Raw genomic sequence first — 214,248 nt, forward strand, 5'->3', positions numbered from 1 at the left:
TACACCAAAATAGACATACAGCTAGGAATGAGGACAACAAATAAGGCAAAGAATGTTTTTTAAAAAAACTCACCAAAATTGTGAATGGTCAGGGTATAGGATATGGTAGGACATCAGAGACTGCTAAAAGCACGACAAATAAAAATAGAGAAAGGACTGGGAGAGCAGTACAGAGGCTGCCATCCATGGCACCAACTTGGGTGATCATGGTCATAAACAACATCAGAAGGCTGAACTTAAACTTTTATTTTACTTTTTAGTGTAAAAACATTTGCATGTGTCAGTTAACAGTTTGGTTAAGTGCTGGACTTCAGTTACATAAATACTATGTGACATTATGAGGTTCTTCAGCCATTTTCAGATTTTTTTATTGCATTTCTATTCTATCATTTTGTATAACCTGTTCATATAAATAACATCAGGTTGATTATACAGCTGGTGCAGCACAAAAGCAAACAGTATAATACTTCAGATAAATAAATAAACAACAATAATGTCAATGGTTTGAATTGCGCAGTGACAGTTTTTGTTATAATTGCTACAGTAAAAAAAAAAAAAACACAGCTTGTTTTTCCTCTACCTATATTGGTCTTTCTTACATTTACAGTTCCTGATACATGTGTAAGTGCAATATTTTCAGAAATTGGGCTGGAATCTTTGAGATTGTTAAGCATTGGCACTGGCACCAAAACTTCAGATATTACACTGATTCTTAAAAGAGTTTGTGATCACATTTTCTGTCAAATGGACAAAGCAGATCATGATTCATCTGACAAAAACATTCTTTTAACAGTCTTTTCATCATACCAAACATATTCTGAATATGTCAGATTATTTCATACATTTATAAGATGCTTGACAACTAATACTGATCTCTAATATCCCTTCATCTTCTCAGCACCCAGCCCTGATTCAAATTCCTTCAAGTTTCAAGATTCTCTTTGAGATTATCATGATGTCAGATATTCATAGTTCTTCTAGACACATGTAAATCAACATGAATATGAAAGTCTTAATACCAACTCCTGCAAATCAATAAAGACATCACTATAAAAACCTTTCATTTAACATAATATGGTATAGTAGATGACTTTACAGAGTGATGTCTGACGCAGAAATGTGTCTTATAATCGGTTCAATCACTGACTGTAATAAAGCCTTTATGTCACAGTGGCCAGGATCATCAGTGAAGCTGACTCTCCTTGCACAGTACACATTTAAACACAAAGTAAACAAAGACAATGGCAAATAAAACAAAGACAACAAATACACACAACTATGAAGCATATCCATCTAATCTAATAAACTAACTATAAGGCAGCAGATTTATCTAGTTCACATCAGCATTTAGCTATTGCATAACTGCGCAAATTGTATTTGCTAATAATAATAATAATATAAAAAATCTCTATCTACTTAATGATATAGTTTGGTCTCACTCATTTACTCATAAAACAAAAGAACAAACATACTGTAGATTGAAATTATGTCGAGCTAAAACATACTGCAACACATCTCTTCAAATGTTTTCAGTTTAATACGATGCACTATAGGCTGCATAACAAAAGTACTGGGATGATACAGCACGTCAGGCAAGCAGAAACAAGAGCTTATCATCATCATAGAGGTCTACAGAAACATTGTTAAAAACGTTCCATATGGCTTTTGCAATAGTATTAGGGAAAACGCCAGATTTGAAGCCTGCATCCGATTTAAAATGAGAGTTGTAGTCAGATCTGGCCTCCCTGATACAGTTTAAAAGATATTTGAGAGTATTATTGTCTTGATACACAAGCATTCGTTTTTGATATAACGGGAGATAAGAGAAACATAGCTAATGTAGGGGAGTAGAAAAATGTTTCTTGGAGAACCAAGATTTCTTTGTCATGTATACAGGTAAACAGAGTTCTAATGAGCACTTTACAGACAGTAGAAGTAACAGTGGAGTGGCTAGGTGAAAGAACTGTTAATTATCCATCTAAAGTCCACTGAAACGGAAACTTTGTCTGTAGTCTCAGTCTGTTTGATTGCATACCAGGCTGCAAGAGTACATTTTTTTCAAACTTAGAATATTGAATATTTCGTTAAATATCTGAATACAATACTTGCATGCTATGTGTATGTTGACATACTTGCTCTGGTCTGTGATCAGATCCTTTCTAATGTGACCCCACAGTAAGAAAGCTAACTAAAGTTAATATGAGGCATTAGCAGATCAAGTTAGAAAAATCAAATTAGTATCTTTAGTTTTAAAGGTCCCATATGATACTGTTTTTCATCAATTTCACACAGCTGTCAGAGGTCCAACAACACTGTATTTGAAATGTATTGCCCCAAACCCATCCGTGGTCCTGAATTTCAGCTGTCTAAAAGTGGCTCAAGTGAGCTCTACTGAGAGCAGCTGTTTCTGTGCCTGCCCCTTTAATGCTAATGAGCTCCGTCTGTCAGCGCCTGCCTTGCCTGCTACACGCCCCTCTCAGGGAGAGGATGCTGCTTACGCTAGCGGTAGCATGCGCTAATGTTTACGGTGGATGTATCACTATGGCTCGCCGAGATACTGTCGTTCAACCACACCAGTTTGACCCAGAATCGGACCCAGAAGGAGAGGCTCAGAAAAATACAGACTCTGCGGCTGCAGCAGGACTCCCCAACACAACCACCCGGCTCCCATCCCCCACTGACCTGCAACAGGTAACATCTAAAAACACTGTTCGCATAGTCTCTGTCCCCAGTCTGCACGTTTCCAGACTTTTCACTGTGACAACCAAGCTCCCTCGTAATATTATTAACATTAAACTTGCTTCAAACGCCATTGCATAGCGGACCGAAGCAGAGCTAACTAGTTAGCCAATTTCAAGCTGACTTCACCATACTCGTAGGCAACTGTAAATACTATCAAAACGTGGCGACACTTACCTGTGGCTCGGGTGCAGTTGCTGGGTCTGCAACTACTGTCTCTTCTGTAGCTGGGACAGAATATAGGCACTTATGTTGATTTTTACAACCAACAACAGAGCAATTTGTGTGTCTAATCTGAGCGACCACATTGCGAAACACTGCTATCTTACCGCTGGACACACCGAACTTCACCTCGGGGATGAACGCCCCCCTCTCGGATATCTCCGGGGAGAGGGGGAGTGTTTTCGCGCAGAGGAGCCCGGCCTATGCAAATCACGCCATAACGAGAGGAGCTGAATCTGAACAGCCTGTAGGAGCCCCGTTTTACCAGTGGGTGGGCTGCAGAGACGATGCAGGACTGGTTTGCTTTCCTCATTTTGGGAGTTGGTAGGCTCAGGGAGGACCAGTTTATATATGCAGAGACCAGAGAAAACGTGTTTTTCATAATATGGGACCTTTAATTTTTTGGTTTGTAATTCGCTCTTTGTATTTAATTTCCTTGATCAGCTGCGGCAGAGGGAAACTTCCTGGTAATCACATTTAGATTTTTGACAGGACAAAATACCAGCAAAGATACCCACTTCATTTGATTTATGTCATGTTCAGTCCAGCATTAGGTGCGAACCAAAAAACATAGCAGGTTAATTGCAGATTCTTAGTAGATTACTCTATAATGTGAGCAGCGTAATTCTACTGTTAACCTCATAATCGTCAAGACGGAGGTCAAAATGATTTCCAGAGTTATAAAATCCTGACTCACAGTATTTCAGACACTGTACAATGTATTTGCATTGTTTCACACTCATGAAACTATCCCTGAAACTGGCTTTCATGGATTTTGACTTATGGCCCCACTGGTGCCTGAAACAAGTAACCTACCTCTGCAGACCCTTCCAGTTTTTAATACAGGTCTGTTTTAAGAACACTGGTATCTCATAGCATGGGCATGCTTGAAACAAACTAGTTTGTATAAAGTCAAGTCAGTTTTATTTAAATAGTGCCAATTTAAAAGAAAAGTTATCTCATGACACTTTTCAACTGCAGCAGGTCTAGATGATACTCTTTAATGAACTAATTAACAGAGATCCCATGAGCAAGCATTTGGCGACAGTGGCGAGAAAAAACTGCCTTTTAACAGGCAAAAATCCCGAGCAGAACCAGACTCAATGGTGGGCGGCCATCTTTGAACGATTGGGGTTGGGACAAATTTAGGTTAGGTTTATAGCTTTTCTGAACGGCCACACTTAAAGATGAGTATCATGCCTGCTGTCATTGAGAGGGGAACGATGCAATAAACTGGGGATAATGAAAAAAGAGGAGAAAGAAAGAAAGAAGGAAATCAAATCATACCTACTATCTTACTTCCACTCACCTGGCCAGTAGCTGCGTGAAGTGGACATGTTTGTTGGACTTTTGGTTTCAAAAAAGTTTCAAAAATTGGGATCACTTTGTGACAATCTAATCGCACATCAGCAGGTATTTCTAAACTATTATGATAAAATAGACACTAAAATAAGGTACTTGTAGTTTAAAAAAACGTCCTTACGGTAGAAGAGTTTGAGAGGTAAGCTAGAGTCGTTAAAATGTAGAGACAAAATCTAGCAGCAGATTTTGGACATGGTCTCGTAGATTATATATATGTAGACTTCTGCAGGCTGCTTTAATGGGTCGTCACTGAGTGAAGATCAACCCTCCATCAACAGAGGGATTAAAGAGAAGGTTCTGGCTTCATGTATCCTCCAGTCAAAGTGACTGGATGAATTTTTTGGGGACGGAATGAGGTTAGGAGTGCAGTGTTAAATCACAGCCAAAACTGACATTGGGTTCATTGCTGATGGTATTTACCTCCCTGATTGTATCTTCTTTTTATTGTTTACACACCCTTGGGAAGACCAGGTGTTTATTCACAAAACCTACTGGCATAATAAACGTAACACACTCAGCTGTAAAGAGTGTCTTCTTTCTTCTTCATAATATTAAAATACTGTCAGTTTTACTGTTTTCATTTTGTAAGAACGCAATCCTCTTGTTCCATAAAATATGGACTGAAGGAGGATATAGCTGCATCATTTATAAGGTTATAACCATGAAATTTTATGAATAAGAGCACAGATCTTTCATTGCCTGGATCAGATAGGACATGGGATCTTCCCTATTGGCCTCCAAGCTTCATGGTCTTATGGGTAGAGACAGGATTAGGGTTTCTTGGCTGAAGACTTGGCCGGTGACCTGGCTGGTGATTTAGCTGATGATTTTGAGGGACTGCTCTGACATGGAGTGATCTTAACATGGATGAAGATTGAAGAGGGTGAAAGTCTGGAGCCATCCTGTTTAAGCAATCGGACATGACGGTAACCTGCAGAGATACAGAAAAGAGGCTCAGGAGAGCAAATATTTGGTACACTGTAATAGCCAAACTGCACTGTCCCATCACTCACCTGAACGGAGACTCATGAAGGGCAGCGTGTACTGTCCCAGGAAGTCATTGCTTGAGGTATAGTCATGGTCCTCCACCATGAAACGAACCAGAGCCAGGTCAGGGACATGGACGGTAAAGTTAAAGGTACAGTCCCATCGCGGGTTAAAGCCTGAGCCACAGAAAAAGAGTTATTGACACCAATTTGTGCAGTTTTACTTAAGGAACTTTTCTGTGAATTCGTTTTTAAGTAGTATGTTGTTTTTTTGTCTGAACCCTCACAACGGTGACAATTGACCTCAAGTACCCATTTACTCCATCTGTCATTTTCCAAATGACTGATCATTTGTTTGGTAAAGTTCATGTGCATTCTTACATTACTTACTTGCTTACTACTTACTTTTAGCTATTAACCACTTACTCACTACTTTCAGCTCTTCACCATGTATCCATTATTTACATAAATAATTCAGCTGTTAATTTTTTTTTTGAAAAAAGCTTTTGGGACAAAATGCTGTGAAAAGGGTCCGTTTGTTGCCTTTTGTCCGTGAAGGTATTACCATTGTTGTCCACATGATGAGTTTTCTTCTTATTGTTGTCAATGGGAGCACCATGTATCTCCACCCACACCTGAGGGTCCACAATGGAGCTGGGCTTGTCCCATTCTGGTTTAGGGAGCTGCTGAGCTGAAATAATCTGAAAAAACAATAATAACAGAGCTTCATTTGATCACTTTAGAATACAGCAAGAGCTTATCAAACTGTTCTGACACTCTGATGCAACGACAGCCTTTCAGTGACTTTCTTTCTTTCTTTCTTTCTTCCTTCTTTCCTTCCTTCTTTCCTTCCTTCCTTCCTTCCTTTCCAGATGCAGCCAATTACAACTCCCTTCGCCAGTACAGTAAGACATATTCAGTCACCAAACTTCTGCAGTTCGATGAATACTGTTTTTCAGATGTGAACTGACAGTATGGTAACATACATTTAAAACCTGCAGTTTCATCTATTTTGCTAGTGTTATTCATTTGGTCGGTTTGGCGCCATCTTACCCGAACAGTGAGCAGGACAGGTTGATGGCCAGGACCTCCACCCACATTCTCGGGGTTGAAGTTTATGTCAGACTGGTACATGAAAGGAGGCTTCAGGATGTAGCCACACTGACCATTCTGCAGGAACCTGCCATGGTTTAAGTCCATCTGCTCACCAGGTGTCTGGAAATTCAAAGCAACTGGAGAAAAAACACAACACATCTGTGTTAACAGTGTATATTTTGGTCTCCCACAATGCTATTTTTATAGTACCAGTGAGAGGTTGGATGTTGGGACTTGGGTGGCACAGGCCAAAGAGAGAAAGGTGAGAAGGTTTGTCTGAATAACAACTCTTGATTATTCTGTCTACTTCTCTTTAAGAGTAAAAAAAAGAGTTACATAAAATAAGTTCTGACCAATCTGACAGCCCCCGTTCCACATCTCCTGAGGGTTGTAGTTGGAGGACTGGAGGCGCTGTCCTGAGGGGTAGATCCTGCTGAGCTGGTGGCTGTTGTGACGCACAAAATATATCCCTGCAGGAGAAATACAAGAATCAAAGGTAACTTTCTACTTCCACCCAAATCTTCTATTATTCCATTTTCATTTTTTTCAATTGTAGGCAGTCTTTAAACTACTTAGCTTTCCTTTAAGAAAGCAAGTTTAGTCACATATACACATACCTGAGTCCTTAACATGCCTGAGTGCTTCACTCTCAGAGAAAGACGACATGTCAGTTGCTGGGCTTTTGGCCGATTGTTCAAAGCTTTTAAAGGGAACACTTCGGGTGTACACCACCAGCTCTGACAGCTCTGGACTCAGCTTAGATACACCTGGCTGAGATGACACACATGAAAACCAATCACATTCTTAACAATCCAACAAAAAAACAACCAAAAAAAAGTGACCAAACTGGTCACTCTCAGTTTATCCTCATTAATACTTTCAACATTTGGTGGTTCCACAAGCATTAGTCCTAACCAAATACCACCAAAGATGTGATGAGAGCCACTACTGGGAGGATAAAGGTGATTTGGTGGTGTTGTCCCCACAGGGTGTCTGCGCATCCTTAAAAAGTCTTAAATGCATGTATCTAAAATTAAGGCCTTTAAAAAGTCTTAAATGCGTCCATATTTTGCATATAGGTCTTAAATTACATTTAGCTAGGTCTTAAATATGAACGTTCATTTACTGCTTCCGTCATCGCCTTTTTTGTTTTTCGTTTTTGGGAAATGTGTTGGTGAGATTCACAGTTAACTCTGTGTGTTGTACTTCTTTCTGAAGTATCCAGGAACGTAAGTGGCATTTTGCCAACAGCCCGGTCGGAATTTATCGCCGTCAATTCACCAGTTCTGGAAAGACTTCGACTGCAGAATCTGCTACACTATGGGAAAGTGTAAATTTAGTGTGTTGGCTTGAACAACCAGAATTCAGTTGGTTAAAAGCCGCATAATAATGAATCTCACTGTGCTCAAATTGGGCACATTTGGTGTGAAAGCGCTGGTGACCGGATAAACACCAGTTAGTTTCTAAAAGTCTCCACAAAGTCACGCTTTCACACGCTTTTGTACGCCTTTGTCACCAGTTCCCGGTCCAAGTTCGTCCAGTTCCGCTCGACCCGAACTCTGCCGTCTCGCAGTCGAGCGACATTTGACATTTCAACTCCGACGTTGAAAGCGGAGGTGCTTTGGATTTTGAACACCGTGTGTGTGTGTGTGTGTGTGTGTGTGCGTGCAGTTTTTAAAAAAATGTGGGTTATTAGAGTTAACTAAATTAGGTTAAATTCCTAGATAAAAACTAAACTAAAACTATTGTAAGAGACATACTGGTTGAAGATGAGAGAGAGTCAGGGTTGGGTAGTCGCCGTAATTTTTGTTGACCACTACTCATTCATTCATTCATCACCCTTTTTATCTGTTTAATTCACTGGTCTCGTTTTTCCATTCATCCATCTTTGCTGCGCTGTGATAGCTCTGTGCTGTTTGTTCACAATAAATGCACCAAAAGCATATTTGGATCTCAGCGTATCTGTCATCATAACCTCCTATAGCGCGTCACAAATCTGCAAACCTGAGGACCCAACCTTATACTCTCAGTGGCTAAAAGGTTTGTGTCTGAAGCCGCAACAACTATTAATCACTCCTTAAATTAATTAAAACTCAACTGAAATAAAAAGCAAACTGAAAAACCAAATTAAAATAAAAACTAATGAAATTTTAAAACTATAATAACCTTGACACACACTCACTCCATTCTTCATTGTTTGAGTTGCACTGTGAATGGCAATAAATTTAGTTATTTTTGAAAGTAATTCTGGGACTTTATTTTTCCTTACTGTTTCGTACTTCGTGTAGGCCTTAAATTTTTTTCAAAAAGGTCTTAAAATGGTCTTAAAAAGTCTTAAATTTGACTTGTTCAAACCTGCAGAGAAACCCTGCCCCACCTTCTTGTCCTCTTTCTTTCTTCTGGGTTTGCCTTCGCTGCATCGGCTGGCTTCCTCATCTGAGGAGCTGAGGTCTGACGAGCTGGACGAGCACTCCTCCACACGCTCCTTCTTCCCCTTCACCAGGATTTTAAACTGAAGATCCTGCAAACACATCAATTATTGTTACTGTTAATTACTTGTCTGAAAATGATAAATGATAAACTATTTTTCGTCATCACAATATCACAAGAGCTAGTCCTGCTGCTTCAGCTACCATGAATAAAACATTCAGAGGCTGAACAGAGGTGGAGCAGCAATGGACAGTATGAGAATAATAATGTGTTCTCTGAACATTAAAGCATGCAAACCTTTTCTAGTAGACACCCAAAATAAAAGTGTATTGCTGAAAATAAGCAGAATATGGGACCATTAAAAATGTTTCATTTACGACTAAACTACCTTTCCAGGGAAACCAATCAAGTAAAATTACTATCAGGTACCAGTAACCGCAACGATAGCCCCCTACCAAGCATATTTTGGTTATCTGACATGTGTAGTTACTAGCTGCCTGTCAAATTTAAAAATATACTGCATTAATTGATAAAAAATGTTAACAGTATAACAAGTACTACTAAAAAGTAGGTTAGCTCCACTACAAACAGCTATATTTGAAATTGTGGTTTTGCAACTGCGAGTTAAATTTGCAATAGTATATATATATATATACATATATATATATACTGTATATATATATATACATATATATTTGCTTCAACTCATCATTCTGCAGTGAATAATAATTGTAGCAGTGCAACAGTGTAGCGATAGAAAAATGACACCATCCACCCGGCTAGATTTTTCCCACAAAAATGAAGGTCACATTATGTCATAGAAATTAATGTTGAAACATCAAATACTTTTAAAGTTCAAATTTTTTTAAGTTTGGCCCTCTCAGCTAAATGTAGGCATTTTTTTTATTCTTCTGATTCATTTTTTACTGGATTGGGCTGAAATTCGTCCCAAACATCCAAGAAACCCTAAGGAAACTTCGCAACTTGTATTCATAAAACGGGAACAGAATTTTAGGAATTTTTGCTAACTAATTAAAAAAGGAAAAACTGAAATATCACATTTATTACAGGCATTCAGACCCTCCACTCAGTACTTAGTTGAAGCACCTTGGGCAGCAATTACAGCATCGAGTCTTCTTGGGAATGATGCCACAAGCTTTGCACACCTGGATTTGGGGATTTTCTGCCTATTTCTCTCTGCAGATCCTCTCAAGCTCTGTCAGGTTGGATGAGGACTGTCTTTGGACAGCTATTGTCAGGTCTCTCCAGAGATGTTTGATTAGGTTCAAGTCAGGGCTCTGGCCACTCAAGGACATTCACAGAGTTGTCCTGAAGCCACTCCTACATTGTCTTGGCTGTGTGCTTCAGGTCATTGTCCTGTTGGAAGGTGAACCTTCAGCCCAGTCTGGGGTTTTCATTAAGGATATCTCTGTACTTTACTCCGTTCAACTTTCCCCAAACCCTGACCAAACGCCCAGTCCCTGCCTCTGAAAAACAACCCCAAAGCATGATGCTGCCACCACCGTGCTTCACCGTTGGGATGGTACTGGGCAGGTGATGAGTGGGCCTTACAATTGAGGCCAAACAGTTAAATCTTGGTTACATCAGACCAGAGAATCTTGTTTCTCACAGTCTGAATGTCCTTAGGTCCTTATTGCTCAGTTTTTGCCACTGTGCTCTTGGGGACCTTCAATGCAGCTGTAGCCTTCCCCAGGTCTGTGCATCAACACAATCCTGTCTCTGAGCCCTGCAGGCAGTTCCTTCGACCTCATGTCTTGGTTTTTGCTCTGATGTGCATTGTCAGCTGTGAGACCTTATATGGACAGGTGTGTGCCTTTCCAAATCATGTCCAATCAATAGAATTTATCATAGGTGGACTCCACCAAGGTGGAGAAACATCTCAAAGATGATCAAGAGAAATGGGAGGCACCTGAGCTTAATTTTAAATGACATAGCAAAGGGTCTGAATACTTGTGTCAATGTGATATTTCAGTTTTTCCTTTTTAATAAATTTGCAAGAATATCTAAAATTCTGTTTCCACTTTCCCAACATGGTGTATTGAGATAGATTGATGAGGGGAAAAAAATCATTTAAACGATTTTAGCATAAGGCTGCAACATAACAAAATGTGAAAAAAGTGAAGGGACCTGAATAACTGAATGCGAGTATATACAAATTCAAAGATGTTATATTACTCCCTCATTGTTTATAATTTTTTGAAAGTAGCTAAGTTTTAATACTTGTCACTGACTGTAATGTTACATTCAGTGGTTTTATTTCATAGGTAGATATTTTTACTGTGTTGAATTTAGGTTTTTGTCTGCCTGATGCCTATTGTGCCTGTTTTTCATTGGGTTCTGGAAACTTTCCAAGTCCATAGTGAAGCAAGTTTTTAATCAGACCTGGTGACAGGCATTAACTAGATATAATAACTATAGAAATAGCCAATCTTCTCACTGATGCTTATGTAGCTCATATAGAAGCATCGACATTACATTGAGACTGTTCCATAACAATACAATAATGTATGAAAATGGTAAGATAAAAATAAAACAGTAAATAAGAGGTCCTCAAAGCTGATAATTAGGGGTGTAACAATACACAAAAATCACGGTTCGATACGTACCTCGGTTTTGAGGTCACGGTTCGGTTCATTTTCGGTACAGTACGGGAACAAAATGCAAAACATAAATTTGCTTGTTGTTTATTCGGAACTTTTGTAAACCAACAATTTATTGTAACATTATACAAAATATGAAAATAAAATTAAAAAATAGAATACTGTTGTAAAGTGCTGCCTGGTAATAAGTTAAATAAATAATGTTCACTGTCTCTTTAAGTCCCTCTGCCAGGTTTGCACTGGTGTGTTGTTCATACGGGCTGAGTTGCAGGGAGAGGCTGCTTGATTGCCAAAGTCAGCTGCGTTTGCACTAAGGTCATTTTTTTTTTTTTTTTCTTGTAGCAGTGATATTCACACTCGGGTGGTGCCGTTTCAAGTGCCGCGGCACAACGCAGAAATTCAGCCGAATTTAGCACAGAGCAGACAGGAAGTCTGACACGAAACAACAACAATACATCCGGTTGATTTTCAAAATAAAACACTCCGTGTTGATACAAGCACAAAAACCTTAAAAAAGAGACAAATACGCGCTCTTCCTCTAATCCTTCAGTCGGGAATACTTTGTGTTGTGTTTATAACACGTATAACTGCAGTCGTGTGTGATTATGTAATCATCACGGGAATTGTTTCGGTTTCGTTTCTCTAGCTGTTCGGCGGAGCTGCGCCGTGCCGGACTCGTCTTTCTCCGTTGCAATATTTAACCAGGAAGCCGAAGTGTTCCCAAGCAGGAGGCTTAAGCGACAAGGGAGGGTCTTCAAGCTCTGGTTTCGCGCTAGCGTTAGCCATGATGTAAACGGGCTGCACGTGTAGCTGCAGGCAGAATATAAACACACGCAACTTCTGCTGTGGAAACTCACCCGTGCACAGCCCTGTACCGAACCGAACGTCCTGTACCGAAACAATTCAATACAAATACATGTATTGTTACACCCCTACTGATAATATATCCCTAACCCTCATCTGAGTGTAATAATATGATTAATGGGGTACAGATCACGAGTGCACCAACCCTCACACATATGTTATGATTATGAGCACACGTAGAATAAGTGGGACACAGAAGAGCAGAGAGTCTCATCCATCTAACAAAAACAGACTGCTTTCTGCATCACATGTAATCCTAACAAAGTTACAGTTGCCATCAAGACAGCGAAAGGGTTAATGAATGTCTCATAGCCATTAACAGAAATAAAAGTCCTGCAGTCCAGTTGGAGAGTGCTTGGATATTAAAATGAGTGTCTGAGGGAAATCTCTGACAGTCAGTCACTGGCTATTTTTAACCACATCCACATTCTATTGGAAAGTAACAAGCACAGTCCAAATATCTATCAGGACAAATCATTTAATCATGCCAGGTTGTTTAATCTTTCAGGCAGCTGGAAAAACTGCCGTTGTGTAAGAACATTGAATGTGGTTCCAGTGGGTGCAGTCATAATCTATGTCCCAATTAAAGGCCCCATTAGTCTCAATAGATGTAGTGGTTCTTATGGGGATTTAACTTTAATCTGGTTTTGGAACAGTGTACTTACCTCTGGAGAGGGCAGTTTGTGAGGATCCAGATCCTTAAGGGGCTTAGTGAGCAGCTTTTCTCCTAGGATGGATCGTAGGTGTCGAGCCATTACTGTCTGCTGCTCCACGGAGCAGTGGTTCTCCAAGGACAGGATCAGAGGGTAAGGAGAAGCCTGGGAGAGAGGGACGAGGGTGCAACGTCAGGGAGAAAAGGATTTGTTTCCATGGAGAAGAAGGGATAGAAGTCAGCGTTTAGCCTGTGAGCATAATGTACACAAAACTTTTATACCGTATAGATTTCATTCAAATTAATAACCCCTTTGTCATCCTAAATTAATATTAAGTGATTAGTTCAGAAAGATCACAATCACAAACATTCACCTGTACCCTATATCTCTGCATGAATGTGACCAAATCTGAAAACTGTGTGCCTGTATTTTTGCAATTGACAAGTAGAATGATTCTGACTCTAATAAAATACTCACTTTAAAAGCATATTCATTGATAGTCTCAATGACTTCGACAAAGGGCACTTTGGAGGTGAGTGTGTGTCCGTGGTAGATGACTGGCTCTCCTTTATCTCCGTCCCAACAGTCCAGCTCCACACAGCGGCAGCCATGATTCAGGGCTCTAAGAGGGAAAAATCATCTTTAGGAATCTCTAAAACAGAGATGGCTCAGTGCATAACGGTGAAGCCTAAGAGCAGTCCCCTATCTCTTTCTGTTGGCGAGTGGTGGATTGCAACAACATACAAAGATTAACTGTGTCCCAGTTCACAACCAGTCTGTCTTAAAAGATATGAAGTCTGGGGCCTGAACCTGGTCCTCTTCCTCAAAGTTTTGCCTCACAGCGACCAAAGTGTGTTTGTTTGACCCTCATCGAGAAGAGAAGGTTTCCCTCAAATGGCTACCTATGTAGTAAATACTAGTCTCGCTCTCTAGCAAATTGAATTATAGTAAGTGACAAACAACACAGCACTTTATAGTCTATCCAGCCTTCCTATTAAGGATACTTATCTGTAGGACTGTTCCGAATGCCATTTTTGGGCTTTTGGGAGTGGAGGTGCAACATTGGGGTCAATATTTATTTTCTAGCCAACTTTGCAGATAATATGAGTCTAACGTGGGACAAGGACACTGTCTCCCCCTCCCTCCAGTTAGCATATAGGGAGGGTTGAGCTCACAGACCCATTCTCGTGGGACTGTATTTGTGCACATGGACCAGAAATACTTCCTCCCGTGGATGACTTTCTGCTATACACAGCTGGTTTTTGTCAGTGCGGGTTTTAAGACTAATTAAACACCAAAGCGTAGTTACATTTCAAAGTCTTTATCAGTCTTCTGCTTTTTTTTGTCGTGCAGCTGATGAAACCTCTCCTTCCTCTTAAAAATGGGACAAACACTAAACATAACACAAAGCATTCAATACTGATTTGGACATTTGGACGTTTGTTACCATGGCAACGATAAAGCTTCAAAGCTATGAAACATGTGGGTCAGTCCTCCTTAAATGCATCTGTGTTTCACAGCCACTGTTTCAGCTGCAACTGTTGACTGTGTTGATCAACAGGCCAAACTACATTAACTACATTAACTCCCTCTGTCTTCAGAAAACCAGCATCCACCTGCCCCGGTCATTTTGGGCAGTATCTTTGACTCATGTTACTCCCTTTAACCTTCCCTTTAACCTTCCCGCACCCCCCTGGGGGAGCACCACACGGTTTAAAAACATCTTCACCACAGCAGTCCAGAACAACTGCATTACTACTGGCACCAAATCGGTTCACCTGTCCATCTTCCACTGGGGTTGCAACTCACTCCCAAACTGGGTGGTGTGTGAACATTAATCCCAACCACTTTACACACTTTCCTTGAATCTGTTCTATTAATACAAAGTCTCGTAAAACTTCCTCTGGTATCCTTGAAGGTGTTTCATGACTGCAGCAGAATCAGAATTACACTTTCTGTGGTTGAACATCTCATTTCCCTAAACTTTCCCACCCACACTCTTTAAAGCACAGTCACCTTTTTTTTAAAGAATGGGATTAATTGGTTTTACCTAGCCTAGCGAGCTACATAGCAAAGTGCAGCACATTGGCACATTTATTCAGAAAATGTTACGTGTACAGTGCAGGTTTGAGTTCCTATTTTTTCTTACCTGATGTATGGCTCTGTGCTGCTGTCTCCAGTCAGCTGGTCCTTAGTGAGGTAGGTGTTGTGGGAGGAGGAGATGAAGTAGTGTGCCAGTGAGTGTTTCATGTCTTGGTAAACCCGAGCGTGTTCCGGGTTAAATACACAGTTCTCCTTAGACAGCATGTACATGGTGAATCCATTGGGGGTCATGAATTGGTTTTTCTGGGCTGTACTGGGCAAAAGGCGCAAATACAAGTCAGTAAGGAAGGGGTATTATTATACAATGCCACAAATCACAGCTGTGTTTGAGTTGTTTGCAATACTTAGCTTATTTACACATCGAACAGACCTGGAACAAAACTTTCTGGCAACCCAACATATGTAAGTAAATGTATCTAATATTCACTCTCTTTTTAGCTCTGTTTTGGTCTTTACCAACTTCTGAGAAAATATTTGGCTTTTTAACTGCTGGACACTTTTCTGTCTCCCATTTGGGGCAGCGCAGGTAACGTGCCATGGCTTTATCAGAGCCATTTTGCTGAAAACACAGCCGATAAATATTGGTAGGCCTACTTTACAATACATTGTTATTCAACACCGTACCCCACTCATTAAGTTCATAGGTGAGGATGAGGCTTTGAGCATGGGTGAGCGAAGCATCCTCCCCCTGGTCCTTCAAGAAATCCTTCAGGTCCACAGTGGAAAGTACGCAGCCATTCGCAGAGTAGCGGATAAACACAGCATCCAGCTCTGGTCTCCGTAACAGCTCCCTGCAGAAAACTTCAATCTCTCCGTGGTCCAGACGACCATCAGCTGACTGGTCACATTTCTGTGAGAGGAACAGAGAGTCAGTCTTTGTTTAGGTTTAGACAACTATTTTCAAGCCGTTGTCAGTTGTCAAACCCAATAGTTGCACAGTTAAAGAAGGACTGTTATTAGTCAAGTCAAATGTATTTACTGTATTTATCACTTTATCACATTTGTTCACCCAAAATGAAAAATCAGTCATTATCTGCTAACCCCCATGCCGATGGAAAGTCAAGTGAGGTTTTGTAGCTTCACAGCAAAACAGTGGTTTAGTATTGTCCTAAACAACAGAAGTGGATGGGGACTAAAAGTTTTGGGGTTTTTTTCTGTTGTTTTCCTTACATTTTTATATTTTGTGGACAGTGAAACTTCACCCAGCTTTTCGTGTGCATGGGGGTGAGTAGATAATGACTGAATTTTAATTTTGGGGTGACCTTTAAGCATGTAGGCGTGCGTTCCACTACCTGGAAAAGGCTGCGCGCATACTGGTCACTCAGGTCGATGTTGATCATCTGCAACAGTGTCCGGACTTCATCATAGCTCATCTTATCATCGTGGTTCTGGTCGGCTCGACTCAGGTAAGCATGAATCCAAGTGACACACAAACAGTCAAGGAAGCAGCAAGAGCAGAATATGCACAGTGTTTGGTGGTGTAATAGTTTGATCAATATGGCATTTTGAAGCTTAGAACTAATATTTTATCATACTAACTATTCTGCCTGTACATACTTTGTGTTGGTATTCGGTCCTTTTTGAACAAAGTAAAAAAAAAAAAGCAGCAACATATGTTTTCTGTTGGCATTTTTGTAGGGACTCTTAAGGGTCTTTGCAGGGGGCTTACAAGACCACTGACTATTATCTCCCCATATATGTTATAGACAGTTATACAATTATGAATGAACAAGAATAGGATATTGGTCAAGTTTCTCTTTCTGGGTCATGTTCTCCACCCTTCCCTGCAGTGTTCGGATTCCACGGACCCAGTGTTGAGCCTCCTCCTGGCTCTGGCAGAGGAGATCCAGGCTTTTGCGGGACCCTTTGAAGACCACCGTCAAACACCGGCCCTCGGGTACTGAGCCAGCCATCTGCCGCAACATCTCTGACTGGCAACCCTCACGGACGCACTCCACCTCCATGACAGAGACTGAGGATATTTCAGGGGAACATTGGGGAAAAGATGGAGGAAGAACAAGTAGATAAAGTAAAAATAACGCAAAATGAATTATCTATTCTGTTATCAAGTGATATTTAAATCAAGAGGAACCTGTGAATGCTTTGTTTTTTAAGAGGTTTTCATGGGATTTTTCATGGTATATTAGAACATAGTGACAGTTCTTTTGAGGTATTGTTTAGTATCGATCCTTAACCTCTGTTCCCACAATGGAAAGATCTGAGAGCTTGGACAGAAAATATAGGGACCAGGCGATTATAAAGGAGACAAGCATGGCAATTAAGAAGCCATTCCTCTTGGACCTCTCTTAGCAAATGACAAACTGTCAATTAATTCACAAGACAGAAAAAGTCTGTCTGTTGTGGGTATTCTAGAGAAGACTGGTCAGGTCTGTCCATAAATAGGGTATGTCACACTTTCCCACTTGAGGGAAAAAAGATCAAATAAAAGATAGATGTAAGTTCTCAGTTGAGCCCTGAATAACATAAAATATCAGCTTTTAAGAGCCCCCAAAACAGTATCAGTGGCCCTTGTCCTGGGTTTTTAAAATAGGGAGGGAAGAGGGAAGCTTAAGTCTCTTGCACAACTCTCTCAACCATTGCCTCCATGCTTGAATTGCTTGGATTTTATTACACAATCATAACTGTCACTTTGGATTTCTCTGCTCATGACTTTTAACTACACACTCAAACTGAGATATCTTCACAGTACTCTACAATCAATCTCATCTCATTCTGTGCGTTATTAACACACTTTATCCAATTAATCCATGACACAAACCTTTATTGTCCAGAGTCCACACAAATGTTCAGGATTGTCAAAAAGACATACAAACTCTATGTCATCAAGATCAAGCATCAACTTTGAGGTATACTCACCTCAATAGCAGTTAGCATTTAGGTTCAAAACACAAATGTTTGTGCTTTCATTACATATTTATAGTAGCGGTGTAAAAAGTAGTGTAAATGTATATAAAGCAGGAAGTTCAAAAAGTCATTGCAGAACTGTGTCAGCACAATCTCCCTTACAGATATAAGTGTCGCAAGTGTGGTAAGTGTGGCAGACATGATTTAACATGTGAATATAACACAAACATGTGGTGATACATTTTGATTATATGTTAAGCATGACAGAAGAAGAACTTCTTTTGAATCAGTATTTGTGTGTATTGAACACAGATTTTATGTTTTGGAACCCAAATATTGTTTCATTAAATACATAAATAGGTTTCAAATATTTTTCAACCACATAAAATATATAGTTAAATGCACAATTACAATTGTTTAATATGTTTTAAAAAATACTGGATGGTATTAAAGCCTGGAACAATTGCAATTATTTTTTGAATGCTGTTATCAAGAGAGATCACAAGTTAATTATTACATCATTTTGAAATAAAGATTGTTTTCTCATAGATAATAGAGAATGAAACTTCAATTTTATATATATATTCCTACATACTATGACATGGAATTCTTTGCTGTTTCAAACACAAATTATTTTATCATTGGGTTTATTCTGCCACAGCTTGTGTGTGTATGGCGTGGGCTAGCCTGCTACACTAGCTTGACAGATAGACAACAGTTTCCACGAGAATGAATGAAGCTTGACTTCTTGTCCACATTTTTACTCAGGAAGTACTGTAAAACTAGACACACAAAGAAGGACATCTCAGTATTACATTCAGTTATGAACGTTTTTCAAGAACAATATTGTTACCTTGCCAGTTTAAACACATAACGACAAATGCGCTAGCTTAATGCTAACTCATATGGGAAATTGCATTACGATGCTAGCGGTTAGCATATTTGATCAAAATACACATTTCTGTGAAGCTGGGTTCATTAACAAAACAACTGTATTAACTCATACTTACAGGCAAACGTATTTCTGGCCAAGCAGTAACATGAGACATAACTTCACCAACTTCACTTTCATCAACTACTGAAGCACTGATGGTAAAACAAAACATTACGAGGGGGTTACCACTAGATGTCGCTCAAGATAAGGACGTTACACTCAGAACAGGACGTCACAGGGTTAATGTGTTAAACTCACAAAAATCCAATCAACTCAAAGTTTTGTGTGCAAAATACAACATAAACATTATTACATATCCTTCTGATCTATGTAGAGTCAATATTCTGTCACCTCTTACAACAACAACTCACTCACATAGGCCTCTGTGTGGTGTGTATTTAAGGCGGTGTCATTTTGAATCACTAAAAGATTGAATTTGTCAATTACACAAACAAACACACACACTCTCACACACACAAACAATAATATTGCATCTATTTATTGATTAAGTTTTGTTTGAATAATCTTGCCTATTAATTCTAGAGACACGCAGATCTGTGCACTGCTACCACTATTTCTGTAGACAAACACACACACACACACACACACACACACACACACACACACACACACACTTACTTCTTCTTCTGCCTGTCAGCGGGAAGTCATGGTTACAGAGTATGAGGCTTGGTGAAGAACTAGACGTGTCTTAAGGCACGTTTGGTTTTCTTGTAACCTGGGTAGTCCTAAATGCTGAAAAACCAGCTTATTCTCATTATATACTTTTGCAGGAGTGTTTAAGGAGGCAGTGCCAATGTTTCCCTTATGAGCAGAGCTGTTTGTATGCTTTATTCAACCTGTTTGTTCATCCGGCACACCTTGACCCTCATTTCCAGCTTATTGCGTCCATATGTGTATTTATATAGTCACATCATGCTGTTTAACGGATTTCAATAAACCAAATTAAACTACACTACAGACCTGGTGTTTGCCGAGCTCTATTTGCTTGTGGATTTACTAGAAACTTCCCTACTATGCACTTTGTTTACCTGACAACAGTCAGACAGCAAACATAGAGGAAATTCTGCTCAAAATATGTCAATGCTGTCCCGAAGGTAGATGCTCACAGAATATAGGTACATTATGATCTCTGCAACATAAAACAATGGAATCTGAATGCTGTTTTCTGTTACCAAAACATGTTTAATCTACTGTTGTAGTATTTCAGTTATAGATGTCCATTAGACACAAAACATTTCCAAAAGCATCACACTATACCTGCTCAAGATATGTCAACTTATGGAGAGAGAAGTATTAAGAAGAAGAAGAATTATTTATCAAAAGGTGAGTCCCTTTGAGTATGCATTATATAACAATATAACAATTGTGGCACAGAAAAGACTTGAAACCAAAAGCACAACACAGAGGCAGTCAGAGAAGAAGTTCTCATTATAATGAAACACTAATGCTGCAGAGATGCCCTGGCCTACAATCTTGTTCTCCAGATGTAAGAAAATGTGTTGCACAGAACCAAACTACGGAAGCCTGGAATGGCCATAGGTGCAATAATTTTTTTAATGCTGTTGCTGGAGATTACAAAAGTCATTTTTACCTTGATAACGGGTCAATTTATCTTGTTATATTAAGAATAAAGCCGCCGATTTCTTGACAACTAAAAACAGATGTGTTACTGTCCAGCGGTTCACAACCTCTGGTTGCCATGAGGAAAAGAAATTTACCCATACTGGTGGGTGCATAAACGATTATAACAAGAAAAAGATCTTTGTTATCTCAAGATTTAACTTAATAAGTAATTTGATCTTGAGATACTGGCATTAAAAAAATAAATAAATTGGACCTATAGTGGTTCTGGACTTTTGTACCAAACAAATGTCACATCATCAAACTATGATGCAAAATGAAAAGTCATATTTGTTTAAATAATCACACTTTTTTTTACTATATCGTCAAACCCTAATTATTAGTTACCTTGCAGATAAAGATTTTACATAAAAACGATAAGTATCTTATGAAATACAATACATTGTTCAAGATTAAACCAATAACCTGACATTTGGGGAGTTAGACCTCACTTTAGTTTAAATGGTCACAAGAAAAAAGGTTAGAAACCACTGCACTAGACCACCCAGTCATGTTACAGAATAAACACATTTGAGCTAAGACTAATTTGAGCTAAGACAATAAATTACTGGGTGTGGATGACAAGCTACCACTTTCTCGTATCCACATGTCAAGTCCAACTAAATCTACTAAAGAGATAACAGAAGCAGCTGTGGATCAGAGAGGAGTATATAATACAAACGAGTCAGCTAAAAACAAGACATGAATGAGCAAATCAAAATGTAACTTTAGCCTGTGAGTGTGTGGTGAAGGGTGAGAACAAACTATATGATTAATTAAAACTTAGAAGTTCTCTAGAGGGACACATCTGTAAAGATACTGGTTGTCATGAAAGCAATATGCATGCCTTGACACACACACACACACACACACACACACACACACACACACACACACACACACACACACACACACACACACAAACCTGCATGCCAAACACACACTGTGCCACATCACAAGAAAATCTAGTCTTGTGGCAATTAAAGGCCTGTACTGCACTCGGGAGGCTAACTTAGTGGGTGAGCCGTATGATAACTATATGGAACAAAACCACAGGCTGAGGGCTGACTCCCATCACCATATAATGTCCTATAATCTCACTGTTTGAACTACAGCAGGATGGGCTGCCATTTTAGGCTCAAAATAGATGAGCTCTGTAATCAAGGCACCATGTGTGACCCTCAGATAGTGATGAGAGGGAGGGTAGCTGTGTGAGTGAGTCTATGTCTGCACAGAGCAGTAAGTAGCATTTAAAGTTAACAAAAATAGATACTGTATGTCCATGTTTCACCTTACATGCCCAGTCAGAACACTGAGCTCTTGTGGAACACTAACTATGCAAAGGAAAGTCCTGCTTGTTACCAATCATCACACAGAGATGGTTCTTAACCTTTGGGTGGGGCCTCTTAAAGGGGGATTTTACAAAACTAATTTTACAGTGTTAAATGCATGTGGGAGAGGCTCGTGGATCCACTCAGTTACAAATGTTAAAAAGGTTTTAGAGTTTATAGAATGCTCTTCTAGTTTATCGGGCACTCAAAGTGCTTTACAACACATTCACACACATATTCATACCCTGATGAAAGAGGCTGCCATGCAATATGGGAGCCTGCTCACCAGGAGCGATACAGCACATTCCATCCAGATCATCCCATGATATATAAAGGACTTTCACCTGGAGACCAGGGTTTGAATCCCTTGTGAAGCCAATAGTCAGTGATGATTGTTTTAAGGAAGGAGTTAATTCAAAGGGGCTCTGTGGAACTTCTACGTTGTGCTGGAAGTCTGTCACTAACTCAACTAACGTTAGCCACTGTTGCTCTCTGTAAGAGGAGCAGAGGGAGGCACTGAGACAAGGCACTCAAGAACATGCATAAAGTCACATCCTCTGGACTGTCATGGAAAATCTGACCCGAGTGCTTCACAAAGATTATCCACAGTCCAGCTGCACATGTCAACAAATCATCCACAGGCTCGTATAGGCAACCGAGAGAGATGGGGAAGGCATCATTTTTCACGTCACCTTACAATCTGCTCACATATGGCCAATAAAAAGGTAATTAGTACATGTAAATTGCTACAAATTGTTACATACTGTAGAGCTTCTTGAAAGCAAACCATTAACTTTTTTTCTTAAATGTAACCAAGTTGTTTTTATGCCATTATTTTTGAAAATCTAACCAGATGTGGCATTTTAATTATTGCTAATGTGAACATGGAATTGGGAATGTGTTGTATTCATAGGTAGGCAAGACCAGATGTTATTTGGCACGGTAGACCAACGGATGTATTCCACACTATTCAATCTAATCAGGTAAGGTAATGTCCTGCTCTATTGCCACTGATGTGGGCAGGTGTGTCAGTATGTCTAAAGGCAAGGATATGCTTAAAACTAGTTTGTATTGGTTTCAGCTGACCACGTCTAAAGGCAAAAGTGTTCACAGCTGTTCTGAATGGTTACCCTTACCCCATAAATCATGCTGTCTTATAGAGGGGGGAGATGAGATGATGGGTCAAATAGGGTAGCCTTTCAGTCAGTCTCTCTTCGGTGTTGATGTAACATAGACACAAAAAGTGATGGACTTAAATTTGTTGAGAAGGAAAAAAGATCAGTAATTTGACTTTAATTCATATAAAAGAACACACACTTAATCTTTCCCTCTTACACACACACACACACACACACACACACACACACACACACACACAAACACACTTACAGGACTGTTGCTCCTTGGCACGGCTCGAGGTTTTGTGGGACTGACACCAGACAGTGATGCCGTCTTCCAACAGCTTCAGAGTTCGACGCTTCTGCCAGCGAGGTGAGCGGACCTTTACATGTGACAAATGACTCCATTAAATCTCATTAATTTTATTACTACTATCTGCTACTGCTAACAACTTCTATTAGTTCATTATTAGTAAAAGCTTTACCTTCACCATACTGGAGCCCTGCAACATCCGCTTCACATCCTCATCCTCCTGCACTCCTGGAAAGGAAACAGAAAAAGATTGTTAAATAAAGACAGATATGTCATGAAAACTGTACTTGATTGTGTACAGGATGGCGGTATGTGATCTGATCTCAGGGGCACTGAAAGAAAGCAGGGAGTGAGGAGAGAAAAGGAGAGAAATAAAAGTAGAGCATAGTCAGAATTAGAATTCAGTGTACATACATCTGTCGGACCACAGCAGCTCGAATGGGAGCTCTGTAATTCTGAGATTTTGGTCCTCAACTAGCAGTTGGGTGTGGCTAAAGATGACATGGTATAGAGAAAGTGAGAATTGCTTGAAAAAGTAGAGAATGAGAGTGGGGTGAGGAGAGAGAGCCTTATATACAGATTGTTTGGTGCTGAGGTGAGAAACGGAGGACTTCTGATTACAGAAGAGAGGAAATTCTAATTAGCTTAGTGCCTTTGGCCTGTTATGAAAGACTTATCCTGTAACATCTTTTATAAAGTTGACCACTGAGGTGTGTCTTTCAGCTAAATGTGCCTGTATTTAAACCAGAACAGATTTTGTAACCCACACATTTGTTCATTTGCAGGCGTTATGTGAAGCAGTGTAATTGTATGTATAGCCTGATAATGATAACTGCTAATCTCTCCATACTGTTAAGTAGATTCCTAAGGGTATGACACTCTATCCATTACTTTTTAACCAACTTGAATTTAAACTTAAAATAGTTTTCAGCTTCAGTATCAAATTCAATTTCTATGCAGATAACACTCAGCTTTATGTTGCAGTCAGTACTACTGATCACTAACTTCCGTCCAAGTAGTCTTGTCTTGTACCTAGACAATGCTTGACAAATACGTCTCCTCCGTCTTTAAATGCACAATATGTAATTTCTGCCACTCTCAATCAAAACAAAAGACACCAGTAGCATGGGATCATGGGAGTTGTTGTCTTTATTGTTAAACAATCACCAATGCAAAGGAAAATCTATGTATGTGTCTCAGGTAGAAATGTTCACAGATGAGGTAATGTATTAAAGTTTTATTCACGTTATGTCTAGTCACATTTTTTTTGGGCCAGCTGTAGCTCAGGAGGTAGAGCGGGTCTTCTAGTAATTGGAAGGACACTGGTTCGAATCCCAGCTCCCCTCAGCTACATGGCGAAGTGTCCTTGAGCAAGATACTGAATACTGAATGAGCAATACTGAACCCCAAATTGCTCCTGGCGCCCTGCATGGCAGCCTCCGCCATCAGTGTGTGAATGTGTGTGTGAATGGGTGAATGTGGCAAGTATTGTAAAGCGCTTTGAGCTGTCGGTAGACTGGAAAAGCGCTATAGAAATGCATGACCATTTACCACCACATTCACTGTCTTCCTTCTTCACTCTGACTCTCTTGGAAGTTATAGCGACAGGTGACCAAATTAAATTTTCACTTCAGTAAGACCTGCATTGTCATCTACCTTCAAAACCTCCAAATGACAAATGCTTTGGGTGATGAATAACTCTGGCTCCACATCTAGGGACTGAAACCAGTGACAAATATTTACACGAGGGAATAGTTGACAGTTATCATCATGCAAAGAGGACACACAAAACAAAAGTATGGTCAGTTCCTGGATTTTAAATGATCTCCTGATGACTCATGTAAACATCCAGCTGTAGTTAAATCCTCCTTCGTATATTCTCAGTTTGACCGTGCAACATCTGTTAACCCACCCACACCCAGATGATGACTGATCTCTGGGCTTGTTTCTTCACTAGCAGTACGTGAGTCGGAGCTGGGATGATAAGTACAGTGGCTGTCTTGGATTAGAGGCTCAGTTGGAGTGAATGTGAAGTGTATGATGCAAGATCTGATATATACAGTCTTGGCTCATGAATCAGAAAAATACATTTCGAGCACATTCAGCAGCTTTAGTTAATCAGTAAAAGACAATCAATTACATTAAACACACACTTTTAGTAAATGATTTGATCAAGATCAAGGTAGAAGAGAAGAGATTAATTATCCCCAACATAATCTTAAAGTTAATTCGCGTTTTTGGAGGCGATAAGTTTAATTTATTATGAAGAAAAATAGGCCTTAGCATTTCTGATAAATATAACATCACAAATGTTAAAGCTGCATGCATTCTATTTTCACCATTTGGGGGCAGTCAAGTAAGCTGTACGCACACTACTAACAGGTAGTGTAACAGAGAGTTGCATGGATGATGTATTTTTGGTTTTGGTAGGCATATATATATATATTTTAAACTTTGGACACAGCCAAGCTAGCTGTATTCTCCTGCTGTGTTTTATAGCTAAGCTGGGTTCCTAGCTCTATACTGAACACACAGGCATGAGTGGTATCACTCCTCTCATCTTACTCAAAAAAGCAAATTGTTTGCTGACACGTTCACACTTCATAAGATGAAATGTCAGTGTGGTGTTTACAATTTGTTCCACTGTCCCCAATTGGCCAAAAGTAATTTAATGCAGCTTTAACTTTAGCTTTAGCTTTAGCTGTAATGCTAAAACCAATTTTACTCCTGTCATGTGGCAACTGATGCGTAAAAAAAAGCCCTGAGCTGTGACTGAAGACCTGTTATGGGATGTTTCCTTTGACTACTGAGTCCCCACTTCAAGCCAAGCAATCTAATCAATGACAGTTCAGTAATTATAGTAACTAATAGAATGTGTGGAATGTAAGTTATCTCAAATTTCCTTTGAGGAGAGGCCTTTAAATTGGCTCTAAGGGGGCCCTGTGGCTTCATTACAATATAGCAACCATACATGACCATATGTGTATGTGTACTGAGGGAGATAATATGAAGTTATTCATCATATTGTCTAGCAAAAGGAGTACATGGTCTTTAAGCTCTCCTTCACAGTTACTGATGAATCCTATGCTGAGTAAGCAGGACTCAGTGACGAAAACAGAAGTCTCAGTGTGGTTTGGGAAGGGCTGGGCCACTACACTCACAAAGGCGTCTTGATACTAGGAAAACACACACACTCACTCCCCTGTATGCAGCACTTAGTTACTGTAAATGAGGAGAGCAACATTACTGTAGACGGAGCAATTCAGCAGGTGTGTATGTGTGTGTGTGTGTGTATACCCCAAATATGGGAGTGTTCTGTGGTTTGACTAATGATATTGCTGCAACAACAACTGCTGTACTACACCTACAATGTGATAATGTTTACTCTCTATCAAAGGAGTTGAAATAAAGGCCAAACACACTTAATGCACACACAAAACCATTGTGCTGCACTAATACACACAAAAACCAGTGATATTATGGTACTTATTATTTCCGATCTATATCCAGCTGGACTTGAATCAGGTGGGTGGCCATTTTGTGGTGGAAAATTACTGGCGAAATGTTAGTGACTTTCTTGTCTGGAGTTGTATTTAATTAAAAGTACTACACTTCTCGGAAATTTGCCCATTAGTCCATGTATAATGCATCTATCCGAGGGATACAATATAGGATCTTGTTTTCTGCCCACATCATTCTAGCTTGTAGTAAATGGAAATGTACTTGTCAAGGATTCAAATACTACCTTACTACCTACCGTGTGGGTGGAACTAACTAATATGCCATACAGGGCTTTTACAAAGTGACCTTTCCCTGAGCCTTTGTAACTGAGGCACAGAGAGACACAGCTGACACAGATAAATTTATATAAAGCATTATGATACAATGCATCTTTAGCACAGTGGGAAAATCCTCTTTTTTCTTGCTTCTCTTCTATTACAGGGAGGTCAAAGGTCAGGACCCTCTGGAGCTTGCTATCGTGCAGGATTTTACAAACAGTGTCAGAATTTTGTCCTGCAGGTTATCTTCTCTCTCCTTCTCTCACAGTGTGGCATAGGACCACGATTTAAGAGCAACGACCAGAGGTATCGCTACATGTTTTTCCCGCTGGTCATCTGTCTCCCTCTGGAGCGTAATCTATTCATTGTGCTGGATGGTGTTCACAGCAAATGAAGTTGGCTCTGCAGTCTCCTTGGACAAAGACAGCTCATATACATGAACACACACACACACACACACACACACACACACACACACAGTAACCCCTTCACAGCTCTGAGAGGTAATTACTTGTCTGTCTGTGCCTTAATTAACTGGCTGACACTCAATAAAAGTCACTGGCTCGAGTAATGAAAACATTTATCTGAATTATTCTTGAATGTTTTTTGTCACTCAGATAAATGACTGACAAGCTGCTCAAAGTGAAAATCATACAAAAATTAGGCGATACATTCTCAAATATTGTTACAACTCATATATTGACTTCTACGACATCGCTACATAATACATTTCTATATATTTCCCTTAGTATTTTTGTTTTAGTTCTTAATGCTCAGGTTTTATTTTAAAGGACCCATTTTGTAGAAAGTAAGATTTCCATGTCTTTTTGATTAGAAATATGGTCTAGGTGTGAGATACAGTAAATACTGTGACAGTCTCAAAACACTCAATCCACAAAGAAGTGCACACAGCCCATTTTCAGAAACGGAATCTTAAGGAAGTCGGAAGGACTTTCTTAAGGTTCAGCAACACCACCAGCACAGCAGAGAAACATAGGGCTGTGCCTGCTTAGGCCTGTGAGAATTGACAGATCAGATAGAGACTGAAGAGATGCAATGGACAGTATGAGAGAAATAATGTGAATAATAATGATAAAGCATGTAACATTTTCTAGAAGACACCCAAATTAAAAGTATGAACCTGGAAGTGAATATAATATGGGACCTTTAAAACAACATTTTAAAATGTGGGCAAAATGTGCATATTTACTTTCACTCCAACAGGCAGATGAGAAGTTACATATAAATCTCACGTCTGTGTGTTACGTATGGTTTTCTTCTCCTCTTAACACTCTAAGAAAGCAAATTAAGTGTCTTTCCCAAAATGATGAACACTTCCTCAAATAATAATAATGAACTTTAAATGTTAGCACATGGAAATGTTTTCAGATTAAACAGTGCAGGTTGTATTCTGTAACTACTGCTGAACTCAGCGTTTCTAATTGGAGGAGGTATGGCCCTCCAGGGGCTGCTGGTGCAAAAAAGGTTGAGAACCACTAGCTTAACTGATTTACTTAACTGAACTGTTTTTAAGGTCAGAGCCATTACAAGGAGAAGTACTGTGTGCAGTTAGTTAACACTGATATGGACATGTTTTTTTCCAAGCTGTATAAATTAAAATGTACATTATGGGAGCATTCAGAAGTCCGAACTTGTGTTCTGATAGACTGCTTTAATCAAATCTTGTCAGACAGAACTTTGGTTAATGGAAACAGGTTTGGACATTTTTGTAACACAATATATTATATGCAGAGACCAAGCTCAGGCTTAACACCTTTGGAAAATGAGGAATTTCTACCAAGCTTCAGATTTCTACCAGGCATTTATATTTTGAGGATTGAATTCACATCCTGCACATATTCAGAGTAGATTACAGGACAGGAATTGATTCACAGATCACAGGAGACTGAAAACACTCAGAACTTAGCTAGTGCAGAATAAAAGTCCCAGTGAAGTGGAAACGCTGAAGAACAAACAAACACACCCACCTCCACAGTGCAGTAATCAGGGATGATAAAGACATTTTAATAACAGTAGTGAATGTCAGCCATTCTGAATACACTTGGATTGTCTAACTGTGAGTAAAACAACACAAGCAGTGTTAAGACATCACTTTGCCTTCTACATGCCTATGACAAGCATTTGTCCTTTTTTTCTCTACATTTTATAGACTAAACTATTTACTAATCGAGAAAAATAATTGGTAGATTAATTTATGGTGTTGAAAAGCCTTTGTTGCAGTTGTACATCACTCTGTTTGAGTGCGTTCAGCTGGATGTTGTAAACAGACAAGTCAACCACAGATCTATATTTGTAGATGCTGCTGCTCTATATCTCTACATATACTGTATAGTGTCTGTGTATGTTTCTCTGACATTTAGAGACTCGAAGCTGCTGCTGGTATTTTCTGTGTAGACATATCTGTGGAGGGTTTTGAGGCTTTTGAGGGTTTTGATTTATCGTATGCCAATTATATTCACCTCAAAATAAAAATTCAGTTATTATCTACTCACTCTAACGATGATGCAAAGTTGGGTGATGTTTTGTAGTCAAAACAAATTGTGGAGCTTCCCAGCAAAACAGTGTTGCAGCATCCTCCTAAGCAACTGAAGTAGTTGAGGACTTGTTTTAAAATGTAAAAAACAAACTAAAACAAAACATTAAATATCTCCATACAGCTAGTCAGGTGTAATCCTAGTCTCCAGAGGCCCTGGGAGCTTTTTAAAGTCAATTTGATCTAAAAGTGTAAGCACAAGGCCAAGCTCCATCGTGTGCTGAGGATGTACATACTGTCTTTTCAAATTAATTTGGGATCTCTGAGATCCCCAGCAACTTAAGTTGTTTAAGAGAATGCTGCAATGCTGTTTTGTTTTGTGAACTATGAAACTTCACTAGATCACCATCAGCACTGGAGTGAGTAGATAAAGACTGGATTTTATTTTTTTGGGTAAACTCATCCTTTAAAGGTTCAAAGCTGTGAACACGTGATAGAAGATTCAGCTTAGTCACCCGTAGATAACAGTAGACATGGTTCGCTTCTCTGCTGTTTACCATATAAACCAGAGCTAAATCACTAGTTAAGATCACCATCCTACTGGCTAATTATCTGGCTGACAAACCTAAAAACTGTTTAAGTTGATTGGTTTAACAACAGGTTACAGCTCTGAATACCTGGTAAAGATTAAAGGGTCAGCTGATCCAAATTGCAAAAACATTGCGAAAAAAGCAACCCAAAAACTAAGCTAGTGAATGGAACTTCATTTGTGCTGCTTGTAATATTGAAAATTCACCATTAGCACATCAAAATCTCTTTCCAGACACAATGTCCTAGTTATTGTGGATAATCCACTGAACACACTGTTTGACAGTTTTCATTGGGAAATTACTGATTGTGTTGGTGTATCTCTGCTTCTAATTCTTCTGTAAAACACAGTTAGTGAGTTTGTGCTATCCCAAACCATGGGGCTGGAAATCAAATATGAATGCTTGAGTAAACCTTTCATTTTAATTAAAAAAGGTATTATCACAACCATCAGCATCTCCATTTGTGTTTTTTAGTTCTCTGAGCATTAACAATTAAATCAAAATGCTTTTTTGTTAGTGCTGTGTACTGTGCTAACACATTGACCAAACCCCAAAAAGCAGCAGGAGTACAGCAGTTAAAGTGCTGACTGGAACCTGGAAACCTGTTGCCCTAAATATATCCTTTGGTTGAGAAAGAAATTTGCTTGAACAGCTGGTAAATGTTTGTTATATAACCAAAGTTTAAAATCAGTCAGGACAAATACACAGCACGTCACTACAGAACAGAAGCTGCACTGTGCTGTCTCTGATGGATTCCAGGATACACCAGCTATATTCATACCTGCCTACCTGACAGACAACACAAGGGCCAAATGGAATAAAACTTGACACAACCATGTCTGCAGCCAAACTCTACTGCAGCTGGTTAGTCTGGCTGTAGGTGCAGAGATCAGGGGAAGCAGCCAGGCGAGGGCACACACCTCGGCCTGAGCTGCACCCTCCACCTTTTGGATTTTGTGATTTGAAAAGTTTCTGATCGTAACTTCAAAAAAGTATGTATATTACTGAGAGAGCTACAACAAGCGATGGAATGTAATTAAGTACATTTAATCAAATCCTGTACAAGTACAACTTTTAGGTATTTCTACTTTAGTTGCATATTTCTGCTACTTTATACTTCCACACCACAACATTTTGGAGGCAAATAATGTACTTTTTACTCTACTACAGTTATTCCATAACTTTAGTAACTAATTACTTTTGGGATAGCCTGTTGCATCAGAGCCAATAGGACATTTTAAATTATCTGCTCTGATATGAATCTGATAATCCATCAGGCAGGTAATCAGCCGACCCGTACTATACAGTATACCGCATACATCGATGTAAATATATGTATAATTTACTTTTACTCAAACTTTTGAGACTTAAGTTCAGTAGAGTACAGTGCCAGAACATTACTTTTAATACTTTTTGATACTTTTGCACATGTAATGTCAGATACTCAAATACTATTTGTATCGGTGACTTCAAGTTTACCAAAGTAATATTTGAACACGATAACTTTTTCTTTTTTTTTAACTTAAGTATGACTTTTAGGTAATTTACAACATTTACAATTTACTGTTCTACAAACATGCTGGGAAATATTAGCGATCCAACCTACACTAAATATTGTTAACATGTAATAAACAAGAGTAAACTGACTTCCAGTCAGTGATGAACGACTGTACGTCAACCTTTTAGCTCTAATTTCATGAAATCAAACATACTATTAGAGTTAATGATTAGTTGATCATCTGAATAGTTGGCGTAAAACGGATGTCAATTTGAAGTCATTTAGAAAACAGGAAGCAAAACTGTTAACTGATTTCAACTTCTACAGTGTAAGGTTTTGCTGCTTTCTTATATCATTGTAAATGTGATACCTTTGGATTCTGGACTGCTGGGCTGATAAAAGAAGCAATTTGAAGACATCACCTTGGACTCTTATTCTAATTAAATGTAAAAATAATCAACCTATTCATCGTTTGTTGCAACCTTTAGTTTAAATAAAAATAAATAAATAAATAAATAAATGTTACATCACTTCAACAGTATGTACATCATGATTTATAACACGTATTTACACCAGTGGCTCTCAAACCTTTTCACTTCAGGGACCCCAAAACTGTCTCAAATGAGACCACAGACCCCTGTTTGAACCTGACTGATATATCCATGGCCGACATTAATGGTTGATATTGGCATATCACAGATATATCGGTACTGGCGTACATGTTTTCCAATAAGACAAACTATATAATATATATATATATATATACAAGTATATATTATATTATTTATTAAACATAAATATTTTCTAAAAGCTTTTTTCTAAAATGCTTATTAAAAAGCTCATGTAGCCTGTGTACAATTTGCAAAGCGTCAATCTTTCTTTTTGACCGACAGTATATAACACAGGTCTCCAAATAACAGTCTGAGGCAAAAGTATTTATTTAACTGTTCACTGTTAAATGTTTTATCTTGTGGAGGCTCACATTCCGATTATCTCCCAATCAGATTACCTTCCTCATCAGTGCTGCTGTCCGGCAATCAGAAGGAGGGGGGAGATAACGGTCCAGTCAGTGACTGCTCCAGGAGGATTTATCACTGTTACCTTCTCACAGAGAGACGCCTTGATCATTAAAAACGTTCACATTAAGGAGCTGTAACATCAACACTCACCCAGATTCCTCAGAGGATCGATGGCCTTTGACTCGGACGTCCCGGCTCCGTTCTTCACCGGGGCTGCTTTCTTTCTGTTGCCCAACATTTCGCTAGGAAGCTGCGCTTTATTTCACTCAACCTCCCGTCAGTTCCTTTGGCTTCCCTGTGGCCGGGTCGTGTGCTGTTCGTCAGGTCGGCAGGAGATCAGCAGTGTAGAGGGTGAGCCGTGTGGAGCTCCTGCAGGAGGACAGTGTGAGCGTCTCCTCGGAGGCTGCTCCGCATGGTTTTATCCTGGAGGAGGAAGCAGACGTCTGTCCAGACGTCCAGCCTGCTGATGTCACTGTCACTGGATTTATGTACACAGAGCTGAACGAATCAAATGCGTCAACAACAGCACACGATGGCTTCCTGGGATGACTTTCAAAATAATTGTAGCTGAAAGTCGCTTGGATGTCAGCGTTAGTGCATATGTCGTTATAATGTGATAATTACAATTATGAATACTTTAGGTCCTAAAATAATTAATTGTGAGTGCATATTATAAATGTTATTATGACTTGACAATATACTTAACTGAGTTCCATTTACTAGCTTTTTCGTGGGCTTTCAACCCCATCATGGTCTTCCACTGTGGACAGAGCTTACTGTTGTCATTGGAAAAGCTCACTTGAGATTAAAGTTTCCATGTAGTTTCCTATACACTGCTTTGCCGATTGCATGGTATATCAGAGCCAAAGTAGCACCTTTTAAAAATCATTTTGTTGGCAGTTAGATTGAAAGAATATTGATTTTGATTTTTGAATCAGAAAAATGGTGAATATTAAATTAGACATTCTGTTGCTTTTGCATTCATTATCAGATTCTTTAAGACTTTGACTCAAGTATCTATTTGAATTGGTGACTTTCACTTTTACAAATGTAATTTTTACACCATATCTTTACTATTACTGATACAGTAATAGTAAAGTATATAGTAAAGTATATAGGCTAGTATAGTACAAGTAGCCATACAGTTGGTCCTCATCATGGCAAATTTTATTCTGTTGGTATCAAATGATAGGAAGTCCCTCTGTACATTGAAAGGATGATAGTCTGACTATTTGTTTCACAAAGAAAAGTAATCTCTTTGAGAAGACAAGATCTTATTAAATAGGCTTCTGATTAGTAGCATATTGACTGTGCTCTTATTGTGTGTGAAAGAGTTGGACCTCTTCCCAAACTCCATAGAGGCTGATGTCCTTCATGTAACATTATTTACCAAAAATACTTTTGACATGCTTTTATTTTTAACGTTAACCAAAATATTAGCCCTTTGGGTCTATAAATGGCACCATAATGTGAGAGGAGGTTTGCATCCCAAATATGATAAATGTAATTGCAAAATTTAAACAAATTATTTCCCCCCAAGGATATTTACTCCGTATTTCCAGTTCGGGTGAAAACTCATCATTCACAAGCTATCGATCCTTAAGCTTTTGTTCTGAAGGCACACTCTTGACAATTCCGGTTTTTGTACGTGTCTCTGTCAACTTGACGTCAGACGGAATTTAAACGGATTACAGACTGGAGAGAAACGCTCTTGTGTTACATGAATGAGCCGTCCTCTTCTCGGTCGACTAATCTCTAATTTTATCCAAATTACAGTCTAAGTGATGAACGGACTGATAACTGAAAATAGTCTCTCCTCTGCTGTCTGTTGTAATTGGGGCAATGGTGCTGCATAATGACGGGTCTTTAATGAATTGATGGCTCTATCGATCTGAAATAGCTTCTGTGCAGCCATCTGAACTACATAAGATATTTCTTGGGAATGAATAAGAATAAGTAGCCTCCGCTACATTGGAGTTTAAACTATGATGAGGATTGAAATTAAAAAACAGAAATATCCGTTTCAGAACTGAGTTTAAGATTACTGAGGCATGGCGGGGGTAGGTAGATTTTTGTATTCAAATAACCAAATATAAAGAAATTAAGTGAATAGTTAAATTTTAATTTAACGGGATGAATAAAGGGAAAAAACAATATACACTTGTAGCCTACACAAATATACATACAGTATATACACACATACACATATACTACTACAAAAGAAGGTAGCCTACTGGTTATATGAGTCTGAGTTTTGGAATTTATAATTTAATTTTATGTTTTGTTATTTTATTTTATTTTATTTTATTTTATTTTATTTTATTTTATTTTATTTTATTTATTTACATATGGAGGTGTCTGGGGTAGGGTCTCTTTAAATATCCGGGTGGGCGCGGTCAAAGACGGGTCATGTGACTTGACACGGAAGTCCTCTATGCAGCAGCCCAGGTCCATCCGTGGGCAGTTTCACCGTCAAAGTGCTTTAAACCTATAAATAGCCGAAACCACAATTCTCAGTCGGCTCAGTGAGCATTTTCATATTGTTGTGGTCTCTCTGATAAAGACCAAACCTCCTGTTAACTTATTGCTGGCGATGGCACACGTCCAGTGAGGTAAGACAAGTTAACAAGCTAGCTACTGCTATGCTACACTGGGGTTCCCAACTTGGTTAACTAAGTTAGCTAGCTCGGCTTACTTTCTTATATACAGGTTGCATTTCACATTCTTGTTTTGTCTTATCAAACTTAACTTTCTTTTGGTAAACTATTTTTTCTCGGCATTATTATGCAGCAGAACATCATTTGTCCGCTTTTAGTTAATCCAATTGCAATTCTCCAGTTCGGCATGAAATTACCGAAAATGTTGAAGCATTAGAAAACATTGAGTGGAGTATGTAGGCGCTGGATTAACCTCTTACCCAATAAATCTCCTCTGAGGAACAGTGGGCCATACGAGCACAGTACTGTGCCTACAACGTAGTGCTTAGCAAATGGAAAGCTAATCTGTACAAATTGATACAAATGAAATTAATGAAGGTGTTTCTAGTGATTTTAGATTAAATATAGCTGTATCTGACGTATACAGGAAACTGTTCTACCACAAATTATTTTACCACAAATAATAATAATAATAATAAAAAAACACATCATGAACACAAACATTCCAATTAATGAAGTTTCACAGTTTCTGAAAAGTGACAACCAGGGGAAGGATATGAGAACATTTCGTGGCACTGAATGTTCCTCAGAGAATGTTAAGATCAGTAATAATATCTTGGAAGTGCCTCATATCAGTCACAGTTCAAATCTCAGTCGGCTTAGACCGAGCCATAACAGTGTTACAAAGGAACATATGGGGAGCTGCTACAGGCCGATCCACACAGACTGAAGGCTGCCTAATTTTGACTTTTAACTGATTGAATGCTTAAAGCTGCTACAAGGAACTTTCATTTTTAGTTGATTCCGGTGGCCCCTGTAGATAAAAAATGACGATGGGTAAACAAAGTATACTTGATTTTATTGCTGTACCACCACGCACTGGCTGTGAGACTCCTCAATCCCTCCTCAGCAATCTGCCATAAACATTGTTTTTAATTTAATGACTTATGCAACCTGGAATAGTCAGAATCTGATATGGTGACAGGCATTAAGAATAATAACTAAACAGTCATAGCCAATCTCCTCATTGCTGGTCTTATTTGCTTATGGAAGGTCGTATAGAGGCATCAGTTTTAAGTTAAGACTGTTTCATAACCAGTGAATGGTTGCTCATGGAACTTTTAAGCAATAAGTTATTTTGTGTTTTTTATGTTTTTGATAAGTCTGTGTGACTTATAGAGATTAGTTTTCACTTAAACATTAAAGTCAAAGTAGGGAGAGGAATTTTCTTTTACTGACCTTAACTTGTGTGTCTCAAATGTGAAAAAGCAGAATCAGAACCAGAATCAGAATCAGAATACTTTATTAATCCCCGGGGGGAAATTGTTTAAATTAAAGAATTATACAATCATAGTAAATGGTGTTCAGTGTTGCGTACGTGTGACTTAGATCAAAATGTGTGTCATGTAATGTTACTTTTTGATTCCACTCCCCTGACTTTTCTTGCTACAGCTGTGTTTGTGTGCTCTCTCAGCTCCGGCTGCACTCGTCCCTCCAGCTAGTTTAAACAAGTCAAAGTGTCATGCCGGTCCCTGCCATGGCAGAGCCCATGGTTGATCACCAGAAACGGTTTCAGGCTGCTGTGGATGTCATCCATAACCTCCCTAAGAATGGTATGTAGCCTCTTGTAGCCATCGCATTAACTCACACACGTGTGACAGGAAGTTTGTTGCCGATTAGACTGTAGAAACAGTTTATGAAGCTGTATTATTGTAGGGTTGAACTGTATCACTCAGAAGCTTTGGAGCAGTTGACTTGTTAGTGCAGCTGTGATTCATGCTGTGCTGGCTTGTGCAGAGAGAGCTCTAAACCATACTTCATTTAAAAGGTACTGTCTTGATGTAGCCTGAACAACTAAACATTATCTCCTGGAAATATTGTCATCTAACAGGACTTTGAATACAATTTCAACTCATATCATTATTACTTGATGCAAGTCAAACTGTTCTGTGGCTGCTTATTATTTGTTAAACATTCCAGAAGGTCGCCTTAAACTGCCACTTTTTTACTGAAATTGGTGTAATGCTGTTTTCATAAAAGAGTGAGCAACACATCTGTCTCTGAAGTTAACAATAATAATCTTCCATACTCTTCACCAAACACCACTTAAGCCAACCACTGGTAAAAAAAACAAACAAACAAAATGTTATTGCATTAAAGGAACAGTTCACCCAAAAATGAAAATTCAGCCATTATCGACTCACCCTCATGCTGATGGAAAGTAAAATGGAATGGATTTTCATTTTGGATGAACTTTAAGTGATGTTCTGTGTCATTTATGTCACTTTGCTATGTGAACCCGAAAAACAAACTCTCAAATCTCTGAACACAGCTTTAGTTTCCTCTGAAACTAAAGTGAACACCAGCCACTATTTTCCCCTGTTGTCTTGTAGGCTCCTACCGGCCGTCCTATGAGATGATGCTGCGCTTCTACAGTCTGTACAAGCAGGCCGTGTGTGGACCCTGTGTAGTGCCTCGACCTGGCTTCTGGGACCCAGTGGGTCGCTACAAATGGTCTGTGTGTGTGTGTGTGTGTGTGTGTGTGTGTGTGTGTGTGTGTGTGTGTGTACTTGTATATGATTGTAATCAGAGCTAGATTAGTTTTCAGTAGCAGATACACAAGCTATTCAGTTGCTCTAATAAGTGGTCTTCTTTCGTACACTGATAGAATGCCATGTAGTTTATAATGTGCATCATGTTTCTATTTGGAAAACAGTTTTTTCATGTGTTGGTTTTTCATTAATTTGGCCAGTAGACAGACACAAGTCTGCTACATTTTGAGTTTGTTGTGAAGTTCTCTCTGTGGGTTAGATTCTTTGTCTTCAGGTCAGATAATTCAGTTAATCTTCACACTATGTCAATGTTTGCAACCTTTGGTTCTTGCTAAGGAGCAGCAACTTGGGTTTTATATTGCAAGTTAATGCACAGTTACACACAGTCTTATACAGTACTTAGACTGAAGTCAACAGTTAGCAGAGTTTGTGTTACACAGTTAGTGGGTGGAGAGAGGATCAGTCTTACAAAGAAAGAAAAAGAAATCCTGACAAGACACATGGCCTAACACTGAGGCTAATGTGGGGTTTGACTAGATGGACTCTGTATGTCCTGTCAGTTCAGTTCACTTCTAACAGATTAAGGTGCCTCTAGCGTCTATCTTGTATTTGGTCTTCTGCAGAGCTGAAATTGGTCACTTAATCAATCAGTGAATCAACAGAAAATAAATTATTTGTTGAAGGAGGAAAGAAACCAGAAAATATTCACATTTACCAAACTGACATCAGAGAATTGTCTCCAAAATCAAAATGGTTGGTGATTAAGTTGATAACTAATGATCAATCATTCAGACTTGTGATTTGGATCTGCTCCAAAATTGTATGGGCTTTTCCTTGGCTTATGCTACAACCTTCCACCCAGTTTAATGTAGTCCTGCTGACAAACAGAACCAAAATTGAACCTCCTTGGTAGGGCCCGACCGATTTATCGGCGAGCCGATTAAATCGTCCGATTATAGCCCGTTTGAGACTAATCGGTAATCGGCCAAAACTCGCCGATTGTCGCCGATATTTTCAGAAATAAAATGCAGGGAATAAGACTTGTAGTTGAAAACGCTTTTCTGGTCCGAGTTTGATTCATGATAAATCCGTGGTATATTACTGAGATGATCAGTCGGTCCTCCTGTCGGCGTGAAGAGCAGTAGCTAATGGTGCCTTGTTGTAGGCCTAATGTTGGATGGTTGTCATGTTAATATGCTGCTTGACTCAGCAATAAAAAGGATTTGAAATTATTTTTCTGCCTTTAATTCTTTATAGAAGTGTCTGAAAGGCTCAAAAGCAGCCATTTGTTAAAAAAAAAAAAGTAAATATGTAGATATATTACTTAAATTAATACAATTTTAAAACTTTATAAAAAAAATAAAAAAAATCAGCCGATTAATCGGTTATCGGATTTTTTTCCCCCTAATAATCGGTATCGGCATCGGCCCCAAAAAATCCATATCGGTCGGGCCCTACTCCTTGGTTGAGGTTATAAAAATGATTGAAGAGAATGCATTTTTAAAATAAGGCATTTTTGGACAGAGACAGTTTTCCTGCTCTCCTCAGATGAAAAAGATCTAAACTTTGAAATTTTGTGAAGGTGCAGGAAGCAAGACTGAACAGTTGATGTGACATGATAATAATAAAGCGGCGCTGCTAATCAGATCTGTGAAGATTACATTTGGCATATTATCTTCATATTGCTAATGGAGGGGTGTGAACCAGAGTGGTGCAAGTGATGATACACTATAAATGTATATCAAATGAAAGCTTTTGGTGAACGCTTTGTGCTAATCTAAACCAATATAGAGTCGCTCCGAATTATTTTGGGCCAGAAGGACAGTAATATAATATAATATAATATAATAAAAAAATTTTTTTCAATAAATGTCAAAGTAAGATAAGATAAGATAAGCCTTTATTGTCTCCCTTAGGAGAAATTTGTCCTGGTCATTCGAGAGAACACAGGTGACATAGCAGCACACAGTCTCTCCATATACCAGTCCCTCCAGAAAAACGCGATTATGTGATCGCATAATTCAACGCATAATCAACCAAAGTCCGCACATTTATGTGGGGGCCGCAGTTTTTCAAAGACGCTGCACTTTGGCCGCATAAATCGGCGATTTCCGCGCAAAATGCGCAAAGTATGCGCAAAAATATGCGGGGCTTGCATTAATTCATAATCCCCGCATTTTCGTTGCAAAAAAGTCACATATATCTTCGCAGAAAGTTAAAAAATGTTGCGTTTACTTCACACAAGAGCAGCCATTTTCCTCCTGTTGCCTTGGGAACGTTATGAAGTGACGTCATCGGAAAGCTGAGAACTTGATTATTCCCAGCACTTTCTGTGATGTAGTATGCTTGCTTATCATAGGAAGTCATTAGAAATTACTCTTTACATTAAGGTAGTAGCCTAGTGAGCCTAGTAACAGAGTGTTGGGGGAATCACTTTTTTTTTTCTTATTCATCAAACAGCAGTTTTTGCAAGTTCCCGCAATTTTTGAAAATTCCCGCAATTTCATTGCATAAACAGGGTTTTTTCTGGCCAAAATTTGGGCTGAGGCGGCCGCACGGGGGGGGAGAGAGACTGCGTGTCAACCCCCCCCCCCCCCATAAAATACTACCAGCCGACTTTGATAAGTTTTTATTGATTTATTTATTATATCCTGAGCTGTTGTCCGTCTGCACTGTTTCTACCTGTCCTCCTCATCCTCTCTTGCTCTTTTCTTATTAAAAAAGTCGCTGATTTTCTGCGACATTATGAGGTCTGTGAAGCATAAAATATGGGTGAAACATGGGTTTTTTGTATGAAACTTTGTGTTTTTTATGCGAAATAATTCACCTCACCTGTTTCAAACGTGCCGCGGAGTCCTCCTGTCGCCAAGCAGCAAATGAAACCACCGCGTCGCTCTGCGCCAGTGAGGTGCGTTCGCGCTCAGCACAAGGTTTGACCGGAGCGGAGCCCCAATGAGCCCCGCGGGAACACAAGCAGCGCGTCAACGTCATTTTGCCGCCTGGAGCTGAAATCAAACGCACCCTTCTGCTGCGGTTGAGTTGAACCGATTTGAAAACAGCGCCACTGAGCTTCCATAGAACTACATTGATTTTCAATCAAGATTCCAGCGCGGCGGCGGACAATTTCAGCGAGGCGGTCGCCTCAAAATTTATAATGCAGAAAAAACCCTGATAAAATTGCATAAATATCCCGCATATTCCATCGCGTTTTTTAAGAAAACGTGCTGAATAATCAAGGATTTTTGCCCGCAACAATCATAAAAAAACTCTTTCTGGAAGGACTGATATACACACAATGTGCACGTAGTGGAACTAAGGAAAATTTATACCTGTTCAACTTACAGTTTGGTAGCCTGTACCGTCTGCCTGAAGGCATCAGCTCATACTCTTTGTGAAGGATGTGGTTTGGGTCAAAGGTGATTTTAAGGCCATGCTTCCTCGCTGTCTCCTCAAATATCTCCTGAAGAGAAGAGGGGGGCTGCATGCCAATTATTTTTCCTGCCCTTCTGATCAGGTTTTGGAGTTACGATTTGAGTTTAACAGACAGGTTACCAAACTATGTTGTGATGCCATAACGAATGATAGATTCAATGGCTGCCCTGTAGAACAATAACACAATGCTTTTGTCCACTCCATGGACCCTGAGCCTTCGCAGAAAATGCAGATGCTGACTAGTTCGTGAACAGACATACTCCACTTGGTGAGCCCATTGTAACTGAGAATCAAAGTGAATACCTAAGTACTTGTATGTTGTTACCTGCTCAACGCTCTCCCTGTTAATTAGAACTGGGCTGTGATCAGCAACAGACCTGGTATTGAAGACCATTTCTTTAGTTTTTTTAACGCTTAACAGCAGGTTGTGCCCCCCACATCACTGCATGACCTCTTCTATCTCTGACTTATACATGGCAATGTCTGAATCTTTTGTCAGTAAACTGAGTATGGCTGTATCATCAGAAAACTTGATAATGTAGTTGTTTGTGTAGTGGTTTCTACAGTCATTTGTATATAATGTGAAAAGAAGGGGAGAGCTTACGCAGCCTTGAGGAGCTCCAGTACTTATAACCTGTATGTCAGAGAGAGTTGAGTTAACTTTCACCTGCTGTTGTCTGCCTATGAGAAATGCATGGTACCATTTGATTATATAGGGGTTCATCTCCATCTGTTTCAGCTTGTTCAACAGGGTCTGAGGGAGTATAGTATTAAATGCTGGGTAAGTTTAAGGTCAGGAGTGCACACCATGTCTTTTGTTGTGTAATTCCTGCACTAAGAGTCCTTAATAAAGACACAAATGCCACCTCCCCTCGTTTTCCCCGAGTTATTATTCCTATCCATGCGAACATTTGGGAACCCTTGTACCTGAACAAATGGATCTGGGAAATCTCCCTGAAGCCAGGTCTCTGTGTAGATCATGAGGCACGACTCGCGGTATTCATCGCAGACCCTTGTGTTCAGGCGTAGCTCCTCCATCTTGTTCCTCAGTGAGCGAACATTGCTGAAAAGTATTGATGGCAGCGGTGGCTTGTTGCACCTTTGGCGGAGTCGATGTCGGATACAAAGTGTTGGCTTTTAGCCCACAATATGTTTAATTGAATACATCTCATTTTTGTGATGTTTGTGACGTGAAGTGAAGAAATAGCACAGTTGCACAGTACACTATATAGTCAAAACCGGTGTAGTTTAACATTGAGTAATGGTTGATGTTTTGTTTGACTGAGTGTTCTCCTGTATGTGTTAGGGATGCCTGGAGCCAACTAGGAGACATGAGCAGTGAGAGAGCCATGGCAGCATATGTGGACGAGATGAAGAAAGTAGCACAGGAGGTACATGATACTTTTACTTTGTTTATATATTTAAATTTAATGCTTTACTGATTCTATCTACACACGGCAGATGAAAATAAGTCAATTTACATTTTAATTGATGTCCTCACAAATCATTTTGATGTAAAGGGAATCACCTTTTGGGCATCACATGAAGTCTGTTTTGGTCAAGTTGCTGCTTGTTTTTTTTTTTTTAGCTCTCCAATCAAATCAGTTCACAGTAACATTGTGAATGTGATGTTATACATTTAAAAAGATAAATTAGTTTCTCAGCAGCATGCCGCCCGGCCAGATGAACACAGGGGTTTGTAATAAGCAGTCCAGTGATCAATAAAGGTTTCCACTGACTCTACAGGTCATCGACACCATGCCCATGAATGAGAAGACGGCCACACTCTTCCACCACTTTGAGCCTCTCTACCTGGTGATTGATGACATGCCACGGCCTCCAGAGTCACTGCTAACAATCAGAGAAGGTCAGCGGCTCTGAGGGTCGCTTTCTAACCAGCAGTGACCGAGCAGCTTGACGGCTGCACTGAGATCTGCTGGGAGATAATCATCTTTGATTAAAAAGAGATCTGCCCCATCTCTATGATCCAATTCTGATGAATTGAGCGATGACATTAAACAGGTTGTCTGGTCTTTGTCCATTACTGTAGGTTTGAAAGGCAGTGAGCATGCTGACAGGCCAGCAGATATGAAGGATGATGATGAGGAGCAGGGCAGCCCTGAAGAAGACTCTTTTCTTCCAGAGAGGGCAGAGGCAGATCAGGATCAGTTCAACCTGTCTGAGGTTATAGACCTCTCTGCCAACATCATCCTTAATGGTAGGTAATAGATGGAGCCCTTCCTGTTTAGAATGAACTCAAAGACACACTCAGCCCTTTAAAGGTGTTATTAATAACATTCAGCCATTAAATGTGTCTCCATCTCTACCATTGCATTCTCGTCACAACACCGCTGTTGTTCGAATCATCTGCCTCTCGACTGGTTTCCAGTTTCTTAGCGTAGTCACTGTTGCAAAATGCTTGCTAATGTAAACGTCGCTAACACAAGCTAGCTAATGTTTGGGCAGTACAGTATGCTGGGCGCATCCTGTAGAAAAAATTAGACATTTTTATGTTTTTTTCCCACAAACTGGCAACTGATGTTATGCTGACAAAACACTGATACCACATGATACCAACGCTGTTATACTATTGGCTGACAAACCTTATTAGAAGCTGGAATTAGCTGTCAGAATTCTTACACAGTGGTAAACAAAACAATCATTTGGGACCTGACAAGCATTTAAAATTGTTTTATTCACAATCATAATAATGTTTTTAAGGAAATTGGATAAGATACAAGCTCGACTGTTCTCATCCAGCCAAATTCACAGAAAACAGCAGGCATTTCATTTTTCATTGATGTATTTATTTCTTTGGCGAGAGCTCAGAATGGGTATAAAATAGTTATTTCTGATTATTTAATCTCATCTTATAAATACTGCAGTCAGCAGCAGTCATTGTTAATGACAAATTCTCTGCTGTGTGTTTGACTATTTTAACATTTAAACTGAGTGATCACAGACAGAATTTACAGATTTATACTCTCAGGACTGTTTTGAAAAAGCTGAACATTTTTTTGGGTAAGAAGAACACAGCTTTAGGCTAATTCTGTTCTAAGAGTTAGCTTTGTAAATGTGTGTAGCCTGCCATGCTGTTTGTCTTAGTACAACTTCATAGCAAAGAAAAGTTATGTCAATCGTGTCATGAAGTTAAAATTTCTATAACGATCCTGTTTATCTTCCACTAATAATTGGAGATTTTCTTTTTTAAATGGATAGACTATTCTGCTTTCTGTAAACAAAACAATAAAGTGCTGGTTGTGCTGCTGCAGACTCTGGTGTGTCTGAGGGTTTGGTGCTGACCAGCGACTCAGAGAGCGAGATCTTCTGTGACTCTGTGGACTCGGTGGAGCAACTCAGCAACGTCAAGGTACAACTCACTCACAGGAAGATGAAGTTAAAAGTAATGAATGAAAAGTGTAAATGGAGAGTTTCATCGCATGTACATTAATACTGATTCCAGAATCCAGTTGTCAAGTCCAATGGTTTTCATAATGGCAATGAGTCATTGGAGTCATCTCCGGTTCAGAGCCAGCAGCTGGAAGGCCGTCTGGAGGTCAGACAGGTCGGAGCAGGTCAGGGTGGAGAAGGGGCAGAGGATGGAAAGGGTCAGGGCCCCAACAGAAGGAGTCGAGACACCGGGAGGGAAGCGCCCTACCATAACTGGAGAGAACGTAAGCTGCTCCAAATAATACATTTTTAATGCAAAATATACAAATAAAACTGTGTGAAATAATACTGCAGAGTAAACTGTGGCAAAAATGACAGCATTATACTGTTTTGTTCAGCAAGACAATCTTCCCATATGAATACCACTTAAATCATCCGAAGTAAAAACAAAATGTTAGCTGTGCTACAAACTTTGGAAGCTGCACACCTGAACAATTGGCTCCGTGTACGTCACCTTTCTCCGCTTAGCCTAGCAACGCTAACTTTCTAACCGGCGTGCTCAGTGCTCTGTGGGCTATCCAATATTACTCCGCTGGTTCTCCCTCCACCACGGCCTCAGGATTGTTTGCCGCCTGGCTCCTGTGTCGCCCTCCTCTGCTACTGTGGTCTCCCCCGGCTCGCGCTGATGTTGGATGGTCGCTGCTCCGCCGCTGCTGGTGTGATCTTCAGATGCTCAGTGCAGGAGCTCCTGGACCTCTACTGTCACTTCGCCCCAGGCTCCATCACTGGGATTGAATCTCTTGGTCTCCTGCGTCGCCCCACTGTGTGCACAGGGCCTCCAGACATGTCTATTCTTTGTTTTGTATGTTCCACTTTGTTAAGCGTCCTTGGGTATCCTGAAAGGCGCTATAAATGAAATGTATTATTATTATTATTATTATTATTATTATTAATATTGTTATATCACAGTCACATGACTTAAACTTCACCACCACTAAGCGTCTTACTACGCTATACTATTCACACTTTACTGTAAACTGATCAGTGTACAAGTGGTAAAGTGAGTTTTCTCCGACATTCTTTCATTTTATTTAGCAACAGCCGTTTTTAAGACACGTAAAGTGGGGTTACTTACTGATGTATTTTATGCTGGAGAACAAAATATGAAATTCTCTTAAGCTTGTGTTAACCACAGACCGTGTTTCAGGTATTTTACCGAAAAACCCATTCAAAAACCTTGACTCTTGACTTGGTAACAAAAGAACTTGAAGTGCAAAAATGCTAACTTAACCAAAAGGCTGGTTTTAGGATCAACAATAATCTATAGAGATGAAGAAGTGTAAGTTTATGAAATATCCAAACACTACAAAGTTATAGCAAAACATCCACAGGTGTTAACATCTCTTCTTCTTAATAGACTGATGAGAATAATGTTGTATATTTGACACTGTCAAGATAAATACTAAATGCTATCCTTTAATTAAAGATTTTGAAAATCATTTTTGTCAGACAGAGACTATTCAAGGTCATAGTTCTGTAAAGTAGAACCATATGCCTCTGGATAACTTGATTGATTTATTGTATTACTCCTCTCTGTTCCTAAATGTCCTTTTTTAATGAAGCCTGTGAGGTCTGATAAACCTCGCCATTCTGGCAGTCTGAAAGGGCACCATGGCACTGTGGTGATTATTGGGAATACGTCACATAAGTAGACACCGACACAGACACAGTTATTAAACCACTTCAACTGTTAAACCTCAGCTAAGCAAGGCTGCACATGCTACCTTTCTAGCTGGCTGGTTTCTGGGTTTACAGGCTCATTTGTCAGCATCAAGGTGAAGAGGCAGTGTTAGCAGCGTTAGCTTGCTGGTTTTAGCTACCATAAAGACAGACTGTCTGTCTTTTTGATTTTAAGAGTTCAGTTCAGGGTTGTGTGCAGTTCTCAGAGTAACATCTGTATAAAGAAGTAACCAGCTACCATTAGCTGCTTCCATCAACACTGTGTCCTGTGTACTGTGTTGACAGCGGCAGCCTCTGGTTGGTTGATTCAGAATTATTTTTGACAGTGTTGTGACCTAGCTAACAGGAGCTTACTGGCTAAATGCGGTAGCAGTTGTTGAGGTTGCTAGCTTGCAACAGGCAGGAGGATGCATGTGATTGGCTGAAAGTTAATAAAGTCATGATGTCATGAAAAATGCCATTAAAGGTATAGTTGGTAATGTTGGAGAGCTAGCAAGATTTGAAAGTGGCACCTCGTCTAAGCTCCACCCCCTTCTCCCCCTCCCGTCAGTGCTCCATCCAAAGCCCCGCCCCCACAAACTTGAACGCGCATCAGACAGTCCATCAGCAGGGCAGAGGAGAGCCGTTAGCATTGGGCTAATACAAGCTGCAAAAGTAGCTAAGTTGGCTAACGTTACATATTTCATGAAAATAACAAATCCCCCCTGAGGCAAAACAGCTAATTAACCTGTCCAACAGAAAGACAGCAACCTCTGCATCACTTCTGGAAGTGCTACTTTAGCTGCATTTCCTCTGCCACTGTTCTCTCCTGCTAACTGTGCTAACTCTTCTTCTGCTGTTGTTTTATGGCTGTTGGCAAACAACTGTTAGGTGTGCATTACCGCCACCTTCTGACCTGGAGTGTGTATCTCCTGCAGACGTAGTTACAAATCAAGAGGTCATGGCGAAGCTAAGCGCGGCGATAGCTGCAGAAGAGATGGATGAATAAAGAAGGCAAATACGGGCTCTCACACCATCCCAGTTAATAACCAAATCACTGAAATAATCTCTATCGATTGGACCACCTTGTGACATGCCAGGCAACAAGTCGAGACTGTTGTTCACTCATGACGGACTAATATGGACACATGTGCAGACACACACGTAGTCTGTTTGACTGTCTAGAGCTGGAATGCAGCTCTGATTGCTACCTGCTGCTGAAACATGTTATGTCAAAATGTCAAAAGAAAAATAGTATGATGAAAATAATGTATTCTGTGGGTAACGGGGGCGGGACTAGATAAGCTTTTGCTTCTCCCGCTTTCCCTTTCGGCCATGTGTACTGTATGATTTTAACCAAGATGATGTGTGATGATGATTGTTCTAACTGACATGCCCGAAATAAACAAATAAATAAAAATAAATAAATAAATAATAAAATAAATAAACTCCATATGGAGTGTGCTGAATATATCCGGCAACGGTGACACGTGATGAGTGCGCGCAGGGAGGAGGGGGGGACAGAGGGGGGTGCAGGCAGGACGAGACATGAAGGCATCTGATTGGTTCTTTCAACTCGGACCGAGAGGAAGGGATTGGTCAGAGTTTTTACAGGCCTGCAGCTGCCACAGAGGTCTGATTTATTTCCTTCCTTTTTCTGAACACATTATGTATGGACTACTCTCAGGGTGGGAAGACCATTTCACCCAGTATAACAAAAAGTGTTTCTGAACAGGATTACCAACTATACCTTTAAGAAATAAAAACAGACTTTTGATAGAGGGCATTCTGAAATAAAAAATATCAAATTATTGTTTGACTTTATTTATTTAATACAATTATTTGATATGGGAAGTTATTTTATAATTACTTTTTCATTAATTTAATATCAAACATTTGGACTAAAATGCAAGAAACTTTGTATCCCTCTTTTTCCATGAGATTTTTGCATTTGAGCAGTGCTCCACTTTAAATTGTTCTTACTGTGTGTATTGTTTATCTTGTATATCAAATGATTATTATGATGATTCAAATGACTATTGTGGTCTCTAGGTGGTGTTCCTCAGGGCAGTCCAAGGCGGGGGGCCCAAGGTGGTGGTGGTGGTGGGGCAGGACGAGGAGGAGGGGACGGCTCAGAGGGAGGGACGGAGAGGCTGCATGATGCTCAGCTACAGCAGCAGATTATCCTGGCCCTGCGAAGGCTAAGAGAGGACATGAGGAGCGTGATGGACAGGCTGGAGGTGGTGGAGAGGCTGGCTGCTACACATGTGAGCATGTGTCTGATAATTGTTCTTTATTGATGGCAAAAGTGATGGATTGTTATTGAGAGAAACCAAATGATGTTCCATGGTAATGTTCAGTCGTGGTCAAAAGTTTACATAAACTTGTAAAGAACATGTATTCTGCCTTATGAAGTCATCAAATGTGTCGTAGAAATTCGAAACTCAGCTTACCATAGCAAACTAATGGATTTTGTCTTTAAGCTTCAAATATAAATCTTAGTACAAGACCTGATGTCAATATGGAAAAAATAAAAACTATGACCAGACTTACACTTCAGGTTGCCATCAGTGGTGTGAAGCTCACTGTTGTTCTCTGTGTGACAGACCCAGGGTTCAGAGTGGAGACCATGCCTGCAGTGTGCAGCCACAGCCTCACAACAGCAGGTAAGAGAGGAGCAGGTCCACTTTGCTGTGCAGTCTGTCACTACACTGTTGGCTTCATTCCTGAACCTTTTAAACTGAAGGTATTGTCTACAAACTAACTGCAGAATGTGAGAATGAGGGTTAATTCTGGACTTTGGGAACAGCAGTGGAAACTGCTCGAAAAGTGGACCTTAAGTTGGGATCATTTGTCAACCATTTATATTTTAACATGAACAATGAACCAAATGCAATGTGAACGGTTCAGAGAAAATTATCATCAGCTCTGCAGTTCCCCTCAGCTCCACAGAGAACTGTAGCATCTTTTAGCTCATTGTTCTGGTTCAGTCTCTCTGAACTCTGATAAACTGTCTATATACCTGCTCAGCACCACAACAGCAGACAGACACATTCAGAGACTAGCTGGTGAATATAGTGGACCATTTAGCAGCTACGGAGCCAAATATTTCCTCAGGAGTTGGTGGAGACAAAAACAGAGTTAAAATGAGAGTGAATATTAAACTTAAGTTCATCAGATGGACACAGACATGACCCCAAATAAATGCTCATGTTTGTCTGTTTACGCTGAATGTGTGAATATCACAGTAACTCTATAAGGTGATAATATGTCAGTGTTTAGTGTACAGCCTTTTCAAGTAGACTGCCTCAGGAGGTACACAAGGGAACAGTTAATTTAAGTCATTTAAGGATAACTACCGTTTTTTACAACTTGGACCTTATTTCTAGCAAAATATATGGTCATTTACTCACCCAGATAACTTTGGTGTCATTTGGAGTCGTTTGGACGAAATTAGATCCAGTGGAGCGCCGCGTATATCCATATAATGCGAGTGACGGGGCCCCAAAGCGCAGCCTCTATGAGCATTATCTGCCACGAAACTAGTTCATTTCACCAATATTTTGTCATGATACGCTAGTGCTATTCCCCTCTGAGTCCGGGCTCGTCTATTGTCAACATCCGGGGTCTGTAGGTTGACCTACTACCTCTGACCTGGAAGATGTCATCTCTGAGCTGCGCACGCACCCGCGACAGCCCGGCTTGTTTACCTGTAGCTGCTACTGCTAGTTTGACCCCGGATGTTGATAACAGACGAGCCCGGACTCAGAGGGGAATAGCACGAGCGTATCGTATCAAAATATTGGTGATATGAACTAGTTTCGTGGCAGATAATGTGTTATATAGAGGCTGTGTGTCGCTGCCCCGTCACTTGCATTATATGGATATACGCGGCGCTACACTGGATCTAATTTCGTCCGAACAACTTCAAATGACACCAAAGTTATCTGGGTGAGTAAATGATCATATATTTTGCTAGAAATAAGGTCCAGGTTGTAAAAAACGGTAGTTATCCTTTAATGTGCATATAAAAAATATGACTTTGATGCCCCCTGGTGGTAGTGCAAAAATGGCCACTGGCAGACAGCAGTGCAGTGATTTTCTGCTTTAATGGTTTGCCATTATCTTTTAATTGCTGTTTATGACTGCAGCAGCCACTGTACAGCAAAAGTTGAAAAGTATTTAGTGAAAGCCAGTTGTTAGATACATGATGCTGAAATATTTCACAGTAGTCTGTCCCTGGTTTTAACTGTATTATAACAGCTCCTGGCCCTGTGTTCTATAATAAATAATGAGGTGTTTGATGTTTCTCTCAGGAGGAGAGGTGGTGGCCATTCGATGTGTCAGGACAGACCATCCTCTTCCTGCTGTGGCCATTTGTTGCTCAGGGTCTGGTCTACCTGCTGAGGAAAGCCCAGAAGAGAAGTCGCATATCTTCATGAAGGGAGCGGATCAAGACATTCAACCATTCACTACAGTGAACCACCAGTGCAAGAAGTTTAATTTCTAGAGCGGAAAGGATTGAATCAAAGTTGAATTCATTGGATGGCTTTGCTTTCATCCTCCCTCACTGTGTGCACTGAGAGGAGGGAAAGAAGTTTGTTGCTTCCTGCTGGAGAGAAATTTACCTGGCTGCTCGTACACCTCAGGATCCAGAAATCCTGTCACTCACTACGGCAAATTTAAATTATTCAAGAGGATTAATCAGCTGGCTTCTGTTTGGCAACAGGGAGCAGATATGGAACATGATAATGACCTGGATAAGTGCTAATACTGATCATGACAAGCCTGAATGAAAATCTTGGATTATAGTATTACATTATCCAAGTTAGTGAGACATAATGGTAATTCACCATATTCCATTTAGTTTGGGTTATGCTCAATGTCTTTTGTATTATACAGAATATATAAGTGTCAAAAACAGCATGGTGAACGTATCTGCTATTCAATAAAAAAATCTGGAGTCATGTAGTTCTAATAATGCCACTGTCTTTGCAGCAGCTCTATATTGATTAATGACTCTATGGCTACACTTGTCATTTCATTGTAATCTATCAGATCTGATTGTTGACCTCATTGTTTGTCAGTCTTACAATCAAACTATATGTCAATGCTCTTGCACTGCATGTGTGCTAACTGTACATTACGAGATCAAGAATACAACTTTGGAACAAAATGACAGCAATTATGTTTATTATTTTGTGGATCCAATATCAATGTTAACATGGCCAGATTGTTTTGTTGCATCTGGAGTTGTCTTTTGTGACTCTGTGTAATCAGATGATTAATTTAACTGAAATGACAAGTGTAATTGAGACTATTGTCACTAAACAATGGAAGAACTGTTTTCACAACTGCCCTGTAGTGAACTGTCATGTATAATACAAATTAAAAAGTCTATATTGAATAGAAGACTGTGTTGTGTCAATGGCAAATATGAAGAATTTTGTCATGTCACAAGGCCTGTTGTTTTACAAGGTGATCTGGCAGCCAATAATGCAGTTCATGGTGGTGGGTCAAAACAAAAACACACCAACTTGGGTCCCAAGAAATAAGACGCTACAGTAACTTGTATAATAACGACTGCCCTCTCCAAAAAACAAAAACACCCAGTGACTATATCACTGCACAAATGGAAACATGCATGTGCTCAAGCAGGAGGGGCTCTGTGTAAACACTATCCTCCAAGGTTGTGCTTAGTTAACTAGCTGGGTGCCATCTAATTCCATTATACTGGAGAGAAGGCACACATCTCACACCAAAACAACCTACATAGATAAATGGGACTACAGGTACGAGGAAAAATATAGATTTTTGATTTTGAGGTGAACTGTCCCTTTAAAGCTAATGGAGCTAATGTTTGTCCTAAGATTTGTGTCGGCAGTTGGAGGTAAATATGAGTTAGTCAGGAGGCTGATGGATCGCAGTGGTGACCTGTTGCAGATTAAGCTGTGTCATGATATCAGAATCTAAGATGGCAGGTAGAGGAACATTATTCAGAATATGCTTCACCTGTTCAGTCTTAATACAGCTGGCTTTACACACTGCTATCAAACTGAGGGTCCCAGTCTCTCCCTACATTCAGCTTAGAATGATTATTGCAACACCATGAAAGGTATATTCACATTTAAATTCACTAAATGCTGATATTTGAAACAAGCAAAAAAACACAACCCAATTTCCAAAACAAATAATTTAATATATTATGTATAATATTTATATACACGGGTTAACTTAACAAGGCTTTGTACAACTGTTACAAAATTGGTCCACGCACAGTCACCCACGTACATAAAGTACATGCACAAGGGCACAGACAGAGAGAAGGACAGACTGAGTCTAGATATGATTAAGACAAACATGGAGTCTGGTTGGACGACAGTGGTTGGCAGTACAGTTTGGGTCAGCTCCATTTTGTTTCTTTTCAGACTCGTCTTAACAAAACTAAAGTTCAGAGAAGGGAGCAAAAATATTGAAAATGTGAAAAGGAAAAATGCAAAAATATCACTCAGGTAAGACTGTTTTTTGATTTAAGGAGATTATTCACTCACTTTCAACTGTATGACAATACTCTTAGTAACACTGATATAAAGTAGAAACTGAAGCCTCACTGTTTCACTAAGTGCTCAGGTTTTCTTAGGTTCTCCATTGGCTCCACACTGCTGATATTGTACAATTACCCAAATAGAAAAAAAAAATTAAAATTTTGGCATGACTTCACATAGCTGCCGTTAACACTTTGCTCTTCTGACAAAACTGTTCTTTAAAAACTCTGGCCCTCCTTCCCAAACATCCTCACACACTCACACACTCACTCTCTCACACACACATGCACACAGGGAAGCATGATAGGCTTGTGTTGAACACTTAGGGTTTGCATATTTTAATATGTCACTGACCCCATGCATGCACTTTTTTAGTCCATGGAAGCTTTGGCATAATGCCCAAGTGACATCATCCAGAGAGAGACTAGGATGTTTTGCTCCCATGGATCTTTGAAGTTCCCTGTAGATCCACAGGAGGCTTTGGAAGAACTTGTAAAGGGCTGAGAAGTAAACTGAAGTGCGTTTTTTTCTGAATAAGTGTACTGTGCTGTACTCAGGCTGACAGGAAAGTGTGCATATGTAATATTTGCCCACATGGGCCAAAGACATCATTGGTGAGAACCAGTGGGGGAAGACACAGCATATGTACAGCACAGTCAGTTTGTAATGAAATGCCTCCAATGACTGCTGAAATCTTTGCTGGTGAGGGTTCGTTCAGCTGGGCTCTGGAGCTGAGTTTCAAATGTCTTATATGGCTTTCTCTCATTTTTTACCTTTTTTTAATTTTTACTTATTTGTTATCATCGTTCATCAATCTAAATTTACAATTGAAGGGTTTCATTCCAAAACATGTAGGAACTGAAAACTCCTTACTCTGGCACCACTGAGTGGTCGTATTAACAACAACACAGTAAAAGCTTGCTTGTTTTAATTATCAACAAACCAAACCTTAATCAGAATAATTAGAAAGCTGCTATAATCACATGGTCACTTTAAATGTTGTTCATTGAGGTTCAAGGTTTTCTTGTGATTTTATAGCGATAACTTCCAGGAAACATATGATTCCCTAGAGTTCTCACCATAAAACTGAATGAAATTGGTTAGCATGCTAAACTTCAGTAGTTACCTCTGGAACACAGTACACAGATGCCAACACTGTTTCTTCACACTCTGATGAATATGTTAGTTCCTTTTTTTTTTTTAAACTAAAATACTGGCAATAGCTTACAAACCATCCCATTAAAGAACCGACACCAAAGTTCTTCACATTAAGTTGTCATGTTCAATGCTCCACCTTTTGAACACTGCTCTCTACTGAATTGTTTGATATGGAGGTCTGCATGTTGGATTGCAACATTTAAAAAACTGAGCTGTAAATTGCTAGTATGGAAAGTTATTGAATGAAACCACAGGTGAGAAGCATATTTCAGGGAAAAACCAGGATCCCAATTACCCTGTGCAACATTTGCACATTATATGAGGGCATAGATAATTACATCAAGTTATTTTGTAAGTAAGGTAGTAAAGATGAATAGTTAAAAAAGCAGTCCAATAGTAGAATGTTATGAGTTTTGAGAGCTAGTTTCCCCTTTTTTAAAATGGCGGTTATCTCATTTTGGAATGAAACTCTACAACTGCGCACAATTTTAAAGAATTCATTTACCATGAGATCACCTCTCCAACTTAAGATCTCTAAAGCAACATGACGGACACTTGGTTTCAGAAGCAGTGAAATGGGTGATCCAGTGTTTGTGAGTAGGGCAAGTACTTCGTACTGCATTAGTAGATGAAACAGAAACAGTCAGGTTAAACTACAACCGTGTGTCGACGCCAAGCTTTTGTCTTGTCCGGCGGGCTGAGGGCTGATCTCCTCAGTGCCACAGTCGAAGATCCTGGAGAGCTTTGATCTATCCATCCTGCAGAAGATGAGGAGAGAGGAAGAGCCTCCTGGGCAAGATGAGGGAGAGGATCTATTTGTTGAATTGCCCTCGGACCAACAATTGATCCCTGAGGAACCCCAACACATCCATGCTGACCAGGTGCTCTCTCAATGACTTGGATCACCTCCACCCTCTCTGCTCCCCATCCTCCGACTCTGTCCTCACTCCTGCCCAGCTCAAGGTCCAGATTCATGGACATAGCCCTTGTCCTCCCACCTCTGGTCTTCCTGTAGCGGACTGGCACTGACTGGTTCCAGTCTGGCTGCTGGGTTCCATGAAAGCCGGAAGCCTGGTGGACGCTGGGAGGCCTGGTGGGGCAGATCCAGAAAGGGACTGTGGGACGTCCTCTGGCCAGATTGTGAGGCTTCAAATGGGAAGGAGGATTAGTCACAGTTATGGGTCCTGGGTATGTAGCATGGTGTGAGCAGAGGACACTGTTTGGACGAAGTTGCGGTGCATTTCCCGGCAAGGTCGTTCTTTGCCTGCTCTCCAATTTTTTTGTGCCATTGTCTGTTCTGTTCCCCAGATCCTTCTCAGCCTCTTTTTCTCCCACCATTGACTCTTTTCCCTCTGTGGTCTCTCTAGCTTTCAATCGATTTTCCTTTTCATCCCTTTTTTCTTTTTTAGGAATCGTATGCTCTTCCTTGATGGCCTCTTCCTCTCCTTTATCCTCTTCCTCCTCGCCTTCACGTCCTTCTCCCCTGCAGTTGCTGGCTTTGACTGGCTCATGCTCGGAGTCCTCGTCACCGCTGCTGCCCTGCAGGTGGGCACTGAGGCATTTTTTACGTTTGCGGGTCACAGCAGAGAAAATGGACATGGGCAAGAAGTCCCGGGCATTCAGGTCTTTCTTGGAGCCTAAAGACAGCTGAAAGGTTCAAATTTCTGTCAAATATTGGTCACTCCATATTCATATTCTAGAATTCATGATTGTATTTTCAGGAATTGAAGTACAAGAAAGAGATGTATTACTTACCTTTGACTTAAGTGAATCGCTGGTGGTGGAATCTATTAGAAAAGAATAAGATGTGGATTACAACATTGTCATCACTAGAGAAGTAGTGGTAGTAGTGTTAGGAATGGTACAAAGGTGTGATATCTGGCTAATCACAGCACACACTACCAGCACTGCAACCTTTCTGGAGAACTCTAGCCATTCTCAGAGGATTCATCTTCAAAATCAGGGTAACAACTGCAGCATTCTCTGCTTTTACTTAAAAGTAGCAAAAATGGCTAGAGTCCACCCCTTAACATCAGCAAGACAGAGGAATGATGGAGTACTGGTGCGAAACCAAGACTGACGGAAAGAAAATGAATGGGTCAATGATGCCACACAATAGTAACACCAAACACAAACACACAAGGAGGAAGACCTGGTCCTACCGAAGAGGCTGATCCACTGTCTCAGCTAGAGAAAAACAGGTCCGGAAAAAAGAGAGAAATTGAGAAAAAGTAGGAAACATCATGAGTATTCACAGGCAGAAACATACCAGCTGGAGAAGTACAGAGGTCAACTAAGATGGAAAGACACTGAGCTGAGTCTCACTTGATGAAGCCAGCATTAGGAAGCATTAGGAGTATAGAATGTGGGGGGAAGAGATCAGACATTAAGGCTTTGATCGGCATTAGTCCAAAAGCTCCTTTCTCTCTCTGTGCTGTATTAAAGACTGTTTCTTGTTGTCCTCTCTGGTTGTGGTAATTTCCAGAAAAAAAAGGAGGAGTGGCAGAAAACACATCACGGAGGTCCCCACAGGAATGAATGGAACCTGACTTTATGTAGATGAAGGTAACATTTCTGAAAATGTTACAGATTAGATTATGACTTCAACATTGGATTATGACTCTTCCTCACCTGATGCCTCTCCTGGCATGCCTGGCCTGCCTATGTTAGATAGCAGATGGTCGATGTTGGGCACAGGCTGCATGTCCTGCTTATCCTCTGGGGCCTATACACAGACATACACACACACACCACACACACACACACACACACACACACACACACACACACACACACACACACACACACACACACACACACACACATTTGCACACATCCAGAAATACACAACCATACCCAAAATAAAAGGGACATCTGAGTATGTAACCATTGCTTTATTCATGACATTCTCAGCTCTTTGCTCTAACAAAGCCACTGCTGTGGTCTAACCTACCTTCTCTTCCTTATCAAACTCTCCATTACTGAAGAACCAGTCGTTCTGTCGAAGTAACAAAACACAGCATCATTGGATGACGTCAAGACAATACACATAACAAACTAAAAAAAAAACAGTGCAGTATTTCTTATATTGGAAAAGCCAGTGTTGGTTCTTACATGCAGGATAAGTGTCTCCACTATTTTGTAGCGATCAGGCATGTGGGTGACCATATCGGTCATATTGTCCTCCGATGTCCTCACCAGAGTGGGACCAAACACCAGAGCCAGGTTTCTCGGCTCCATCTGGAAATAAGATCAAAGTTATGTTCATGTCTGGTTCCATTAATGCCCGCAGTTTGTCCCAACACAAAAACCTACATTAAAAAAAATAATTATGCCTCAAATGTTGATTTGAAGTATTTTTATTACATACACATTTTTCCATCTAATTTTATTAGTTCTATGTAAAGGGTCAAATTTAAGTTTTTTACAGTTTTTCATGTTGAATCGATGTGCCCCAGGGGGCGTTGGAAGCAATACTTTGGAAAAGGGGGACGCTGAGGTATTCTTGAGGGGCATTTGCAAATTTACGTTAGCGTTGAGACTTACATCTACTTGTGAGAAAGTGGTCTGCAACATTTATAATACATACCAGTTTACACCAAAACGACGAGACGAGACAGTGTATCGTTTCATAGAAAACAACTCTTTACTTCAGTGCTTCTGTAAGATTTCTGCAGAGCAGCTTCATGCTGCTTTGACAGGAACAGGATGTCAATATCATCTATAAAATTTTATCAACATGGCTTTTACCCTGTTAACTCGTCATTTGTATTCACCATGGAGGACATAAAGTTCTTCTTCCTCTTGTAAGCATTAATTTCTCCTGGTGATACACTGTAAACGCCATATTATCAGCGTGGTTACAAATGAACAAGTGCAATATTTCAATGTCAGACTTCCCATGAAAGCAATTTAGTGTCTAGCATCCAGAAACACCCGATGGCCCAAAAAAGTTTGAGAAGCACTTCTTTTGCACTGAACTCATGTAATACAAATAGATGGAAAATTTGGATTAAAATCCTTAAGTCATTGTTTAGGCATTTTTTTCTTTTTGAGTCTAACTGCTAATATGAGGGCATTAGGTTACCTTATTCTTTTCACAGTTATCTGCCACCCTCTTAAGGTGGCCCACCAGGAACTTAAGGGTGTGATAATAGTGATCTGGGAGGTCGTGGATCTGAACAAGAAGTATGGGGAACAAGGAATGAGTGAAGAAAATAAAAAGGTGTATTGAATGTTAAAATATGACAAAGATACTCATCGCTCTATAATCTGCTGTCCTTTGACACATACCAGTTTCTTCATGGTCTTCAGTCTGTCCTCTGCATCTTCTATCCGGTTGGCATCAATGAAATCATTGTATTTGTCTGTAATCACAATGAAATGAAATATTTCAGTATGGTCATTTCCACATGCTAACAACAGGCGGAAAAAGAAATGTTGAAAAAAAAATTTTTTATTTCTATCCAAATTGTCCAGTGGCAGCCCTTTTCTTCATATCATGCACTGCACATATCCATTATGATTCATGCCTCACTTGACAATAAACAAATGAATGGACGCACCATCAGTAAACAGCGGCTCAGGCAGCTTTCGGAAGAAGGATTTGAGCAGGCTGCTGATTACATTCAGGTCCTGCCATCTCTGTGGAGACACAAAAGGTGAGGGTTCACTGTTTCTACAGCAGCGCTATAAAAATAACACTTCCAATCTAACAAAATCATTTTGAGTGTAGAGCACTTATTTATGACTCCAGCTAAGACTTTTATTCCAAAAAATCTTTGAAAAAAAGATTCTGTGTCTCCTGCACACCTCCTCAGCAGTGTTGATGTCCATGCCCTTGTTGAGATGCTCCTGCAGGTTGGACACCATGGCATTGTTCCCCGGCACCCGGTAGATACCTGTGTATTCCAAACCTGTCGCCTCCACCACTCCACAGCACATCTCCACAATCAGAGGGACAAACTGTTAAGAGATGGAGAGATTGAGAGTGGCGTACAAAAAGGAAGATAAATTGATGGAAATCAGGAAGAAGGAAATAAGTGTCGTGAAAAAGAAGGGGGGAGGGATGGTGGAGATGGTTGGAGAAAGATGGAGGGATGAAGCAACGAATAAAGGGGAAGACCCAACAAAAGAGATGTGTTGTGGTGTTTTAGAAGGACAGAAAATTAAACAGGTAAAAATATAGTAGTACATGACTTTGTTTGGTGACAGCTAGCTACACCCTATTAATGCTTTTTCATCACCTGTAAAATTACTTCAAGAAGGAGAACCCAGCTTGTCTGTATGTCACGAATGAATAGCCAAAATAATAATATTAATTAACCCAGAAAAGCATGGAATGTATCTAGTTTATGTAAATGCAATATAAACTGCAAAATAAAAAAAAAGACAATTTCGATCTCTATTCCACTTCAGCTATGTGAACTAATGTTATCATTTTGTCTACAGGTGACTTGAGTTCTTTGTACAGAAGTAGAATTCATGTTATTTTTATGCTCTGAATCATGTTGTTTGTCGTGAAACACTGAAGGCTTACTTTATGGTTGACAGCTGGCTGACAGTCCTCTAGTCGTACACCAAAAGCCTTCGGACTGCCTGTCTTCTTGGCCTTCTTCATGATGTTGATGCCCCAAAGCGCCTTGTTGTCATCTGAATGCACACACATGGACACACATGGACACATATTTACATTTGATACTCATATCCACACGTGGAAAAAAAACTTCGTATTGACAGAGAAAATTGACAGTTTAACATCACCATCTTGCCACCATCAGATATTTAATAATGGGCTAAAAATCTACAGCAGCTCTAGATGGCAACTAAATCAAACACAGGTGGTGAGGAGTTTTGGTTTTGCTCAACAAAAGTGTGTAAGACTATTTCTATTGTCTATCACTGGCATCTAAATAGCCTTATTTAAGACAAAGTCATTGTTCATTGTTCATCAGGCAGAAGCTATAGTTTAGATGTGACCTATATTTTCCTCTTTTTCACTTTGCTCTGAGTAAACTTATGGTACAAAATATGACATTATGACACATTCTTATCATAATCTTATTATTAATATTATTATTAAAAAGTCACACAGAAACAGGCAAATGAGAAAATGCTTTGGAGGAAAAAAGACCTTTTCAGGTCATTAGCTTCCACTCTTAAATAAATGGTCATATACCATAAAGATATATTTTATCAAAATACTATTCAAATATTAAATAAAAAAACCTCCTCAAAATACAGTTTTTGGTTATAAGATTGAGTTCTTGAATTATTCCAGTAACTACCTGATAATTAAATATTTATTTATTTTATTGTCCATGTATTACTGTATTTACCATTAAATTCACTATATCAGTTTAGCATGTTAACATATGCTAACATTGAGGCACTGGAGCAATTAGGCTGCACCCCCTGTGGCTCATGAATGCCAGTATATAATTTCATGTCAATCCTTCTAATAGTTGTTGAGATATTTCAGTCTGGACTGAAGTAATGTACAGACCAACAGACATTCCCATCCTTACAACTGCAGTGCTAGCATGGCTCAAAGGTCAAATAATGCAACAGAACACCAATATTACTGTGGTTACTCCGGCAGCAGTTGACATTTTGTTGTATATCGATGAGCACAGAGCAGAGTCATGTTTGTACACACCCGTTCTGGAAGCTCGGTTCACTGAGGTGTTGTCAGTCTTAGCCAGGAGGAAGGGAGGCATCATACGATGAGCTCGAGGAGAAGTGTCCGGCTTATTACCTGTCAGGCTGCACAAAGTGAGAGAAACACAGATAGTTGAAAATTACATATGTTTTTAAAAAAGGGGTAAGGGACGGTTGTTATTAAGAGAAAAATAATCCACTGTGCTGACCTGTGTTTTCTGTAGTCATTCAGCTTCTTGTTGATGAGAGCTTGTCTTGAGAAACCAATCTCCTAGAGAAAATGGAGAATAGAAATTAGATTGGTGTGTGTGTGTGTGTGTGTGTGTGTGTGTGTGTGTGTGTGTGTGTTTGTGCTAATTGTATTAAATAAACTGGTATGAAGATCTAACCTCGTTGTCTGTCTTGCTGTTCTCCCTGATGACCCTGATCCAGGCCAGCATGTCGTCCCTGTCCTCGGCCTGCAGCAGGTACTCACAGAAGTCCTGTGTGGTCAGCCTCAGGGTGTGCTTACGCTTGGTTTCACTGTAGGCAATGTCGATCAGGCAGCCACGGATGCTGATTGGAGGATGTTCGTCCTGGCTGGGCCCCGCCCCAGCCCCGTGAAGGACGGCTTCTCTCTTGTCCTTGTAGAGGAAAAGTGAATGGGACCGGAGCACAGAGAAGACACGCTTCCATGGTCGCATGCCACCACCGACTTTCTACAGTCAGGAAAAACAGAAGCAAGAACAAAACCTTGAAAAGAAAACATTACTCACAGTTCACCAACCATAATTAGCTATGACAGGCTTACTACTGGAACACATAACCAGATGTTACGATATCAGAGTTTAAGGTCACATTAGCCTGGTCTTTCATGGATCTGATAACTTAAGCCAAACTAAGTTATTACATTATAGCTAGAAAGAAAAAAGTCTGAGGTTGACTGTCTCCTTTCGTAGTGCAGATGCTTTGCTCAAGGCTTTCTGCTCTGCTTACTTTCTTTTGCTGATAGTCAGTTTTTTTGCTGACTGTCTTTTTTTTTCTGCTAGAAATTATGGACAGGGGCTCCTTCTGTAATTACTCGTAAATCACCGTGACTTGAAAGACACAGCAGACTAACCATTTTTCTAATTCAGCCAGCAAAACAGTTGCTTAGTAGAAATGAGAATCCTGCTTTTGTCTACTTCCATCTAAAGTCAGGGACACATTGTTCAACAAATTACCACGTTTTTCAAGTGGTAAATCTGCCACTGTTGTGAATAGTAAAATGCATGCATTGAAATGTGTAGTAAAAACAACTGAGGCACTCAGTAAGGGCGGTGTGAATTAAGGAGAGGTCAGTGAGCTTGCAGTGTGTACGAGCAGTGTGTTGTACCTTTCCCTTCTCTGTGAGGATCTGTTTGTAGTGCAGCCAACCTTCCTTACGAACATCACTGAAGGTGATGGTTCCCAGTTCAGAGGTGGAGTGGCGCTTGGACCGGGCCTCCTCCTGGGCTCGGAGGCTCTCTAGAGACTAAAACACAATATAACAATAGTATGGGTTACACATTAGAAAGTGTTTACGTTGACGATGGAATATGAATATTAATATGAATGTGACTCAAATCTAGTGATAACAACTGTGTGGAGGACTCACCCCATCAGTGAAAAAACTCTTGACCCTTTTTGGTAGCTTGCTGGAAAACAGAAATTAAAAGAAGATGTTAAGAAGCAGCACACCTAGAGAGTCCAGACCAGGGGTACCCAAAATTTGTGAGAAAGTGAGAAAAAAGTGAGGTCTCTCCTGTGTTTATGACTTAAAAAATCTATGATTTTTTTTTGCCAGGTTAATCTTTGTGCCTTAAATTTTTTTTCAGTTGCCCCTCAGGGCTTACGTAGGATCCCAAGTTCCCTGAATTAATTGACTTTCTGCACAAAGTGTCACTCACACCATGCTCAGGCTATAATGGAAAATTAATAATTAGATATCCTACATATTTACAGAGCATTTTAAAAGTTAAACAGCATTAACAGCAATTCAAATTATAATTGTTAGCTAGAAATATCTGGCAGGCCAACTCAAGCCTCATGGTGGGCCAACTTTGGCCCGGGGCCCCACTTTGGGCATCCCCGGTCTAGAGAGTGTATGTGTAGACAGTGGTTTGACATCACTGGTGGTAAATAGCTTGAGGAGAGAAATGCATACTATAAAGTGAATCTAGGTTATAATAACTAACATCAAAAAATCAAAACCAAAAGTTGACTAGAGATTGCAATGATAGCATTGCTATTATTAACTACTCAAAAACTATAATATGCAGCTTTTTTAAATGAAATGAGAATAACTCAATAGTGCATATCATACAGTACGCTGTGTTACCACCCCAAGTACTTATTGTCCCAGGAGCTACTTTTTAAGGAATTACAGGTTCCTTCATATTAGTCACATTAGTCCGAGTACTCAGTAATGTTCCAAGCCTCAAGCCTCATTCCCAAAGTTGGATTATTGGGAAGTACTACCCCTGAGGCAGGGACTTTCTGGAGGGAAATAATGGAAAATAATCTTCTTGGAACTTAATTTAGACTTACCAGACAAACTAATTCCTGGGACTAAATAGACCCATTTTAGATAAGTGTAGAATACAGCTTTTAACTGAGTTCCTGACTTACGAAAAGACACGTCCTTCTTCCCTGAAGGTATTGAGACCCTCGTCACAGGACTTGGATCTCTCTGTGGTGATGGCCAGCAGGTAAGAGGAGCGACGACCTTTAATACTGCCTGAAGAGAGAAAAGGCAAGTGAGAGAGGAAAAGAGGAAGCGGAGAAGGACAAAGAGTGTAAAAACATGCAATGTAAGGTAGTGACAAGTGAAATAAGATGATGAGTGACTGAAGTGATTTTGCTGTTTCACACTGTGAGTGATTAATATGACAATAGTCAGGTGGATGGATTAATGGGTTAAACTCACAGTTCATACTGCCTATTAAAGGAATACTTCGACATTGTGGTTTTTTGTTTCCAGTTTTGGACATTTAGCCTACACAGCTAACACATGCAGTGTTAGCTGTGTCCCTTTGTTATTACATGTCTCAAAATTAGATGTTCTTTGCTAAAGTAGGTTTGCTAAAGTCACTATGAGAAGATTTTTTATGATAAAAGCATTTTTCTAAATAATAATAATAACAACAAGACAACTATGTAATTTCATTTTAGGACCACTATGGTTGTTTTGTTCCCAACTGCAACAGCATTCTGAATTTGTTCCAACTCAAACTGATGAAAAAAACATCACTACAGTACTAGTAGTCTGAAGTTGAAGTATTTAAAACTTTAAAAGTTAGGATCATAGTAAAAGAAATTGTTCAACAGAAATGTAAGCCCAAGTCAGAAATGAGTGCTTCCTTATTGAATATTGAGTTCTAGGGTATTTTTACACATAAATTGGAGGGAATTCCTCAGCTGTATGTCACTGTACTCCTTTAAGACGAGTCTGAGGCTAATGCTAGACAAATACATCAGTGAGCCAAAATAAAGGCATTCCATTTTGCTTCAAAAGCACTGGCAGTGGTGTTTGGCAATGTCAGCTCTAACATACTGGAAGATATACTGTATATTGGTCTAGCAACTCAGTAATGCCTTTCAGTATCTAAAGTGGGTGAGACTCACTGCAGTCCTGAGAACGAAGTCGGACAAAGGGGGAGATGGAGGACAGGGTGGGGGAGACAGAGGTGGAAGTGAGGGTGGCCATAGTGGAGGCCTGGGAACTGGACACCACAGAGCAGGCTGGTACATAGCAGGCCTGTAGGTCAGTACTAGGACTGGTGGGTTCATCTGTAAGGTCGCCATCACAGGTGAGCAACAAGGGATGAGACATGATTAAAAACAATGACATGACAAGACATGCTCAGAGCTTCCTCAGGTGGTGTTTAGGTTGTTAGAACATCTCTTTGAGGAGGACCTACTCTGGGGGCAGAAATAACCTGTGATGGAGACCTATCTGACAAACCTAAATAGCAACTGCAAGAACTCATTCTAAAACGCATGTAATTGCAGTCACTCTAGCCACAAGTAGTGATTATAGGATGAGCAACCTGAATTTCACTACATTTACCAATAATCTCTGTAGTAAGTCTAAAGACACAATTATTAAGCCACCATTAGGTGTTTTTTGACATTTGTGACATGCTAAAACATAGTGTACTGATATGTTCATGTCATATTACAGTATATAGAAGGTAATAACAAGAAGCCATGTGGAAAGTCTGTTTATGTCAGTTTCCTACTGCACCTGTTCTGAGTCACTGAGAATTTCTGAAAGCTATATATCTCTAATTTAGTGAAAATAACCAGAGAAGCGTCCCTAAATAGGTGGGAACAGCTAAAACAGTTCTGTTTTCTGTTTTATTTTGGTGTCTAACTCTCCTTTCATTTCAGATCCAATTCCTGCCCTTGTGTGTTTCCCACCGTTGTGATTGTCTGCCCCTCCCTGATGTCTTTCACCTGAGTACAATTATCCCTACCTCCCTTGTGTATTTAGTCTGTGTGCTCTCTGCTGTCTCTGCCAGTTTGTCTTCCCCTTTGTAGCAGCATTTTCTCTCGTGTATTAGCCTCCTAGTGTTTTTGACCCTGTTTTTGGACTTTACTTTGTGTGTTTTGTTTGTCCTCACTTATTGATTTCCTGTGTACCTGACCTGTCTTCAGTAAAGAATGTGTCTGAGAGTCATGCATTTGGGTCTACTCCTGATGTGTCTGAAATCATGTCAGTTTCACATGTTATCAAATCTGTATCATCATGTAATCATGTAATGTGATTTTAAAAATAGCCGATGGCCAGCAGTGTGGGTACTGGAATAATACATACAGTTTTCCAAAAGGGGGAATGTGAGGTTTTCTTCCCATTGTGCGAACAATTTTTCACTGTTTAAGTGAAAAAAAAAAAAAGAATAGGGGTTTCACAGAATAATCGACTAGTTAACTATCAAAACCTTAACATGACAAGTGGCATCATAGTGCATCATAGTATTCTAGATTTTTAGATGGTCTTCCAACAACCAAAGTTGGACATACCTTTAGTTGTTGCTCAACATCGACTTGTTTGAACAATAGTTTTCTAGGTTTTTCGGGGCCATGTTAAATAATCAGAAAAGTATTTGAGAATGAAAAACTATTTCACTATGTATTACTACTAGAAAGCAGTTACATTGTTACTGTACTCAAACATCTCCAGCTCAGACATGAATGCAAATGGTTTAGTCCAATCAGATCACAGCTCATTTGTAAACAACCTCGCAGAGCCAATTAAGGACTGGTTGGATTTGAGACATTTTTGCTGAGAACTGATCATTGTTATTGGTTGAAAAAATATGATATCTCAACTAGTCGACAACTGCAGCAGCGAAGCCCCTGTGTGTACTGAAATGAGACAGGATGTGTTTGGTTGCTTATGAGTTTAACTTCCCATTTGTTAGAGTGAGTACAGTTTCTTGCTTTAAAATTTAAAATGAAGGGTAATTATTATTTTTTGCGATTTAGACCCAGATAATTCCGGGCTAGTATCCCATTAATAAGCTAGGCCAGTATCAGCTAGACTGCATATTTTTTAGTTTGTAACAATAATGGCAGGCCTAAACAGTTCTCCTCTCATACTCCTTACATTTTTCACCAAGTTTCAGTCGACAGTTATGTTAGTATTTGGCCTGTTATCTGAACCTGTAAGATTATTTCTGACTCCAGAGCATTCCTTTTTGTAAGAAATGTTGCCAGAACTGAATTTCCAGACAGTGTTGCTTATCAACAATATACAGACAATGGACATGGAAAGGGTCAAAACAATACTAGAACATTTAACATTCAGTATTCGTTAAAACTGTTTAAACATATACAGAAAACTAACTGTACTAAGGGTTCAAGCATAATGTTGACATATATGCAGCACACAGACAGGTATAAACACAAAAATGTTGAAAAGGATAGAAACACACACAAAAAAAGGTGGACTACTAAAGCCTTACATAAATTGATTTTGACATAGAAGAGCTCTGTAGCAACAGACAACATATTTGTTCAAAATAATCAAAAATGTGCAAAACTGAAAATGCCATAAAATGTGGTAATTATAAAACTGAGTCAGTGCTGTGTAATCTTATTTTCAGAAAGACATTTTTGAACTTATTGACAAATTGATGTATAATGACATTACTAAAGTTTGTTACAATGTGGACATGATGTAAGATCTTCTGACAGCTGTATTAAGTCAGCTGCTACAGAGAAAAGGTCACTAACCTATAAAGGGAATAGAGGACAGGGAGTTGAATGCATGCTGTGCCAGGCTACCATTAGCCCTGCGGTTGGAGCTTGGCCCCCCAGAGACAGGAGAGGGCGTCCCTGGTGAAGGTGTCAAACCAGGCTCAGGCGACTCCATAGGTGTGGTGTAGTGGGGATGTCGAAGGGCCTGAACAGGGGTTCGGCGTCCAGAGGGTGGCTTCTGCCTCAGAACCACCTCCTGATGCAGGGAGATTGGGGAGATGACCTCCCTGTCGTCAACCAGCGGTGATCTGTCCTCTTCTGACGCAGACAGGGTGGGGGTAGACTTGGGCCTGGGTGCCATCCCTTCCTCGCTGTCCGCAGGGCTGCCTCTGCCACCAGGGCTCCAGTTGAGGTGGGGGCCACTGTAGCTGGGCTCTCTGAAGGAGTGGGCCTGCTGGAGGAGGTGGCCAGCTTTGCGGGAGAAAGAAGGACTGTAGCTTTTGTAGCCCACCAACTCTTCTTCTTTTACTCGCCTTGTTTGGGGTTCAGCTTTCTGCTGACCTGACTGCCTGCCACTAGGAGGCACTGGAGAGGAGGCCGTGATTGGGGATGTCACTGTGGGTCGGTGCTGATGCCCTGCTGAGACTTTCTGATCTTTCAGCTCACTGAACTTTGCTGTTTGGGGGCCTTGTGAAGGCTCATAGCGTGGTGCAACCAGTGCAGTGGCTTGTGCCAGTGTTTCCACAGAACGCCCATAGTTGTGCTCGTACTCAGCGTAGGCTGCCAGCAGGCTCTCTGAGCATGACCTGCTTCCTGGTCCTGATACACCACCCCAGCTCCCTAACCAATAGGAATCATGGGAGGTAGCAGACGCTTGGTGGTGGTATAGGAGAGTTTCTCTTCTGCGATGCTCCATAGAGTTTGCAGAAACAGGTGTAGGTCCGGGGCCAAGTGCCAACCCTAGTCCCAGCTCTGTTAAACGATCCTGAGATATACTGCGGTGGCGGGGGGACATGTGCTCAGCAGCCTCAGCCTGGCTGTAGTACCAGTCCGACAGAGCCTGGTGGCAGAGAGCATCGGCGTGACTGCGGGCAGAGGCCGGCAGGCTGCTCTTCCGTGGCACAGGCAGAGTTGCAGAGGCGATGGCAGCATTGTGGTTAGCAAAGTGAAAGTCCAACGCATTGATGGCTGAAGATGAGCGGCCACGGTACCGCCCCGATGGAACAAAGTGGCCACTGGAATCCTCAGGACCCCCGGGCCAGCCGGAGGTGGTGGTAGAAGCAGCAGGGGGGCGGTTGTCCAGTGGAGAGGTGGTGAGGGCGGGTCGGCACTGCCAGTTGTCCAGGGGACTTTGGAGGTTGTGGCTGGGCTGTGGGGTGGTGGAGCTGGGCTTGGTGGAAGGGTAACAGAGAGGCGGAGGCTGTGGAAGGTTCTGTGCCCCGCCTGAATATGGCTCATTGCCTTTCAGATAGGCATCCTGGGAGTACGCCTGAGGACAAAAGGAGTTAGGACACAATGTAAAATATGACAGAGAGATTAAAGAACAAAGATGGAGGGAACAGCTAGAGGGCAGAGTGGGCAGATCCAACATGCACCATGCAGTAAAATTTCTTTCTTTGGTTTAGAAAAGCTAAATTCTTATTTTACAACCAACACTTGCAACTTTATTTCATTTAGTAAATCTGCACCAATTTATTGCTGCTGTATTCCTTGCCTATTTTACTTTATTTCATTATATTCTACTCAGTCATAACTGATTTTATCTTTCACTCCATTGCATTTCAAAATGTTAACACAATAACAATGTATTCCTTCACCTTATCTAAATCACTATGATGCTGTAGTATAATTGTTACTTCAATATTTTACTCAATAAGGCTGATGTTATTCTATATTTTTTGTCATTGGCAACAAATCCCATTAAAGGGTCTCTAAATACCTTCCACAAGCCCCTCCCACTTTTGCTGGTAGTTTTTAACAAAAGGTAAGCAAACAGAAGGAATTTATGCATTTGTAGGGGACATTTTACAGTGGCAAAATAATCTCACAAATGTATTTTGGGCAGCAGGACAGTGTAAGTGGTATTGAGACGAAATAAACTACAGTGAATTGTGTTTCTTGCAATGTAGGAACATGTCACCTAGTGCAACAGTGTGGCTCATTGATGTGGATTTAATAACAGTAGAGAAATTAAAACTGCAAGCAGTGATGAATGGGCCCCCACATCCCTGTGCATGTAAGGGCATGAGGCAGCCGCAGCCCAGTGGCCGGACGCCGATCATTTGCCAGACCTCCAAAGTGTTGTGTATTAGGCACAGCGAAAAAGAGATCAATGTGTCTTCCTGTGTCCACTATTGTTGTTTTTCCATTACATCTGGTGGCCTGCCTCTACTCAGTTTGACTCAGACTTAGTCATTTAAAAGCTTTAATTATGAGGCAGCATTACAGGATACGTTGCATTTTCATCAGCAGTACAAACATGACTCCCAAAATAGCTGAACAGTGAACACGGTGGACAGTAAAACACAGCAGATGAGTACAGTTTGAAAGTACAAACAGGACGAGAGAAACTAAAGAGATCTAGTCAGAGGCTACAAAAGTACTGAGAGCTGAACACAGACCTTTGAAAACATTTTTCTCTCAGGTTTGCTGCACAGACATGAGTTGATTATCGATTTAAGGAAACGACACAGTGCTTGTTACGGGTTGTTGCGAGACGCCACTGCTGCCTACTTGGAAGCGGGATGGGCCCTACTCCTACCCCAGAGCAGGACGATCACAGGCACAGATCGGCTCACCTCAGCACAGTAAAACTGGTGATGGAAAAGCAAATCGGCACCGCTCGGTTTGACTCAGCGCAGCCAAATGTGCTAATGGAAAAACAACATATGTGCCACTAGAAAACAGCACCATGAAAATGAAATACCCCCTGATTGGCATGTCAATGTGTATAACACCTTGAGTTAAAGTTGATGATCAGACTGTGGGCATACTTCTATATGCAGATGATGTAGTTTTACTTGCTGAATTTGAAAAAGATCTGCATATTTTGCTGAACATTGTTGCAGAATGGTGCTGGAAATGGAGACTAGTGGTAAATCAAGACAAATCGCAAATAGTACATTGTGGACAAAAATTACAGGGGATCAGTTCTGTTGGTTTTAATTCAATTTAATTTAAGTCTGAGCACTGGGTTCTGTAATGAACAAAGTTAAACATTGGGGATAATTTGGGTTTCCATTAGAGATGTGAATCTTCACAGGGCTCACAATTCGACTGCGATTCAGCTGTCAACGATTCGAATGCAAATGATTCTCGATGCATCTCAGTGTACAGCACCGTCAATGATCTATATCACTGCACATGGCGACTTTTTCATCATTTAAATTTCCCTTTTATTCAGAAAGTCCCTCTCAATAATCAGACTACAGCAATCTACAAAATAAAAGCTGCATCTTTTCAATACATAAACATTACAAAAACAAAACATTTATCCATGTGCAGTGCCTTACACGTTTGTTGTAATCTACAATAATATTGTTTTAAGATAAGGTATTTATTAAAGGATAAGTACCGTTTTTTACAACCTGGACCTTATTTCTGGCAAAACATATGGTCATTTACTCACCCAGATAACTTTGGTGTCATTCGGCGTCGTTCGGACGCAATTAGATCCAGTGTAGCGGCGATATATCCATATAATGGGAGAGACGGGGCAGCGACACACAGCCTCTATGTAACGCATTATCTGCCACGAAACTAGTTAATTTCATCAATATTTTGTTATGAAATGCTAGCGCTATTCCCCTCTGAGTCCGGGCTCGTCCGTTATCAACATCAGGGGTCAAACTAGCAGTAGCAGCTACAGGTAAACAAGCCGGCTGTCGCGGGTGCGCGCACAGCTCAGAGACGACATCTTCCAGGTCAGAGGTAGTAGGTCAGCCTACAGACCCCGGATGTTGACAATAGACGAGCCCGGACTCAGAGGCTAATAGCGCTAGCATTTCATAACAAAATATTGATGAAATGAACTAGTTTCGTGGCAGATAATGCGTTATATAGAGGCTGTGTGTCGCTGCCCCGTCTCTCCCATTATATGGATATATCGCCGCTACACTGGATCTAATTTCGTCCAAACGACGCCGAATGACACCAAAGTTATCTGGGTGAGTAAATGACCATATGTTTTGCCAGAAATAAGGTCCAGGTTGTAAAAAACGGTACTTATCCTTTAACTGATTAGCTTGGCTTGCTGTAACAGTTATTATTTATGGCTGCGGATGTTGGCTTCAGTTGAAAATGGCTAACTTGATTAGTAATTGTTGTGAGGCAGAAGTCACACTCAGCGTGGGTCTCCAGTCCAGTCCGTGCTTCCCAACAAGTTCATGAAATCCGACATGTGCCCCTAGATGTCCATTTTAAACAATACTAGGTGAGGTTTTTTTTTTGCATATGCAAAGTTTCATGAGTTTTCAAGCACCTTTAGCCCCTTAAAAATTTAATTTATTTTGGGAAAAGAAAGAAAGAAAGAAAGAAGAATTCCTTGCATTTTGAAAGGGTTCTTGTACTGTTAGGCACTCAGGCCCTAATTAGATATATCAAGCTTTGATACAAACATACAGTACTTGTACAGTACAGATACAGTTGTTGTTGGTTTGGCCCAGCACTTGAGATTTGTTGCCTTTTTGAAAAATGTAGACCAAAACTGATTCTTTAGAAGGTCAAAAATTAACGTGAACACTTACAAAAATGTGAGCTATCTGAATAGCTTTTATTTTATCCGACCATTTAAGCTGACCAGAGAACTGCCAACCTGCATTTGCATATATTCAGTCTTGGTATGTGAAAAGTATTTTTCATGCAAAAAAATCCAATGCTGTTATCTTAGTTGTTACACTGCCTTCTTTCATGCATTCTTTTATACCCATCAGTACCAACCATACTTTGTTGTCTGTCAGTTATAATAATACAGTCCGTTCTGCCCATGCACAATTTCAAATACCTGAGGTTAAAACTTTAATATGAATCTACAAGAGTTATAACTGAAATACACAATTTATGTTGTTATGTAAGCAGCCTAGCTAACTGCAGTGCTACACTTAGTAACAAGGTGAAAAGAAGGAAAGAAGAGAAAATAGAAGAAAGATAATACTCACACTTACCAACTGCAACACATCCTCATCTTTTGGCATAATAGAGAGCTCCAAAATGTCTTCACTACAAAAAAGATAAAAAATATATGAACAAGAAAATAAACACATGAGATGTGAACATTGAATGTGATTAATAAACACCAGTCTCTCACCTGTTTTGGATGAGTGCGATCACTTGAGAGTAGGTTTTCCCCAGAATGCTCTCCCCATTCACCTTCACCAGCCTGTCCCCTGGACACACATCATTATGTCATTGAAGTCAATAAAATGAATCATCATCATTTTTAAACCTTGACAGCGATATTACACTCTAAATAATATATAATAATGTAGTACATGAGCATCTTTCTTTTATTCTGTTATTCATGTTCAATATTTCTGTTAATCTCTTTATCTCTTAACAGATATACAGATTAACAGATTCTGTATTTGTTTTTAGTTGAACAGACTCACAGGAAACTCTCTGATTGGATAGTTTTGATTGGACCGTCACCCAACAGTACATCATCAAGACCCATGTGGGGAAATCAAACAGCACCGTAACGTAAACGTGCGGGGCCCCCCGCGACTATCCTTGAGTGGGCCCCTATTAAAATTTTTTTTTATTTTTAAGGGTTGTGGGGGTGGGGGGCGGTCTGCGGTCTGCAACATGTGTCTTAGAGGCTCTTTACATCTGGTATTATCACCTTATTTATTACCTTTGTGATCAGATGACAAGTGGACAGCTCTAAGTACGTCTATTCACACAGGCATTAAAATGCGTCTCGACAGACCACTTGGATCTCACTTCCCCGCTGATAAGCAAATGCAACACACACATCATGTCAAGACTGGTGGGACAGAATTGTAATTGGTAAATTTACCAACACTTGCTAGATAACACACATTTAATCACATTTTTTTTTTATGTGGGAAACTGTGACCGCTGCTACACATAAACACACACATCATTAGTGCACGCGGCCGGTAATGATGCCAGGAGGCTCTCCCTCAACTGATACTGAAGCAAGGGGATGCTCTCCCTGAATTGATGTTGAAGCCCTGGGGCTAGGCTCGCTCTCTCCTGGCGCTGCAGCTGCGAGACGCACGGTACTCTCTCCCCGACTTGATGTTGAACCCGCGGGCCTGCGCTCTCCCTGTCCTGGCGCTAAAGCTTCAAGGCGCACAGTGGACTCATCTGACGGTAACAATGGGGTGTCTCCCTCATCTATAATGTACCCTGTCTGTTGATCACTATCTTTGCAATCAGGCTGCCCTGTTTCATCCCTGCCAACCTCGCTGTTGCTTTCTACATCTTCCTGGCCGGCTGTGTGTGGCTGTGTGGCTATAACATTTCAGAAAAACAGTTGTTAACTAACATGCCGGTTAATATTTTTATTATAGCTTGTATTTTTATATATGAAACCTATCCTGTATTTATGACTCTTGTGTGGCAGGCAGTATGTCTGTAGGCTATAGCCGTTTTTGTACCTAATTATAAAGACAAATTATCCGTAGGCTAGGCTATATGAAAGCCATAACGTTATATTATTCTGATTATGAAAAAAAGAACTCAGCATAACTAACTTACTTCACACAATTAGGCTGTTTATTTTGCTAACACTGTCGGTAACTTTAGCTGTCTAGTAGACACTGTTGGCTATATGAGACTACTCACCTGTCATACTGCATCCTTCACGTCTGACAGGATTTACCGTTCCAAATATAGTTGTTATTTTCGGAAGCTTGGCAGTAAATTCATCAGATTTTTGTTTATTGTGCCGTTTTTGGGCACCGCTTTGATATTTGCGTTTCATTTTCGAAGTGTCTCTGACCTTGGTGCTGAGCTGTCACTGAGCTGTACTGAGCTGTGCTGATTTGAATTTCCCGCCTAACGTATCAATTGGACCAAAAGTCTCTGACGAATCAAAGAAAACTATGGACCAGTAAAGTTTTTATTTTATTTTAAATATTTGTTTTATTTTTATGCTCAGAATACAGGCAATATCATGACGTGAACCCTACATTGCGGTAAAAAAAAAAAAAAAGATAGTTGTTTTACAGGCGGGGGCAGGGCCCATATGGGATGCGGGGTCCCCCCACCTCGCGGGGGCTGCGGGGGTATACTGTACTTTACGGCCCAGAAATCAAAGTCTGAGGCCAGTTATGCAGCATTCATGTTCTCTGGTGTCACAATGAGCTCATTAAAAAAATACTAATTTTAAGCATTATTACCATGATTGATTGATCGTCCGTCGCTGATGGCTGACAGCCATCCCTGAGCATCGTAACATTGTGATTTAAAAGGCTCCCCACCGGAGAGCACAATTAAGAGGCGTGTCCCCTCAGAGTTGCCGTAGGGCAAGAGTTGTTGTTGTTGTTTGTGATATGTGGGGAGAGGAAATGAAAAGAAGTATGTTGCTGCTCAGTGCACTAACATAATGTCTCCTTGTCCTGTTTATAAGTTTCTTATAAAACCAGCTCAGTTAGGTGAACCCAAGACACTAGGTTAAATTTGTGGCAGCAGTGTCTCTTTTCCTGCGGGCCACTGTTTCTCTCGGTCTCTCAGTTTTTATACACAGTTTTCTTAGCTTAGCTTCCTTGGCTAGTCGGCTTTTAAACCTGGCGCAGGGATGTATATTGGTGGTAACAGGAGATAGTTTCATCTGCACGGTGAGACAGTTGGAGATTCATGTCAGAGCAATGGTGGGAAACAGTGGCGGCTACAGTGGTGAGCTAATATGCAACTGCTGTCTTACGACAATACTGAGGGGACACGCTGCCTCAAATTCATAAACAACCATGTCATAGTCCATCACGATGTTTCACTGTAGACATCACCATATGCCAATTTGCCAATGCCAACATCACCAAACCCTAGTACACAAGTCAACAAATGTTGTAATAATGTAAGTAATAATAGCAGGCAAGATTTGGTTGCCCGTATAAAGCCTGAGACATGAAAATCAGGGCAAAAAAGGGAGAAAAGCACTTGCTGCTGCTCTTTAAGTTCAATGCTGTGTGCACTCAGTGTAATGAGGTCTTTAGGCAGATTTAGGCAGTTTGACAGTCAGAGGATACTGCTTCGAGAGATTTTACTGAGTGTGATGACCCAAGGTCTGCTGTATCTTAAGTCTACAGCATGTCACTCATATGCTTCCTAACTATTTGTGTGTGTGTGTTGTGTCTTTTACCTGTACACAGTCCAGCTAGTTGGGCAGGGCCATTTTCTTTGACACTCTTCACAAAGATGGTGTCCATTGGCTCCAAACGGGACCGCTGGCAACATGCTTAAACACACACACACACACACACACACACACACACACACACACACACACACACACACACACACACAAACACACACAGATGGTGTGTATAAACATGCTGACTGAATCCAAAACCCACAAGTTGAATCAGCTCTACCTACACATATACATAAAGAGTTCACCCTACACGTGCACACATATATCCTGAGCAATTGTGCATTATGAAACAGAACACTATAGATTTTAATGAGCCTTAAGTAAATGTACTGTGGAGACATTTACAAGATCCTGTAATACTGAGTCATTAGAGCTAAATGCCTAAACACTGGCAAAGAGTGTATGGCTCATAAAGTCCGCTCACCTTTTCCAGTTGCATTTCCGTTCTCTTCATCCTGTGGGTCATACACAGAGCAGGTGTTAAGAGGACAGGAGGACCACAGGGGGGCACTGCTCAGCTCCCAGGTCTGTCTGACTCCAGCTGACTGAGCCGTTTGGGCTCAGCTGCCTGACTGGCTGATTTACAATTTGACCGAGTGTCTGACTGTCTCACTGACTGACATACTGAATCCCTGTCAGTTTGACTACCTGTCTCACTGTCTGTCTGTCTGACTTACTGACAGGCCTGCTGGCAGGCTCTATCTGGAGGCTTTGATGCTTCGCTGAGTAAGCTCATTCCTGACCTGGACACACAAAAGGGTCTGCACACAGACGGAGGTCTGCTGCTACACAACACCAACCTCTCCAGGCAGAAGGACATTACCATACTGATACAGGACAACAGTACCCATCTGTGGCTGTAGTGTGTTTAAGTAAACAAACAAGCCTGTCTGATGTTGGTTGGCCTTGGTTCTCCTGATCAGCTGAGCATAGTGGGCAGTGACAGGAAGTCAGTTAACAATTCAGGGAACTAAGGATTCTCGTACCATGGACAGTCGGGGAAAAAAAATTGAAGAAACTTTCAAAAATTAGCGTGTCCAAACATTTTTTTACACATATTTCCTAATTCATAAACACAGGAGAGCATCATATTAGAAAATGGATCGGAGTATATTTTCCAACTTTCCGTATAGCATCTCAAGACAACAAGTGGCAGCTTTTAGCTTTGTTGTCCACTATTACATTTCAGTTTTTGCCCTCGAAAGAAGTTTGGGCACACCTGTTCTAGCGGCTCTGTGAGGCTGCAGACAGGCCCAGCTGTGCATTGAGGTTAGCATGCACACAATAATTATGCTAGCATGCCAACGTTTAGCAGATAGTGTTTGCCGTGTCTTAGTGTAGCATGTTAGCCTTCTAAAATTAGCTATTTAGTTAGTTCATTCAAGTGTTTTAGTGCAAACTAAACTAAACTAAACTAAACTAATTCATTCATTCGTGGTGCTTAATTCGTACCAATCCATCTGACAGATGTGGAAATATTTCACTGGATAAATAAAAAGACCTGCTGCAGGTGCCAGAAAAGATCAAGGAATCACCATTGCCATCAGGAACTAGGGCTGGGTTTAAAAAAAACAACTATTTTTCCAATTCAAATCGATCTTCATTTGAATGATCTAATATTGATTAAGGTTGATTTTCCATTTGGTAAGTAAACCTCTGAAAGCTACCTGCCAGGCTGATGGATGTTTTGGTGTCATTTGTGTGTAAGTTGCTTCTGTCCTTTGCTGTTTCTATTTTTTCTTATTTTTCTTTGTTGAAATACATAGGCCTACATTCATCAGGGCTTTCTTGTTCTCTTACTACAGCATTTTTAATAATTTGATTCTAAAGTCATAACAATATCCAGTCATTCTCCACAGGAAGTTTTTAACCAACAATCTCCAAAACCATTTATTTAATTAATTTCTAAATGTAAACATTGTTTTTAATAATGGTTTCTTGTACAATTTACAGGATTAGTTCTCTCAATTTCTTTCATAATCAAGCAAAATTGGTATTGTAAATGAAATATCCCTAAGTGAATTGATACCGAATAGAATCAAATCAGAAAACAAGCTGTATTGGGACCATGTGAATTGGAATCGAATCGATTCAGGAAATCAGCAATGATAACCAACTCTAGTAGGAATTATTCTCTGGGGAGAAGGACCATGATTCAAAGTGTCAATCCATCCAGAACTGGCATAAAAAAAACAGGTAAGTCCAGCTCCTTGAAGCTACATTCACACTGTAGCTAAAATGGGCTAGTGCAGAAATTTTGATTGTCAGGATTCGACTGACTATTGACATTTTATTTGAAAAGCATCCCATGTCCAATATCAATCTGCCCAAACTGAAAGAGATTTTCTTTAGTTTTCATCAGCCTCCTGCTTTTGATGGAATGGCAGGCTATTCCCAAATACTGATTCAATTAAGATCTCTACTAGTCACTTGGGTTAATTATACACATTTTTCATGTCCTGACCAACATCCAACACCATAGAGCAGTCTGCATACCTTGAGGCTGTGAAGGGAGGATTCTGGTGGGTAGACGATGAAGTGACGCAGTGTGAAGCCGAATCCCTGGGAGTTCTTCTGGAGGAAAATGGTCCTCGGGCCTTGCCATGACATGCCCTCCACCTCACCTGATGACAGTGGCCGGCGCCTGTTCTCATTGGACGACACCATGCCATCTCTCCTCCCTTTAGCCTATTGAGAAGAGAGAATGGAGAAAATGTTTAGATCAATAAAGCTTAACTTTCCTTTTCCTCTTGGTTGGAAAAAACACTGACAAAACTTTACCGTGTGAGTCTTGAAGTACATCGTAAGTACCATTTTTAGGTGTCTCAACTGAACTTGTGCGTGTGACTGTATTCATTCACTGCTGAATGCGTATAAGGGAAGTGTGAGTGGGTGGATGTGGGCGTATGTGGTCCATTCACTGAGGACTCTGCCCAGATCCGACCGGGGCAGAATTCCACCAATGCCAGGAATTTCTCAGAGACTTCCCCTCTCTAAAGAGGAAGCTCTATTTTCACCAACAACTTCACCTATAATCACATTTATTACCTCCAGCCAACAATGGCAGAGTTAAAAATATATCCAGTCTATTAATAAAAGTCATGGAACAACAGGAAATTATTAGGGCTCATAAACACAGATCTGGAAAATCAGATGAACAATAGACAAAAGCAACTTCACAGTGAGTGTGCCTAAAAACATCCACTGATATTTCTACCGGACACCTGAACACTAATTCAGTTGCTAATTCACCTAATCTTTTAAAGTCACAAGCCTACAAACCATAGCTCAGGCAAATCTGGAAACTTTTTCTTTTTTTCTACATAACAACTTTGAGATTGATCGTTTGGTGGGAATTAACAAAAAAATATGTGTAAAAGTCAACAACACTTAAAGCTTCATGGATGGGGTCAGCTGATGTATGAAGCACTGATAATGTATGAATGAAACAGCTGATAGCCGATCAGCTGATATAAGTGCTACTTCAGATATATATATTCATCATATATGCACAAGTTTTTTTGGTCGTATATAATCATAAATTTGGCCAATACTACTTATCATAATTGCTACTGAGTGGGTTATTTTAATGACATTACACTAGACTGAACACTAGACATAGGCAAAATTATTAAGCTGCATGAATCTGTGAAGTTGATGAACATTTATTATATTGTCTTTGTTCTGTTTTCAATTGGGTATATGTCAAAAAAGATAAGCAAATGATCACATTCTGGTTCATGCAGGTTTTACAGTGTCCCAACTTATAGGAATATGGGTTGCAGGATCTACTGCAGGGTAACTTTTTTACCTTGTTCAGTGCGGTTGGGATTTGTTGCTGTTCATGCACTTCAAACTGTTGTAACTTGTTTCAGACAAATTTTCAGCTTATTTATGAGGCGCATATTCTGTTTTACACAGCCGCTGAACTTCTTTGAAATCTGTGTACTTCAAACCAGAAACTATTAGTCGACAGTACTGGGAAAATCCTTGTATGCAAATATAATGTTGGATGGATCATAAACCCATCTGTGACTCTCTCCTTGCTGGATAATAAAAAAAAACAAACAAAAGCCATCATGGGGGAAAATGAAACCTACATACTGTTCAGTACTTACAAGTATACAAACTGACAGGCACACATCACCATCAACACAGAGAGATGGAGAACAGCACACACATTCATTACACACAAAAAGCACACAAACCCCACTCAGCCAGTTACGAAAACAACAGGAAGTCTGTTTCTTGAGCCAGGAAGTGGATGGCCGAGCCCTTCAGTGGCGTGTTTTGGGGAAACCTTCGCCTCTAAGAATAGTTCCAAGGAGAGCGCAGGGAACAGGCACACTTTCCACAGAGGGAAGCCAATTAGTTACATTTTTCCATTATATGGTCGAACTAGTAACAACAAATCATATGAGCTCTTATCAAATCGCTTGATCAGCAGTGTGACTTTGTGTTGTGTTGGCCTGCTTTTATAACCACAACTTGCCTTAATATCAGAGAATAAACAGAATATGCTGGTTGATTTGTATCTGATTATAAACCAGCATAATGTGCTGAAAGAATTACATCATTAAATTAAAACATTTTTATGGTTTACACTTCAGACTGACTTTTCCCAAGCTCTTTTTAGGACCCACTCTAATAACATTGCATAACATATATTATCTCCACCATCAGGCTCCACAAACAGAATGAAATAACCTCGGAGGATTCCTGCCCACTGACATTTCTTTGTGTTTGTGGCTGTGGGTGTGTTGGAGAGTTGTTGTGCGAAGCGCCACAGAGCATGAAGTCATAATATCTCTGCGTGTATGTGTGTAACATGGTTGGGTACATTGTAGTGTTAGATTCCTCATCATGCAATGTCTCTGCAGGTGACAATTCACACATGAGTGAATGTACACATGCGATGTTGTTACATGCTGACCTCTCTCACCATACAGTATCTCTCCCTCACACACACTCACCTTTATTGCCTACACACTCAGTGTGAAATGCCAACATGTCAACTCTTTGTTCAACGACTCAGTGAAAGTCTGTGTACATTACCCACTTTCTATAGTTTTACAGAATTAAAGGAACAGTTCACCCAAACATTTAAATTCATTCTTAACTCCTCACCCCCATTCTGATGGAAAATCAAGTTTCGTAGTCCACAAAGAATATCCGGAGCTTCAAAGCAAAACTCAGCAACAGCGTTGTAGCATTCTCCTAAACAACTGGGGACTTGATGTCTTAAAATGTAAACAAACAACCGGAAAAGGAGAAAACCATAAAATGGCTTCAAACACCTTGTCCAGTGTAATAAATGACGTGTGGTCTAATTTAGTATTGTTAAGACAGAGAAGAGACTATTTTGAACTCTGAGTAGTGTGTGTGTTGTACATTCAGTGCAACTGGGACAAAGAAAGCAACACGTGTGACGCCTGAAAAAACTGTATTTGAATCTGTATGCCCTATATGCACTGTACCTGCACTCACTCAGTTGGGAAAGCAATTTTCTTGCATTAAAACTGGGGTATATGTATGTGGTTGTGTATGGATGTATGTGTGTTTTAAAGTCTGCCAGCCTGTGTGTAAGTCTAAAAGAAATGTCAGTATGGCCTTGAGTGTAGGGCTGAAACGATTCCTCGAGTAATTTGAGTACCTCGAATACAAAAAATCGTCCGAGGATTTTTTTCTGCCTCGAGGAATCGTTAATTTAATTGTAGTTCAAGCGGCCGCACGGACTACTTTCAATGTGGCACAACGTGCTTACGTCACGTACGCAAGGGAAGACCGGGGAAGAAAGGAGGAGGAGGAGGAAGCGGACGTACAGGTGTTCGACTGAGGGAGCGGGAAAATGGCAGAGGCGAGGAGAAATAGCGACGATGAAACAGAAGAAAAAGGCGATAAAAAAAGACAGAAAATGTCGAAAGTGTGGGAGCATTTCCGACTGAAAAGAAAGGAGAACACTGTGACGTGTATTCGTTGTAACACGGCCCTTGCATACCACAACAGCATGTCTTCCATGTTGCAGCATCTCCGCAGAAAACACCCGGACTCCAGCGGAGGACCGGAGACAAGGTAATATTAACGTAGCAAATCAGTGTGATCAACGTTAATGTATAAAATACGTTTTATCCGATTACTCGATTAATCGATGTCATTTTCAGTAGAGTACTCGATTACTAAAATATTCGATAGCTGCAGCCCTACTTGAGTGTGACAAAACAAAGCTTGAAAAGTCTAAGTGAACAAAGTTAAAGTTAGTTTGGTAATATGGCAAACAGAGAAAAATAAAAAAGGAAAGCAAGGGGAGTGGAGGGTGTTGCAAGTGAGATGGCAGATCTACCCTGGGCCTTCGAGAACAAACAGGGTCAGAAAATTAAATTTTAGGTTTAATTGATGTTCAAATCTTTGGTTTACACAACTTCTGCAAACAACTACTGAATGCTGTGGTAAGGGTGCCGAGTGCAGCAGTGAAAAAAGACCAACACATTTTAACACTTATCTCCTTTGACATGGAATAGCATTGAAAATTGTTGTAAGAAATGTAAACATTTAGGACTCAATCATAGATTTAAGCTAAAACACAATTTTAGGTTTCCTTCAAGTATAGGTGTAGTATCCTTTTTCATTTTCAACTGGAGGATGTGGTTGTCCTGAATTCAAGGTACAGTGCATTCCACGATATTTAGTGCCTAAGCACCGACCGTGGACTCTTGTACCATGGTGCCAACCTGCTCATCAGGAGCAATGCAGCCTTTCCTGTCCAAAGTGCCCCACAATATTTCTAGATTCAGCCATTCAAACACACTCACGCACCAATAGGAGCAATATAGGATTTATTCCCAATCATGTCCAAAGACACTTTGACATACAGCCAGAGCAAGGGATGGAACCACTGACATTCTGACTAGTGGTCAGACATGCTCTTCCTCCCGAGCCATAGCTTCCCCACATCTTTATGACTATATGATCATACTTTGTCATCATTTTACAAAACTCTGTTGTCCAAATTCATGATTAAAAAAATATATATATATAATTAAAACTAAAAACAAAACTATCGTCTGTCTTGTTTTATATGTGTGAAGAGTATTGTGTAATGTAATGGATAACAGTGGATACAGTTCACTGCACTCAGTTTAACCCAATATTGTGAGCTTCTGCAGCTTCTCAGTTTGTTTTCCTGCTCCAAAAACTGTATTTCTGCTGAACTGAACTTCAATGTATTATTCACACTGGAGATAAATATCTACCTGCTCACTGATACTGTGCTACAGCTACATTGATTTCATAAGAACCATCAGCTGTATTCAGCTGTTTGGTTTTATTTAGCTCATTTAAACATAATGCATGTGCACTGATGTATTATGTATCAAAATATACATACATGTACATACACATCACCTTTGGAATCCATATCTTAGTATCTCTGTCTTTATATAAGTGAGGTGATGGTTTTACAGTTTATAGGTTTCTTCCAGTTGTCTTACTGGTGTCATTGCCACAGTCAGAATGCTGGTCACACTTGTAATGTGGATAAAACTTTTAAAATGTAACCAGAAGTAAGCCAACAATCTCTTACTTTGGGTCAAAGCCTACTTTTAATAACATAATTCATTCATAAGTAACTTATAATAATATAATTAAGGGAAGACACTACAGGTGAATAGGTAAAAGAAAAAAGTTGATCGGCAGTTAAAACTTTCATTAAAGTGAAACTCTCGCCAAAATGCAACCTAGGCTTTTTTTGTGAATGTCCCCGAGTCAAACCTTCGTGTAAAAGCATAATTACGACAAAAAAGCCACTTTTAAGATTTACCGTAGTTTCGTACCGTACCTAGTGCGACGCTTTAGGAGCTTTCCACCTTTACTCTCCTCCATGTTACGCCGCACTCGGGGATCGACACATCTCGACTGGCAGGACGATGGCGAGCGGAGCAAGCGACTGCTAACGTGAGTTGTTCCAAAACCTTCTTTTTAGTAAACTCTGTGTACACAAACAATGCTCTCAATGGTTGTGCTCATGTGTAGAGACCCTGGTGATACTACGAGCAAAGTCTCATGTTGTGTCGAGTCTTCTTAGTGTTTCAAAAATAGCGATTTTGATGCTACCATACAATTGCCCCTAGCACGCAATTGAAAATGATTTTGACCCGAAAACTAAAATACGGTAAATCTTAAAAGTGGCCTTTTCGTCGTAATTATGCTTTTACACGTAGGTTTGACTTGGGTACATTCACGAAAAAAGTCTAGGTTGCATTTTGCTGAGTTACACTTTAAGACAATAATTTTTTTGTATTACAAGTTCTCTGAAATTGTATGTTTAAATGCAAATTAGTCATTACCTAATGAAATATGCGATACGTTGCATACATTCCCAGGACAGAAATATGAACATTGGATGAAGCCAAAATTCCTGTTTCATATTATTAACGTATTAGAGTCAAATACTTTTACAGAGGGATTTCTGGATCTCTTTATATCACTCCATAAATGAAAAAATGTCAAGAGCCATGAAAAGAAATACAATTGTGCCATGCTTTAGCTCAGGCTAAAAATCCAACAAACCCATCTGTGAAACTCATCAGAGTATGGATGGGAATAAAATTTAAAAGTGTGGTCTATGTAAGGGAGAGATTTCTGACTCAAAGTATGAGAAAAAATCATTTTGAGAAAACTTTCCAATAGTCTGTAAAACGACATGTTGGAAGCAAAATAGACCAAATTCTCCAAATTGACCAGTGCATGAATAAATTGTCTTTTTTCTCATTCCCCTTAAAGACTAATATTATTTAATATTGTGGTGCTAATTCAAATATAGCTCATTATTATCATGTGCCACTCACTCAATTTACTTGTTTTTCCTGTCTACTGCTCTTGTCACTTCATTTGGCTCTGTTGGATTTAGTATTTGATTTGCAGAACCTTCACTATGGGGACTGAGATGATTTAGCTCATCTGACACTCAGTCCACAGCAGAATGAGCTGAACTGAGAGAGAAAGAGTGACACACAAAAAGACACACATCCACCCTGTATACACAGATCAGATAATACAAACTGACAGACATTTTGTGTAATAACACACACACTCAAACACACAGTGTATACACAGTGTATAGAGGCTGCGAAAACAGTCAGGCATGCAAACATACAAGCAGTGTGTGTTGGAAAAGGTATGATCCTTGATGCATACTCGAACAGATGATGTAAAATAACGACTACACACACCCACATATACATACACACAAGATTTTATATAAAGCTACATGAATCTCAGTGTGTAGTGAGGGCATCAGCCTCATCTCGCTTCCCCTCTGCTAGTCAACAGGCCCCCTCAGCGCTACATTACATAATACTTAAAGGAGGCACAGAGACGTGGCATAACACACCAACACAAACACATACACACACACACTCACACTCAAATGAATCAAACACCATGGGCTGAATCTTCCTCCAGATATGACAGGCTGATAATATCCATTCTGTTTGACTCCACTGTGTAGCCTCTGTCCTGAAACAGGTTAAAGTGAGTTGATAGCAATCACATCAACTTTGCCCCCCTGTGATAAAACCAGGACACCCACATGATGGAAGGAGAAAAGGACGGTCAATAATAATGCTGCTCTTGCACTGATCAGAGTAGACAGGAAAGGTTAAAGCAAGATGGCTGACGAAGATCCCGGAGGAAATACACCTGTCCACAGTCATCAGATCAGACAGGAGATGAGGACTGTTCAAAATGATGACAGCCATGGCTGTTTTTAGAGCTGCAGTTAATCTGTAATGTACAATGATGGACCACAGACAGATTCCAAAGCTAGTCCATACCACTGAAGAGAACTGAAGTCACAACAAAACAGAGTTGTCAAGTGTAAAAGATAGTTTCACTTGTTTCCAGTCTAGTTTTACTCAGGAAATGACTGCTTCATTCCACACTATAGACTTTACCTTGCAAGGCAGCTGGATTCGCAAGATCACGTGAACATGTGATTTCACAAATCCATCTTGCCAGGCTTGAATGGGCTTGTGGCTGCTCACTCAGGCATAAGCGTCCTATGAGGAACTTCTTGGCCCATGCTACAGGCCCATGCTTGAAGACGAAGCTGTGATGACTAGCGAAATTCAATGTTGGTTCCTCAAGAGAGGTAAAAGGGGAATGAATATACACATTAGCCATACCAACTTTATAAGGCCCCAATGTCATATGCGTTTGTACTATTCAGCTTGTTATGGCCTTCTGCCCCCAAAAAGTGTCCATAAAAGCTGATTAATGCAGCTTTGACAAGTTTGGTGATACATACAGAAAGCTGCTGCAAAAAAATGTAATGTAGCTGATGGTAGAGATGTTCTGATACCATTTTTTCCTTCCTGATACTGATTCCAATACCTGGGTTTCCGTATTGGCCAATATAGAGTACCGATCCGATACCAGTGCGTGTTAAAAAAAAAAAAAAAGGAGAGAAAGATTTTGTTTTTCTTTTAACAGCAATAGCACTAGCATATACAATGCTACTAACCCTGTATGGATGCGATATGATTGCTATCGCTGTATGGCCTGGCTCAGATGAAACCTTGTGAAGAATGATTGCCATACAACATTCTTTTATTATCTATTTTGACAGTCAGTCATAACCGAAAAAAAAACAAATGAAGAAATCTAGGAATAAATAACAATTCCTTTAAAAACTGTTAAAGTGCTTCCACTTTTTTAAATAGTACAGTTTAAAACAGTAATGCAACAGCAACTTACATAAATCTAAGAATAAACAATTACCTTAAAACTTACTCACAGAACTCGTTTGCTTGCCCCATGTCTTTGCAGAGTCCACCCAGTGTGGACACTCCACAAAGACAAGGGGCACACGCCAGAGGTCCAAATATTAGTAGTAAAGCTGACTGCCTGGACATCTTTGAGCCTACATGAAATGTGTTCCCTCACTGTTTCATAAAGTTTGGGGAAAGCAGTTTCGTCTTCAAACGCTTTATAAGGTTTTATTGTGCTGAAATTGGCAACACTCATGCCACCCCTTGAAATTAGAGCCTTGCATACTGAACGTGTTGCTGTTTTACTGGTGGGGTTATCCAGAGTAAAATATTGCCAAATAGCTGACATATTGCTAGCTCTGTCTGATTCGCGTGAAATCAACTTCTTCTTCGCCGCTCTTTAAACAGTAGTTGCCAGGGGCAGCATAGCACAACTTCCTGTGTTGGCTTTTAGAGCAGTGAAGAAGAATTGATTTCCAGTGTGTAACGTTAAGCAGAGCTAACAGAGCTAATTGTAAAGTAGCAGGGTTCCGTTTCTAAATTACGTGGTATCGGATTGGTGCACGTACTCGCCTCGGCATTTCTGATACTGGTATCGGAATCGGAACATCTCTAGCTGTAGGCTACATCAACATGCTGATAACTGAAGGGAACTGCCTACAAGCTTTCAATATTCATTGAAAGTGCCCTCATTGGCAAAGTGAAACCATTGCAAATTTTACAAAAACAATTCATCTTGTTTGGGAGAGCTTTGCATTGAGGACCATGAGACATTCTCAGAACCAAACCAGTCAGTGGTCATTAAACTGGATAAAAAAAGGCCTAATGCCGGAATCAGAGGAAACAAAATCATCCCAACAATAGCCTGACCCAACAGATGTTCAAAGTCTGGGACGACAAGGGATCCTTTTGTCCAGTGTATTTTGTCATATTAAAGTACAACTGATGCAGCATCTGGGCCAACCCACAATGTCACAATGGAAACTTGTTCTTCCGACATATTTGTGACCATGATCCAGAGCATTTGTCCACAAAGAACTATGAACAATTGGTGCATCCAGTGAAACACTTGGTCCCTGGCCCCTCATTCCCAACCACCTTTGTACCTTATGCAGGTTTTGAAACACAGCAAAAGTTTGACGATTTCAGATGTTCAGTGTCTTATTGACACACACTCGAAGGTCAAAATTTAACATTTTGTGTTGATAATGCATAGGACTTTCTCAAAAATCCATTCAAAGCTAGATTTGTTAAAAGCTTAGAAGGGAGCATCAGGACCAGCGTTCCCATTAAGCTGATGATTTGGTGCTCCAACACATCCAATAATTTGGTACATAATAGTATTACTAGTATATTACTAGTATATACTGTTGGCCACAGACATAGTATAACTTCAATTCCTTACACTGTCTTGCCATGTTCGTGTTCGATCATACTTGTGTAAGAACTTCCCACCTTAAGAAGGTTCATTAGTTTGGCTTTAAATTCAGTACAAGAGTTGGAGTCCAATGATGATCCAAAGCATGTTTCAGATTCTTTTCAATCTTGACAAGATAATTTCTTTAGCAAAATATTGAACCATGGCCAGAAAATAATACAAATTTAATGGTACTGAATAATGGCAAGAAAGAAATCAGGCACTGAAAGTTTAAGCTCAAGAATACTGTTTTCCCCCTTACCCAGGATAAGCGATGGCGTTGAATGACCCTCCGGGAGCCCCGTCTTCTTGGTGATGCGATAGGGGTTGGCCGGGGTGAGGTGTGAGGTGAAATACCCCTTAAGACTGCCAGCCAGATACAGCGAGGTTCAGCGTCGCTACAGTCCACCCCGACAGAACACTGAAATCGCCACTCGTGGCCTGATGGAGCTGGTGCAACACTTGACACCCTCAGCATAGCACCTCCACATTTGTACCCACATGTACTATTTGTGCAATGAACACACACAAACACACACAAGAGGTCACAAGGCTTCAGACCCCACAACTGATATACATGGTCACCTCTGCACAATCTCTGCTTGACGCATCATAGCCAGATGTGACAATCGAGGGTAAATCAATGGAAAACACTCAGAAAGTCTACTCTTCAAGTGTCACAATCAGCACTGTGGATGCAGAACACCAAGTTTTAGATGTCTGAATTTGTAATCCTTGGATCCTCCTTGGATTTAGCTTGAGATTCATTATTCATTTGTATCTTCCTCTGGGTAACTCGTCAGCTCCTGATTCATGGACATTGATGATCAGTGGTCAAGCCATGATGATCCTGTCCAAAGTCTAGGAAATCATCCAATTCTTGATAAGATTGGACTTTTGTCATATTTGGTCCAGTTTTTTACCATGTTGTCTTAACCTAGTCCTAATTTTTTTTTACTAATCTGGGTTTGACTGGGTCCATGTCTTTGAAATTAAAGGCAAATTTCTGTGATCAAAATAGCCATTTAACAATCTAGACCTCTTCTTGCCCTCTTTGACCTATCAATTCGTCCAGTTAACAATTCTAAATGAGGAATTATTAGGCTTAAATAGCATCCTTGCAGTTTGAATATGAAACAGCATTAGAAACAGCATCGGTCACTATCGTGGCAGCATTAGCTGACAGCCCTCTCAAATCTTGACTAGTCCTCTTTAGAGCTTTCAGTAGAAAGCTCTAAAAAGTAGAATTGTCCCCATATCAGAAAAAACACACTCATCTCTCTGAAGTAATGGTTAGTTGCTGGCATAAATTTAGTGTTCGTCTCTGGATTTCAGGATCAAATCCATCCCAGACCAGTTGAATTCCATTCCTGGACCAGTCGAGCTGAGAAGGCAGTTTGTTGTCAGACCAGGTTTTACAATTGGATACAATCCCACGCTGCTAAAAGATCCAGTGTGTCCCCTCCATGCTGGCACTATAGTGCAGCATTGGCTGTGGCTGACTATCTTTATTGCTGTCTAAGTATAGTGCTCCCTCCTCTCAACCCTGCCATGCCTCTCTCTCTCTCTCTCTCTCTCTCCCTCTCTCTTTCTCTTTTCATTCTCTCTCTCTCCCTTGGGTCTATTTGCTGACATCCCTGCACTCTCTCTCTCTTCCTCTCTCTCAGTCACATTCCTCTCATCCCTTTGCTACGCAGTCCAGCCCATTGGTAGAGCAGAAAGCAATGTTACTCTTGCTCTCTCTCTGTTGGGTCTCCCTGTCTCTTCCTTTAAGACTCACATGATGCTGCTGGTGGTATCCAGGGTACACTGTTAACTGTGTGTGTTGACACAATTATTTTATTAATCTGTTAGTAGACAACAAGACATTAATCATCATTAAATGATCCAGCAGAAATGCTACTGAAAGGGGGATATTTGCAACCTTTCTCTGTTTAATATCAAAGCGATATATTTTGTTGGACACAACAAGCATTCTGAAGATGTCATCTTGGACCCTGGGAACTTAAGACAAGCATTTTTAGCTATTTTTCTGTGCACACACAACATGATTACAATGCCAGGGCCAGTGTGCACTCATGTACAGTGCCTAAAGTAAATAATGTAGCCGGAGGCTGTTGTTTTACACACAGCCTTCCATTAAACATGAAGTTGACAAAAACAAGAGGTCAGGTTAGTGCTTATGGAGTATGGGTTATTAATGAAATTTTACTACAGCTATAACTCTGATTTTGAGTAAGAGAGTGATAGCTGTTTGGGTGTATTAATGTGGATATTTATCATTTAGCACAATTTCAGTTTTCATTTTGAGACTTGCTGTCTGTCTTTATATATCTGTGACCATGTTGAAAATAAGTCCTCTCTAAACATGTTATTCCTTGGATAATGTGGTGTATTGTGGTGTATTTTTATTCATATCCATGAATAAATGTAGTCAAATATAGTTTCTGACATTGTGGATTAATTAATTGAGAGGATAGTTCACAGATCAAAGGAAAGGTTCAACATTTTGTGAAATGTGCATTTTTGCTGTCCTCCCTATGGCAACATGAGTAGATTGATATCAGTCACGTGTGTGTGTCAAATGTTTTAATGCTTAGCATAAAGACTGGAAACAGGGTATACCAGCTTGCCGGGGTCTGTCCAAAGTAAAGAAAATACATCCACCAACACCTTTCAAAAGTCCCTAAATGGATTAAACAAACAAGATACAATGCGATAATTAATGAGATATAAAGGTGTTGATATAGGCATGTTTAACTTTGGACAGAGTAAGGCTAGTAGTTTCCCCCCAGCTTCCAGTGTTTAGCTCTGTCCATAATCACTCCCTATTGGTAAGCTTACTCACTTATCCTACGCCAATGTCTTTAAGTATCTAAATTCTCATGCACAATGTAATTGATATGGCATGTACACTACTTTTTAACAACCTAATAAGGCATTGCTTTGCATTTGATAGTTGGAAAAAATACAATCATGGACATCTCTGCCAGCAAGGATGCAAAATTGTTGTGGGCAACACTGTGGGCAGCCCATGTACATAGGCTTTGTCCCCCCCATTTCCTGTCGTCTCGCTAAGCTGTCTTCTCAATAAAGCCATGAAAGGCCATAATAAGGCTTTAAGAGATTTGTCTCCGATCTTATGACGGTGATACTTCCGGCCCCAGTGTAAGTAACAAAGTATGGCAATAACTGACAAATTGCCGGCACTTTTAAGGCTTTAGAAGTGTTAGCTAAGTTGGTGGCTAAGCAATAATAATTGTATGAGTACTATCCACTCCAAGTCGCTAATCTAGATATTCATGAATGAAAATGACTAGCGCCCTGTTACCATGGAAAACACTGGCTTCTGTTAAGGAATTAGGTATATAGAAAATAGTTAATGATTTCATTAACAAAACATTTCTGCCAAAGAATTTATGCTAAGCTAAGCTAACTATGCTCTGGAATGAGCTTGGTACTTAACACACAGACATAAGATTGATATTGATCTTCTCATCTCACTCTAAGAAAGCAAATGACTAAGTACATTTCCCAAAATGTTAAACTTTCCTTTGATCAGTACTGTCAATAACTGTTAGTAGCAGTTGTGTGTACAATAAGTATTAGAACAAAACTATGAACATGAGCATGTCTCTGAACATTTATGCATCTGGTTTTAATGAATGTGTGAATAAGTGTGTGTCTGAAAGAGTAAAACATTACAACCAAACTGTCAACTAACATAAATGTGTGTGCTTCTTGAATAACTCTCCGTGTGAACCCCAGACTGTGTGTGTGTGTGTGTGTGTGTGTGTGTGTGTGTGTGTGTGTGTGTGTGTGTGTGTGTGTGTGTGTGTGTGTGTGCACATGTCCATCCTTTGAGCCCTCCACAACAGCTCTAGCTGTGCTGTCAGCCTCAGTCCTCTTTTCACTGACACCTGAGAGCAGCTAAAACGACAGACAGCGAGAGAAAGGGAGAATGAAGATAAAGAGGGAGAAGTTGGATGTAGAGACACTAAAAGAGGCTGACGTTCATGCAAACATCGTCCAGCAGCCTCTGCATCTCTCATGTCCTGGCCTCCTTTTGGCCTTTTCCCTCCCTTCATTTTCTCTTCTCTTTTTTCTCCTCTCCAATACTTTATCTTCATCTTCCTTTTCTCTTTAAATTGTTTCCTTTCCTCCCCTATATTTCAACTGTAAAACAAAACCTGCGCAGCCAAAGTTATGCTGCTTAAAACCAAGTAAAATACTGTGAACATTATTCCAGCATTACTGTGTGCGCCACTACATTTGAGGAGTGTTGGCTTAGGAAAAGCACTGTGACCAATCTGTGCACTTCTGACAGTGTTTTCCTGACTGTGAGGACTCATAATCATGGAGGAGTCAAGCCAGAACAAAAATAACATAATGTGATGCGTGAGTCAGAGAATATGCATCTGTTCTGCCCTGATTCTTTATGCCTCAGCTCTGTTAGGACTGCACTGGAGCTCAAGGCGAGCACCGCTGGTATGAGGGCGACTGACCACATGATGGCTGAGAGGAGAAATGCTTTTCATTGGATGTCTGGCTCTCTATTCAGTTCAGTTCAGGGTATTACAAATACAAAGATTATAATACCAGCGGAAAACAACACATTTAATCATATTCAGTTATCAAATCTATCAATAAATATGCAGCCATGCACAGAAGCTAGTAGAACAGCAGCTGATGGTGACAGCATGATGTCTTGATGGCTTGAAAGCCATCAAGCCTGTTAGCCGACTAGTTGAATCATGTAGGTGCCGCATTCTTTCTAAAATGAAGTGGCAGGTATGGAAGTGTATGATTAAACAGGATGTCCCTGTCTCTACTTTTGCCATTAGTAATAAAAGGAACCCAGATCCAGCTCCAGGCTAGTCACTGCTCCACTAGCTTCTGTAACTAGATTTAGCCTCTCATTGTTTTTTTTTTCAGTCACACTGAAAAAAACAAATCATGTATTACTATGGCTTGCTTTCCATATTCCATCAGAAATCAAGATACAGTCGAGTATTTTCCAAGGTTGGACTTTTAGTAACATGCAATATTAAAAATGTCAATGTGATTTTTATTTTTTTCACTTCTTGAACAAAACTTGGGAATGACAGTTTCACATTAGGTCTCCATTACAGAGATTTGGTTCTTCAGGCAAAACTACCCAAAGAAAGGTATTCATCAGGTAAGACTCCAATGCCAAATCACTGGAGGAAGCAGTCAATCTCAGTGGGAGAATCTTCCAGACTTTTTCTTAAAACTACATTAGGCACCCTTGAAATTATGTATGATGAAATCAGTAAACAATATTTTTTAATAAAAAATGGAAATAAACTCATTTCATACTGTGCCCTCAAAGTGGAAATAAAACACAATATCTTGTCGAAATCCTCCAGCCTTAAGCTCAAAAACATAGACGCATTTCTCTGCTATCCTTCCTATTCTAAATAAAACTCATCCACTTCAGTTAAATAAGTTGTAAACTTCTGCAGTTGGGGTCAAGTGAGTACTTAAGTTTAGGGAGAATGAGGAGTGAGGGAGAGAGCAAGATAACGAGGGGGAAGAAGAACAAAGCAGAGAGCAAGGTAAATAAAGAGCTGTCAGCCAGAATCTCAGTCTAAAAGGAAAAGACTCAGACAGAGAGAGGAGGAGAGAGGGAGGAACGACTCAACCAGACAGCAAATAAGATGAGAGAGGGACACAGAGAGAAAGAGATGATCCCTTTAGGATAAAGAGCAAAGACAAAATCATGTCACTTAAGCTACAGTGAAGTGTAATGACATTAAAAAACATTAAAGGGGCAGCTGAATTAATTGACCGGGGAAAAAAGAATGGCCACAGCACCTTTTAGGATTACATTTTTTACAAGTTTGTCGAAGTCCTGGAAGTCCTGCTTTTTAAAAATAAGTATGACTGAGATTTCTTACAATAAAGTCAGCAGACACAAATCATAATTATATTCAGTTTAATTTGATTTTGTCCAATCAGTACTCAATGCCTACATGTTTTGAATTTTTGCCCTCTGATGTACTGGGTGCATCATTTCAAAAGAACAGTTACAAAAAGATAAAACTACAGTGTCTGTAGTTGTCGCTGATAGGACGTTTTACAAACTATCAGTATTGGAGGAACGTTTTGTATTGACTCAATCTCAACAGGAATTACTGACTTTGAGAAAAATAATAGCTAAAAAAAAAAAAAACAATTGCTCCCACCTACATTTTTTATCTTTAGTTTGACAGTCAGTTCTGGATTTATAATTTATTTATTTGTTCAGTTCAACAGTTATCCAATTTCCAAACAAGTTAGATTATTCTAATCCAATAATTTTTACCGGCGTGAGATATTGGCGGGTTAATCAGCTGTCGACTTTTCCCTGCTATTATCGTTTACGGCTAGACTGATTATAAGGCTGATATTCAGCATTTTTCGGATTATCGGTATCTGTGATTTTTCTGTTAGATTGCTAATAAAATAAGATAATCAAAAAAATGTATCTAATTAAATTTAATTTTTAATTAAAAAAAAAAATTAAAAATGTGCTACTTTGGCTCTGATGCAGCATCCTCTCACACAATGTCCCACCCACAACATTATCTGATTGGTAACTCGTCAAAATGAATAGCCCATAAACACTGAATAATCTGAATCAATCTGAGTTAACTAGTAATGAAATGTATCAAATAACTGTAGTGGAGAGGAAGTATAAAGTAATTGAAAATCAAATATCCTTAATTAACGTACCTCAAAATTGTACTTAAGAACAGTACTTGAGTAAATTGTACTTAAGAACAGTACTTGAGTAAATTGTACTTAGGTTTATCCCATCACTGGTTGTTCGAAATTTGGACATAAAGAGTTGATTTTTTACTGTAAATGAATATCGGTCCCAAATATTGTTTTTCAGTCTCCTTGATTTCTAATACACTGTATCAGTGTCAGCCCTGAAAAAGTCATATCAATTGACCCCTCCTATTGTTATCCACTCTCTGTCAAGCTCTAGTTTGACTCACTGACATGAACAGAAGTACCTGCAAATGTATGATATCTGGGGACTAAAAGGTGTAATTTTGATGAAAACTGAATAATAGATGCTCTTTATCTTATCTGTGAAATACAGCAATACAATATTGTCAGCTGTGTTATTACAAATGTTCAGCCCTTATGTCTTGTTAGGTGGCTACATCTAGTGGTCATAGTAATAATTACAGCAGCAAAGGAGGAAGTCAGGCAAAGTAGTATAAAGACAAAGGTCGGGGCGGCTGTAGCTCAGGAGGTATAGCGGGTCGTCTAGTAATCGGAAGGTCACTGGTTCTAATCCCGGCTCCCCCTAGTTACATGTCGAAGTATCCTTGAGCAAGATACTGAACCCCAAATTGCTCCTGATGAGCAGCTGGCGCCTGGCATGGCAGCCTCTGGCATCAGTGTATGAATGTGTGTGTGAATGGGTGAATGTGGCATGTGTTGTAAAGCGCTTTGAGCTGTCCGAGAGGACTGGAAAAAGCGCTATATAAATGCAGACCATTTAGACCATTTACATAGTGAGGAGTTCAGGGTGGATGGATGGCTCAAACAAGCACAGGTCCTTCACCCAGGAGACAGTCGTTCATGTTCCATGAGAAAGTTAAAGACAAGGGTGAGTTCTTTAAACTTATTAACGTAGTTAGTAACGTCACATACATTATGTAACTTAAGTTGTTTACTTTACGCATCTATGTTCATAACTGAAGCTCTATAAATAAGCTCACCAAACCAACCTAAACAGTTGTGAGTATATGACAAAGGTCCGGTACGCCTGTCACTGGTCCGCTGCAAAGGTCATGACTCATGTTGTTGTTTCTAGCATTAGAACAAACAAACAAACAAACATATACACACATATTTCAAGGATCCCTCAAGTGTGGTTATTCAAGAACTGTGACCAGAGACGATCTACAATTTAATAAATGTGTATTTAATTTGCCTGGCTATAGGTAACTTAATGCTGTGTTAAGTAGTGCTTAGCCATTAGAGGGTGGAAGAAGTACTGAACAGACTGAGAGGCACCTTCACACTAGACATCTGATTGAATGTTAAAAAGAAATATTAAACAACTCCTGAATGCAGCTTATTTGCCCTAACAAGAGTGGGAAAATATCAAATATATATAATTAATTTGTGTAAAATATTGTCGCATTCAATGATATCCTCTCTCATTCATTCCAAGACAGCTCACGTGTTTTAAACTGACAACAGTTTTTAGGAGAGAGAGAGAAGAGACGGTGACAAAGAGAGACAGGATGAATAGAGGGATAAAGAGGTGGTGGAGCTGATGACAGTACTAAACTCAATAACACAGCAGCACAGGACACTGAATAGAGACACTGGAGCCACTCAACAATACCACACGTGGGACAGATCAGTGATCCCAGCACAGAGCACACACAAGTGCTGCAACACACACACAGGCACTCAAACCACTGATTACAGTGAAAAAACAGCAACTACAGTTTGTGTTTTAGTAGTCAAAGTTAATGACTCCACTTGTTACTAACTGGTCCTAGTAAAAATATAACTACAATGTGAGAACAATAACTGCTTACACAAACCACTGTGTTACTCCCCACCCCAACATTTCCTCTCCTCTGAAAATCATCAGTTTCCTCTCCTGAGAAAGATCAGGAAGCCCACCATGTTGGTGTCTCACTCTAAGATACTGGGAATATTTCCACTCAGGGAAAAAAGCTTTTCTAACATTTCTAATCAAAATAGACCATCACATCCATTCCAACCTCCAACTTTCAGATACTTTTAACTTTGTTTTTTGTTTGTTTTTTAATACACATACACATTCATATACATAAAACACCTTACATTATTGTCTGGAATATACTGAGGTAGTTTTACAGTAGGGTGAGTGGGACATCAGGTGAAGTGGGACAGATGTGTATTGCAATGATTTAATATGTGCAAAACCAACAGCCAAACATTGAGACTTCCCTTGAATTGTTGCTACAACACTTCTTACCACTAGACAATGGACTGGATTGATCTGACATCCTTAGAGTGGGCGTGGTCTGTCTTTACAGGAAGTCTATACAGTGCAAACGCATGTTAAGTTAAGCTGCATTTAATATTTTATTTCTGTCAACAGAAATTAAATAAGGTAACAAACCTGTACAACTGGATCATAACAAAGTTATTTAATCACTGGTTGAAACAGACAAGAAACGTGTAAAATAATCCTGTTTTATTTTTTTAAACAAAACACCTTTTATGTCACTGTTCAACATTATCTGAACATGTAAGCTAATGTAGGACAGCATTGTTTAGGTAGAGTAGGACACCATTTTTATAGGGATGTCCCGAGCCGATCTGCGGGATCGGGATCGGGGCCGATATGGGCATTGTTTCACTGATTGGGATCGGCAATTTTGAACGTGGACCCAAGCCCGATTATTTTTAAGTCAGCTGTAAACGGAGCACAATTTGTGGAAGAACGCAGATGCGTTAGTCTGGCAACCCTGTGGATAAAATGTCTGCAGTGTGGAAATATTTTAAATTAGAAAGCGAAAGCGGTCCAACGGCGACATGTAACATCGGCAATACGACCATTTCGCGAGCTGGTAACAAAAGAGCTGCATTTAATAGGCTACTACACATTTGATACAGCGCATAAAAAACAAACACTCAAAGGACCACAACGAGTTCACTCAAGCAATACAGGCAAAGGCACTGAAGCAACAAACACTTGCAGATACTTTCAAAAGGAAAGAGAAATATCCTCGAGACAGCGACGGACACAAATATTACAGAGAAGTAACTGAATTCATCGCACTGGATAACGAGCCCATCTCCGTGATAGAGGATCAGGGTTTAGTTACTGACTTTGTTTATTTGGTTGTTTTTGTTAAAACAAAAAACAAATGAAAACCAATGTTGCAATAGCATATGCAGAATAAGAAAGAGCCATGTGAAAGTATTTACTTTGTTTCAACAAAATAAAAAAACCTATTAAGGAACAGCTTGGATGCAGGTGTATTATCTAGGAAAATATTAGTTAGGGCTAAGTAGCCTATCGGATCGGGACTCGGTATCGGCAGATACTAAATATTAAATGATTCGGATCGGGATCGGGGGTAAAAAAAAACCTGATCGGGACATCCCTACCATTTTATGTGTTATTCATGCTATAAAACTATAATATAACCAACTGTTATCAGCATGCCTAAAGCCATAATAATTATAATAATAATTAAAATAATTCCAAGCAGTTTTTGCATGCAGTGTAAGTGTGTTATTTTCTCCTATTCTAAATATGGCGTATTTGAATATTGCTGGGGTCACATTAAGGGGTCAATAAAAAGCCTCTGAATTGCATAAATTGGCTATGACTGGAAAGCTAACCCTCTAATAGATTCAGATTCAGTGACTTTAATTGTATTCGTGTCTGATGATGTTAGACCTCATAGTAGCCATTTCACTGTAGTGTCCCACTTTACCAAGCAGGCTGTCCCACATAACCTGGGCATGCTGCTGTAGTGACTATTGACAGAGGGTTTCATATAGTAGAATTTGTAGTACATATTTTCGCCTTCATAATATTTTTTCAGACCAATTCTTTCAACTTTTCTACTAATTTTTACTCTGGAAATCAGGTTTCAAATTGTAAGAATCCATTATGTCATTTTTCCTAACACTAGGTTGCACATTATGCGGGAGTAGTTTAAGTTTATTAAGATTACGTATATTAAATTTAGCAGCAGTCTTTCAATCAGGACAGAATACAGACTGCAATGCTAAAGAATATCACACATACACAGGGAGAAAACTGACATGAATGAGTTTCACTGATTCCACTTTACAGCCACAAGTGGGCAGCACTGCATTACAAAAGAGCCATTTGTTGGCATAACTCAACTGCATTCAAAATAGTCCCTTTGACACGGTGAATCTGCAGAGCACATTTAAAATAATGATGCTGTACACTTTTACTACTCTGGCCTCAGTGTTTTTTCTCAGTAAAAAAGCTCAATGTGAACCAAACTATAATGTTCTATAGAGGTCTCTAACAGCTTTACATTTTACTTTGAAATTTTAGACAGTTACCTCCTCTTATTGAGAGACACCTACAATGATCTTCAATTCCTAGATCACCAAGCAACCAGGTGAAAAGTAAAGTAAAACCCTTACCATTTTCTTGTTAACATATAACATTCAGCAGCTGCAGTGATTATGCATATATATAATCAAGAATATTGTACGTTGAAGAGAATATTGTACGTTGAAAGAGTGTCTGTGTGAACATCCTCCTGATGTCTTTCACATCCAATAAGAGCGTTAGCTAAATTGACCTGTAAGGGAGAAATTAATATAGTGCACTGACCGAAATATGCTAACATGAAACATGGGAGCAGATTGGAGGCATGAATTACTTTAAAAGGAGGACACATGCACTCGTAATACAGTATGTCTCTGTTGAATGCGGGGAAGAATCACTAATTGACCTATTTTTAGTCAGCTGTGAAAATGAGCTAAAAATAACTACAAATTCATTTTTATGCATTTCTTAGAATTGTTCTCATTTGCGATGCAAATGCTGTCACTGGGTTGGTCTGAATATCCACCATCTAAACACTTACACACACTGTCTCTTTTCAAAATAACCAGTCTCTTTTCAGTTAATGACAAGGCAGTTTCCAGTAACTTCATGAAGTCAGATCATTTTCTCAGTTCACAGAGAGGCATGTCATCCTCACACTGAAACTACACCAGAAAAACTGTAACTGAGGTTATCATACAACTGTGATATTTCAGAAGTTTGACCACCTGGCAATAACCTATAAAACTGCAAAATGTCACAGAACTCAGCCCAGCCTGTTGTACGCAAACAAATATATACATAAAAACATGTACACACCAAGCAAAAATGTGCATGTTATGAAGGTAGGTCAGATTTGACCTCTAAGATTTTTTATGGTCATGGTCATTGGTCATTTACCATGGTCTAAATTATTTGATATGATTTTTTCTTTTGTTGCTTTTCTATTCGGACACTTTTCTATTTGTTTGTTTTGATTGATATGAGCCCTTTCAAACACCAGATCACAACCACATGTTATATGCACATTTTTAGAGTTATTTTCTATTTGTACACCATAGGGCATTTACTGTATATACTACTGACTTGGGCTATATCTCATCCATATACGTTTTAATTAAAAAAGCTGGTTTCCTTTTTGGTGATATGGAAGGGATTGTGGATATTGTGTGGTTTAACAGTGTGAATCTTGAATTAATGAGCTTCTGTATGTAGGGTTGGGCCGATGGATGATGCAAGAGTTGTTGTTTGTGATATGTGGGGGAGAGGTAATGAAAAGAAGCATGTTGCTGCTCAGTGCACTAACATTACGTCTCCATGTCTCGGTAATTATTTTCTTATTAAACCAGCTCAGTTAGGCCAACCTAAGACACTTGGTTAAATTTGTCGCAGCAGTGTTTGCTTTCCGGTGGGCCGCTGTTTCTGTCAGTCAAGCTGTTTTTATACACAGTTTTCTTAGCTTAGCTTCATTGGCTAGTCGACCAACATTGTTTTATGCATACGAGGCTGAACAAAGCTAAGTTACATGTTAAGACGGAGACAAGGACACTTTTAAACCTGGCACAGGGATGTATGTCGTTGGTAACAGGACATAATTTCCTTCCTATTTATGTATTTTATTCATGATAGCGCTTCTTCAGACCCTGTTTTTTTTTTCGATTGCTAGTATGAAAAGGGCTATACAAATAAAGTTTGATTGATTGATTGAGTCTGATTGATGTCTTGAAAAAATTTCTATGTGACTGAAACGCCAACGACAAGTCAATGCAAAGGTGATAAGTGTGGGGGGGATTGACTTTTTTTTGTGGATTTCTGCGGGTTTGACTCGCTGCACCACAAAAGAGACAAAGCAGATGGTTTGTATGTTAGCTCCTTCTTATCTTAAAAATTGGAAGCTCCCTTGATGTTTTCATCACTGCTGCTCGACTATCTAATGAAGTTATAGTCGGAGCTTAGTGAAGTTGCGTAATTGACTAGGATGTCCAAATCAGAGTCAATTGCACTGGTGCGCCAAATTAATTTTCCACGTACACACACTCTGGTTCCATCTCACATTCACTATCAAAATGCTCCAATTAGAGCTGCAAAAATTAATGGATAAGTTGGCAGCTATTAAATTAATTGCTAAATATTTTTGATAGAAAAGGTCAAAGTCATAATTCCCCTATTCCAGCATTTTAAACGTAAATATTTTCCGGTTTCTTTCCTCCTCTCTGACAGTAAACTGAATATTTTTGGGTTGTGGACAAAACAAGACTTTTAAGGATGTCATCTTGGGCTTTGGGAAATATTAGTCGACATTTTTCACAATTTTCTGACATTTTATAGACCAAACAACTAATCGATTAAACAAAATAATCAACAGATTAATCGACAGTGACAATAATTATTGCAGCCCTAGCTCCCACTGTATGCTGTTGTAAATGAGAGGAGCGCTGCAGCACTATCAGGCTGAGGTAAACATTTACATTTAGGGCATTTTAGCAGACGCTTTTGTCCAAAGTGACTTACAGTAACTCATACATACATTCATAAACAAAACACAGTAGAGTTCAGTAAAGAAAGGATCAGTATTTGATCAGCTTCATTTGATCGAAAACTGATCCTTTAAATATGAACCCTGATATCAATCCTTAAACTTTGGTGTCAAATTACTCTGGTTTGGTTGACCCAACATGAACAGCAGTCAGTGACACGAGCCTGGGATGTTCTGTAACCTCAGACCTTCAAACATTCTTTATTGTGGTGCCCTAAGAACAGACCTGCTCTGAGATCAGCTTGGTCAAGTTAGCCCCCAGCAGACACTATATCTTTACTGGGGACCAGGACTGACAACAGACCAGTCCTCGCAGATGTATAAGACCATTGTTCTACATTAGACAGTGGCTCTGTGTGTCTGAAGAGGCAATGCAAAACAGTTTGGGTTTTTGTGTTTCAAAGAACACAGCACTATAAGAAAGAAAGGAAACAACAGCAGAGGATACCACACAGACAAATTCAGTGATAACACGGGCTCAGTAGCATTATTTTTGAATACACTAAACTAGTCTGACATGTTTTTGACCAAAAAAACAAACATTTTTGCCCTCAACAGCAGGTTGATCATGTGACACGGAATGCTTTCCAAGAAAAAATATCTTTCATTATTATCTCTAAAAATAAAAGTTTTTATATTGTTTCCATCTTTGAAAACAGACAGACGTTATGATCTTCCCAAACATGTACCTGAAGTTCCATACTTGCAGTTAAAAGCTCTAAAAGCTAGACCCAAGATTATACATAACAATGTGATGAGATTTTGTTAAATTATTCTTTTCAGTTTCTTTAAGAAAAAATATCAATATTGATTAAATGACCTGATTAAATACACAGCCATGCCAGTGTTCTATATGCTGAAAGGAAGAAAGAAATGAGCCTGTTATGGGAAAATTTCTATTGACAGAATGATGAGCTCTGTCGCCACTTCACTTCCTTTGTTTTGAATCTGGTTAGCTGCATTAGTTGCTCTGCCTTCCATTGACCTGGCAAGTTTGACAGGCGCTCAGTCTATTTTGGGATCTATGTTTTGCTCAGAAACATGTGGAAATAATGAAATCAGTGGTTAGCAGACAAAGCTCTTGTCTTTGATGTTGCTTATTCTGAAAGCAAATGCCTTCAACAAGGATTCCACAGAAGCAGCGTTTTTAGTTAGTTTTACTACAGCATTTTACACTGGAGAGCAGATTAATTTCACAACAGTAGCCTATTGTATTTTCATCCTATTTCATTTAATTTTCCACCATACAGGTGAAAGATAATTATTGTGTGTAAAGACTGTGTAGTCTATTGTATCCTAGCTCTTATCTTTCAGTTAATAGCTTGCAGGCAAGATATTTTTAAATAACTGTACCATTTATGTATCCTGTTATTTGAATGAATTAGTTTTCTGACCAATGGAATCGGACTTTTCTCAAGTATATTGCTTTGTATTTGAAATGAATTACTTCCTCACTTAAAGGTGCTATTTGTAAGAAAAGTTGATTTTTGAGACTCATCAAAAACTGATGCTTTGGGATTGTAGGACTGGTCCCCCAAAGCATCAGAGTGTTTGGAATGAGACTTAAAAATCTGACAAATAGCACCTTTAAGTGTTGATTATTATATAGTTTTTATTCATTTTTGATCTCATAAAAAATATTGCCTATATGAATCAAATGTACACCAAATCTGTATGTAGTAGAATCAGTTTCATCATAATCTGTTAAAGTGTCAGGAAAAAAAAAATAGTACTTACACCCACTATACTGCTTTTTAATTAGAATTTTCTTAAATGCTGACCAAGAAACGAATTATGTCAATGCGTTCAAGCTAATTCATATCACAACTTCACTAGTTATTGCTGAGTCTTAGCTATGACTGTGCCAACCACTCGGCATGGAGCCAGATGGGCTTCTGGTGCCAGTTTGACACCTTTGGCCCAACTCCACCACAATGAAGCTGATCAGAGCATTAAACAGCAGCTGAGCCACTGCAGGTAATGAACTGTCGGTCATTGACAGCTAGACAAAACTACATCGATGTGATTTATACCCCAAATACCATTTTTGGCTTTACTTTACTATACAGTACTTTCCTCAAACTGGCAGTCAATATTTACTTATTATACTTTACTGTTCCTGAAATCAAGAATTTAATGAGAGACAAGGACAGAAGGGGATTCCATCCCCACATCTAAAGTCAACTTGATGAGGGAGCAGGTGTTCAGCTGTGGAGTGAGCAGAAGGAAGGTCAAACTTGTGCTTGTCATAGCCCTGTGAATGCAAAGCAAAAATGCTCCCTCATGAAGATGACGTTCTCCTCATGTATTGTGTGCTCCTATCATGTGTACATGCTTGGTTTTCATGTGCAAAGGTTTTGAGACTTATTGACCACCATTGGGGAGTTCTCACTCTTTATGCAAGAGCCTTTTTCCTCTTTTTTCTCTTTTTTGGGTGATGCAGCCAATGCAAGGTCTCCTTTCTAAAAAAAAACCAAAGAAAAAAAAGTCAAGAATAAACCTGGAGCATTCCAATACAGATTTGGACATAGAGACGTCAATTACCATGGCAATGGCATCTGCTCTTCTGAAGGCAATGTGAAGCACCAAATATGTTCAAAATATAGTGTACACTTATACATATATAAGTATATAAGTTATATATTTTTTAAGGTGTGCTTTCTTTAAGGTGGCTAAAATATGTCTCACTGTCGTTATCATTACAGCAGAACAATGCTCTGCTTCCCTGTCGGTGCTACACGCAGCTTCTCCACACAGGGGGAGAGCTGCTGATCTACAGCAGGTAATACACTGACTAGGGATAAGTACCTCATACAACCCCACAAGACACCAACGATCATTTTAAGTGTGAATATTTTCAGGTTCTCTATGGCAGTAAACTGAATACTTTCAGCCAAACTGATGAGAGACAAGCAACCTCTGCCTCTTTGTATCTGTATACTGCATCTGTGGTAACTGATCCATATAGCACAGGGCAGCAGCTGGGTTCCCAGATGGGGCCAGATTCCCCCAAGAGAGATCCAGCTGGAGCTTTCTGGATTGACATGGTAAATGGGGGGCATGTGTACAGCCATCAACTTTTAAGAGTGGACAGCAGCAGCAATCCACTGCACCTGATCCTTCCTGAGCTCTGCTAGCCCTCGTTTCACTTTTAGCTGTCTCATCGATCTAATTCTGTCCAGCAACTTACCCAACAGACATCTCTCTGTTGCACGTTTCCCGGCTTTCAATTCTCCTTTTTCTCATCTGAGTGTTTTTACTCTTTCTCTCTCTCTCTCTCACACACACACACATCATTCCATTGCAGCAGTGTAATCACCAACACTCTTTCATTGACACATTCCTGAGCAGCCCACCTGTTTGAAGAAGAATGGTCCAGTGTGCGCACAGTTACCCGCTCTCTCTTACACACACACACACACACACACACACACACACACACATACACATACACACACCTTTTCTCCATTAGGTGGGAACCATCAGAATTAAACAAGGCTGTACTGGCCTCATGTCCGACCTTTCAACCTTGACCTATACAGCATCTACCCACATCATTCCTCCCTCTCTTCACACACACACACACACACACACACACACACACACACACACACACACACACACAAGCATTGCAGTACACAGCTTAACAGAGCTCCATTGTCACACATTTCACAGCAAGGCTCAGCCTGTCTACCTCCCCTACCCCCACACATACACCCCACCCATTGAGCTGCCCCCACTCTGCAATACAGTACAGAGCCTGCAAAAACACAACAATGACTGTTCCCCATCTGCAGCGTGCAATTTGCTCCCTGTCACTCCTCACTAGCCCCTCCCCCTGACACACACACACACACACACACACACACACACACACACACACACACACACACACACACTCCCTGTGAATATATGAGGGGGGGTTAAGTGCTTGTTAGTCCAGAGACACTTCATCATTGTAATTGGGGAAGTCACTTAGCGATATTGCTTTTTCAGATTTCTTTGCTGCTACAGATACAGAGAGCAAATGCAATGTGTCAACTCTGCCCGATTATTCTGCTTTGCACTGTGCAAAATGGCCATGAACCAAGTGGCAAAATTATAATGACATTTGTATTTGATGGAAAACTGTCTTTTAATTTTTTCTAAAGCTTGGTTCCCGCTGGACACTCCATCCTTCTATTCACTAAACCTTATGCCATGCAGTACTGCCCATTCCAGTCAGTATGCACTGTGAGTGAGAGAAAGAGGTGGACAGGTAGCCAGTCTATCACAGAACTTACACATTCACTTTACATAGACATAACATTTACACGAACATTATAGATTCCAATTGACCTAACCTGCATGTCTTTGGTAGTGCCTGACTGACATGTTTTCATTACATCATGATATGTCATAAGTGTTGTCTTTTCCTGGTTTTAAAGGCTACATTACAGTAGGGCTGCAACTAATGACTATTTTGATAGTCGACTAGTCATCGACTAGTGTAACGACTAGTCGACTAGTCAGATTATGAATTGCACAAAAAACAATGGCTCTTATTTATTATATTAAAGTTGCAGCAGCAATAAACTTTCTTTCCTTTAACAAAAGTGCATTTTGTTTGCATGCATAACATAAAGTTTTTTAAACCAAAAAAACAATGGCTCTTATTTATTATATTTAAGTGGCAGCAGCAATAAAATAACGCCAAGACAACTCTGTTTGCACATACAGTAATAGGCTAGCTACTAGCATGGGAGCTAACTATCTTACCGAGGTGCGTCTGAGTCTTCTAAAATGTGTTTCCTCTTCAAATGCTCATGCATTGCTGAGGTGGCCCCATGGTGTGCGAGTTTCATCTTACAAATTTTGCATGTGGCCATTTTCTTTGTTGGGTCCAGGATGAAATGTTCCCAAACTTTGGACCTTTTATTTTGCGTTGGCGTCCCTTTAGCCGCTTCCATGTTGCTCCTGTTCCCAGTCACCAGTGCGCATGTGCCGTCAGTGTATCAACAAGTTGGGAAAAGTGAGATGTCTCACTCTGAGCTAGTTCAACTGGCTACGGTGAAACATTGTTTAGCGTGGCATTGCATGCCGTGGGATAACCACACGATGACGTCACTAACGACTAGTCGACGACTAATCGACTACTAAATTAGTCAGTCTACTATTCGTCGACTAGTCGACTAGTCATTGCACCCCTACATTACAGTAAAGTGATGTCATTTTCTGAACTGACAGACTGTTCTAATTGTGTCTTTACCCACTTAGTTATTGTATCCACATTACTGATGATTATTTATCAAAAATCTCATTATGTCAGTATTTCAATATTGTAGTCATCCCTACAATGACGCCAAAATATCGATATTGAGGTATTTGTTGAAAAATATTGTGATATTTGATTTTTCTCGTGCCATCCTAGCATTTATGAAGTGCTTTTAAGGAGATTTCAGAATACTGAGATATATATTGTGTATTGCGATATATGCTAAAAATATCACAATACTATTATAAGGCCATTTCACCCAGCCCTAGTTAGTACTTAAATGTTAAGTATGCATCCATACGCATAAAACTACGCATAAAACTATAGCTGCGACAGCAAAAGATAATATGTAGATACTAAATACACTAAATAGGACAAATAGGACAGGATAATATAATTCGTATTGGTAGTTAATTGATACTAATGCAGCATACAGAGAGGTAAAAAGCTATATATATACAGGTGATTAATAAAGCTATATACAATGTACATTGCAACACCTCAGACTGTATAAGTGAATTGTGCAAATGGTTCACCATAATAAGTCCACTAAGTCTAATAATAGAAATCCCACAAGTGAAAAGAAAAACATACTGGATACGTACTAGATGAATGCTTTAAGGCCACTTACTGTCATACACTCACCTCACAATCTGTCAGAGCAAAAGTTCACAGGTATACAAACAAGATCTCAATGAAAAATGACTGAAAAGATACTGGCCACAGTTACTGTTTTCATTATACATTTCAGCGAGGAACCAAAGCAAGCAATAAATCAGCATTAGCCAGCTGCATCAGCAACTGTTTCTAATGTAACTGTTACAACTATGACACCAAAGCATCTCATCCTACTTATCCATTACAAATACGCTGAATCATTCACCCTGCACTTTTATAGAGCTAATTAGGCCCCATGCATCATGAGTGATTGTACAGATGCTGAGATGCTGACTACATCATTATATTCTCCATGATTACTGTTGAATAGGTGACCATGAACTAGGACCCTCCACTGTAGAGGTCAGTAGAATTTACTACAAACGGTCAATCGAGGATCAATCAATAGGAAATGCCATACTGGCTGACATTATTGCTACATGATCATAACAATGACCGAGCTCTAAAGAAAGCAACAAAATAGTCCTGAAGCCTCCAGTGTGCTTTATCAATAATTAATTAAGTATTAAAACAAGTCCTTACAGAGCAAACAGGTCTATTCTGAATCCAGTAGCTGCCTGAAAGAGAAATGCCACTGTTTTACTTCTGTAAGCACGTGAAGTGAAGCCAGCACAAACTAATTACCCCGTTCGGCCTGGGCTGAGGCCAAAATTTGGCAGTAAGACATATAAGGTAAGAGGAGCCTGCTCGACTGAACACACAGAATCTGATGGGGAGGGTTAGAAAACAGGAGGACTGTACAAAACATGAATTCATGAACGCTACAGAACTTTTAAAAAAAAGTAAAAATAACAGAAATGTAGTAATGGTGCCAATAGTATTGAAAAGGTCTGTGGCGGTTACTGCTCAAAGTCAACTGACCTGGAGCAGCTGTTTTGATAATCAATGAATCACTGAAGTAATTTTTAATGACAATCATTGTCTGGTTCCAACAAAATGTGAGAATTCAAAGCTTTTCTTTGTCATATATGATAACATAGTGAAATTATTTGGGTTTTGGACTGATGATTTGCTAAAATGAGGAAGATGCCAACCTGAGCTCTGGGCAATTTTTTAAAATTATTTTCTGACATTCTATAGAGGAGATGATTAAACAATTAATTGAGAAAAACAATTGAAATCAATGAAAATAATCATTAGGCGCAGCCCTAATTCTAATGACTATGTGTGTTCTTAGGGGGAGTAGCATGCTGTAAACAACTGGCTGTATTGACTAGCCTGTACAGAGACCGCTCCCTGAACCTGTGCTCACTAGTCATCTCTGACTGGTTATCGCACGTAACACATGCTGCAGAGACGTGCTGTGCGGGTGGATACTAGCAGTGTCCAAGCTGACTGATAGATGAAAAAATCTACCAGCCAAGCATATTTTTTACTGGTCAAAATAATAAACAGTTTTTTTGTGTCACATATACGTTCAGTACATTTCATTGAGATAATAAGGTATAATGTTGAATACAAACTTCAAAAAGGAGGCCAGAGGAAAATCTGAAGCAAAATTATTTTACAACAGTTAGTCAAATCAAGCCTGAAGAAAACTCTCAAAATTAATAGTAAGTATTTATTTACTATTAAATGTACAAATAATGTATTGTATGTATTGTATATTGTATGTATGTATTAAATAATTAGTAAATTAATTTAAAACTACTTTGGCTCTAATGTAGCTGCCTTTCTCTCTATGTAGTAACCACTCTGTAGTCCGCTCAATATCCCACCCACAGGACTATCTGATTGGTTATATGTCATAAGTAAAAGCCAATCAACAGTGAAGACTGAGCTGCGGTGAGAGCGGAGCTATGCATGGAGGGGAAAGACGTTGCAATAAACATCACAATCTTATGATTGCATCTTGTGATCTTGGGATTTTGCTCTATAATGGTTAAATGTTCCCATTAATTTGCATTTTACATGTATGATGAACTGTGGGGAGGTCCCTATGTGTGTTTGTGTCAAACTCCAACAAAGACAGCACCCCTGTAGTATCACCAAAACATAGTAGAGACTTTCAACATAGTTTTTATTATTATCATTATTATTATCATTACAAAAATATTTTGGTACAAACATTTAGCCACCAGTGTGGCAAGCAGCCCTCAGCCCACCTGCCATTGGCGCTTGGTAGGCATTAATTTTTCAGACAATGGTTACTAGTGCTGTCACTTTGAATTTCTACGGTCAAAGGTTCATTCGAACATTGGAATAACTTAAATATTCAAACTGTAAGACCTGTTTGAACTCGAAATGTAGACTTTGTAAGCACAACAGAGCAATTGAAGTAGTTTGCCTCGTGACCAATACACAGGTATGAGGCTGCTGACTTTGTAAAAAAACTACAACTACAACTAATCTGCTAGATGCAACCCAAGTGAGACACAAACCAAGCTGAGAACCGTGAACTGAACAACAACAACAACAACCATCATCAGTAGCCTTGCTAGAAGCTTGTAAAAAGGCCATCACTAAGAGTTAAATGAAGGATATTCTGCTCACAAATGAGTATGACAAGTGTATTTGTGTGAAACCACACAAGAAAATAAAACTACACTGAAGGGTAAGATGCTCCCTCTTACCACTGATCGATAGACAGCATATGCTGTATGGGTTCAGCCTTGAATAGTGATAGCACTAATGGATACACTATTGTTTGTTGTCCCCTAAATTGCTATAAACTGACACCTTATAACAGGTTATAAATCAGCTATAAACAGACCGCCAATCTCTCTGTGCCATTTACAGTACTTAACCCAATTTGAAAAAGTCACAGATTGCAACTCTTGATTTGAATATTCCATCACTGATGGCAGTTATCATTGGTGTATGACCCATGACCCTGATGCTAACTGGGCCATGACACGATCCCACAATAATAACATGTGAATAATATGAAAACCACACAGTGAGTGGAGAAAATAGCTCATACGAGCGAAGAACAACGAGTTGTGTGATGGGAGTGATCAAAGAAAAATGTCAGAATCCAGATATGTAACAAGCCTCATGTATATGCACTGTTTAGTTAAACCTCAGTGCTGGTGGTGATTTTTAAGAGGAGGAAGATATTTCTGAAATGTTGTGTCATTTCTGAATGAATGTTTCTCCGTTGAGAGAAGACTAACGGCTACAATGTGCCTTCTGTCACTAACTGTGCATATGTGGGCTGGCATATGGAAATACATGCATTCCAGCCCAATTTCTTATTGTCTCTCTGCCCACCCACCCGTACCCTATCATCTCTGCAATGAGAGAGGGTGGGGAGTGTAAAACTGTCACAGCAAAAATATGTGCTGCATTCCCTCAAAACATGGAGAAATGATTCTGTCATTTGCAGAATGCAGCATATGATCGTCTGGTGAAAAAACATGGGCTGTGTTGAAGACATGACTGATTATGTGGAACTAGCTGCAAGTAATCAGATAGATTTGTGTTGTGCAGTTGAGCATTTGTCTCTGCTTTCAAACAAAAAAGTGCGTTTGAAGTCATCACTTATTCATGGATTAACATTATGTGGTTGAACAGCCTGCAGCCTGCACTTTTGTTTCAAGATGGGGAATTTGACAAGTTGCATAAGACACGGACAAGTGCATGAGAACATCTCCAAAAAGAACTGACGGGTGTGTTTCTCGAGAAGACGATGAATGCTGAAGCTATGCTAGCAGTTAAGTTATATGAATACTGGGATGTAAAGTTAAAACTTTAACTGACACGGATCATGACTACGATGAAAATGTGGGCAATGGGGGATATATGAAAAAAAAAAAAAAAATCAGTTAGTGTCGCCTTAAGTTCAGGAAACAAAGGTCTTTGAAGGGCTTTTGCGTCGTTTACGTTATGGGGATGCTGTTATTACCTAACACAGATGTGTACATTAGCTAAAGTGAAGATTAGCACCTCGACCATATGCTTTTATCTATGTTATAGTTGTTGGCAACCGAAGAAAAAAAATGCAATTTAAAAGAGGACACTCATAACACAGGTGAATAAACACATACTACAATGAAATAAACCTAAAACCACTTTAAGTCATGACTGACAGAAGAGAGAAATACTTATTCAGAATAATAAGTTTTGACTTACTTCAGTGTCTGAGTGAGGTGGAATTCCAACAAGGCAAAAAGCAACTCCATTCATTGGGTTCTCAGCGTGTGGTGAGTGTAAACCGAAAAAAGAAATGTTTTCAGGCTACTCTGCTGTCAACATTGTGGCCATTTCTTTCAAGTGCTGTCGTTAATATCGGCTTCAGTCCGGACTGCCTCACCCTCTCTCCACAACGTAAACAGTCCCGCTACGAGCAGCGTCATGCTGCCATATTAAGACACAATATTAGCGGAAGTCTGGCAAGTTGGACTTCAAAATAAAGGCGTCATTTAAGCCCTCGCCTTTAAATCGAAAGAGCGCAATCTCTCAATGGACTTTTTCCATAAACAAAAGGAAAGAAACCCACGGATCCAAAAATGTTAACATCCTCAACACATCATGACGGAATGCAATAAACAATACAATATAAAAGGTAAAATTAGTATAAAGGAATGGCAGAGCTAATATTAGAATACATTAAAATATACTGTAAAACTAATCTATGAATTAGAATTATGAATCTATGTTAAAATTATTTACTTAAAATATTTTAAATTATAGCACACTTGAGTAGGTTACATGTATCTTCTTTAGTGAAGCTGACATGAATGTGATTTGAGCCACAGCCGTTTAAAACGCACTGTAAACACAATTATACTAATTACAATAATATTATCAAAGGTGCACTATGAAGTTAGCATTATTCAGAATAAACAATAAACTGAATAAACAAACTGACCTTAAAGGACAACACAATTTCATGCTGTTTATATTTGGCGGACCCTGCCACCTTTCAAGCTTCAACATATAGTAATTTTGCATCCTGAGACAGTTCCAGCCACTACTCTAGCCAGTAGGCCTATTTGCAGCTCTTTGAAACTGAGTCAGTGAAAGATGCTGGAAAAGCAATCTAGTGTTTCTCCACTGGCAGGGTGTGTTTGTTAGCAACATTACAGCCTTACCTTTGAAAATTGAGTGTATGCTAGGTGTAGCTATCCTCCAATTATATTTTTGCCACTGATTTGAACAACTAATAGTGCAATGCTAACTGTATGCTCATTTATCTCATATTACAATATCTAAAGAATGAGAAAGAATATAGAAATCCAGAATGCGTTTCCTTCTCAAACAAATTTCCTGTTGCAAATTGTTATTAGCCTAAATAAATGTCATTTTTAGGAGACAAGGTTGGCATCCCATCACTTCTTGGCACCCATGGCACCAATAAATACATCTCTGGAGGTGCCTGAAGTTTTGGTGCGTGAACATGAACAATTTTCCTCTATTTTAGTAACCCTGCACTTGTATAACATGACAGAGTCAATCCACCACAACATCACATACAGTTGTTTAGAGTAATTATCACAGAGTAAAAACACTTTTGTGACAGTATCAACAAAAACAGAAAGCCTCACAAAGGTAGCTTTTCTCGCAAGAAAGTCCAGATCTGGTTGATATTGCCAATCTACCCCTGCTCCCTGTTTTGGTACAATGTTTCAGAACTGGCACCTTCATGTATGGCAGCTGCCATCGTGATACTGCATTATACTGATAACTCACTATGACGATTCATTCACAGAGCCATATAAACTGGTCTTGTATACTGACCCAAATGGAAGAGGCAAGCAAGAGTGACAAGATAATTTTTAAGAAAATGGGTGACATATGAGCTTCTGAATCTCCTCAAAAACCATTGATCAAAGTCCTGAAATTGAGTTTGCAGGTTCATTCTTGACCTTGAATCTCTTTTTTTATTTAATCCTAGATCAAGGTCCACTTACCTGGTAATTTTTGCATGTTTTATTTACATACCACGCACAAATGCTGACCATTTTCCAATGTAAACCATATGTTTTATATTGATTTTGACCACAGACTTAACATTCATCATCATTGACAGAATGATAAAGTACTATATCTTATCAATAGTAGTGCCTAGCCCTCTCTTTCATTTCACACACACTATGGGAGTGGCGGTCCTAACTTGCTCAGTCAGATGTCAGTACTGTATATGGACACTGACTCAACATGCTTTCATTTTGTATGTCCCATATCTGTTTCCTAAGGCTCTCAACTCCAAAGTGAATTTCATGTCCCAGCACACTCCATCGGCACAGGTGTTTTCACTTTCGCTGCCTGATTAGAGCTTTTCACAGGACTCAAGTTCAGTGTGTAGGTCCGAGGTTGAAATGACATTAATATACTACTAATTGTACGTCTAGATTAAATATAAAAATCTAGACAGGCCTTCCAAGACACACTTACAATTGTCCTATTAAGTTAAACAGCAGACATATGACTCATGTCAGTTGGTCTCAAGCAAGTCACAAGTCAATTTCTTCCTCCGCAAGTCAAGTCACAGGTTGGGTCAAGTCAAGTCTTGCAATTAGTTAAGGCAACTCAATTCCAAAGTCAAGTCAGGCCCACCCCCTCTACTACTAACCCCATAAAGAAATAAGTTAAATTGCCTTCAATTGTCCCTGACACTCCTGGGAAATAGCAGTGACCCGTTTATACTGAATAAATTATGTGGTACTGATTCAAGCATTTCTGGCAGTATCAGAGATGTTTCAGACACTGGTATTGGTATTGGTTTGCCTTGTTGGGCCAGTGGCAACCAGGTGATCAGGCCTAGGCTACTTTCCAAGCTGCCGGGTCGACAAAGCAAAAGGAAAGGAGCGACAAAATCTCCTCCAGGAAGAAGTGTGTGCTGGCGTAGAGGAGGTACAAGTCAGGAAGATGGTGGGACTCGGTCAGCAAGGAGCCTGGACAAGGTGGGAAAACACACTGCAGTGGAAGATCACTGGTCGGATCTCTGGAGGGCTGACATCTACCACATCAAATTTCTGGTTCAAGTTGTCTTTGACACCTTACCAAGTCCGGCAAACCTTCATACTTGGGGCAAGACTGAGAGACCTTCCTGTCCTGTGTGCTGGGAGAGGATCCCTCAGACATCACCTCAGCAGCTGCCCCAAAGCGTTGGCCGATGGTTGTAACTGCTGGTGCCATGACCAGGTGCTCAAGGCAGTTGTGGAAACAGTTACCACAGCTATTCAGTCCAGTCAACACCACCCCAGAAGGAAAACCATCCCTTGCCTCAAGGCTCGAGAAAAGCCCTACTCCCGGCCAATTGTCCACAGCTCCAGACTGGCAGCTGAGAGTGGATCTTGGGAAAACAACTCAAGTTCCCTGAAAACATAATGCACACGAGACTCCGCCCAGATGTGATCATCTTCTCAGACTCCACCAAACAGGTGATCATGAAAAACACATGGAGGATGCTTACAAAAGGAAGCTTGCCAAATACCAGGAGCAGGTGGAGCAGTGCAGAAGCTGAGGCTTGCGGGCTCTCTGCAAGCCGATGGAAGTGGGCTGCCGGGGTTTTGCTACAGTAGGTGCTCAATCTGTAAAGCTCTGGCAGGACTTGGAGTAACCGGAACCACAAAGAGGGAGGAAATAAGTTTCATCACTGAAACTGCAGAGAAAGCCCCTCGGTGGCTTTGGATACTCCAGTGACCCCAGGAACATCACTGATGATGCATCCCAGGGCATCCTAGAGATGTATCTTGCAACCATATAAAAACAACTCCAGTTGCAAACCATCAAAACAGTGACTCAAATCGACTTGAGTCCAAGTCACAAAATGGCCACAAAGAGTCCAAATCTCTGTTTTACAGTTAGATTTCAGCTTTACTTTGACTGATTTGTATAGTTTCCTCATGGCCCATTAAATGTTTCAAAGCCCAACAATACTACAAATACTTGCTTTGAATGACATGAAAGGATATTTTAGTAAAAACAAATTAAACACATTATCTGTTAATATTTTGCAGATAAGTTCAGTGTGAATATTTTGTGAATTTGCAGATAAATTCATTGCAGAAAAGATGTCCCTTATTTTGTTGAAAAAGTGTAATCTTGATGACAGTATGTTTCTCATAAACCTATTTGCTGTGACAGTAGAGACAGGGTTGCATGACCATATTCAGCTTTGGAGACTGGTCATGTGAGTAAACCTATAGTATCAGTATGTCATTTCCAATCAGTGTGCTTGTCAGTTGACCTTTTCTATTGGACTGCTCTCTGTTGTTGTGCACACACATGAATACAACTTGGACTGCTTGTTGTATGTTTTAATATTTTCTTGGATATCCATTTTGTCTGTCTTTCTATCTGTGTGCTGTGTTATGGAATTTAGTGGGAGAATTGTCATGCCTGAAGGAGTGTGTGTGTGTGTGTGTGTGTGTGTGTGTGTGTGTGTGTGTGTGTGTGTGTGTGTGTGCGTGCGTGCGTGCGTGCGTGCGTGTGTGTGTGTGTGTGTGTGTGAGTGCATAGTGTGGTGGTCAGTGGAGCGAGAGACACAGCCCCAATGCTGATGTTGGCCGACAGTGCCCTCAGGACAGAGGAAAGAGCGTGCGCAAACATGCACATATATTCACACACACACACACACGCACACACACACACACACACACACACACACACACACACACACACACACACACACACACACACTGAGTCATTATGTAATAACGGCATAGAATCATAGAGGAGAAAAAGAAGAGAGAGAAGCTGAGAGTGTAGATGTTTACTCTCATACACCCTCTACTGGCCTTGCACTGCTCTCATAGTTACACACTCAAACACACACTGATCATCCACTTTAATTCATTAGAAGTCTGCGACAGGCAGGGAACTCCTACCACAAGAGCTTTCCATAATGAAAACACGCACACATACACATGCACACACAGACACAGACACAGACACACACACACACACACACACACACACATACACACACCTTACTGTAAGATGATGTGGACCAACTATCCAATGTGTACTAGATGATGGATGAGACCACGAATGAATAAACAAGTGTCACTGCGAACACTTGTGTCATCATTCACGAAAAAAAAGTCCTTATATAATAGTTTAATAATTCATTTCTCTCCTGCTCTCTTACATCACTTCTGACATGCAATCACACATCACGGACTACGGTTAAATTCTGTTATGTAAGCACTGGTCCAACTTCTATCAGATGACATCTTCTGACATCATGACATCAGATTGGGATTTTGGATGCATGTCACACTTGCTCTGTAAAGTTTGATTTAATTTTTTATTACTCTTAGGGCATCAGGAAACTACTCGCAACCTTTCAAAATATTGAAAAGGTCTGAAACAATATTTTCCATCATTGGACCCAAAAAAATAATGAAATTCTTTGAGGTTGGCAGGTATAACTGACTACTACAGCAGTACGACTGTATGACAAAAATACTCACAATAAATGATTGATACAGCAGATAATTAAATTAATTTAAAATTAATTAAATTAAATGACTCAATAAATATTTCCATAAGGTTTAACTGAAACTAATGCTATATGAACTATATGAGCAATTCAATACAGGGCCAAACCCTTGTCATACATTGACAGTATGTTCTGATGATAATGTAAACCTGAATGTTAACAATAAAAACTGCCCACAGTGATTTTACCTTCATCTAGTTTAAGGGTAACTCCACCAATTTAATACATTAAAGTGTGTTTACAGGTCTTGGGGATTACTACTGCGTATGTGAAAAAAGTAGCATGAAGCCTTTCGTAGCTCCAGAGGAAGCGGCATGCAATATGATAAATTGTGAACTACTGTCAGTGAAAATCCTGAACAGAAGTGAAACAATTTGAAAGCAGTATCTATGGCCCATGTGATTTTTGAGCTTCCTTTAGTTGCTCCTCCCTGTGCTTTGTTTGGGAATTTCTGCTCAGTTGGTTACATGTTTGTCTTTTTGAAATCAAATATTATAACAAATGTGGATTAAAAGGATTGCGGATTAATTAGAATTACTGTATCTGATCTTCCATCAGAGGAGATTAGCAGCACTTATTGAAGCCAAAACATCCCAAAACAAAGGCTTCCCAAAAAGTTCTTACACCAAGAATCACCATTAAGGACACAGCAGCCCATATTCTTGATCCTAACACCCCTGTGCTCCAATAAAAACAAGGCTTGTGAGGATTTAATCTAGACATTGTGTTGGAAAGTGATGATTGTCAGGATGAGGAGGGAGGGTGTGTGTATGTGTGTGTGTGTGTTCTGTGGGTTGGGGGGTGCTGTGGAAGCACTAATCTGGTCGTGTTTTGAAAAGAGTTTTATCCCCAGTGCAGGGGGTTGTGGAGACCCAACATCCACGTCCTCCCATCATCCCCCCGTCGCTCCCTTCATGTACCCTGTGACCCCACCCCCCACCCCCCAGTTAACCTTCTGTCCTTACTCCCCATCTTCCCTGTGCCTCCTGCTACATAAATCTCCCAGCAACCATGTTTTTTTACATACCTTTTGTTCACTATTATCTTACCCTATAAATGAAGGGCAAAAACATTAAACAGCAACACTGTCTGTTACCAACTGAGGAAACTTGCCATAGGAATGAAGTAAGATAATATGATAAAAAAAATATATGATTACTTTTGCAATGATTAATTTGTTAACACATAAATATCCTCTTGTTGGAAATGTTTTTATCAATGGAATCCATTGGTCTGAGCTGTAAAACATTATGCTAACAAATAAAAACAATTTTCTATGAGTAAAAGAAAAACACAAGTAACATACAATAAAAAATAGGATATAAGTAATCTTTCTATTCAATCTATTTTGGAATTAAAGTCTAAAATAGACAAACATCTGTCTGTCTGTTCTGTTATGTTGTGGCCTAGCATGGAAACAGAGAGGCTGGTGTGTGTGTGTGTGTGTGTGTGTGTGTGTGTGCCTGCGTGCACATGTGTGTGCGTGCACAAGTGTGTGTGCATGCGTGTGTGTGTGCACATTGGGGGAGGGTGGGGGACACACCCATCTGTCTATTTACAGCAGCATGGGGAGATTTTGCTAAACATCTAATCCATCTAATCCTCACTACTGACAGAACATGTAGTGGTGCCAACTGACCCCTAGAGGGTGAGCTAACTGTTTGCTACTGCTGGAAAGGAAGAGACTTGTTTTCACCCACAAAGAAGAATGAATGCTGGTAAACATGGAGGAAGAGTTTGTATACAAGTGGTGGATGAATGGATTCAGTTCATAAACCAGTGCAAAGATATAATAGATTTTATGTGTACTCACACTTGATACACACTTGAATGTGATAGAATGTGACCGCTCCATTATCAGTGTAACTTTTCTGCGGGGATAGGCTGTCCTGTCCTGATCACATGTAAATTGCTGATTGAATTAGAGCTCTGTGGCTTCCGAGAGAGGCCTGTCTTTACAGCACTATCACCTCACATCAGTGTCACTTGCCTGCAGCCACAGCAAGACCACACACTTACATCTCTGGACTTCATGTACTCTATAGAGCTGGATACAAATGACAAGTTTCACCAAATTTCAGTAAAGTTATGCTATAGGTGGCAGTTTTTGTCAAAATACTCTCATTCATAAGAAGTGACAAAGACTATGTTTTAAACTATCCTCTAAACCGGTGATTCTCAAAGTAGGGTTCAGGTACCCCCACGAGTCCTTGAGGAGTTCTGGGAGGTCCCCAATAAAAATAGAGATTTTTTTTTTTCAGTAAAATTACCTTTAAAACTAACACATTAACAGAATGCATGACTATTTTAAAAATGGATTTCATACACTTTCTGTAATAAAACAAGGGGGGACCCTGGGGCAAAATCATATCATGTGGTTGTGGTCTAATTTGTGTCAGTTTAGGGGAACACACGACCAACCCACCATTGTGGATGTATATGACTGGTTCTCTTATATATATAGTTTTAATTTTTTCATCTATACACGTACCTTATTGAAATGTTTTTTGTAATGTGTTTCATGTTGACTGAGATGAAGGTCACAAGCTGAAACACGTGTAATAAGGTTGTTCTATTTTATACAAGTGCTGCTGGAGTCTTTCACATGAATTTGCCTCTCTCGTCTCTTATGGTATATAAGGCATCACAGAACAGCTGTCGGTTAGGCTCAAGCAAAGTCTTGTTTTTACATTTCTGTGTACAGAATTAAATTAAATGAGATGAAGAGGTATTGGCTGCTGTTTTTTGTTTTTTTTGTTTTACGAACCCGCTAGCTAAAATCACAACATTGTTACGCTAGCTTAGCAAAGGCAAAAATGAGGCACCATAACTCATCCTACAAATAAATAATCACTGTTTTTACATGTTAATACTGAGCTTTGCCTTTATGCTAAGCTAGGCTAACCATGTCCTGACTCCAGCGACATAGTTAAATGTATAACTATTGCCTTGAAGCTAGCATTCTTGTTTTTTATTATCATGTTTTTCTATTTCCATGAAATGGATGGGTCCTGGCCAAGAATAGACCTCATTAACTTTTGTTGCTGATGGGAAAAATGGGCAGATCCAGTGAGTCTTTCTCACTTTCTTTAACATTGTGGAACATTTTTCGACATTGTCATTAATTCTCAAGGTTGCATGGATGCATGGATCTTGATGAATAAAATCAGCCGTATTCAGGTGGCTTGTATCTATGAGTGAGTACAATTTGATGAAAATAAAGATTACTGTTGGGCATTGATGGAAATATGTGCTGCCATTCCAGATGTATCCTTTGTTTTAAGCCTTGTATTGAATACTTTTTAAGTACAAAATACATTGTAGCTACACCAGTTATTTGTTTGAAAAATGTAAGGTTAATTAATTTTATTATTTGCCTTTACGCCACACAAGAAAAACTATTTTTTATATCAAAGTGTTGAACATGAGTTCAGGAGTCTCACAGCCTGGGGAATGAAGCTGCTCTGTAGTCTGGTGGTACGGCAGTGGATACTTCTGTATCTTTTTCCAGAGGGCAGCAGGGTGAACAGACTGTGGCTGGTAGATGGGTACCAATGATGTTCTGTTTAAACCAGGATTCACTAAAATGATTTTCAAGAGCTGAAGGCTCCAAGAACATGTGACATGTGACCTTTTGTGTTCCCAGCCTACTTTGCCAACTTACAAAAATTAAGTGCTCATGGCAAATTGCCACTTTTGGTTATTCCAATGTAATTCAAAGTTAAAGGGGAACTACCATTTTTTACAACCTGGACCTTATTTCTAACATAAAATACGATCATTTACTCACCCAGATAACTTTGGTGTCATTTGGAGTCGTTCGGACGAAATTAGATCCAGTGGAGCGCCGCATATATACATATAATGCGAGTGATCGTGGCACTGAAGCGCAGCCTCTATATAGCGCATTATCTGCCGCAAAACTAGTTAATTTCACCAATATTTTGTTATGATATGCTAGTGCTATTCCCCTCTGAGTCCAGGGGTTGCCTGTTATCAACATCCGGGGTCTGTAGGTTGACCTACTAACCTCTGACCTGGATGATGTCATCTCTGAAAGCCGCGCGCACCCGCCACAGCCGGCTTGTTTACCTGTAGTTTGCTACTGCTAGTTTTTTGCAACATGGCTGAATATTTTTCCGATTCTGAGGTGGTGGACGATGACTTTGTTTATGATGGACGTCCTTACCGTTTTGAGCCAGAGTACACGGATGAGGAGCTTGTTGAAAGGATGATGCGGAGGCAGAGAGAGGAACAGCTGGCCAAAGAACAACAAACGGCTGCGGCTAGGCTAAACGGCTAGGTCAACCTACAGACCCCGGATGTTGATAACAGGCAACTCAGAGGGGAATAGCACTAGCGTATCATAACAAAATATTGGTGAAATGAACTAGTTTTGCGGCAGATAATGCGTTGTATAGAGGCTGCGCTTTAGTGCCCCGATCACTCGCATTACATGGATATACGAAGTGCTTCACTGGATCTAATTTCGTCCGAACGACTCCAAATGACACCAAAGTTATCTGGGTGAGTAAATGATCGTATTTTATGCTAGAAATAAGGTCCAGGTTGTAAAAAACGGTAGTTCCCCTTTAATAGAGAAATTGGTCAAAACCATGAACATTCAGGAGTTAAGCCTTCCTCTCAAACAAAACCCCTGGCTGTCAGAGGAGCAATGAAGTCCCCTCATTTCATCCACAGGAAAATCCTCCCAGGGAGCACATGTCAATCTCACAAAGCATAGGCCCACGTACCATTACACAACAGCCTCAATCTGCTGGCTCTAAACCCCACCACCACTCACCACGCTCGCCAGCTCACACTCACATGCGCACGCCCTCACACCACACACTTACATACAAACAAATACGGGTTATCTGACCCACACTGCATCCTGTCATACATTGCTGGGAGGGTTTACGGCACTTTAGCAACTTTACTGTAGAGCAAAAGCACATCTTTGAGTGATTATATGCTTTAATCAAAAACAGCATGGAACTGTTTAAGCATTTGTATTTACATCACTCAATGTTATTTAGATATTACCAAATGTTTTTATGTAGCTGCATTGATTCATGTGCATCCCCTGCATGCCAACAAAACACATTTCAAGTACTTAAGGCTTCATGCTGCCAAGATGGTGAGTGGTATAAGGATTAATTTACTTTGTAGGCTCTTATCCAGAATGTGGCTGCCGCCTCTGCTTAGTCACCTGGAGTAAACCTGCTGCTAATGTGGAAACACTTGGCAGGTTTCATGCTGCACTGTTTGGTGCCAATATATCGTGTCACAGTCTATCAAAGATGTGCAGCTTTCACTTTTTATGTGTTCGTAATAGTTGTCCAAGGTCGTCTTCCATTTGTCAGTAACGTATGCCGTCTTAGATTGTTTGCTGATATGTTTTGTATAGATTATGTTTACACCTTATGTTTAAAACGTCATGTGTTTGATTTGATTTGGCCACAGAGGTGATTTAGAAAACTTGATATTCAATTTATCTTTGGCACATTTCCTTGAAATTTTTTCCTCCATTGGAATCTAGTCTCTTTAAAGCATGGCAATGGCAGGTATGACAGATACTGTATCGACAATATGATTAAGTCACACAACCTATTGAAATGTTGGTACTGGATGTTAAAAAACATTGGATGTGATCTGGAGTTTTGCACAATTGTCTAATATCAATGTTCCTTTCTGGTAATAAGGTTGAATCACCAGAGGTCTACTAATTTTCTGCAGAGTTCACCTTTTGTTGTCTGATCTCTCATTGCTGGAATGGCGAAAAGGATTCTTCGGTTGCTAATAATACTTTTGGTTGCTACTGACCTAGTCACACTCTTGAAGGAGTTCTCCAGTGATGTAGCAATTCAGTGTAATTGTGGGATTTGTGAGAGACAGATTAAATAAAGAATGGTCAACATTGAGGTAGCAGGGACTGAGATACCCTAACTTTTATTCACAGGATCATGGGTCAAACTTAAACTTGCTGGATCCTACATTTCCCATGATGCAACAAATTATATCTTTTTAATATACACTTATTGCCTTATAAGCACACATGATTAACCAAGACTTTCTGTTATGAATTTGTGATCTCAAATCCAGGATGCAAGAACCCTGATGACATCCCCATGACATCGTCAGGGTTATTTTCTCAGACTGACAGAGCCCCTCCAGACACACAGGACATTATACAAAAGTTTTGTATTTGTTTGAGTAGTACTAACCATGATGAATAAAATTTATGTGTAAGATCAGTGGAGTGGTCCTGTAAGGTACTGTCAGATGGACCCTCCAATCCATAAAATGATTAAAAAGGACGTTATATAGCCGTTCCAATATGGGTATTCATCATCAGTGTAGGGCTGCTGGAGCACACAAGCACACCACCACCGCCACTTTTCTTTTCTAAGTGAGGAAGATCCAATCATCACTAAAGCGTTTGTCATAACAATTTGTCATAACAATATATCATGGATCAGATATGGATATACTGTACGCACATGAATCTGGAGAGATAGAAGCTCAGACCTGATCTAAAGCCAAAATTGCATTGCAAATGTTTAACCCTAACATAAAATTAAAGAACCTTTTTTGGTATTTTCATATTCAGTCATCTACAAATAAAGGCTCAAATGGAACCAGAGAGGAGGCTGAGTGAAGGGCATGTGTTACTGTTCTAATTTTTGACCCACACAAGATCATTTTAATGCATGTCAACTGGAAACACATGCACAGTACAAAGGAGACTTGCACACTGCCATCTGCTGTGATAAAAAACAAAACAAAACACTAACCACTAATTAAAACAACAGTCCACAACATCTGCGTGCTGGATGGCTACTTTGCTATTCTCTGTTGTTATTTTCACTTTAGCTCTAGTTAGTACTGTAGTGATATGTTAATACATTCAAGATTTAACAAGTTCAGAACAGCTTTTATATTATCTTTGTTTATTCATTCCAAAATTTTCTAGTTTGTTTCACCTGCTGTAGAAAAATAATAAGCAAACATGAGCGATGATAACCATTGTGGCTAAATAAATCTAAGGAGTTAGATTTTCATCAAATGTTGAGCAAATTTTAATCACATTTCAAGAAAATCTGAAAAAACAAAAAGCAAGTTATTGAGTTTTTCCATCCACTAGTATTATGTGAATACTGGGAGTTGAGTGCATCAGTATAAAGAGTTGGATGCGCTAATTCCCCAGTCAAGCTGTATGATGTATATAAGAACTTGGACATTTATGTTGCTTCATGTAGAGGAAGAGTACAGTCTCCTCATAGCTCCACACACAGTGGAGGCTTCTGTGGGCATTTGAGTCACAAGCTTCATGTATGTCATGAATTATTCGATAAGACTGTTTCCATTACATGTCACATCTTGTTTTTTCTATTAATATATCAATATTAACACCTCAGCAATTTAATTATAACTTGAAACTTGAGTTATTTTACAATAGGAAAACATAAAGTAAAACCATTTCTGTGATAAATTATAGTAGCTTTTTCCAGAGTGGTTGACTGTATCCCATTGTGCAGGTTAAGGAAGAAGTCCATGGATTTTGGTTAAAAGATCTGGAGAAAGCTACCAGTGTTAGAGTGCTGTAATATTTCTTGACAAACAACCGTTTAATAATCTGCCCACTACTTCCATTTGGCATCTGTCTGAAGCACAGGTTGCCAGATGCAGTCTACTACTGCTATAAGTCAAATCTTAGGGTGTCTGGAATGCACATCAATAAAACACCTCCACCAGATTACTGTTTGTCATGTAGTTAACAAACTCAAGCTATTCATGGCCCATCATGGCCGTTGGCTGCTGAAATTTAGGACTGTTGTTGCCAGTATGGATTATAAAGAGAACAGGGAATCAGTCTTGCTGTCATCTTGTCCCAGTGGAAAATAGTGCAACAAAAGAACTGTGGCCCCAAAAGCACAGTGTGCCATTAAAAGAGACAGATAAACAAGGTCAATTAATACTATGTGTAATATGATTTATTTTTTTAAACTCCTTTCATTTGAATGAACAGTTATATAAACATAATACATCCATTGTTGTCAGTCAGCCACTACAGGTAAAGTGTAAGCCTCTTGGTTATAGTTCCTCCTCCTTGTGAGTTGTCATGTTTTTCCACATCTGGTTAGCTCAAATGTAGGCCAGCAGGAGAGATGCCATTTCCTGCATTAAACATCCCATGTTCAATTGTAAATGAATGCTGTAAATCTGTGGGGAGTGCAGAGTTAAACACCACAGCAATAAGCAGTTAAAACCAAACTGAAGTCAAAATAATGAGGCAACTTGAAAATGCAATGACCACTTAAATGATAAAATGCTACAGCAAAGTTCAGTGCTGTGATGTGTTTCAGTGAGTAAGCACACTGTCTGTGCTAAGTGCAAGAATGATAGACTGGGAGGATACTGGCGTGGATGTGGTGTGTTGTGTCTAAGTTACAAAAAGAACATCTTACATGTGGAGAGTAAAATCAAAGAGCACACAAGATAGATCTGACAGGACACTTTTACTCTTCTACCAGACATATTTGCACAAACACACACACATCCACACAAGTAATATGTTCTCTTTGGAGGACCCTCAGGGGTTGCACTCTGGAGGAAACCTATTATCAGGTCAGGAGCAAACACACACACACACATACACAAGCACAGCAGAAACAAGGCTTTCAACATTCTATTTAAAGCTCAGATACAGCTGAATGAACTAGAGCGGAGCAGAAAAAAGCACACACACACACACACACACACACACACACACACACACACACACACACACACACACACACACACACACACACACACAACATACACACACACACACACACACACACACACACACACACACTTAAATTTGTACACAAACACACTTACAAATTATTTCTCTCTCAAACACACACGCATCATTAGACAACCTCCACACAAGCACACAGTGCATCCCTATGGAGTAAAGTGTGTGTGCATGTGTCACAACACAGATGGTACAATTGGTCGCTGTAGGTGTTAGTCATGCAGATTGCAGCGCGCTGATGATGTCACATATGAGCACAGCAGGGCAGCACGAATATGATGTCAGACTTTGAGTAGAGGAGAATGGTATTTAAGATAAACATACATAGATAGCTAATGATATAAAATCAACAACCATTCAAACAATACTGCATGCTCTGGAAAATCCTGAATAAGGGAAGATTTTGGAAGCTAAAGAGAGACTGTGTAACATTTACTGAACAGGGGCCACTGTCAGCAAAAGTAGTAATGACAGGACAATGTAAGCAAGTACAGAACTTATGAAGTCATAAAGTTTTTCACATCTTCATCTGAAAACACCCAAATAGGTTGAATTTGTTCAAACATGCACAGGACTTTCACCAAGGGGACTGCTGTTTGTGTCCCGTGTGAAAGTGGTGGGTTTTTTTAAGGCACTAACGTAGTAAAGTTTTGCCACGCATGTTACGTAACTGAAGTTACATAAATAACATAGTTATATTCAACCAAACCATGATGTATTCCTAAACCTAAAAAAAGAGTTGTAGTGCCAAAATCTAACCAAACTGCGAGCACATGACGAAGGTCCGAAGGAAAGATTTTTTGGGAGTGACTGGCAATCGACCAATTCAGTCATTTTGGTATGAGGATGTGTTGTCTCGCTCTACTGTATGTTACAAATGGATATAAAACACTTTATGCTGCTAAAAATGTAATATTTTTGAGGGAAACTGAGGCAGATGAAAATAAAATCTGACTGTCTTTGAAACAATAGCTGGCGAGGCTCAGGGATTGTTTTCATTTTGCCACCACATTCCTCACTCATTAAATCAACAGAACACATTTCACTATATTGTTTGGTCAAGTGTGTCTAAATGCATGAATTCATTGGCAAACAATGAGAAGCAGCTGCTAAAACATAGACATGGAGTCTTTCTCTCTCTCTCTCTCTTACACACACACACACACACACACACACACACACACACACTCAAAGCACATGTGAAAAATCTTGTGGCATCACATTTTTTTTTAAGCATAACCACTTAAAGAGTTTTCATCTCTTCATCCTGTCAACCTCTCAATGAGGTCACTCTCTCTGTCTCTGACTTGACACTGTTGTGTTGAAGTTGAGACACTGTGTGTCTCAAAAATGCACTCATTTGCAAATGAACTGTTTACCCAAAAAAAGACTACTTTTTGTAGTAATATTCTTCATACAAACAATCATGTGTTTCACAATGTGGTGAACCTCGCCTCATCCTTGCTCAGCCGAGCCTTTTCAAGAATTCCCCTTTCATACCCAATCATTATCCTATCACCTGTTACCAATGAACCTGTTTACCTGTGGAACGTTTCAAAAAGAGGTGTTTGGTTATCTGATACTAACTGATCCACTATTCTTGATATGTTGGTAATGTTTTGCTATTTTATATGTTCCAACATTCTTAATTTCCTGAAAGAAGACATAATTACTTGCCACCACCAAAACTGCAGTCAAGTTTCTCTGAAGGCCTGATTTGAAAGAAAAACAGTTCAAACATTTGCACACAGTCCGCTGCATGCAGTTAAAAGAAAGAGAAGGCTCTAATTAGAAGAATGATCTGCAGTCAAGCAGCAGTGAAATTCAAAGCAGCTGAGCTCTATAAGGCTGAGCTGGGCATGCTATTTTTAAAAATCAAAGTGAGCGTGGTTACTACTGTGACTTGTGTCTTGAATGGCATTTCAGCCACAGATGTCTGCTTCTCTGAGGCAGGGCTAATCTTGTGTAAGAAAAAAAGTCATGCCAGTTTAGTGGAGCTTTGGGTGGATCCTAACAATGTTTTTCTGTCTGAATGGAGACAGAGTTGTGGGACAGACTGAAGTTTAGTGAAAGATGCTACAGGTAAGAGGTATATTGAATTGTGAATCTCATAAAGGCATGTGGTCTTATTATTGAAAGAAACAATGCAGTTAAGCCATCAAGTTCATCTGACCATCCAAGTTCAAAGCAACTTGCAAAAATCCTAACATCATAACCTGCTTTCACGCATATGAAGATGCCTTATATGAATGTAATAATTTCAACAAAGACTACATTTTATTGAAAGTTATTTGACATCTGTCACTCATTTATGTCACAGAGCAGATACACTTCCATTTTATCAATGTAACAATCCACACTGCATCCCGCACGCTTCAGGATGTCCACGTGTTTTTTTTTACACTTCCATTTTGTTTTTCTGGTGTGCTTGTTTATTGTCAGCCACAGCCATTCAAATCAGACAAATCTCCCTCTGTCCTTATGTTGTGCAAAGCTATTAAAGCTGGGGTTGGTGAGATTGTAGAAACCAGCAAATGCAAGCTAATGTATTAAACCGAAACAATCCCACTGCCCTCCTTTCAGGCCTCTCCTCAATCCTCCCCCAAAACACATTAATGCTCACCATCTGACTAGATGAACTTCCATGTAGCTCTCGCTGGCAAGGTGGGGGCAGTGTCTTAGCAGATAGTTTGCTACATTCAACAAGCTCTCTTAGTTTTTTTAGTCTTAGAAGTACATAAATAACTGTGTGAAATGCCACAATCATGTAAACACAAGTAAAATAGCCACCATAAACGTGATTCAGTCCAAAAAGGCTACCCAGAGTGGCATTTACTCCTTACTAGTAATTTAGCTGCTGGATGACAGGCTGTGTACTGTGAGCACAGTGCATTGTCTTTGCTAACCATATCCAATTACCTCATGTCTCATTCACTTGGAAGAAAACACCTCACAGTGTTATACTGAAAATAAACAACAAACATGGCTATTGTTCGAACTCGTCACTGAGGCCTTTGAGGCCTGTAATAGCTACAGTTGCTGGATTTTTCTCTTAAATTTTTCAGAGCATTTGATTTATTGATTGCTGTTGGGCTATAAAGAGACTTTTTACAAATATAACAAAATATGCTTCCAAGATAATTGATTTTTTTGGGTAACTATGGACACAAAGAACTATGGTGAGTGGGGGGAAACAAATAAACAAATCACTAAATAAAAACAATGCCGTAAGCGTTTCTAATGAACCCTCCATAAAAACAATTTTGTCAAGTAAATTTCTGATGTTGTTGAGTTACATGCTAATGTCATCCAGCTAATACCCTCTCGTATCAATGCATACAGGCTGTTAGCAGGCATGCTATAGTGTTTAACATATTTTTCTTTAGCGTGTTAGCAGGCCAACAATTGCTAATCAGCACTGAAAACAAAGTACAGCTGAGATGGGAATGCTATTAGGTTTGCAGGTACTTGAAGGGGGACATGGATGTTTAGGTTGAGCTATTTCAGTCTAAATATTTTTTTTTTTATTAAAGTAAGAGGATCACCAGAGTCAGTAGGAAAGATAATTGTACTACATGTCATTATTCTTAGCTTATCGACGGTGATATGTTGTGTATATGTGGTTTCTTTCTTGTGACAAATGTACTTATTGTAAGCCGCTTTGGACAAGAGCGACTTCTAACTGCCCTAAATGTAAATGAAAATGTAATTATGATTGATCAAATGTTGAGATATTTCAGTTAAAATCCAAGTCGTTGACCAACATCACGATTCTTAGAGTCTAAAAAAATCGAGCATACTACAAACTTAAAAAACTGTAATTCATTTGGCATCAGCATTAGGGAGAAATAAATTCAATGGAAGTTCTCCTGTTTAAGAATGACTATTTCATCATACATTTCACTCTCCGCTGTGTCCTGTCAGATGGCTACACAAAGACCAAATCTACAGCAGCTGAAATCTTGTCAAGTGGGACAAAATGTGATCAAACAGATCTGTCTTTGACATGAAAACATTTGAGAAGCATGCAGGAGTGGAGAACTGTCATGATAATTTGTCGCCTCTTTTTTGTTCGTCCCACACCCTCCCCTTCCATTTCTCCCCCCTCCCCTCCCCTCTCCTCTGTTGAGTGCTGATAACAGTCAGGTCCGGTGCTGGGATGTCGATTACAGGCCCGGATGTAAGAACAGCCCGCAATGCTTTTGTGTCTCACTTCATTATGTTTCTGGAGTGTGTTTTTGCCTCTATGGGTTGAACTCAATAACAAACTTGATCACAAGTATCAAACAACCACAAAGGTAGGATATTATCGTATGATTACTCTTTATTGACAAAGTGTGTTGGGTAACTTTAAAATACACATGTTGTTGAAAACATATGTAGTATATCCATAAAAATATTTCGCAAAGACCCACACTCTTGTATTCCTATTCTTAGAAATCACTAACTGTCACCACTGTATTGACCAGTGTAAGATAGAAACAATACAAAGAAAAGCTCAATCCTCCACAAAACTACTAGTCAGTCTACAATGCACTTTGTTTGGCCCTATGAAAATTACACCATTTGTCAGGCTCTCCTCACTAGAAAAAGCACTGGCGGTTTGTCCATTATACATTATGTTGTCCTAATTATAGGACCTCTTGTGAATAATGACTATTCTTTCTAAGAAGCAGAGGGTGAAGTACTGGGTAGAGCCACAAAATGTTTTAGCCTACATTCACATATATGGACTCAAAGGTTGAAGAAGCCTCAGGATTCCACTCAATGTGAACTGAACCTCTACAGTGTACACGCTGGCTCTGCCCTTATGACAAGATGACATGCGAAATTTGCCTTTTCACATGTGAAAATCCCAATTTCACACACACACACACACACACACACACACACACACACACACACACACACACACAAAAAAACCCCAGAAGGATATGGGTTCATGAAATTCCTTGTGTCCTTCCTGAGTTTTCGTTTGAAGACAAATCTTATTCACAAACTTCAGAGACCCCATCAGTGCCAAAGTCCTGATAATACGTTATATAAGCATTTAATAAGTTGTGAACGTGACGCTCTGTAAACTCAGATGGATTTTTTACAGTCAGTGTTTCTATCATTCATCAAATTTTTTTTAAAAATCGATCCCAACAATATCATTCACCACTGTCGTTGTTGTTCTAGTTGTAGTTGTTGTTATCTTTCTAGTTGTGTACAGCCCTTCACACAGAATAAGCATTTGTCCAGCCACTTACCTGCAGTCAGTGTAGGTGTATTTTAGTCAGTCAGTGGATGTAGTTGTCTAAACATTACTAAACCTTAAACATATAGGTAGTAGATCAGAAAATGCAATTTATCTTTTTTTATAGTGGTTATTTGTAAGGGTTTTGAAAGCCACTAACAGCAGGCATGTGACATGAATATACTATAATGTAACATTTAAATAAGATTTGATTCTTTACTTGATTGTTCAGTGGTAGTAGCATCCATACATATCATAATGGTTGATGATGGCGTAAATGTTCCACCTTCAGATACACAGAATCTTTACAGAAACAATGAATTCAGACATATTTACTATCTCACAAAATAACCGGTCCAAACGTGTTATTGGTTGCAACCTAAAGTGTCTATCCAAACACACAACAGTGCCCTCTGTCCAACTTCCCTCTTCTCATATTTGTCTTCAATCGTCCTGCCCTTCCTTCGGCTGGATGAGTTTGTAAGGGCAATGTACTGAGTGAAATCCACATATAAGGACATACACTGGCCATTAGAACACAAGTGGCCAGTGCAGTCTAATTGAGAGAAGATATAAAGGAGAAGTCCTAGGAGAGGCCTGGAGGCTTCAGACAGCAGAGCTGCAGAGCTGGACTCAGTGCAGAGGATATGTCAGTTCAGTGTGAGTCACTTCAGTGAGTCACAGAGTAAAGCTCATGTATGTGGACCATTCTTCACAAAACATTTTTTTTTCTGCTGAATACAGGACGTGTATTTTTGAACCTTTATCATATATGCATATATGCTCTATTTCAGCTTTACCACAGTCCACACTACAGTCTGATGCATTAGCGTTTCCGCGGACTGATACTGATGGTTTTGGATCATTGGTGGCTTTATTTTGGAGTAATTTTTATTACGGTTATATTTTCATGTGGTATAGAACATTCAAAGTGTTGCACTGTTTCCTTCATTGAGAGTGACATGAAACAGTGGATGGGGAGCCATCTTAATAACTGATTCAGTAGATTTTGAGGAGGCTTGAAGGTCATGCGCATGATTAAACTCACGGTATGTATTTTCTGCCACTCAACCACGAAATGTTCACAGATGAGGTAATGTTCACCATTGCCTTGAGTGAAATTAGGGTTAGGGGAGTTTAGGAGTTTGAACATTGTGAACATTTTAAGATTTTTAAATTCTTGACACTTTGGACAGATCAAGGCCAGTGGTTTCCACCTGCTTCCAGGCTTTATGTTAAGCTAAGCTAACCATTTCCTGACTTGAACTCTATATTTAAAGAGTACTGCAGCTATTTAGCATTGCACTCCTGTAACACTGTTGTGCTCAAGGTGGAAAGCTCACAAAAAAAAGCCAAAAATGGATGCAGTAAAACCAGAGATGCTGTATCTGCATTAAGATTCAGGTGTGTTCTGCTAGGAGCAACTAATGCAGTGTTGATACTCTAGCCGAAAGCAGAGAGGAAGAGCAGGCTACAGTTCTCTCTAACTCAAAACCAAACTGACTGTATTTTTATTATCAAACTTGTTGCCACACCAACCAGCAGTGACATCAATGAAAGACATTTATCAGACTTTACAGAACTCCATCTAGAGATACTCAAGGCTAGATAATTGTTTTTTAAATCATGTATTACGCTGTAAGGGGAAGTTCAAGTAGGAAGACCACTAACTGTCTTCACAAGAGGCTCCAAATCCCAACTTTGATCCAATGATTTCACTGGGCTCTGTATGCAGACTACCCTCTCATCCAATTTATCCTCTATTTTGTATGCTCTGGTTCTGTTTCCAGAAAAACCACTATATAGGTTGAGTTTGAAAGCAACTTATTACGAACCATATTTATGTTTGTTGTTTGGCGGCGACCTCTAGTGGCCATAGTAATTAATACGCCAGCAAAGGAGGCAGTCAGGAGAAGTAGTATAAAGAGCTACAAGTCAGCATTGGGAGGAGGTCTGGGATTAAACAAACACAGGACTTTCACCCAGGTTCATGTCCATTGTGAAGCCAAAAGTCAAGGTTATTTTAATTTACTAACATAGTTAAGTAATGTCATGTAAATAACTTAAGTTACCTACAAAATGTACGTATGTACCTTTGTAATTGAAGTTACATACGTTACATAGTTATTTAAAACCAAACCATGATGTTTTTCTAAACCTAACCAAGTAATTTTCTTGCCTAAACCTAACCAAAATGAGACCATACGTCGGAGGTCAGGCAACCTTGTTGCTAGTATGCTGCAACAGACATGTTGTTTTGGGAACAGTGACATTTGTTGTTTTGGGAGTCACTGGCAAATTACTTATTCATTCATTTTGGTACGAGGATGTGTTGGAAAAATCGGATTCCCCTTCAAGACACAGATAGGACATTGATATAGATTTTTTTTTCTATCTCCAACTCCTATAATACAACGTCTGCTTGTATTATTAATCAAATTTCATCTTTTGTATTTAGATGGAATCAGATCAGTACATGTCATTAAAAGTTCAGTTCAGATTAAAGTAAAAACAATAATAAATATTTAATCAGCTAAAAGTGCATTACATGAGTCATACTGTAATAAAAGTATAATAAAAGTATAGACTAATACCATTGTGGTCTATTAGTCAAATCCCATCTGATGATGCATGTTTGTTTCACAAATTGTTGGAAAATTCATCAGTTTGAACCTGTCTCATATTTGTTCCAGTAAATGTGTTTGTCTGTCCACAAGAGCAAGAGCAGGATATCCTGACGTTTCCACACACACACAAATACACAACCTCCAAAAACACAATGCACCTTTCACACTCACTCAGCCTGACTACATAGTTTCTCCATTATCCTGCCGGGCAGAATGAGCTGTTCCACCCTAAAACACTCAAAGCCTGCTCTATCTTTAAGGATAAACTGTCCTCTATATCCACATTTCCATAAAGACCTCACAGACCCCCATGCTCTCTTTTCTTACTGTCTGTCTGGTTCATCAACTGTGAATTGACCATACACCGTGACCATACACTGTCACAGTCTGCACATACACACACACAACACAGACAGAATAAACAGCATCACTTGAGCCGATTGGCTAAAAATACACAACCTTCCTTTCTCTCAGGGAGATACCCTCTCCCTCATAGAGACGAGCCCAAAATACCCCCTTCTTCATTTCATTGGGCTTTGTTGCACTTGGTACACTGCGGTTCCTCCTCTGAAAGCCCCAAACATACACTTCACTCATTTTCCAAGGAATGATAGAGGCTCTTCTTCCTTTTCACCCAGACGTCTTTGGGTGTATTTTTGGATAAAACAAAAAAAAAATCGATGTTAAACTGTTTTTTATCTTAGTCTAAATCTTAGCAATCCGCCAGTATCAGGCCTAACAATGGCAAAAAAGTTGTTTTGTATGTGTTCTGAATGGTATTTTGGAGTTTGTAATTTCCCTGAAAACAATGCTAAAGTGTAGACTGTTTACTGCTGCTAAATGTAGCTGAGGTTAGGTATTTAGCTTGTAGCCGTGCAGCTAAGTTACGGTCCTATTTGCTGACTCAGTCACAGGGGTGCCAGGAGCCAAATTGGGCAAGAAAAACCACGTCAGTACTGTATTCCCTGTCATCACACCGGCCTCCATCTTCTTGGAGGCTGTGTTGATCTTCCCCGTCTGGCAGTGTTCACTGAGAGCTGCCAGTCTGCCCAGTGTTGGCAGACTGCTTGCTCCATGGTGGGGGGCCATTTCAAGGGAACTTTCAAGGGTCAAACAGGGCTGGATTATACCCCCCATACATTGGTGTTCTCCGGGGAACATGTATTTTTGCTAGTAAATAATGATGTAGGTACTGTAATATGGTAATATTTGTCATAAAGGAGCACACACCATAAAGGTGATTGCTGAGTTTCATTCCCAGGTGGTTGGGCCACCAACCTGGGAATGAAACTCAGCAATCACCTTTATGGTGTGTGCTCCTTTACACTCAACAATCAACTATCTTGATCCTAAATCTATCACATGCATTAACATACACACGGCCAATCCAGCTATCAAAACAAAGAACAGAGAAACTCAGACCACCATTACACCATTACTCCACTATATCTTTACATAGCAAATAGTGTTTTCTGCTGTATTAATATTTGAAATCTCATATATCGTACTTAACCTTTGAATTGTGTATTTGGAATTGTTCAATAGCTAATGCTAAGCATACTTAGAAATACATAAAATGCATCAATGTACGTAACTGTACAGTATAACTTGCCACAGGAGTTGACAACATGCCTCCCAGCAACATAGGCTCACAGTCAGCTGACGCCGTAGGAAACACCCACAAATATAATGTCTAAAAATTGTCTTATTCTATTTTGAACAATGTAAAAATATGCATAATAATGGAAGAATCATTGTATTTGTTTACACGCACAGTTAGGAGAATTCACATTTCAACTGTAACAGTCCCACAATAGCAATGCTTGTTGTGATTTAGTGGTTGATATTGCCAATCAAATTTGAAATTAACTGGACCAGCACAAAGTATTTGTCGCACAGACAACCAGGGGTCCGGCATCCTGCAGCAGTTTCCCGCTTTGCTCACTTTACAGACATTAAGCTAACTTCCCAACATATGCCATTTATAGCCTTCTTCTTCTGTTGTTGCAATAACTTTGAGTTGTTCTGCAGAGATGCAAAGTTACTCACAAGACTCTCCTTGAGTGTTTACAGCTCTGTCAAACACACGGCTAATGCCTGCATGTTTCTTGACAGTGTGAGAGGAAGCAAGAGAAAGACAAAGAAAACACAAAGGCTGTCATAGAAACTTCAGCTGAACCCAGTGAGTGTGTTGATGCATTTCAAATATCCTTGTTTCAGTTATATTCCAGTTTCTGCACCAACATGCATGCTTTATATGTGTGTGTATGTGTGTGTGTGTGTGTGTGTGTGTGTGTGAGAGAGAGAGGCTCTCCTCACCTGGGCCATGGTGTTCAGCAGGACTTCGGCTGGCTCCAGCTCCTCAGCATGGTTTGTGAAACCTCAGGTTGGTTCTTGGTAGATGATGTTGGGGTTTTGATGATAGAGGGGTGTGGTGGGAGTTCACTTCAAACACACAGTGCAGTGTTGTATGTCTCGTGTCGTTGATGCGTCGCAAACCCACGCGCTCACACACACACACACACACACACACACACACACACACACACACACACACACACACCACCTCCTCCTCCACCTCTATGACAGCACTGTCTTCTCAAACGCTCGCTCTTGGAAATACAGTACTCCTCCTCTCTCCTTGTCTTCCCCTTCTTCTCACTCTCCTTCCCTCTTTCTGACCACGACCTTTCTGGAATCCCCCCCTTTTTTCTTTTCAACTGATACAGAAGGAGAGAATATGTCAGAGGAGCTTGTATTCCTTTAATTCTGCCCTCCACGCTCCTGTCTTCCCTGCTTCAGTATCTGGTTGGTTGTAATCTGGGCTCACACTGCTCACTGCCTCTCCTTTTCCTCCTCCTCTCGCTTGCTCTGCTCTTTCAGCTGCTCCCCCTCCTCCCCCTTCCTCTAAAACCCTCCTGCTTTTTCCCTCCCTCACTGTACACAGCATTAGTGAGAGACAGAGGGAAGGGGAGGGTGGAGGGATCAGAGGGATAGAGTATGTGTGTCGGTGTGTGTCTGTGTGTACCATGTGATCTGCTGATGTAGTAGGATTCCCCCAGCAGCTGTCGCACTCATTCCTTCATGGTGCTTCACTATGAGCTTCATACACTTCCATTGATGACCAGTGTTGGTAAACTGTCAGTGGAGCAGGGATACTTAAAACTAGCTGAATCCCTGCTGCAAAGTGAAGCACAGAAAAAGATTAACTGTCATATACTGTAGGTCCCATCTGAGGGAACAATGTGGGGAAATCTAAACAGTAAAAAAAAAATGTTTTTAATTTCATAACAACAATTGATCAAACTGTAATAAAGTAACTGTAATAAATTACTGGGACAAGCTATTAGGTTAGTGATTTTCAATATTCACACATAATGTTCAAAAACATTTCACTTTTCACCTCAAAAAATTGAAACTTCAAGTTTGCATAAATGAATCAGCTAACTGATTCATGAATGTCCTATATCTCCTTTTATGCTTTTATTTCTAAGTGAAAAGTCTTAATTAGCTAGCTAACACTGGTAGCATGCTAGCTGTAAAACATAAAGATTACATGCATAATGTTTGGGGTCCATGTGCCGTTTGACAAAATATTTCACAAAACTGGCTACGCACCAGGCAAGCCAACCTCCTCACTTATTTTTAACCATGCATTATTGGTCTTTTTTTGTCTTGATACTGCTCCATTAGGATGTAAAACCCGAAAATGATCTTTTCTTTCATGTTAACGGTGGCATGTCTATCTATCAGAAAAGTCTTGAAGAAAGAAGATTGTTACAGTGAGAAAGGTCCAGAGGGACAGAAACATCAGTAAAATGAATAAATTGCGATGCTGAGTAAACAGTGTTTTGGGATCTTCCTCTTTCAAGACTGAAGTGACACTTTCTAACGTCAAGGCTGCATTTGAGTTAGTTGGATGTGTGAATATCTTCTTTGAGTATCTATCATAAAAAAAATGCATTTCCTTGCGTTGAACACTGTCTGTAATTACAGACACATAACTGTGTGGAAACGAGGTGTTAAACCAAATGTCTACCTTCTGGGCTTGTGGACGGAGCCTCTGCAGACTTCAGTCGTCCACAGTGTGATGTGTTCATGTCATCACATCAAGTTTACAAAGACATGGGACTGTCAGGTGGTATAAGATGGCAATAGACAGGCCTAACACACTACAATAATAAAACGCATTTTAACATCTATAGCCTTATATATGCCATATATTTTTACATAGTTTTGTATTAGATGTGGTTGAATATTATTAACGTTTGAATAAGGTAATTGTTCTTCACATTCACAATAAGTTTTTCTTTGTTTTTTCGGTCAGCAACTGGAAAAACTTCAAAGTCACGTCCCTATTGCTATATATTGTGGGTAATTAAGTCAGTCCAGTGAAGTCTGCACCCTAAGTGCACTCTCTGGAAGTCTCTCTTTCATCAGATAGATGTAACCCTTTACCGTCCCTACAAATACGGCAGCATTTTCCCTGAAATGTTACTAGTGATAAACCCACAAAGAATGATCACTTAGTTCTGTTTTCCTCTGCTATACAGAGCATTTAAGTGTCTTTAAGTTCATTTTTTTTCATTTCATAGACCGCTTTACTGTTTTGATTCAATCTTATCGCTTTCAACAGCTTTTGTTAGTTAGCAAAAGTTGATAAATAGCTAGTGAATGGTGGTATCAAGATGGTAACCTCAGACTTGTGAAAGATCTCGTGAGAGGGGTCATTTTAACCCAAACCATGATCTTTCCCTAATCCCACCCATTTGTTTGTCTGCTTAAACCTGACCGGATCTTAATCACAGCCTTGTCACATCACGAAACATCATACATTTGGAGAACATAATAAAGAAACAATGTGCACAAGGCCAGCAAAATATGTGCTCACCTTCTCACATTGACCATACTGAACATGGTTGGTGGGGACCAAATCAGACCTAAAACAAGAGATTGAAAGTACATTTGTTGGTGAACGAAACATGATTCCAACTGAACGCCAATGTTGCTACATGCTACTGTACATGTCTGCAAGAACTCTTTACTAATGTTCACCCCAAAAGCTTATTGTTTACAGCTTGTTCCGTTACCCCAGTGGTCAAAAAATTTATTTGCTGAGTTCTGGAAACATGGCAACATTTCTACAATGTCAAACACGGCAAAAACACAACTTTACTTAAAACTGAAGGGGAGCACACCTGGGATGGTGGTAATAATTGCAATGATAATGTACAGAAGACAGGAGAACTGTATGTACACAGCAGATCAAAGCTGAAGCAGGAAGTGGGTCTGTTTACTGTGATTGATGTTTACAATGGACAATTTTTGGTTATAATTCTACTCTATAGCTTAGTTTTATCTTTCAAAAAGTGTGGCTAATCTAGCTTTTTTAATGTACAACCTATGTGATGTTTGACTGCTCATGTTCCTCATCCTGGCTTCTTTTTAGTGGTGTTGTGGTATTGCCAGTTCTCAGCTGTACTTACTTACCAATGTACTTGGTGTGTACATTGCTTTCACTTGTGTCCGTTGGTTGATTTGTCAACATGGTCACACACAAACTATTAAACGGATTCCCATGAAACTTGGGTGGAGGATGGGTCTCGGCCTAGAAAACCCCCAGTATCTTATATTGTGGAGCTTGATAAAGGAAAGATCCAAGAAATATTTTTATGTCACTATCTTTATGTGAGATAAAGCATTTACAACATTTTCATACATTTTTCAGGGAATAATGCATGGATCTTGAATCTGGCGTTCTTAGGTGACTGGTATGAGTGAGTACAAAAGGGGACTGTTGTGCTCGGTAGAGGTATGCACTCTACTGAGAGCTATTCTAGTAAGGAATAGGAATGATGGCCAAAACTACTTCCTCACCAAGATCAGATAACTGCAAACTTTCTTTTTCTTTCACTAAAAGGAAAATTGTCACAGACACACATTGCTTTGTCACAGACTTGATGTGCTATGTTCATCAGAAATATATGCACACAGCTTTTGTTGCAGTTTTGCATTGTATTTTTGGTTCAGAGCCATTTGCGACAAGTTGTAACAAACTGGAATTATAATTCATTACTTTTTATGTCTGTTCTAGTCCTGAAATTTCCCAGGAAATGTTTGATCACATGTTTTGCCTCATTAGGGTGGGAAAATCTTTTGAACAGCAATGAGACCATGGAACACCATAGCTCTACACTAAAATCTAGAATACCCATACTAACATGAAAACTGCATACAAATGACAAATGAATAATTGCATTGCAGCCTTATGTGAAATCTGATCAAAAAGTTGTATTGTAGAATTATGTTTCAGGGTACTGATAATTAGTACAGTAATGACAAGTTTTACAATAACTAATCGATCAGACTATGTAATATCAAATAGAGAAGGCAGTTAATACTGACTGGACTAAGTTGACTTTTGGTACTGACTGTTAACTTCAGGTTTAGGTTCAGTCAGTTTCATTGTAGAGGCCTATTTGTCACATCACTGCAACGAAACAAAGATAGAAATCACAGAATATTGACCCATTTGAATCATGGTAACCAGTCTGTTACTTAATTGAAATACACATCAGAAACATGGTTACACACAGAGTCATTCTATCCTTGAGGAATGAGGAAAAGGACATCCTGTGGTGCTTCCCCTGAGCTGTATAGCTGGAAACTCCCACCCCACAACAACAGGAACGAGCAAGCTGGCCCGCTGCAGCGGCCCACTGTTCTCCACTCCACAAATCACTCTCATTACTCCTGTTTGCACAGTAGTTCAGTGTTCACAGACACGTGGCCTGGACAATAAACATGCACCAAAATTATTCAATTTAATGATTTTCTGCCTGTTATTTCTCTGCTGGTTTCTACTCATTATTACTACTGGACACTACAGCACTGTACGCATTTTTAACCTCTAGTATTGCTGAGTTTAAAGGGGCTGTATTTAAACAAGCTGTGACTTTACCCATGAATTGTTAAGTGGAACACAGTTTTATCAGATGCATGAGATAGGGTGAAACTGTTGCTTAGCACAGAAACTAGCAAAGTGAATGGCACCATCTGCTGCATGATGTACGTAAATGATCTTGAATGCACAGAGAGTCCATTGAACCTACAGTCAACAAACAAAATAAACATAAAATAAACTTCTGACAATTGCAGCCATTAATCTAAATCATGCATTTTACCATCAAACATAAAGACAATAATAAGAGATGATGGTACGCTTCTGCATTGTTAAATCATTTATTTTTCAGATGCAGGGATAGATAATCTCAAGGACTGTCATGTCTAGTTAAACCTATAATTTGAATAAATTATATTTGCTGTATTTGGCTGTTCTTCAATGTTGGTAAATATGATTGGTGATTCTGGTGACCTACATAATAAGACAGTGGTTCTACCTCTATTCTATCAGATGAACTCATGTGGGCCTACCACTTTACCCATCATACTCCACATATGTCCAATTGACTTGATTTTTAAACTGGATATTATTTAACACATTACAAATATGTATTATAATTTGTAATACACTCCATTAACCATTACCTCTAGCTATTTCAACAGATAACTATTGTTAACTGAATTGTTTGTCCATTCATTTCACTGATATATGTCAACTATTTATCCATTACTTTTAGATAACTATTTCACTAATTAATCTATTACTTATGGCTATTTATTTTAAATGTTAATCAATAACTTCTTCACCATTTGGCTATCAAATACTTTTCATTCTTTTTCAAAAGTTCTTTCATTACTTTTAGATAACTATTTTAATGGCTTACTTATTAGGCTACTTTTTGCTATTTCAACCACGTATTCATAACTTTTTACTAGCCTATATATTTCAATCATTTTCCCATTATTACTGCTAATTAGGCCCTATGTATCTCTTGCCTAGCCTACTTACTAATTTCGGCAACTGGCACCTGCAGAAGTACCGCCTGGGGTACAAGTACATCTGCACCAAGGGCATTAATTTGTGTTGAAAAGCGGTGGGGACATAAAGCTGGGATAAAAAATTTGAAGTGTTCGCCCGCTCTGATTTTTTTTTTTTCTACATCTGCTAAAATAAAAGTGTGGAGCTATTCTGGATTTGAACAGTTGGCGGCGGTGTTATTATTACTGCAATGTCTGTCGACCGAAGAAGAAGAAGCTATGTTATGTTTTTAGCATTATGCCTCCTCAACTTGACTGTGGACACTCTACAACGTATAGCTTGCTAGTTTGCTCTGGAACTGTTGATACTTGGCAAGCTGGCTGCATCTTAATAAATTAAAACTAGCAGACCACAGCCTGTGTCGTCTAGTTAGTCCTTTGTTCTCATCACAAGAAGCTAGCGTGCTTCCCTTAGCTAAAGCTAACTCTGCTAATTCAACAGTGGCTGAAAAGAAACCCAGCGACACTGTCAGCTGGGTAAGCTCTTCGATTTACCGATATTCTGGTTGCCAGAAGATGGAGACCGCTCAAAGTATGTTGAGGTTATGTTACATTAGCTCTTAAGGGTAAATTATCTGCGACACGAAGCGTTAGCTACAGATCATACTCAGCCAAACTTCGTTAAAAGTTCTTGCACTTTTGTTTTCTTAGTTGCCACTAAATGTACATAATCAACATACAAAAAGTATGAATTCTGAGGGACTCTTGCCAATGCGGTGTACATACGGCTAGCTAAACCATGAGGAATTGTTCCGTCATAATAGTCAACACCAAGAATATATAATAACTGTGTAAAATGTAGCTGAACCTGCGTGTATAAAGAATCTGATGAGCCAGTAGCAGCCTAAATAAAGTGTTTTCTGTATTGTTTAGTGTTTAATGAATCAGGTCTTTGACATAGCCTGCAAACGTTAGTAATTTATCACCAGTAAACCTACATTTACAGTAGACTTAGTTTTTGTCTCTGTATATAGCTTGTCCGTGTAATTGGAGGAGATAGCAGGTTCTAGCTTTCCCCACATGAATAAGAAAAAGACAATGATGCTTTCATATTGTCTTTTTCATGAATAAACAATGATGTCAAGTATTTAGTCCCAGTTTTTAGTAAGAATAAAACCAACAAAATTTTAGATTTTGGGACATAACAATAATCAGTAACCTGATAAGAAATATAGACTGCAATAAGGTTGTGCTGTCTCACAAATTCTCTCGTTTGTGTGAAAGGAATGTGGGAGCAGTACAGTGCGGTTCACACACACACATCACATGTGAAATGTACATAAAATCCTGCTACATGCTGAAAATAATCTACAGAAAATATGTTTTTAGGCCAATATTCTTTCAAAAGCAACTGGTCACACATGTTTTTAAAAATATTTTCCTACTTTTTATAAATGTGACTTGCTAAATATCAGGTACACTGGTGCGGCCAATGAAAATGTTTAGTCGCACTTCACAGATTTTTGGCCACATGTGTGACCAAAACAATTGTGCCCTGGAGCCCTGTTTCAGAGAAGCTGAACAAAACCAGCAAGGTACATTTTGTATCTTTGCTTGACTATCAACATTTCTGTTGATCAACAAATCAATTAAGCAACAGCTTCATTCTATACTCTAAAAACTTTTAGTGTGTAAATATAACCCTTCTCAATATTTCTTTTATGAGTACCCAGTATTGTTAAGAACAAGTTGTAAGGTTCAGAAGCTTTTCTGCCAAAGGAATAGGGTTAGTTGAGCCCAGGTGTGAATGGTTAAGCTGTCTGGGGAGGGAACTCAGTACTGCATTGTCAGTGGGTGATGAAATAATGTCGTAGGCCACCTCCTCTGTTCTGTTGGAGAGGGTGTTTTGTCTCCCCAAAGTACTAACAAACAGACAAAACAACCTCTCCATAACGAATGGCACAACACAGGATGACCAAACTCAGGTCAAGACTCTGCTGTCCACTTACATCTGAAGGAGAAAAATCATTCCTTTGAGGACAACAATGTAAACATCTTGTCCAGAGAAGACAGATGGTTTGAAAGAGGAGTAAAAGAATCCATCTATGTCAAACTGGAACCACCGTCTTTGAACAGAGGAGGAGGCCTAGGACATTACTTATCACCCACCTACAATACAGTACTGAGTTCTCTCCCCAGACAGCTTAACAACCATTCACAACCATTGTACAACAATTTACACTTGAAGCCTTCATAGCAGTGGAATACTGAATATCTTCAGAACTCTTCAATTTATCTTTTTCAGTTCCCTAATTTTCTTATGACGTTTGCAGTGCTGCCCGACCTCTGTGAACAGGCTGCAGTTACATTCTTTGCTTTGAGAGGATCATAAAAAGTTCAGACTCTTTTCAAATTCAAATCAATGCTCAGGATTGATTGTCATTGTCATTCTCAACAAAGGTTTATACAGCAAAATGTAAGTTATAGTCTCTTTATGCTACGCAAGAAAGAAGTAACTTTTTATGGTGGAGTTCATTTCAGAGTTCAGAGGCAAAACTCTTCATTTATTTTCGTAGAATTGTCACCCTAAGATCTGAACGAGTTCTCTTCCATCTTAATAAACCCTACTATTACTGTTAAATATCTTTCAGATCTCCAGTTCACTCTTGTGATTATTGCTACTGAATCAGAAGTGGTCTCCTGCCGGTACAAAAGGATGCTTTGTTTGCAGACATGGCCAGAGACAGATGGGATCTGAGGACGCAGAAATTTTAGGTGGAGCTGAGGAGCAATCAGGAGTGACAAGGACTCAGGGGCTCATGTCTACTTTATAAGCTTTCACTGTGGAGAACACGTCATCATGGTGAAGACAGCAAAGATGGAGCTGCTGAGAGCACTTGTTAGTGAGTGCCTGTCTGCAGCCGCCCAGGAGATCTTCAAGATTGTAGAAAGAACCATCATCGAGTATGAAGAGGAAATGTCCTGTTCAAAGTGGGTGGTGGACAGCCACCGCAGACTGCTGGATGTTGCCAAGTCACACAGTGAAGGTCAGTTTATCACATGTTTGCTTTCTATAAAGGAGGAGAAAACTGTATTCACAAGCTAACTTTGGATTAGAGAAGTTCATTTTTCAGATGCTTTTGCACTGGAATGGATCATTCTCCGGTGGAATTCAAGGAGACACGGGATGTGTTACAGATGTTGTCAATAAAACATGACTCTTCTGTAACTGTGGTAACCTCAAGTAAATGACAAAAGTAACATCACTTTTTAAACATTCTTTACCTAGTAACCTACAGTATATTAATAACCTGTGTTTTTGTTTCGTCTGATGATGTCGTGATTGTTAAATAATGATCGTATCTGCAACCTGTTAATAAGAAGTTAAGGGCTGCAATCGAGGATTATTTCAATATCAGTTAAATGCAGATTATTTTCATAATTAATTAATAATTGTTTTCTTGTCTTTAAAAGGCCAAAGCCTTGTGTAAAAATGCACTTTCTTCAGATTTCTTCTTTTGTCCAACCAGTAGTCCAAAACCCTGCTTCGTTTACTGGCATTAATTACAAAGAAAAGCAGCATTCATTTCACATCTAAGAGGCTGAAACCAGCAAATTTTACAGTCTTTTTTTTTTTTCAATTCAATGATTAATCAATTATCACATTAGTTGAATAATTACATATACTTAAGATTGGTTGATTGACTAATCAAAACTGAAATAAAACTGAAAAAGATGTTAATGACAACATCTTAATTGTGAATCTCGGTGCATTTAAAACACAGTGAGTCTGATCAGAGAGAGCAGGAGCCTGATTTATTGAATTTAAGCGTTTCAATCATTTCTTTGACAAAAACGTCAAAAATGTGCTGGTTCGACCTTCTTCAATGTGAGGATTTGCTGCTTTTCTTTGTCATTCCGAGTCTTTGAGGACATATCTTCGGCTCTGGGAAATTGTGATAAGAATTTTTCTTATTGTTTTTTTAAAAAAACACTTAATCAGTTAACAATTCATTAAACAATTATTCATGAAGATAACTGGCAGATTGACCAATAATGAAAACTAGAATGGCAGATGTGTGCATGCCTCTGCCAAGGCCCAACAGCCCCCTTTAATTCAATCAAGCCTTGTCAATATCAAATCTGCTAGATCCAGATTTTTATTTGGATCCATATCAAATTGTACTCACTCACAGATAACAACCACCTTAATGCACCTGATTTTTTCATCAAGATCCATGCATTATTTGCTGAGAAAGTAACAAAAATGTTTAAAAAAAAAAGAAAAAAAAAAAAGAAAAAAAATTAAAGAAAGTGTGAAAAAATATTCTCGATCCATCCCTTTATTTGGATCAGCACCAAAAGTTAATGGGGTATATTGTGAGCTGAGACCCATCCTGGAGGTTAAAAATCGTTAGTTGCAGCCCCAGTTACATGCTGTTAGCGTGTTTTATGGTTCAATTACATTTTACACCTCAGCCCTCAAAATTGTCCAGTAGTAATCTAATTCATGAAAGCCTTTGAAATAATAAATGGTGTCCTGTCATTTGCTTCAGACTCTCTCCAGATGTCTGCCACAGATGTGAAGATGCAGTCTGGTCAAAAGCAGCCTGCTGCCAGTGTGAACATCAGTGTGAGCTGGAAATCAGAAAACACCACATCAGAGCAAACAGAAGACAGTCTCAACATGAACAACACTCATTCAGACTCCTCTCCTGCCAGTGATAATGATCAAAGTGACCAGGAGATACTGGTTGATATAGAAGATGATGATGTGAAGCAGGAGTGTGACCTGAACATGCCTTTGCATATTCTCAAAGTGAAGAAACCATTCAAATGTCCCGTTTGCTTGGCCGATTTTTCTTCCAAAAAGACAATGGTACGACACCTCAAAAGGCATCCGGAGGACAAATCCTCATCGTACCAGTGCCAGTTCTGTGACCGCAGCTACTGCCACAAGTCTGAATTCATCATTCACACCAGGACACACAAAGGCGCCAAACCATACAAGTGCCAAGACTGTGACAAAAGCTTTGAGCAGAGGGACAGTCTGCTACTTCACAGACAAAAACACACTGAGGAGAAACCATATCGGTGTTTTAGTGAAAAGGTGGAGGCAGATATTCATCTGACACCTGGCAGGAAGATTGGAGAAGAGCTGGACACCAGACAGGAGGAGTCTGTCATTAAGACATTTCCTCTCACTATCACTCCCTATGATAAGAGTGAGTTTGATCAGGAGTCTCTGCAGCCCCTGTGTCTATACCAGATCCAGACTGTTGCTGATATCGATAAAGAAGCCTTGGCTGCAGTTCCAGTTGATCACATTAAAACTGAGCCAGGTGGAGCTGATGGTGGACTATCGGACAACATCACAGATGATCAGCTACTCCTTTCAGTGAATCCAGGTGAACAGGCTGAAGGTGAGACAGAGCCCAAACATCTCAACATAAAAAACTTCCTGCCGAGGAGACCTTCAGGAAAATCCACTGAGCTCATCATTCAGTTTGAAGCAGGGACAGCACAGAAACCCTACAAGTGTCCTTGTTGCACTAAATGTTTCTCCCTGACTAAGACTTTAATAAGACATGTCAAGATCCATACAGAAGACAAAACATATCAGTGTCCGTTTTGTGGGAGAAACTTCTGTCAGAAGTCAGACCTGGTCAATCATACAAGGATACACACAGGAGAGAGACCATATCAGTGCCAAGAATGTCACAAGTCCTTTGCTCAGAAAGGAAACCTGATGGTTCACATGAAGAAACATGCAGGAGAGAAATCGTATCAGTGCCAGCTTTAGCTATAGTCAGAAATCATCCTTTGAATGTAACATGCAGAGCTATATACTCTATTATGTGGAGTTTGCAGGTTCATTTTCAAACCTAAATACCTTTTTTGGTACTGAAATGTGTCTTTAGCTAGTCAAGAACTGCATGTCTGCTCTGATTCATAATCTTGTGAACTTGTTCTTTTATCATATTGTTCTGATTTAAATCAAATGTTTGCCAGCTGACAAAGCTCATAACAACAATGCAGTCATTTTAAAAACTTTAATGTTGACATCACAAATCATTAATTAATTTATTTATACAGCCCAAAATCACAATCACATTGCCTCAGTGGGTTTTACAATCTGTACAGTGAACAACATCCTCTTTCCTACGACCCTCTAGTCGAGTAAGGAAAACTTGCCATGTTGAAAAAGAAACATATTAACAGGGGAAAAAAGATGGAAGAAACTTCAGGACGAGCCACAGCAGACTTTATTAGCCTATACCTTTCACAACACCCACTAGTGTAGTAGTTAATTTTTCCCTGTGACAACAGAAGGTTGTAGCCCACTGGAGAGAAACACATCTGCCTTGAGTTGATCATTTCATCTAAGACTATTGTTTTATTCTGCCCTGTCTCACAAGTGTGTCACCCTAAAAAGTCTGTGTGGAAATGAGCAAAATGTAACAATCTTATTGTTACGCTTATCCCTTACAATAGCCATATTGTAAAACCCTCATATAAAATCAACAGGGTTAGGGTTTGAAAAATGGCAAATGTTTGTAAAAAGTTCATATGGTTTGTTTTGAAACTCCTAAACCCAACACACATCCAAAATGATCTTGTTACCTTGAGAAGTCAGCTGTTTTGCTACATTTAAAGAAGAAAGAAAATGATCTATGATATCTTGAGATAACATAATAGCTAACTTGTGATCCTGCGATAATGGCAATATAAATAATTGTGCGTATGGCCGTTACAGGCTTCCATACTTAACAGTTACACTGTATACACACACAAGTAACAGGGCCATACCAAATACAAATACAAAAGTGCATTTTTAGATTACATTGTATGGTACACACTCATATAATAGCACAATTACCTGCATGTTAAACAATACCTTGAACAATAAGGATGTTCTATTCAATGTTTTATATCAGGGTGAAGAAATAACAAAAAAGGGGGCATTACATTTTAGATTTCTATTAAATGATAAATATAAATAAGGCATGTGTACTGTGTGTTATGCACAACAACATTTAAGTTCATTTCTGACCATAGTCAGAAGAGTGGAAGGAGGCCGGCCTGTGTGGATGCTGCAGCACTGTGTGTGTCAAACTGATGTTGGAGAGAAGAGAAAGTGAGAAAGCACACCTGGTACCGATTCATTGATATAGTCGAAAATGAGTATTGAAACAGTTTAAAAAATTCAGAATCAATAGCCCTTTTCACAAATGACATAATTACATAATCACCATCAGTAAACAGCGGACGCTGTCTGACTCTCTCACTTGCTGGGATAGATGCTTTTTTCTGGGAGAAAGTTTACTGAAGTCTCGCTGATGGTCGTGGTAACTACAACAACACAACAGTGGAAGGAGACAAACACATGCTGAGTTAAAGTTTTTTTGCCGGGGACAGACGCTGTTTTTCGGGCAGAAATGTGACCAAGAGTCGGTAGGACAGACAGGATGACAGACACTTCCCCACGTATAACTGCGGTGTTTTTTTCCAAGTTACCAAAGACACTACTAGTTACCACATTACTGTTGTTTGGTCCTGTAACGTTGCTTTGCAGGTTGAAGTGTGGGTCATTTGTCTTTTATTTGATGACTGAAGGATCTGTTTAGCTGTCAGACTGATCACCATCAGACCGACACACCCCTGATCCGCACCTCCAGCTTTTCCATTTACACAGAAGCTGGCTCGCCCGTGCTACAGCTCTGATACTACCTCCAGAGGCGCATCAGAGCCGCAGTAAAACTGTTCCCCCTCTCTGCATCTGTGACTTTCACACAGACAACGATGCGGAGAATCTGCGCATGATTCCCGCACTGAAAGGGCAGTGTGAATGGGGCTAATATGTATTGAATGAGGAAAGGGGAGTAGTCTCCCTGTTTCCACAAGAGCAGACAATGTTAAACAGTTTCTGAATCGTGTATAAACCCTGGCTCCAAATTAAGGTCATACAGAGATATGAGGCTGAGGAGAGGAAGGAGGATAAAGCTATGTTATAACACTTTGGTAGAAGATACTATGTAAAATGTAGCAAACTTGCTAAAAACAGTACAAACTCATCTCTCATCTCATCTCATCTATCTCATCTATCCTTCATCACACACACACACACACACACACACACACACACACTCATCAAAGCTAGTTTAACACGTTGATGTGAGCTGCCAACATAACAGCAGGTGTTTTAGCTAGTAACATTTATCCTTAACAAAAACCCCTGTGCTGTTTACTATTTGTACAATATCATACCTGTCACTCTCACACACAAGTCTAACATAAACGCAGCATCTAACCTTGCTAATGTTAAACAGCTGCAAAAAATAACTTGTCTTTTAACATGTTTTTACATTTCTAATTTGTGCAATAACTTCATACGTTGAACATTAGTTGCACTGAGCTGTGATTGCCTACCTGTTTCTTCTGCCGCGCCATTGTTCAGATACCATGTTCTTTTCTAATGAACTTTGACCTAGATCTCGACTTCATTGTCCTCCATTTGCCTGTGGTGGGTTTAGGGGTTTAACTGGATGTGTACGTTGCCACATTCAGTGTGGTTATCAGGGCACCCTGTGGTGAGCTTGTTTTGTTAACTGTTATGCTTCAAAGGTCAAGAATCAATGTTCAATCTCAAAATGTGATCGTTTAAGACAGAATTTTATTTAGTTAAAGTTCTTGTCCTGTTGCTTGTTTTTAGACAAGGTTCACAATTAAAATAAATGTTGGCTTATATTATTGAATGAAAAGAAAGGGAAACCTCTGTATTATATCAGCACTATAATTCTATATATACTCAGCTCTATTTGTCATTGTGGATGGTTACTGGATTATTACTGGTGAAATACGGTTCATGACACTTCACAGCCGTCAGTTTCAGTAAAATGTCCTGATTGTCATGTCAGTATTGTCTGACAGGCTAATGTATTCAGTATGGTTAACTGTGGTCACACAACAGTGAAATCCGATAAATGCATACATAGCAGCTGACAGTGTGTGAGATGCTGAATTCAACTTGTTCTGAATCATGGGAATTATTATTTCAAATCAAAGTATGGCATAGACCATCGTAGCAGTGCTTCTAGACAACTTTTCTGTGCAAGCATGTGTTTGTGTAGGAAAATTGAGGATGTGTAATTGATTTTTGTTTTGCTGTATTTTAACTTGACAAATCCCATGAAGTTTTAGGTATCTATGTTATATTCAAAGATTTGTATTTATTATAATGTTTTAAAAAATATATGGTTATGTTTTGTAATTTTTTTTTTTTTTTTGAAAATGTGTAAGAAATTTGTTTCTACATAAAATATGAAAATTACAGTTTAAATGCAAGTTTCTGTCTAGTGCTATAGCGTTTGTTCAGTGTTTTCCTAGGAAAGCTACTGTGTATACAAGCCGGTGACACAGACATTAGGTGCTCTACGAGAATTTGCCATTTGTGCTTGTTGCTCAGCCACATTGTCAATTCTTTATTCTTTATTTATTATGTGGTTTCACATTGTAATTTAGAGAGAAACAGAATATGACTTTATCTAATCTTGTTGCCAAAAATGAGAAAGATGCCAACCCCAAGGTACTTTTCTTTTCATCGACCAGAAGTGATAAATAATGCTCTTGTCATGCTCTTGTTAGTAGACATTACAGTTTTATATATTCTAATATATTTTACAACAATGAAAGAAGGCTCATAAATGTTTGCTGAAAGAAAGACGCATTGCATTATCTAGCCACACCCCCAGGACGAGGGGGGGACTCCCAGTGACTGGCAATCAGCTGGGAACAGGCTGGCAGTCAACTGGCAGCCGAAAGGCCTTTGACTAAAAGGGGAAAATCAAGGTGGCTGCATCTGTATATACATTTCATATAGAAACACAAAAAAAATCAGGAAACTGTTTCAGGAATTCAAAGGTGCTTCAACAAAAACCTGACAGTAAAATGTGCAAGTGGACAGAACAGTGGGAATGTCTTCTTTGACAAAAGCAATCATGTCTGATGTCTCTATATAACATTGTGTTCACTGACAGGTACTAAAGTCTGATAATTTATCGTCAGAATGTGCAAGACCAACTAAAGACAGCAATATCAGCAGTCTAGATAGACACTGAGCTGCCTTGTGTCTGTGAATTTCCTAGATGGATTTGTTTTTTGTGGAGACGCATAGGCTACATTTACACATGTTAATGTGGACAAGCATGAAATCTGTGCTTAACAACCTTTTTCACAGCATGTGAAAGGTGTAGGAGAAGCACATGTGTTGCTAATAACATTAACGATGGAACTTTCCTTGTAAGCTGACAGGGAGCTAGAGATAGGTGGATGAAGCCTCATCAAGCTTTAGGGATTTCTCCCCATTTATGCTGAAAAATGACTTGAAGCTTTGGGGCATTGAATGCTGCAAGCACAGTGATATCTGTTAGTTTGCAGAACTTTGAATCCCTTCAAAACTGAGGCCAAAACATTGGGCCTCATTCAGCAACATTCTCTAAAATTTCTCTTATATTTTCTATTATTTTTTTGTCAAGAGAAAAAAATTCACCTCCAGATGCACCAAACGTTCTTACCATCCAAATTAGCTCTAACCCAGGTGTGCTGAATGATGAATCCCACTTGATCATAAATGGGAGGCGCATGACCGATTGTTTGTAATAAGCATAGGTGATGCCCACTAACCACCATATAAGGGCACTGGCACAGCGATTGGAGAGATGCCACCATAAAAGGGTAGTAAGACAAGGGAGAATGTCAGCAGCAGTGAACTTGAGGTATTGTTAGATTTAAAAAAACAATGTAAATCATTACATGTGTGATCTTCCACAGTGTCAGCATTGGCATTACAGGAATCAGGTATCTTCAAGCACTTGGATTGTGCGCTTCATGGGGCAGGTGCGCACAGTGGTTGTAAGAGCGCTCCTGTCGGGTCTGGGGAATTGCCAGGGGGGTCATCAGCCATGGAATAAGGGCATAAGCTTGGTCACCTTTATTACATTTTTATCAAACTGAGTTTCATAAAAGTTAAACTGGATGGTGGTTTTTAGAATTACAAATCATTTACCAATCAGCGACCCATCTCCACCAGCTCCTTGATCCAGACGCATCCCCACGGAACTATTCTGCAGCACAAAGGAGTTGTATACTCCCCCTGGCCAACAGGCCACCACATTCAGAAAGTGGCAGGTTGCATCGTATATTATTTGGACATAATTCTCAATTCCTCAACCTAAAGCTGTATCAGCTTTAGGTTGAGAAATGGGAATGGATCTGAAGAGGGTGCTTTGATCCGTATATGCGTGCAATTTACAACACCAATGATATTTGCCGCTACAGCAAAAAAAGCGTTCTTAATCTCTACCTGCTGGTTAGCAGTGTACGGGAATAATATGTACTGGGGCATGAATGATATTATTGCTTTCAGTACTCTCAGAAGCGCACGACTCTGAAAAGCCTGACCTGTCTCCTATCTCTCTCTGAAATGATCCTGTGGCCAAAACTCTGAGTGCGCTGAGTACTTGGAGGTGTGAAGGCACAGGATTTGACTGGCATGTTCGCCTAAATTTAGGCTCCAGGTTATCTGAAATGACTCAGCAGCCATTCATCTGTCTCATAAAACAGTTCTGTTCACTCTCTGCGCAAGGCCTGGTTTGCCAAAGCATCTAGTAGCAGTAGGTAAGCCATGATTCAGCTGCTAAACGCACGCAATCATCCCAGGGTTTTTATAGTCTTAATTAGGATCAATTGACCAATAGTATTTTTAACCAGAAAATACACAATCCAATGATTAAAATTCCTCTGAAACATACTGTATAAGCAGATAATCTAAATTTGATTATATTATGTGTTTCTTTATGTTCCTAGAATTTAAAACATACTGTATGTTTCTGCATTGGACAAACAAATTCTGGACAATTTCTCTTTTCTTGGTAAGAGTACTCTCGACCACTCTTACAATTTTCTCTTACCAAAGAGAAGAGCAAAAATAAGAAAGCCATTGGTGAATCCCAGAAATCAATCAGTACTAACAAAATAAGACAAAATCTTGGATACAAACAAAAATAACAGAACATTTGTTTGTATATCGCTTCTTGCATGATGCATTGTAAAACCCCACTTCAAAGACCAGCAAACTTGTCATTTATAAAATCTATGATATTGATTAAAATTAAAATTTTATTGCCTCAGCAGATAAAAATGTTTCCTTGATTTTGATTATGTCTTCCTATTGGACATCACTGTTTTTCTCAATCATTTTCCTCTCTTAACTCAGCAATGTGCATCTCACTTAAAGGTGCAATATGCAAGAATTGGCCACCTGTCAAATTCATACTTCACACTTGCGGCTGCGTTGCGGCTCGGGTACGGTTTTGCTCCATCGTCGTCGTCCGGCAACCCCCATCGGTTGCGTTTTGAGTCCGCCACGGTGCAGGACAGCTGGAGTTGCGAGACCGAGGAGTTCTTGCGATAATTACATAATCGCGCGCAACCGCAGTTAAAGGTCTGTGTTTATAAACACAACAACACACAGAGAAAAAGTTTAGTTACCAACAAAGGAGTAGAGGAAAGGTGGATTTGTCTCTCTACCATGGGTAAGTAGCCTGTTTATATATAAATGCTCTTAATTTATTTACTGTTTCTGTTAGAATTGCTATCTGTTTAGAAAGTGCTTTGTTGATAAAGTTTACCTATTATTGTTGTTGTCCTAGCCTACATTTGTTTAGCTACAGCCAACAGAAGAGATAAAACTGTACCAGGAAAACATTAACAAAAACAAAGTTGCTGCAGTGTCCAGTCCAGTTATGAGAGAATATAATCTAGTGAATCTGTTTTAGTTTTTACACAGTAATAATATAGTAATTCTAAAAATTCTTTGTATTCTTTGTCTGTATATTTCAGTGCCTGTTCATAGGAGGACAATAGCCCTTCTTCCCCTTCTTGCAAGACTGCGTAGAAGGGGTAGAAGAAGGAGCTTGCTTTGGGTCCATCCACTGAACCAGCGCGGGCCTCACCAAGGGGATTTCTATCATCTTGTGGCTGAACTGCGGCTGGACAGTCAACGCCATCATCGCTATTTCCGCATGAGTGCAGAACAAATGGATGAGATCCTATCAATCATTGGCGATGAACGGACCAGACAGTCTACAAACTACAGAGCTGCCATAGAACCCAAGCAGAGACTGGCTGTTGTGCTGAGGTGAGCTTGAAATTTTATAGACAATAAATCACTGACCACAAGCTTGAGAAAAAAATTTTAATTTATAAAAAATAAAAAATATAAATTTAAAGCAATGACAAACAGAAAATAAATAATATAAATCAAATCAAATTTTATTTATATAGCCCAAAATCACAATCACATTGCCTCAATGGGCTTTACAGTCTGTACAGTGAACAACATCCCTTGTCCTTAGACCCTTGATTCGAATGAGGAAAAACTTGCCATCTTGTTGGGAAAAAAAGACCCTTTTAACAGGGGGAAAAAAAAAAGACAATGGAAGAAACCTCAGGAAGAGCCACAGAGGAGGGATCCCTCTTCCAGGACGGACAGTCATGCAATAGATGTCGCATGTACAGAAAGAACAGCAATCACAGTTTACAGGTTGCATTGACAGAAAATCTGATACAAATTATATATGTAAAGTATGTGGATCCAGGAGACGACTGAGCAGGACAAGGCATCGCCAGGTGGTGCCCGAGCCACACGACCTCCTGTCCACCGTGGTGACCTGGAAGAGGGCAGGCCACACAGGATAATTAGTAATAAATAGAGAGATCAGAATGAGGAGGCCTCAAAATTTACAGGAATACAGTTATCAGGAGATAGCACAACAAGGAGAGGAATGATCCAATGGAGCCCGGGTGTGACAATCCAGACCCGACAGTATGTGGGGGTGTAGGAGCCAGGAGAGGTAGATGGTCCCTGGGGCCCGAGGTCATCAGAAGGGAGCCTGAATGAAAAGAGAGTAGGAGGAGGAGGAGAAAGAGGGGGAGGAAGCTATAGAGAGTGAAAGTGACACAGCTTGCAGCTTGTGGGAACAGAAAGCAAAACAAAGTTATAGAAATGCAGCGTTAATCAGAATAAGCAGATTATTACTCGTCGGCAGGACAATGTGTTGTCTAATACTATAGCTTACTCATTGAGACTGAGACTGACCCATCGAGGAAGCTAGCAGTCAATGTCAAGGACTAATTAAAGGGTAAGTCAAAAAAGTGAGTTTTGAGTCAGCATTTTGAACCATCTGAAGACTTTTAGTGCTCCCATGTGGAAGACCCGAAAATAAGGCATTCCAGTAATCCAGCCTAGACGAAACAAAGGCATGAATCAGGATCTCAGCGTCAGCCGTGGACAGGAAGGACCTAATTTGGGCTATATTGCGCAGGTGGTAAAAAGCGATCTTGGTAATTTCTTTTATGTGCTGATCGAAAGAGAGGCTAGAGTCAAAGTAACACCTAAATTCTTAACAGTTGAACTTTGAGAAATAACACAATTGTCAAGAGTTACTGTCACGTGATCAAAGCGGTGTCTCTGTTGAGGGGGAGCAATGACCAGCATCTCAGTTTTATCCGAATTTAGGAGCAGGAAGTTTTCTGACATCCAGTTCTTCACTGCACACAGGCAGGTCTCCAATTTGGTGATTTGAGATTTATCATCAGCTTTGATGGGTTCATACAGCTGAGTGTCGTCCGCATAGCAGTGGAAATGTATTCCATAACTCTGAATAATTTGGCCGGGAGGTGAAATATATAAAGAGGAGAGCAAAGGGCCCAGAACAGAGCCCTTGGGAACTCCATACTTCACATCAGTAAATATTGATGTAATACTATTATAAGAAACACATTGTGTTCTTTCGGACAGGTAAGATTTTAGCCAGGCTAGAGCCAGGCCAGAGATGCCAAATTGACTTTCAAGTCGGTCTAACAATATGCCGTGATCTATGGTGTCAAATGCAGCGCTGAGATCTAGTAACAGAAGCACTGAGGTAGAGTTTGAGTCTAAAGTAAGTAAGATGTCATTTACCACTTTAGTAAGGGCAGTTTCGGTGGAGTGACAGGCTCTGAAAGCTGATTGAAAAGGTTCCAGGAGATTGTTATTAGTTAGGTAGCCTCAAGGACGAAATTTTGATTTCAGAGGTGGGGGGGACACAAGTTCTTCTAGTTTTCTATTGCTACTTTTAAGTTTACTGTTCACTTTTTTGGTTTGAATGGTTGTAAAGCATGTAGCAAAACATTTTCACCCAATTCTGTGTTTCACCTTGTTAGTCAACTTCACTCCAACTCAGTACCACCAATTTTACACTTATTTTTGGAATATATGGTAAACAGACCTCATTTCTGCTCTTCCATCTTGTGCTCCTTTACTGCCTGAGCATCTACTGACCCCTGGCTGCTGCTGACCCAGCTAAGATAAACATTACAAAAGGTGGAATATCTATGAGCAACTTATAATTTAATTAATTACAATAATGACAACAAATATTGCTCATGAACTCTCTGCTTAGTCGCTACTATTTCTTACCAATAAAATAATACATTTACACATTTACACAGACTTTTTAGTACACCGGCCTCAATATAAAACTGTACCTGGCCAGTTTGCTTCTTTCATCTGACAAAATATAAGATGCATGGTGTTTGAACTTTGAAAGCTCTGATACAGATCATCATCACCCTCACATTTGTCACAATGCTTAATCTCATGACTAACACATGTTTATTCTTTCAACCTCACCTGTGAGCCTCCAGCCTCTCCTCCTCTACCTCCTCCAGCTTCTCCTCCTCTACCTCCTCCTACATCTCCTCCAGCCTCTCCTGCTCTACCTCCTCCAGCCTCTCCTCCAGCCTCTCCTCCTCTACCTCCTCCAGCTTCTCCTCCTCTACCTCCTCCAGCCTCTCCTGCTCTCCCTCCTCCAGCCTCTTCTCCTCCATCTCCTCCAGCTTCTCCTCCTCTACCTCCTCCAGTCTCTTCTCCTCCATCTCCTCCAGCTTCTCCTCCTCTACCTCCTCCAGCCTCTTCTCCTCCATCTCCTCCAGCCTCTCCTCCTCTACCTCCTCCTACATCTCCTCCAGCCTCTCCTGCTCTCCCTCCTCCAGCCTCTCCTCCTACATCTCCTCCAGCCTCTCCTCCTCTACCTCCTCCAGCCTCTTCTCCTCCATCTCCTCCAGCCTCTCCTCCTCTACCTCCTCCAGCCTCTCCTCCTCTACCTCCTCCAGCTTCTCCTCCTCTACCTCCTCCAGCCTCTCCTCCTCCACCTCCTCCAGCCTCTTCTCCTCCATCTCCTCCAGCCTCTCCTCCTCTACCTCCTCCAGCTTCTCCTCCTCCATCTCCTCCAGCCTCTCCTCCTCCACCTCCTCCAGCCTCTTCTCCTCCATCTCCTCCAGCCTCTCCTCCTCTACCTCCTCCAGCTTCTCCTCCTCCATCTCCTCCAGCCTCTCCTCCTCCACCTCCTCCAGCCTCTTCTCCTCCATCTCCTCCAGCCTCTCCTCCTCTCCCTCCTCCAGCCTCTCCTGCTCTACCTCCTCCAGCCTCTTCTCCTCCATCTCCTCCAGCCTCTCCTCCTACATCTCCTCCAGCCTCTCCTCCTGTATCTCCTTCTGCATCTCTACTATCCGTCACCTGACAAAAATATATTGATACATGACATGAACAGTGGGACAATTTGGGGTGCAACAATCATCAATTTTGATGATACGGTTATAGAGGAAAAAGCTTAGTTTCACAATTATCATGAGTTTGGATATAAAATCACATTTGTAATCCGAGGTTTTATTGTATTTTTCCCTAAATCATTCATCGTTGGTGTTTTTTAAACAGTTGCTGCCTTTCAACATAAAAATAATACATGAAAATAAGTGTATCTCTTCGGCATTAAATAGAAGCTTTTTTTAAATCTTTGCATTGTTGGGGCTCTACAGTTATAATAATAATAATAATAATAATAATAATAATAATAATAATAACAACAATAATAACAATACATTTGATTTATCAGCACTTTCAATACAACTCAAAGACACTTTACAAGATTATTGAGAGCTTTGTAATTGATGAGGAGGATCTTGAAGTGGATATGCTGCTTTATTGGGAGCCAGTTGCAGGATGGGTGTAAGGCATTTCTTTGAGTAACTTACACTTTGACTTCTAAAGAAATCTCTTATGTCCACTTTTCTTTTTTTAGACATCCTGGCTGCGCCTAATTACCAAACACACATACGCACGCACGCACACATGCACAAACGCACGCACGCACATGGACACCGATTCAAACGTTAATGTAAATGAAACCTCTGATATTACAATCCTTCTAGCTGACGTGACCCAGGCTGAACAAACGCCCAATTTACCGTGGCAGATTAATAAGGACTCCTGGGCAACTAGCAGACCGGTGTGCAAGCAAGATGGAGTGACAGCGGGGCCGGCCAATCACACAAGAAACGGCTGAGCCAATCGAGGAGCTTGTGGGCGGTCTAAACTCAGGGAAAACAGGCTTCAGTTTGAGCGGCCATTTTCCGCTTGGTCCTAGTGCTTGTCGAGTCTCTGTTTACTATAGCGTAACATTGTTTTTGGACGGTAAAAACTGCAGGGAACCACAACGGCCTTTTGAAAAAGTGCAGGGGACATGTCCCCTGTGTCCCCCCCCCCCAAATTACGTCCGTGGGTAGCCTGAAAGTTGCTGGGACACAACTCTTTCTAAGATTTTGGAGAAGAAGGGAAGATTGGATACTGGCCTATAATTATTTAGAGATCCTGGGTCAAGGTGTTGGATTCTTAAGTAGAGGCTTAACCACAGCAGACTTAAAACTAGCAGGGACAACACCTGTCATGAGCGATAAGTTAAAAATATTTAACATTGTAGGTCCCAGTGCTGGCCATAGATCCTTAAAACAGTTTTGCCGGAAGGGGGTCCAGGATGCAGGTAGTTGGCTTTGAGGATGAGACAATTTTAATATTTTTAATATCTCAAGGGAGATATTTTCAAAATTGTTAAGAGCTGAGGCTAACTGAGAATCGGCAGAAGGCTGTTTTATAATCAACTTTGACGAGGAAGCCAGAGATGATGAATTAATTTTGGCTCTAATATCATCAATTTTATTGCAAAAAAAAATCTAAGAAATCATTTGCATTAAAGGATGTACAGCTCACAGACTGTGGTTTCTGAGTAAATTTAGCCACAGTGTCGAAGAGAAATCTAGGATTGTGTTTATTATTGTTTATTAGACCAGAGAAATATGCTGTTCTAGTAGCATTAAGAGCATGCTTGTAATTAAGTACACTATCACGCCATGCAAGATGAAAAACGACTAATTTAGATTTTCGCCATGCACGTTCCATTTTCCTGCAGGCCTGTTTGAGATCTCAGGTTTCATCAGTAAACCAGGGAGAAGATTTCTTTGGTCGTCTTGTCTTGGTAGAGACCGGTGCCACAGAATCGAGGAGAGAAACGATTACCGAGTTAACTTCATTGGTGAATTTTTCCACAGGCTTTGACGCAATCGCAAAAGGGGCCAGGACCCCAGGCAATTTATCACTGAGTGTCGCTATGATTGCCGGGCTGATATGACGAGCGGTAGAAACATTTGTGTCATTGATACAGGGACAGGCTAATGACGCTTCAAATTTAATAAGAGAGTGGTCCGACACAGCAGAGGAGACGGAAGCAACATTCAGGGCTGACACATCTAATCCATGGGAAAGGATCCAAATCCAGAGTGTTACCACTGGAATGAGTAGGTTCATGAACGAGCTGAGTAAAGCTAGAAATATCGAGCACAAATATCGGGTCACAAAACTGTCATTAACTCTGTCCATATGGTTTGTGCAGCCATTGAAGAAAAATGATGGAGAAGTTCCTACCAAGACCGACCCAAGACACCTGGAAGGAGGTGGCACAACGCTTCTGGGAAAAATGGAACTTCCCAAACTGCCTGGGACCACTTGACGGAAAACATGTCGTCATCCAAGCACCACCACTGTCCGGTAGCCAATGCTTCAACTACAAAAAGACTTTTTCTATTGTGCTTTTGGCACTTGTGGACGCAGACTACCGATTCAGGTGCATTCAGTTGGGAGACTTTGGGAGAACAAGCGATGGCAGGGTGTATGCAGGATCGGACTTGGGAAAAGGAATGGAGAACAAGACACTACATGTGCCACCAAGTGTCTCTCTGCCAGGTGCTGCTCACCTAGGGGATGTGCCTTATGCCATGGTGGCTGATGCAGCATTCCCTCTGAAGCCCTACCTAATGAGACCCTTCCCTGGACAGAATCTCAGCCACAAAAAGAGGATTTTTAACTACAGACTCTCTAGAGCGAGGATGGTGGTTGAGAATGCTTTTGGCATTCTGGCATCCCGGTGGAGGGTTTTTCATCGCAGGATTAACCTGCACCCCAAAAATGTGGACACGGTTGTGATGGCTGCCTGCATCCTGCACAATTTCCTCCTTGCCCCTTCTGAAAATGTGAGGCTGCTGGAAGAGGCTGAGGAGATGGGGATACGCATGGCACCGGTGAGAAACATGGGAGGAGACAGGGCTTTAAGAGAGGCCTGTGCTGTGAGGGAGTGCTTTGTTACTTTCTTCACCTCCCCCGAAGGTGTTGTATCCTGGCAGGACAGGATGGTGTGAAACTTAAAAGACATTACTGTGAACAACTGTAAATGTCTGGAAATACTTATTATTTCCACCTGGTCTGAGGTTGCTTGTGTTGTAACAAAGCAAATAACTGTAAATATGTGAGTGATTCTTTTATTACTGAAAATAAAAGGTTTGAAAAAAAATTGCTTGAGTAATTCTTGTCAGCCCCCTTCACAACATAAGTGTGAAAGTAACACCTCCTGTGAAAAGAAGTCAAGACAAAGTCAAGGTAGAGTGCAAATACAAGACATCCCCCCACAGAAACTACTCTCTAGAAACCTTTTAAAACTTAGCAAGCAAAGTTTATTTTCAGTTGTTTTCTTACTTCAAATAATGTCAAGCAACATCATAAATAAATGGTTAAATTAGACATTACTGAACTTTACATTATCACATAAAATACCTGTAAAATAGTTAACTATATATTTACTATATATATTTAATTCTTCAATTTTTTTTATCGCAAATAACATCACAGCCCTGTAATATCGGGTAATTTCACACTAATTAATGGGTTTTCAAAATGTATAGCATAATGTCGAGTTAATTCTCCCCTTTTCCCGGCATCAGTGCCTGCCCCAACTCGCTTGGGGCCTGGAGGTCGACAGAGTACGCTGGACACAACTCAGCTTGCTTAATCACTTTTATTTAACGTGGTGGAAGTAGCAGCAGGTTGATAACCTTAAAGAAAATAAACAAAGAATCAGGCAGTCATTAAATAAGCACAAAGTCAATTGCCTTATTAATACTTGAACATAAATAAATGATTAAATTAACTTGATTAAGTTAAAGAATTAACTAATCAGATGCACTGCTAAGCTCTCTCAATTATTAAATAATTTAAATCACTTCAATTTTATCCTACAAAACCAACAGGTTTTAAACAGTTTTAAATGTTTAACATAATTCATACTTTTAACTCAAACTGATGTGTTTTAGCTAATTTTATCTACTTTAATGATCGAAATATGTTCCAAACTTACTATTTGTGTTTATGATCTATTCAAATTGAATCATCTTCCTCTAAATCAGATGGTCTATACGAGTGTGAACAATTAAAGGAAATAAAAGATAAATCCCAAAAATGCCTTAGAACTCAAACCACCAGCGCCACTATATCAATACCAAAACTATACCCCAAATGCACAAGGCTCAAATGATCCATAAAACAAACATCCCAATCCCTCATTCACCAACTCAAACTATTTCATCCGTCAATATAATCAAATCAAAGCTTTCTCACCACTGGCGTCTCCGAGGTCTCCACGCAGCAATGCCACCAAACACTGTCCATGCAACAAAAAGGCTGACACACCTGTTTCTGGGCCCTCTTATTACCTCAGCCCTACCTCTCAGGCCTCAGGCCTCCCTACCTGCATTTTGGAGTTCCCTGATCACCCCCTAGTGGGAAAGCCAACTATTACTGCAAAATAAACTTGAACCATTATATAAACACAAATTAAGGATTAAATTAAGGATTTAATTAAATTGTCTTAACACCTCCCACTTGACCTCCTGGTTACTAAACCCAAGGAGGTCACAATCAGCTTCAAAGGTCACGCTGTTCTTCAATTGGGAGCAGGATCACCAGGCGCCTAACATCCCTATGAAGAACTGTAGAGGGAATCCTGGCAGGGGGTTTCATGCAGTCTTTCCTGGGTCCACATGTTTTAGTGGGGACTGGGCAACTTGGGGAAGTTCTCACATTTACATCCCTCACGATTCCTTTATTGTCAGTGTTTACACTGACAACTCTTCCCAACTTATACTGACCCCTCAGTGGATTTTGATCAGCCAGCCACACCACATCTCCCACCGCAACATTTCTCTCCTTGGTGTGCCATTTGATCCTTGTGAAGAGATTAGGCCCAGCCAATTCACTCCATTTCCTCCAGAACTTGCTGACCTCTTCTTGGATGGCTCTTTTGTACGGGTAATTTTCAAATTGGAAATTTCCTGGATCTCCTCTCGTGCCAGTCCGCCCCAGTAAAAGAGAGTTAGGGCTGATGTATCCAATTGAGTCCTCTTGACATTGTGCTCTTGCATCAATCGGCCTCTCATTCACTAGGTTCGCAGCCATGAAGAGGAACGTTTGGAATTCACCCCACGTGAAGATTCCATTACCGCCGAGGTTGCTTAATGCTCTCTTTACAACTCGGACGGCTGCCTCTGCTGCTCCGTTTCTGTGAGGGGAGGCTGCTGGGTGGATTTTCCAAGACCATTCTGTCCCGTGTTTTGAAGCTCTGTCTTCAACTTCAGACTTGTCAATTTTCTCCAAATACCTATGAAGGTCTTCAGGTGCAGGCTTGGCCCCAACAAAGTTTGTGCCAGGGTCAGACCATAGCTTTCTTGGGTGTCCTCTGAGGGCTGTAAACCTCTGGTAGGCAAGAAGAAAACCTTCTGATGACTGGTCACTTGTGATGTCAGTGTGCACTGCTCTTGAAGCCATGCAGCAGAACACAATGCCCCAGATCTTAAGCTTGACCCTCTTCTTCACCTCATAAGGCCCGAACAGATCCATCGTGGTGAATTCAAACGGGTTCGCTGGGCTTGACCTTTCAGGTGGAAGGTCACTCATGACTTGCTTGCAATGCTTTGCTCTGATTTTCCTGCAGACGACGCAGCTGTCCACCTCCTTCCGTACGAGCCTTCGACCTTTTACAATCCAAGCCGTTTTCCTCGTCTTGAGCAATGTTCCTGCGACTCCTTCATGATTTGCCTTGTGAGCTTCTCGCACAACCAAGGTGGAGACCCATGAGTCATATGGTAAGATTGGAATGGCCTTTCTATCCTCTTTGAACACTTGGATCCTTCCCCCACAGACTAGGAGTCCAGAATCGACATCTCGGTACACTGCCAGTCTGTTAAGAGCCATGTTTGGGAAAGTCGTATCCTGTTGTACAGATAAGAAGAGGTCTCTGAGCGCTTCCTTCCTTTCTCTTACGGTTAATACAGCTCTGTTACATCCCACTTGCCTGCTTCCTTTGTGTCTCAATTTCAGCCACTGCTTAGCTGCTCGCCAGACCCAGGCAATTGTGTCAACTAGTTTAGGCAATCTGCTAAACCTCTCCACTTTCACAAGGGTCTTCACGGCCTTGCCAGCAGGGGCTCTTCCTTCAAGTGTATTGGAACTTGTCATGGGTTCCGCCTTGACCTTGGTTTCTCTTGTTTGGCTCCTGGTAACTGCAGAGGTAAAGGCTTTCTTTTGAAGTCTGTTCACGCTCTCCCTGGCTTGGGCAACAACTTCCCCAGCTGATTTCACGGGCCAGTCCTCCACAGGCCATTTTAGGAATTCTGGTCCATTTTGCCAGACAGCGTCCTCCTTCAGGTCCTCAAGTTTGCCTCCTCGTGTTATGATATCTGCCACATTGTTTCCTCCAGGGATCCATAACCAGTCTTCCACTGGCCCAGTCCTCTGGATTTCACCCACACGGTTCGCAAAGAATGTCTGGTACCCGTAGCTGTCTCTTTGGATGGCACCCAGGACTGTTTGACTGTCCAAAAATTGGATCCACCTATCCAGTTCAATCTTTCCATGTCTCTCAAAATATTTCCTTTAATTGTTCAAACTCGTATAGACCATCTGATTTAGAGGAAGATGATTCAATTTGAATAGATCATAAACACAAATAGTGAGTTTGGAACATATTTCGATCATTAAAGTAGATAAAATTAGCTAAAATACATCAGTTTGAGTTAAAAGTATGAATTATGTTAAACATTTAAAACTGTTTAAAACCTGTTGGTTTTGTAGGATAAAATTGAAGTGATTTAAATGATTTAATAATTGAGAGAGCTTAGCAGTGCATCTGATTAGTTAATTCTTTTACTTAATCAAGTTAATTTAATCATTTATTTATGTTCAAGTATTAATAAGGCAATTGACTTCGTGCTTATTAAATGACTGCCTGATTCTTTGTTTATTTTCTTTAAGGTTATCAACCTGCTGCTACTTCCACCACGTTAAATAAAAGTGATTAAGCAAGCTGAGTTGTGTCCAGCGTACTCTGTCGACCTCCAGGCCCCAAGCGAGTTGGGGCAGGCACTGATGCCGGGAAAAGGGGAGAATTAACTCGACAGTCGATAACCACTCGCTGCAGCCTGGACCTGAGGATAAACGGCTTCAAACATCCAGAGATTAGTTGCAAACGCTAAAGTGGACACCTGTCAAAAATGGCTGAAGACCTACTGGGAAAGACGGTCAAACGTCTCAAGATTGAGAGGACCACAGCAAAAACCAACTTCACAAGACAAGCCAACTTTCTCAGCAGAGAGGCAGAGAGCATGGCTGAAGCAGACCTGAAAGAGGAGTTTAACAAACTGTCTATTCATTTAAAGAAAGTGTTTGAAGCTAATGATGATTATAGGGCAGGAATACTGGCTGAAACAACGAAAGAAGAAGAGGAGGAGCCCCTTCTTGGAGAGCAGCAGGAGGCTGACATAGAAAAGACAGCAAGTGATGTGGAGTCAAGATTTAAAGAAGCAAGGAACATTGTGCAGTCCAACCTGTGGTTAAGGTATGGTCAAGAGGAGGTTTCAGCTGCAGTACTTGAGGCGGAGAAAAGCGTCGAAGCAGCCAGTGACTTACCCGTTGAAAGCACCCACCTTGAGGGTTTTGAAGTCCACCTAAATCTTCTGGAGAAGAGGATAAAAGATGCCTGCAGTATCATGTCAGCATGGGAGAGATGGACCCCTGGAGAGGGAAAAAGGGACCTAGATGGCAGAATCAGGATCCTTAAAGCAACCAGTAACAGGCTTGAGCTCAGGAAAGCTGAATATGTCACTGCACGCAGGATTGCAGAGGAGTCACAGGCTTCAGGTGGAAGACAGAGTGTACCACTACCAGCTGCACCAATTGTCAGAATCAAGCCCACAGCTCTGCCAACCTTCAATGGCAACAGAAGAGAATATTACAGATGGAAGAAGGACTGGGTCTCCAGAGACAAGGTGAACCATCTGGGTCAGCTGAAGTAATGAAAATCCAACTCATGACTAGTATTGATGAGAAAATCCTAATTAACCTCAGATTGTCAACGTACTCAACTGCAGAAGAGGTATTCAGAGTTTTGGACAACAGATATGGCAACACATCAACAATAACAATAGAGATTCTGGAGGAATTAGAAAAGCTACCATCTGTGAGGGGCAACCAGCCAAGAAGAGTCATCGAACTGATTCAGACCATTGAAAAAGCTCTGGCAGATCTGACAGAACTGGGAAATTCTGGAGCGATGAAAAATCTGCTTGTGGTAAAAGCAATTGAGAGCAAATTGCCTGATTTTATTAAGAAGGACTGGTTGATCTTCATGTTGGAACCAAGCAATGATGTCACTCCTGAAAACCACTTTGATGTTCTCCTGAAGTTCCTAAAAAAGCAGGAGGGGATGCTTGAGAGCAGCTAAAGGGTGGTGAGAAAACTGAGATGTCAGACCATCAAACTGGAAAGAGACATGAGAAGAAACATGCCACCACAAGGGCTGCAAAGAAAGAGATGGAGAACTGCTGTGTTGTGGGTGGTGATGAAAGACATCATAACAAAATATTCTTCTGCAAGAAGTTTAAAACGCTGGGCCTGCATGAAAAGACTGCTGTGTTAAAAAGGCTCAAAGCTTGCAGAAAATGTCTTGGATGTCATGAGGAAGATGATTACTGCAGAGACACTTACCTTTGTAGGAACAGAGACTGCAACAGAGATGGTTCTCCCAATCACCACTACTTCCTCTGCCCTGTGGTAAACGCTAGGAGAAACAAGCAGGGAGACAGATTGACCAAGCAGGAAAGCAGTTTGACCAGTGAACAGCAAGAATTTCTGTCCAAACTTTCCCCTGAGATGGCAGAAAAGTGCAAAAGAGCCTTCACCAATAATAATGCATCAGCCAGCACCAGTAAAACTGAATCCGAGCTGTTAAGGAGGAATGGACTCTGTGAATTGCCTGTGATCATGATGTTAATGGAGGTGACTGCGAACGCCGGCCAGAAAATTGGAACCCTAATAGACCTTGCATCAGACACCAATTACATTACCCATAAAGCGGCTGACCGGCTAAGGTTACAGAGTGAAAAAGTGACCTTGGTAGTGCACGGTGTGGGCCGGATGATCATGAAGGTAAACACAAGAAGGTATGTCCTCAGAGTCAGAGTAAGGACTCCTAATGGAGGCGAAGAAGCTCATGAACTTGTTTGCTATGGCTTGGAGGAGATTGCCAATGTGCACAAAGGTGTTGACGCTGAGCAGCTACAGAAATTCTTCCCAGAGGTAAAGCTGGAAGAAATGAGGAGACCAACAAACATTGAGCTTCTCATCAGCCATAGAGAAGGAAGACTTGCTCCACAAAGGGCCAAAGTTGTCGGAGATCTCGTCCTATGGGAGAGTCCACTTGGAAAGACAGTTGGCGTAGCTCACCCTGATCTATTTGAGAACGTAGAACTGGCTGCTTATACATCGAAAACCCACTTTGCTCGCTCCATGAGGACCGCTGCTGTGAAATATGAGGAACTCACAAGAATCCCAGCACCAGAGAAAACACTGGGAAAATGCCAACGCCTGACTAATGCCACTAAATTCACAGCCAATTCGACCCGTGACTTTATTGATTGGTGGAGATGGGAGAGCATTGGAGCAGCATGCGAGCCCAGGTGCGGAGGATGCCGGTGTGGGAAATGTCAACCTGGAGGAAAGGAGATGACTTTAGCAGAGGAGAGGGAACTGGGAATCATCAAGCAAGGTCTGACATACGTCATTGAGGATGCTCATGCAGCATCTCCACATTGGGATGCAAAATACCCCTGGACAGAAGATCCTGCCTCCCTTCCCAATAACAAAGCCGCAGTCATGGCGACATTCCTACGGACAGAGCGGAGACTGCAGAAAGATCCCGAGTGGCAGGTTGCATATGCTTCTCAGATCCATGACATGATCGAAAGAGGTGCTGCTGTTGAACTCACCGATGATATGAAGAGGACCTGGAAAGGACCTGTGTGGTATGTAAGCCATTTAATCGCCCCAAACCCTCATTCTGTGACAACTCCTGTGCGACTAGTGTGGAACAGTAGCCAGATGTTTGGAGGACTAAGCATGAATGACCTGCTTCTGAAGGGACCAGATGTTCTTAACCCAATCAGAGCCGTTCTACTGAGATTCAGAAGTGGTGTGTATGCAGCCCTTGGTGACATCAAAAAAATGTAGAATTCAAACTGATGTATTTTAGCTAATTTTATCTACTTTAATGATCGAAATATGTTCCAAACTCAGTATTTGTGTTTATGATCTATTCAAATTTAATCATCTTCCTCTAAATCAGATGGTCTATACGAGTTTGAACAATTAAAGGAAATAAAAGATAAATCCCAAAAATGCCTTAGAACTCAAACCACCAGCGCCACTATATCAACACCAAAACTATACCCCAAATGCACAAGGCTCAAATGATCCATAAAACAAACATCCCAATCCTTCATTCACCAACTCAAACTATTTCATCCATCAATATAATCAAATCAAAGCTTTCTCACCACTGGCGTCTCTGAGGTCTTCACGCAGCGATGCCACCAAACACTGTCCATGCAACAAAAGGGCTGACACACCTGTTTCTGGGCCCTCTTATTACCTCAGCCCTACCTCTCAGGCCTCAGGCCTCCCTACCTGCATTTTGGAGTTCCCTGATCACCCCATAGTGGGAAAGCCAACAATTACTGCAAAATAAACTTGAACCATTATATAAACACAAATTAAGGATTAAATTAAGGATTTAATTAAATTGTCTTAACACATAATAACATAACTGCTCCTTCAAATTACATGATTATACAATTTGCATTATACCAGTGCTGAAACTAATTAGTAATAACTCACCGTCCACTCCCAAAACTCCCGCTACGGTGTTCCACGCCTTTTCCGTTTTGATGTTATCCTTGTAAAAAGGATGCGTGGGGTCATAGATTATCCTGTGGTTCTCAACCTCCATGATTAGTTTCTCCTTGTCCATGGTTTCGTCAATGAACTCTGAAAACCTCTGACCTGTTGACTCCAGGCCTGGCCCCGCCCATTATGACGTTTTGGTGATGTAGTTACGTGAACTATGATCTGGCGTCAACACGGAGTGTTTTATTTTTAAAGGTAATTGGATGTTTTAATGTTGTGTCGGTGTCTGACTTCCTGTTTCGCTATATTTGCTCTGTGCTAAATGGCCCTTGCCATTTAGGGGCTAATTTTGCAGTGAATGACTTCTCCGCTTTGGAGAGAGGGTGAGCTCGTACCCAGACTCGGTCTTGTTCCCCAAACTCCATGTCTCGTCTGTGTTTGTCACAGTTCCTTTTCTGGCGATGGCGTGCAGAGTCCAGGTTATTTGAAACAAAGGAACATAGATCTTCCAGCTGTGCTATTTTGGTGTAGGCAGGGGTGTCAGGAGCAGGCTCTCGAGGTTGCAGCACCACATCCAGGGGCCCTCTCAGAGAACGACTGAGATTCAGCTCTGCAGGGGAAACTCCAGTGGACTCCTGGACCGCCGAATTGATAGCAAACTGGAACTCAGCAAGGTATTTGTCCCAATGTTTATGCTGGTTTCCCACATAGGATGCAACCATGGTTTTCAAGGTGCGGTTCACTCTCTCGGTGAGGTTGGTCTGGGGATGATAGGCAGATGTTTATTTGTGTCCCACAGGTTCGACACACCGTCTCGAAGACTGAGGAGACAAACTGTGACTGACGGTCCGAAAGTAGGAAATTGGGAAGGACCCATTGGGTCAAGATGTCTTTAGCCAGGACTTGAGATATGGTTTCTGCAGTGGCCTTTCTTAAGGGAAAAAGTTCCACCCACCTGGAGTAATAGTCCACAAAAACAAGTAAGTAGACATTTTGTTTGGAGCTCTTTGGAAACGGACCCATCAAATCCATCCCAAGCATTTCCCAGGGGCGTTGGACCAGAGTTTGCTGGAGTTTTCCTGCCAGTTTTCTGTTTTCCAGTTTATATTTCTGACACACTTGGCAGTTCTGAACATGTTGTCGGACATCCCAACTCAGCTTTGGCCAATAGACCAGGTGTTGCAACCTCCAGTAGGTTTTGTGCCTTCCAAGATGACCAGAGAGGGGATCTTGATGGAAATACAACAGAAGTTGCATCCTGAAGCTGGCAGGTATGTAAAGTTGGTAAATGGTCTTGTATGGGAGTGTGACAACACGGTAGATGAGGTCCTCCATTATGCTGAATGAGGTATTTGAATTGAAGACAACTTTTCCATTTTCCATAACCTTTTGATACAGAGCCTGGCAGAGTCATCCTGCTGCGCTCTCCACACAGCCTCGATGGAGATGGGAAGATCTTTTGATGGTCTCGAGGAGGCAGTCATGATAGTGGCACAGACAGGTAAGAAAGGCTGATCTCCTGCTGGGGCTCAAGAGAGAGCATCTGGCACAGTATTGTACTTGCCTTTCCTGTATTCCACCGTGAAAGTGAATTCCTGAAGCCTGAGTGCCCACCTGATGAGCCGAGTGCTGGGTTTTGTGGTTTTAAACACCCATAGAAGAGAGGCATGATCCGTTACCACACTGAAAAGGCGACCTTCCAGATAGGTCCTCCACTTCTCCAATGCCCACACCACAGCCAAGCATTCCAACTCTGTGGCAGCATAATTTCTCTCAGCTGGATTCAGACTGCGGCTGGCAAAAGCAAGGACTTCCTCAGTTCCCAGATCGGATTTCTGGACCAGTACTGCGCCAAGCCCTGTCTCGCTGGCATTTCTGTAGACCACAAAAGGAGCATTGAAGTTTGGGTGACCTAGGACAGGTCGGTTTATCAGATGTTCTTTAAGTATATCAAAAGCAGTTTGACATGCAGGTGACCAGAGGAACCTTGCTCCTTTTTTCTTTAAGGCATTGAGTGGCTCAGCAATCTGCAAGAAGTTGAGAACAAACCGATGATACCACCCTGCCATGCCCAGGAACCTCTGTAAGGCTTTCAGATTGGTGGGGACTGGTAAGTTGCGCACAGCCTCAGTCTTGTCTGGATCGTCATGAACTCCAGTGGCAGACACAATATGACCCAAAAATCTCAGAGATGTCCTGCACAGCTTACTCTTCTTCATATTCACAGAGAGCCCAGCACTTTGGAGTTTATCAAGGACAGCTTTAACATCATATAAATGTTGCTCCCAAGGCCGAGAGAACATGATGATCTAGTCCAGGTAGACAAAACAGATGACTCCTTTTAATTCTCCTAGTGCTCTCTCCATTAGCCTCTGGAACGTCGCAGGGGCATTCTTCAGTCCAAACGGCATGACTTTAAATTGGAACAGACCCTGAGGGCAGATGAAGGCTGTGATTTCTCACACTGCAGGGTCCATTTCCACCTGCCAGTACCCACTATTTAAGTCCAGGGAAGAGAAGACAGCAGCACCTGCACTGCATGAAAAGTGGGATTTTGACGCGGGCCTTGCTTGGCAGTTGTCGCCCCATGACCCCCCTCCCCCTAGTTCTAGGGGAGGCTTTAACATGTAAATGAAAATGCTGTGAGCTATGCAAATGCAAATCAGGGTAGCAGGGGGAGTTTTACTCCAGGTGACATTTTTTTAAAAGGTCTCATCTCATTCTCTTGTCCGCTATGTCCCTATTGGGGTCGTGGGGTGTTGCCGCTTTTATCCCCCCTTTCGGGGGGTTGCGGGGCTACTGGGGCCAAATCCAGCTCTCATAGGGCGAAGGCCAAGGTACACCCCTGGATGAGACGCCAGTTCATCCAGGGCCTTACCTTTTTTAAAAGGTATTAAAGGATAACTACCATTTTTTACAACCTAGACCTTATTTCTAGCATAAAATACAATGCTTTACTCACCCAGATAACTTTGGTGTCATTTGGCGTCGTTCGGACGAAATTAGATCCAGTGGAGCGCCGCGTATATCCATATAATGCGAGTGATTAACCGAAGCGCAGCCTCTATGAGCATTATCTGCCACAAAACTAGTTCATTTCACCAATATTTTGTTACGATACGCTCGTGCTATTCCCCTCTGAGTCCGGCTTGTCTCTTGTCAACATCCGGGGTCTGTAGGTTGACCTACTACCTCTGACCTGGAAGATGTCATCTCTGAGCTGCGCACGCACCCGCGACAGCCGGCTTGTTTACCTGTAGCTGCTACTGCTAGTTTGACTCCGGATGTTGATAACAGACAAGCCCGGACTCAGAGGGGAATAGCACTAGCGTATCGTAACAAAACATTGGTGAAATTAACTAGTTTCGGGGCAGATAATGCGTTATATATAGGCTGTGTTTCAGTGCCCCGTCACTCGCATTATATGGATATACCGGCGCTACACTGGATCTAATTTCGTCCGAACGACTTCAAATTACACCAAAGTTATCTGGGTGAGTAAATGATAATATTTTATTTGATCAAGGTATTTTTATTAAGTTTTACAAATTATAGTTTACAATTTAACATAGGTCCAACAGGACACACGGGAAAAAAAAAACGGACCGTAAATCCCATCCACCCCCCACAAATACCAGACATACAGAGTTCGCAGTATGAAATACAAAATAATACAAAATACAGAACTCACATAGCCCACATAGCCAGATGACAAAAAAAACAACAAAAAAGGAAAAAAAACAAGAAAGATGACTGAGGACAACAACAGAGATTTACAGTACTATATTGTCTGCCTCCATATCTTCAACAAACATTAAGAAAGGCTGCCATATGTTATAAAATTTTCAAGTAGACCCCCTGATTGTGTATCTGATCTGCTCCAACTTGATATGGTGCATGATTTCCCTAACCCAATGACTGTATGTTGGAGGTGCTGGATCTTTCCATTTCAATAATATCAGTCTCCTAGCTAGGAGAGAGCAGAAAGCCACCATTATTCTTTCCCACATCACCAGATGGGAGTCTATCTGGGTTACACCAAAAAGCGCAATGAATGGAGACGGTGCAAGACTTTTCGCAAAGATCTTAGAAAAGGTCTCAAAGATGGGCTGCCAGAAAGCGTAAAGCTTTGGACAGGTCCAGAACATATGTAAGAGAGTGGCTGGATCTCGCCCGCATCTATCACAAGTGGGGTCTATATCAGCATTGATCTTAGAGAGTCTAACTTTAGACCAGTGCAAACGGTGGACGATTTTAAACTGAATGACAGCATGTCTAAGACAGATGGAAGATGAAAAAATTCCCTGTATTATTTTGTGCCAAGTGTCGTCTGTGATTTGCTCATTTAAATCTGTCTACCATTAATTTTTGAGGAGGTCCAAAGGCGTCAAGTTATTAGAATATAGTATTTTGTATATTGTGCTAATAGTTCATTTTCTGACATGTTTACAATCAAAAATTGAGTCCAACAGGCCAGTTGGAGGACGTAAGGGAGAACATATAAAGTTTGAGAATACAAAATTTCGAAGTTGCAGGTATCGATTAAAATGTGATTTGGGAATGTATGTATGTATATTTTTGTACCAACTGTTCAAAGGAGGCAAAGCTGCCATCAATATACAGATCAGACAGTGATACCATACCTTTTCTGGACCACATATCAAAGACCCCATCTATTAATGATGGGACAAACATATGATTCAATGCAATTGGTGCAGCCTGAGATAGATCTGTAAGTGCAAAGGATCTTCTAAATTGGTTCCAGATCTTGATTGAGTGCAAAACAACCGGGTTAGAGGTAAAGTTAGAAATGGGCTGTGTAAATGGCAGCTTAGAACACAGTAAGGCTTTTAAAGAAGTGGAATTTACAGATGCCCCCTCCAGATTTAGCCATTCAATGTCCGTGTTATCATTTTCGCTATCCATCCAATATAACAATACTCGAATGTTAACCGCCCAATAGTAATACAAGAAATTAGGGAGTGCCATCCCTCCCATTGAGCGAGGTCTCTGAAGTACACTTCTTTTTATCCGGGGCATTTTTTTGTTCCAAATGAAACTTGATATCTGATTATTTAATTTGGTAAAAAAAAGACTTAGTTAAAAAGACGGGAAGGCACTGAAATATATATAAAAACTTGGGCAGTATATTCATTTTTACTGTATTAATTCTTCCACCTAGAGAGAGGCAGGGGATCCCATCGTTCGATATCATGATTTAAGTTTGTTAACAGGGCTTGATAGTTAGCAGATTAAAGATCTTTATTCTTATCTGTAATCCATATGCCGAGGTATTTGAATTTTTTGGGGCTAATTTTAAAGGGGAGTGAATTTAAGGATGTCCCATCATTACTCGTGCCAACAGGCATCAGCTCACTTTTTTGAACATTGACCCTGTAGCCGGATAATTTACCAAATTATGTTAGTAAGACCATTAGCTTAGGAAGACTCAAAAGGGGTTGCGATATATATAGTAGCATGTCATCAGCATAAAGCGAGACTTTGTGCTCCTCCCCTGCTCGGTTAATTCCTCTGATATCAGTATTATGCCTCAGAGCTAGTGCTAGTGGTTCCATTGCAACCGCAAAAAGAAGCGGTGACATGGGGCATCCCTGTCTTGTACCACGTTTAAGCTCGAAAAAAGGGGACCAATTATTATTAGTACGAACAGCAGCCATTGAAGTATATAAAAGTCTGATCCATGATATGAATTTATTGCCAAATCCAAACCTCTCTAGTGTGCGGTCGAACGCCTTTTCAGCATCAAGTGAGAGGACGACCTCTGGCACACCAGGTGGAGAGGGGCTATAAAGGATGTTAAAAAGGCGTCTGACGTTGAAAAAAGAGTAACGATTCTTAATAAAACCTGTTTGGTCAGGTGATATAATGGAAGGAAGAACACCTTCCAGTCGGCGTGCCAGAACCTTGGCAAGGATTTTTGCATCTGTGTTAAGGAGAGAGATTGGGCAGAATGAACTGCACTCTAGAGGGTTTTTTCCTTTTTTGAGAATTACAGAGATTACTGCTTGGCGCATGGTCAGAGGTAAGGTCTTAAGTGAAAGTGATTCTTCAAAAACTGACATTAGTAAAGGGGCAAGTTGGTCTGAGAATTTTTTGAAGAAATCTATCTCTGTCCGGCCCTGGGGACTTGCCGCTTTGCATAGATCTGATTGCAGATATTATTTCCAGGGCCGAGAAGTCTTTCTCCAATGAATCAGCTATGTTTGGATCCACGGATGGAACATGTAGGGATCTTAAAAAATCCTCCAACACGGAGGGTGTGGTCGGACATTCTGATGTGTATAGTACTTGATAGAAATTTTGAAAACAGGAGTTAATTTTGAGGCTATCTGTACACTTTGAACCTTGTTCATCATTGATTGCAGGTATAGTCTGATTGGCAGTTCATTGACGTAACTGATGTGCGAGAATACGTCCAATTTTTTCCCCATGTTCATAGCACCCGTGTCTAGATTTTGAGAGGAGATATTCAGCCTGTTGCGTTGATAGGATATCAAATTCGGTCTGCAAAGACAGACGTTTTTTCGCAATGTCAGGAGATGGTTGATGGCTGTATAACATATCTAATTCCAGTATTTGATCTGTTAGTTCTTTAAGGCGCACTGTATTTGTTTTCTTCTTATTTGCGCCAGAAGAAATGATTTGGCCCCGTAGATAGGCTTTTAAAGATTCCCATATAGTTGAGTATGACATTCCTGGCGTTTGATTAGTATCAAGAAATTTTTTTATTTCAGATGAAATAAAGTTGGTAAAAGACTCTTCTGATAAGAGAAGAGGATTGAGTCTCCAAGGGCGGTAGCTATTTTGTGTGTTAGGAATGCTGATTTTCGTGGTTAGCGGACCATGATCTGAAATGACTATGGCATCATAATCACACTTAGTTACAGAAGATAGAAGTCTTTTATCCAGGAAAAAAGTATCTATGCGAGAATAGCTCTTGTGCACTGGGGAGAAAAAGGAGTATGTTCTAGCAGTGGGATTACGAAATCGCCATACATCCACTGCACCATATGTTTTAAGAAAAAGCTGGATTGTGTGTGCTGATTTAGACAAGGACGTCTTTTTGGAGGAACTGCGATCTAATGTAGGGGAGAGTACACAATTTATATCGCCACCAAGGATAAGATGGTGTGATGTCATGTTTGGTAGACGAGAAAAAAAATTTGAAAAGAATTCTGGATTGTCCCAGTTTGGTGCATAAATATTGGCCAGGATGACCGGAAATGAAAAAAGTTGCCCTGTCACAATAATGTAGCGCCCTGCAGAATCAGAATCGACATTAGTCATTGTAAATGGTATATTTTTATCAATGAGGATGGCTGCCCCCCTAGTCTTTGTGTGGAAATTAGAATGATAAACTTGTCCTGGCCATCCTCTTTTTATTCGGAATAGGTCCGTAGTGCGCAAGTGCGTCTCCTGAAGAAACGCAATATCGGTTTTAAGTTGTTTTAAGTGTGTAAATACCTTTTTTTCGCTTAATTGGATGGTTAAGCGACTTCACGTTCCAACTCACAAAGTTCACTGACGAGAGTCCTTCCAGCCCTCTAGTAGAATTAGGATCAGTCATAACCTACTGAGTAAGAGATGTAGTGCATTTGAAATTCACATCTGGCTGAGCAAATAGAAAGGAAGAAAAACATACATAAAATAAATCCAAGAAATGAACAAGTCTGGTATAATCCCACCCTCCCCCACCCCACCTAGTGCCTAGAGAAATAAGGCGAACATGGTACCCCTCAAGAACAAATCCACACATATGTGTTTGTGTTGGGGAACTCTATAGAGCCAACTGTTCAGGCTCCCATCGAACACCTCAAGAAAACCAGTTTAGCGCATTGTTATTGTAGTTTTGTAACATCTGTTATGTGTTCAAGTAAGAGAAAGGAAAGAGAGGACAAAAAAAAAAAAAAAAAAAAAGGGGGGGGGCCATTAAACCCGACATCTCTTATGGAATCAATAGTTCAAAGGTGTTAGAATTAAACACTGGATTAGCCACATCATATAAAATTAAATTTTGTAATCAACAGAAATTGTCGTGTTCACCGTGGGTCTTGTGTTGGAAGTACTACGTACTACGGTAAGCGTGTTGCGTCATTGCGTCATTTCCTGTTGTTGTGTTACTGACTGATAGCGTAACTGTGCTGCTCCGGCTCGTCCGAGCAGATTATTGTTGTATTCCTTTCTGCAGCGACCGAGATCCCGCTTGTGATCGGGCACTTGCTGGTCCACTAAGGCATTCAACAATACTCTGTGTTTATAGCTTGGTCGCCGGGCTTGCTGCTGTTTGTAGCTCTCCTAGCTCTGCTGGCTAATCTATCGTGTCCTAGCTTAGCCACTATCAGCTAGCGATGGCTTCTCTCTCTCCCTCTCGCTCTCGTCTTTTCTCTTGCTCAGTGTGCCAGATGTTCAGTTACACCTCTGCCTCCCTTAGTGATACTGGTACATGTATTAAGTGTAGTTTATTTGTAGCGTTGGAGGCGAGGCTCAGTGAGTTGGAGGCTCGGCTCCGCAGCATGGAAACTCCGACTGTAACTGCTGCAGTTAGCCACTTAGCTAGTGCGGACCGAGCAACCGTAGCTTCAGCTAGCCGTCCCTCGGCAACTCCCGAGCAGCCGGGACAGCAGGGCGGCTGGGTGACTGAATGAAGGAAGCATAATACCAAGCCAAAGCACACGTTACACCACCTGCCGCTTCACGTTTCAAACAAATTTTCCCCACTCAGCGACACACCCGCTGAGAAACCTACTCTGGTCATTGGCAGCTCCATAGTACGAAACGTGAAGTTAGCGGCACCAGCGACCATAGTGAAATGCATCCCAGGGGCCAGAGCGGGCGACATCGAATCAAATTTGAAACTGCTGGCTAAAGCTAAACGTAAATATAGTAAGATCATAATACATGTCGGCGGTAATGACTCCCGGCTATGCCAGTCGGAAGTCACTAAGATTAATGTTGAGTCGGTGTGTAACTATGCCAAAACAATGTCGGACTCCGTAGTTTTCTCTGGGCCCCTGCCAAACCTAACCAGTGATGACATGTTCAGCCGCATGTCATCATTCAACCGCTGGCTGTCGAGGTGGTGTCCAGCAAACGATGTGGGCTTTGTTGATAATTGGCGGACTTTCTGGTGAAAACCTGGTCTCATTAGGAGAGACGGCATCCATCCCACTTTGGACGGAGCGGCTCTCATCTCTAGAAATTTAACCCATTTCATTAGCCAACAACCAGCCTGACAACCCAGAGTTGAGACCAGGAGGCAGAGCTGCAGTCTTACACGCTTCTCTGAGCTTCCATTAGATCAGTTGCACACCCAAAACTTCATTGAGACTGTGTCTGCCCCCCGACCACCTAAATTGATTAAATTAATCAAATCAAAAGTCCACAGAAGAGGAGTTGTGCATGACAATCTAATAAAAATTAACACCAACTCTGCAATCTCAAAACAAGACAAGAGAATTAAATGCGGACTCCTAAATATCAGATCCCTGTCATCGAAAGCTGTACTAGTAAATGACTTAATTTCAGACTGTAATATTGATTTATTATGTCTTACTGAAACTTGGCTGCATCCTGAAGAATATGTCAGCCTGAATGAATCCACTCCACCCAGTCACATTAATACTCACATTCCTCGAGGCTCAGGCCGAGGAGGTGGTGTTGCAGCTATTTATGACTTAAAGGATAAGTACCGTTTTTTACAACCTGGACCTTATTTCTGGCAAAACATATGGTCATTTACTCACCCAGATAACTTTGGTGTCATTCGGCGTCGTTCGGACGAAATTAGATCCAGTGTAGCGGCGATATATCCATATAATGGGAGAGACGGGGCAGCGACACACAGCCTCTATATAACGCATTATCTGCCACGAAACTAGTTCATTTCATCAATATTTTGTTATGAAATGCTAGCGCTATTAGCCTCTGAGTCCGGGCTCGTCTATTGTCAACATCCGGGGTCTGTAGGTTGAGCTACTACCTCTGACCTGGAAGATGTCGTCTCTGAGCTGCGCGCGCACCCGCGACAGCGCGGCTTGTTTACCTGTAGCTGCTACTGCTAGTTTGACCCCGGATGTTGATAACGGACGAGCCCGGACTCAGAGGCTAATAGCGCTAGCATTTCATAACAAAATATTGATATTTATAGTGGCAGATAATGTGTTATAATGTGTTATAAAGAGGCTGAGTGTCGCTGCCCCGTCTCTCCCATTATATGGATATATCGCCGCTACACTGGATCTAACTTCGTCCGAACGACGCCGAATGACACCAAAGTTATCTGGGTGAGTAAATGACCATATGTTTTGCCAGAAATAAGGTCCAGGTTGTAAAAAACGGTACTTATCCTTTAAGTCTGTCAATCATTCCTAAACCTAAATTAAATCATAACTCATTTGAAAGCCTTGTTCTGAGTCTTTCACATCCAACGTGGAAAACTTTACAGCCAGTTCTATTTGTTGTAGTGTATCGAGCACCTGGTCCTTACTCAGAATTTTTATCTGAATTCTCTGAGTTTTTATTAAGTCTAGTCCTAAAATCAGATAAAGTAATTATTGTAGGTGATTTTAATATTCATGTGGATGTCGTTAATGATAGCCTTAGTACTGCATTTATCTCATTATTAGACTCTATTGGCTTCTCTCAGTGTGTACATAAACCAACTCACTGTTTTGACCACACCCTTGACCTTGTTCTAGCTTATGGTATCGAGATTGAAAATCTAGCAGTTTCTCCACAGAATCCTCTGTTATCAGACCATCACTTAATAACTTTTGAAGTTCTATTACTGGACTACACACCATTAGGCAAAAACTCCTTCACTAGATGTCTATCTGATAGTGCTGTAGCTAAATTTAAGGAAATTATACCGCTGGCACTAAATTCAATGCCATGTCTTAATATAATAGAGGACTCCTCCGCTAACCTCAGTTCCTCACAAATCGATCATCTTGTTGATAGCACTGCAGGCTCATTGCGAACAACACTGGACTCTATTGCCCCCCTGAAAAGGAAACCTATAAAGCACAGGAGGTTAGCACCCTGGTATAACTCGGATACCCGCAAATTGAAGCAAACATCACGGAAATTTGAAAGGAAATGGCGTTCCACCAACTTGGAAGAATCCCGCTTAGCCTGGAAATATAGCCTTAAAATATATAGGAAGGCCCTCCGCAATGCCAGAGCAAACTATTACTCGTCATTAATAGAGGAAAACAAAAACAACACCAAGTTTCTTTTCAGCACTGTAGCCAGGCTGACAGAAAGTCACAGCTCTACTGAACCATGTATTCCTACAACGCTCAGTAGTAATGACTTCATGAGCTTCTTTAATGATAAAATTTTAACTATTAGAGACAAAATCCATCATCGCTTGCCCTCAACTGGCACTATTGTATCTTTAAACACAGGAACCTCAGAAACAGTTGTAAATTCTGACTTATATTTAGACTGCTTCTCTCCCATCGACCTCCACCAACTAACTTCGATGGTTTCTTCATCTAGACCAACAACTTGTCTCCTAGACCCCATCCCAACTAGGTTGCTGAAAGAAACTTTACCTTTAATTAGCACATATCTACTAGAAATGATCAACCTGTCTCTATTAACAGGATACGTACCACAATCCTTTAAACTAGCTGTAATTAGACCGCTCCTTAAAAAGCCTAATCTTGATCCAGAAGCTTTAGCCAACTATAGACCTATATCCAACCTCCCTTTCCTCTCCAAGATCCTTGAGAAAGCAGTCGCCAACCAGCTATGTGACTTTCTTCATAAAAATAGTTTATATGAGGATTTTCAATCAGGTTTTAGAGCACATCATAGCACAGAGACGGCACTGGTGAAAGTTACAAATGACCTCCTAATCGCTTCTGACAAAGGACTTGTCTCTGTCCTGGTCTTACTAGACCTTAGTGCTGCATTCGATACCATTGATCATCACATTCTACTACAGAGACTGGAACACTTAATTGGCATTAAAGGACCCGCATTAAACTGGTTTAAGTCCTATTTATCGGATCGATTTCAGTTTGTACATGTTAATGATGAGTCATCCCTGTATACCAAGGTTAGTCATGGTGTTCCTCAAGGCTCCGTGCTTGGACCCATACTATTCACCTTATATATGCTCCCTCTAGGAAATATAATTCGGAAACACTCCATAAACTTTCATTGTTATGCAGATGATACACAGTTATACCTATCAATAAAGCCAAATGAAACTAATCAGCTTACTAAACTCCATGCATGTCTCAAGGACATTAAGACCTGGATGACCTGCAATTTTCTGCTGTTAAACTCAGATAAAACCGAAGTTATAGTACTTGGTCCTAAACACCTTAGAGATGCATTATCTAATGATATAGCAAGTTTGGATGGCATTAACTTGGCCTCCAGCACCACCGTCAGGAATCTGGGAGTTATCTTTGATCAAGATATGTCCTTCAACTCCCACATAAAACAAATTTCAAGGTCTGCATTTTTTCATCTACGTAACATTGCAAAAATCAGGCCCATCCTGTCTCAAAAAGACGCAGAAAAGCTAGTCCATGCATTTGTTACTTCCAGGCTGGACTATTGTAATTCTCTATTATCAGGCTGCCCTAACAAGTCTCTAAAGAGTCTCCAGCTGGTCCAGAATGCTGCAGCACGTGTACTGACAGGAACTAAGAAAAGAGATCATATTACTCCTGTATTGGCCTCTCTGCACTGGCTCCCTGTAAAATCAAGAATAGAGTTTAAAATCCTTCTCCTCACTTACAAAGCTGTTAATGGTCAGGCACCATCATATCTCCAGGAGCTCATACTACCCTATCACCCAACTAGAGCATTACGCTCCCAGAACGCAGGATTACTTGTAGTTCCTAAAGTCTCCAAAAGTAGAATGGGAGCCAGAGCCTTCAGCTATCAAGCTCCTCTTCTGTGGAACCATCTTCCTGTTTTGGTCCGGGAGGTGGACACCCTCTCTACCTTTAAGAGTAGACTTAAGACCTTCCTCTTCGATAGAGCTTATAGTTAGGGCTGGGCCAGGACAGGCCCAGGCCTGTCCTGGACCAGCTCTTAGTTATGCTGCTATAGGCCTAGTCCGGGGGACAATGACACACTGAGCTTCTCTCTCCTCCCCTCCCCTCTCCTCTCCATCTGTATACATTATGCCTGTATACATGCCCCATCTCTGCATGTCACTGACTTACTTCCTCCCCGGAGTCCTTGTGCTTTCTAGTCCTACAAGCTCCCATGGATCCTGGCCGCGCCCGGGTCGTGGATGCGCCCACTGCTATGGCCCTGCCTGATCGTGGATGCGCCTACTGCTATGGCCCTGCCTGATCGTGGATGCGCCTACTGCTATGGCCCTGCCTGATCGTGGATGCGCACATTTCCATGTGCATTTCATTATTATTGCTGTAATACATCTTTATGTACTTTCACTCCTGTCAACCATCGCTTATAATTGAATACATTGTGATCTCGTTGATCTGCTCTGTACATGCGACATCTATTGCACGTCTGTCCGTCCTGGGAGAGGGATCCCTCCTCTGTGGCTCTCCCTGAGGTTTCTTCCGCATTTTTTTTCCCTGTTAAAAGGGCCTTTTTTTGAGGCAAGTTTTTCCTCACTCGAATCGAGGGTCGAAGGACAGAGGGTGTCGTCTCTGTACAGATTGTAAAGCCCTCTGAGGCAAACTGTGATTTGTGAATTTGGGCTATACAAATACAATTTGATTTGATTTGATTTGAAATATATTCAATCAGACAAACCTTTTCATTATAAGGCAACCTTTAAATTGTAAGAAAAAAAAAACAAATAACTACTACTGTAAGCCTATGAATGAAGGTAATCAGCATTGACAAAGAAAGGAGAGAGAGAAGGGGTCTCTTGATCCAGTCATTTTTCATTTGTTTTCCACTTTAAATATTGACAGCATAAGCTGGTGAAACTGTAACAGTCTACCAACAGTGACATTAGTCCACTGAGTGCAGCCAGTTCAGCTGCCTTTCCACGGATGAAACCAGATAAAGTATTGTCAGAATAGTTGAAAACACGAAAACAGTCTCACTCACGCTCCTCTGCGGAGATGATGTGGTTCCTCACGTAGGTCATTGCTTTTTCTGCGTCGGTGAACTCCTTTTCTTCGCCATTGTGTGTGACACGGAGACAGGCTGGGAACAGTATGCCAAACCGGACGTTCTGGCGGTTGTGGAGCAGCTTTCTGACCTCGGTGAACGCGGCTCTGGCTTTGGCGACTCTTGTAGTATAGTCCGGGAAGATAGCAACTGACTCTCCATTGTACCGAAGTGGAGCACAAGTGCACGCAAGGGTTCAGTACCTCAACACAGTCTTGGAAATAGTGAAGTTTGGCTACTATCGCTCGTGGTTTCCCGCCGGGGCTTTTTGGAGCCAGGCTTCTGTGTGAGCGATCAATGAGCACATCCTTGTCCAGCTGCAGTGCCTTTCGCAGCAGCTTTGAGACCGATGTCGTGGACCTCGCATTTGTCTCGGAGCTCCGCCACCTCCATCTTCAGGGTGTTCACCGTGGTCTGCAAAGTCACCACCTCGTCTGACCATGCTGACAATCCGGTCTCCATGTCTCGGATTGTGGTTTTCACTTGGTCGATCTCCGAGTGAATCGCCGCCGTGTTATTTTTAACTTCTGCTTTTAATGCCTGTAGCTCATTTTTAAGGAAATCGAAGTTGTCGGCAAGTGCGTTTTTCATTTCTGATTTTATCACCGCCGAAATTTCAGTTTTCAGCGAGAGAAGAATCTCCGACTTAAGGGATTTGGCGTCCATCTCTGGTTTAATGTTAGCTGACCGTAGCTGTGGTGGAGATGCTCTTGCCGCGGTGGTAGTAGCAGTGTGGCTTCGGGCGGTGTTGGGCCTCGTGTTCGCTGCTCCAGTATATTGAAATTTATGCAGATTCGTCGCCATTCACTCAAATGTAGACTTTCTCTCAGCTTCGGAAGTATTTTCAGAGCAGATTAGTCGATGTTTTAATATACTGTGCACTTATTAACTTAAAATAAAAAAGAAATTCGACGGGAGCTCAAACAAACACGTCTTACTCCATCGCCAGCTCAACAGCGCCCCCCCAAATGATAATATTTTTTGCTAGAAATAAGGTCCAGGTTGTAAAAAAAGGTAGTTATCCTTTAACTTCATTAGAAAATCTCTGGTATAAATAGATCAGGCTCAGTATAGCCTAATTATAGACTCTTAAATTTTAGCTTGAATTGATTTATTTAATGAAAGTATTGTAGATTAATTACTGTGTGTGTCATTAGCAATGGCCAATGTTATGTAAAAAAGATACACAAACAATTTGTTTCAACAATTAGTTTTAATCAGGCTTTGCCACAAAGGTTTACTGAATGCAGCATTTAAAATGTTAATTATTGGTTTTGTAATAATATTTGTTAAATGCCTGTAAGAATAGGAAAGAGAGTTGCACAAATGTTTTGTGGTTGTTTTGTTATCTTTGGACCTTTTGTGACTTTGTTACTTTCGGGACCTTTCTGATTCCTGGATCACCTTTGAGGTCAAAGGACAGGGGGTGGAGGAACTGAGGTGAAGGGTAAGTGGGGGGAGATGCGTGAGAGTGACGAGCTGAGGAAGACGACAGATGCATGTTGTCTACTGTAAAGTGAAAACACGAACTTTTTAATTAATATCGACGCTAGTTTGAGTGAAAGTGTTCAACCAGGACTCTTATAAAAACGTTATTGGTGATAGAGTTCTGTCCGCTTGAGTGGACTACTGGGCACAAGACGACAGATAGGAGTTTAAGTTAGCTTCTGGCTTAGCGGCTAGCAGTGCTTTTGCATGGACTTTGCTAACAAGCTAGCGACAAGCGAACCTGATGAGTAAAGCCTGTGTTGAGCTGTGAGACCGACGGCAAACACAAAGACCCCGACGGGGCTGGGTAGCGCTGCGAGTGGTGGACTTTGCCGAGATCGTCAGCTGCGTGAGTTTCTCTTCAGCCCGGACAGCGCTACGAACCGGAGCAAGGGTAAGATTTAAATAATATGCTTTCATTCTGCTGTATAAGGAAACAGATACGTTAATAGATACCGATCTTAACCGTTCATTTTGTTTTCACAGACTAACCTTGTCTCATAACGAGGCCGTGACCTCCTATTTGCTCTGAGCTATGTCCGCAAGTCCAGACTTACATGACGCTGATAGTGACGCCATTGTGTGTAAGTAACTCTTACTGTTTTGTTCCTGTTCCTTCCTTGTTTAATTTTACTGTGACTTGCGTTTTTTTATTAATCCCACTCTCCTTTACTTGTTTTCCAGCTGCCTGTAAGACAGTAAGACCGAGCTCTGTGCCTCGCTGCAGTCGAGATTAGAGGCAGTTCCCAAGTACAGGGCAACGTGAACGCACCACAGACATCTGCAAAATGGACCAGTTTCGGACAGAATGCTGCCAGTTACCTACAGCTCCGAGGCGGCAGACTGCACTGTTTCACTTCCACTCCACTCCATTTGCACTGTTGACTGTTTGCTGTAGCTACTGTTAATTTGTAATGTATGTCTTGTATTTTGTATGCTACTGGACACTTGTAAAGTACCTATCTATCTATCTAGACACTTCACGGTGCTGTAGGATAGGCCTTCTCCTGAGCTTCCCCTTTGTTGTGTGGGCAGAATTGTACATAGTTGTGTGTTTGTCTTTCTGCTAATAAAGCTCTGTCTTTGAAATTTTCCTTTCCTCAATAAATTAATTCATGTCCTTGATGGTAATAATAGTGTAGAGTATAGCATATCATATGAATGAATGAATGAATGAATAAATGAATAAATGAATAAATAAATAAATGTATGTATGTATGTATGTATGTAGGGGTGGGGTTTACATTTATAATGACCCAGGGTGACCAATAGTGACTGATCTGCCAACCAATCACGAGTGATTTTTCATGTTTAAAAGTAGTGGTTTCATCCAATACTGAGTGAGCAAATTCAAGCCACACATTCTCTAGCCAGGCGTGGTTTCGCTGCTATTCATATGCTAATTAGAGCCGTTCGCACCTCCACGAGCGCCACATACGTCATGGTTCGTTTCCGACAATTTTCGGAACAGACGAACACCACGTTCACAGCCTGTAAATTGTCAATAACTGCCGAAAATTAGGGAGATTTGCGGGCGTTTGCGGGGCCAAAAATCCCACTTTTCATGCAGTGCTGAGAGACTATCCAGTATCTCCTGGATGGTAGGAATGGGGTAGGCATCTGTGACTGTGTTTTCATTTACTTTTCTGAAATCTACACAGAACCTTGGTTGGCCAACCTTCTTGGGAATCAGGACTACTGGAGAAGCCCAAGCAGAGCAAGAGGATTCAATCACATCATCCTTTAGCATGTCATCAATGAGTTCCGTGATCACTTGAGTTCCGTCATCACACACTTTTGTTGTACAAACATCAGCGTTGTTGAGCAAAAGGGTCTTTAACTGGGGTTTCCTGTGTTCCTCCAGATGAGACTCCTGGATTGCCTTCTGGAACAAGTCTGAGTCCTCCAAGGTGGTCAGTGTAGGAAACAGTGTAGTGGCCGATGGAGCTTCCACTGAAAAGAAAGCAACATAGTTGCTAGTCTCCCCCTACCCCATCAGAGAGGACTCTGCACAGAAGGAAAACCGTTTTTTTTTTCATTTTCCCGGAACCAGTGCACTCCTCCTGCAACATCAATCTGCATTCCCGTGAAGAAAACAAAGTCCAATCCCAGCAGAGCAGGAAATGCAAGGGTCTTGGAATCCAGCACCACCACAGCCACCAGCCAGGTTTTATCCTGTAGTCTCAGTTCCATCTCCACCCAACCAAGGGGCATCCTGGGTTCTCCGTCCGCCAGATAGAGTGGATCTCCAATCCATGGGGTAAGTTTGTCCTCTGGAGATTTGACTCTTTCCCACATATGTTCATTGAGCAGTGTATATGTTGATCCTGCATCCACAACAGCTTTGCCTTTCCAGTTCCTCACAGTTAATGGCACTTTCAACTGTCATGGTAGGGCGGTGCCACAGCTCCCTCCAGGGTAGCTGAACTTCCTTAGACCCGGCACAAAGGAATGGGAGGTAATACATGACGCTGATCGCGCTGTATGTATCTACAGAGTGGGAGGGCTGTGGACGGGGTTGCTGAGGTTGGGTTGGATAAGATGGCAGTGGACGGTTTTGCTGAGGGTGAGATGGATAAGATGGCTGTGGACGGGGTTGCTGATCGTGGGATGGATAAGATGGCTGTGGATGGGGTTCTTGAGCGTGTGATTTCGGAGACTGCTTGAAATTTGGACATGTATATGGAACATGACTACCCTTACATCTCCAACAGTAAACCACAGGGGGGTATTGCTCTTTTGTGGTGGGGAATCGGGAGTCAACAAATCTATTTTCTCTTTTTCCTTGTGTTTCACACCTTGTTTCTTCCATAGCTCATATTGACACTGACTTGCTTTGTCTTTTTCCAGCTGCTGTCCCCGTCTCACCAGTTCATCCACAGTAGCAACTCTACCCCGAAGCTGGCTTGCCATATGTGGATTGACGTTCCTGAAGATCAGTTTGAGCACTGCATCCTCCTGAATATCCGGCTTCCACCTTTGACACAAGGAGCGGTACATATAGGCAAAATCACGGATGCTTTCCCCTTCCCCTTGTACCCTTGTCCTCACTCTCTCTGCCAGTTCATCCTCATAGTCTTCAGACAAAAAAGCAGCACAGAACTTTTTCTGAAAGTCTGACCAGGAATGTGTGTTTAAACGGGCCACATCCCACCAGTCTCTCGCCATTCCATGTGGGACATCCCTCAAGGTTGCCATCAACTCATCTTCAGTCAGAGGATTTAAAGCCAGAAAATCATTACATTTCTCCAGATAGATCAGGGGATCCAGTTCATTCATTCCATCTTCCCAAATGATGGAAACTGCAGCTTAACGGGACATTTTCCCATCAACCTTCCCCTGCCCTCAGGCAGAACAGGAGAATCCCGAGGGGACACTAACATACCTGCTTTTATGTCGGACCTTATGGTAGACTGTAGGCGCTGCCTCTGGGCCTCGCCCAGCTGATCACTGTTCGAGGCCTCTTGGGTAGGGCTAGTTTTTGCTCAGCGTTGTTGAGCAAAAGGGTCTTTAACTAGGGTTTCCTGTGTTCCTCCAGATGAGACTCCTGGATTGCCTTCTGGAACAAGTCTGAGTCCTCCAAGGTGGTCAGTGTAGGAAACAGTGTAGAGGCCGATGGAGCTTCCACTGAAAAGAAAGCAACATAGTTGCTAGTCTCCCCCTACCCCATCAGAGAGGACTCTGCACAGAAGGAAAACCGTTTTTTTTTTCATTTTCCCGGAACTAGTACACTCCTCCTGCAACATCAGGAGGAGTATACTGGAGGAGTCCTCTCTAAGTGCAGATACGTTGAGGGTTTGCTTCATTGTCACCATTTCTTGTGACATTGAGTCCATACTTTGAGACAATTTCCATACGTCATTGTGCTGGTGATCAACTGACTGCACCACTGGGGTCATAAATTCTTTGATATCCTGTATGATGATGTGTTAATCGCCAGTTGAGGTTTGCTGCAAATTGATTCCTCAGAAAAAGAGATTGCTTGTCCAGGGTTTGATGTAACTGTTGATAGCGCTGCTGATAAGCTGTAGTGACATCCTTTAATAAATTTGTTAATAATAATAATAATAATAATACATTTTAGTTGTAACGCACTTTATATTTAACAAAAATCTCAAAGTGCTACAACAGCAACAAAAAAGAAAAATAAGTTAAAACAAGAGTTAAAAGCAGTTATCAAAGTAACACAAGCAAAAATTACAGATTAAAAGATTTTTTAAAAAGGTGTGTTTTAAGGCCCTTTTTAAAACAATCAATTGACTGTGGAACCCTCAGGTGTTCTGGGAGGGTGTTCCACAGTCGAGGAGCAGAGGAGCAGAAGGCTCGATCTCCCAGTGTGCGGCTCTTAGTCCTTGGCAGGAGAAGTCTGTGGCTGTTGGTGGAGCGGAGTGAGCGTGCTGAGGTCTGGGGGGTGAAGAGTTCTTTGAGGTACTGGGGGGCATTGCCATGGATGCACTGGAATGTGAGGAGGGAGACTTTGTAGTCCATCCGAGCAGAGATGGGTAGCCAGTGCAGTGAGTGAAGAATGGGTGGGATGTGCTCATATTTGCGTACTCTCAGCAGGATTCTAGTGGCGCTGTTTTGAATGTGTTGTAATTTCTGTATGCTCTTGCTGGGAATCCCACTGAGAAGTGAGTTACAGTAATCGAGTCTGGAGGAGACAAAGGCATGGACGAGCTTCTCTGCATCTCTTAAGGTGAGTGTGGGACGAAGTCTGGCTATATTCCTTAGGTGGAAAAATGATATTTTGCAGAGGTGATTGATGTGGGCCTCAAAGGTTAGCTGGGGGTCAAACCTGACACCAAGGTATGTAACTGTTGATGATAGAGGGATGTCCTTGCCAGAGAAAGTAATGCAGGTTATGGAGGAGTTTCAAATCTGATGAGGGGAACCAATGAGGATGGCTTCCGTTTTCGAGCTGTTCAGCTTGAGAAAATTATGTCTCATCTACGCCCTTATCTCCTCCAGACAGGCAGTGAGCATGGAGGGAGGTGATGCTGCTGATGGTGGTGAATGAGTGTCCGTTTTAACGTATAATTGCGTGTCATCTGCGTAGCAGTGAAAAGATATCCCGAAGCGTCTGATGACTTTACCGAGGGGGAGCATGTAGAGTATAAACAGGATGGGTCCAAGCACCGACCCTTGTGGAACCCCGCAGCCAACAGCATGTGAACGAGACCTTGATCCTCCCATGGCAACGTATTCTGACCTGCCAGTGAGGTAGGACTCAAACCAGCTCAATGCTGTGCCTCTGAGGCCAACAGAGTCATGTAGACCCTGGAGCAGTATGTGATGGTCGACCGCATCAAATGCTGCAGATAGGTCGAGGAGGATGAGGAGGGATGGTGAACCAGAATTAGCAGTCATCAGCAGGTCATTTGTGACTCTCAGGCCTGGACTACACGAATACGGATATTTTTTTAAGCGGATATTTTCGTCCTCGTTTTAAAAAAAAACTCTGTCCACACCACAGAAATATCTCTGTCCATACGAAGAGGCAAAACGAAAACGATTGCCTCTGAAGCCTGCAATGCCATGCCCGGCCGATAGGTGGCGATTAGCAAAATGTGAAATGCCACAGAAGAAGAATGTTATGAGCATGCACAGTCAAACGGTCCAGAAGAAGCAGTCAAACGGCGGCAGTTAGGGTAAGAAAACGAAAATAGAATCTTTTGTGTGGACCAACAATGAAGTGGAGTTGTTGCAACAACGTTACGTTCATGTGTAGAGCTGAGATGAGACCTAAAAGTGCAAAGCACACATAGATAGCCCGGTACATGTTGGCCATTGTTGTTGACAACCGTTTTGCTTCAATGCGCATGTGCGAATGGCTTGTTGCTAGGCGCTTGACGTCATCGTGTCAACACCAGCTCCGTTTAACATCGCTACACGGATCCACTCAATCGGATATTTTTTTATTTCTTCACTTTTTTATCCGTTTAAAAATATCTCCGTTTATGTGGGTGAAATCGCCGTGTTTGTGTGGTTGAGAGGCCCAACTGGACAGAAAAATGTGCGCTTAGGAATATATCGTATTCGTGTAGTCCAGGCATCAATAAAGCTGTTTCCGTGCTGTGGGCGGAGCGGAAGCCAGATTGAAACTTTTCAAAGATGTTGTTGTGTCGGAGGTGATTGTGAGGGGAGTCAGTCGGCAATGAGAACAACAGGTAGTAACTTCAACAAAAGGTTTTTATTTACCCAAAATATAAAGCAAAACAAGATTTCTCAAATGAAAATAATAAAGGACTGGGCCCGTAAAAGAGGTCAAATCAACAGAACTGTACAAACGTCAACTGAACAAACTAACAGAAGACAAACCGATTAACCTTCTGGAGTCCCTGGACGCGCCCGCGCATCTTAATCACGTGACAGATTAATGACGATGCAGCAGCAAGACGCAGCCTTGTCCCAAGTCTGTTTCAACTTGTGTCGAAAGTGCTGACCACAAACTACATATTCGTTTTTAAATTGTGTTGATAGGCCAAATAAAACCAGATTTATGATACATTATTTACGCCATACTTTTTCCTGAATATTTTCGTCACCTTCGATGCAAGTTCGGTGCATTTAGAGACCGGAAAAGCGAGTAAGTGAGTGTAGCGAAAGTGCTGGCAGCAAAAAAAAACAAAACCAAAAACCATGGCAACCACTCATTCATTGGTGGAAAAATGCACCACATCGATCAATCAAAAAATAGTATTTAGTTGCTGGGGAAAAAAGGGAAAGTTGTGGGAGTTACGGCGGCGATAGATAGAGACAGAGATAGTGATAGTGAGTTTTGAGATTGGAGTTATTTGTGACATTTAGCGTATTTTGAGTGCATAGTTAGTGTGTAGTGGTTTAGTGTAGTGTGTAGGGTCGTGTGTTTGGTGTGTAGTGCAGTCGTTTTTTTGTTTTGTGTGACAAAACGATGAGACGGCTGATGAATGTGGAGCAGGCGGCGGAGCTCTTCTTCGAGCTGGACGAAGCGGAGGGAGACGCAGCGGAGCCCGAGTCTGACTCTGAGCCGGAGAGTGAGGAGTTTGACGACGAAGTGGATGATCCCTCGTTTGTTTTGGAGGAGGAGAGAGAGGAAGAGGAGCCTCCGACGTGTGTACGGAGTCGGAGATCCGCCCAGCGGACGGGACGGCGCGGCACGCCCACCCAGAGGACGGGACAGCGCGGCATGCCCACCAGGTCCCGGTCCCCGCTGGCTCATGCAGCAGAGCCATGCAGCAGCTCTGAGCCCTGGAAGACAGAGGAGGATGCTGACACTGCCCCAGCAGTAAGCAGGTTCCAGCCTCACAGACCACCAGGAGTCCAGGTAGAGACACTTTCCCCCCACAGTCCAAAAGACCTTTTTCTTTTGTTTTTTGCCACTGACACAGTCACTACCATCTGCAGCAACACCAACAAAAATGCTGCAAAAAACAAAGAGTCAGGGAAAAAATACAAGTGGACTGACGTAGAGAAGGAGGACCTGTATGAATTTTTTGGTCTCCTGATATACATATCATTGGTGTCGCTGCCGAGTCTCCAGGACTACTGGAGACAGAATCACATTTTGTCTGTGCCACTTCCAGCCAAAGTGATGACCAGAGACAGGTTCAGGTCCATATTCTGAAACATCCACCTCAGTGATCCCGAGGAGGATGCAGAGAACGACAGGAAGAAGGGCACACCAGGCCATGACAAACTGTTCAGAGTCAGGCCACTGTATGATGACATCCTGCTTGCCTGCCAGTCTTATTACCACCCGAGGAGGGAGCTGTCAGTGGATGAAAGGATGGTGGCAACTAAGGCAAAGACCGGCATGACACAGTACATGAAAGATAAGCCAACTAAATGGGGGATAAAACTTTTTGTATTGGCTGCGTCGAGCAGTGGCTACACCATCAGGTTCAGCATTTACACTGGGAAGGCTGTAACTGCAAATGAGCATGGGCAGTCTTATGATGTAGTCATGGACCTCATTCAGCCATCCTGTCTTGGTACTGGGTACCATATCTACATGGACAATTTCTACACAAGCCCCAAACTGTTCATGGACCTGGCCAGCATGAAGTTTGGAGCATGTGGCACCTACAGGGAGAACAGAAGAGGATGCCCCAGAGGGAGGGCAAATGCTCTCACCAAAAAATGTGGAAGAGGATCAGTGAGATGGATCAGAGAGGGGCCACTGGTGTTTGTGAAGTGGATGGATACACGGGAGGTGTCTGTGTGCTCCACCATCCATCCTGCATTTTCAGGTGAGACAGTGCAGAGAAGAGTGAAGGATGGAGATGGACGCTGGGCTGTGAGAGACATCCCCTGTCCCACACCAATCATGGCCTACAACAAGAGCATGGGTGGGGTCGACCTGTCAGACCAGCTCATCCAGTACTACTCAACCCACAGAAAAACTGCTCGCTGGTACCGGACCGTGTTGCTGCACTTCCTGGACATTGCAACAACAAATGCCTTCATCCTGCACCGTGAGATGAGCAATGCCAAGCAGGTGCAGCCCATGACACACAAGGACTTCATGGTGGAGCTGGTGTCTCAGCTTTGTGGCATGGACAAAGCAGGTGTTCCCCAGAGCAGGAGGGCTGATCACATTCCTGTGCCCATCACCACAGCCACAGATGCTGGCCATAAAGCCACCAAAGGCAGACTGAAGTGCAAGCGCTGCCTTCAGGTGGACAACAGGAGGAGTGACACACCCTGGAAGTGTCAGGCCTGTGATGTGCCCCTCTGTGTTGTGGTGGACAGGAACTGTTTTTTTGAGTGGCACAAATAATTTGTGTGCCATTTGTGAGTTTTGTGAGTGCCATTTGTGTTTTGTAAATAGTTGTACAAAAAACGCCTGAGGCATTGCCTGCATTTTAATGTAAATAGTGGTAAATTAGTCGTGTGTTTGTTAAATTGTTGTGTGTTAAAATTGTACAAAGGTTTTGAATTTCACAATTTATATTTGCATTATAAGTTATAAAAATGGTTGGTTAAACATATTTGTGGTTTTCACAATAAAAAATATAACTTTTTTCTACTCGGATTTTATGTTTTCTGTGTGATTTTAGGTCCACTGTGTTAGTATAGTATGTCAAAATTGAAAAATAACTGTAAATCCACACAGGTGAGGTTGTGCTGAAAAAAAATGACACCAAACAAGGCGAGGTAAACAGTTTTTAAGGTGAAATATAAAGGTAAAATGAAAAGTAGTCAAAAACGGCCAGTTATACCCTTGACTCCAGAGGATTAAACAGACCTTCCTTACTGAACAAAAGAGGGGAACGTATATACAGGGAGATCAGCCCATATTAACACAAGAGGGGATTAACATAAACACTGAACACCAAAGACAACAGCTAATTTACAAACAAAGCAAATCAGGAAATTAACTCATTAGAATAAACACAAGCATACCTAACCAAACCAAATAAAATTACCAATTGTCTAAAGAAAATAATAAGCGGTAACTAATGCACTAAATACCCCCCCATGGTGTACCAGCCCTTTGGGTTAGCCCAATCAGCAATCACTGCTACAAAATGGCGGAGCTTGTGGGGCGGATCCCTTTTGCCTTATTTCCTGGATCCCAGCAGCAGCACCAGCAGCACCGTAACTCAAAAAAGAACAAAACAAAACATTAGAAAACTATACTGAATCAAAGACTGTACAAAAGCTAACTAAATGTGTGCGCTTCAAAATAGAAACTAATGTACTGTCAAATAATAAAGTGTGTTGTATGAAACTGAAAACCTGTGTGTGGTTTATTTCGATACTGAATGTTAACTTATGTAAACCAACTTAATTAAATCTATAATATGTATAAATGAAATATGGCTAACTTAGATATAAAACAAAGTGTGGGTGCAGAAGGTTACCACCGCTTCATGGTTGTGTGGCCACAGCTGTGGCCATCACAGTGATCCTGTAGGTGGCCAACAACTACTTTCTCAAGAAGTTTGGAGAGAAATGGCAAATTGGATATGGGCCTGTAGCTTGCAAGTACCTGAGGGTTAAGGGTGGGTTTGTGAGAAGTGGTTTGATAATGGCTGTTTTTAGTGCAGATGGTATATGGCCAGTCTGAAGAGATTGGTTTATAACTGTGGTAATCAGAGGACAGAGGGCAGAGCTCTGCGCTTTCACCAGGGCAGTGGGAAGGGGGTCGAGGGCACAAGTGGAGGGCTTCATCCCTTTAATGGTGTCTTGCACCTCAAGTTGATTGATTTCTGGAAAGGAGCAGAGGGGTGATGTGATACCAGTCTGAGGGTTGGCAGCTGGAACAGACAAGGGGGAAGAAACGGAGAGGGATGAGCGAATAGTATCAATTTTGGTTGAGAAAAAGTCCATGAAGTTATTGCAGTGATCTTCTGTAATTCCTGTAAGTGGAGGGTTTTGAGGTTGAAGGAGGTGGCTTACAGTGGAGAACAATTGCTTGGAATTTCCAGGACTGCTTCGGATGATGTTAGAGTAGAACTGTGACCGAGCGTCTTTAAGGGACTTGGAGTAAGTCTTTTGGTGGTCCCGACACGCCAGCTTGTGGACAGTAAGTCCAGAAGCCTTATATCGGCGCTCAAGGGCACGTCCAGCTGCCTTCATTTTCCGCAGCTCACTTGTGTACCAGGGAGCAGAGCAGGAGAATGTTGCTGTCCTGACTTTGATGGGTGCATGGAAATCCAGAATGTTTCTCAGGGTTGTATTGTAGAAGTCCATGGTTTCAGTGACTGATGACATAGGCACAAGGTGGAGGTGTTCGAGATCAGAAGCCAAGTTTTTTGTGTCAATGTTTTTCAGGTTTCTGAAACATATTTCAAGTTTGGGCTTGGTATATGATGACAGAAAATGTAACTTCACAGAGATTACCTTTTGGTCAGACACACCCATATCATACACAGAAGGTGCACTTACAAGGGCAGAGTCAGTGATAACAAGATCCAAGATGTTCCCCTTGATGTGTGTGGGAGAGTCAACATGTTGCCTGAGGTTTAAACAGTCCAGTAGCTGTAGGAACTCAGAGGCAATGTGGCAGGAGGGGGTGTTGACATGGATGTTAAAATCTCCAAGACCGGGAGAAAACAAACTTTCTTCGAGAGCTTCTGTGGATGTACCGGGGCCGACGTAGGAGACCAAGTTCTTTTATGACCGACATACAGGCAGGTGTATTTTGGTTGTTTAGCTTCATCAGTTGAGCAGCAGAGAAGTTCATTATGCCGGGCATTTGGGCTCCGCGTCTGTTGTTAGCCGTCAGCCACAGAGGTAGCACACATAGGAGGAGAAACACTCGGGGGCGAGTCACTCTGCACAGATGGTACATCAGGGACATGACCGGTGAAGTCGAGACCGGAGAGTATGAAGCGTGTCGGGCGTCCAGGGAGCCAAGAGCAGGAGATACGGGCAGGATTGAGAGTGCCGAGGCCGGTTAGCTGTCCTGCTAACCACCGATACCTGCTCGTTGACACTTGCTACCAGCCGCAGGATGGATAGAGAAATCGCCCAAGTCAGTAAGATCCGTGCATCAACCTGGCAGTTCCACTGATGAATCGCTCACAGAAATTGGTGGCAAGAGTAGTCAGTATTGCGGCTTTTTTAGTAGTTCTTGCTCAAGACTTAAAAATTAAAGGATAACTACCGTTTTTTACAACCTGGACCTTATTTCTAGGAAAAAATATGATCGTTTACTCACCGAGATAACTTTGGTGTCATTCGGAGTCGTACGGACGAAAAAAAGTAGCGCTGCAATATCCATATAATGCGAGTGAACGGGGCACCGAAGCGCAGCGTCTATATAACGTATTATCTGCCGCGAAAATTGTTCATTTCACCAATATTTTGTTATGATACGCTAGCGCTATTCCCCTTAGCTGTTGTCAACATCCGGGGTCTGTAGGTTGACCTAACCCCTGACCTAGATGATGTCATCCCTGAGCGGCGCGCGCAGCCGAGACAGCCAGCTTGTTTACACAGCACAGCCACTCTGCAGCGGTCTGCTTGTTTAGCTACTATTTAGCACAGCTATGATTCGTAACTGCATATTTCCAAATTGTCCGTACAAAATGTCCAGTTGGACGAACTTCAGCTTCCACAGGCTTCCTCTCCGCAACCCAGACCTACTCAAGCTCTGGCTAGTTGTGCTGAAAATGGACCCGAATACAAAAGTGCAAGCATTGAGAGTTGGGGATCATCGCGTTTGCAGTGCTCACTTCACGCCGGATGACTTTTTCCCTCCAAATCCAACGAGAAAAGGCCAGAAAATTCAGCGTCTGAACCTCAGGAAGAATGCTGTCCCGATGGTCGCAGAAGGCACAACAGACACAACGGAGGTAATGCATTTCTAATGCATGTTTGTGTAATGATTTTATTATGCTATAACCTGTGCACATCGGTGTAGTATAGATAAATAGATAGATAGACTTTATACATCCCAAGCTGGGAAATTTCAGTGCAACAGCAGCACTACACATAGTGACAATAACAACACAAAGAATTAAAAAAACAACCTAGATAAAAAATTAGCAATTTCAAATGGGAACATAAACACGCACAACTAAAAGCTGTTTTTTTATGATGCTGTGTAACATACTTATTTCATTTTTTTAGGAAATTGCCAGTGGTGAGGAAGATTTTCCAGAACCAGACTTTGAAAAACACCCTCAATCTACACCAATCAAAACCAAAAGCCAACACAGAGCAGTTGAGGAGCCATCTGGATCGTCTAGGACATCTTTATCCCCTGCATTGACTCTAATGCTGACAAGTTCACCTCAGACAGCACCACGCACAAAACGATCCCTGTCTGGGAAATACATTGCTTTGGCTCCTACATGGTCACACTCAGCACAGCAGCAAAAAATTATTTTATAGATATTAGCAGAGTATCTATTTTGCCCCTCCATTATTACACTGACACGGTGTGTATTGTTTTTGTGTGCACTAGGACCCGATCCCATCCACATCAACCTCCACTTTGATTACTGCACACCCGTCTGCCTCTACATCATTGCCATCACTGCACGTGAGTTGAGAGGCTTGTCTTTTATTCTTTGTAAAAGGACAAACATGTCTGCATAAAAAAAATTGTCATCTAAATGTTACTATGATAGTGAAAATATCTTAATTGACCATATGTGACTTTGTGAAAAAATTCCACAACTATCTTGTGTCTTCAGAGTAAAGAGGAAGGTGAAATGGACCCAGAAGTGCGTGATGTCAGCATGAGTTTTGGGGAATTGGTTCTAGATCCCACAGACACCAGCTTTGTACCACCAACTTCCAGCTCAGCTTCAGGCACAGGGACTACGTCTGGGTCTGTAAGCTCTTCTGGAGACAACGCAACAAGATGGGCTGAAAATAAGTGGCATTCACCACCAACATCTGGACACATTAGACTGGGTCTAGAGTGGGTGTGTCTGTGAATGCACCCCAAGGAAAATAATGTTTAATAGTATGAATAGTTTAATAATATTTATAATAATAAATAATGTTTGTAGTATTGTTATTACAGCAACACCACTATTCTGTCCTCACTCCTGCGTATCTGTACAAGGCTAGACAGATAGCGTACAAAAACTCAGCCAAACCGTCTTCAGTTGTATGGTTTTTTACTGATGCCGTTTCTGTAAAACTGAACAGTACAGAACAGAATTTACTTACATGCAATACATAAATATACATAAAATACTGACACTGTAAACATGTGCAGAATCACTTTTTACAAACAATACTTACGGACAAATCTACTCCAAGGCTGAACGTAAAGGAAAACACTGCACACTGCAGGCTGCTAGCTTTTGACTGTAGCACATGGAGAAGGGAAAATGAAACTTAAAGAAGCGACCAATACCAAAAATCACCAGCAGGTGGCAACAAGGTCAGGGGCTCAGCACACTCCCCGCCTGGTATATTTACAAATATACCACTATCAATTAGTTCTTCTGTCCATTATCAGGTAAGAGTACAATCACCTCCGTAACAGGCCTGAGATATGTCTTAGCAACTCCTTGCTTCATGATCTTGACTTCAACTTTCCGTACTCGGTTGTCAGCACTTGGAAAAGTTTTCACTATAAGCCCAATAGGCCACTCATTGCGTTTGACTTGACCATCTTTAAGCAAGACAACATCGCCTTCCTGTACATTTCGCTTCTCGCCCTGCCATTTTCTTCTGGTTTGCAATGTTGCAAGGTACTCTTGCTTCCATTTTTTCCAGAAACAATCTGCAAGACCTTGAACCTGTCTCCACTGAATTTTATAGAGGTCTTTGAGTCCAAAGTCTCCAGGTGGCACTGACACAACACTGGCCTTCTGGGTCAGAAGCATTGCAGGTGAGAGAACTTCAGGCGTTTCAGGGTCGGTCGAGACAGGAACCAATGGTCTGGCATTCATTATAGCCATGACTTCAGCCATTAGAGTGGTCAACACCTCATGTGTGAGGCGAGTAGTTGAGGATTTCAACAGCAGACCATCAAGTATGCGTCGCACAACACCAATCATACGTTCCCACACACCGCCCATGTGAGATGAATGCGGTGTGTTGAACGTCCATGTACAGCCTTGATCCTGAAAGTACTCTTTGACCTCTGGGTCACTGATGTTAATCTTTAGCTCTTTGCAGGCCCCAACGAAATTTGTGTCTTGGTCTGACCGGAGGTGTTTCACTGGTCCTCTGATTGACAAGAACCGACGCAAGGCATTGATAAAGCTGGAGGTCGACATTGACTCCACAACTTCCAGATGCACTGCTCTAGTGCTCAGGCAAGTAAACATTACGGCCCATCTTTTACTTTCAGGACTGTGGCCTCTTGTGCGACGGAATGTGATGTTCCACGGCCCAAACACATCCAGGCCGACGTGTGTGAAAGGTGGGTCTACGACGACTCTGTCTGCAGGCAAGTTAGCCATTTTTTGTACCTCCATCCGCCCTCTCAGCTTCCTACAGGTGACACACTTATGCACCACGCTGGCAATGAGCCTCTTAGCTCCAACAATCCACAGTCCTGCCGTGCGTAGGGCCCCTTCGGTGAACTGACGGCCTTGGTGAGCTACCTGGTCATGGTAATGCCTGACTAGCAGTACAGCAGCATGGTGACCCGCTGGGATTATCAGGGGATGTTTCTCTGCTTCTGAGAGATCAGCTGAGTGCAAACGACCTCCGACTCTCAGCAACCCCTCCTGGTCAATACAGGGGTCCAGCTTGTTAAGAGAACTTTGTGAATGAACCTCTTTCTCCTTTGAGAGACTTTCAAACTCTGCTTTATAGACTTCACGCTGTACACACCGAATGATCACTGTTTTTGCTTGTGAGAGGTCTGTGGAGTGCAGACTGTTGCAGCAGTGCCAGCCTGCACACTTTCCTGTGTGAGAAGTCTTAGAGAATGACTTTGCAATGTGGATGAGCATTTTCATTGCTCTTACAAGGGATTTCCAACTTGAGAAACGTTCAAACCTATGTGACCCTAACATCTGTTCTGCAACATTGGTGACAAGAGATATGACCTGAGGGCGAATCTCTGTATCCAACAATGGCTCCACGAGGTCAAAGGATTCTGTCGGCTCGCAAACCTCCAAATCAGCCTGTTTTAGAAAGTCAGGGCCTGAGAGCCAAATGCTGTGCTGTAGGTGAGCTGCCTGAATGCACCTTGTTCCTTGATGCGCTGGGTTTCGATCAGTACTGACATGATGCCACTGGTCTGGTGTTGAAGACTTTTTTATCCTGGTCACTCTATTCGCCACATACACATAGAATCGGCGAGTGATGTTGTGAATGTATCCCAGGACGATTCTACTATCCGTGTAGAATGTGACTTTGTGTAGATCCATGTCGCTCTCCTCTGTAATCAGTTCAGCCAGTTCGGCAGCTAAGACGGCTGCACATAGTTCCAAGCGTGGAACTGTATGAGCAGAAGATGGTGCCAGCTTAGCCTTGCCCATGATGAAGCCGACATGGCACTGGCCATCAGTGTCTATGACCCTGAGGTATGCAACCGCTGCTATAGCCATAGTAGATGCATCTGAAAAGACACATATCTCCCTCCTCTGAGTGCAAGACAATGACACTGGAACATAGCTTCTGAGTATCTGGAGATGTTCAAGTTCGCTGAGTGAGTCAGTCCACTTCCTCCACTGCACTTCCCTGTCTGCCGGTAGAGGTTCGTCCCATGCTTGCTGCTCCAAGGTAAGTTCCCTGTATAATGATTTCCCTTGAATCACCACAGGGGCAACAAACCCAAGGGGATCGTACAGACTGTTGACAACAGAAAGAATTCCTCTCCTTGTGAAGGGCTTGCCATCCGGTGCCACCTGAAACATGAAGCTGTCAGTCTGTAAGCTCCAACTTACCCCAAGGCTTCTCTGAAGAGGCAGAGGATCAGCATTCAGGTCTAAGTTCTTGAGGTCATTGGCTCTCTCCTCTGATGGGAATGCATTCATGACCTGTGGACAGTTGGAGGCTATTTTATGAAGCCTGATATTTGACTCTGCCATCATGCTTCTTGTGTTTTTCAAGAGGTCGATGGCCTCCTCTTCACTGGGCACAGAAGCGAGTCCGTCGTCCACATAAAAATGTCGAAAGATGAACTGCTTCGCATCTGAGCCGTGTTCCTCTTCGCCTAGTTCAGCTGCTCGTCTCAGCCCATAAATGGCTACGGCTGGTGAAAGGCTATTACCAAAAACGTGCACCTTCATGCGGAACTCAGCAATATCTTTACTGATGTCATTATCTTGGAACCAAAGGAACCTGAGATAATTTCTGTGGTCCTCCCTGACCCGAAAACAGTAGAACATTTGCTCAACATCGACGGTGATAGCTACCTGCTCCCGGCGAAAGCGCAGCAAAACACCAATTAGCATGTTATTGAGATCTGGTCCGCTCAGAAGTGCATCGTTCAGGGAAATCCCCTGACATTGAGCACTTGAGTCGAAGACAACCCGAATCTTACCCGGTTTCTGGGGGTGATAAACTCCAAAAATGGGGAGATACCAGGCCTCCTCGCCAGGTGTCAGAGGTGGGGCTGCTTCTGCTTGATCGTTTTCAAAATTTTTTTCATGAAGTCAATGAATTGTTCTCTCATTTCTGTCTTCCTCTGAAACGTGTGCCGCAGGTTGGTGAGACGCTTCAGGGCCTGGTCTCTGTTGTTAGGACGAAACCGCCGTGGCGTTCGGAAAGGCAGTGGTGCCACCCAGTGATTATCTTCATCGATGTAGACCTCTCTGTCCATGATTTGAAGGAAGATTGTATCTTCAACTGATAGTGCAGGTTTATCATCATGTGGACTTTTTTGAAAAACAGTGTCTCCCAGATTATCTGTTTTGGTAACTTTATCTGCTTCAGCTGAGCGGAGATGAAGTTGCTGTGTGGGACTGCTGTATTTCTCCTTCACACGGATGGATCTCGTACATGGCACTAGAAATGAGGTGCGTCCATTCTGTAGCACATTTGTTCTGTAGACGTTCACGTTGGTTTGCTTGTGAGCTCCTCCCAGGCACACCTCGCCAACAATCACCCATCCTAGATCCAGGCGCTGTGCATATGGAGTATCATGTGGGCCATTGCGCTGCTCTCGCACTTTATGAACACTCAGAACATCCCGTCCTAGCAACAGTAGAATGGGAGCACTGGAGTCGGCTGGTGGGATTTTGTCAGCAACAGGTGCAATATGTGGAAAGTACTGAGCAATGTCAGGGGTAGGAATTTCGGTTCTATCGTCCGGGATCATATTACACTCAAGGAGAGAAGGGAGTGCTACCTGGGTTTTTCCATCAAGTGATGCAACAACAAAATTGCTAGCCTTTCTCCCTGCTGTCTCCATTATACCTGAGCAGGTCTTCAGGGTGTAGCAGGATGGAACTCCATTGATACCAAAGAGGTTGAAGAAGTCAGATTTGACTAGCGAACGATTACTTTGGTCATCCAAGACTGCATACATTCTCTGAGCCTTGTCTGGATGATTAGCAGGATACACGTGGACTAAACAGATTTTGGAACATGATTTTGGACCAGGAGTATTGCCACAGATCTCTGTGCACTTTGATGTGACTTCAAGAAGTGAATCATTTTCTCGCTCCCCGCCATGCTCTTGCTCTCTCTCTTGAGCCTCCTGTGACCAAGGAACCGGTCCTGGGTGCAATGCAGAAATGTGTCTGTCACTGTTGCATTCCCTACACTTCACAGCAATCTTGCAGTCCTTAGCCATGTGTCTTGTGGATGCGCAGCACCGGAAACAAATGGACTTTTCCTTAAGGTAAGCTCTCCTTTCATCTAGATGTTTCCCTCGAAATCCACGACACTTTGCTAAAGGATGCGGCTTGTTGTGTAATGGACACCGATCATGAGGTTCATCTGTTGTTTTCCCAGATGTGTTTTCCTGGCAAGCTGAGGGAAGGTAAGACACCTCTGTTTTCCTTACTGAGACAGCTCTCTGACTGTTGTACCTCACAGGTTTCTCTGTCTTAGAATAGCTGAAGCTACTTGGTGTAGAAAAGGCAAAACTTGGATCATTCCTGATCTTTGCTTGGTTGCAAATGAAATCTACAAAGAAACAGAAGGGTGGAAAGGAAACACCATATTCTTCTTTGTATTTGGAGCCTTGCACAACCCAGCGTTCTTGCAGGCCATATGGAAGCTTTTCTATGATAGGATTGACTCCTCGTGAAGTGTCAAGATAAGCTAAACCAGGTAAGTGCCCACCTGCCTTTGCTGACTCTACCTCTACAAGTAAGTCTCCTAATTCTCTGAGGTGTTGGCTGTCTTTGTTAGTGATTCTTGGAAAATTCTCCAGTTTTTGTAGAAGGGCATGCTCAATGACCTCAGGAGAGCCATACGTGTCCTCTAATCGCCGCCAAATCGTCCGAACACCTTCTGCAGGATTGTGGACGTGAGCAGATCTGATCCTCGTTGCTTGTGTAGCCGACTGTGGACCAAGCCACTTGATCAATAGGTCAAGCTCTTCTCTAGCTGATAGGTCAAGACCTATCATTACATCTTGGAAGGAAGATTTCCAAGCCCAGTAGTTTTCTGGACGGTCATCAAACTTTAACAGTCCAGAACTCACCATCTCTCTCCTGACTAGGTATTTGGCTAAATCTGTCATTAGTGGAGCTTCACCTGGATGCTTGTGTGGGCTAGCTGCAGGAGACTTGGCGGGAGGCGACTGTTGCGAAAAATGTCTCCTATGTTCGTCATCGACAGCTTCGTCTTTGATTCTCAGCTTGGAGAGAGGATTCTCTGACTTAACAGGTGGAACAGCGTAATCTGCCTTTTGTTCAACATGGTAGGGTGTGACAGATGTTTGCTGCAAGACTGGCTCACGTTGAATGCTTGGTGTCATGGAGTGAGCCTGAACATACTCACTTGTGCGTTCAATAGCAACCTGGGCTAAATCTTCAAGAGGATCGACTTGGATCTCTGCTGCCGCTTCGTAGACCGCTGCTTCAGCTGAGGCTACGGTGGCACTCTTCTCTGTCTGCAGCACATACAGACTGGCTTCTAAGTCTGCTTTGCGTTGTGCTGCCTCAGCCAACATTTTCTGTTGCTCTGACCATTCTGGCTTTTTCCCTCATCATAGCAGCCTCCTGTTCGGCGTATGAGACCTGTACACGAGCCGCTGCGGCTTTGGCCCTTGCCTTGGTCGCTGCTGCGCTGGCCGAAGATCTGCTTGATCTGGTCGATACCTTAGAGCCAGAGACTTCTGACCTGACCTCCAAGTGTTGCTGCGTTTGATCAGCGTCATCTTGTTGCTCCATGGCGTAGCTGCTCAGTGTTTGATTCCTGTGTCTTAGCCCGCTGTGTGGATGTCCTTTTACTATTCTGTCCTCACTCTTGCGTATCTGTACAAGGCTAGACAGATAGCGTACAAAAACTCAGCCAAACCGTCTTCAGTTGTATGGTTTTTTACTGATGCCATTTCTGTAAAACTGAACAGTACAGAACAGAATTTACTTACATGCAATACATAAATATACATAAAATACTGACACTGTAAACATGTGCAGAATCACTTTTTACAAACAATACTTACGGACAAATCTACTCCAAGGCTGAACGTAAAGGAAAACACTGCACACTGCAGGCTGCTAGCTTTTGACTGTAGCACATGGAGAAGGGAAAATGAAACTTAAAGAAGCGACCAATACCAAAAATCACCAGCAGGTGGCAACAAGGTCAGGGGCTCAGCACAACCACTGTATTGGTTTCTGTATTGTGTCATTTGCTTCAACTGCTAACAAATTAAACATGAGCTCAGAGAACATTGCGTGAGTATGAGGAACAATATAGCCACTATGTCATTATATACACAAAGATCAAACCAGAGGGTGTAGCATACCTCTGAAGAATGGAGTGGAGTCAATTCTGTGCAGGTGTACAACTCCAAAAGGAGGCAAAACGGCCTAGAACTAGACTTGACTAAACTAGACTTGAATCTTCCCACCACCATGTTTCACTGTGGGTTTGAAACACTGTGGTATCATGCTTTCTCCTGTTTGTGTCCTTACATACACCCTCCTGTTACTGGCACAAATCTCTAACTTGGACTCATCAGTAAATAGGACTTGTTTCCCCTCCTGGGAAGTGGTTTAGAAACTGCTACTATGCTATGAAACAGCCTTCTTTTGACAGGACGACTGCTGACTGGAGTCTTCATTATTTATTCTTTATTTATCAAATTCTGTTTCTGTAGTGAAGTTGTTTCTTTTCGAACTCTCAGAGAACTAAGTATGATGTATTGATCTTCTGATGATGTGCTCCACTTTGGATCCAACCTATCCTGTTTCTGAAAAGCATTTTTGAATTCAACATGTTATCAGAGAAATTGCCATTCAAAGAGTACAATATTTTGTCCTCAGAACACAGAATGCACAGTAGAGAGTTTTTTTTATGTAGTAACACTACTACACAGCTCCAGCAGCCAGTTTCATCTCTAAATTGACCTGCAATCAGAAAAATTTGCACCCACCCAAAATATTTGTGAATTATGTTTATTATCTGGAGTCAGATCATGAACTAATACTGGGTCAGTACAGTGGATTAAACAAGTGAACCTGACAACTTAAATCCAACTTAGTCTTGTTTGGATTTTCCTGCCACAGAACCTCAGGAGAGTACTGTAACTGAAGCAGAGCTGACTCAGACCGAAGTATTTCAGAGGGATGTAATTGGACATCTAGTTTACAAGCGCAGTGGTCATATTCTGCACTGATTACAAGCAGTAAATCTGTGTTAGACTGAAATCATGTTTCCACAAAAGCTGCTGAGTAACACTGATGTCATTGTTATAACAGAGGCCAGTGAGTCCTGCAGGACTTCAGCTGAAAAAGTGAATACTATTTTTTGGGACTCAAGATAGTCAAAGGTCTGACAAGGGCAGATTACAGACACTTGTATTTGTTTTTATTTTCTGTGATCTTTCAATTTATTGTGGTTCTTTCTTTGTCTTGTATTTGTTTTTATTTTCTGTGATCTTTCAATTTATTGTGGTTCTTTCTTTGTCTTGTCTTTGTTTTGAGGTCAAGGAATGTGGTAGAGGAAGGAACCTGATGAACTAATTCAGAGAGACTTGAGGTGAAAGTGTTTAAAATCTGTAACCGTTTTAAATGTTAGAATGGCTTTATTTACACCCCCACCCAGTCTCAGCTATTCAATCATCTTAAAAATATGTCTGTCATATAAAAGTGTCTATTTCCTCTGTAAATGAAATCATTTGATGAATAAAGCAACAAAAACGATGATTAAAACAAAAGAAATTGACAAAATATCTTTTCCTTTAGGTCAACTTATCAGGTTTCCAGAGCTTTCAACTGCACCTCTTTATGAACAGATGTCAATGTCTTTCACACTTTACTCATATGACCTCTCCTCAGGGTTGGCATGAGACTACCACCAAAAAAAAAATATTCTTCTATCATTATACTATTCTATCATTCCTCTATTCCTCTATCGAGGTTCTATTTCAACAAGCCAGCAGTCTTAAAAGATTCCATAAAATTTCTGTAAGGCAACAAAAGAATATGTGCACTGCAAAAGAATAGACTTTAACATTGGTATGTTTATTGGAAAACAAGATAGAAGATGACCAAGATGTATTATAAAGTATCTGATATTTATGACAGATGCAACATAGTTAAGGTGCTTGTACTTTGTCCTACTCATAGGTTGTACTTTCTGGTCTTGTACCTAGATTGTCCCTTTTTGGCAGGATATCCTTATGGTATATTGTAAAATTTGTGATTAATGGATTGAACCTGATGCACTGATCGGCTTGTTTGGAAGATCCGAAGCCTCTCTTGCACTGCCAGATACTCTGCAGCAAGCTCTTATGTTTTCTATATTAGTGGCAAAGTGGATACTTGAATGTTGGCTACTAGTGCTCCTTGTTTTTCCAGAAAGTTTAGGGAGCTAGTCTCAGGAAACATGTTGAGAGGCTATATGGCAACAAGCATGGTTTTCATGTGCTGTAAAATTTGAGTACCTGGTGTTCTTTATGTGTAATATTCTGTGTGAAAAATACAAGTGATGGAGGAACATCAGCTTTGTGGAGGTAGGGCTGATTTAAATAATTGACTGCATTTGATCTTGCGGACTCAGGAACATCATAGCCGCATCTGAAGTAAGGTTAAGAGGCCCTAGCAAGGGTTTGTCTTCTGAAGTTGGGGTCTCCACCCTTCTCTTTATCTTGAGTCCCATTAGTTTATTTGTTCGTGGGAGACTGTGTGTATATAGTTGTGTTCAGGGGTTTATTCTAGGGTTATGGGAGACAGCGCAGCAATTTGAGTTTCCTCTATTTTGCTTTTGTTTTTTCCTGGTCACAAGGTATGGCGCATGGAGGGAATTAGATTATGGATAGTATAATGCATACAGACTTAAGGCAATGACCGACCCTTGCCATATTTAATTTTTTACAACTACCATGACTAATTCTGTACTTAAGGTATGTACATGGAATATTAGAGGCATACATCATTCTGTGAAAAGAAAAAAAATATTGACATATCTAAAAAAAGAAGGGGTTGATATAGCACTATTTCAGGAAACACATCTCAAAGAAATAGAGCATGAAAAACTTAAACGGGAAAGGGTGGGACATGTATTTTTTTCATTGTTCACGTCCAATAGCAGAGGAGTTTGCATCCTTATTAACAAACGGCTTCCTTTTACGCTAGAATCCTGTACTAAGGATAATGCAGGAAGATATGCTGCAATAAAAGGACACCTGTTTGGCGAAAATATTTCTATTCTAAATGTCTATGCCCCACCAGGTCATCCTCCTGATCTCATAACAAAAGCTTTTTCAGAATTAGCTGAGCTGGACTGTGCTCAGTCAATTGCTGGCGGAGACCTCAATTGCATATTAGACCCTCAAATTGATGAATCACCTGCTGAAGGAACTAACACTACTAAAAGGGCACGAGCAACAGCTGATGTATGTGACGAACTAGGCTAAATCCAAACAACAAAGAGTTCACATTCTTCTCTGGAGTGCATAAAAGTAGCTCTAGAATAGACTACCTGTTTGTCTATAAAACAATGTTGTATTCTGTTTCATCTTGCGAGATTGGGAGCATTACGATATCGGACCATGCTCCGGTTTACTTAAATTTCTCACATGGAGAGGCCCAGCAACGATCGAGTAAATGGCGGTTTAATAATCATCTATTGGATGATCCGAATTTCATATCTTTTTTTCAGACTGAGTTTCAGATATTTTTTTTTAATAACACACCTGATGTATCTCCTTCTATTTTATGGGACATAGACATGTAAGGCTTATTCACGTGGTCTTATTATGTCTTATGAAAAAAGCACAAAACAAAAGCGTCAAGAAGAGAAGAGCAACGGAAATTAGCAATACAGCTATCTGAATGTGAGAGGGCATATAACCAGAACCCTACCGATGATAATCTTAAAGCAACTTTGACCACAAGAGCAACGCTTAACTCACTGCTCACTCAGAAGGCAGAGCAGAGTATAAGATTCGCAAGGCAAAAACTATATGAATTTGGTAACAAACCCAGCAAGTATTTAGCCAGCTTGGTCAAGAGTAGATCTGATTCTCAGAACATATCTTCAGTTAAAGATGTCTCTGGGCAGGTGAAAATGGATAGCAATGGCATAAATAAGGTTTTTACAGAATTTTATGAAAAGTTATATACGAGGGCTTCTTCTCCAATCTGAACCTTCCCAAGCCTAATGACCAACAAAAGACAGTATTGAATGGACCTATAACATTGGAATAATTAACAGAAGCAATTGGTGTTTTACAATCAGGAAAGGCTCCGGGTCCTGATGGCTTTAGCTCGGATTTTTATAAACGTTTTAAGCCGTTGTTGGAAACCTTTACGTGCCATGTTAAATTACTCCGTTGAGAAGGGAGCTCTTCCCAAAACGCTTACAGAAGCGAACATTAGCCTGATTAATCACTACAAAAACAATAGGGTCCTTGCAGGTTCCCTGCTCGGGCCCTAATAAGAATCCGAGCAGATCCAATAGGTCCTCGCACGAGATTCGTGCTCGGGCCCTAATAATCACTACAGAAACAATAGGGACCTCGCAGGTTCCCTGCTCGGGCCCTAATAATCCTTACAGATACAATAGGTCCTCGCACGAGATTCGTGCTCGGGCCCTAATAATAATAATAAATAATCCTTACAGATACAATAGGTCCTCGCACGAGATTTGTGCTTGGGCCCTAATTAAAACTGCAAGCAGTGATGAACAGGCCCTCGCCCCCCCACGTACGTTGGGCTGTGGCACCGTCGGAGTGCTGTGTGTCCAGATGTGTGTTTGTCCGTTGTCTGTGGAAAGGTTCCGACCTAAATGGGATCCGTGTCACTGAAAACACAACAGTGACATCTTCAGTGACTTCCTGTGTCCTGTGGGTGGCGCTATAGAAAAGACACCGTATTGATGCATAGACGTATTCAGGGTGAGCCCCTCTACATGTGTTAGCAATTTGATGCAGATGGGCAATTGTATGTTGAAGTTATAAGGACTTCCTGCTTTATGGCGAGGGATCAACTTTGAAGGAAAATGGCGGACTTCCTGTTGGGCTAAGGGCATGTGTCCAATAGGGTTTTTTGTGAGTCTGGTCATGATACATATGCGTACTGACTTTCGTTAATATGTGTGCATGTAGGAGGCGGGGCTTCAAGTTTGAAATATTCCAGGGGGCGCTATGGAGCCATTTGTTCACTTATCACAGTATTAATGCAAAGACCTATTCAGGGACAAGCTCTCTACAATTGTGACCAATTTGGTGTAGATGGGAAATTGTATGTTGAAGTTATAAGGACTTCCCGCACGATGGCGAAGGATCGAAAATGACCGCACCGCCACGTCCACCAAGCACAACACAGGCTGTTGAAGGTCTAAGGATGCTACTGAGTGAATGTGAAGTCTGTGGTGTTAAATCTGTAGGACGAGTTAGTTAAAGTACAGGGCATAGACATATTGGGTCAGTACAGAATGGGAAAAGCCATAAGGGGGTCATCGAAATTGACCTCACTGCCACACCCACCAGGAATAACGTAGGCAAAAGCTTTTCACAACTTTTCATCATCTAGGCATGAGGATGATATTTAGTGACTGGGAAGTCTGTGGTGTTAAATCTGTAGGCCAAGTTAAACAATGTACGAGGCTTAGAAATGGGTTCCTACAGAATGGGAAAAGCCATAAGGGGGGTCGCGAAGTTGAACACACTGCCACACCCACCAGGTATAACGTAGGCGAAAGCTTTTCACAAGGTGTCATCATCAAGGTCTGAAGATGATATTTAGTGAGTGTGAAGTCTGTGGCGTTAAATCTGTAGGAGGAGTTAGTTAAAGTACGAGGCACAGACATTGGGTCCGTACAGAATTGGAAAAGCCATAAGGGCGGCGTTAGGGGGCGCTACTGAGCTTTCCTGCTGAGCATGAGGGCAGTTGTGGTATTGAAATAATGTACTCATGGGTAAGAAGCTACATGCCAAATTTGGTGAGTCTGCGAAAATCCTAAAGTCCCGAAAACAATGTTGGAAAATTGAAAATCGCCGCACGCCATTCAAGATGGCCGACTTCCTGTTGCGGCAAAAACTCCAACAAAAATAATTCCGGGCTTAGTCCTTGAGACCCATAAGTCCTGTAAATTTCATGACGATCCGAGAAAGTTTTTGGTCACATGACCCGACGTTAGGTGGCGCTATGGAGTCCCCTGGCCACACCCATCCCCAATCATGTTGAATTATCAAATTTTTACCACATGTGACGTATGTTCCAAGTTTGGTGAGTTTTGGGGTATGTTCAGGCCGCCAAATATGCGATCTTGGGGAAGGACAAAAAATCAACTAGCTGCTAGCATTAGCCGTTAGCCTGCACACTGTCTGCCGCTAAAAGGAGTGGTGCCTCAAATTGTCAAGACTGCTCTGGACTATAACAGAACTTGCAAGCATCAGTGAGTAGCTTTTTTGTTTCCAACTGAGCTGTGCACTTTAAAAGACATTTTAAAGAAAGCATTCTTAAAAATAAAATAGAATAAAAAATCCCAGATGCTTAGCCTGGCAGGGGGTCAACTTAAACCTGGTGGAAACCCTGATATGCAATGCTAACCCCACTTCTAACTTTACTTGCTAGCTTTAAAAAGCTATTCCCGCAAGACTTAGCTAGGCTAGCTCCGCCTAGGTTTAAACATGTGATAGGCATCTCTACCTAATAATAGCACTTCCAGGCTACATACACTAGTAGACAGCTTGCTATATTAGCTACCTACCTCACACAGCAGTAGGATGCAGGGTTGCACCTCAGTCAACATTAAGCCCCCACTGACATGTGACCATTTGAGAGAGAGTGTGTCTGAAACTGAATACTTAAATGGATGGAATGTACTTATTTTAACAACGGGAATGTGTTTTTAAAACTTAAGTTACCATCTGTCTAGTTGCTATCAATTTATTCATTATTGGGCTAATGGCCATACAACGTGTATTGAACCAGGGTTTAACTTGTTGACACCATAAAACGACTCTGGGAAAGCTTGCATGCCTTCATTGGAATCAATATTCTCCATTCAACGGCAGCAGTTTAGTGTGTTTTTCCACCCATGAGAGCAGTTGTGTTTTACCTCCCAAGAGAGCAGTTGTGTTTTACCAACCAGGAGGGCACCAAGAACGCGTTTTTACCACCCAAGACTAGAGGGCAGTTTAGTGTGTTTTAACCAGCCAAGAGGGCAGTTTAGTGTGTTTTGCCAACCGGGAGGGCACTTAAGCTCGTTTTAACCACCAAAGAGGGCAATTAAGTGGTTTTTTTCACCCAAGAGGGCAGTTTAGTGTGTTTCGCCAACAAGGAGGGCACTTCAGCACGCGCTTTTGCCACCCAAGAGGGCACACTTTAGCACGTGTTTTTGCCACCCAAGAGGGCAGTTATATTTTGCCAACCAGGAGAGCACTTTAGCACGTGTTTTTGTCTTCCAAGAGGGCACTTTGGCACGCATTTTTGCCTCCCAAGAGGGCACTTTAGCGCGCATTTTTGGCACCCAAGAGGGCAGTTTATCATGTTTTAACCAGCCAAGGGGGCAGTTTAGTGTGTTTTTTCCACCCAAGAGGACAGTTTTGTGTGTTTTGCCAATCAAGAGGGCACTTTAGCACATGTTTTGGCTCCCAAGGGCACTTAAGCGCGCGTTTTTGCCACCCAAGAGGGCAGTTTATCATGTTTTAACCAGCCAAGGGGGCAGTTTAGTGTGTTTTGCAAACCAAGAGGGCACTTTAGCACGCGTTTTGGCTCCCAAGAGGCAACAGCCCCCCCCTGTGCACACTACTGCTTAAAGGGGGTTACGTCGTAACAGCCCACAAAATGTGATTAAAAGCTAGTAAGTGGACCTTTTTACTTAAGGTTATTTTGCCAAAGTAAAGCATAAGCTTAGTAAGGATTATTCGACTCATTCATCTATTTCCAATTTTCTTAATGCATTTAGCCATTCACAGATTAATTACAGATATGTCAGCATTGGGTTTCTGTACCTTGCAGGAAAACCAGGAATAAATATTTGTTTATAGTCAGTGTTTGTACAATGTGTATTGTTGGCCAGAAGAGGGCAGACAACTGTTATACAGTATTCAAGCATGCCTACCACATACAGAGAGAATGAGCAACTTAACATTACTACCTCCATCTCCAGTGGAAGTCAATACCAAAAATAGATTTTAGCAACAATAAATAGCTCATTGTAATTTCTGACGTTTGATTGCAGCTCTGTCATGACATAGGCTATTTTCTATTTAGACTCTGAAATGAAAGCATTTTCTCTGAGGCTACACTATGTTTTGTTCATGTCACATTTTCACCAGAATTTTTGTCAGGAAAATCAAAAGGACCCAAATGCAGACACAGCGCCAGGCAGGTTCAACAGCATAAAGCAAGCTTTAATGATGAGCTGATAAATAAAAAGTCCTACAATCCAAAATGCAAGTAACAAAAAAACAGGCAACAAGGAGAAGAAAACAAAGCTAAAAGGGAATGTTGGACACTTACATGACTCCAGTTGAATGACAATGTTGCTGTGTGTCTGCAGGGTATGTTTGCCAATGATTTACTGAAACATGTCAACTTTATAATAATATAATATAATAGGGCTTTATGTCAAGTTCCATGTAATAAAGCTTTAGTTAATTGGTAAGAAAGCCCTTATAAGATTGTTAATGATGTTATGAAAGTCTATATAGTGTCATATGTAATGGCATCATAAACAATTTTGATTTGAAGACATTTATAAGCACTTATGACAGACTTGTTAACAGTTTATAGAAGCGTAAGAATATTAATAAAACACTATGATAATCATTTATAACAGTTTATCTAACTTACCAATTATGTCATTGTCAAACCTTCACAAAGCTTTTTTATGTTGCTTAACCACTAACTGCTGCTAACTATCTGCCATTAGCTAGTTAGCTGTGCAGGTAGCTATTCGTACTGGGAAAGGGACCAGTACTTGCTTAATCACCAACACAGAATTTTTGGACCAGGACAGGTCAGGGCTAGCAGTTAGCATGCTAGCTTCAGTAGATTTCTCTACAAATAAAATACATAGACATCATAATGGCAAACTGCTATTTCTACACAGTCTGTCAATAATTTAAGTGATAATTAGATAAGTGATAGTGATAGGTGAATAATTTGACTGATTCAACTCAAATTCTTACTATTGCCTTTTTTACACATACTTTATTCTGCTTTTACTATCTTTAAATTATACTTTTTGCAGGTACTTGATCTAAATCAGGAACAATGCTTTGTTAGGGTTAATTAATCCTTTCACTTCTGAACAGTCAACTATACTTTTTGTAGTTCTTGAATTTAAAGTGAGAACAATGCCTTATTAAGGTTAATAAATCCTTTAGTATGCACTTATTAACTGTTTTATTCAAAGATTATAAGACATACAGCAGGGCTCCAGACTGGAATCGAACCTAGTCAGGTTCAGAATTTGTACATATGGTGGGCTCGCTACCAGGTGAGCTGTGAATTGTTCATAAATGCATTGTTAACTGCTAATAAATGCTTAATAAAGTATGACTTGATCTTAATATAGCAATAAAAAAGCTTAAACATTTGGAAACTCATCAGGCTTTTATTAACGTTATGTTAATTGTTATATATGTGCCTATAAATGTCTTATAACAAAACAATGAATGTGTTTATTATGCCGTCAACACTTCTAGTCTTCTTCATTTAAAGTGCGTGTAAAGCAGCAAAAAAATTGTGTTATGTGTTTGTCACACCACAGTAACATGTATCATAGACCACTGAGCCAAATTTGAAAGATTAAAAAAATTGCTAAGTATATAAATTTAGGTCTCAAAATCATGGAAAAACAAGCACTTCTCTCTGCTGTGACACACTGGGGGCGTGTCAGTTAGAGGCGCTGGAACCACGCCCACGCGCGGGAAGGGAGCCCTCTGTGTACTGCACGAGGACGTGGCCTAGCAACAATGGAAGCTAGTGCTAGCAGCATCGTCTGAAGGACCCAGCCCTACCTGTTTGAGCCATCAGAGCCAGAAACTGACTCTGAGTCAGACACTGATAGTGCTCAGCCTCGTTCCTCACAGCCTCCATCAGAATGGTAATTTATTTCGCAGTAATTTAAACTCCAGTCTACATATAATTCCTTGTCATAGCTATATTGGTGTACATAAAATATTACCTGTGGATTATCATT

General features: G+C 40.8%; 4 protein-coding genes across 19 annotated transcripts; 2 read left to right on the forward strand and 2 right to left on the reverse strand.

The window, feature by feature from the left end:
- Positions 1-237: 237 nt before the first annotated feature.
- On the reverse strand, positions 238-33,118 carry LOC311250912 (1-phosphatidylinositol 4,5-bisphosphate phosphodiesterase delta-3-A-like). 3 transcript variants are annotated; one of them, XM_084343058.1, is made up of 16 exons: positions 32,808-33,118; positions 23,450-23,505; positions 23,236-23,347; positions 16,819-17,047; positions 16,368-16,497; positions 15,700-15,925; positions 15,122-15,323; positions 13,450-13,594; positions 12,985-13,137; positions 8,782-8,925; positions 7,022-7,175; positions 6,758-6,874; positions 6,363-6,541; positions 5,875-6,010; positions 5,337-5,486; positions 238-5,254 (listed from the first exon to the last, which is right to left on the reverse strand). In XM_084343058.1, the coding sequence occupies exons 1-16, from the start codon at positions 32,893-32,895 to the stop codon at positions 5,094-5,096; spliced, it is 2,382 nt and encodes a 793-aa protein (XP_084199184.1). In that variant the 5' UTR covers positions 32,896-33,118; the 3' UTR covers positions 238-5,093. The 3 variants fall into 3 exon arrangements, with proteins under 3 accessions (XP_084199184.1, XP_084199186.1, XP_084199185.1); XM_084343060.1 differs by lacking the exons at positions 23,236-23,347; positions 23,450-23,505; positions 32,808-33,118 and adding an exon at positions 22,983-23,051; XM_084343059.1 differs by lacking the exons at positions 23,236-23,347; positions 23,450-23,505; positions 32,808-33,118 and adding an exon at positions 18,951-19,029.
- A 1,967-nt stretch (positions 33,119-35,085) lies between these two features.
- acbd4 (acyl-CoA binding domain containing 4) lies at positions 35,086-51,375 on the forward strand. Of its 6 annotated transcripts, none has more exons than XM_084342452.1 (11): positions 35,086-35,269; positions 36,767-36,927; positions 37,708-37,828; positions 42,605-42,689; positions 43,045-43,165; positions 43,349-43,516; positions 44,571-44,668; positions 44,762-44,972; positions 48,460-48,674; positions 49,014-49,073; positions 50,724-51,375. In XM_084342452.1, the coding sequence occupies exons 2-11, from the start codon at positions 36,837-36,839 to the stop codon at positions 50,847-50,849; spliced, it is 1,296 nt and encodes a 431-aa protein (XP_084198578.1). In that variant the 5' UTR covers positions 35,086-35,269; positions 36,767-36,836; the 3' UTR covers positions 50,850-51,375. The 6 variants fall into 6 exon arrangements, with proteins under 6 accessions (XP_084198578.1, XP_084198577.1, XP_084198580.1 ...); XM_084342451.1 differs by having other exon boundaries at positions 36,789-36,927; XM_084342454.1 differs by having other exon boundaries at positions 36,789-36,927; positions 44,828-44,972.
- A 1,207-nt stretch (positions 51,376-52,582) lies between these two features.
- LOC311250136 (rho GTPase-activating protein 23-like) lies at positions 52,583-135,623 on the reverse strand. Of its 7 annotated transcripts, XM_084341705.1 has the most exons (25): positions 87,758-88,014; positions 77,809-78,000; positions 75,737-75,767; positions 75,301-75,396; positions 72,280-72,358; positions 72,131-72,191; positions 67,011-68,463; positions 64,395-64,559; positions 63,399-63,507; positions 62,386-62,425; positions 62,125-62,262; positions 61,160-61,468; positions 60,980-61,041; positions 60,769-60,875; positions 59,650-59,762; positions 58,923-59,075; positions 58,676-58,754; positions 58,404-58,477; positions 58,198-58,287; positions 57,225-57,350; positions 57,064-57,108; positions 56,742-56,835; positions 56,273-56,297; positions 55,866-55,897; positions 55,623-55,757 (listed from the first exon to the last, which is right to left on the reverse strand). In XM_084341705.1, the coding sequence occupies exons 1-24, from the start codon at positions 87,971-87,973 to the stop codon at positions 55,873-55,875; spliced, it is 3,882 nt and encodes a 1,293-aa protein (XP_084197831.1). In that variant the 5' UTR covers positions 87,974-88,014; the 3' UTR covers positions 55,623-55,757; positions 55,866-55,872. The 7 variants fall into 7 exon arrangements, with proteins under 7 accessions (XP_084197829.1, XP_084197826.1, XP_084197830.1 ...); XM_084341703.1 differs by lacking the exons at positions 56,273-56,297; positions 87,758-88,014 and adding an exon at positions 135,423-135,623 and having other exon boundaries at positions 52,583-55,757; XM_084341700.1 differs by lacking the exons at positions 56,273-56,297; positions 87,758-88,014 and adding an exon at positions 111,112-111,292 and having other exon boundaries at positions 52,583-55,757.
- Positions 135,624-141,267: 5,644 nt separating this feature from the next.
- Positions 141,268-147,531, forward strand: LOC311250879 (uncharacterized protein). Of its 3 annotated transcripts, none has more exons than XM_084342999.1 (3): positions 141,268-141,576; positions 143,636-144,031; positions 145,541-147,531. In XM_084342999.1, the coding sequence occupies exons 2-3, from the start codon at positions 143,845-143,847 to the stop codon at positions 146,785-146,787; spliced, it is 1,434 nt and encodes a 477-aa protein (XP_084199125.1). In that variant the 5' UTR covers positions 141,268-141,576; positions 143,636-143,844; the 3' UTR covers positions 146,788-147,531. The 3 variants fall into 3 exon arrangements, with proteins under 3 accessions (XP_084199125.1, XP_084199126.1, XP_084199127.1); XM_084343000.1 differs by having other exon boundaries at positions 141,268-141,521; XM_084343001.1 differs by having other exon boundaries at positions 141,268-141,521; positions 143,716-144,031.
- The last annotated feature ends 66,717 nt before the right edge of the window (positions 147,532-214,248 follow it).

This window comes from Pagrus pagrus, assembly GCF_965226575.1.
Source record: "Pagrus pagrus genome assembly, chromosome: 21".
In the NCBI taxonomy this organism is placed as follows: domain Eukaryota; kingdom Metazoa; phylum Chordata; class Actinopteri; order Spariformes; family Sparidae; genus Pagrus; species Pagrus pagrus.

Bases quoted from the DNA above. Each gene is read 5' to 3' on its own strand.
- LOC311250912 (XM_084343058.1), bottom strand. From the start codon at position 32,895: ATGTTGGGCAACAGAAAGAAAGCAGCCCCGGTGAAGAACGGAGCCGGG. The intron at 13,138-13,449 runs GTGAGTATTTTA...CCTCTCTCCCAG, and splicing joins TCAATGAATATGCTTTTAAA to GCTTCTCCTTACCCTCTGAT. The intron at 6,011-6,362 runs GTAAGATGGCGC...TTGTTTTTTCAG, and splicing joins CTGTCCTGCTCACTGTTCGG to ATTATTTCAGCTCAGCAGCT.
- acbd4 (XM_084342452.1), top strand. From the start codon at position 36,837: ATGCCGGTCCCTGCCATGGCAGAGCCCATGGTTGATCACCAGAAACGG. The intron at 43,166-43,348 runs GTCAGCGGCTCT...CCATTACTGTAG, and splicing joins ACTGCTAACAATCAGAGAAG to GTTTGAAAGGCAGTGAGCAT. The intron at 48,675-49,013 runs GTGAGCATGTGT...TCTGTGTGACAG, and splicing joins AGAGGCTGGCTGCTACACAT to ACCCAGGGTTCAGAGTGGAG.
- LOC311250136 (XM_084341704.1), bottom strand. From the start codon at position 87,973: ATGCTGAGGGTGTCAAGTGTTGCACCAGCTCCATCAGGCCACGAGTGG. The intron at 72,359-75,300 runs GTAAAAGACACA...ATGTGTGTCCAG, and splicing joins ACTAGCTGGACTGTGTACAG to GGGACAGGCTGGTGAAGGTG. The intron at 64,560-67,010 runs GTTAGTGACCTT...GCGACCTTACAG, and splicing joins GTCCTCTATTCCCTTTATAG to ATGAACCCACCAGTCCTAGT.
- LOC311250879 (XM_084342999.1), top strand. From the start codon at position 143,845: ATGGTGAAGACAGCAAAGATGGAGCTGCTGAGAGCACTTGTTAGTGAG. The intron at 144,032-145,540 runs GTCAGTTTATCA...CATTTGCTTCAG, and splicing joins TGCCAAGTCACACAGTGAAG to ACTCTCTCCAGATGTCTGCC.